The 288,358-nt window shown below is 42.6% G+C and overlaps 1 protein-coding gene across 3 annotated transcripts; it reads left to right on the top strand.

Annotated features, from left to right (window-relative positions):
* Positions 1-95,637: 95,637 nt before the first annotated feature.
* Positions 95,638-277,513, top strand: LOC121281120 (LIM/homeobox protein LMX-1.2). 3 transcript variants are annotated; one of them, XM_041193826.1, is made up of 9 exons: positions 95,638-95,746; positions 96,086-96,208; positions 96,817-97,003; positions 260,160-260,392; positions 264,636-264,814; positions 265,911-265,988; positions 267,633-267,699; positions 268,417-268,575; positions 275,058-277,513. In XM_041193826.1, the coding sequence occupies exons 2-9, from the start codon at positions 96,139-96,141 to the stop codon at positions 275,213-275,215; spliced, it is 1,131 nt and encodes a 376-aa protein (XP_041049760.1). In that variant the 5' UTR covers positions 95,638-95,746; positions 96,086-96,138; the 3' UTR covers positions 275,216-277,513. The 3 variants fall into 3 exon arrangements, with proteins under 3 accessions (XP_041049760.1, XP_041049758.1, XP_041049759.1); XM_041193824.1 differs by having other exon boundaries at positions 95,639-95,746; positions 268,414-268,575; XM_041193825.1 differs by lacking the exon at positions 95,638-95,746 and having other exon boundaries at positions 96,058-96,208; positions 268,414-268,575.
* The last annotated feature ends 10,845 nt before the right edge of the window (positions 277,514-288,358 follow it).

Genomic DNA, 288,358 nt, shown 5'->3' with positions numbered 1-288,358 from the left:
ATCTCCACCGCTCAAACTCTCATTCATAAAGGTTTCCTTCCACCTTTTCAATATTATTTACCTCTTCACTATCTCAAATGTACTGCTACTAAAGCTGTCACTCATACATTCATTAGCTATAAATGTTTCCACCACTCTCCTTGCCAGCTCCCTGGCTGCACCTTACATAAATTCCAATCCATCCACAACTCCACCACACATGTCCTGTCTTGCACTAAGTCACATTCACTCTTCACTCCCATCCTTGCTCTTCATTGTCTCCCAATGTATTGAATATAAAAGCCTCATCTTCAAGTCAATCAATGGTCTCGCCCCATCCTAACTCTCCAGCCTCATGTCCTTCTCTGTATTCTCTCTCAAATCCCATTGCCCCACTGTTATATTGTTATATTATTCATAAAGGGCTAGGAACTAATTGTTATGTGAATATATATGCTGGGATGCCACGTTTTACTACTGCACTTCAATCATGGGGCAAGCAATCATGTATCAGTCTAAAAACAAAAAACTGCGGATGCTGGAAATCCAAAACAAAAACAGAATTACCTGGAAAAACTCAGCAGGTCTGGCAGCATCGGCGGAGAAGAAAAGAGTTGACGTTTTGAGTCCTCATGACCCTTCAACAGAACTGAATTCTGTTTGAGAATTGAATTATTCTGAATTGAGTTCTGTTGAAGGGTCATGAGGACTCGAAACGTCAACTCTTTTCTTCTCCGCCGATGCTGCCAGACCTGCTGAGTTTTTCCAGGTAATTCTGTTTTTGTTTATGTATCAGTCTATCAGTCTTCCACCAGAAAGCAGCAATACACTTGATGAAGCCCCAGCATTTTGAGTCTAAGACATGATTATTTCTAACTTATGGGAACCAGAAGATGTAACATGGTGGCAGCAGGTGTCTGTGAATAAAAACCCAAACATTTTAAATGAATTTAATGCTGAATTAGATTGAAAATATAAACCCAAATTAAGCCAGAGAGAGAGAGAGGGGGAAAAACTGAGTTTGTTGTACAAAAATGAAGTAGCTGCATCCAATGAAGAATTGAGAAGCTGATGATGGTGTAGAGGCATTTGAGAAATTTAAATTAAAGTGCGGATTGATATTCAGTAGCTTTCTAAAAGGCACTAGTGAAGAGGAAAGGGTCAGCTCCATCCTTTTTTGGGCAGGAAAGAATGTGTTAAATTTGTTGAAGAGCTGGGAACTGAGTGAAGGCAAGAGCAGAAACCCAGATACTATTCTTGAAAAATTCCACACACATCTCCAGTCAATGTCAAATCTTTGTATCTACCACTATGAATTTTAAGGCCTCAGGCAGGAATCAATGAGCCTGTTGACCATTTCTTAACAATTAAGTCAAGACTAAGGCAGCAAGACTGATGCAATGAAACAGCAAAAAAAGAATGCACACCAGTTAGCGAGAAAGGGAGCTATGGACAACCACTGATTCACAGACCAGAGAGAAATATCCCACACACAGATCAAACTGCAGAGCTGGTGGAAAGCCCACTCACTGGGAAAAGATGTGCGGAACAAAGAAAGAAGATGGTAAATGAGTTATCAGAAACAGAGCAAATGAGAAGGAAAAGATACTAAAACATCCATTCCCTGGAGGATGCCAATGAGTTTTAGAACACACTAGGCATAGGAATCGTACATCTGCATGAAGAGTCCGGAGGTGAAAATTCCCAGAGAAAAGAAATTCACGCGAGCGTTCGGATCAGGAAGAGGGTGACAAATAAGCTCACAATCATAAATCTGAAGCTGAAGCCTGATACCAGAGCTCCATCAGAGCAATATCACCCCATTCAGACTGTACAAAACGTGTGGGGGACGTGCCTCTGATCGATGGTCCCCAATTGGGGACGCGCCACCATTTTACGTTGGCGGGCCAGTTAAGGCCCTCCCAGCGTGACATCCACGAGGAAGCGCTATGCATGTGCACGAAAGACAGCACTGATCTCCCTGAGGCTAAGTGCTGCCTCAGGGAGATCGGCTCCCAATTAAAATTTGCAATAAAGATGATAGGAAAATTTCCCTGACATGTCCCCCTCGTGCAACACTGTCACATGAGTTGGGACATGTCCATAACTTTAACTGAAAACTTTATTAAAAATTTAAATACCCTCATGAAGACTCATCCAGCCCACGGATGAGGTTTCATGCTTTTTCTGAAGTCCACCAGGGCTCTCGGCCTGCCCGCCAGCCTTAAGGTTGAACGGGCATGTCCACAAATGATTTTAATTAGTGTCTCAATGGCCACAATAGGCTGTTGACTGGTCAGCGGGCACGCAGCTGACTCAGCTGCGCCCCCTTCGGTCTGAAAATGGAAATGACACGGGGTGACATCAGGAGTTGCACCCAACATCATCCTGCGTCATTTTACAGTCAGCCTTTCAGTCCTGAAAATTCGAAAGTAAATGGCTACCAAGGGAAGATGCTCTGAAACTCCGCAATGTCACACTAATGGCATACAGGGAAGTTGAGATTGGGAACAACCCAAATCAGAGGGACACTGTCATGAAAATATAATAATTTTATTATTGTTATTTATTGCAAAAGTGGGTTAATCGTAAGGTTTGAATAAGTTTCTCTGTGTGTGTGTGTGTGTGTGTGTGTGTGTGTGTGGGTGGGGGGGGGGGTAGGGTGGATTTAACTGAACTGGAGACAGTTGGTCTGGAGATTTTGAGTTATCAAAAGGGAAGGGAAGCTAGGTTTGAAATGCTAAATATGTAAACATGGCTGAAGAACGTGAGATGTGAGGAACATTTGTACTTTTAGATAAATTGGTGTAGTTTGAATTTCAAAGAGATGGTAAGATGTTACAGCTAGCCATAAAAAGCTAAGCCAAACAGTATGCTTATTTTTCCCAATGATTATTGATAATATGAGTACTATGCAAGACTTATCTTCCAGTCGGCGAGTGGGGGCAGGGCCCGCTCGCTGACGCATAAAATGACGCAGGATGACGTTGGGTGGAACTCCTGATGTCACCCCGTGTCATTTCCATTTTCAGACCGAGGGGGGCGCAGCTGAGTCAGCTGCGTGCCTGCCGACCAGTCAACAACCTATTGAGGCCATTGAGACACTAATTAAAATCATTAGTGGACCTGCCCGTCCAACCTTAAGGGTGGCGGGCAGGCCGAGAGCCCTGGTGGGCTTCTGAAAGAGCATGAAACCTCATCCGTGGGCTGGATGAGTCTTCATGAGGGTATTTAAATTTTTAATAAAGTTTTCAGTTAAAGTTATGGACATGTCCCAACTCGTGTGACAGTGTCGCACGAGGGGGACATGTCAGGGAAATTTTCCTATTATCTTTATTGCAAATTTTAATTGGGAGCCGATCTCCCTGAGGCAGCACTTAGCCTCAGGGAGATCAGTGCTGTCTTTTGCGCACATGCATAGCGCTTCCTGGCGGATGTCACGCTGGGAGGGCCTTAACTGGCTCGCCAACGTAAAATGGTGGTGCGTCCCCGATTGGGGCCACCAACGGAGGTACGTCCCCGCACTTCCGTGATTGGGGGAAAATTTTTCCCTATGAGAAAAGTAAAGTTGCAAAGACATATTGGTACAATGGAATTTACATTAAAAATGGAGAAACATGTATGAAGGAGGTGATGTTCTGTGTAAGGAGGAAGGAATTCTATGATCTAACACAATGTGAAAAGCCTTCAGCATCAAGGAACCAAAGCTGAGAAAACTCACTTTGAATTCTCCCATCCAGAGTGTGTGTTGCTTTGCCTGGGTCTGTTTAAATCTATTTGGTTTTTGCTGTTGCCTTGATAATCTTTTAAATGAAAACCAAATCAACAAAATTGGGATAAATCAGGCACAGCCCCTAATTCAGGTCAGCTGTAAAACCAAGAACAAAGTTTAAAGGAAACTTACAAACTTTAAATCAAAATGTGATTAAAGGGGTCAACAAAACACCCCAGTCCCCGCGGTGCCCACCGAGCACGGAAGGCCTCAAGAGTGCCAGCAGACACCGCGTGCTCCTTCTCCAGGGACATCCGGCAGCGAACGTAGCCACGGAAGAGGGACAAACAATCGGGCGGGATGCTGTTGCCTTGATGGAGTTGTAACTGGGAGTCAGATTAATTAGGGGAGTTAGCAGTTAGTATAGTAGTAATTTGTAGATCTATGTATGTGCTTAAAATCGTCTTCTACTAATAAATATTTAATTTAGTTTTGTAAATAACCCCTACATCTCGGTGGACTCAATACTACTGAATTCAAGGCACGCATCTCAAAATAAAATGCAAATTGCAAAACAGTTGTGGCAGCTGTTTCAAGTTTCCCACTGGGATTTGAGCAGTTCAGCATTTACCATCCTCAGTGCCATTTCAGACAGGCAAAGGAAAAGATGTTAACTCTTAAGTTCCATGTCACTGAAGCAGATGATCCTGCTATCCTGGAGTTGAACAATTGCACAGAGCTATAGCTTCTCTCACTAAACTATGAGATAAAAGATCTAGGTATAAAGATCCATCACCTAGTGAATGTGACACCACTGAAACTGAGATGAGATACGCATAGATGAAGAGTGACAGATGTCCATTCAGCAATTGATCCAAGGATGGCCTGATAATATACAGAATACACAGCCAGCAATACGGCAGTACTAGTCCCTCAGAGAAGACATCTCACTGGAAGATGTTGTTCTGCTATCCAGATCCAGAATAATCATCCTCAAAACAAAGCATGAAGAACTTAACCAGAATTTACATGAAGGCCACATTGGAATGGAGAAAATGTAAATTCAGAGCCAGGTTATGTACTGGATAGACATCTACAAAGACATGAATAGAATTGTGTCCGTGTGAAATATATGCCAGAAGTACACAGCAGGAAAAGGAGATGATAACTACTGAAGTACATCCTAGACCATGCATACTGTGGAAGTTGATTTATTCACACACGATCAAGAATGGTATCTCGTAGTTGTAGACTAATCCTCAAAGTTCCCTTTTGTCTGAAAGGTGAAAGATTTCAGATCAGCAATCTGAGTTCTGTTCACTCAGCAAGGGATTCCTGAAAGAGTCATCCGTGACAACGGAACCCAATTCACCTCCAGAGAATTTAAGGAATTCGCTAATCAGTATGAGTTCAACATCATCACCACATTGCCCAAGGAGACACGAGATCTATCGAAAGACATGTCAAGAGAACCCTCAGGAAATGCGGAGAGACAAAGAAAGACCTAAGAATAAGACCTTGCCTTATGCTCACTCTGATCTACAGCTCTCAAGGCTGACATGAAATCACCGACAGAGCTGTTGAATGGAAGAAAGCATAAGTCAACTCTGCCAAGCAAGATTCTCCCTTCAAGTGATCAGGAGGCCCAACAACTCACTGATGTACAAGTAGAACAAGGTCAGCACTTCAACAAGCATGTCAGTTCCCTACCTGAGCTGTTGAAAGGATACACTGTACATGTATGGGATCCAATCGTGAAAACCTGGGGCAGAATTCTCCCCTTGTTGGGGGGGAAGTTTAGAAGTGGGCACATGGAGGCATGCCCCCAATCAGCACCCCCAATCAGGGGCGTGCCGCCATTTTAAATGGGTGGGCCAATTACGGCCTGCCCAGCGTGACATCCGCAAGGAAGTGCTATGTGATCCCTGTGCAGGCGGGGGTGGGAGGAGATTCCCTGAGTTGGGAGTGCTGGGCAGAATCAGCTGTGTGCCCGCCGACCTGTCAGTGGCCATTGACAAAGTAATTAAAGTGATTAATGGACCTGCCCTTTCGCACACGCGTGAAAGGGCGCCTCAGGGAGATCGGCTCCTGTGTGAAGATATTTTAAAAGCAGAACAGGTAAATTCCCCTGACATGTCCCCTCATGTGGAGTTGGGACCATGTCCATCGCTTTCGTTGACACTTTTATTAAAAAATTTAAAAACCTACATGAAACCTCATCCCGCCCGTGGATGAGGTTTCATGCTTTTTCTTAAGCCCGCCAGGGCTCCTTAAGGTTGGACAGGCCGGTCCATTAATCAGTTTAATTACTTTGTCAATGGCCTCAATTGGCCATTGGCAGGTCGGTGGCCGCACAGCTGATTCTGCTGAGCCCCCGCCGACCTGAACATTGAAATGAGGCGGGGTGACGTCGGGAGTTCCGCCTGACACCATCCCGCGTCATTTTACGTGTCGGTGAGTGGGCCCCGCTTCCTGCTCGCCGCTGGGAAATCCTGGCCCTGGAACCCAACAAAAGTTGTTGGCGAAGCTGAGACCCCAAGGTCGCACATCATTGAAACTGAAAGCAGAATGCAAATTCGAAGGAACCGAGTCAATATTCAACCGACACCTGATCTGGAGAAACAGGAAAGGTCACCGAGAACACTCGCAACGTTACTAAACACAGACAATGTCAATGGCGTCGCCAACAAGATGTGCAACATCAACAATGCCACCAGCAAGTGACACAACAGTAGCAACATCAAGTACGACTCCTACAACACCAGGAGCACCATGCACAACATCGTCTGTGCAGATGTGCCAGCTCAGCACTGAAAGCAATGAATGCCAACTCCACAAGATGGAGGCACAACATCCTGTCACCTAAGTTATACCATGAATAATAATTTTAGAAAAGTAAACAAGCTATAAAAGACTCTTAAGATGTTCAGTTTATTTATAAAAGTAGATTTTTAATCTTCTTTAGTTTAGAAAAAAAGTTAATGACTGAAGCAATTATATATAGAGGCATTATGTCTTTTTTAAGGAGAAAGGGATATTATATTATTCATAAAGAACTAGGAGCTAATTGTTATGTGAATATATATCCCAGGATGCCACATTCACTGCTGCCATGTGCTAAGCAACAACGCATTAATCCACCAGCCACATAGTGAGCAGCAAGAAATACACTCTGGAGCTCTAGTATTTTGAGTCTGAAGCGTGATTATTTCTAACCTTTGGGAACCAGAAGACATAGCACCTACCATTGCTGGTGGAGCCTTTAGTTATCTTGCTGTACACTCTGGAACAGTATTTCTCCACCCTTTTACCTGCTTGTGTCGCTGAACGATTTTTAGGAAGTGCTTCAAACATCCCTTCAACCAAGCTTTCCGACACATTTTGTAGCTCCCCAACATGGCTTGGTGTCTTTGTTTTTGTTTTCCCCTGTAGAAAGAAACTTTATCCATGTTAAAAGATGTTTATAAGTTGGTAAGGTCAGCTGGGTTGAAAACCATTCACAAGACACACAATGATTCAAACCAATTGATGTACTTATAACAAATTTGCTTCTCTATGTGAACAGCTTTAGATTAAAAGTAATATTGACCCTACTTATGCAAGGTGAATATGAATGATGCTTATTTCTAATTATTTCCAATCGATTTGTTGCATCTTGATACATGAATCATGCAGTCATGCTTTCATAATTACAGCCTATGGGTGATTGTTATTGTCCAGCATTTTTTCTGGTTTATTGGACCTTCCATAAATATCACATCTCTCTTTAAAGTATTATGTTCATGTCGAAAAAGATCATTTTTATTCCTATGCAGATCCTTACCATTCTTTAATTCCTGCACACAATTACTAGTTCAAGAAAAAGAATTGTTCCTTAATAGTGAAATAATGATGTCCTTCATATCTACACTTCCTGATGTTGTTGGCCCTGGGCTATTCAAAACTTAGAAGAAGGAGCTGAACATATCCAATTGGGAGTTAGTGATCAGGTGCTAACATACATCATCCAGATATTACCCAATGTGTTTCTATGGATCTCCACACAAGTATGATGATTCACCACATCAGAGGTCACATTCTAAAAAAATCTTTTGCAGAGCTTAGACCAGTATACTGGTGATGAAAATCTCCCTAACGTGAAGTTCATGAAACTCTGAAATGTTCTGATATAGGTGGTGACAGGATAAAATCCAATTCTGTTCCCAGTCATGTATTCATATTTGTGAATGTTTCAATGTTCAGGATATAAAACATTTTAATTCCACGTGAAAAGTAACAGTAATGCTTAAATCAGGAATGATGAAAGATTATGTAAAATGTTCTTAATGCCAGTTCCTGCACACTTAAAACATTGTTCTTTTCATCCAAACTCCCCTATGAAGCATATGAAGTTGTAGAACAAAGCAGAGAAGAGAGTATGATTTAATTTCTCCTCCCCCTGACTTGGGGTTGTGCACTCCTTGTGATACTGCGTTCTGGGCAGTTTTTTAAAGGTAGTACAAATGATTTTGAATGAAGTTTAGAATGATGAACTTTCAGCATCATCATGTAACAAACCAAGCAGATTGTTCAGCTTCTTTGACTTATGACATTATAGCAGAAAAACCAGAAGGGTAGAACTGCAGAGGTTTTAAATATTCCTGTGATGACTCTTTTTAGAGTTTTAACCAACAGGAAACAAATGATATGTAGGCAATTGAATATCCATCCTGGTCCTTCAACAAAACACAATAGTCAGTAAGTTATTGAAAAGAAAACAAATTTCGTCATGCTCTAAAACAAAATTAATGAAATAAGTTGCTTGATAGAAATGTTGAAAATTGTTTTGACGGTTTTTGGAAAAAAAAATCTGTGGAGAGAGAAAGAGAATTAAAATTTCAAGTCAATGATTATTATAAAGATTTTGATCCTGATTTTAAATTGTTTCTACTTCCTACCCTTGCATTCCTAATGGATGTTTATTGCCTTTTTAGTTTGTGATCATGTTTAATTATCAGGGGCGCATCCACTAAATAACATTATGACCGTGGCACTGGAAACCCACTACATGCCTTCACCCAGATGCTTGTTATTCTTGATAATCAATTTGAACAAAACTATTTGATTTGGTGACGCTTATTTTTTTCAGCCCCAGCCCAACCACAAAACACTCAGCCTCTCATGCCCCTCCAGCTAAGAATGTTGACCTGGTAAACTCGCAGAACAAATCTTTTTCCTACTCCACTCTGTCCATCTCTTACTTTCCCCCTCTATTTTTGTTGTCCCTTCCCCTTTCACTTCTGTTTCTCTTGCAGTTCTCCACTTCACTGTCTCACTTTCTTAACTTTTGTCTCTCTCTCTCTCTCCTCTCTGCTTCTCTTTTTTCTCATTCACTTTCATCCCTATTGCCCTTCCGTTTTCATCTCTCCTCATTCACGTATTTTATCCTCCTTTCACACATCACTTCCTCTTTTTCCCTCTTTCTTATCTGCTTCATCCTTATGCCTCTTCCCTTCTACTTCCAACAGAATTCCAACAGTGTCATGTAGGGACACCACACGGAGCAACATGGAGAATAACAAGAGTACTAGACAGGTCTCTGGATAAGCCATGGGGATAAAAAAAACATGATAAAAGTGATAAAATCGTGATAAATGTTGGTTGAGACTTTCCCATATGGTGGTTTTTCACAGTGTCAGAAATTATGGTAATATTGAATAACTAAACATCTGACTTTGTGTATGAGGTGATGAGGCAGATAATTTAAAATAACAAAGCTTTGAAAAAAATCCAGTGCAATTCCATAAAGTAATATTTCTTATTTAAAATCCTCCAGTCTTAAACAATTACAAAGGGCTTTGTCTGGCTGTGAGCTCTCCAGATGACAACTCCCACACCAGATGTAACCCCAAAAGCCTTGGTTATCCAACACATAAAACCTCAGGCAACTGCATGTCTATTTGTGCCCCTATTGTTCATCCTCCAGTGGTCTCTATGGTTTGAATTTCAAGGATATGGAGGTTTGGAAAACTCTATTTTTAACACTGATCCCTCATGCTGGTTAAATCTTAAAACCTCAGGCCCAAGATTTCTTTGTATTGGAATCAGACTTGGCTCAGTGAAGTACTTTTGCAGGTTCAAGCTCCTTCCAGGTACCTGAATGCTTTATCTGGGCTGACACTTTGAGCAGGCATGAGTTGTAAATGCATTGCCCGTCATTGGCACACAAGGCTCATTTCTCTCCCTTTGCTCAGTTAGTCTAATGTAAGCTTAGTGATAAATGTTTTGCATGTTCCCAACTTGAAGCCAACTGAACCTGGCTGCATTTCTAGGTTTAATGAATGTAAGTGTCCTTTTGGGACTAATGCCCTGATTTTGGTGCATATTCAAATGGAAGAGCGAAGTTGCATAAAGCAGTCCATGTCCAAATGCAGCAAGACCTGGACAATATCCAGGCTTGGACTGGCAAGTGGAAAGTAATATTCACGGCACACAAGTGCCAGGCAATGACCATCTCCAACAAGAGAGAATCTATGGCATTACCATCACTAAATACCCCACTATCAACATCCTGGGGGTTACCATTGACCAGAAACTGAACGGGACCAGCCATATAAATACTGTGGCTACAAGAGCAGGTCAGAGACTAGGAATCTTGATTTGTGTAATTCACATCCTGACCCATGTACAAGATACAAATCAGGAGCATGATGGAATACTCCCCACTTCCCTGGATGAGTGCAGCTCCCACAACATTCAAGAAGCTTGGCACCATCCAGGACAAAGCAGGCCTCTTGATTGGCACCCCACCCACCACCTTACACATTCACTCATTTCACCACTGACACACAGTGGCAGCAGTGTGTACTATCTACAAGATGCATTGCAGGAACTCACCAGGGCTCCTTAGACAGCACCTTCCAAACCCATGACCACCACCATCTAGAAGGACAAGGGCAGCAGACACATGGGAACATCACCACTTGGACATTCCCCTCCAAGCCACTCACCATACTGACTTGGAAATATATCGTCGTTCCTTCACTGTCGCTTGATCAAAATCCTGGAACACCCTAACAGCACTTCCTTACATCACATGGACAGCAGCGGTTCAAGAAGGCAGCTCACTACCACCTTCTCAAGCGCAATTAGGGGTGGGAAATAAATTCTGGCTCAGCCAGCGACTCTCTAATCCCATGAACGAATGAAACAAATTGTTCCTGTAGCCCCTAAAGGGAACATTGCCCTGCCGGCTGACGTTTCTCTCAGCAGCAAAGAGTACAGCACTGCAGTAGATAAAAATGTTTAACATGGTTTTACCTGCTGTCCCTGCAGCTGTTGCCCATCAGTGAAAGTTGCAATGATTAATGCCCAGTATCGGGGTTGCAGGGGGTGGTCATTTTTAACCCAGACTTCCTCCCAGTGTTGTTTCAGGAAAATGACCTGGAAAGGGCAATGTCACTTACTCGTCATTTAAATAGCCACAAGGACTAGAAAGCATGTGAAAAGGGCTGTTACAGCATTGTCGATCTCAGTCACTTTCCCCCCTCTGTAATGCACAATGAGCATTGTAAAGTGGAACATGGGCCCCATTGATGATCTCAGTGTGAATTTCAGGGTAAGGAAGAACAACATGGGAATGTTTCACAGAGCAGCTCAAACATGAGTGAACAGAATAAGCCCTGTCGGTTTATTATGAGCGGGTATCTGATATTTACCTTGGTTACTATGAAGGAAAAGAATGATTCTGAAAAATAACACCACGAGCCCACATCCATTTCTTTTACCACTCACCACTGGCTGGGTCTGCACTCCCACTAACCATCATTCTTTTTTATCCTCACTGCCCTAACCTGACCCAACCCAACCGAGTGCACGTTAACAGATCAGACTATATTATGGAAAAGGTACTGGACCTAATTCAATTCATTTTTGAGGGTCACAACTATGGAATTAAAAACCCAGTACGAAGTTTGGGAGTATTTTCTCTCACCTTCGGGAAGAACACTCAGAGAGGTGGACCTATCAGCTGCTCGGAACTGGCCGTTGCTGAGTTTGAAAGGAGAGTGAAAGAAACAAGTTGTGACACCACAGGAAAGAAGCAATTGGATTGGCTGGAGAAGAAGATAGCTCTTTGGTAAGTATCTGGTGAGTATCCAGCAAGTATTTAAGGTTTAAAATAAAGCAGTAACTGTACATTTGGTAAGGTTTATTAAGTGGGGCCAAGTAATATAAAGTTAACAGAAGTAAACTAAAGTAAAATAAAGTAAACATAAAAGAAGTAAATTGAAGTCGTGTGGAATGCGTGTCCTGTAATATGTGGGAAGTCGTGGATGCTCCAGAAGTCCTAGATGGCCACATGTGCAGAAAGTGTCACCAGCTGCAGAACCTTGAGCTCTGGGTTTCAGTGCTTAAGTGGCTGCTGGAGTCACTGTGGCTCATTCACAAGGCTGGGAGCTATGTGGATAGTATGTTTAGAGAGGTGGTCACACCGCAGCTTAGGAACCTTGAGGTAGAAAGGGAATGGGTGACCACCAGATAGTCCAAGAGAACCAGGCAGGTCGTGCAGGAGTCCCCTGGAGTCCAGCTCACAAATTGATTTTCCATTTTGGAAGCTGGTGAGGGCACTGGTTCCTCAGAGGAGTGCAGTCAAAGCCAAGTTTGTGGCATCGCGAGCGGCTCAGCTGTACTGGAGAGGAAGAAGGAAGGAAGAGCTATAGTGATAGGGGATTCATTCGTTAGGGGAACAGACAGGCTTTTCTGTGTGTACATGACTCCAGGATGTTAGGCTGCCTCCCTGGTGCCAGGGTCAAGAATGTCATGGAGCAGCTGCTCGTTTGGGAGTGGGTGTCAGCCAGAAGTCATGGTCCACGTTGGTACTAATAACTTAGGAAAGGGGATGAGGTCCTGAAAGCAGACTTTAGGGAGCTAGGAAGAAGATTGAAAAGCAGGACCTCTAAAGCAGTAATCTCAGGATTACCCCCAGTCCCACATGCAAGTGAATATAGAAGTGGGAGAATTGAATTAATGAAACTGGACAGACCACCCAGTATTGACCTAGGCACCAGAAACAACAACAGCAATCTCACTCCTGTTGACCCTGCAAAGTCCTCCTTACTAACATCTGGGGGCTAGTGCCAAAATTGGGAGAGCTGTCTCACAGACTAATCAAGCAACAGCCTGACATAGTCATCCTCATGGAATCAAACCTTACGGATAATATCCCAGACACCACCATCACCATCCCTGGGTATGTCCTGTCCCACCAGCAGGACAGGCCCAGCAGAGGTGGGGGCACAGTGGTATACAGTTGGGAAGAAGTTGCCCTGGGAATCCTCAACATCGACTTCAGATCCCATGAAGTCTCATGGCACCAGGTCAAAAATGGGCAAGGAAATTCCTGCTGATTACCACGTACCGCCCTCCCTCAGCTGATGAATCAGTGCTCCTCCATGTTGAACACCACTTGGAGGAAGCACTGAGGGTGGTAAGGGTGCAGAATGTTCTCTGGGTGGGGGACTTCAAGGTCCATCACCAAGAGTGGCTCGGTAACACCACAACTGACCGAGCAGGCCGAGTCCTGAATGACATAGCTGCTAGACTGGGTCTGCAGCAAGTGGTGAGGGAGCCTACAAGAGGGAAAAACATACTTGACCTTATCTTCATCAACCTGCCTGCCGCAGATGCATCTGTCCATGACAGTATTGGTAGGAGTGACCACCGCACAGTCATTGTGGAGAGGAAGTCCGGCCTTCACATTGAGGATATCCTGCATCATGTTGTGTGTCACGAAAACCATGATAAGTGGGATAGATTTCGAACGGATCTAGCAACTCAAGATTGGGCATCCATGAGGTGCTGTGGGCCATCAGCAGCAGCAGAATTGTACTCAAACACAATCTGTAACCTCATGGCCCGGCATATCACTCACTCTACCATTACCATCAAGCCAGGGGATCAACCCTGGTACAATGAAGAGTGCAGGAGGGCATGCCAGGAGCAGCACCAGGGATACCTAAAAATGAGATGTCACAGAATGCAGAAGAGGCCCTTCAGTCCATCGAGTCTGCACCGACACGTGAGAAACATCTAACCTACCTACCTAATCCCATTTACCAGCACTTGGCCCATAGCCTTGAATGTTATGATGTGCCAAGTACTCATCCAGGTACTTTTTAAAGGATGTGAGGCAACCCGCCTCCACCTCCCTCCCAGGCAGTGCATTCTAGACCATCACCACCCTCTGGGTAAACTTGATTGATAAAGGCAAGTGTCCCTTATGCCGTTTTCACCACCCCACTAACATGCCCCTCTGCCTTCCAAGATCTATGGACACACACACCAAGGTCCCTTTGTTCCTCAGAACTTCCTAATGTCATGTTGTTCATTGAATACTTCCTTGTCAAATTACTCCTTCCAAAGTGTATCACCTCATACTTTTCAGGGTTAAATTCCATCTGCCACTTATCTGCCCATTTGACCATCCTGTCTATATCTTCCTGTAACTCTTTTGAGTACAAATCCATTTCCATCTGTTCCTATTCAGATGAAGTTACATTGTTTCATAGTTTGCCATTGTGAGATTTGAACTCTTGATCTTGGGGTTACAAGCCCAGTACCATAACCACTTGGCTATTTAGGCCATGCCTATATCTTCCTGTAGCCCAAGACACTCAACCTCACTGTTAACCACCCGGCCTATCTTTGTGTCAACCTGGTGAAGCTATAACGCAGGACTACTTGCATGCTAAACAGCATAAGCAACAAGTTATAGACAGAACTAAACGATCCCACAACCAACGGATCAGGTCTAAGCTCTGCAGTCTTGCCACATCCATTCGTGAATGGTGGTGGACAATTAAACAGTTCACTGAAGGAGGAGGCTCCACAAATATCCCCATCCTCAATGATGGTGGAGCCCAGCACATCAATGCAAAAGATAAGGCTGAAGTATTTGCTACAATCTTCAGCCAGAAGTGCCAAGTGGATGATCCATCTTGACCTTCTCCGGAAGTCCCCAGCATCACAAATGCCAGTCTTCAGCCAATTCGATTCACTCCATGTGATATCAAGAAATGGCTGAAGGCACTGGATACTGCAAAATCTATGGGCCCTGATAATATTCCGGCCATAATACTGAAGACTTGTGTTCCAGAACTTGCCGCGCCTCAAGCCGTGTTCTGCCAGGGCCACTCAGCTCCTGACCTCATTACAACCTTGATTCAAACATGGACAAAAGAACTGAACTCCAGAGGTGAGGGGAGAGTGACTGCCCTTGACATCAAGGCAAGATTTGACCGAGTGTGACATCAAGGAACCCTCGCAAAACTGGAGTCAGTGGGATCAGGAGAAAGCTCTCTGCTGGTTGGAGTCATACCTAGCACAAAGGAAGATGGTTGTGGTTGTTGGAGGTCAGTCATCTCAGCTTCAGGACATCACTGCAGGAGTTCCTCAGGGTAGTGTCCTCAGCCCAGCCATCTTCAGCTGCTTCATCAATCACCTTCCTTCCAACAGAAGGTCAGACGTGGGGATGTTCACTGATGATTGCACGATGTTCAGCACCATTTGCGACCCCTCAGATACTGAAGCAGTCTATGTCCAAATGCAGCAAGACCTGGACAATATCCAGGCTTGGGCTGACAAGTGGCAAGTAACATTCACACCACATAAGTGTCAGGCAATGACCATTTCCAACAAGAGAGAATCCAACCATCGCCCCTTGATGTTCAATGGCATTACCATAATTGAATCCCCCACTATCAATATCCTGGGGGGTTACCATTGACCAGAAACTGAACTGGACTAGCCATATAAATTCTGTGGCTACAAAAGCAGGTCAGAGGCTAGGCATTGTGCAGTGAGTAACTCACCCCCTGACTCCCCAAAGCCTGTCCACCATCTACAAGGCACAAGTCAGGAGTGTGATGGAATACTCCCCTCTTGCCTGGATGAGTGCAGCTCCAACAATACTCAAGAAACTTGACACTGTCCAGGACAAAGTAGCCCACTTGATTGGTCCCACATCCACAAACATTCACTCCCTCCACCACCGACGCGCAGTATCAGCAGTGTGTACCATCAACAAGATGCACTGCAGGGATTCACCAAGGCTCCTTCGGCAGCACCTTCCAAACCCATGACCACTACCAGCTAGAAGGACAAGGGCAGCAGATAGATGGGAACATCACCACCTGAAAGTTCCCCTCCAAGTCACTCACTATCCCGACTTGGAAATATATCACCGTTCCTTCACTATCGCTGGGTCAAAATCCTGGAACTCTCTCCCTAACAGCACTGTGGGTGTACCTACACCACATGGACTGCAGTGGTTCAAGAAGGCAGCTCACCACCACCATCTCAAGGACAACTAGGGATGGGCAATAAATGCTGGGCCCAGCCAGCGAAGCCCACATCCCATGAATGAATAAAGAAAAAAGGAAAATTGAGCGATTAAACATGTGGCTGGAAAGCTGCCGTAGGAGGGAGGGCATCTGATTTCTGGGGCATTGGGACTGGTTCTAGGGAAGGTGGGACCTGTACAAGCTGGATAGTCTACATCTGAACAGGACTGGGATGAATATCCTTGCAGGGCGATTTGTTAGTGCTGTTGGTGGGGGTGGGGGGGTGGTGAAACTAGATTGGCAGAGGAATGGGAACCTGAGGGCAAAGTCAGAGCATGGAATGGGGGATGGAGGATTAGTGAGTGACTCTGAAAGACAGAAGAAGCACAAGTTAAAAAATGTACAGCGCAGCAATTTGGCAGTGTTAAAAGGTATCTATGTAAATGCAAGGAATGTAGTAAATAAAACCGATGAGCTGAGGGCACACCTAGACACTTGGCAGCATGCTATCAACACTATAACAGAAACTTGGCTTAAGGAGGGGCAAAAATTGCAGGGCTGTAGCTTTATTGGCTAAAGAATCAATTACAGCTGTGAAGAGGGATGATATACTAAATGAAGCATCAAATGAGGCCATATGGGTTGAGCTCAGAAATAAAATAGGGGCAGCCACACTGCTAGGAGTGTACTATAGACCCCCAAATAGTGGAAGAGAGTTAGAAGAGCAAACATGTAGACAGATTTCTGAGTCTATAAACGATAGGGCGGTAATAGTTGGGGACTACCCTAATATCAATTGGGATATGAACAGTGTGAAGGTACAGTGGGTGCAAAATTCTTGGGCCCGAATCTTCGGCTCGGTGAGCGGGGGTGGGGCCTGCTCGCCGAGGCATAAAATGACGCGGGGGTGACGCTGGGCATGAGTCCCGAAATCACCGCACGTCATTTAGATTTTCAGTTCAGCGGGTGTGCAGCCGAGTCGGTTGCATGCCCGCCGAACTGTCAAAGGCCAGTTCTGCTGAAGGGTCATGAGGACTCGAAACGTCAACTCTTCTCCGCCGATGCTGCCAGACCCGCTGGGTTTTTTCCAGGTAATTCTGTTTTTGCCAAAGGCCTAAGGCCATTTAAAAAGGCAATTAAGCAACTACCTGAGCTGCCCATCCAAACTTAAGGTTGGTGGGGGTGGGCAGGCAAAGAGCCCAAGTGGCCTTCATGCAGGATGAGGTTTCAGGAATGATTTTAAATTTTCACACACATTTTTATTAAAATGAATGCACATGTCCCAGCCCATGTGGTAGTTTCACATGTCCACTTCATTAACCATATAAAACTTATCTCCCTGAGGCACCTCTGTGTACGCATGCGCATGAAAGAGCACATTCCTAACTCAGGGGACCACTCCCCACCCTCACGGGGAGTACACCGCGCTGCCAGGTGCGCATCACGCTGGGCAGGCCTTCATTGGCCCTCCCACGTAAAATGGCAGTGCGGACCTGATCGGGGGCGCCGATCGGGTCTGTGCACACCCACCCCTGCACAACCCCCCCCTAACGGGGTGGGGGGGGGGCGGAATTCTACCTTTGAACTGCATTCAAGAGAACTTTTATAGCCAGTACATAAAAAGCCCCACGAGAGGAGGTGCAATTCTAGGTTTAGTCCTAGATCATAAAGCTGGGAAAATGGATGAAGTAGCAGTGGGTAACCATTTTGGAGATAGTGACCCTAATGCAGTTAGATTTAGCATCATTATGGAAAAGGACGAAGATGGAACAGGAGTAAAAGTTCTAAAATGGGGGAAGACAAATTTTACGGAGCTCAGAGGTGAGCTGGCGAGAGTGGACTAGATACGGTTACTAGAAGGGAAAACAGTGTCAAATCAGCGGGAGGCATTCAAAATTGAGATTCTACAGGCACAGTGTAGACATGCCCCACAAAAAAAGAGGGTGGTACTCCCAAATCTCTCGCCCCCTGCTTATCCAGAAGAATACAGGTTAAGATAAAGCAGAAAAAGAAAGCTAATGACAGTCACAAAATACTTAATACTGTAGAAAGCCTAGAGGAGCATAGAAAGTACAGGGGTGAAGTAAAAATGGGAATTAGGAAAGCAAAGAGAGGATACAAAAAATATTGGCAGGTAAAATCAAAGAAAACCCTAACATGTTTTACCAGTACATTAAGAGCTAGAGAATAACTAAGGAAAGGGTAGGGCCTATCAGAGATGTACATGGTAACTCATGTGATGATGCTGAAGATATGGGCAGGGTTCTCAATGAATACTTTGTCTCCGTCTTCACTAAGGAGAGGGATGATGTAGACATTCTAGTTAATGAGGAGGAGTGTGAAACATTAGGTACAATAAGCATAGTGAGAGAAGAAGTACTGGAGCGACTGACATCCTTGAAGGTGGATAAGTCACCAGTGCCAGATGGATTGTATCCCAGGGTGTTAAAGGAAGTCAAGAAGGAAATAGCAATTGCTCTGAGGATCATTTTCCAATCCTTACAAGATATAGGCGAGGTACCAGAGGATTGGAGGTCTGCAAGTGTTGTACCATTATTTAAAAAAGGTACAAGGGATAGGCCAGAAAATTATAGACGGTCAGTCTGACGTCAGTGATGGGCAAATTATTGGAATCAATTCTGAGAGACAGGATAAAAGGCACGGATTAATCAGGAACAATCAGCATGGTTTTGTTAGGGGAAGATCATGTCTTACTAACTTGATAGATTTTTTTTGAGGAAGTAACAAGGATTGATGAGGGTAGTGCTGTGGATGGTGTCTACATGGATTTTAGTAAGGCATTTGACAAGGTTCCACACGGCAGACTGGTTAAAAATGTGAGATCCCACGGGATACAGGGGAAGGATCCAAAATTGGCTCAGCAACAGGAAACAAAGGGTAATGGTCGATGGGTGTTTTAGCGAATGGCATTCCACAGGGCTCAGTGTTGGGTCCCTTGCTGTTTGTTGTATATATTAATGATTTAGACTTAAATGTGGGAGGCAAAATTGGGAAAGTTGCAGATGACACAAAAATTGGCTGTGTAGTTGATAGTGAAGAGGATAGCTGTTGTCTCCAGAATGGTTTGGTTGAGTGGGCAGAAAAGTAGCAAATGGAATTCAATCCAGAAAGTGTGAGGTAATGCACTTGGGGAGGACAAACAAAGCAAGTGAATACTTAATAAACGGGAGGATATTGAGAGGGATTCAGGAAGTGTGAGAGACTGTAGGGTCCATGTCCACAGGTCCCTGAAGGTGGCAGGACAGGTGTATAAGGTGGTAAAGAAAACATATGGAATGCTTTCCTTTATTGGACAAGGTATTGAATACAAAAGCAGGGAAGTAATGATCGAACTGTATAAGATGCTGATTAGGCCACAGCTGGAATTTAGTCTGGTCACTACATTTCAGGAAGGTCGTAATGGCTCTGGCGAGAATGCAGAGGAGATTTACAAGAATGCTGCCAGGGCTTGAAAATCGCAGCTATGAGGGAAGATTGTATAGGCTAGGGTTGTTTTCCTTAGAACAGAGGAGGCTGAGGGGTGACCTAATTGAGGTGTACAAAATTATGAGGGGCCTAGATAGGGTAGACAGGAAAGACCTGTTTACCCTAGCTGAGGGGTCAATTACCAGGGGGCATAAATTTAAGGTGATTGGTAGAAGGATTAGAGGGGACATGAAAACCTTTTTCATCCAGAGGGTGGTGGGCATCTGGAATTCACTTGGGGGCTGAGGCTGAAATGCTCAACTCATTTAAAAGCTACCTGGGTCTGCATCTGAAGACGTAGCTGTAACCTGCAAGGCTACCGGGCCAGGTACTGGAAAGTGGGATTAAAATGAGTGGCTAGTTTCTTTCTTATCTTTTTCTGGCTGGCACAGACATGATGGGCTGAATGGCCTCTTTCTGCGCTGTAACATTTCTACGATTCTCTGGTTTTGTGGAGCACCTCCTGGAATCGCTTTGGTTATTGTGTGATTGGGGCAGGTAGAGCTGCTCCAGCAGGGAACAAACTGTGTTTCAAAGCTCATTTCTGTTCAGTACTTCGCCCGTACTCTGCAGAGCTAATGGGGACACTGCCAGGTCAGAGATTCTAAGAATTGAATAATAAATAGTTTCAAAGCTTTCATTAGTCATGCTCAACAAATAATGGTTTGCAAGCTGCCTGGCATGTGAAACTGCTTGCTGGTAATTTAATCAGGTAATTAGGTGTTGCCTGGTTACTGGCCTATTGCAATGAAGCCATGGTCTTACTGTGCTCAAATGTGCCCAGATCCAAAAAAGTTGGAATGGAATGAGGAGAAGTGAAATTTTCAGAGTTTAGGATGGGCTGGACAAAAGTGGCTTGCTTCTTGTTATCCTGAACAAGTACATGGCATCTATCTGAAGACAGGTGCACTGACCTGATACACCCTCTCAGGTGCTACTTACTCTTTATGGGACATTTATTGCAAGTGCTTGCCTTTCTTGAAGCACCTGCATGCAATAAAAAATTACATGTGTGAGGGCTTTTTAAGGAAATTAATGGTACCTCTCAAGGGATGCATATTTTTAAACATGTTTATTAAAGTTGAAGTGGTCCCAGGGTACAAAAAAAATTAACATATTGCATGCAGACTTAAATGCCAGAAAAATTTTCTATCCTACTCACTGACCAAAATGAACTAGCTTTCAATTAACCCACTATGTTCTGAGTTCAGGTGCTGTTAACTGATTGTAAATACACTGACTTGGCCTCTTTTCGCCATCATTAAGTTTTGCATGCCTCTATCATGTCTAGTAATCAGACCAGGCTTCATCTTATATTGCACGTTTTATATATATATAGATTAAACTTGATTTTTATTCAAATTATGCTTTAGGCTTACTAAAGCATGCCAGATCCCATGCTTTCTCTTTTCTAAGTTGATAGCACAATTGTACGGGAAGAGTTAAGAAAACATTGCTTATCTGGAACCATTAATACAAACCTAGCAACAAGCCCAGGTGGACTGTGTTAATAACTTTGTTTAAATTATTCCTTTCCTTTGAGAGGCAGAAAGCTTCTATTAATGCATTCATTAGAGTTTATAGCAGGGCTCTGGTTTTCTCTCAGTGACATTAACCAGGCAACGTCAAACTGAACTAATTCACCCCATCTGTCTCCACCACGTTAAATAACAAGTGCTCGGTTCAGCAGTGATTTCTTCACATCTTACTCACTTTTCCTCTAATTACAGTATGACTGTCTTCTGTAGATCACTTTGATGTGCAAACATGCTTTCCTTGTTAGCCATCGTCATTTACAATCCAGAATCGTCCCTTGTTACTTCATATTAACATTTTTATATCAGACCATGTTTTCCCAATCAAAGCTCTACATCTTGCATTGTTATAATAACTGTATTTGTGCAAATGTTTATTATGCATGCACAATACGATGCAAGATTCCCATTTGCTTGGGATTGCAGTAGCAATTTCTCAACGGTTCATTACAAATGGTACATACAGCGTAAAATGAAATCTCCCAGCCTGCGTAATTAAACCAATAATGGCAGATTTTACAAACAAAAATTGATTTGTTTTTGTTTAATTGCACAAAGAATTAAGCGTCACATGAGCTTGGGGTTGAATTGTTGGGAAAGATGACCTTGCTCCATGTTCCTATTACACGAAGCACAGAATATTTTAAGGACCTGTATCAACCTAGAGCCACGATAAACAGGGAATCCAACACTGCAAAGAATTAAGCATATCGGTGTCACTGCACATACCAAAGTTCTTTTGATTTTTGAAGAATTGTCCAAATGAAAAAGACAAGCTACTTTGCTTTAAAACTACCTTCCCCAGGATGATTTATTGCACCAAAAAAAAAAAGAAAAACTGTTAAAAGACTAAGGTCAACATAATAAATTGTGTGTTTTATCTCCACAGGATATGCTTTGGCATAAGGCATGATAACACACATCTTACAGTTCATTATTAGCTCCTTTGGTGGCTGTAAACCTTGAAGAAAAGAACGAGGGGCTATTCAATGCCGTGCATAAATCTCAGTAACTAGTAAATGTATGTCACTAATATAAACTTACTCATAGATATTTTTCCTCTAATACTTATAAATGCAAAATTTAAAAGGTTTCCCTACTGTACAGAGTGAAGTTATCAATTGGTACAGTAGCAACCCACCACTTTGTATGGTTATATTTTTAAAGGGGGAATTGAATAACTATTGGGAGCATGTTTTGATTAACCACTTCAGGCTATTAGGTCAAGTAAATGGATAGAAATTTCAGCAAATCAGATTCTGCTTGTCTAAAGCCTGTCATACTGACCACTTATATGTGAAAGTTACAGGTCCTGATTGTTTTAAACAGGATTACCATTTCAGACTATGAAACTGCATATTTGTCTGTAATTGCTACATAGCAAATAGTGTTTTAGTGATTTCAGTGTCTGATGTTTTTGGTGCGTTCCATTTATTATCCTCCATTGTCACTCCCGATGATATTTTAAAAATTTATCCTTTCATGGGATGTGGGCGTCGCTGGCAAGGCCAGCATTTGTTGCCCATCCCTAATTACCCTTGAACTTAGTGGCTTGCTAGGCCATTTCGGAGGGTAGCTAAGAGTCAACCACATTGCTGTGGGTCTGGAGTCACGTGTAGGCCAGACCAGGTAAGGACAGCAGATTTCCTTCCCTGAAGGACATTAGTGAACCAGATGGGTTTTTACAAAAATTAACAGCGATTTCATGGTCCCCATTACTGAGGCTAGAGTTTCATTCCAGGTTTTTATTAATTGAATTCAAATTCCACTGGCTGCCATGGTGGGATTCAAACCCATGTCCCCAGTTCCTCTGGATTATTAATGGCACTCCCACTACTCCACCGTCTACCCTAATTGATAATGTATTGATACGGCCCATTGCAATTTAATTAACTTTTAAAAACAGCTACATAAAACATATCTCCCTACTGTGTTTCTTTCTTTTACTAACAGATTTGCCTCTACATCTGTTTCCTAACTCTTTTCTGTTTTACTTCATTCCCATTGTAAAGTTTCTCCTTGCTGCCTTGTACTGAAGCCATCTTGGGGTACAGGTCCTGGGGTGACGATCACTCTCCAGTTTCTTCCCCCTGTCACCACTAGACATGTACGAAACTTGCCTGCGAATTTTGGCAACTGTTTGCTCATGGGAGATTTACAGCCAGGCCCATTCCCATTTTTGCTTGATGTCCAAATTAGCAAGGACCACAGGATAGCGATTGGGAGAGGGCGCTGTTTTCTTTGCTCCTCATCCACTCAGGGTGCTGAATGAGTGTCCCGGCTGAGATCAGCCTGACATCTTGCCAGCCTATGGCTCAGCTAGTCACTGAGGCACAAAAAGTCTCTTGGCTAATCTTTTATTTCATCCATTATCTTTACCAATGTAAATCCTTCTGAAAATGCCCTTCTGTGGAGTCATTGACTATTTTTCCTAATGTTCTTTATTGCAAAATTCCACTCAGCAATCGTCTGTCCAGGTTAAATAAAAATTTACGAAGCAGACTTGAAATTGTTAGGGAAATTAAACCTTGATAAGGGATAGTCCTATTTAAAAATGTAAATCCTGAACAGCTAACTTACTGCTGTGGTTTGGCTCAATTTTGAAGTTCTTTGGCCTTCAACAAGCCACATCATTTTTTTAAAATTGTATATCTACAGAGCTAAATCTTTCTTTAATCTATCCAAGCTCCCACTATTGTTTCTCTGTCAGCTGTTTTTTTTTAAATGTTTTTTTCACCAGACTTTTTTTTATGTTTGTGTGGACTTAATCTGAACAAGTTTTCTCTTGGCATCTGGGATGTAAAATTGAAAGAAAAAGCTACAGGTTAGGTTTGCACATGTAGCAATTACTGATATTCAGAGTTAATTTGTTGGAATTTTTCATACAACCACTCCTATGAGTTCAACTCAGAACTGATGTTATTAATTGACCTAAATGACTTTTTACATGCCAATGTCGTTTATATGTAAATACAGTACTAACTAAAATAGCATTTTATTTTTAAGCAAAAAATGCCAGCATATTGTTTGTATTTTACTAATGAGTATGTGAGAGATTGGTTAGTCATTAAGTGTGGCTTTGCAAAATTTGCACAGCTGTTAAAACTACTGACTGTTAAACAGGAGGAAAAGGAAGAGGTGCAAGGTTCTGTTCCCTAATTGAAGTGACGTTCAGTTCATCATCCCTCATGAAGAATATCATTAGATTGAGCTCTGTAGCAAGGGAATGCACCATCTTTTGGTGTGGAGGGGGGCGGGGGGTGGGGGGGGTGGGTGGTGGTGGTGGGTAGGAGGAGGAGATGGTAGGTGAGGAACGCCCAGCTTGGCCAGACCTCCTTGCAACTAATAGAAAGACATGCAGTCTTATAGCATTGTTTCGTGTCACTTGGAAACGTCTTGCAGTACCACGTGCAATTGAATGCTTTGAAGTGGAGTGACTGTTGTTGTGTAGCCAAATATGGTTCCTATTTTGTACAGAGCAAGGTCCAGCAAGTTGCAAGAAGGTGTATGACCAGTTATCCCAATGGTTGTGGGGAAAGCCTTGGTCAGAACATCAGGAAATTAGGGTTAAGGTAAGTTGCTAGAGCAGCTTAGAGTGACCTTTACCTTGCACACACTGGATTCTATGAAGTAGAAATTTGTCTCGTGTGGTGGTGCAAAATGGGTGCTATTATGCTGGCTGCCCATTATACACTCAATGGAACTGACCATCAGGTGCTGTGCATAACGGGGGGCTGATCTGATACCCCCATTCTGCAGCACTGCCTGAGAAATATTTGTATCCCTTCAGCTGTGCTGGAAACAGCTGATGTCAGCACTGGCTGAAAAAGATAGAGACGTGTTCCATACTCCAGCACTTGCCTATCTTGACTTGATCAGAACTAACGCTATGCACCTAAATAGAATTTGTCAAATCCAATATGGCTTAACTGTATGGAAGCACTTATCTATGGTATCCTTTGGCTCAAACAATTAAACACAATATTTGTTTATCAGATTTGTTAATGATTTGAACTCAAGCAGCTGTATCTATTCACTAAATACTAATTATAGAGATTAATCACTAAGAGGCTGAGTCAGTATCTATTAATGACTGCATTGGAAGTAGACATTAATTGATTTAAAGATGACCAGCAATAGAACAAAATGTATCCACCCAAAGTATTGTTCACCTGATCAGAACTCTGATTCCTCTGCGTTGAAAAATTAATCTTATCACTATTGCACCACTGTTATGTTCACTGTCTAATGCACTCTACAGTTTTTCACCCCTTAGTATATTGGGGGTTTGGAAGAGAATGGAAAGGATCAGTTGGACAGAAAAAGTATCAAATGATGAAGTGCTGAGGAGAGTGAACAAACAAAAAAATTTGCTGAACGTAATTAGGAACAGACAGAGAGTCTGGGTAGGACACATCCTTAAAAAATACTTGTAAGAGACGTTATGGAGCGGAGATTTCAAAGCAAAAAGAGGAAGGGAGACAATATCAATACTGGATGGCTTGAAAATTGAAGGAAGTTATTGGCAAACGTGAAGACTGGCACAGGATAGAGAGACATGGAAAGAGCACTATGAGCCTAGGGTCTGCCAACAGGCAGAGCTCACATGGTGATGAAGATGATGATGATGAATATATTGCCATGCAATATTAAATCATTGATTCAAACTCCCACAGCTATTCCTACATTTTATCACATTCATACACTTTGTGTGTTATGAAGCAAGCATTGCCGTGACAATTCTATGTTCCAAATTAATTTTCAATTGAAAGTGCGGCGCATATGTAATAACATTATTACACATTATGTCCTATCAATTCATCAACCTCTCTATACATTATTTTTACATTTAGGTTTTAAAACCATATTTTATGTTTATACTTACTTAAAATACCAAACAATGTTCCAAATGCCATGAATAATATTTGTTCATCAGGTCTGTATGAAGAATTAATTATATGCCCAATGGGTGCCTAATGTGCATCTATTTCACACACACACTGGTGTATGGAATCCTAATCTGACTACATACCCATGAGCTTTTTTGAAGATTTTCTGCTTTCTTTTCTCCTCTCCAACTATTCTTTGAGGGCTAAACTGTCAAATTCAGGGATATATCACTGTATGTGCTAGAATTTAGTATTGGCACAGTACTGATGGCACTGTTGGTGGTGCCATCTTTCAGATGAGACATTAAATTGAGGCACCGTCTACTTGCTTGGTAAAAGATCCCATGGCACTATTTTGAAGAGGCTATGGGCCAGGTGCTGGTAAATGGGATTAGGCAGGTAGGTCAGGTGTTTCTCACGTGTTGGTGCAGACTCGATGGGCCGAAGGGCCTCTTCTGCACTGTGATTCTGTGATTCTGTGAAGACAAGCTATCCCTGGTGCCCTGGACAATATTCATCCCTCAATAAACAACACAAAAACAGATTATCTGGTCATCATCACATTGCCAATTGTGGGAGTTTGCTGTGTGCAAGTTGGCTGCAGTGCTTCCTATATTACAACTATGTTTGAAAGGTACTTATTTGGGTGTAAGGCACTATAAGACGTCTGGTGGTTATGAAAAGCTATGTAAATGCAAATCTTCCTTTTTTCTTTTGGTTTTCCTTTGTAGTTAACTCCTAAGAATGCTTTTACCTAACCAATGAGTCCGTGTCCTTCAGAGCATTTAACAGTGAAGGAGCCATCTTGGTCGAGGCTGAGTTAAGTTGGCAATTGTCTCTTTACTTTGGTGGTTGTTCAGTGAATCCTCATTTCACTTGCCTTTTAAGTTTACCTGCTGTTCTAGGTGCTTAAACTAACTAAACGAGATGTTAATCTGATGCCAGTCTGTCGTGAGTCTAGTGCAATTAGGGAGCTTCACCAGCCACTGTACTACTACAACGGAGATTAATAAAGAGGAAGGAGCAAACTTTTGCATCACAGTGTGTTTTGTGTTCGTGGTGTACTTGCAATAGTTATCAAAAATCTGTTTAATTAAATTTTTATTGTCACTGTTCCCAAAATTTGTTTCCTCAGAATTGAACTTGACTTCTCCATCGTGCTACACCAGTTTGCCAAATTTCATCAATATGGTCAACATACGTGAGTTATTATTCTTAGTCAGGCAAACTGATGTGCAGCCACTCTTGTACTAACTCTTGAAAGTAGGTCTAATATGTTAAAAAGAAAATCCAAGGCTTTCATTAAAGAAATTGCAAATGCTGGTTTTGACTTTTTAATAAATGAAATAATCAAAATAAATCGTTCAGCTGAGTAACATAGTATCACTGGGAAATGTTTCAGTAATGAGGAATAATAAAGCTTACGCCTAACAACTATTGCTGTATCAACAGTTCCTTCAGCATGAGGTGAAATGAGCGATAACCAACTGCAGTGATGCTATTATTTCAATAGAGATTCAGTGGTGGATTTATCACAGCAGTGATTCTACATCAGCCTGTTACATTAGTGCATCACACAGTTCATCATGGTAGTTTATATTCATAATTTTAGTATTGTGATGAGTCACAATACTTTTTTTTTAAAATTGCAAATATTTTGGAAAAAAAGCCAAACGTAATTACAAGGACTTTTATTTTGCACTCAGTATTTCTTAAAATTTGAACATTAAACATGGGAACAGCAGAATGTTTTCAGAAAAATACAACTCCTGTATATAGAATAAATACTTCAGTTATTGATCTTTAGGATTCTTCAGTGTGTCAGAGCTGTTTATTGCATTGCTCACTTTGGGATACCTAGGTTTATCACTTAAGTATATTTTTATTAGCCAGCAGTAGGTATATTCTACTAGAGAATTGAGAAATTCATTTTGGTGCAATTTTAAATCATATCTGTTGGTAGGCTCACCACTTTAAGTAGAAAATAGTAGGAAGCAGTGGTGACTCTTTTTCCAATTAAAATCTACATTCTTAAAGCTCTCTTTAACAAATTGTGTTAACAAACAGCATTAGATTTAAAGATCCTCCATGCTTTAGGTAACCAATGTTGTTAGATAATTGGTTTAAAGGAAGTTTTTGACTATTTCTTCATTTTCAACAAAATTTTGCCCACTTTTCAAGTCTGGGCTGTTTACATTCAGCATTATATAAATGTCAATTTAAATTATTTTCAGGTGTTGGTGATCCAACACTCTTTTTGCCTTCTTGCATTTCTATGTGTACACATGTACCCTGTGAATAGCTGAACATTTTAACAAAGTGCAGCTGACAGGGAATTCTTTAAGGCAATGGTTTTCAGACCTTTTTTGTGTGTGTGCGGGGGTGGGGGGATCTTGCAAATATCGACACACACTCACGGGAACTTCTCACAAGTAGCGGCACGCTCATGGGGGCCTCTGACAAATATTGACACATTCCTGGGAACCACCCGTAATTGACACACTTGTAGGGAAGCCCCCATCTAAACTTCTGAAATACTGTACCAACTGCATCAAAGAAAACTGTTATCATTGCAGAATTTGTTTTATTAGTATAAAATAATAGAAATATTGTACTAATAAGTCAACACATACAGAAAAATATTTTAATAATCCAAATTTAGAAAGCTTTTGACCAATAGGAGCAAATGTTTTTGGTTTTTGTTCAACTTAAAATATTCTTCTGGTCGCTGGGAAATTGCAAATACAGAAAGCACCTGACTTCATGCATAACTGAGCTCTATGAAGTTCCACTTGTGCTCAGGAAAGTTAGCACTGAGGAGATATTACAAAAATTAACTCTCATTCTCTTACATGTATCAGTTCTATGGCTGGTTTGCCAACAAAAAGTCATGGAGTGGAAAAAATTGTGAAACAAGTCAGTCTTCTTGCGTATCTCCTTTTTTTGTAGCTCTTAATATTTTCTCTATGTCCTATGGAGAGACAGAGAGAGAGACTAGCAAATCTGAAAATTTTCTCCTCAGAGCAGAGAAGGGATCGGTGCTGGAACCCCAGCCATTCACAATATATATTAATGATTTAGATGAGGGAACTAAATATAATATCTCCGGATTTGCAGATGACACAAAGCTGGGTGGGAGGGTGAGCTGTGAGGAGGATGCAGAGATGCTTCAGTGTAATTTGGACAAGCTGAGTGAGTGGGCAAATGCATGGCAGATGCAGTATAATGTGGATAAATGAGAGGTTATCCACTTTGGTAGCAAAAACAGGAAGGCAGATTATTATCTGAATGGCTATAAATTGAGAGAGGGGAATGTGCAATGAGATCTGGGTGTCCTCATACACCAGTCACTGAAGGTAAGCATGCAGGTGCAGCAGATGGTAAAGAAGGCAAATGGTATGTTGGCCTTCATAGCCAGAAGATTCAAGTACAGGAGCAGGGATGTCTTGCTGCAATTATACAGGGCCTTGGTGAGACCACACCTGGAATATTGTGTGCAGTTTTGGTGTCCTTATCTGAGGAAGGATGTTCTTGCTATAGAGGGAGTGCAGCGAAGGTTTACCAGACTGATTCCTGGGATGGCGGGACTGACATATGAGGAGAGATTGAGTCGGTTATGATTATATTCACTGGAGTTCAGAAGAACGAGGGGGTATCTCATAGAAACCTATAAAATTCCAACAGGACTAGACAGGGTAGATGCAGGAAGGATGTTCCCGATAGTGGGGGAGTCCAGAACTAGGGGTCACAGTCTGAGGATACGGGGTAGACCATTTAGGACTGAGATGAGGAGAAATTTCTTCACCCAGAGAGTGGTGAGCCTGTGGAATTAGCTACCACAGAAAGTAGTTGAGGCCAAAACATTGTATGTTTTCAAGAAGGAGTTAGATATAGCTCTTGGGGCGAAAGGGGTCAAAGGGTATGGGGGCGGGGGGAAGCGGGAGCAGGCTGCTGAGTTGGATGATCATCCATGGTCTTAATGAATGGCGGAGCAAACTTGAAGGGCCGAATGGCCTACTCCTCCTCCTATTTTCTATGTTTTATGTTAAGGGGAGTTTCAGTCCAGGCATTAAAAACTTATGAAGCATTTTTATAGAGTAAATGAGGCAAAGCTGTTTCCACTGGCGAGTGGGTTGGTAACCAGGGGACACAGGTTTAAGAAAGTTGCTGATGGGATTAGTGGAGAATTTTTTTTTATATCACCAGCTGTGCAGCATTGCCTGAGGGGGCATTGGAAGCAGATACAATAGGAACTTTCAGAGTGAACCAATTATATGTTTGAAACAGAAAAAAAACGCAGGGCAATGAGGAAAGAGCAGGAAAGTGGGACGATTTGAATGGCTTTTTCAAAGACCTGGCAAAAGCACAATGGGCCAAATGGCCTCATGCTATGCTGTAAGATTTTATGAAGTTACACCATGTGATGCTGTCAGCACCTTAGAACATTCCAAATTTCAGCAAGTTTTGTTCTGTGCTATTGCAGAAACTTACAAATCAGAATTTTTCCATAGATGTTAAATTTGCTGCTATTCCTAATTTAGAGGTTATTTTGAAAATTCAGTTCAGAAAACTCGATACAGTTTAAGCCAGTATTGTTACTTCCTTTCTGAAATGCACAAATATTCGTAGTTGTGCTGCATTGAATCAATGAAGAGCAGATGTGTTTTGAAGGACAGAATTATGTTAAACATTCAGGCAAATTAGAAAAAAGAGTAAACTTCAAACATAGCTCTACATCAGTCAAAACAATATTAGGAACTTTCTGGCCGTGGTGTGGTTTTGGAAAGGAATAACAGCACAAAGTATAATGAAATAATCGATCATATGTAAAGCATTCTGCAACACTTTAAACCTTATGGAAAGAGATAGAGAAATGAAAGATCACGTTTGGTTTGAATTTAGTTATTTGTTGAAATATTTCATAGTCTATCGCGTTGCATATTTTGGAACAGAATGAAAGCTCTTAATGGTTCAAAAAAGAATTTTGATCTTATGAATCTAAGGTACTTTAACAAAACATGGGATAAGGCACGCATTTCTACAATGTGAATAACCTGCCAATAAAGTGGTGGGACTGACTGGCTGGATATGGGATCTGCAATTTCTGACTATACAATTCTGTTAGTGGCTCATTAATAATGGAGAAAAATGACCAGTTTTTTTTCGGCAGGAGGATGTTCACCACTTCAGACTCATGTATAAGGGATATCCATTGCTTGCAAGTGTAGAAGGGATCAACATTATTGTTCAACATTTGCCACATTGCACAGGACACGTTTATCTGAAAAACATGGGTCTGGCTATACTGGATTACTCACTTTTTTACTTTTAAGACGTCTGGTAACATGATCAGTTGCACTCCCATTTGTGTGACTCTTACACTTTCTTTGTTGCCACGCTTCTTTCCATTTTTACTGAAAGATTGGCCAACCTAAGGCTCCAATTATTCCGTGGCTTGTCAGTTTCACTGTCAAAACTGAACCAATAGGGAGACGTGTTTGTGCAGTGACAATTTTATTATTTTCGCCCCCTCTTTCATGGTGGAGATTTCTCATCATGAGCTCATCCAGCAACCTCATCGAGATTTCCTGGATGTAGCCAGTAAGGACAAAAAGGTTTGGAAATGAGCACTCTCAGGTGCCGCATGCACAGGGGCTTTATTTGGGCTTGGTTTCCAATTAGGGAGAACTCTGGTTACATTACTTGAATCCAGTCTGATTAGAACTGTTCCTGTCCTGAGTAGGGGAGACCTCTGTGTATGCCTTGATGCATGCACATGCAGAGTTGTCTCCCAAAAGTGAGAAATTTAAATGATTAGAAGCAGGGAGTGGAAGAATCTCTGGTCTCTAATTATTTAAATTAAGGTCATGTATTTTTACATAGGGCTCTAATGGATTTACAATTCCTGTGCTGTTGAACTGAGACCATGTGAAGCTATCCCCTCAAGGGAGTCACAATGGTCAGGTCAGGTTCTGCCTCTGGATTAACACTGCCAGTTTAGTGTTGGTGTGGAGCTAAAGTCATTTTGCACCTACACTAAACCTGAAGTGTAAATGCACCATTTAGACAAGGCTGCTTTGAAGAACAATTGACCAGCATTGGTTGTTGGAGTATGTACCTGTGGAACAGAAGACGCATAAATTGTTGCATTTAACACTTATTCCAGTACATACCTGTAGGAAGGGCAGAATGAGTGTTTGTCACAGTAGGAATAATATTGCATTAACAGTTAAATGACTGACTGCAAATAAATGCACCTCAACAAAGGTTTTAACAAAAGCATTTCAAAAAATCAGATCATTATTATTTTAAAAACACAATGATCTCAAATGTATCTTCACTGCAGTCTTTCCTGATTACTGGAATAAGATTCTCTTTAAATGCAATACTAGTTGGAGACTTATAAGGTTGTTCAAATGATTACATTCTGAACAATGTTATGGGCATTAAACTGTCTGCTATTCCACAAATGTACTCACTTTTAAAGAATCTCCCCAGTGTGTTATTATATTTCCCATTCTTCAACATAATTGAGTAAATATTTCCCTGCCCTCACTGTTTAACTCCTTCACTTCTTCAGGGTTGAAATATAAAATATTGCTTTCTGTCCCCTCGCAAATTGTGTCAATGCTGCAGCTGATTAAATTGAAGAGCTGATTACAATGCCAAGGGCGTTTCGATTTGCCACATTTTAGAATACTACTTTCGAAGAGATTTTCTGAAGTACGTTTCATTGTGTGAGCAAAAGCAACATTGCCCAGCAGCTGGTCTGCGATTCATTAGTTGTTCAAAACATTTTGACTGTGGACCACAGTAGGGTAGATTGTCCTGTGTCTTAGAAATGCATTATTACAGTTCCATAAAAAGGTACTGCTCGCTGAATAGCATCATTGTTGTAATTCAGGATCTGCTTCAGGTGTATCGCAACAGAGAATTTTCAATCCAGAAGGAAGTGCATTTGACCCTGAGACAAACTCCACAGAAAGCAACAGATAAGAACATTTTGAATCTTTTGGCTTTTGCATAAAATACACACAAATAAACTAAGACAGAATTGTGAGTTTTTAAACAGTAAGCAGAGGCAGATTGCCTGCTGGAACTGAAAAGAAATCTAGACAAGTAGAACAAGCAAAGGACAACTTACCTCATTATTAAATGCTGTCATCATTCCTCATCACCCTTTTAGAAATTAATGAAATTAAGAATAATTTCTGTAGCAATTACTGATTTTCCAGAGCCCTTCAATATACACATGAACAAACTGTCAGTCCAGAGTGAGAATACCGTATGTATATGGTACAGTGCGCCTGGCTTAATAAAGTAAAATTTTACAGCCTAATGCTTTCTTATATTAGTATCTCATGGGACCTTACTATGGACTGGCACATAAAGAAAAACACATGGAAAGTGTTTAAACAGCTCTCAGGTATTCCTTTATGCACCAAAAAAAAAGCAAATACCAGAAACTGTAATAAAAGGAAAACCCAGCCTCTGGGGGAGCAGGATTACAAAATAAAGAAAAATACAAATACTAAAAGAAAAATGTAACCCTTTCAGTGCTGCGTGTCTTTGGGAGTATTAAAAGTCAGCATGGGTTTAATCTTTGATCACCTACAGATGTGGCTTGTGTGCATGTTTTACAGTTGCTCTGATTCTCTGGCAGCTACATTTTAAAGTTTAGGAGAGCAAAGGACAGGGCTTCCTTTCTGGCAACAGTAAAAAGATTGCATGCTATGTTTATACAGTCCCCAAAAGATCAGTGAGCCACCTGAACACTTTATAAACGAGGCTTCACACCACAGTAGATTTATACTTCACCTTCCGTGAAGGCCAGGGAGTGGGGGATTGTCTCCTGAAGGATTTAATACCGCTTGGCTTTAATCTTACTCGGGTGCCAAATTCCTGAGTGGAACTGTCATTTTCACACTAGGCCAGTTCTAAAAAATGCTTTGCATAGATAGAAATATAACTGAAGCCTGAGTCCTTATTGTTTAACGCAACACCACTTTCAATTTAATGTGGGTTTTGGGGTTGGAAGTGGCAGGATAACCAGTCAATCCTCTAACTCTTGAGCCCACTGCAGAGCTGTGTGATCACCTGTGGGATGCCAACTTTGTGTTGGGCACAGTATACCTCCCAGTTCAGTGTGAAGTGCCCCAGTGAACTACTGGACAATATTTCAAATTTACTGTGGAACATTTTAATGGTGGAAGAAGATGAATTCTCGTACCCAAAGAGGGACATTCAGTGAGAAAGTATTGGCCTCTTGCCTATTGCTGATTTTCATGGTTTCACTATTGGTAGCTGTGCCTTCAACTGCTGAGGCCCTAACCTCTGGCATTTGCTCCCTAAATCTCCCTGTATATTTACCCCCTCTTTCCTCTTTTAAGATGCTCCCTAGAAACTTCCATTTTGACCAAGCATTTAGTCACCTGTCTGAATGAGACAGGTTAAGAGGCAGGTTCGAGAACAAAATTGGCAAAGAGCAATGTTGCCGGAGGTGGGATGAGGGGAGCAGTAGCTACCCATCCAGCAGCAGTGAGTAGCCAATTAGGCCCATTGTTGGACCAGCTGGAAGAGGGGTATCACCACTGAGATCTTCCCAATGTAGAGAGCCCTGGAACTGAACAGAAGTCAGCCTTTGGTTGAAGGCTGGGAGAGGAGCTATCGCATCTCCTCTCCGTCACCCCAGATAGGGCATGCAGGGATGCAAGGGCCTCCAAACTTGATGGTCTAATAGTTGTGGCCATGAGGGATTTGTACTTTTTACAATTTGGCAGCGGACACCTCCATTTTGAGGCACACTCACGGTTTCCTGTGTACCTCAGCAGTTGCCCACCTCTCCCAATGGGGCTGTTGGTCAGATATTGCCATGGTCTCCCTGACTGGTCTTCCTTCTTCATTGGTCCACCATTGTCCTTAATTGGATGGGGCTCCTGGAGATGGCTTATTAAACGTCCACCTCTGGGAAGCTCTCAAGTGACATCCCAACATGGCCACTTACGGCTTCCCAACTTGGAACGAATGCAGAAAAGACTCATGAGAATGAGGAGAGACTTGATAGAGGTAATCAAAATCATGAGGGTTCTGGACAGGGTAGATAGGGAAAAACTGGAAACATTGAGAATGGGAGGGCACAAATTTAAGGCAGTTGGAAAAACAAGCCACGAAGACAGGAGGAGGATTGTTTTCATGCCGTGAGCGGTTAGGATCAGCAGTGCGCTGCCTGAGAGTGTGGAGGGGGTGGGTACAATCGAGCCGTCCATGAGAGAAATGCAAGGTTACAGCAAGAAGGCAGGGAATGGCACTAGGTGAATTGCTCATTTGGAGAGCGGGTGCTGATACGATGGGCCGAATAGCCTCCTACTGTGCTCTAACGATCGTGCGATTCTGTAAATTGAGGCTGTTTTGGGGTCATGACCCAACCGGGAAAATCCAGCCCAATACTTCCTCGTGTAGCTCTCTGCAAAATCTTGCCTGGATAACTCTCCTGTGAAGCGTTTTGGGGTATTTTATTACGTTCGAGGCGCTATACCAAAACGAGTTGTTGTTGCTGTTGTTGAGATGCAGCAGTAGATTGAGTCGGAGTAAACTGTTGGCTAGCCTCACGATACACAAATACCAGTCTCAGGCCAGCAGTGTAATGCTGCCCTCAGGAACAATGCTGATACAGGTAACTTTACCTGTGCATTCTAAAACAACTTTCTGTCATCTAATTTTTCATTTTTTTTTAAACAGGATACTATAATTCTCAATTTTTACATAAAATGCATAAGTAAGAGAACCAATTAAAACAATGAAGAATATAAAACATGTGATCATTGGAAAGCGCTTGAAATTACAGTATTGGTATCTGTGTTACTAATTCATTGAAAACATCCTGCTCTATCACACCACTTCATGCAGTAGCTCATCTGAGTGGTTGTTTATATGAAAGAGAAGTTGTGTTGTAGTGCCTCACTAATCGACCTCTGCCAATGTTTACTCAATCTTCCGGGACTCTCTTATTTCCCACTCGAAAGGAAACTGTGGTTTCTCTGGTATAAACCTAGTCTGCACGCAAATGAAATACCGGGAGCATTTAAAACACATGCAGGATTCAGCTTAACTTTTATTTCAACTTTAAGTATGTCAGAATGCTGCTTAGGGCAGCATTTCTGTCAATGTCCAGCCTTTCAGTTTGTATTCAAGCATGAGATTTAATAAGAACCTCATGAAGTTCTTTCTTACTATTAAGATTAATATTAGAAAGGACAGATGTATGATTGACTTTTGCTCATATTTTAAAAGAGTTACAATAAAGACTTGCCCCTTTTTTTAAATACGTTGAAACAGTTGAACTCTTTCTAATGCAGAGCTACACAGATATATTCATTTTGAGGCTCCAACCAATTGTCTATACTTGCTCATTGGGCTTTACTTCCTTGCGGATAAGGGATCTTATTTTACTCTGCTTTGTTTTCCACCCCTACCTGTGATTTCTCAGCCCTACAGTTTAAAGAGCCATGTGTCAGACCCATATGTAACCAAAAGGGCAATGGTAACAATGAGAGCCATGCATACACAAGGCCTGTTTTCTCCTCAATGAGACACATCATCCATCAGTTTAAAAGAAAGTATGTCTGGCCCACTAGCCTCAGGTTGAGGCCCACTTCACAATGATGTGCTTGTGGGTTTGTGTTCCAGTGCTGCCTGACATTTGAGTGCGCTGTAGCCACATTGAACTTCTTCAGTTTGCAATTGGGACACCTGAGGTGACACCTCATAGCAACAGAAATGATTTCCCTCTTGGTCACATAAGATCTTGCTGCATATCCTGTCCGCTAATCACAACCTTTCAATGGCGCATTCTATGAAACTAAGAGCATAAGAAAGCATGGAACTGGAGAAGGCCAGCCACTCAGTCCTTCCACAGACTATGTACAATGTAAATGCCACAAATTTTAATTGCCTAAGGGAAATTAGTACATTTTCTCTGTAACCTGCAGGAATCCACAATATTTATCCATATTACTGTCCAATCTTCTCATGGGTAATTAAAGTTAGACAAAAGATGCTGGCCTTGCAAGCAATACTGGTATCCTGTGAACAGATAAGAAGTCCTGGCTGATTGTTTTCTCTTGGAACAGGAGCACAAGAGAGACAGAGAAGGAGCTCCATTTGAACCAATTATTTTAAATACATCATCTAGTAACGTAATAATAAATATCAATAACTAGTCAAGGTATCACCAAAGTTAAGTAAGTATTTGAATCACCACACTTCATGGTCTACTGTCCCTCATTCATTAGGTTCATTAATCAGCGACACTGTAAACAGTGCATTATCAGAATAATTCCACATTCTCAGTAGGGAAGCTACAATTGAAGAGTGTGTGTGTCAGAGACCGGGATACATTAATGTTGCAGGCCCAATTCTCTGGTCTATGCTTTCAGTAAGTGCAGCTCCCCACCAGGAGCACCACATTACCCCTCATATCCTTTTGTTTTGTTCAAAAGGAGAAGGAGGATGCAACTTACATGTGTTTGTACAATCCTCTCATATATAAGATATTTCTAGAGAAAATACATTTAAAATATTAAAATATCTTACAGCTGCGTGCATTCCTTATGAATTCCTATGTTCACATTGTTAATGAAACTGCCCTGTGTAAAATTTGTTGCACTAATTACTCCTACCCACCAGTAGTTTTGCTGTACTCATTGTTATGTCTTCCAACTCCTAGGTTACAACCAAGGTAGTTTTACTTCTCTCCTTCTGAAGTTTTGCTATTTAACTTAAAATAATACCAAATCTAATATTTTCTGAAATTAAGGGTGGAAGGGTGAACTGAATTATATTTGAATGATATGGCCTAATTATTCCATGTCCTCTAAACACACTTCATTTAAAGACTACTGTTACTCTTGACTCCTCTATGCAATACCATGGAAGATTCACTAATATAATACATGTTACTCTTTGCAGAGGCTTTCATCTTCCATTGCAGTAAGAACTCAAAGCTTTTTACTTGTAATGAAAGATTTGAAGTGCAACTACTTGTTACGCAAGTGGATCCTGAAGTAATGACCATGGTCCTTCTTAGAGAAAAGATATACTGCGGAGGGCTGCAAAAGACATGACGTTGGGAATTGAAGTTAAATGGATGAGCTGGAAGGTCGCTTTAAATGTGCTTAATGTTCCTTACATCAGTTAGCTTCTAAATTGCAAATGTATTTTAACTGATGGGTTGTTACCTGGGGCGAAATTTTATGGCAGTGGGATTTTACGTTCCTGTCAAAGCCAATGGGGTTTAGGATGTCTCGCCACATTTTACAGCCCTGTCCCCACTGAAACGGGGCCATAAAATTCTGCCCCTGAATGTTTTGTCTCACTTCTTTTCCCCACTGATGCTACAAAATGGTTCCGGGTGATGTTAGATACTTAGATAGTCGATGATATTGCTTTGAAAACCACCCTGGCAGCGCCAACCTTTTCTTGTGGTGCCATGGGCATTCATCTGTCAAGAGAGCAGCGGAGTTGAGGTTTCGGGTTTGTGACTTTTCGTCGGAGCTGGCGGAAGTTGGAGGTGTAATAGGTTTTGAGCAAGTGAAAGTGGGGAGTGCATGCTGAAGTAAAAAGGGAAGATCTATGGTAGGGTGGAGAGCAGGAGAGATTAAACACAAAAGGTCCATAGATCTCTGAAGGCAGAGGGGCTCGTTAGTGGGGTGATGAAAAAGGCATATGGGACACTTGCCTCTATCAGTTGAGGCATAGATTACAAAAGTAGGAAAGTCATGTTGGAGTTGTATAGAACCTCAGTGAGGCCACAGCTGGAGTACTGTGTGCAGTTCTGGTCGCCACATTATAGGAAGGATGTGATTGCACTGGAGAGGGAGCAGAGGAGATTCACCAGGATGTTGCCTGGGATGAAACATTTAAATTATGAGGAGAGGTTGGATAGACTTGGGTTGTTTTCGTTGGAGCAGAGAAGACTGAGGAGCGACCTGATCGAGGTGTAAAAGATTATGAGGGGCATAGACAGGGTGGATAGGGGGCAGCTGTTCCCCTTAGTTGAAGGGTCAGTCATGAGGGGACACAAATTCAAGGTGAGGGACAGGAGGTTTAGAGGGGGAGAATGTGAGGAAAAACTTTTTTACCCAGAGGGTGGTGACAGTCTGGAATGCGCTGCCTGGGAGGGTGGTGGAAGTGGGTAAAAAGTACCTGGATGAGCACTTGGCACGTCATAACATTCAGGGCTATGGGCCAAGTGCTGGTAAATGGGATTAGGGAGGTAGGCCAGGTGTTTCTCACGTGTCGGTGCAGACTCGATGGACTGAAGGTCCTCTTCTGCACTCTGTGATTCTGTGTGTGATTCTAAATGGTCACTTCGTCCTTTTAGTCAGAATAATAATAGCAGTGACCAAAAGATTTCTATTGCAATCTGTATTCAATTTATTGGGAACACTTCGTCCAAGCTCTGTAATCACTTGAACCATTGATTATTTGCACATGTAAAATTTATGAAGTACAACTAAGTCTTAGGATACAAATATGTGAAATAAATGGCTGTGATAAGAGTTCCTGTATACCAAGGGAAGTGCCTGCGATAGGAATGTGCTGTTTTTTTTGCTGTGTGTTGCTGCTAAAGGAAATGATAATGGTAAAAATGCCTGGTTATGTTACACGTAACTTTCAGCACCAGCAGCAATGCTGTAAATCAAAGGGAATACTTTTGTGCTATTTCTTCACCACATCCCCTCCATGCTTTAATAGAATTAGCCTTCAAATTATGCAAATAATTCCCTGCACAACTGGAATATCAAATTGGGCGTTAGGGTTTATAGAAATAAAAACAGGAAGTGCTGGAAAAGCTCAGCAGCTCCGGCAGCACAGATACTCTGTGCAGGGAGAAGCAGAGTTAATGTTCCAAGTCAAACATCCAAAGAAGAGTCATATTCTACTCAAAGTTAACTTGTTCCTCTCTCCACAGATGCTGCCAGACCTGCTGAGTTATTCCAGCACTTTCTGTTTTTTATCTCAGATTTTCAGCATCCGCAGTATTTTGCTTTTCTTTTAGGATTTATGCAAAGTTGATTTGTCATTGTTATAATGAGTGTACACACGCACTGCGGAATATTTTTCATACTGGCAGTTTCCCCAAGGCATTACTCACTGTTAGTCAAAGGATTACCATGTTTTAAAAAGATGGAAATGCCATGAGTTCATTTGCTATAAATAGACGTGTCCTGAGGTCAGTTAGAGGCTAATTGACAAGCTTCTTTTCCCTTTTTATGTTTTTAGTTTGAGATTGTGCAGTTGTGATTTGTTAACTTCAATATCAAGTAAATGGTATCTGAAGTGTGATGGATACACCTCAAAACTTTTCTATCTATTTGCATTTAAGAGGCTGAATGTGCAAAGCCATTGTGAATGTTTTTCAAACAGCTCTGGCATAAGATCATCTCAATCCCAAAATAGTAATTTTGATTTTTTTCTAATGAATCATCATGGAGAGTTTCCATTATTAAATGTCGGTTTTTATCTTTTATATATCTGTAACTCAGCAGCTATGCAATGTAATGTAGTAATAACAATGCAATGTAACAAAGCCAGTGCCTCACAATTCTACCTTTTGAGAAAAACTTTATTCTCAGAAATTAAGACATTTTTAACTTATAAACCCCTTCTCTTGTCACGATCTCCATTCTTGTGTATATTAACACCTTGTTAACAGCATGCCCGCAGTGTATTTCCCCATTCACTACCTGTGCAATTAATCCACCTAGAAACAATAGCATTGTTTACATCAAAGCATAAGCATTTTTTTAAGTGACATTTTAAAAGTTATTTATGATTCTGCAATTTTACGCCACTGGGCATGGTTAATTTGTCACCAATTCAATTCACTTGAATGAAAGATATCAATTACTTAAAAATATCAAACTGTCTGCTGAAGTCATGGAAAGGTTGCTTACCTAGTAGTCTAGTGGCGGATAGTCAATCTCTGGCAGGCTAGTACTGAGCAACCATTTTGTTTTCCTCTGTAGTCCAGTGGAGGACAGGAGAATCTTGACTGACCGTTGCTGGGGTTATATTTGTGCCTTTCTTCGTCTATTCGCTCTCCTCTGACCAATTCATGGAAGCAGGAAGAGGGTCAACTTCAAGTTTTGTAGATGTGAGTTATGTATTCCACCCCACCAGTGGATTGTTGATAGGGATGCGGCATTGTTCCTTGGAGGTGTATGAATATGTGTACCCCAGATTTAGGTAGCATAATCAAAAATAGGGCGCATGTTAGTCTTAGAGGTGGGAATATTAGAAAAAGATATATAATGCTACACTTCAAACTGAAATACATAACAGAAGACTCTTCCAGGCTGTATTACTGGGTAACATTAGCTTAATAAAAACCATACCTGCATTGGAGCCCATGCTTATTAGTATCAATAATATGGTAGAGATTATGACCTACCTTTTTTGGAAACTTAATTGAAGCATTTTTGTAGAGGTTAGACTCATCTTAAGGGGGCCTGAAAAGAATGCTCCATTGGTTTAGTATTATAAGACTGTATGTAACACTTTCAGATACAACAGTTGGGTTGAAAAGCTACTTCAGTGTAGATAATGCAAAATATTCAGGGGTTTATTTTGACAAATAGTTCTAACATCTGATATTATTCTTAATTCTCTTCTGCTCCAAGTAACCTTTCTATTTGTTTTTTGTTCTTCCTTCCACTGAATGTTCTACTTTCATCTTTAATAAAATATTTTGTGCCAGACATTGAAATCAGCGGTATAAACAATTTGTTCCTACTTGTTCTTCACCTCTTAGGCCTCTGATGCAGTGTATTAATGCTGGGCAGTTCAATTCAAAGTGGGTTCATACCAAGCTCTAAGAAGCACTTAAAATAAAATAACAGACTTTTTTTTAAAAAAAAGAATATTTGCCCCTGTGGTAAATTCAAAATATCTGTCTCATTTTCAACCTTGGCGAAAATGATCAGCATCATAAATATCTGTTGGGATTACAATTATTCTAAAATGCAATTTTGAGTTTTATAAGGGAAATGTAGCTTTGAGATTTCAGAGACAGAGGTTGGGGCAGTAAAAGAACTCAGCTGAAAGGTGTATGAAAAGCTGCTATTTAGCAAGTGACTAATTTGTGAATCCATTAGTGAAAGATACAGGTTAAAGAATATTAAACCTCAAGTGAGAGAAAAGTTTAGATGAGTTTCCTTCCTCACCACGTGGATATGCATTTCACTCCTGACAACTCAGTCTTTATTTGCACGAGAAACTTTAAATTACCCAATAATTTTAACTAACGTAGCAAAGTTGGTATTTATTGCTGAACTTTGTAATGCCAATTAATTTGAGTTAAGTTGAATTGACAATTTGGGCCACTTCTCTGCAAGGCAAAGGCAGCATGGACTCAGCAGAGTACAGTGGAGGAATAAGATGCCAGGATTCAGTGAAGTGGAAGCAAAAGGAAGATTCTTTCATTCTATCCTGATACTCACAGTCTTGCTTTAAAGTACATCTCACCAGTTTCATGGCATGTGGAAGATTCTCTTCTCATTACATGCTTCCTCGTGCTCTTACAGAGACATGCATCTGGATAACTAATGGTGGCTGCGTGTACAGGTCTAGTGATCTCTCTCTTTGCATCTGAATGATTTATTGACATCACTGGAGCTGTACACCTAGATGTTAATAACATATTGATTATTTCTGTGTTTTCATCAGCTAATGTCCACATCACCAAGGCTGACATATATTCAGCAACAGAGAACAGAGCTATGTCCAGAGTAGAGTTGGATATCTCACCTATTCTTTAAACAAGGCAAGGGATCAGGTCAATAATCATGGACAAGCTCCTCTGGCAACAAATAAATAAGAACATGTTCAGCTTTACACAGAGAAGGGACAAAAACTGATTTCTCAAATTTAAACAATTGTCTTGTCGATACACGTTAGATTATTTGGGGGTCATTTTCTATGTTGCTGCCTGGGCAGTAACCTGGGGGAGCAGACCACCATCGAATTCACCTAATTCTCAGACTGTTGATTTTAAAGTTGAAAGTTTATCATTAATTTTTATTACTGTCTTCTTGGCATTAACTGATTTAATACTTCTTACCTTAGGGCAAACTTTACTTCTGGATTTTAATTCATTCTCTTTCAACAAGCATTATATGTAATGACATTAAGCACAGGTTATTTAAGGGAACAGGTTAGGGACTTGTTTATATTAGCTCTATGGATGCGAATGTTAAGCTTTCAGATTTCAGACAAAGTCTTCATCAGAAACATTTTTAGATTAATAAGTTCATGTGAGTTCTATGACATCTCTGCAGAATTACACCAAGCTTAATTTATAGATTTGGATTTTAAATATTTTAGTGAGCTACTATAGGAAAGAATTGATAAAAAGTATTCTGATCCCCACCCCCTCCCAACCCTTGCACCCCCCAGCCCCTCCCAACCTTCACCTGTCCTTCTCTCCAGCCCCTGATTGTTCGCCAGCTGCACATAGAAGCCAGCTTATTTCCTGTGCCCTCCAACCAGCTAGCTCCATTGGAGTGTTGGGTTGATGTGGGTGGATCACCAGATCCATGCAACTGAAGCCCAGGTCTCAAAACAGTTTGGACCTCAAGACAGCAACAATGGGTAAATGCAATTGCCCATTTTGCACCAAATGTTAAAATTGGCCCTGAAGTCTTTGGCTGCCCATCTGAATTGGATTCTGTTCTGGATGTTAGCATAGAGTTTTATACCAGTGGGATTCCATTTTGCAATGAGGAACCTTGTGTCCAGTTCTCCCACAGTGAGGATTTTGGGGAGAGAAATGAGAGGCTGGGTAAAATGTGAGAAAACATTAAAGAAATCATTGATCCCATCAAGCCCATATACAGTTAGCTCCACCATGAACTCTATCCAAGCTACCTAGTTTCTTGAGGGAAGCTCCTGCTTGATCCCCACATAATTCATCTTCATAACTACAATCTTTAAAAATCCTTTGGTGCTGTGTATTTTTTTCTTCATTGGCTGGAATGGTAATCTGGCAAAGTGGATGAGCCACCTGTTAAAGAAGTCAGCAGAATTTGATTCCGTTATGCCTATAACTGGCTGGTGATGCACTCTGCTAGACTACCATCCAGGTGGTGAAGATGAAAGATTACTCTCTTAAATTCAAAAAAACAAACCAAGAACAGCAGGGATTAATTGTCATGTTCCTTATCATTGATGGGAGATGCTATGATTTTGCAAACTCATTCACTGTTAAAGATCTGTTGAGTTTGTTCCATTGTCATGGAAGACTCAAATGGCCGCTAATAATAATGGGTGGGAAACCTAATTTCAAATGAAAACTTTATTGAAGCTGTAGAAAGCAGAAATTAAATGCAGGAATTGAATTCTGTCAAGTACACAGATTTTTCTTAATGCACAGAATTTCCATTAAGATTTTCTTCCCTGTTACACATACTGATTCTTATAGGTAAAGTACACTTCTTCTGGAAACTTTATGTTTCTGGAAAGTTCTTACTAAACCAGAAATACCAACCAGGGAATTGTACTGCTACCATGTGACACTGCAAGGAAGCTTCTTAAAAGAAACAGAAGCTCCTTGGATGAAACAATTCTGGAAAATGAGTAAGTGCATTGAATAACATACATGATTATTATTTGCATATAGTAAGACTTGATGGTCTGAGATACTGATGTGATGCCTCAGTTGCTTTGATAGAATTACTTTGAACAACTTAGGATTTTCAGACCATAAATTCATGTCAGAACAAACCAATGAGATTATATTCTTTGCCAATTTTTGCTCGATATTATATCATATTATTTACCCCTGTTATGACGAGTCTCTGTGGAGGACAACTTCTCTGCCTCTACTTTTCTCCTCTTGGCTGTTATACTCCTTGGATGTTGGATTTATGATGGTAGAAGAGTTCATCTACTCATCTTCCAAACCTTTTGTCATCTTCCTCCTAAGAATGAAAGGATGATAGCTAAAAATGTTGATTTAATTGTCTACTTAGATAGGAACAGAATATTTCTGAATCTGTGATTTTGGATTTTGCATCAGATCATAGCACAAAAATGAAACTGTATAATTAACTGTATAAACTGCATAATTTTAAAAACTCTTTAGAATGCAAATAACAGTGGACGATAGCAATATATGGCACCCATATTATGTTTTGACGTATGGTTTGTATTATGGATAGTTGGTATTTTTACTATAAATTGCCTAAAGTAATTGAAAATATTGAAAAGAAATATATAAGCATATACCACAACGCAAGGATTTGCATGTGCTTGTCTTCACTCCCATGAAGGTAAATGCCACATTTAAGAATAGGTTTGATCGATGTTGAAGGAAAGGGGGGTAAAAGAAATTGGGGACAGGGATTATGAATTCTATTTGGAAGGTAAACACTAACACAGACTGGATGGGCCAAACAGTCTGTCTTGATTTTGTAAGCTCTACGAAAATAATGGAACTATTTCTGTTTTGTAAGAAACACTTTTCCTTCTTCTGTTCTGGCCTCTCAGCTCTTCGCATTTATGTATCACCATTAACATAGAAAAGCATTGCAGACAACATCATAAAGAGTAATTAGGTAAAGATCGACATCGAGCTAAAGAAGGGGATATTGGGTGGGGGGGCGGGGGTGTGTGAGGGGAGGGGGGTGTGGTGAGGTGATTGAGAGCTTGGTCAAAGTGATGGGCTTTAAGGAGGATTTGGAGGAAGAGGAGAAGATGAAGAAAGCTTAGGAAGGGAATTCCAGCGCATCAAACCTAAATAACTGAAGGTACTGCTGCCAATTGTGGATTGAAGGAATCGCAACACATAATTTAGTAAATGGTACTTCAAAACCAGAGAGGCAATTTTAATTTTGACCACTCTATAGTGCTAATGTGTTACAATCCCCATACCGACCATTAACGTTTAAAGAGAAATTTGAACACCCGGTGATTAACTGAAAGAAATTCCGCCACAGGATTCCACAGTTTAAAACAAACAAATTTTACTATAGAAGAAATAAGTAAAACAAACATTACTAAATAAACACTGTCTTCTGTGAATGCTTATATTTAACATTGAAAAGCAGAAGAAAACACAATGACATATACATTAGACTGAAATTCTCTCAACTGAACCTCCTGTTTTCCTTATGACTTTCGCCCCCCTCCACACACCAACACCGGCGCCCCACTCCCCCCCCCACCGACACCCCCACCCCCCCTAGTCCCGTCCCCCACAGAAAGCAGAAAGTCTTTGGTCACTTATCAGGTTGTTGAAGATTATCCAATTTCCTGGGACCTATACAAAGCTCTCAGGAATTCCTGCAAAGTATAAGTTTCTTGAGGTCTTTCCACCATTCCCCAGGTAAACAATCCACTGCTGTTCCTTAAGCACCTCACAATTGTGGACACTCCTGCTCAAGTGTGGGCTTCACTGCACTCTAGCTAAGTGCTTCCATGATTCTGATCATCATTTTGCTTCAGGTCTATAGTTGTCTTACGGATCTCGGCGGACTCTTTCTCTCAGCCTGTTCCCAAACTGAACTGCTTGTTTCTGTCAGCAACATACACACAGATTAACCCCACCCAAAAAGGTAACGTCCTGCAACCTATCTTCATGGCAACATGGCACACCTGTAGTCTTCCAAAGAGAAATGTGAACTAATTATTTTTAATCTTCAAGAACAAGCCTTTTGATTCTGGGGCCCACATAAATAATTTACATCTCTATTGGAATTTGCGACTCTTTTTTTCTAGACTTGCTGGGTCCACCAAGGAACCCCCTTTTATACAAACTGCTTTTAGCTTCTTTTCATCTGGGAACTACATGCAAGATCTAAATTTTTTATTCAGGTAAGTGTAGACCTCCCTTCCCCACCAAAAGCTCAAAGAAGGGTCAATCATTGTCTAAATTTTCTCACTTCCAATCCTAACCTCATTAAATATACATAGGCTACCCTTTGAACTGCAATCACCCCAGGTCTGTTTGAATTGCATTTACTTCAGTGTTGGTTATCAGTTTCGCAATCATTTGTTTCCATTTATCCTGCATTTAACACTTTAATCCCCAACCTAAACATTACCTCTAAAATATTAAAATAAACCGTAAAACTAGATGATAATGACAATACAAATTGACTATTTTACAATTAAGTACAGAGATACCCAAGAGCTACACTGGGGTATGGATTTGTTATCGTGATACAGACTATCATACAAGGGATCTGGCATTACAAAATATATCTGATGCAATTTGGTCATTTTGAAAATAATGATAACTTTGAGGATATCAGTGAGTTGCATTTCTGAGATTGTAGTGTAAAACGATCAGCAAAGAATATTGTTGCAAGAATGAACAACAGGGATCTTTAATGCCAGAACAATCTTCTAAAATGTGATTATTCAGGCATGAGATTTACCAAAACCATCTAGGCCGAAATAGTAATCTGTGGACCCTCATGTTTTGTAGGCAGCCAAGGTTACCTGGCTGTGTTAGGAATGCTAATCATAGCTCTTGGTTACACAATTCAATAATACATTGTGTATTGAAACATCTGACTCTCACGAAAGTGCTACAACCTAAATCGTGCAGTCTTACTCATGAATTTTTGAATGGGAGGATGGAAAAAAGTTTTGTTGCAAATCTGTTTTCCTTAACATGTAATGCACCACAAGCCCCATAGTACAATGTTAGAATAATTCACAAAATTTGTTCATGGGTGTCTCTGACTGGGGAAGTTATTGTTTAGCTTGTTTTTGTTTTAGAAAAATGATAAATACCATTACCGTGACAACACTTCAAAAGTAACTCATTGACTCTCTAGCACTTTGGGACATCTTAAGGACAAGAGGCATTTCATAAATGCAAATTTCGCTCTTTGTTCATACATATTTTACCCACACATACACAGATTTTCCATCTGCAAACTGCTTTGCTGATGACCCACTGTCCCTCGTTAGTAGTAACCCATACAGACTAGATGATTCATTTGTTCAGTCACTCCTGGGTTAGCCAATCTGACCCTAATGCTCCTGAGCAAAGGAGAGAGGGGAAAAAAATTAAATCAGGCAGGGTTGTTGTCCCTGAATTTGATTCAGAGAGACCCTGATGGAAGGTCCATGTGTGTGGATGCTGGATGAGAATGAGATTGGCTCGAGTGCAATCTCCTCCAATTTGCATAAACTGGCAACAGCCTTCAGCAGGAGGGGGAAGAAAATTGGAAATAAATAGCAAATAAATGTGCTCCCAAACCTGCAGATTTTGAACATATCTAGAAGTGTGTTACAACGCAGCAATGCAATAGGATTAGAACGACCCTGTGAAACGATTTGTCTCTATGATTTATGATGATATTAGATTCACTCTCTTGTAATGCACTCATAGCACAGTGCTGGCCTTCCGTGCTTTTGCATAAAAGAATAAAGGATTTCATATTGTACAGTTTGGGGACTTCATTATCAGAAATCTAACAGTCTCCTCTTTCTAACGGCTTGTTGAAATAGAATTATTGGTCATCAGGAGTCTCAAGACTTAAATTTTCTAATCTTTAGGCTGGGCTGGTAAAATCTGTTCAGGGGGAGATAATGCAGAGCTAAAGAGAAGAACTGGTATTCCAGCAGCAAGTACTTTACTTTCTTACAAGTGTGAAAGTAGAATATTTATTCTGAATGTCACAGGGAATTAAATGAAACATTATTGAAGGATATATTCAGCCTTTATTACTGCCTACTCCACTCTCCAAGTAACCTCTACTTTTAATTCCTTTAAAAGGGTAAATTTGGCATTCTGAGCACCAAGTAGTCTCCTGTTTTATGCATGAGTTCTTCAGATAAGTGAATAGCACGATTCGGACTTTGGAGTTCAGATAGTTGGGCTATTAAAGTATTTATGCACAGTGGCAATAAGTTGTACTGTAACAGTGTATCGTAATTTTCAAACATTCTGTTCAATTCAGAACAAAAACAGAATTACCTGGAAAAACTCAGCAGGTCTGGCAGCATCGGCGGAGAAGAAAAGAGTTGACGTTTCGAGTCCTCATGACCCTTCAACAGTCATGAGGACTCGAAACGTCAACTCTTTTCTTCTCCGCCGATGCTGCCAGACCTGCTGAGTTTTTCCAGGTAATTCTGTTTTTGTTCTGGATTTCCAGCATCCGCAGTTTTTTTGTTTTTTATCTCTGTTCAATTCAGTACTATTCTGATGGAGTTGGCTTATTCAAAACCTCACGCAGAATGAACTTACCGAGCTGAGTCTTCCTGATTAGGTCACTGAAGGACTAAGGGAAAATGGTGCAAGTATGATTTATCAGAACTCTACTGCAAAAGTGTGCCAGTGCTTATGTATTTCACATAACAAAAAAACACACAGTGCAGTTGAGGGTTAAAAAGAAGTCAGAAAGAATGACAATAAACTCTCAAGCAATTATTTGAAGTCTTTAGTGAGATGAGATTTTAAAGGAAGCTTTTCCTCTAATACAGAGCAAGCAAATAACAATAACAACTTAGAACAACAACAACAATATATTTATATCAAAAACAGAATTACCTGGAAAAACTCAGCAGGTCTGGCAGCATCGGTGGAGAAGAAAAGAGTTGACGTTTCGAGTCCTCATGACCCTTCGACAGAACTTGAGTTCGAGTCCAAGAAAGAGTTGAAATATAAGCTGGTTTAAGGTGTGTGTGTGGGGGGCGGAGAGATAGAGAGACAGAGAGGTGGAGGGGGGTGGGGTTGTGGTTGTAGGGGCAAACAAGCAGTGATAGAAGCAGATCATCAAAAGATGTCAATGACAACAGTACAATAGAACACATAGGTGTTAAAGTTAAAGTTGGTGATATTATCTAAACGAATGTGCTAATTAAGAATGGATGGTAGAGCACTCAAGGTATAGCTCTAGTGGGGTTTTTTTTATAATGGAAATAGGTGGGAAAAGGAAAATCTTTATAATTTATTGGAAAAAAAAAAGGAAGGGGGAAACAGAAAGGGGGTGGGGATGGGGGAGGGAGCTCACGACCTAAAGTTGTTGAATTCAATATTCAGTCCGGAAGGCTGTAAAGTCCCTAGTCGGAAGATGAGGTGTTGTTCCTCCAGTTTGCGTTGGGCTTCACTGGAACAATGCAGCAAGCCAAGGACAGACATGTGGGCAAGAGAGCAGGGTGGAGTGTTAAAATGGCAAGCGACAGGGAGGTTTGGGTCATTCTTGCGGACAGACCGCAGGTGTTCTGCAAAGCGGTCGTCCAGTTTACGTTTGGTCTCTCCAATGTAGAGGAGACCACATTGGGAGCAACGAATGCAGTAGACTAAGTTGGGGGAAATGCAAGTGAAATGCTGCTTCACTTGAAAGGAGTGTTTGGGTCCTTGGACGGTGAGGAGAGAGGAAGTGAAGGGGCAGGTGTTGGATCTTTTGCGTGGGCATGGGGTGGTGCCATAGGAGGGGGTTGAGGAGTAGGGGGTGATGGAGGAGTGGACCAGGGTGTCCCGGAGGGAGCGATCCCTACGGAATGCCAATAAGGGGGGTGAAGGGAAGATGTGTTTAGTGGTGGCATCATGCTGGAGTTGGCGGAAATGGCGGAGGATGATCCTTTGAATGCGGAGGCTGGTGGGGTGATAAGTGAGGACAAGGGGGACCCTATCATGTTTCTGGGAGGGAGGAGAAGGAGTGAGGGCAGATGCGCGGGAGATGGGCCGGACACGGTTGAGGGCCCTGTCAACGACCGTGGGTGGAAAACCTCGGTTAAGGAAGAAGGAGGACAGGTCAGAGGAACTGTTTTTGAAGGTAGCATCATCGGAACAGATGCGACGGAGGCGAAGGAACTGAGAGAATGGGATGGAGTCCTTACAGGAAGCGGGGTGTGAGGAGCTGTAGTCGAGATAGCTGTGGGAGTCGGTGGGTTTTTAATGGATATTGGTGGACAGTCTATCACCAGAGATTGAGACAGAGAGGTCAAGGAAGGGAAGGGAAGTGTCAGAGATGGACCACGTGAAAATGATGGAGGGGTGGAGATTGGAAGCAAAATTAATAAATTTTTCCAAGTCCCGACGAGAGCATGAAGCAGCACCGAAGTAATCATCGATGTACCGGAGAAAGAGTTGTGGAAGGGGGCCGGAGTAGGACTGCAACAAGGAATGTTCCACATACCCCATAAAGAGACAGGCATAGCTGGGGCCCATGCGAGTACCCATAGCCACACCTTTTATTTGGAGGAAGTGAGAGGAGTTGAAGGAGAAATTGTTCAGCGTGAGAACAAGTTCAGCCAGACGGAGGAGAGTAGTGGTGGATGGGGATTGTTTGGGCCTCTGCGAGGAAGAAGCTAAGGGCTCTCAGACCATCCTGGTGGGGGATGGAGGTGTAGAGGGATTGGACGTCCATGGTGAAGAGGAAGCGGTTTGGGCCAGGGAACTGGAAATTGTTGATGTGACGTAAGGTGTCAGAGGAATCACGGATGTAGATGGGAAGGGACTGGACAAGGGGAGAGAGAAGGGAGTCAAGATAACGAGAAATGAGTTCTGTGGGGCAGGAGCAAGCTGAGACGATCGGTCTACCGGGGCAGTTCTGTTTGTGGATTTTGGGTAGGAGATAGAAGCGGGCCGTCCGAGGTTGGGCGACTATCAGGTTGGAAGCTGTGGGAGGGAGATCCCCAGAGGAGATGAGGTCAGTGACAGTCCTGGAAACAATGGCTTGATGTTCAGCGGTGGGGTCATGGTCCAGGGAGAGGTAGGAGGAAGTGTCTGTGAGTTGACGCTCAGCCTCCGCGAGGTAGAGGTCAGTGCGCCAGACAACAACAGCACCACCCTTGTCAGCAGGTTTGATGACAATGTCAGGGTTGGACCTGAGAGAATGGAGTGCAGTAGGTTCAGAGAGAGACAGGTTAGAATGGGTGAGAGGAGCAGAGAAATTGAGATGACTAATGTCGCGCCGACAGTTCTCAATGAAAAGATCGAGAGAAGGTAAGAATCCAGAGGGAGGGGTCCAGGTGGAAGGAGAATATTGGAGATGGGTAAAAGGATCCGTTGAACTGGGAGAGGACTCCTGCCCAAAGAAGTGAGCCCGGAGACGAAGACGGCGGAAGAAGAGTTCAGTATCATGCCGAGCCCAAAATTCATTGAGGTGAGGGCGTAAGGGTATGAAACGAAGTCCTTTGCTGAGCACTGAACGTTCAACATCGGAGAGGGGAAGGTCAGGGGGTATAGTGAATACACGGCTGGGGTTGGGATTGGAAGAAAGGGTGGGGACGGAGGGACAGGCAGGGGTGGAGGGTCCTAGATGGGTGTTGGTGTCGATGAGTTGTTGGAGCTTGCGTTCAATGTGGTCTCCTCTACGTTGGAGAGACCAAACGTAAACTGGGCGACCGCTTTGCAGAACACCTGCGGTCTGTCCGCAAGAATGACCCAAACCTCCCTGTCGCTTGCCATTTTAACACTCCACCCTGCTCTCTTGCCCACATGTCTGTCCTTGGCTTGCTGCATTGTTCCAGTGAAGCCCAACGCAAACTGGAGGAACAACACCTCATCTTCCGACTAGGGACTTTACAGCCTTCCGGACTGAATATTGAATTCAACAACTTTAGGTCGTGAGCTCCCTCCCCCATCCCCAACCCCTTTCTGTTTCCCCCTTCCTTTTTTTTTCCAATAAATTATTAAGATTTTCCTTTTCCCACCTATTTCCATTATATAAAAAAAAACCCCACTAGAGCTATACCTTGAGTGCCCTACCATCCATTCTTAATTAGCACATTCGTTTAGATAATATCACCAACTTTAACTTTAACACCTATGTGTTCTATTGTACTATTGTCGTTGACATCTTTTGATGATCTGCTTCTATCACTGCTTGTTTGTCCCTACAGCCACACCGCTCCCCCCTCCACCTCTCTGTCTCCCTATCTCTCCGCCCCCCACACACACACCTTAAACCAGCTTATATTTCAACTCTTTCTTGGACTCGAACTCAAGTTCTGTCGAAGGGTCATGAGGACTCAAAACGTCAACTCTTTTCTTCTCCGCCAATGCTGCCAGACCTGCTGAGTTTTTCCAGGTAATTCTGTTTTTGTTTTGGATTTCCAGCATCCGCAGTTTCTTTGATTTTGTTTTTATCAATATATTTATATGGTGCCTTTAATGTAATAACCACCTCAAGGTGCTTCACAGGAGAAAAATAATAAAAGCTCACACTTTAAGCTACATAAGGCAATTTTGGGCAAATGGCCCAATTACTCAGGTTTTAAGGAGCATCTTATAAGAAGAAAGAGAGGTACAGAGCTGAAGAGATTCGGGAGGGGAATTCCAGAACCTAGACTGTAGGAAGCTGAAGGCACAGTCACCAATGGCGGGGCAACTAAAAATGAAGATACTAAAGAAGACAGAATTAGATGAGTGTAGCTATCTCAGTGGGTCATGGGCTGAAGTAGATTCTGTGGACGAAATTGCAACAAGGATGAGAATTTTGAAATTGGGGTGCTGCTTGAGTGAGATTCAGTGTAGATCCATGAGCACGTGGCAATGAAAGGTAAACAGGACTTGGTGTGAGTAAGGACAAGCAGAGTTTTGGATGACCTCAGGTTTAGGGAGGGTAGAATGTGGGAGGCCAGCCAGGAGTACATTAGAATAGTTAAGTCTAGAGATAACAAGGGATGAATGAGAGTTTCAGCAGCAGAGAACTGAGACAGGCAAAACAGGGTGATGTTACTGAGCTGGAAATAGGTAGTCTTACTGCGAACAGGTTGGTTTAGTCTCAGACAGTTACCTAGGGAGAGGGATGGAATCAGTGGCTAGGGAACAGAGTTTCAAGCGGGAATCAAAGATGATGGATTCAGTATTCCCAAAATGTAATTTGGGGAAGTTTCTGCTCATCCAGTACTGGATGTTGGAAAAGCAGTCTGATAATTCAGCAACAGTGGAGGAGTGCAGGGAGGTGGTGGTAAGGTAGAGCTGGGTGTCTTCAACACATATGTGAAAACTAAGACTGTGCCATTGGGTAATGTCCCTACAGAGCAGCATGTAGATGAGCAATAGGAGGAGGCCAATGATAGGTCCTTGGGGGACACAAGAGGTAATGGTTCAGGAGGGGGAAGCAAGGCCATTGCAAGTGATTCTCTGGCTATGATTGGATAAATAAGAATAGAACCAGATCAGAGCAGTCCCACACAGCTGGACGACAATGGAGAGGTGTTGGAGGAGAATGGTGTGGTCAACATTTTCAAAGGCTTGCAGGCAGTTTGAAAAGGGCAAAGAGGGATAGTTTACCTTTGTCATGGTGACAGGGTGTTGTTAGGTCAATATGACGTGAAAAGAAATCCAATACTTTATTCTTTTGCCATTTTTAGAAAATAGACTTTCAGCTGAAACAAAAATGATGGCTGCTACAAGTCACATGACCACAGGATTGGGCCTTTGTTCTGGAAGTTACCAACAGCAGTTACAAGAACAAAAGAATTCCTCTTAGCCTATGGAATCTCACACCTCATTGTACGGAGCCCTTGTAAACACAAAACCAGGGTATTCACGGGTTGAAACTCATTATGTATACAGAGCTGTTAACAGACTCATGTCAGTTCTTGGACTGTCCAGGTTCATTTCAGAAAGGGACCATTGAGGGGACAAAGGGACGTTATTTTCATCTGATAAGCTAACACCTCTATCAGAGTCAGAGGGCCGACATAGACAATGGCTTCCCAAAACAAAACCCTTAATATGGATGGTAACTCCTTCAACATCTAATAACTGGGACATTATCAGTCCTGAAACCAAAGCCAGTTCCAGACACTGGATAAACATCCCTTTTGAAATCATTGTGGAGAAAGAAAGTCACATGACTCAGTGACCATTTCGAAATCTCTACATGCCTTTGAGAACTGAGAATTCCCCAGACTGCTGTTTTCCCATCAACTGGAAAGGACTCCAGCATCCTGGCTGATCAAGCAGCCGGTGAACATCTCTCAACTCCTCGAAGCCTGCTTGATTTTAAAAGTCTCTGATCAGTGCCTGCCAAGTGGTCCAAGTACAGAAAGCCCATCATCTTTCGGGGCTACTCATTTCAAGGATTTTTGTGTTGGCGTCTCCAAACAGAAACCATTGGGACTGAACTCTGCCATGAAGGAAATACCCTCTGGACTTTGACTTCCCTATCCCCCGCTTACTGTGTGGGAAGTGGCAAACACTCTTTCCCCAGGTTTTGAATGTGAATTAAACTAACCCTCTGAGTTAATCATAAGGTGAGTTTGCTACGAGTTATTAGTAAATTGGATCACACAAACCAAGGTTTTGGGAAAAAAAGGCCACAGAACACTTTAAAAAATAATTCAAAACACCTTCTGCTTATGGACAGTTGGTGGGAGGAAAGAAGTCCAGTTTGCCTGTCTCTCTTCTCTCTGTAACAATGTCATTGTGAGTTTGAAAAGAACCATTCCAGTGCTGTGACCAGGGCAGAAGCCTAACTAGAAGGATCCAAACATGGAGGTCTGGGAAAACTGAGCATGGATTTGAAAGCTACAGCAGATTCAAGGAACGGAAAGAGAGGTAGAGAGCTGGAGAGAGTCAGGAATTCCAGAATCTAGACCCTAGGAAGCTGAAGGCACAACCACAAATGGCAGTGCAATTAAAAGTGAAGATGGGGTGATGATTTGCAATGATGTAGCAGTCATAGACATGGTGTATGTCACACAGTCAAAGACAGAATAAGCTTGGTCAGTTCATTCACCTATAAATGTATCTTGGGGAAATCAAAGGAGATCATAAACAGAAATATGTTTTTCTTAATCAATTAAACTCAAAATGATGTGGTATTTAGTGAGTAAAGTACAGTGAAGCCTCTGGTTAGCATTCAGCTTGCAACATTAAGTTGTGACACTAAACCATTTTCCTCCACATTTCTTTCAAGTGCCTTAATTTATTTTGCAGACTGTTACACAATTATTACCAGGTTTTCTTTTCCTATATCTTACCAGCAGGTGACTTTCATGTTCAGAATATGAGATGAACCCGAAGACAGAGCTGTGTTTTTTATTGATACCATAGAACCACTCTGCCAAGTAACAGCGTCTCCATGCTCCAGAGGGCAGGCTCTGTATCTTCTTCAGCTTATATTTTAATTGTGCCTTTTCTTCTGAAAATGAATCATTTATTTTTAGTTTTAAAATATTGTGACCGGGTTTGATAGAAAGTTAAAAACCTGGAGGATGTGGCTTTTTACTGATTCTGGTATCATCTTAATGACCGCTGTTTAATTGGTTGTTTTCTTTCACTCCTGCGAAGCCCATAAACCTGAAGCCACCGCCAAGCACTCAGGCATCGAGTTTGTATGAAGGGCTGTGTAGTTCTTAGATGGAATCTTCCAATTAGCAGACCGCCTCTACGTTCATTGTTCAATTAAGGTAGGCGGGTGCCAGAGGGACATGGAAGGGACAATTAAAGAGCCTGAAGGGAAGGCCAGTTGGAGCCCCAATGAGAAAGGTGAGCCTGCCTTGGGATGAAAAGAGGCGGCCACAAGCAGAGGTATTTGCCTCAAGGTCCAAACAGTATCCTACAAACAAGAGCCAGAACCACCTCAGGGACTAGCCTGCAAAGCAAATGGCTTCAAACGACTGCAGATGTGCTGCTTTCAACCTTTCTGCTTCTATGGTGTCAGTCATGGCCCAGCTGTCAACACTCTTGCCTCTGAATCACAAGGTTCTGGGTTCAAGTCCCACTCCAGGGCTTGAGCACAAAAATCAAGGCTGACAGTCCAATGTAGTATTGAGGGAGCAATGCACTGTTGGAGGTTCTGTCTTTTGGATGAAACGTTAAACTGAGGGCCAATCTACCTGCTCGGATGGATGTAGAAGATCCCATGGCACTATTCCAAAGAAGAGCCGGGCCCTAGTGTCCTGGTCAGTTGTTGTTCCTCAATCAACATCACAGAAAATAGACTGTCTGGTCATTATCACATTGCTGTTTGCTGGAGTTTGCTGAGAGCAAATTGGCTGCCAAATTTCCTGCATTATGACACAGTTCAAAAGTACTGCATTGGCAGTAACGCACTTTGAGATCTCCAGTGGTTGTGAAAAGCGCTATATAAATGCAAGTCCTTTTTTTCACTATACATGAACCTGCAAGATTCTATGATAGCATTCCTGCCTCCCAACTTGAAGCCATGTTGTCAGGTTCCTGACACAGCTGGGGCCCTGTGCGATGTTGACAAGCCTGCTTTCAGAACATAAGAAATATAAACAGGAGTAGACCATTCGGCCCCTCGAGCCTGCTCCGCCATTCACTAAGATCAAGGCTGACCTTCTTATGTTTTGATTTCCACATTCCCATCTAACCCCGATAACCTTAGATTCTCATTAAGCAAGGGAATCAATCCAGCTCTGCCTTAAAAATATTCAATGACCCCGCCTCCACCACCTTCTGAGACAGAGAGTTCTAAAGTCACACAACCCTCGGAGAGAAAAAAATTCTCCTCATCTCTGTCCTAAAAGGGCAACCCCCTAATTTGGACTCACCCACAAGAGTAAACATCCTTTTGACATCCAACTTGTCAAGGCCATTCAGGATCTTGTATACTTCAATCAGATCACCCCTCACTCTTCTAAGCTCCATGGAAACAAGCTCAGTCTGTCCAACCTTTCCTCATAAGACAACCCACTCATTCCAGGTATCAATCTAGTAAACCTCCTCTGAACCATCTTCAATGCATTTACACCCTTCCTTAAATAAGGAGACCAAAACTGCGCACAGAATTCGAGGTGCAGTCTCACCAATGCCCTGTATAACTGAAGCATAACATCCTTACTTTTATAAAACAAAAACAGAATTACCTGGAAAAACTCAACAGGTCTGGCAGCATCGGCGGAGAAGAAAAGAGTTGACGTTTCGAGTCCTCATGACCCTTCGACAGAACTTTAGTTCGAGTCCAAGAAAGAGTTGAAATATAAGCTGGTTTAAGGTGTGTGGGTGGGGGGCGGAGAGATAGAGAGAGAGAGAGGTGGAGGGGGGGGGAGTGGTATGGTTGTAGGGACAAACAAGCAGTGATAGAAGCAGATCATCAAAAGATGTCAACGACAATAGTACAATAGAACACATAGGTGTTAAAGTTAAAGTTGGTGATATTATCTAAACGAATGTGCTAATTAAGAATGGATGGTAGGGCACTCAAGGTATAGCTCTAGTGGGGGTGTTTTTTTTTGTTTTTATAATGGAAATAGGTGGGAAAAGGAAAATCTTTATAATTTATTGGAAAAAAAAGGAAGGGGGAAACAGAAAGGGGGTGGGGATGGGGGAGGGAGCTCACGACCTAAAGTTGTTGAATTCAATATTCAGTCCGGAAGGCTGTAAAGTGCCTAGTCGGAAGATGAGGTGTTGTTCCTCCAGTTTGCGTTGGGCTTCACTGGAACAATGCAGCAAGCCAAGGACAGACATGTGGGCAAGAGAGCAGGGTGGAGTGTTAAAATGGCAAGCGACAGGGAGGTTTGGGTCATTCTTGCGGACAGACCGCAGGTGTTCTGCAAAGCGGTTACCCAGTTTACGTTTGGTCTCTCCAATGTAGAGGAGACCACATTGGGAGCAACAAATGCAGTAGACTAAGTTGGGGGAAATGCAAGTGAAATGCTGCTTCACTTGAAAGGAGTGTTTGGGTCCTTGGACGGTGAGGAGAGAGGAAGTGAAGGGGCAGGTGTTGCATCTTTTGCGTGGGCATGGGGTGGTGACATAGGAGGGGGTTGAGGAGTAAGGGGTGATGGAGGAATGGACCAGGGTGTCCCGGAGGGAGCGATCCCTACGGAATGCCAATAAGGGGGGTGAAGGGAAGATGTGTTTGGTGGTGGCATCATGCTGGAGTTGGCGGAAATGGCGGAGGATGATCCTTTGAATGCGGAGGCTGGTGGGGTAATAAGTGAGGACAAGGGGGACCCTATCATGTTTCTGGGAGGGAGGAGAAGGAGTGAGGGCGGATGCGCGGGAGATGGGCCGGACACGGCTGAGGGCCCTGTCAACGACCGTGGGTGGAAAACCTCGGTTAAGGAAGAAGGAGGACAGGTCAGAGGAACTGTTTTTGAAGGTAGCATCATCGGAACAGATGTGACGGAGGTAAAGGAACTGAGAGAATGGGATGGAGTCCTTACAGGAAGCGGGGTGTGAGGAGCTGTAGTCGAGATAGCTGTGGGAGTCGGTGGGTTTTTAATGGATATTGGTGGACAGTCTATCACCAGAGATTGAGACAGAGAGGTCAAGGAAGGGAAGGGAAGTGTCAGAGATGGACCACGTGAAAATGATGGAGGGGTGGAGATTGGAAGCAAAATTAATAAATTTTTCCAAGTCCCGACGAGAGCATGAAGCAGCACCGAAGTAATCATCGATGTACCGGAGAAAGAGTTGTGGAAGGGGGCCGGAGTAGGACTGCAACAAGGAATGTTCCACATACCCCATAAAGAGACAGGCATAGCTGGGGCCCATGCGGGTACCCATAGCCACACCTTTTATTTGGAGGAAGTGAGAGGAGTTGAAGGAGAAATTGTTCAGCGTGAGAACAAGTTCAGCCAGACGGAGGAGAGTAGTGGTGGATGGGGATTGTTTGGGCCTCTGTTCGAGGAAGAAGCTAAGGGCCCTCAGACCATCCTGGTGGGGGATGGAGGTGTAGAGGGATTGGACGTCCATGGTGAAGAGGAAGCGGTTGGGGCCAGGGAACTGGAAATTGTTGATGTGACGTAAGGTGTCAGAGGAATCACGGATGTCGATGGGAAGGGACTGGACAAGGGGAGAGAGAAGGGAGTCAAGATAACGAGAAATGAGTTCTGTGGGGCAGGAGCAAGCTGAGACGATCGGTCTACCAGGGCAGTTCTGTTTGTGGATTTTGGGTAGGAGATAGAAGCGGGCCGTCCGAGGTTGGGCGACTATCAGGTTGGAAGCTGTGGGAGGGAGATCCCCAGAGGAGATGAGGTCAGTGACAGTCCTGGAAACAATGGCTTGATGTTCAGTGGTGGGGTCATGGTCCAGGGAGAGGTAGGAGGAAGTGTCTGTGAGTTGACGCTCAGCCTCCGCGAGGTAGAGGTCAGTGCGCCTGACAACAACAGCACCACCCTTGTCAGCAGGTTTGATGACAATGTCAGGGTTGGACCTGAGAGAATGGAGTGCAGTAAGTTCAGAGAGAGACAGGTTAGAATGGGTGAGAGGAGCAGAGAAATTGGCATGACTAATGTCGTGCCGACAGTTCTCAATGAAAAGATCGAGAGAAGGTAAGAATCCAGAGGGAGGTGTCCAGGTGGAAGGAGAATATTGGAGATGGGTAAAAGGATCCGTTGAACTGGGAGAGGACTCCTGCCCAAAGAAGTGAGCCCGGAGACGAAGACGGCGGAAGAAGAGTTCAGTATCATGCCGAGCCCGAAATTCATTGAGGTGAGGGCGTAAGGGTATGAAACGAAGTCCTTTGCTGAGCACTGAACGTTCAACATCGGAGAGGGGAAGGTCAGGGGGTATAGTGAATACACGGCTGGGGTTGGGATTGGAAGAAAGGGTGGGGACGGAGGGACAGGCAGGGGTGGAGGGTCCTAGATGGGTGTTGGTGTCGATGAGTTGTTGGAGCTTGCGTTCCTTAGCACTTGAGAGAAAGAGAAAAAGTTTCTTGTTGAGGCGTCGGATGAGCCGAAGGATAAAATGAAACTGGGGGCACACGCAGCTTTGAAAAAGGGTACGGTGGTGCTGCTGGAGGGAGAGGTCGAGTGTGTTCATATGGCGGCGCATGGCACTGAGTGTGGATTTCAGAATGTGACGGGAACAGCAGTCCGAGAAATGTTTTGTGTCCCGGATATACCTGTAATCCTGGGTGGGTTCGAAACATGAGGGGTGGAATTTCAGTTGAAATCCACGTGGGGTAAGTCGGAGACGGAGACAGTCACTGAGAAAGGAGATATGGCTGTGAAAGCGGGTTTTAGTAAACACCTTGTCAAACACTAGGAGAGAAATGGAAAGCAAGGAAGGTGAGCAAGGCAACAGAGAGATACGGAAATCTTGTTGCAGAGAGGAACAGAACTTCTTCAAGGAGGTAGGCATTTCTTGAAGAGCAGTGGCAGTCAATTAAACACAGAGATAAAAACAAAAAAACTGCGGATGCTGGAAATCCAAAACAAAAACAGAATTACCTGGAAAAACTCAGCAGGTCTGGCAGCATCGGCGGAGAAGAAAAGAGTTGATTTTTCGAGTCCTCATGACCCTTCGACAGAACTTGAGTTCGAGTCCAAAAAAGAGTTGAAATATAAGCTGGTTTAAGGTGTGTGTGTAGGGGGCGGAGAGATAGAGAGAGAGAGAGGTGGAGGGGGGGTGGTGTGGTTGTAGGGACAAACAAGCAGTGATAGAAGCAGATCATCAAAAGATGTCAACGACAATAGTACAATAGAACACATAGGTGTTAAAGTTAAAGTTGGTGATATTATCTAAACGAATGTGCTAATTAAGAATGGATGGTAGGGCACTCAAGGTATAGCTCTAGTGGGGGTGTTTTTTTTTTGTTTTTATAATGGAAATAGGTGGGAAAAGGAAAATCTTTATAATTTATGGAACATTCCTTGTTGCAGTCCTACTCTGGCCCCCTTCCACAACTCTTTCTCCGGTACATCGATGATTACTTCGGTGCTGCTTCATGCTCTCGTCGGGACTTGGAAAAATTTATTAATTTTGCTTCCAATCTCCACCCCTCCATCATTTTCACGTGGTCCATCTCTGACACTTCCCTTCCCTTCCTTGACCTCTCTGTCTCAATCTCTGGTGATAGACTGTCCACCAATATCCATTACAAACCCACCGACTCCCACAGCTATCTCGACTACAGCTCCTCACACCCCGCTTCCTGTAAGGACTCCATCCCATTCTCTCAGTTCCTTCGCCTCCGTCGCATCTGTTCCGATGATGCTACCTTCAAAAACAGTTCCTCTGACCTGTCCTCCTTCTTCCTTAACCGAGGTTTTCCACCCACGGTCGTTGACAGGGCCCTCAACCGTGTCCGGCCCATCTCCCGCGCATCCGCCCTCACGCCTTCTCCTCCCTCCCAGAAACATGATAGGGTCCCTCTTGTCCTCACTTATCACCCCACCAGCCTCCGCATTCAAAGGATCATCCTCCGCCATTTCCGCCAACTCCAGCATGATGCCACGACCAAACACATCTTCCCTTCACCCCCCTTATTGGCATTCCGTAGGGATCGCTCCCTCCGGGACACCCTGGTCCACTCCTCCATCACCCCCTACTCCTCAACCCCCTCCTATGGCACCACCCCATGCCCACGCAAAAGATGCAACACCTGCCCCTTCACTTCCTCTCTCCTCACCGTCCAAGGACCCAAACACTCCTTTCAAGTGAAGCAGCATTTCACTTGCATTTCCCCCAACTTAGTCTACTGCATTTGTTGCTCCCAATGTGGTCTCCTCTACATTGGAGAGACCAAACGTAAACTGGGTAACCGCTTTGCAGAACACCTGCGGTCTGTCCGCAAGAATGACCCAAACCTCCCTGTCGCTTGCCATTTTAACACTCCACCCTGCTCTCTTGCCCACATGTCTGTCCTTGGCTTGCTGCATTGTTCCAGTGAAGCCCAACGCAAACTGGAGGAACAACACCTCATCTTCCGACTAGGGACTTTACAGCCTTCCGGACTGATTATTGAATTCAACAACTTTAGGTCGTGAGCTCCCTCCCCCATCCCCACCCCCTTTCTGTTTCCCCCTTCCTTTTTTTTCCAATAAATTATAAAGATTTTCCTTTTCCCACCTATTTCCATTATAAAAACAAAAAAAAAACACCCCCACTAGAGCTATACCTTGAGTGCCCTACCATCCATTCTTAATTAGCACATTCGTTTAGATAATATCACCAACTTTAACTTTAACACCTATGTGTTCTATTGTACTATTGTCATTGACATCTTTTGATGATCTGCTTCTATCACTGCTTGTTTGTCCCTACAACCACACACCCCCCCCCCACCTCTCTCTCTCTCTATCTCTCCGCCCCCCACCCACACACCTTAAACCAGCTTATATTTCAACTTTTTCTTGGACTCGAACTTAAGTTCTGTCGAAGGGTCATGAGGACTCGAAACGTCAACTCTTTTCTTCTCCGCCGATGCTGCCAGACCTGCTGAGTTTTTCCAGGTAATTCTGTTTTTGTTTTGGATTTCCAGCATCCGCAGTTTTTTTGTTTTTATCCTTACTTTTATGTTCAATTTCTCTTGTAAGAAAGGATAGCATCCATTAGCCTTCTTAATTACTTGCTGTACCTGCATACTAACTTTTTGTGACTCATGTACCGGAACACCTAGATCCCTCTGCACCTCAGAATTATTGCAGCCATTCTCCATTTAAGTAATACTCCACTTTTTGTTCTTCCTGCCTCACATTAAACTCCATTTACCAGATCTCACTCAACCTATCTATATCCACCTGCCATTTCCTCATGTCCTCTTTACAGCATACTTTCCTACCTATCTTTGCGTCTTTTGCAAATTTAGCTACCATGTCGTCACTCCCCTCATCTAAATCATTGATGTAAATCGTAAAAAGTTGAGGCCCCAGTGCAGACCCCTGTTGGACTCCACTCATCTCATCCTGCCAAGCAAAAAAAGACTCATTTATGCATACTCTCTGATTTCTGCCAGCCAATCTTCTATCCACGCTAATATGTTATCCCCTACACCTTGCACTTTTATTTTCCATAATAATCTTTGATGTGGCACCTTATCAAATGCCTTCTGGAAAACCAAGTACAGTACGACTACAGGTTCCCCTTTATCCACTGTGCATGTTACTCCATCAAAAAACTCCAATAAATTGTTAAAACATGGATTTTCCTTTCATAAAACCATGCAGACTCTTCCCAATTGCCTTGAGCTCTTCTAAGTGCCCAGTTATAACTTCCTTAATGATCAATTCTAATAACTTCCCATGGCAGACATCAAGCTAACTGGTCAATAGTTTCCTGTTTTCTGCCTCCCTCCCTTCTTGGGTTATATTTGCTAATTTCCAATCTAATGGAACCTTTCCTGAATCTAGCGAATTTTGGAAAATTAACACCAGTGCCTCATTAGCCACCTCTTTTAAAACCCTGGGATGTAGTCCATCAGGACCCGGAGACTTACCAGCCCGCAGCTCCATCAATTTATTCAGTACCATTTCCCTAGTGATTTCAGTTTCACTAAGTTCCTTTTTCCTGTTCACCTCCTGATTTGCAGCTATTACTGGAATGATTTTTGTATCCTCTATAGTGACCAGAGAAGCAAAATATTTGTTAATTTCTTCCGCCATTTCCTCATTGTCTAATATTAACTCCCCACTGTCACTCTCCAGAGGACCAACACTCACTTTACTTACTCTTTTCCTTTTGAAATACCTGTAGAAACTCTTGCTATCCATTTTTACATTTCTAGCTAGCTTCCTCTCATACTCTAATTCCTCTCTCCTGATTAACCTTTTAGCCATTCTCTGCTGTTCTTTATATTCTGTCTAATCATCTGTCCTGCCGCTCATCTTTGCGGAGTTGTATGCTTTTTCCTTAAGTTTGATGCTTTCCTTAACTTCTTTAGTTACCCATGGATGGTGGATCCTCCCCATACGATTTTTCTTCATAGTAGGAATACACCTATTTTGAGTACTCTGAAATATCCCTTTGTTACATTATACAGTATAACGCTGTTTGGATCTGACCGGCGATATTAGTGGAATCAAAGGAGACAACTGACTACTTAATGTTACTTTAATGCAACTGCAAGCAATAATCTCACATCCTGCTGGCCATTGGGGACCCCCCGGAGATGGCTGGTCGAGAGATATCCTCAAGTTCCTTGGCAGCGGTCGGGCACCCTGTCCATAGGTGCAGTCCAAATTCGACTGAAAAGTCCCCGCCTTTATAGTATGGTACAAACAAAGGACTTATCTTGTTTGCTACATTCTTTCCCGAGTTAGTCATGGTCTTCTGGTGTTTGCAAGCATTGGACAGACCATGCTATATTAACCCATGAGTATCATTCTAAGACCGTGGCAATCCACAATTTCCCACATTCCACCCCTTGATACTCGGGTTATCAAGCAAACGAGTATGTGCATGAATTAATTGCTCAATAGCCATACAATCTATTCAAATTTACACAGTAAATCAACAAAACCAAAAATGCAATACAGAGTACAATTAGTAAAATCACAATTGATGCATAATTAAGGTGAGGATCGTAGAGGCTTTGGGAGTCCATCCACTAAAAATATCCCACCAATGATGAGTGGTTAATGTATGTAATTCATCCGTAATACGAACTAATTCCTGATTCGTGTATAGCATGGTGACTTCCTTCTTAATTAAATCATATTTTGTTTCCTTATCTTCTTCCTAACACCACCATCCCCATTTTTATCTCCCCTCAGCTTCCTTTCTCCACTATTTGTGACTCTGGCTCTCGCTCGCCCTTCTCCAACATCCCCTAACTGTCCTAACAACATTACCACAGTTCCCACTGGTTGTCCTCGTGCTGGACCTAACAAAGCTAGCAAAGTGCCTTTTAAGTGTGGAGGACTGTGTGTTTATGCTTTTTGGTTTTCCTAGGGTCCTTTGGTAATGTTTCTCCCTCAGAATTTTAGAATACGAACTCATATGAGCTAATGAAACTTGTATGTATCAATCCCAATCAGCTGAGAAGCTGGTGATGCTAGTGTGCAAGGGGGTGGTACAAAGATTGGTTCATCTCAAATAAAGGCAAACCCTTTTATCTTTACAATACCTTCAAATTGCAATTTTTGCCAGAAATCTCAACTCAAACCTTATACTCAAAACGTTGGAATGTTTGATTACACTTTTCCTTTAATCTAACATGGGGCTTTCGACTCTAAAGTGCTGAACTACACACACAAATGACAATTTATGGAAGAACAACACACTAAAGCTCACATACAAATGCTTCCTTGCACACAAACAAACACATATATAAAGGTATGTATTTATATTCCTATAACATGGACTTAACTTAAAATACTCTAACCAAAATTTCAAGTAGCAATGAGGGGAATAAAGGGATATTGGAGTCTCCACCTATAGGGACAATCAAACTGACTGAAGCTGACATTTCCTCTGCTCCTGCCTGCCATTGCTCATTAATCCCCGCTTTCTCTCTCTCTCTCTCCAGCACACACAGCTCTTGTAAATTAGACCAATTCATTTTTGGTATTATAAGGGGACGAATTCTGGACCCCCTTCACCCTTCTCTCCATCCCCCCATTCATACTCCTCATCCGAAGAGTACCAAATATACCCGTCACCAGTGGCTGGGGTCCCAACTGGATGTTAGCAACACCCGTACTTGAACTGGATCTACCTTCCAGTTTCTTCGCTTTGCTCTCCTTCTTCCACATATCGCTCAGATCCTGCTGACTACACCAAATGTTACGTTGTACAGCATAATGCTTTGTTCGGACCTGACCGATATTAGTGGAATCAAGGGAGATAACTGACTACTAAATGTTACTTTCTTGTATTTACACAACTACAAGTAATAATCTCATGTCCTTCTGCCCGTTGGGGACCTCGCTGGTTGAGAGATATCCTCAAGTTCCTTGGCACTGGTCGTGAACACAGTCCATAGGTGAAGTCTAAACTCGATTGAAAAGTCCCCACCTTTATAGTATGGTACAAACAAAGGACTTATCTTGTTTGTTATATTCTTTCCAAAGTTAGTCATGGCCATCTGATGTTTGCAAGCATTAGACAGATCATGCTATATTAACTCATGAGTATCATTCTAAGACCCGTGGCAATCCATAAGTTCCCACACCCCTTAACTGTCTGCCACTGCTTCTCTATTGATTTATCCTCTAGCCTAATTTCCCAGTTCACTTCAGCTAGCTCAACTTTCATCTCCACATAGCTGCTGTATTTAAGTTTAAGATACTAGTCTTAGACCCACTCTTCTCCCTTTCAAATTCAATGTAAAGCTCAATCATATTGTGTTTGCTGCTACCAAGGGGTGCCTTCACTCTGAGGTCATTAATTAATCCTGTCATGTTACACAGTACCAAGTCTAATATAACCTGCTCTTTGGTTGGTTCCAGAAAATGCTGCTCTAAGAAACAATCGCAAAATCATTCTAAGAACTCCTCATCCAGGTTACAACTGCCAATCTGATTTTTCCAGTTTATGTGTAGTTTAAAATTGCCCATGATTATTGCCGTCCCTCTATCACAAGCACACAATATTTTCTCCTGAATACTTTGTCCTACACTGTGCCTACTGTTAAGGGGCCTGTAGACCACTCCCATTAATAACTTTTATCCCTTACTATTCCTCATCTCCACCCAAACCGATTCTATATCCTGATCTCCTGAACCAAGGTCATTTCTAACTATTGTAGCAATGCCCTCTTTGATTAACAGTGCTACTCCTCCATCTTTAGCTAGCTTCCTATTCTTCTTGAATGTCAAGTACTCTTCAATATTAAGGATCCAATCATTGTCGTCATGCAGCCACATCTCCGTAATTGTTATCAGATCGTATTTATTTACTTCAATGTGGGCCATCAATTCATTTACTTTGTTATGAATGCTACGTGCTTTCAGATAGACAGCCTTCACTTTTGTCTTTTTTTTACCTTTGTAACATCTGCTCTTGACTGTTAATGTATTCTTAGGTTTTTTCTCTCTGCCATTCCTGCCCTTCCTGCCATTCTCTGACCCTCATTTCTCACATTATTATTTTGCTCTCTTGTCTTGACTCTACATCTTGAATTGCTATCTCTACCCAAGCTTGATCCCTCACCCCTCTTGTTTGTTTAAAGCCCTCTCTACTTCCCTAGTTATGCAATTTCTGAGGACACTCGTCCCAGCACAGTTCAGGTGTAAACCGTCCCAATGATACAGCCCCCACTTTCCCCAGTACTGATGCCAGTGCCCCACAAACTGGAACCCACTTCCCCCACACCAGTCTTTGAGCCACACATTCATCTCTCTAATCCTATTTGCCCTAAACCAATTTGCACGTGGCTCAGGTAATAATCCAGAGATTATTACCATGAGGTTCTGCTTCTTAACTTTGTACCTAGCTCCTCATACTGACTATGCAGAACCTATTTCCTAGTTCTCCTATGTCATTGCTACCTACACGGACCACATCAACTGGATCCTTCACCTCCCACTGCAAGTTGCTCCCCAGCCCTGAGCAGATGTCCTGAACCCTGGCAGCAGGCAGGCAACATAGCTGCTGGACTCTCGCTCTTTGCTGTAGAGAACAGTGTCAATCCCCCTCACTATACTATCACTACATTCCTGTTTGCTTCCCCCGCTTGAACGGCTTCCACAGCGCCATGGTCAGCCTTGTAGACTTCACTTTCATCCACACAAGTTGTGAGCACCTCAAACCTGTTTGCCAATTGCAAAGCCTGAAGCTCCTCCATTACTGTCTGCTGGGTCCCATTACCTGCCTCACTGACGGTCACATCCTCCTATCCCTCACTGCTTACCAAGGTCACTCATGCCTCTGCTAAGATGATTTAAGCAAGGCTGGGTTAAATTCAGGTTACTTGTCGCTAGCTGAAGTGTTTTAACTTACAAATATTTGTGCCATTAAATGAGCAAGATCAATAGTACAGGTATGTTATGTTTGGGATTATTCTAATATGTTAATGCACTTGAAAAATGTATTAACAAAAGAGGATAAGTTATATAAAAGTGCCTGGAGCCTGCTTTAGCATCTTGAACAATCAATATGGCAGTAGGAGATTTCAATGGGAAAAGCAAACAAAAGCTATTTTACCACATGTGTTAATAGCACATTCTAACAACCATTTGAGGTGGTGTTGTAGTTAATGTTACCAAACTGGTAATCCAGAAGTTTGATCTAATAATCCTGAGAATGTGAATTCAAATCCCATTATGGATTTTGAACATTTGAATTCCATTTTAAAATTCTCGAAACAAAAAACCTCATCGGTAAAAGTGACCATGAAGCTGTTGGACTGTCATAAAACTCCAACTGGTTCACTAATCTTCTTTCAGGAAGGAAAGGTACTGTCGTTACCTGGTCCTGGTCTACTTGTGACTCTATCCCACACCAGTGTGGATGAATTATAATTGCCTAGCAAGCCACTCAAGTTGTCTCAATGTCTCCTCAAGGCATTTGTATACAACAGCTAGAAATTCACAACTGACAGAAACTGATGACATTGGGATTCCCCTATGAATGAGAACCCTGGTTGAAAGCCTCAGGTGTAGATTTCTGTTGCTGGTTATGGCAGTCATTTGGCTGGTATTATAAGTTAGAGGTTCAAATACCAGTCATTCAAAATATGTATTGAACATTTGTGCTGTTACTTTCAAATTTTAAAAAAAGATTTTATAGGTTTAAAGTGGTTGTAAAACGCTTTATATCATTTTCCACCCTTATAACGTCGAGGTGAAATACTTGCCAGCTCTCTCCTAGCTAAAACAACTAGTTTCTTTGCTAACATTAAAATTCCAAAAATTAACATGATTATTTAGCTGGTATCTGAGACCAGCTGAGCAGCATTCTGTGCATCCAGGCAAGCAGGCATGTGCCAAGCTCTAGAGAGTAACTCACACGTGGTGTTTGCACGACAGAGTTCCGACAGGTGACAGCCTTTTGGTCTGAAATGATACAATAGCAGAAGAACCCTAGGCTGAGAGTTCTATCGGCATTGTGCTAATTCCATCCCCCCACCTCACAATGTTAGCCGGCTTGGGGATGCTCTCGTATACTCACTGTTTAAATAAAAAAGAGTTGGAAAAGAATATAAAACTAATTAAATCTTAATATATATCTTAATTTTTGATATCTTTGTTGTGATTTCTGCTTTTTATTTTATTATGTTCAGTCCTGTGTAGATATCAACTGGATCTATCTTAATCTCTTAGTTAGATTCAATACCCAGATATCCATCTGTCATCTGGACAAATTAGCTGCACTGGCTGCGGTGACTCCTTAGAACAGTGTACAAAGAGTTTTGGGAAAAATAGAAATAAGTGAAAAAGGAGCTAAACAATTAGACGTTAAAATCAAAATAAAGAATTGGAAAAAAATACGAAGCTAGTTAAATCTTAATTTTTTAATATCTATTGGAGCTTTAAAAAACATACCAATGCTGAAATGCCTTCTTTTAAATTATTTTCTTCTTGAGTTGAAGTTGAGTCAGGACATCACACTTGTAAAAATGTGTTGATGCCTTTAAACAATCATGTTGGGTATTACTAGTTACTGCTGGTTGATTTTAATGTCTAACTGTTTAGCTACCTTTTCACTTATTTCTATTTTTCCCAAAACTCTTTGTACACTATTCTAAGGAGTCACCGCAGCCAGTGCAGCTAATTTGTCCAGCTGACAGATGGATATCTGGGTATTAAATGTAACTAAGAGATTAAGATAGATCCAGTTGATATCTACACAGGACTGAACATATATAAACTAAAAAGCAGAAATCGCAACAAAGAAACTTCATGCTCAAGGACGAAACTGACTTGAAAACAAGAAAATCTGTTCGCCTCAGTGCGATGCTCTATATATCCTGTCACAGCAGAATCTGTTTTAAGTGCATGAATGGTCTTGCACAGTTGCATCAAACCAGTCAGAAAAGTTATGATGGCTGATAATGGCCTGTAGCAGCTATACCATTCCAAATTCCATTCGTACTTGTCAGATATTCAGAGAGCTCATTTAGCTTCCCCATTATTGCTCACATTAATAGCTACATTCTTACTGGATCAAGTTTTGGGGTCTAGCTAACTCAATCTAAAAAATTGAACATTAGCTGACCCACAGGGGGATCTAATTAAAAAATGATCAAAATATTAATTTGTTTGCATATAATGTATGTGCCATTTCCAGTAGGGTGAATGTTTAAGGGGACTTAATTTGTCTTCAGGAGAATAATGGATGCTTGAGAGTCAGTTACAAGGCAATAACCTAAACAAAAGTTTCAGATAACTTCACAAACCACAAGGCCAGAATTTAAATGGCTTATAATTGCGCCCTCCTCCCCCTCCCACCTTGAGATAAGATTACAGATTTGAATTAATTCCCAGCAATTTACATGCACTTCCTGCAATCTATTAAAATGTATCCATGCTCACAATGCGATCTTCTCTGCATCAGGGACACTGAGCACTTAATATTTAACTGTAAGGTTGCTGTTAACTGTGGATGGCTGCCTTGCTGAGCATCTCATCCTGCCTCGAATGACAGCTTTTTGTCAACAGCCACTTCAATTCTGCATCTGATATCTATTTTAATCTCTCCGTCTTTGGCCTTTTGCACTGTTCCAATGAATGTGAAGAATTACTTGCATTTGTATAGCATCTTCTATGATCTCAGGACAGCCAACGAAGTACTTTTGAAATGTAGGCACTGGGCGGAATTTCCCCAGAATTGCACCGTGCGTTAGCGGACGAGTCAAATGGAGTCCGACTCGCTGACAAAAATGGCGGGTTTTCACGCTGTATTGTCCCGAGCCTGCCTGATTATTTATTCAGTCCCCCGAAACATGCCCTTTCCGTGATGAGCGGGCTCTCAGTCACCCCGCTGTTGCATCATACTGGCCGCCATCTTTAAGAGGCAGCCGCCAGCAAAGCGCTCATCGCCACCAGCTCAACACCGCTACCCAGGCAACATGGCCAACAAAGGAAAAAAGACTGCGGCTCCCTGCTTCAACGACGTGTTCCTCGAGGGACTGCTGGATGCCATGGAGGTCTGATGGGATTTCCTCTACCCCCCTGCTCTGGCCTCAGGACGGTCAGCAATGTCACTAACCCGGCTTGGGAGGCAATGGCAACGGTGGTCAGTGCGAACCCCCTGCAGAGGAGGACAGCCACTCAGTGCCGCAAAAGGATGAATGATCTTCTCCATTCCACCAGGGTAAGTCACTCTTTTCATCGCTCCCAACCCACACACTCACAAACACATCACACACCCACAGGGCCCTCACTCCCTGCCACTGCAAGGGACATCACCATTCACTCTTTCACACGCACTGTCATTGTCCTCATCCCATCCATGGGACCACTCACCACCCACACAGGCCAGGTATACTTATCATCTGGCCCGGCAGGCATCCTGCTTACACCCTCTCCATCTCTCCCCATGCAGGACAAACCGGTTCACAACAGGAGGGAAAGGTTGCTGACAGGTGCAGGGATGCTGGAAATCAAAATTCTGACAGAATTCAAAAACAGAGCCGTCCAACTGGCCGGCGATGACCGGGACTGGTTCTGTGCTGACAGTGAGGTCGGTGCTCCTCTATCAAGTGAGGATCCAGCTGTGCAACATCTGTCAGTCAACCATGCCGTGAGTGATGTGTCCTCCTTCATGGGCCACTGCCATGCACTAATTATCTCCCCTTGCTTTCGCAGGCACATCTGCCAAACAGCCGACAGAGTCCATGACCCAGGGCCTCCAATCAAGTTGTGGAGAAACATCTGAAGAGGAATCTGAAGGCACCCTCCCTGAAGTCCCGTCACAGCGCTCACCCTCATTCTCCACCAGTGCAGAGACACACATCTCAGTGGGACCGAGCTTTAGAGTAGCCTCGGGATCACAATCTAGTGAGCACATCACATTGTCTGATCCACAGCAGGCGGGGTCAGGGACTTCCCAGGTTCTCGGCACTTGGAGGGCTGCTGGAGGTCAGAACGTTGCTGAGTCCGAGTCAGATGAGGAGCCTCTGGACTCGGTCATGTCTCAGTTGCTGGAGCTGCAAAGGCAATTTTGGGAACATCAGGAAGGGATGTCCACTGCACCCCTCAGATTGCAAGGCACAATGGAGGAGTCCGTCCATTTTCAGGCTGAGGTGGTAGTGCCGGCATGTCAACACACCGAGGTCAACACTGGCAAGATGGCGGCCGCCATGGAGACCTTGGTCCAGGGTGTCACTTCTGCACTGCTGCACGGGCTTAACTCCATCGCTGATGTCATAGTTGACCTCCAACAATTGTGTACGTGGGAGGGGTGCAGGGCAGCTCAATCTCACTCCAACTACCCCTTCCACTCACGGAACCAGCCAAGGGCCCTCAGGCACCCGTTGGGAGGAGGATCAGCAGGTGCACACTCCGGGGCCATCCACCCAGGTGACTTTGGGAGTGTCGCTCCCTGGAAACCATGCGCACACCTGCAGGACACGTTTCCGGTGCTTGCACATCAGCTGCCCGTTCAGTGAGTAGAAGCCCTTGCGATTGATGAAGTTCACCGAGTGTAGCGATGGAGACCTGAGCGCCACAGCCCCCTGCACCTATGGGAATCCCAATATCAGGACGAATCCAATGGCCCTTACATCCTGGCTGTCCCGGTCCCACGTGAAATGCACAAAGTTGTTGCCATGGAGAAGATGGCATCCGTGACCTCATGGGTGGGGGATTGTGAAATCCCACAGAGGTCCCTGTGGGGTCCTGAAAGGAGCCACTGGCATAGAAATTGAGCACCACCAATTTCACGTTGTCACTTTCACAGCCACTGGCAGTGGATGCCCTCCATGCCCCCTTGGCACCAAGTCCTGCAGTAAGTGGCAAATGTGAGCCACCAGGTCCCTAAACATGCGCAGTCGTCAGCGACACTAGTTCTCTGTTATCTGCAGGAATGGCAGGTGGTGCCTGTAGACCTGGGTGTCACTTGGCGCCGACCAGCCACAGCTTGCTTTCACTCCTGGGCATCGTGTGAGGGAGCTTCTCTGCCCCTTCTTCATGAGGTTGCTGCTCCTGCCTTTGGGTGGCCAGGAGCCTCAGTCACTCTCTCCTCTGTCTCTACGATCTCTGTAGGCCATTAGGCATACAGCTAGGTCACCAAGGTCCATGATCCTGATGTGGTCTTCCTGCAGCATGAAAGAGAGAGAGACATGGTTATCATGGCTGGACTTAGCACCTTTCCTGGCCCTTTGTGACTGCCCCTTAATGCTTCTCGGAGAGTGCTGGTCACCCCTTGGATGGCCAGAGATGAGTGCGCTGCATGGCTGTCTGTCAACCTGCGACACGGGGTACGCTAGTCCAAACTGGGATGCTGAGATTGCAAGGGGCTGTGAGCGCCTCCAGCAGTGACTGCTACATGGCCAGTGTTGGCAAGGAGATTGTACAACGTGTGCAGTCCAACTGTTCAGCAATCCAATAAAACGGTGGCGAACTCGAAGTCTGTGCCGGGGGTGCAGGAGTGGGTAAGGTCTGGAGCGCTTGGTGGTCCTTTGGTGCCACTGTGTTGCTTGCATGGGCGGGCAGGCTAGGAGCCCAACCCCAATCATATCACTGTGGCTGCGCCTGATCTGTCTCAGTTACAGAGGCAGGGTCAGTTTATACAGGGTGTCCCTATTGCGTGGCCACTTCCCTCACCTACCCTGACCCCCCACCTCGATTGCCTGTGCGCGGGATGCAGCGCCAGGGCAGCACTTGACCCCCACCGACAATGGTCGCCTCCGAGGCTGGCCAGCACTTGCCCCCGGACATGTATTACAATTAGCTCCCCGCTGACCGATGGTGTGAAATGCGGCCCACCATCGGCAGGCTGAGCGGGCGATCGCAATCGGTCTTTACACCGTCGTGAAGCAGATCGCACCATATTTTCCGATCACGCCGCCTATCACACCCGCCACCAGCGAGCTCGGAAAAATCCACCACTCTTTTAATGTCGGGAAACACAACAGCCAATTTGTGTACAGCAAGCTCCCTCAAGTGGCTGTGAGGTAGGTGACAAAACAACATTAATTTTTTTTTAGCGAAGTTGGTTGAAGGATAAAGGTTGGGTAGGACACCAAGAGAATGCGGCTTGTCCTTTTCGATTGGTACTGTGAGATCTCTTGGGCAGATGCACCATGCACACTCTGTCCATTTGTGCTTCAAACTTGTCATTGTGGTCCTGAATACATTACAGGACCTCGAATTGCACAGTACAAGTGGCCTCCTCCTTGAAACGGGCCAAAACTCTGGTTGCCTTTCTACAGGCCGAAGGCAAGGTGGGGGGCGCAGTCAGAGTACCAGCGGGTGCTGAGTGGACACAATTCCATTTTCAATCTACAACTACTCTGTTTATGCCAAGCAGGTGCCTTTACAACTGGCCCCATTGTGTAGTAAGTTGAAAAAGATGGTAACTTTAGAATCTCCACATGTTACCTGACTTGTGGTCATATTTCAAATCATTTGCTTCCTGCCTAATGTAATAATAGCTATTTGACATGGAGAAGCAACATTAATCCTTTTAGATGTCCTCATTCACACAATTAGCTTTAATTGCTGTAAATGATCTTTTCATCATGATCATAATTCTCCAAGATTATATGGAGGTGCACCCTTACTGGAATTTCTTTGCAATATTAATAAGTTAGCTCAATGGACAATATTTATAGATATATCTTTCCTTCTGTAGGTATCATATAAATTCGATACAGTCAAATTCATATTCTGTTAGTTTTTGTTGATCGAGTTTTCTTCTTATGTGTGAGATTTTTGATTATCAAGATGAATGTTAGCATTGGGAAATCGGGCACTTTCCATTTTGGGAACAAGGTCAGGTATGGGCAGAAATAGGTGCGGAGTAAAGCTCCCTGTGCTCAGCTCCAGCAATGTGACTCAGTTCCAACTGCAGAAACACCACCAGTTACTGTGACAATTTCCACCTTCCACATTGTTTTTTTTTTGACTGCATATTTATTAAAGCAAATTTAGAGGTAATTTCATGCCCACTAGTAACTGAATAAAACTGTCTAATTTAGGCCACCTACGGTCAGAGATTTGCATCCTTTCTGCCTGAACTGGACTTTGTGTGTGTCTCAGAGGTGAGAGATTAGAGTATCTAATACAATATCTCAAACCTATGTTTCAGAAATGGAATGTCAACTATTTACTTTTAAGTTTTAATTAAGTGTAATGTTGTTCTGGTCATCCAAAAGAGACAATGTTGAGAAGTGGAGTATTTTTCCAATTTTAGCACACACTGATACTATTAACTGTTCTTCACAATGACATAGCACAGCTTGATGTAGAAAGCACCATCTCAACTCCTCTCCCTCATAATCTACGTGCTTTTTGTTCACTCATCAGCTAACCTTGTGGTCTCTGGATAAGATTTGTGTTATACAATTCCTTTTATATTTATGACCTTGGGACATCCCAATGTACTTTCCCACCGATGAGGTGCTTTCTCTTAGGTATAAGTCAATGTTGTAGTGTTGGAAACGTGGCAGCCAATTCAAATAGAGCAAAGCTCCACAAACAACAATGGGATAAATTACCAGACAATCTGTTTTAGTGCTGATGGGTAACCAACTAGTGCCAAGTGAGAAGTAGCTTCTGCTGTGGATCCGATCCTGTTACAAATTGTCCTACGAGCTCTCGTACTTACAAAATACAGGAGTCACACGAGCAGCAGAACAAGGAGGCTTTCATTTCATCAATTCGGTCTGGATGTGAGTCAAGGTCCCATATGTAAAAGCACAGTGTGCTCACTCAAACAGAACTCAACTGGCATTTCACTTTTCTGATTATCCGTAGAACCATTGGATCATTCAGCAAGGAAGGTGGCTGTTCGGCCTATCGTGTCTATGCCAACCCTTTGACAGAGCAATTTAATTAGTCCCACACTCCGACTTTTGACCCTAAGGCCTTGCATGTTCTTCCTGTTTTACATCACTTTCCTTGAAAAATGGCCACACTGCATAAATTTATCTAGCTGATCGGAAAATTTGTTTTCTATATTTTCCATGACAAAAACATTATGTCACAGGCAATTTTCTTCAGTTGTTGGGCATAATTTAATGTCAGCACTAGCTGGACTATGTTATTTAACATTAATTATTGACAAGTGACAATTAATCTGCCAGTGAGTTAAAGCACCGAGGACAAATAGTGCAGGTAACTTGCAAGTAACTACTGAATGTACTGTCCCTCCAGGCAACAACCCATATGCATTTATAAAGTGTGAAATAGGGTGAAGTTGAAGTCTTATATTTCCAGGTTATCTTATCTAAGTCAATTTGAATTAAGTTAGCTAGTGTTATTAACTCAGCAACATAACAATTAATGCCCTTATCATTCTAGGACTATGGACCTTTTGCACTCATTTTGATTGAGAGGATAACATCGACCATGGCATTGGAGAACTGCTCTTCAGAACTATCCCCTGGGATCTTTGTGTCCACCCGATCAGGTCTGTGCTTAAAAGTTTCAGCCAACAGGGGGCACCTCCGATCGCGTGAGTGGACAAAACTGTAGCAGATGGATTTCAGTACAGGTGAGCACTATTCATTTTTGCCTGAGGAAAGAAAGATCCAGGTATTTTTTTAAATGGTGAAAAGCTGGGAATAGTGGATGTCCAAAGAGATTTAACAGCCTGTGGACACAAATTGCTGGCAAGTAGCTGTCGTGTACAAAAGATAATCAAAACACTTTAATGGAATAAAAGCATAATACTGCGGATGCTGGAAATCTGAAACAAGAACAGATTTAGAGTTAGACCATTAAATGTGAGAATGATAGATTTTTACTAGCCAAGGATATTAAGGTGTATGGAAACAAGGTGGGTGGATGAAATTCAGGTGCAGATCAGCCATTATCTCATTGAATGGCAAACACACACTCAAGAGGCTGTCCAGCCTCCTCCTGTTCCTATCTAGCACTCCTTCAGTATTTCATTGAAGAGTCAGCCTAGGTAATGTGCTCAATGAGGCTTGAACCTCTGAATCAGAGGCAAGGATGCTATTACTGACACTCAACATGAAAAATATATCACCCACCGTCTGAAAAAGAGAAGCCAACATTTCAGGCAAGACTCAATACTTTTGCCTTAATCCCTCCTTCCTTTACAGATGTCGATTGTCATTCTATACATTTCCAACACTTTCTGTCTTTATACTCGGGTTTCAATTGTACAGGAATATGGGGAAATCGGCTTTAGAAAGGAACAGATGGTGGTTAAAATTAGTGCCATTTTCATATTGACCTCTCATTACCTAGTGGGAAATTGGTTATAAAATACAGTATGTTTGAATGTTCTGCCTATTAAAAAATGAGAAACTAAGCATCCAGTTATCCTCTGGGGTTTCTCTACTTCATAGCTTCCTAAAGAATTGCAGAACTTCACTTCATATTTTTTCCCCTTTTCCCTCCTGTAATTGCATCAAAAGTTCCAGTTGTACCTGTTCTCCAATACTCCTCGAGTTGTAGCTCATTGATTGCCATTTCACACCTTGTACCCTTTGTGTGCAAGGGATGGGTGGGGATTGATCCTGCCTCTTTACAGAGCTGGTTTTTCAGAAACGGTAAACCCATTTAGTAGTGATCAAGGTGTGAATTACAAGTGCATCAAAAAGTAAATGAGTAGGGATTAGAAGATTGATTTTTGTCTGATAGCTGTTGGATTCAGGACATGTACTGGTATTGATAAATTAGGTATTAGTTACCCGCTGCTATGATATCTAGCTGCCATTGAATAACTAGCCATCTCCCCTGGCTAGGTGAAGAGTTAGTTATTATTGTAAGCACCATGCAACACATTGTGGCTAAGAAGCTAAGCACCATTAAATTGGATTTATACAATATTTTCACGAGGCAGAATTTGACCTTGAGAGGCCTCAGGATTCTTGATGCCCTCTAGCTACCAGTCTCCAGTAGCTGAAGAGTGTGATCCCCATTCAACGTACTGGAATTATACTGCTGACTGCGAATTGTATTCAGGTCAGCCACAAAAGAGCTCAGTGCACGTGTACATCAGCAGAAAGAATTCTGTTCCCTGAGGAGTTCATTTTAATGTTGAAAGCGTGCAGTTGAGAACATATATATTCTTCTAGCAGTTAAAGTGTTAAAAAAGAAAGCTTTAAAGATGATCTGGGTGATACTTTGGATCCCTTATCTATTTTAAGGATTAGGTTTCGCACTATCCTGACGTAAGAGTTACAGGTTACATGTGACAGTAAAATTAAACTGATGGCAGATTGGCCCCCTAAGAAAGGAATTCAGCTAAAACTTAAAAAATGCAGATGGTGGAAATCTGAATCAAAAACAGAAAATGCTGCAAGCACTCGGTGAACAGGTCAGAATGTGTGGAAACAGTGGACAGCAACAACCTACATTTATACAGCACCTTTAATGTAGTAAAATGTCCCAACATGCTTCACAGGAATGTTAACCAAACAAGATATGATACTAAACCACATAAGGAGATATTAGGACGGGCGGCCAAACATTTGGTCAAAGAGATAGATGCTTAGTATCATCTTAAAGGAGGAGAGACAAAGAGCGAAGAGTTTTAAGTTGGGACTTCTAGACCTTAGGGCCTAAGTATCAGAAAGCCTTGGCCGCTAATGGTGGAGGAGTGCAGAGACCTCGGAGAGTTGTAGGGCTGGTAGAGATTATGGAGGTAGGGAGGGGTTAGCCAGCGAACAATATGAAGCAAGGATGAAGCAAGGTATTCATCGGGGAGCCAACATAGGTCAACCAGCGCAGGGATGCTGGGCAAGCAGGAGTTGGTGCGAGTTAAAGATGTGGAGAGCAGACAAGTCAACATTTCAGGTATGGGCCCTTCATTAGGTGAGGGCTCTCTGTCTTTCATTAAAGATCTGTTACCATCTGCATTCAGATTGGGGCCTGACTCCCCAAGTTATGCTGCCAGTTTTTCTTTGCCAAGGTGCACCTAATATTGCTATGTGCTGACATACCAACGTGGCTGCAAGATTCCATTTTTAAAAAGGGAAAACGGCCCTTGGAAATAAGTGACTTTTATTGTACTGGGAAAATGTAGAAATATTTATGCACAACAGTAATGCTTTTGGGTGTAAGTTCCAAGTCAGTGATTTATCCATTTGATGCATAGTTTGTGAGCAGACCTGTGTACCAACCAAGGATAATCTGAAACAGGGCTCCAGTTAATCCCTACGCAGCCCTGCACTGCCCCCTGGGGGTCAAGGTGGCTTTGCTGATATTCTGTTTGAACAACCATTTTGGGAAGGCGGGAAAGTCAACCCATTTTCTCACACTTTGCCCATCTCGCCACCTTCTTCGGCAATTAACTTCAGTCAAATGGTGTCGATCAAACATACTCCCTGGTCTCATGGAAAATCTTAAATGCTCTCAGTAGAAACAATGATGGATCAGCCAATATTTTCTCAATTAGTTTTAATTCCACTTTAGCATGACAGGGAGATATGAAAATGTTAAAAATGGAATGGTAAAGGTTTGTGTATTTGCGGGATTTACATTAAGCCACTAACTTCCGAAGTGCCAATACCTTTAAATATTTTAATGGGAATAATGTCAATATTTGAGGCATCATTGATTTTATTTAAATCACAGTAAGTTGCAGCATAAGTAAATCTGCTGTAAAATAACATTTGAATGCAGTTTGATTGGATTATTGGGCTTTTAAATCTATTTTTGTCTGTATTTTTATATCCGAGAGTTGTGTAAATGCAGGAATAGAATGTTGCAGTTGCGATTTATATTTTTGTGTGTGAGGGGTCTTTTTAGCTGTGAATTATTTTAAACGCCTTGGGACACGATTAAAGTGCACCTACAATGCTGCAAACAGCCAGCAGATGGCACCAGAGGAGGCCAAGTAACTGATGTTATGTACAGGAGAGGTCCAAGGTTCTTGTGTTCGCTATTTGGGGGGACTTTCCCTGTCTTTTATGGTTTAATTGTTAAAACAAAGTGGTATGCTATTTACTTTGGGTGACTGTCAAATTAAATGCGTGACGCTTAATTTTGGAGTTAAACATCACAAGTGGACGCTGTGTAATACAGTGTGAAAAAGATGTCATAAACGGTACAATTTTAGGATTTACAAAAAACCTCGATGGAAGAATATTATGCATAATTTAGCTGATTCGTTCTCTGCCCAATTAAAGGCTGATTTTTTTTAAAGTACATTGCAATGTTTATACTTTTAGTTAAAGTATTTCCAGAGAACTTTTCTGCGCTGTTACTGTTCGTAAGCAGGTGGACAAGAGCAGCGACTGAGTCGATGTGAATACTGTAAGTTTCCAATTATATACTTTAAAAAAAATATATATATGCACGAAGAATTGAACGAAAAGAAGATTATGGTGTCATCACTTCATGTCCTGACAATGGCCCTCGGGGTGACTGTGTGAAATAGTTGCAGAATGTCTGGCATTCACTTTCAGTTACGCTTAAAAAGTAAGCTTCAAATTCCTTTTCGCACCTTGAGGTGGAAGGGGTCATGATAATGGTTGCGATTAAATATTAATTACTGGGTAGCTCGCAAATCAGCCTGAAGCTTTTTCCAGAAACTCAAAATCATTAATGATGCGGGTCAGCAAACATTTACAATCTGCAATAAGAAAAGAGGAGGAGGGAAGGGGGGAATGTACTTTGGGGGTACAACATTTCAATGTGAATCGGTTAAAAAAAAAGCTAATGGAATAGAATATCTTTTATAATAAACAGCTCCCGCTCACGTCCAAGTATCGCCTCCCTTTCTCCCCTGCAATTTTTCGTTTTGAAATGATGTGACACGATTTTTTTTAAAAAAAACAGGAGAATTGCATGTTTAGATGCTTTAAATAAAGTGAAGTTTTGAGTTCCTCCACCCGCCTTTGAGTTTCGTTTGAAGGGTTATTTTCAAACCCTTAATCTAATACTGGCTGGGGTAATCAAATAATCGAAAACACATTTGTATTAGACATTCCCGGGCGATGCTCGGTTAAGATTCGTTCAAGTAGTTACGGTTCGTGTGTTTCCTGGTGTTTCGACGCATTCACACGAAAGGTTTACATTGAATACCACTTAAAAAAAAAGAGGAGGGTGGGGAGAAATTTTGACGGCGAGTGTAAGAATTTTGTCAAAAAGGTTTTTTTTCAAAAAGTGTGAAAAGTTTTGTAGATGCTGATTAAATAATCGTGTAATAGTCATTAGGACGCAACGATTGTTGACGAAAATGACTAACAGTTGAGGGAAATGTGTACTGTTTGGCAGGGATCCGAAAACCCCAATTTTTTCACAAGTTTCAGAAAATAAGTGGTTTTGTATTCCCTGCCCTTTGAGAATGCAGACCACTTAAACAATTAACGCTCAGAAACGTGATCGCCGCTCCTGATGTGAATCCACCCAATGTCAGATTGAACTGGGTTTTGACTGATTCACTCTCGGGTTCCACGGTCACCCGCTGTCCCTGACTTTTTACTGGAAATACTCGGGCGCTGGGCTACAGGTGAGACGATCAGCGGTCTTCAGACCCAGATAACCCGTTACAAGTCCCTGGAGCAATTCTTGGTTAATCATTGATGGTAAGTGCCTGATATATTACTGCTATTGCATCTTGGTGAATGCTGCCAGAGTGCGTTTTTACAGTGATGGGTTCACTTTTTCTTCCATTCGGAACGATCAGTAACCGATTATGGTGCAAATTGGGTTCGAAACACAAGTAAATTGGACGGCCTTCCCTTTGAAGGCTCTATAATGACGTTATTAACGGACGGGATAATCGTTTGAGCTGCAACGATTAATCACCGTGTCTGGCCTCTGCTTTTTCTCTTTAATTGTCCATTAACCCACCAGCTACTCTCGTGTGACTCCGGCAGGGGCTGTGTTGTGGATTTAAGAGAGGGAAGGCTATGTCATTTCTGCATCTTCTCCCCACTCAAGTTTTTATTTTGCTTGACTATTTCTGGAACTCCCAAAATGCTTAAGTTTCTGCTTTAGGCTGATTTTAAATTAGCTCGCCGCAATTGCCTCAGGTTGACTCCAAAAGCAGATTTAGGAACCTTTTATTGGAGGCTAAAGCGTGCGGGTTAATTGGCTTGATCTTGCTTCCCCCCCCCCCATCCCGATGAGGAGCTCTTTGAAGTTGAGCTGCGTCCAGAGTAAAAAATGAAATTGGCCTCTTGTTGTTCCTGAAGGTTAAAGCCTAGAGTTCGTCCTTTTTAAAAAAGCATCACTTGTTTCTTTTTCCCCCCAATAAACAGCGCGTGGGCCATCTCTAAATTCACTAACTCTCTACATCTTGAGGGGGGTTACAGTTCACAGCCCAGCGGCCGCAGTCGGAAAGCGGGGCTGTGGTCGAGGCGGTTGTATTAATGTGTAGCAAACCCAAACCGAGTTGTTGTTCATTTATAGGGGTTTTTCATAATGCATGAAACCGTCATATTGGGGGGGGGGGTCCGACTCGAGTAGCCCAAGAAATGCAGACAATATGGGTTGGGGAGGAAACTCGTCTCGGCTCATTGGCGATCGGTGAGCGTACAGGAAAGGGCTTGTAGCATAGCCCAGGTAACAGGTCGGTAGCCATTGCTGGCGTGAGGTCCCGGAACATCACGGGTGTAGCTCACCAATGGAAGGGCGGGCGTCAAAGCTCCAGTGGTAAGAGTTGATGTTCGCTGCAACACTTATCGAAGCATCTCCACCCCACCCCGTCTATCCCTGTCACCAATCTCTCTGATTGAAGTTAGTGATTACAGATTGGCTCATTTGGAGTGACTTTATTTTGCTGTGGATAGAGAGAAATTTTGGGTGGGTGGGAGAGGAGGACGTGCAGAAATGTACTCGTTCACTTTGGTTTAATGTCCTTCAGGTTTAACGTGATGATCTGTGGTTCAGTCGGGTGTCGGTGGAGAAAGTCAGTTTTGAACGGTTTGTCTGATTTATGTAATCGCGCATTTGATTCCACAAATTGAGAAATTTAAAGCCGGAAATAAAGAGCCAACCCCGCCAATTGGTTTAATGTTCACTTCACAGGAATCAGCTTGTTGAGATTAAATATTAAGTGACCTGTTGGATATGATAGTCTCCCCGCTTCACCCTAGGAAGGGGCTGTTTTGCAGGAACTAATCCCATTTGGACTTTCTCTGTAATGGGAGATTGATGAAGTCCCAGCCACTGATTAGAAAATTCAACCATGATGATCATTCAGGTTAGTTCAGCACGGGTCATCCTCTGAGTGGGGATTGACTTGGTAGCATGGGTGAGGGGGGGAAAGCACAGACCGATCCCAAAGCCGGGGATGAGAAATGCCTGCGCACATACTTCCGCAATGAGGTTGGGTTACAGGCTGGACGGTGAGGCTGCTTTGAGATGTCCTCCCTGCGGACCCGCAATCCTTTTCATGTTTTACAGATTTCAGCAAACTCCCGTTTCTTGGGTTTGGTGGAGTGGGGCCGAACGGCCGCCTCCTACACCGCAACAGTTCAGACTGAGCTGATTGGTTGGGTTTTAGTTGTGACTGAAGTGCTGGATAAAATCCTATCTTGCAAACTATTTTGAGCATTGGGTTTGGCCTGGACAAGGTTACAGCTTAACCCCAGCAACTGGCGGTAAGAGGACATTCCAAAGCCCACCGGAAAGCCAATTCTGTGCCTCAAATTCCCGGGAACAATTCTCGAATTCCCCCGGTAGATTGTGGCCGCTTTTCGTGGCTCTGATGCTCCGGTGACTCAGTCCATGGGGATCGATTTGAAATGTCGATACGGTGTCATGTTATCCCCCAAGGGTGTTTGGTCCAATGTCAACAATAGCTTCACACGACGGCAAAGTGACTGAAAGGGGTTGACTGGTTAAGGCCACATCAGGAGAGTTCAGCAGCCCTGGTTCCCAGTGAGATCTACTACCCCGCCCTCCCCGCGCATATTTTCATCGTGAGTTTGGAGGTCAGACGCCTCTCGCCCTCAAACCCAATTTACAGCCGGCGCCCGCTCTCTATCTGGCACATGAACACACTCCACTGATGACAGCGTTACAACCCTTGCCTCTAGCTTCGGGTTGGACCCGTTTAAAAAATTAGATTTCACACCACCTCTTCAAGTCCAAAGTCCTGATTTTTGGGGCACGCTTGTGTGCCGAGGAAGGGCTCGTTTTAACCTTTTGGGTTGGCTTGGATTGAGTGAACTGATATTTACCAAGTTCCCTCCTTTTTTTTCACTTCCGATGAAGTCATATTGGACTCAAAACATTAAACTCTGTTTCTCTCGCCCCAGATGCTGCCAGACCTGCTGAGTATTTCCAGCACTGTTATTTTTATCCTGTTTTCCCCCTCTTGGTAAGGGTCGTGTGTGGGTGGGTGGGTGGGGGGAGACAGGCTTGCCCTCAGAGCCTTCCCCCGGAATGACACTGAATGGGCGATGTAGGTGACTGAGACCTCGCTCATCTTCAGTCCCAGCTCAGACCCTGGTCAGACAAGAGAAATAGCCCACTCCTTACCCTCGCTGTTCCAACTGCGATCTGCAGCAAGGAACCGGAATTAAACCAGTGGTCAGAGATATAGGCCAAAAAAAACACACACAATTATACCTGGACATCGGAGGGATGGAGATTGCGGCATCTTCGGGTTTGATATTTACACCGTTAATGATTTTGGAAATACATCAGCAGAAAAAAATATTTGGGAAAAGTTCCCTATGAACCGAGATCAGTGTGAGAGAGAGAGAGAGAGAGAGAGTCTGGGATGTGGGGTTTTGTCTGGTTACAATTCTGAAAGGCAGAAATAAATCATGATACAGGACTAGCTTTTTAAAAGTACTCTTTTGAATTATCTGTACAATTGGTTAAAATCTCAGTCAGGGCGGGGTAAGACAGTTCACTGAGAGATGGGCTGCGTTGAAGTCGCAAGGTCTAGCCCCCGGCCCAAGAAAAGCGGTTTACCTAGGATCACCTTTTGGGGCCTGGTTAACCTGGGTTTCTGATTTTAATTTGACAGAAGTCAAGTCCCTGTGAAGTGAGTATGAGTTCTTTCCTGAGGGGGTTATATCTCCTCCCCTGCGCCGTGAACACACACGTTTCGTTCAATATTCGTTCAATGATCCCGACTGCACGTGCACCTTTTTGGTGCATTTCGAATGTTTCACCCCTGTGAAATGTTCCGCATCAGATCCAAACACTGAAACAATCCATTTTCTCCAAACTTAGAGGGCAGCCAGCTCACGCAGCGGCGAGCGTTTGAAGTTCTGTGGATTAATCCTACATGTTTCGACCTGAGTAAGAAAAACCGTTGATTTTGTTCAGTCGCACCTTTTTTCTAAAAAAAAAACTTGGCTTGGGGAAATCAAGTAGAAAGTTCAAAATGGGATCTGCAATGTTTCAAAAGAGATGTTTTGATGTTGCCAACTTTAAACTCGACCAGGATGAACAATTCAGATAAATAGAGCAGTGAGTGTACTGAGGCCCCTGTCTCAAAGCACATTTTTTGACAACGAATTTTTTTGGATTTTCGATGAATATTTTGAACACTTAACGGCGGTCGGTTACCCCACTGAATCGTTCGATTTTAAAGAAAATAAAATCGCGCCGATAATTCGGGTGTAGAAAGAGAGCGTGCAGCCTGTTACCTTGGTTTTTACTGTTTTAAGTGCACCTTGGGGCTAATAAGGGGAGGAGGTTTTTTAAATTCTCATTTTGGAATGGTACCGATTGCCCTGGGAGGGGTGTGGGGCTGGTGTTTAACGTTATTCCCTCCTCAATGCGCTTTAATTTGTTTTAAATCGCAGACTAAATTTTGAATGCAAGTTCGAACCCATATCTCAGGGAGATTTCGGGTTAACGTTCAGGTCTTTTCCTGCGTACTCTGGAGTGCCAAATGCCTCTTGAGCAGCGCTGATTGATTGATTGGTAGCTTTGATAAGTGTTCCGTGATAGTAGCATCTTTGCAAAAAAAAAACGAGCCGAGAGATGACTGACAGATTCCACAAGTGAACTCTCTGGTTAAAGACAACCAGGGAAAGGGATACCTGGCAGGCTTCCAGGAATGCCTACCTTGTAGAAGTACTGCTCTTCTCTATGAGAAAGGAATGGATGGGGATTGGGGGGGGGGGTGGGGAGGCGGTGGTCAGAGAACCGTTCAGGTGATCCCCGTCCTCTTAAAGCTCTTCAAACCTTTGATTAATACTGAAACATCTCACCGATACCCCCGCTCGTGTGAGCTGGGGTGGAGCAGTGAACTATTACATTTTAAATTTGAAATGGGAATATTACAAGGGCATAAAATGTTCTAGCACCCCTCACTGACACAGGCTACCTCTGGGCTCTCTCCATATCTAACCTGTCGTCATAATACGGATCAAAGTGTTAATTCTACTCCCCAGTCCCCTGTGGTTAGTGTACTGATTCCCTCCCACTAAGGTGTAAGGGAAAGCAGCCCATAAGAGAAATGGGCATCATTTTTTTTTTTAAAGAAACGGATCAGACCTTTAACTCCATTCACTGACTTGTACCCCGTATCTTTGGTCAAACTCTCCATTTTAGTCAATTCTCCTCGATTTTCAGAGGTGGGGGAGCCTCGCACGCGGTTCACCTCTTTCCCTCCGACTACCCGCCGACCCAGACGGCAACCCTCCCCACGCGAACAAGCGCTGACTAAAGACTTTGCGTGTCCGAATTCCGCGTCGGAGAGTTTGTTGCAAACCTTCACAGTTTGCCTCGTTACCCTTGCTCAGGGCGCAAGATATATTTTATTAGTTAAACAGCTTTCCCCAAGTGAGCCTTTTTTTTTGTTGTTTAAAAGTTCGGATGGATTATTTTAGCCGGTTGAACCCGGTTGAACTTTCCACAAGGAGCACAGGACAGTTTCTTTTGTTCGAGAAGTGAGGACTTGGCAGAATAATATATATATGTGTATAATATATATATAGATAGATAGATGCGTTTTCCCTTTGCCCCCCTCCCCAGAATCCGATCAGAGGCTGTTGATTCAAAGGTCGCTCTCGGCAGTTGTGGTGTAAACGCAACCTTGGTTTCCAGGACCTCCGACAGAACATCCCAGCCCCACCCCCCCCCCCCACCCCCACCTTTTAAAACGGAGCTTAAAAACTAGACGGCTGGTATCGCGGGAGCCGGCGACAGAGTCAAGTGAGTGTGAAAGCCGCTGGTATTAACTCTGTTTCGGTTCAGATTCCGGGGGGAGAGACAGACACACACACTATGGGTTAAACAGCCCGGCCGTGCAAGCTGCAGAGAGACTCCACCTTCATGGTAGCCGCGTTTCAGATCCGGGGGTAAATCCCCAGAGGGAGGCTGTTCCCAGATCGAGAGATGCACCGATCCCCGAAATCCGAACTAAAACATATCGGCACGAAAATGGCTCGAGGAGGCCTCGGGCTCCCTATACCTTGCTTAGGGGAGACCTGGTTTCCAATCTCGCTGCACCCGAGGGAGTAGATTGAGTGGGACAGGGAGAGAGAGAGAGAGAGACCTTTGCAGGAGAACACCGCAAAGGAGGGCGAAATATTTATTTTCAAATCCCTGCTATTTATTTTAACTATTAAATTCGAGCTATACTGTTTTTACTTGTAGTTCTGCATACCGTTACATCAGTGACTTTCCAACTCCCCCTGCAACAAGAGACATGGAACCTAATCCAAAGGCTCTGTTTATAAATGATTCGTGACCAAACAGTGGGAACTCTGCGAAAGGGGACAAAGGTGACACCCGACTTTCCAATGTATCAGTATTTACAGCATTGAACCAGGCCATTCGGCCCAACAGGTCTATGCCGGTGTTTATGCTCTACACCAGGCTGCTACCCTAGTTCATCTATCCCTGTCGATATATGCAACTATTCCCTCCTCTCTTGTATGTTTATCCAGCTATCAAATGCATTGTCGGCCAGTGGTTGAAAGTATCAGACCCCTGGACTGGGGCAATTAGATTTCCCTATAGAATTGCACTCCCCCTCTTCATCTGTTGGTTACAGGGAGTGCTCTTATCACCAGTATATATAAGTTGACCCAAGTTATACTGTGGCCAGTGACAACATTTTAATGTTAGGAATATATATACGCTCTTGCTCTGTCGTTTTCCAATTCCGACTTCTCTTTACATCGCCTAGTCGCTTAACTTCCACATTCCCTTTAAGCACCCGGATCGACTTCAGGAGGCAGTGCATTTTATATTCAACGTTGCCTGTGAAGGAACGATTTCTGCAGTGGGGTACGCAAATCGACTTCTGGAGGCATTGCAATGTCAGTTTTTGAAAAGTGAATCTGGTGTTTCAATGGATTGCTCAGATTTCCCTTTGCACGAGTATGAGTTATCCCACAGCAGTTCAAACCCGAAGTGTTTCAAGACTGCCTACCAGGAATAGGCTGCTACTGTTTTGCTCTGTTTCAGTAAGGGCCTGAATGCTCCCCTGACTGTCCATTTAACAATACTACTTACAAACTGCTGCGCATCTCAAACATCGACCAAAGTAATAAGAGTAGGATAAATTACATAACCAGTATCAACCTCCATTTTATTCACGGGAAATGATACCTATAAAGCTGCAGCAATAATTACAATCACCAGCTCATTTTCATCCTTAACAACATTTCGCTTTCTTGGTGTTTCCATACAGATTTTGCAACTACTGAGGTTACAGATTGGCACATTAGGAAGATGCATGAATGTGAATACAGGCTGTTGCTTTTATCCGGCAAATAATGCTTCGCTCGTGTCCCAGGAGCAACCCGAGAGGCAGAGCTGGGCTGAGACTAGAGCCAGCCCACATGTTGAGGTGCTCAACTAATTCCAGGCAGGAAAAGAGCAGGACACTGGCAACACAGCCAAGGTAAACTGCAGTTCCACCTCCCCCCTACTTATTTCTGAAGAGTCTTGAAAACTCTTCACTAACATCGTTTCTAAAAAAAAAAAAATTGAACCAAGACAGTCGACACAGTGTCACTTAAGTCTGTAAACAAGTGCCCCCTCGAGGCTACCACTAACGTAATAGAAACATGTGCATTTTATATTGAGCCTTTCACGAAGGCAGGGCGTCTCGAAGATTGTCCTAAGTATTTTTAAGTAATGTTGGGAACAACAATATAATAAACACACAGTCCAATTAATCTAATCTATGCCGAAATAATCACCAAGAAGTGGAAAGATATTTTGGGTGGCTCAGTAGTGACAGTCCCAGAGCTGGGCCGCTGAAATGGGGTTCAGTCTCTCCCTGTTACCTGGAGCTGATCTCACACTGAAAGCAACATTCCCATTTTCCTGCCGTACGTCACTGCCGACCGCTGGCCAATCACAGCCCCGACCGCCAATTGCGGCCCAGCTCCTCTTTCCCGCGCCCCCACCCCCGGCCTGCGGCACGTGACCCCGAGCTCCAATAGAACGCCACTTCCCGGGCAACAGCGAATCCCTGAGGTGGGCGGGGCCCAGGCGCGCGCTACTTCCTGAGCCAAGCTGCATGCTGCGCCTCTTTGAAATAACTTGATCCTGAACTTCACGTTTCACTTTGCACAGTCTCATTTCAATGCAAATAGATTCAAAGGCGACACTCAGCACCGGCCTGGTTTAATATTCTAAATTATCTCCGTTTAGCGGAGTTGATTTTGGAATATTAGAACCGATTTACAAAATATTAATACCAGCAATAGGAGTAGGGGTGCTATCCTGTACACGATAAGTCCTCGGTTGCTGCATGAAGATTACAAAATATACCCCTGTGCGTAGATGTAGTGTGGGAAATACTGTTTGTTCAGCTTTGCTACCTTACACAAGGCTCGTTTCGATTGCTAAACGTTATTGTGCAAATGAAAAACCATCGCACGACGTTGCAATTTCTTGCCAATGTTTTTCGACATGTTCTAACTCTCGCACACGCCAACAAAATGGTGTGGTTCTAATGGTAAATAGACTATACATCATAATAACCTGCTGTCAAAGGTTGTACAAATAATACAGCTTGGACACAAGATTCCGTCCTTCATCAAAGCATTGCTGCCGAAAAATGTATTGGTTCTCTTGACCGGCGCTTTTATTTAGTCGCTGATATTCGTTCGCATTCGCTGGAGATGGTGAAGATGCTTGAAGGATAGCATCTGTCTTCAGTCTCCGCCTTGACAGTCCCTAAGCTATTGTGACAGTGGCACCGGTAACTATATTTCATTATGCACTGCGGCACTTCAGAGAAATTGTATCTCATTCACTGACGGGTATCTTTGTATTGTTGGATACGGAGGACACATTTAAAGAGTCAGGATCTCCAAATCTGCGCGGGAATGTTGGAAGTTGAGGGTGCGGCGCATGAAGCGTATAGCTAGCGTCTTAACAGTACTGTTGAGTAGAGTAAGAACCCGGTTGGGAAAGGAATGGGATCTGAACGCGAGGAAATCTTGGGTGCAGCTCTCTCTTCAGCTTATTTCTTATTAAGAACTGCCACACGTGAGAGCAATTTTGCAGCCCCTGATATATTTAAAAAAAAAAATCGCGTGTTCATTCGGCGTTTGCCTTGGTGAAAGCTCAACCGGATTGGTCGTGTCCAAGTTTGATTTCCCGCTGGGTTCCAGTCACGCCATTAGTCTTATCGGCTTTAGTTTTCCTCTTATCCCGTGCTATACTTATGCATGTTTTGCCCGACCGAAAATATCTGGCTTGGTGATGCTGTACTGTATATAATCCCTCCTTTTCCGAGGGAGTTTCCCCGCTCCCACCCCAAACACACACACACACACACACACAGACTACCCAGTAACATGCTTTTGGCCAAAAGGATTTCGCTTTCCTTCCATTGGTATGTGATCTATTAAGGCGAAGATTTGCAGGCAAACGAAGACTTTTTCTTTTGAGTATTACTGGTGTCCCAACACTTCAATTTTCTATTGTTATCTGTACAGGTCGATGTATTGGCGACACACGGACTGCTGGGGGCGCAGTGGTCCGGTTGCGCCTCTCTGGTACAGTTCAGTTCCCAACCTGCCTGCGGGAGAGCTGATGCGTTTCAGGAATTAAGGTACTGTAATGTCCCACTTACATTCAAATCTACCTCTGTACTTCGCAGTAAACCATTTTCCTACCCATTTCGACCAGTCTGCGCTCAATAATTGGCTATACTCTCCCCTCAATAATTTTTTTTTAGCTGCAGTATAAAACAGTCAGTTCAGACTGTTTAGCATTGATGCCAGTGACTATCTGTTGACGGGATTGTTGGTTAATAATGATTTGCAGTGAGAAATGTTAATTTCACAGAAATGTATACCACGTGTGCATTTAGTGCCGCTTCTTTAGCGCCCTGGAAATTACTATCAACCAGCAATGCAAGCGTTTGAACATAAAAAAAATCGGAGAGTTCAGCACACATTTTGGACATGCAAATGTTAAGACAGCTAGCAGACAAAGCGTCCAAAATTAAACACTCGATCCAAACATTTGCAAGAACAAACTGGAGGCGATGGTATAGGCTTATTAGTCCGCCTTCCGTTGTGGCTCTCGGTTTACATTTTGTTGAAGGACTGACAGTAAAATAAAAAGCATTTCAAAAATATGCAGTCCCCCTGTCAAGAGAGAAATTCTCGCGGTATCATTGCCCCCGTTTTAACGCGCAGACTAAGGATCTTGATGGATAATAAAAGGTAATTGAATTTCGAACAGGCCATGCAACTACAATATTTCGCTTGGGTTTCCTTTTTTTTTTACAGTTGCTTTAAAACAATCGGAAATCGCCAGAAATCCGTTCGGTGGGCATTTTACCGTATTAAAACCGGACAGCGAAGCCACAACATTTGTAACGGGAACACTTTTTTGCCGCACTTGGGGTATCCCATCGTTTCTGATGCCGTAGAAATCTGCCAATTTCCTAAAACGAAAATTGTTGGAAATAAATCCGCCGGGCGCTCGTTTCGCCAGTTTTCTATCAGATACAGCAGCGAAATTTTGAGTTATTTTGGATGTGAATGACGGCGACAATCAGAACTGATAGAAGAATATTTTTTAAAAAAAAAACTAGGTCAAAATATAATCAAGTAATTTGAATTTATTTAAGCCTCTTTTTTAAAATTAAAATTTGTTTATTTCCATTGGCCATCGAACACGAAAATGCACATTGCAAATGATAAATATTTATTAAAATAAATGTGCGATTTTTATGATCTTTAAATAAACAGGGGGTTTCCCCTGGATGCCCATTAGAATTTAATAAACGCGACTTCTTCCCCCCCCCCCACCCAACCACCCCCCTCCCCCCCCAACCTTTAAAACCTCCTCAACAATTGTATGAGCGTGAATTATATTTAGTATTTAGATGTGATCTGAAATGTCCTTTCGAATGGATTTTTTTTCCTGGCGATTTCGCATTTGAAGATAACGTGAGGTATGTTCTCATCTAGCCGTAGACTCGCCGTTGTGCGGAAATTTATTTAGGTGAACACCCCAGTTTTGTTCGGGGGTGTTTTTCCACCCCCCACTGCCTCTCTCTGTGTACGGAGCTGCGGTTATAAGCAAGAAATGGAAAGTAAGTAAAAAAAGTTTTAATTAAATAAACCCAATTGTCCAGTGCCTGCGGAAGAGGGCCAGATCTTGATTAACAATCCACCTCTGAGCGAGCCGCTGCTTTTCTGCCTCATCGGTTCTCACTTAAAAGTAGCATTCGCTGTAACGCGGTCCAATCCCCTTAAACTCCGGGTAAAAACAAAATTAGGTGCCAACTTTCAGTTGAATTTAAAACGCGAAAGCGGCCCTGTGATGTGTGTGTGTAATATATATAGATAAATAAAAATCCCCTATTATTTAACGCTTAAGGACTAATGACGTGAAAGACCAGTGATCCTAACCTAACTCACCCATCCTGCACCCTCCGTCACCTCAATCCTCACTGAGCAACTGAAGCAACCCAAGTCGGTTCCAAATCGTGCAGCATTACAACTTCCGAAGCACATCAACCGGATTGATCCAAGTGCGGCTACTATTTATTTCGAGAATTGCAAAACGCACGGGGTGGGGGGGGGGGGGGGGGGGGGGGGAAGGAACGATTTCGGCCGCATAATTACCGAGCCGCCGACACTGACCTTTCCAAGGGGGTCTCACTGACACCTAGAGACACATGCAATTGATGAAATTCGGATGTACCCAAAGGAAGGCCGCAAAAAAAGATTTTAATTGAAATATTAGCGACTAAGCACTGAGCTAAAAAGAATAAATGAAGTCACCCCAGAATAATTATTCGAATCGCTCCTGGATATAAGTTACATGCCTTTTTTTTGATAGCCTCGGCAACTATATTTTTGTTCTAAAGACTAAACGCCTGCTAAAAGTATGCCTGCGTGTGCAGATGTCTAATGAACATGAGATGTATGAATGAAACGGGGGCGGGTGGGGGGAGAAATCCTACAGCTGTCCTTTTTCTAAGGATATGCTTGAATATTATCTCTGTGGCAGTCACACGCACATATATATAAACACACACACACACAAAAAGACACACGATCCCCGCACGGCCCGGAACAATATCTGAGAATTCATCTATGCAGATTTCAACTCTTGAGATATTGGCTGGTCTTAGTGATTCTTGTGTCGGGAGCAGGATCCTGACTGTAATCGTTCTCGCCTCCCTGGTTCTGTTTGACATTATCGTTGGCAATCGCCAGGTGCAGCGCGAAGCGGAGTGCCCGGTTCCAAGAATTCCGATTTTTCTTTCCACCCCCACCGCCCCCCCAAAAAAAATTCGGGGAAAAGGAGCCTCTTTTAGCGACCTTAAGAGTTCAAACGTACCTTCGCAATGTTAGTTCAGTGTCAATGAATAACCCCGAGTTGCGATAATTAAATATCAGATGAAATATGCTGCAGTTTTTTTTTTAAATTAGTAGCAGAGACTCGTTAGCACCCCGGGCATCATTGGTTAAAGGTTATGTGCGCCAAATTGTCCGAATACGGGACGATTCACTCGGTGTTGTGTGTGTGTGTGTGTGTGTGTGGGTGGGGGGGGGGGGGGGGGGGGAATGGCTTTTGGGATTTCTACCCAGTGTTGCAAGAATTGTGGCGCCGTTTCTGGATGAAGTCTTTAAACGTGTGTGTGTGTGTGTCAAAGTAAACATTTCACACACTTATCTCGAGCTAAGTCAAAGGAAGCCACCATTAAGGAAGGGGCCACGATATTAGTAACAGCACAATTGTAGGGTGAAAATAAGACGTGTTAGGTTCTCTCAATATTTGAAAGCTCTCACCTTTCACATCTGCAGTGAGTCTCGGAGCAGCAATTGGTCAGGTTTTTAACGATTTCCTTTCCTGTCATTTTAACATAAACAAAAACACAGTGTTTCCGAAACCATTAACTCGTCACTTAACGCCAATTCACATTTCTGGGAGAGTTCGCCAGCTTTAACCTGAAATGTTCTCTAATACCGTGGGTCTGTTTTGGGGGGTGGTGGGGTGAGGGATTAAAAATCGATGCATTTTGGCTTTCCTGTTTGGTTGTGAATTATTTTGGACTTGAAGCGGGGAGATGTGTGTGTGTGTGTGTGTGTGTGTGCGTGTGTTGTTTTTTTTTTCGTTAGCGTTAGATTTAAATGCTGAGAATGGAGGTGGAAGTGACTCGAGTTCCCACCTGGTGTCTGGAGCTGGCGACCTATTTCCCGGGCTGTGCCTGTCACTCTCTGGAGGGGAGGGCGGCCCCCTCGCCTCGGCGCACTGCTACAAGCGGGCGGGGACAACGTTGACATGTCAAGAGGAGGGAGGAGGGAGGGAGAGGAGGAGGAGGAGGAGGGGGGGCCGCAGCGCCTGCGTGCTGTGGCGTATGTATCCGTGCGCCGGGTCCTCCTCCTCCTCCTCCTCCTCCTCCCTCTCCCTCCCTCCCCCTACCAATCTCCACCACCCCCCCCCCCCCTCCTCCCCTTTCACTCGCAGGTTCTATTACCCACCCGCTGCAGAGAAGGCTCCATGGCACATTCCCACCCGAGCACCCAGGGAAAACCTTCATCTCGCTTCTTGGGATTTACTCCTAGTTAATTTCCTTCTTGTTTTTTTTAACCCCACCCCCCCCCCCCCCCCAAAAAAAAACCCCCGAGAAGGTTGGATTGTAACTTTCTCCTGGTGAATTTCAGCCCTTCCCTTTGCTCTCTGTGTTCCCTCAGGTGCTAATAAGTCCGCGTTTATTTAAGAGAACCCTTTTTTTTTTAAACTGAATCAAGTGCTGGTCTACTTGTAAGTGCAGCGATCAATTACTCCCGAATCCCACCCAACTTTCCAGGCTTTCTCTCCAACTCCCACCCTCCAAAATACCTCTTTCTTCCCCCCCCCCCTCCTCCTCCTCCTCCTCCTCCTCCTCCTCCTCCTCCTCCTCCTCCCCAAACTCCCTCTTTCTCCCCTCCCCATCTCCTGTGCATGTGAACGTATGTAGGAAGTAGTTTGTTTCGATTGTGCTAAAGTTAGCATTAAAGTTGGAGGTGTTGCGAGGAGGGGAGGGAGGGAGGGAGGGAGGGAGGGGGTTGGGGGCGTTTGATGCATGTATAATAGTAATCCTAAGGATCGCTCTCGCAACAGGTTGCCAATCTCTGGATAGGTGCTTCAGCAGAAGAGAATCCGAGGCTCCAGAGATGCTGGACGGCATAAAAATGGAGGAGCACCCGTTACGTTCAGGTCCTGCCACCCTGGGAATGCTGCTGGGTAAATAACGAGTTTATAACCCCCGTGCTTGAAATAAATAGATTAGAGTAAAGGCCAATCATTTCACTGCATATCGCGATTCAAGCCATCGCTGACTTGAATTGGCAATCGGCTGCGAGAGATGAGTAAGATTTCAATACCAGACGGGGCCCAATTGCAGATGTTCCCATGTAGTTTCGGATGTTTGCAGGGAACGGGAATCTGTAGAATGCGATTTCTTTATTCGGGGATATAAACTGCTGCAGGGGAGTTTCGTGGCGGTTTGGACTAACTTTCTCCAAACTGTTTCCATTCCGAAAACCATTTTGTACTGAGTGACAGATTTCTGCGGAGCTGCAACTGAACAAACCTTCGCATTTTACAGCGGTGGCGGGTGAATCAGCCGGTCGGGGAAAGGAGGTGGAGTGGGGGGTTGGGGGGGGGGGGTGGGGGGCGGTTTGGGGAGGGGTGTGTGTGTGTGTGTGTGGACGGGAATGTGTGTGTGTGTGTGTTGATGTTTGGGAACTGGTCACTTCCATTCACACTAATGTTAATAGGCAAAAGCAGAAGCATTAACCGGCAAGAAGGGTTTTTTTTAACAACGCATTATTTTTATTTCGCTCATGCAGGCTCTGATTGTAAACATAAAGAAATGTGTAACGGTTGCCAAAGACCTATAGAAGATCGATTTCTGATGAGAGTCAATGATGCTTCCTGGCATGAACATTGTTTGCAATGCACGGTGTGTCAACAACCCCTAACCAGGAGCTGTTATTTTCGAGACAGGAAACTTTACTGCAAACACGACTATGAACAGTAAGTGTGTACACTCCTTTAAAGAACGCAAGAGGACTACCGTTTATTATTATTATTATTATTATTTGTGTGTGGATCAAGGTTTTCTTTGGACGGGTGTAAGGTGCTGGTTCGGTGTTAAAAGTCGCAACTGCCCATATTTCTTGGGGGGGGGGGGGAACAAAGTGAGTTGCTATTTCCCCCCCCCCCCCATAAAAAACCCACAGTTTCCGTGGTAACTCGTGCTATCTGGTCAGTGTTCTTGACGGAGTCTTTTTTAAAAAAGCCATGACGCTTTTACCTCGGGATTGAATTTTTTTCTAATAGAATGCAAAAGAATGGTAGCCAAAAGCAGTTGGGCCTCCACAACCTGGTATTCCTAAATTCCACGAATTCAATCCTCTCAGGATAATTAATGTCAAATCCTTTTTCTTATTTTTAAAACCAAAAAAAAAGAGCGCCGCTTTATAACACAGATGTGCGGCCTGTAACTCGCGCCCATGCCTTACCGAGAGTGTATGGAAATGTAATGGGTTTCATTTCAATGTGAAGATCGTCCCTCCCTCCCTCCCCGATTTGGCCTTCGTAATCTCTCTTGTCACCCCGCTTGGAGCAGCTCAATCCTGCAAAAGACAGTAATGGTGCCATAATAAGTAGACAATAGTCATCCCTCAGCAAGCTGAAGTTGGTGGGTTTTATATGTCGGGCAATATTTTTAATTTAACAATTTTCCTGTACATAATGCACCCAGCATCATCTTAATATGAGCCATAATGCCGAGATTTACAGTGTTGCACACCTTGTTGGAGTTCATTGGGTGGACTGTACATATTACAGTATCTGAATGGGAGAGAGAGAGTCATTCTAACATGATTATGTACTGCATCTATTTTTCTAAAAAAAACACCCACAAGAGCTCTGATTATATATCCAAAGGAATGACTTGAGCCTTGGAAATAAAATCATGCCACAAACCTCAAATGATGCCTTAGATATTTCCCTTCTCCATAATTATCTTAATCAGAAACAGCAAAATGAAATCGGCAGCGGCAATCGTTTACGATAAAGTAACCAGTGTTTGTACAAGTTAAAACAGAATGGAATAGAGAGAGAGAGAGTCTGTGTGTGTGTGTGTGTGGAATAGTATGTGTATGTGCGCTTAATTCCCATTCCCAGGTGTATCTGCTTTTCCTCCGACGAGTTGTCTATTTATTTTATTATAATTTTGAATGTCCCTTGGTTTAGGGGGAGGGCGGGTGTCCTGAAAGGTGGAGACAGATTCATCACTTGGTCCAGAGCCCGGCCGTTCGTTAACCAGAGTAAAGACCTGGCACATAACGCCATCTAAATATATATATTTTATATAATGTATATGTGTGCGTCTAAATACATATATACACACACATATATATATATATATATCACACACACATTAAAAAAAACACACACATTCCGGCAAAATAAGACCACACGGCCCCGAATCCCCTCAAAGTCAAAACGGTTCAAACCTGGGACAGTTCTTAAAAATCCCCACAAATTTGCCTCCCTCCACACAGCCGGCAGGAATAGCCCCGGTTGCATAATTCGTGCCGTTCCCCATTTTCTGTTGCCTCGAGTGTCGAGTTGGCTTCGGCTTTCGGCTGAGAATCAGCCAGATTGGGAAGCTAACTCCCCGTCCACCGGCCAGTTTCGGATTTTCCGCACCGCAGATACATTCCTGGGACAACATTTATTTATATATCTATATATATATATATATATATATAGATATAGATATTCTAAAAGGGTGAGAATTTGTCTTGAGGCGTCAGAGGGGATTTGTAAAAAAAAAATGATCATTTGTTTTGGGGACGAGGGTGGCAACTCTGCTCCTGGAGAGTTTGGTTTGAGTGGCGGTGCCTCTATCCGCTCTTCACCCTCGCAGCCTCTGTCTGCAGCCGCACATCCAATGGTTATGGTCAGGTGGGGATATTTGTACAAAGTTCTAAATATGAGAGGAGATGATATGACCCCCCGCCCCCATCCCAGCTCTGCATTTTTTTTTAATGACATTTTGAAACGCAAGTTGAGTTCAGCCTTTATACTTCCATCATCTGTTAGAAGCCAATCACTGTGACACAGCCTTGCCCTGAAAAAGGCCTTTCACTCAACTTAGACCGTTGGTTAAATACATCTTCCCGTGCCAGTTGCGTCGATTGTGGTGGGGCTACTGCGGCCCAAGTTTGCACTCCCATCTAAAGCCTCGAGATTCGTTCTTTCAACAAGGTGCATCGACCGGGCTGTTAGATTTAAACGCTCGTTCAGAATGGAGAATTTCTCTATCTCTCTCTCTCTCTCTATATATATATATAAGCTGTTCAAGGCTCCCGAAGCATTTTTTTTTTAAAAACACAAGTTCAGCTTTGAATGTTAAAGGTCAGACATCTATCCCATTAATAGATCCGAGGGTGAGGTGGAGAACAGCGAGAAGGTGAATGTGTGGACGCCACAGGAAAATGAGTGGCTTTTGCTGTAGTTCCGTTATTTATGTTCCTCAAAACAAACCTGTTAGAGAGAGAGAGAGAGAGAGCTTATTTAGGAATATTTAAAGAAAAAGTAGCACTTTCTGTCGACACACTGGCTTATGTGATGAATCTTTTAAAGATTTAGTCGTTGTTAAAGAATTCGATTTCCCTTTTTTGTGGCGGTGGTGGGTGGGGAGAAACACATTCTCCCCTGTCCCAGCTCTTACCGATCGGCTCTCTGAAAAATGAGTGCAACTTCGCTTTTAATTATAGTCCAATCAGTCCATCTCGTGTTGGGGAATTAGGAAGCGGGGGGAAGGGCACGGGTGAGGGGGAAGGCGGAGAGGGAGAGGTGTGAAGAAGGCAGGAGAAAGTGTGAGGAGGGAAGGTGAGAGGAGGGGGGGAAGGGGAGATGTAAGGGGGGGGGAATGTGTGAGGGGGGAATGTGTGAGGGGGGAAGGGGGGAATGTGTGAGGGGGGAAGGGGGGAATGTGTGAGGGGGGAAGGGGGGAATGTGTGAGGGGGAAGGGGAGATGTGTGAGGGGGGAAGGGGGAATGTGTGAGGGGGGAAGGGGGAATGTGTGAGGGGGGAAGGGGGAATGTGTGAGGGGGAAGGGGAGATGTGTGAGGGGGAAGAGGGGAGATGTGTGAGGGGGGAAGGGGGAGATGTGTGAGGGGGAAGGGGGGAATGTGTGAGGGGGAAGGGGGGAATGTGTGAGGGGGAAGGGGGAATGTGTGAGGGGGAAGGGGGCAATGTGTGAGGGGGGAAGGGGGGAATGTGTGAGGGGGGAAGGGGGGGATGTGTGAGGGGGGAAGGGGGGAATGTGTGAGGGGGGATGTGTGAGGGGGGAAGAGGGGGATGTGTGAGGGGGAAGGGGGAATGTGTGAGGGGGAAGGGGGAATGTGTGAGGGGGAAGGGGGGAATGTGTGAGGGGGAAGGGGGGATGTGTGAGGGGGAAGGGGGGATGTGTGAGGGGGAAGGGGGCAATGTGTGAGGGGGGAAGGGGGGAATGTGTGAGGGGGGATGTGTGAGGGGGGAAGGGGGGAATGTGTGAGGGGGGAAGGGGGGGATGTGTGAGGGGGGAAGGGGGGGAATGTGTGAGGGGGGATGTGTGAGGGGGGAAGAGGGGGATGTGTGAGGGGGAAGGGGGAATGTGTGAGGGGGAAGGGGGAATGTGTGAGGGGGGAAGGGGGAATGTGTGAGGGGGAAGGGGGGAATGTGTGAGGGGGAAGGGGTGATGTGTGAGGGGGGAAGGGGGGATGTGTGAGGGGGGATGTGTGAGGGGGAAGGGGGGGATGTGTGAGGGGGGAAGGGGGGAATGTGTGAGGGGGGAAGGGGGGGATGTGTGAGGGGGGAAGGGGGGAATGTGTGAGGGGGGATGTGTGAGGGGGGAAGAGGGGGATGTGTGAGGGGGAAGGGGGAATGTGTGAGGGGGAAGGGGGAATGTGTGAGGGGGGAAGGGGGAATGTGTGAGGGGGAAGGGGGGAATGTGTGAGGGGGAAGGGGTGATGTGTGAGGGGGGAAGGGGGCGATGTGTGAGGGGGGAAGGGGGGATGTGTGAGGGGGGATGTGTGAGGGGGGATGTGTGAGGGGGGATGTGTGAGGGGGGAAGGGGGGAATGTGTGAGGGGGAATGTGTGAGGGGGGAAGGGGGGAATGTGTGAGGGGGGAAGAGGGGGATGTGTGAGGGGGGAAGGGGGAGATGTGTGAGGGGGAAGGGGGGAATGTGTGAGGGGGGAAGGGGGCAATGTGTGAGGGGGGAATGTGTGAGGGGGAAGGGGGAGATGTGTGAGGGGGAAGGGGGGAATGTGTGAGGGGGGAAGGGGGCAATGTGTGAGGGGGGAATGTGTGAGGGGGAAGGGGGAGATGTGTGAGGGGGAAGGGGGCAATGTGTGAGGGGGGAAGGGGGGAATGTGTGAGGGGGAAGGGGGAGATGTGTGAGGGGGAAGGGGGAGATGTGTGAGGGGGAAGGGGGAGATGTGTGAGGGGGAAGGGGGAGATGTGTGAGGGGGGAAGAGGGGGATGTGTGAGGGGGAAGGGGGCAATGTGTGAGGGGGGAACGGGGGAATGTGTGAGGGGGGAACGGGGGAATGTGTGAGGGGGGAAGGGGGGAATGTGTGAGGGGGGATGTGTGAGGGGGGAAGGGGGGGATGTGTGAGGGGGGAAGGGGGGAATGTGTGAGGGGGGATGTGTGAGGGGGGAAGGGGGGGATGTGTGAGGGGGGAAGGGGGGGATGTGTGAGGGGGAATGTGTGAGGGGGGAAGGGGGGAATGTGTGAGGGGGAAGGGGGGGATGTGTGAGGGGGGAAGGGGGGATATGGGAGGGGAAGGGGTTAACTAATTGCATGATGCGGGTCATGTTGATTTTCTCTCAGTGAAGTTTGGCGGTGCGGGACTGAGAAGTGCCGCAGGACTTTTTTAAACGTTTCTGAGAGTTCACATGTCAGGTTGGGGCACAGAGATGGCCTTTATACATAGCCAGAATACTGCAAGAAAAAAAGCACACCTCATCCCTACTCCGCGTTATGACAAATACCGTGAACTCCTTCGTGCGTGACGAGAGTTATTCTTCAAACTTTTTAAAATGTTAAAAGATCGCGAATAGAAAGTCTTCGCAATAGTAGGTGGTTGACGCCAGGGGGGGAATCCAGCAAATCATCTACCTGTCCATGTTTAAATGGCACCGAAGCCTAACCTATAATTACTTGTAGGGGAATTTCCATTTTCAACTTTATTCGGGAGTTTGGTCGCTGTCTGGAGTCTGGGACTTTGAACAGTCAGCTAAACTTGGAAAATCACCAAGATTTTTAAGCCCATGGACAGTCCTTCCCGAGGGCTAGAGCCGCACCGCTGCATTAAACACTCTCAGTCCAGCTGTGAGGTTTGGACACCTATGGTACCTTCAGTTAATTATTTTTGATGGCTTTTTAATGTTCAGGAATTAGGAGGGCTAACCCTCGAGAGAATAAGTTCAATACAATTTTTCCACTTCTGCGATTAGAAGGGGTTAACCTATGGGCGAAAACGAGCCTAAGGTCTGAAGTGTTCAGGTAGCTTCCAATAGGCGTCAGAGAGCGCGGCAAAGTCCATCTGAAAATAACGCATTTAGACCCGAAGCGACATTGAAGGATTTTTTTTTTTAAAAACCTACCATTTATGAAGTTCAGTGACGGTCGATTCTTTAAAATGTCAACGAGGGAAAATCCGTTTTCAACAGACGTTTCACGCAGAATAATTAAAATCCGTTTAAATTGGCTTTAACTCGGGGATGCAGGAAACGATGGAACTGGAAAAGAACGATTTTTAAAACAGGAAGCAAGACCGTTCGGAATTAAAGAATAAATGCAACCGCGCGTATGATGGGCTGCATTTTTTAACAATTAAAGGCGAACACAGGCGTGTCCGAATGAAGCAACGCGCTATGAAAGGATTCAATATTCCGCCTTTCAATCGTACAGTCTCTATTCCTACTCCTCCGAATTAAATCCACAGCTGATTGATTTAAAACGATTTTGACTGGCTGCAAATGATGATTCTGCTCTTTCTCGGCAGCTGGTAGAAATTGTGCGTGACTCAATTTTTGTAATAGGTGCCAGACATCAAATCGAGCGCATCGAAATTATAAAAATGATAAGCAGATATTTTTTTCTCTAACAGTGGTTGCTATGATCTGTGAATTATTGTTCCTGTTAGGACAGAATAATGAACGTGTAGGGGTGTGTACTGATGACTGGGTTGTCGAGGTAATAGCTCTCTTAAGTAAATTGCAAAACATATCAAGATTGTCGTAAAATACATTAACTATGATATAGGTGTAAAAAAAAGGATTGGGAAAATTTGTAAGGCTGTAATTTAATTGAAGGATTGATGCTAGTCTCCGAGTCACCAGAGTGAAGCTTCAATGCAGAACAGAACCCCAAGGTTAACTTGCTGCTTATGCTCTTGTAATTATTACACCGGTTTACAGCCGACTGTCACATCCCCATTACCCTGGAGAGTTACAGAAACTAGCAAGCCTGCCAGTCATTTAATTATTGTTGTGGACAGTTAATTGACAGAATCAGAAAAAAAATACTACCACCGTCCATGGAATTATGATAAAGTATGGGGTTACATATTCGCGGAAACTCCTCATTTAATAATGTTGTGCGACACCAAGGAATTTGTTTTAACAAAAAAAACATACAATTTAAAGACTTTATAAACGCGCGTTTTGTCGCTTACCAGGATTTCTCTGCTAATACTAAACTTGGGTTACCGAGAATTTGCAAACACTTGCCTACACGTTTGCATACTGTCTAGGCTGTAATGTGTCTGACTGATGCTTGGTAGAGTGCTTAGTCTGGAGTTTCTGATCTAAAGTCCCCAACATATTTATTCTGTGTCCGATTCCCTGAATTCACAAGACAAGGGCTCAATTTGTTTCACTTATTTCTTTTTTTTGTGTGAGTTTCTGACTTAAGCCTGGTTCTTAGTTATTTTGGAAGATTTTCTTTTGCCAAATATTGGGCTTTCCAGAGAGAATCAGTGTGATGTCATTCTTAAAAAATAAAGGGTCTACCCCACATAGCTGTCCACTGCATTATCACACTTCATGCCTGTCACTAAAATTTAGGCCCTTTTTATATATAGGGTTTTAACATGGCCACTTCAATCACTGGGGCATAATAGTACTCTGCTAGAAGCCTGGCAACTAACAAAAGACAACAACTATTGCTTTACATCAACTTTTGTCAGGCATTCACCAGGCTTCCCAACAGGGTCTTAAGTGGTTAGTGGCAACAATGTGAATTTCATAGCTACAGCATGAAAATCCATCACCATGGATACTGGCAGTAAATGCTTACATAGGGAAATCTTTGTTGAGGTTATTGAGCTTCTGGAAGATTTTCTTTAAATGCAGACTGGTCTAACATTGTGTTTCCTTAACATTGGCCGATAGCTGTGGTCACTCTGTAGTGCAAAGTTCAAAATACTGAATCAAATTCAGCTTGGTTTTCCTAACTCCGGAGTCCAGCTACACCCTGTAGATCCGACGCGAAATTATTTAAGTGTACAAATAAGTTACACGTTGACCTGACATGTTAAATGGTGCAGCTGAGATCTGTAAACTGTTCTGTAGCAGAATAGTTTATACTTATTAACCTCTGTTGAATCGTGATACCTGGTGTGACATGACATGGCAGCCTGCTGTGAACACTACCTCAGACTGACAGCGAGAAACATTTAATGAGATGGGATGCAGCCGCATAAGTCAACAGCTCTTTGGAAGAACACTGGTTCTGAAATGCTTTTACAAGTAGGTATGTTCAGCATGGTAACCTACAGTTTTTTTTCCTCTGTGCTTTTTTATTGGACCAGCTTGAATATGATAAGCAGCCCGCAAATTGCAAAAGCTGATCATAACTTTTATTTAAACATTCCAAAGAAGCTGATATTTTACCTTATGATGTATCTATTCAGGCCACAAGGAAATGTGATTACGTAAGTGTGGAGTCAAATCTTTAGAATTACATTGATAACTGGAATATTAGAGTTCGCACTTTCCAAATTGGGGGCACAACCAAATGCTATGTACCCAAGGGCTTTGCCTACACAAAATATTTATAAAGGACGGAATCCAACCTGGAGGCTATCTGATTTTATGAAAAGCTGATTTTTTTTTTGTATAGGCAGCGTATTTAATATTACCTGTTATTTAAAGAAGTGAACGAAATATGGGACGATTAATTTTAAAAAATGAATTTCTTTGGAAGTTTTTTTCAGTGAATCAAGCCGAATACATTAATTTTGTTTATTGTGAGGGCTTATAGTGGGTAAAGTAAAGACATCATACTGTGACTGTATGTGATTTAGACCCATTGGCTGAAATTTTCCAGCCCTGATGGTGTCGGGCGTCATGGTGGGGCAGTGGGGGGACAACATGGCAAGAAGGCCAAAAATCGCTTTTATGCTGTTGGGAAACCAGTTTGTGATTGTCCACACCCCATGGTGGGCTGCGTTTTCTGCTGCCGCATATCGGGAATGTCATTTTAATATATTTGCATCTAATTATAAGCCCCGCTCGCTGGAACCACCCCTCCCACCCCCCCACCCCTCCAATGTTACTGTTCACATTGACATGCAGCTGGTGACCTGAACATTGGAGGTGAGTGCACACAACTGGCTTCCAGTGTGGTTCTGGAGCAAGGTCTCCAGTGCAGGTCAGGTGGTGGTGGTGGTGGGGGGGTGGGGCAAGGCAAGGCAGCACAGACTGAAGGAAATACTCGAGCACATGCGGGGGGGTGGTTGGCAGGGAATGAGGAGGGATTGAGGGAAGCGGCCAAATACCTGGAAAAGCTTGTCAAAACTGAGCATTCTTCCACAGCTGAGACTGTTCAGCAGCAGCTCCATTGGCATGCTTGGAGTTAGGCCTCTGAAGCTTTTCTGCCCACTCAAGCGATGCAAAGGCATGAAAGTGCCCCGAAATGCTCCAGAACCTTTCACCCCTCGGGCACAGACTGCAAATTAATGTGTGTTTTAGGGGGCAGCAGAGAAGTTGGCCGACTGAGCAGTTGTTCAATCCCCTTGTGAAAGGCGGCCATGGCGCAGTTGCTAGTGGAGGTGCTCACAGCCCCTTGCAATGTCTTTATTCAGGTTCGGACCAGTATCCATCATGGTTCCAGCTAACAGCGCAACCTTGCAGTGAGTTAGGAGAATGCCTGTGCCTGAGCTGAGAGCTCAGCCTGCAGTCCCAGTGGCCAAATCAGTCAAGTGGAGTGGGGTGGACATAAGTGGGATTTTGGACAGCACTGCATACTGGCGATCCAAGTAGAGGCCAGTACTCTTCTGCATATGTGACTTTCAGATCTTCAGACTTAACCCAGAGAGGTTCTTAGTGCACTTATGTTAACTCAAGCATCTCTCTCTTTGATCCTGCAGGAGGAGAACATCAGGATCATGGAGCCTGGTGATTTATTGGAATGCCTCATAGCTTACAGGGAACAGAGAAGAAGAGAGTGACAGAGGCTCCTGGCCTGGCAAAGGGAGGAGCACCTCCCTCATGAAGGGGCAGCAGGGCCTGGTGTGCACGCAGCTGAAGATCCACAGAGAGCCTTTGCTTGTAGGCACCTTACTAGACACAGGGTCTACAGACGGCACCAGTCAATCCTGCAGGTTACCGAGAACCAGTGTCACCGAAGACTGTGCACGTCTAGGGAATTGGTGGATAACATATGCCACCTGCTACAGGATGTGGTGCTAAAGGGACATGGAGGGCATCCACTGCCAGTGGCTGTGAAAGTGACTGCAGTGCTCAATTGTTATGCCATTGGCTCCTTCCAGGGCTCCAGCGATAACCTGTGCAGGACCTCACAAGCCTCCACCTACAAGTCTATCCAGGAGGTCATAGATGCCATCTTTGTGAAGGCACAGAACTCTGTGCATTTTGGAATTAGGAAAGCCAGGAAGTAAGAGCGCTGGGATTTGACAGATCTCTGGTTTTCCCACAGGTGCAGGGTGCCATCGTGGTGCTTAGATCTCCATGGCAACAAACAGTCAACTTCGTCGACCGCAAGGGCTTCCACTGGCTGAATGTTCAGCTGGTGTGTGACCACCAGAAATGCATCCGACAGGTCAGCGCACGATTTCCAGGGACCGTCCACAACTCCTACGTCCTTAGCAGGTCTTGGATCCCTGACGTTTTCCAGGGTCCAGAGAGGCTGCAAGGTTGGTTCCTTGGGGACAAGGGCTACCCACAGAGGGCATGGCTGATGTCGCCAGTATGATGCCCTCAGACTGCAGCAGATCGACAGCCAGATGAGACTCCTGCTGTAACCCGCACTTTGGTGGAGCAAACGATTTGCATATTGGAAACGAGGTTCCGGTGCCTTGACAGGTCTGCTGGAGCCCTGCAATACTGTCCCAGAGGATGTCCCACCTCATCGTCACTTGCTGACAACCTGGCCCTGTGCCTGGGGGAGGACTTGACTGAGGAGATCATCCTCTGTCGAAGGGGATGATGGTGATAACATCCTGGATGCGAGGATGCTGGCAATGAGGCCGTTGCACTGGCTAGATGAGGCAGGCACGCTCTGGAAGTCCTCATAGCTGCAAGATTTGTGGAGGGTGATGACGAGATGCAGCGAGGACAGTCCTGACATCCTCACCTTGCATCTGTGAACGTTTGACTCCTGTGTGGCTGATGGCAGTGCACCTACCCTCAGTGCTGAGACTCATGTTGCTAGATTCCAGGAGGATGATGACAACATGCAGCGAGGACACTCCATAGATCTTCACACAGCCTCTGACAATGTCTAATTCCTGATTGGCCGAAGGCAGCTCAATTGTGCTCTGTGATCAGGGTCATATCATAGTGACACAGCTGTGAAACTTTACAAAGCACCTGATCCATTGTCAGCCTTCAGCACCTGAACCCTTCAGGAGCACAGGGTCACCGGTCACAGATGCTGAAGAGATGGGGGTCAACCTCACCCTAAAGATGCTGACAGCACACAGAGAGAATGATGGAACTCTGTGACACCTGCCCACAACATTCTGGCAGCAATGACCAGCACCATCGAGGTGCAGACATCAGTAATGTGTCTAGTGAGTGTGAGGCTAGACCATCAGTTTGGTCTGAAGATTACACACTGAACAGGGAAGAGGCTCTGGACTGAGACACCGACCTTTATCTTGTGCAGGAACCAAGGTTTCACATCTGACTGACATGAACGCTGCCCATCAGAACAAGGAGCCACAGGCAAGGAGATATTCTTGGGAGTTTATTTACAATAGTGAACATTAAGTACAAGTGATTAACACCCATGCCCAGACTGTGCAACAATTTTGTTAATTTAGTTTACTTGGTTAACTCAAAGGAGTTACATCTTAACCCTGCCGCTACATCTTGGTGCTCCCCCGACATCCACAATGGAGGTGGAAACAGCCTTTATGATTGCTATGCCTGACTGTGATGACCTTGGTGGGTGTCCTCTGGACCAAGACCTAGATGACCCCCTGCCTGCTTTCAGGGTCTGGTTGCTTGGGAATGGCACTCTCCTCAGCCTGTGGAGCTGGAGCTGCTGGGGTCACAGGAAGGGGGGGTTCAAATGGGCCAGACACTCACTGAGTCACCTGGGTGGATAGCCCTGGGGTGTGCACCTGCTGATCCTTCTCCCTTTGGGTGCCTGAGGGCCCCTGGCTGACTCCTTGAGGAGAAAGGGAATTTGGAGTGAGATGGAGCTGCCCAGCACCCCTCTCGCGTTGACACTGTTGGAGGCCAATTATGGTGTCAGCAATGGAGTTGAGCCTGCGCAGCACTGCAGGAGCGCTGTCCTGGACCAAGCTCTCCATGGTGGCTGTCATCCTACCAATGTTGACCTCAGTGCATTGGCATGCCGGTGCTATCACCTTAGACTGAAGACGGATGGACTCCTCCATCGTGCCATGCAGTAGACATCCCTTCCCGATGTTCCCGAGCTTGCATTTGCAGCTCCAGCAACTGAAATATAACCAAGTCCACTGGCCCCTCGTCTGACTTGGGACGCAGCAGATTTCTGGCCTCCAGCAGTCCTCCGAATGTCGGAGACCTGGGAAGTCCCTGCCTCCACCTGCTGTGGATCAGACAGTGTGATGTGCTCAAAGGATTGTGACCCCCAAGGCTACTCAGGAGCTAGGTCCCACCGAGGTGTGTGTCTCTGCGCTGGTGGAGGGGGTGGGTGAGCGACTGTGATGGGTCTTCACTTAGGGTGTCATCAGAGCCTCCTTCCGAGGTGTCTTTGGGGCTTGAGATGAGGACCTGGCTCATAGACCCACCCAGCTGCTTCCCAGATGTGCCCGTGAAAGCAAGGAGAGATAATTAGTGCATGGCAGGGGATTGCAGAACAGGGGAACTCACTCACAGCATGGTTGTGTAATGGAAGTTGCACTGCTGGACCCTCACTTGGTTGAGCACTGCCAACCTCACCGTCAGCACAGGAACAGTCCTGATCTTTGCCGGCCAGCTGGATGGCTCTGAAAGTCTGTGAGGACCTTGATGTCAGATATTCCTCCACCAGTCTGTGACCTCTCCCTTTTGTTGTGTGCCAGCTCACTCTGCATGAAGACAGGCAAAGAGAGTGTAAGCAGGACACCCGCCAGGCCAGATGAGAAATGAGAAGGATGCCTGGCATGTGTGGGTGGTGAGTGGTGCTATGGATGGGATGAGGAAATGATCCATAGGGCAGAAGTAGGTGTGTGTGAGACAATGAATGGTGGTGTCCCTTGAACTGGTAGTGAGTGAGATCCCTGTGTCCCGGTGGATGGGTGATGGGTTTGGGAGATATGAGTTGAGTGATGAGGAAGAGCGACTCACCCTGGCAGAACGGAGGAGATCATTCATCCTCTTTCGGCACTGAGTAGCTGCCTGTTTTGCAGGGCATTGGTTCTGACCACCACTGCTACTGCCTCCCACACCGGATTGGTGACCTTGCTTGCTGCTCTTTGCCCAGAAAGGGGGTAGAAGACTTCATGGCGGGCCTCCACTGGTCTGGTAGGCGCCCGAGGGAGGCGTTGCTAAATTTGGGACCCTTTTGGCAGCCATGACTTTGCAGTAGCTTCTGATCCCTTTAGAGAGTGTGAGCTCTGCGCAAGAGCACCCTTCAAGTATGGCGCCCAGGCTACTGAAGGCCTGAGGTGACAGCGGGGTGGGCGAATCAGAGGCATCCCCGCCCGCGATCTGGCGTGTTTCCCGGGGCTACATTATTAATGAGGTGGAACGTGCCGGGAATGGGATGATAAGCTGCAAAAACCTGCAATTGTGGCTGGTGGGTAAAACATCCTTTTCCCTGCCCGTTATCGCACTTTGTGCAAACCTGGGACGATTCCACCCATTGTCACTGCTGAGCTGTTGGACAGGAATTTAGTAATAGCGTGTATACAGTATTCCAGCATGTTATTTGTCTGAGATTATCATTTCTGCTGTAATCTTAAGATTACAGTTATACTGTCATCTTTTATGTTGCAGTATTTTTTTTACTTCGCTGTGACGTACATGTGTCAGTGTAATTGTGAAGTCAAGTCTGGACGTGATTCTGGAGGAGAGCAGTGTGACACACCTTGAAGAAGGTCATTTCCTGTTTCTTATTATAGCTCCAGTGCAGTCTGATGCCTAGTTTTAAAAATGCTCAGGAATTCACAGGAGGAAATCAGTAGCCATGGTATAATTGGAGTGTTAATTTCTGCAAGTTGTTTGGTATTGGTGCTGCCGTTTTTCTACGAGGGGACAAATACATCAGTTAAAAAGCACTGTTTCAAGGCAGCTGGCAGGTTGTTTTGTATATGTTTTATTCTCAGGAAATGGGTGTTGTTGGAAAAGCTGCATCCCCATTTGTCCTGCTGCCAGTACCAGCTTATATTTCACCCCTTTCCTATTTCTGCTTAGTTCTGTTGAAGGGTCATGAGGACTCGAAACGTCAACTTTGCTCTTCTCTGCCGATGCTGCCAGACCTGCTGAGTTTTTCCAGGTATTTCTGTTTTTGGACTTAGAAGGTTTGTTGGAGAAGTCAATATTGAGTTGCCCTGATGATTGAGTGATAACGATCATATACTTCCAGGGAAGGTTTAATCCTTGGCTGGTGCCAAGCTTATGGATAGGGAAGGTGCAGTTACTCTGAGTACCTGGACCAGGAATGGGGACAGTCAATCAGGGCACCCACCTCTGACTTCTGTCCACTGAGCACTGGTGGATGTATGTGCACATGGCAACACCTGGTGAGGACGACAATGGACTCGGCTGTGATGTTCATCCCAGTGGAATAGCTGGTTAACATTCCCTCTCTACTCCTTGCGCATGAAGAAAACCAGCTGCCACAGCCTGCCATGTCACTCTGCCTCACCATGAATCACTGCCCCCAGGAGAGGAGGGGAAATTAAAGGGGGAGGAAATTGGAAAAAAGAAAACAAATACATATATCATTTTTAAAAAAGGTACAAGATTCTGCACTCTTATTCTCGAGTAACACCTTGAAGATGATTTCACTTGTTTTCTCCCGGCCTTAATGGGGTGTTAGTGACCTTAGAATCAAGCTGATAGCCTCACTATCCCGTTGACATTGAAGAGACTGGTATCACTTTGAAAGAGACTTACCGCTGGGCCTGCCTGTTTCAGGCAGCAGCCCAATTTTAATATGCAAAACGAGGGCTCCGATTGTCATTTCAGTTTGGAAATGATTGGAAGGTGTGCTGCGCAGCATTCCAATAATTTCCATGGGAGGCGGAGAAGAGACCAGCCAGGGAAAGTTTGACATTATTTTTGTGGGTCCCAAAGGAGCAGGAGATCTCTCCAGAATCCACAAAGCCACCCCAGAATTGCACTTAATGCCAGGGTAGCCTAATACACTGGCCCAACCTTAATCTAGTGAGCAGCATTGCGATTCTGGTTAGGCACCTGCTTTCTGGTGTGATTTTTTTTTTTAAAAAAATGATGCCAGTGCCTCAAGATCATGGCCATCTCTTCACCATGGATATGGAGAACCGAAGGTCAATCCCATTCCCTCTCCCGATCTGGATGTGCCATTTCTTTTATTTTGCCAGCTAATTCTCTCAATTCCTCGCAGGATGTTATGAATGAATGACACGCGAAATAAAGTTTTTGAAAAAGGAATTATGAAAAATGTTAGTAAAATAATTAAAGCAGTAACTGCTGGAAGAATGAGCCCTTAGAAGGTGCACTTCGAGCTGTGACCATGACTTTTTCTAGCTAACTGAGATTATCCGACAATTCATAACTGCTCTTACCATTCCAATCCATGCTCCTCCAGTTAAATTGAGTGCAACATTTACAAATGCAGTGATGCATAATATGCTTTCAATTCCTTTGTTCCAAATAATATCCCATTTTTATACTTTTACAAACAAAAGCTTCAAACGTTTGGTAAAAGAATCAGAATCCAACCTTAAGAATGGAGTGCTTTAAATGCCTTATACACGTTTGAACGGCAAGAACTTCTTTATCATCAGTGCCATTCAACTCTGAATGACAGCAGCATCTGCTTTTAAAGTTACTAAACATTTGCAGATTTTCTGAACCAGATTTTGATTAACCTCCATACGGTTTTTCTTTCCCCCCTCTGGTCATCCTTCTTGCACAACAGCTGTTGGGGAACTAGTTTAGCGGTGTGAAGAATTTTTGGGGAGAGCATGTCATTAGGGAATTGTGTTAGGGTTGGGAGGATCAGAATACACCCTCATTCATTCTCTCTCTGTTTAGATTGCTGATACTTAAAAACCATTTCTCAGTTTACTGAACAAATAGAGGCCTCCTATTTTGTGGGAAAATTAATTTTCCCATCAGCAAAATGAAGGAAACAATATGGGAATGAGAGACTTTGTCTCTCTATAACCTCAGCAGCTGAGGTAATTAGAGTTAGGGCAATAACTAAGTAAGTAGTGAGAGCACGCATTGTGACTTGCATCACAGTGAATCCCACTATTTGCTGCTGTGTACATTTAAAACAGGAAACCATCTCACACCTTTAGCAGCCAATGTATTGACTCCTGTTGTGTATCCTCTTGCTGTTTACCTGCCTCTGTGATGTCTTTCAATAGGCAGAAGTGTCCGATAGGCCCAGGTTGCCAGTGGCTGATCTTAACCCATTCAAAACCCACCCATTCGCATGGAATTAAAATTGGGCTCTCTGTCTCCGAGGCATATATTATAGGTCAGATAGGTTTGCTGCTGATTTTTTACCTCTCCTGAGCTTGAATGCTGTGAAGTGTTTGTCTAGTTAGTGGTCCAGATAAGAAGTAGTAAAACTCACCACTTCAGCCGAGCAATATGTCAATCAACTTTTTAAAATCTATACCCATGTGTGAATTTATCCCCCTTTCTCCTTTGAATTGTATCAGCTATTGTCACAGGTATGATGGGCTGACTGGCCTCTTTCTCTGTTGTACCATTCTATGACTCTATGTCTCCAGTGTTCTCCCTCGTTTTTTTCTCCTGACAGCATTGCGTTATGATAGGTCACAGCATAGTAGAAAGCAGAGGGCACATGTCAGCCTGGATGGTGAGTTTTGGACACGTGGAACCACGAGGACCATTGCAGCCAGGCTTGACCCTGTCCCCTCCCAATGTTCAGCTACGCACACTCCATAAGTGGTTGCTAAATTGTGGTCGGGATCATATTCTTAACCTGCTGTTTTATTTTTCTTTGGCTGGGGGAAGGAGTGGGGGGTAGTGAGACCTTTTTGTACAACCCCTACACCTCTCCAGCAGAGACTGGCTAACTGGGCAGCAGCAGGATAGGAACCCGACAGACTCTTCTGGTCTGTATGAGTCTGTACCACAATACACAAATATTGAAGTTTGGCAGAGAAGGATCTTTTCCCTTTTTGTATTTTTTAAAATAGCTTTCCAGACTGTCTGCTTACTTTTCATGTAGGAAAAAGTCATTGGAAGAACATCATAGATGCTGCAGTATTTATTGTTTTGAAAGATTCTTATCAATAATGCATTATATTTTTTAATACCATCACTAATGGAAGAAGGTTTAAGAAGGAGTATTATGGGGTTAAAGTAATAAAACCAAACATTTTTATGTGACATTTTCATGTTAAAGAGGCACTATTGTGGGAGCGATAGCAGTTGGAACACCCACATATTATTTATATCACATGCAAGCTATGCAGTGTTGAGAATTGCATCTTTCCATCTCACTGTACGGGAAACAAAAAGATTTGGATTTTTTTATAGGTTTATCTGGCTGCGGCTGTTACTTCATATTCACAGTTCCCTACTTAGCGAGTTTTGATCCTAGATTACCATTGGGGAAGGTGTTGAATGGGTTGGGGGTGAGCTGGGAGAGAAAAATCAGCAAATGGCTTGTATTGTGCACTTCCTAGTAACTTGTTATGGAGTACTGTTGACAAACTACTTTACTCAGAGTGATGAATGTATGGAATGAACTGCTGGAGGGACACTCTGGGGCCTGACTGTCCCGACAAATTCACAAGGGACCTGGGATCAGTTCTTACAGGAAAGAAATGACAGATGGATATGAGAAGTGTCATAGCATATGTTATCTGTTCAAGACTGGGAAAGGGCAGGTGGATGTTTTCCAGGGTCTTTTATAGGCCTGTAGGTTCCTATGTTTGTTTTGGATAAGATATTAAACCCAAGGCCCTGCCTACTTGTTCAGGTGAATATAAAGGATCCGGTTGGTGATATTTGAAAGAGAGCTGGGGCATTCGCCAATTTCTGATCGACACTTAAATCGGCACCTGCAAACAGTACACGCAAAAGCAGATTAACTGGCTATTTATCTCATTGCTGTCGATGAGGCATGGAATAGAATGGTTTGCATGAAAAGAGGCCATTCAGTCCTTTGTGCCCATGCCAGCTCTCCGCAAGAGCAAGTCAGCTAGTCCCACTCAACCCATTCCCTGGAGCACTGCAAATGCCTTCTGTTCAGGGCTTTTCTGAATGCAAATTGGCTGCTGTATTTGCCTACAAAGCTAACATGCTATACTTCACTGGCAACTAATTGATTATGACATGTTGTTGGACGTGCTGGGGATTTGATTGATGCTAAGATAAGGCTGAAGCATTTGCTATAACCTTCAGCCAGAAGTGCCGAGTGGATGATCCACCTCAGCCTCCTCCGGAGGTCCCCAGCAACACAGATGCCAGTCTTCAGCTAATTTGATTCACTCCACGTGATATCAAGAAACGGCTGAAGGCACTGGATATTGCAAAGGCTATGGGCCCTGACAATATTCCGGCAATAGTACTGAAGACTTGTGCTCCAGCACTTGTTGCGCCCCTAGCTAAGCTGTTCCAGCACAGCTACAACACTGGCATCTACCCGGCTATGTGCAAAATTGCCTGGGTATGTGGAAAGTAGCCTAGGCATGTCCTGTACACAAAAAGCAGGACAAATCCAACCTGGCAAATTACCGCCCCATCAGCCTACTCTTGATTATCAATAAAGTAATGGAAGGGGTCATCTACAGTGCTATCATGTGGTACTTGCTTAGCGATAACCTGCTCACTGACGCCCAGTTTGGGTTCTGCCAGGGCCACTCAGCTGCTGACCCCATTGCAGTCTTGGTTCAAACATGGACAAAAGAGCTGAATTCCCGAGGTGAGGTGAGAGTGACTGCCCCTGACATCAAGGTAGCATTTGACCAAGTGTGGCATCAAGGAGCCCTAGCTAAACTGGAATCAATGGGAATTGGGGAAAACTCTCCGTTAGTTTGAGTTATACCTAGCACAGAGGAAGGTGGTTGTCATAGTTGGAGGTCAGTCATCTCAGCTCCAGGACATCACTGCAGGAGTTCCTCAGGGTAGTGTCCTCAGCCCAGCCATCTTCAGCTGCTTCATCAATCACCTTCCTTCCATCAAAAGATCAGAAGTGGGGATGTTTGCTGATGATTGCACAATGTTCAGCACCATTTGCAACTCCTCAGATACTGAAGCAGTCTATATCCAAATGCAGCAAGACCTGGACAATATCCAGGCTTGGGCTGACAAGTGGCAAGTAACATTCGCACCCCACAAGTGTCAGGCAATGACCATTTCCAACAAGAGAGAATCCAACCATCGCCCCTTGATGGTCAGTGGCATTACCATAATTGAATCCCCCACTATCAACATCCTAAGGGTTACCGTTGACCAGAAACTGAACTGGACTAGCCATATATATATTGTGGCTGCAAGAGCAGGTCAGAGGCTAGGAATAGTGCAACGTGTAACCCACTTCCTTACTCCCCAAAGCCTGTCCACCATCTACAAGGCACAAGTCAAGAGAGCGATGGAATACACCCCACTTGCTTGGATAAGTGCAGCTCCCACAACATTCGAAGCTAGACACGATCCAGGACAAAGCAGCCCACTTGATTGGCATCATGTCCACAAAAATTCACTCCCTCCACCACCAACGCACAGTAGCAGCAGTGTGTACCATCTACAAGATGCACTGCAAGAACTCACCAAGGCTCCTTAGACAGTACCTTCCAAACCCATGACCACTACCATCTAGAAGGACAAGGGCAGCAGATAGATGAGAACACCACCACCTGCAAGTTCCCCTCCAACTCACTCAACACCCTGACTTGGAAATACATCACCATTCTTTCACTGTCACTGGGTCAAAATCCTGGAACTCCCTTCCTAACAGCACAGTGGGTGTACCTACACCACATGGACTGCAGCAATTCAAGAAGGCAGCTCACCACCACCTTCTCAAGGGGCAACTAGGGATGGGCAATAAATGCTGGCCCAGCCAGCGAAGCCCACAACCCGTGAATGAATAAAATAAAACTATAGATGTGTGAATTCTTTTCTTTGTCGAAGAACTTTGACTTTGCAGCTTGGTAGACCAAAAAGAGAGAGAGAAAAAGATGAGAGAGGGAAAAAAAGCTCCTCGCTCACTGCAGTAGACTTTTTTTGACACAAGAAGGCAGAATTTTACAGGCCCTGGCACAATGGGCTGGGAGCATGGGAGGAGGGGAAGCCAGGCAATAGATCAAGGAAGCCATGTCAGAACAGCTTCCTGACTCGGTCCCGCCCCCCCAGGGGAATGCCAGAGCGTTTGGTGTGGACCGGCTGCGACTTGGCTGCCCACCAAACAGGGAGGGGGCGGGGGGGGTGGTGGTGTTGGGGGGAAAGTAAATTTGAATAATTAAAGGCCCAGTTGAGGACAATTTTCCCAGGCTACTGGCGTGTTGCCAGCAAGCGGAATGGCAGCCCACCTTGTAGAGGGGCCACCATCATCCTGCTGTTTCTGGAGCTGCTCACCCTCTGATTGGATTGGCAGCATAGAAGGCCTGCCCGCTGTCCTTAATTGACCACTTTCACCACCAGCCAACTTTTAATTGCCTTCTTGCGGCAATATCCCGGGCAAAATCCCTCCTCCTGCTGTGGACTTCCACCCAGAAACCAGCGTGGCAATGGAACCTCCATCGTTTTAGAAAAGTCTCAGCCTGAGTATCAGATCTTTCCAAAATTCTGGATAACAGAAACTTTAGTTGGGCATTTATACAATAACCAATGTTATTTTGAGAGAGGGAGAGAGAGAGTGTGTGTGTGTGGGAGGGTGTGTGTGTGGGAGTGTGTGTTTGAGTGTGGGTGGGTGTGTGTGGGAGGGTGTGTGTGTGGGAGTGTGTGTTTGAGTGTGGGTGGGTGTGTGTGTGAGGGTGTGTGGGTGTGTGTGTGTGTGTTAAAAATGCACATTTAACTTATTATTTTGCTACTTTCAGATATTATTCATGCCTCATTCAATATATGATTTAGTTATATTGCATGCAAAAACTAAGGACATAATCTTATCTGCCTTTTAAAATTAATCCAATAGATCTTAAATTGACCACTAAGAATGCCAGAGCGTTTGGTGAAATCGGCACTGATCTGTGATAAACTTGTGAGCTCTTCACTAATCCTTTACTTCAATGCATGTTATGACATCCCTGTAACCAAGCTTTGTGGACACCTGAGATCAGCTTTAAGCTATGCACATTAATCCTTTTGTCTAAACTTTCTTCTGAATTTTTACTTGCTGTACATGGTGGAAATTTTCAGACAGTGCCAAATTATTTCAACAAATCTACCTTACAGGTAATTATAGGAATGGATGTCAGAAGAGAGTATTAAGATTAAAGGCGGCTACAAAATCGACTTTTTGTATTGTCACTAGTTGCTACCTACTAATCTATTCACCGCAATTAAAAATGTTTGATTAGTCGGATAAAACCAGGTTCTGATCATTAGCTGTTGCTCAGAAATCGGTTGTTCTCTTTTAAAAAAAAAAGCAAAATAAAAATGCAAGAGACTGATTACGGCAGGTTGTTTACATTTCTAACATTACAAACTTCAAGAATAAAGACTCCTAGAACCTTTTAAGAGTTTTACCATTATGTGTTCAATACTCATTTGATGAAGCTGAGCTGCTTGAGAATGTAGGAGTTTGATAAGTTTTAACTTTAATATATTAACCTTTTGCTGTAAAAGGTGGCTTGTGTGCATTTATAAACGTTGCAAATAATTTCCACATTTTTTAAAAGATAAAATAGTCCTGAATCCAATTAGTCCCCTGCCCTCATGCCCCAGGTAGTTCAATGGGGAATTGCACCATGTGCTTTGGTGGTGAGCCGTGTACACCAGGAAGAGTCCAGGTTCAATTCCTGATTGTGCTGAGTGTGATTTTTGTTGGCTGGAGGGGAAAAGACAATTGATCTCCTACTTCTAAAGTTTGCGGAGGAGAAAAATGACCAGATTTCGTACTTCTGATGAGTTTGTTTTGATTCAGTCATGGAATGTGGGCATCACTGGCTGGGCTAGCATTTATTGCCCATCTCTAATTGCCCTCCAGAAGGTGGTGGTGAGCTGCCACCTTGTGCGACAGCAGTGCACCGTGCAGTAAGACCATGAATCCCCCTTTTCAGGAAGAGGCAAATAATTCAAAGCCAATTATCTGAGGATCTGATTTTTTTTTGTTCAGGGCTGAATTCCAATTTTCCCGTATCGTTACGTTGCTTCGTTTGAATAACTCAACATGTTCTTAGCACAAGTAATGACTGAGTTATCGGCAGTGGACGATACAGTAGGAATACATTAAAAGGCAAAGTAGAATCTGTCCTTGTAGCAAAGTGGACATTGAAGTAAGCAATGAGTATGTCAATTCCTCACATTCAAAATGTTACTGCAAATGACAAATGTATTAAAGAGTTAAAGGGATTTAGTTGTACAAGCAGTGATGGTAAGACAGGCCTTGCTGGTTGTAGCCTATGCTATAAGTGACTGTGAACCCATTCCACAGTGCCTTTCTATCTACTGCTAACTTTGGAATTTAGCAGTAAGATGTCTGTGTCGCGTCTCCGGGGTGAAGGCTGCCTGGTGCCATTTCATTTCAGCCTTAATAATCACAATTAGCCCAGGCATGATGGGCTAAATGGTGGCCACCTCTGCTGCATCATTCCGCGGTTTTACATTGGAAGTTACACGTGTCCTTTCTTTGAGTGTTAGTCAAGAGTTCCAAATATGCGAAGGCAGGGTGAGTCCGCGGACTGGTTTAATCCAGCCACAGAATGTGTCTCGCTTTTTCTGCCGTAGCAAGAAGCTTATTTGTAGTTCATCTTCCATGCACTGAATAAAGAAACCGCTTCGTAAACTTTATGCAATGGATGGGGCTGTCTCCCTGTACCATTTAGTCGTTTTTTGATCACAATAGCTGCAGACTCTACTGCCATGTAAATGTTACAAATTCCATTACAATTCAGATTGCATCTCTGATATCACGTCAGTTTAAAAATCATTGCGTGACACGAATTTGTGTCTTAATTTGCATGGTTTGCAATGATAGTATTTTGTTCGTTACAATTTAGTGACAATTGCTAACTATTGAGATGGAAGACTGTCACAACATTTCAACAATTTTATGGGTATTATTTCAGGATTTAAGAATGCTTTCTTATAAATCTCCTATTTGTAATGAAATCTGATGTTATAATCTAGGTATAGTATTCAAATCCATTTAAGCTACTTAATTATGTGTGCTAAAATGAAAGTGCAGAATAAAGATAATTAATTTGACATCAGTGGATAAAACAACAGAGCAGAAGGGCAGCATGAAGGGAAAAGGGTTCGCAGAATGGCACAGACATATTGGGGATTTGATTGTAAACTAAATACCAACTTGTGGACTGGCAGGTGTCTGAATCATGGTGAGAGGTACGTCTGAAAATGGGTATTATAGAATCACAGGGGACCATTTGGCCCATCATCTCCATTCTGGCTCACTGCAAGAGCAACTTGGCTAGACCCACTCCCTCCACCCTACCCCCTCTTCCCACCCGCCCCCCCCCCCCCCTTCCTCATATCCCTTCAAATCTTAAGTCTTCAGGTAATTATCCAATTCCCTTTTGAAGGCCAAGATTGAATGTCTCCACCATACTCTTCGGCAGTGCTTTCCAGATCCTAACCTCTCACTACTTAAAGGTTTTTTTGCCAATCACTTTAAACAGGTGTCCGCTGATTCTCGACTCCTCTTCCACCTATGAGAGCCGTGTCCACTGTATCTAGACCCCTCATGGTTTTGAACACCCTCCGTCAAATCTCCTCTTAATCTTCTTGCTTCCAGCTTCTCCAGTCGATCCTTGTAACTGAATGATGTGCTGTCTCCCTCAAAACAACTGTTGAAACTAGGTCCATTGAAAAAAAATCAAAACTGAGCTGGATAGTATTTTGAGAGGTATGAGTTTCGAGGGATATGGAGTAAAGGTAGATAAATGGATTTGAGGTGCAAATCAGCCATGACCTAAGTGAAAGGCTGAACTGGCTTGAGAAGCTGAATGTCCTACCCTTATCCTTTCTTTTTATGTTGTATCTGATTATGAAACTGGAGTACAGTGATAAATGAATGTCAAGTTTCAGCATGTCCTGTACTATATCTTATCTCTCTTTTCTGGTACAAATATATTGACAATTTTTAAATAGCACAAGATGGTTTTGGTTTGTTTGATGAAAATTCTTTAATGACAGTGTCACTGAGGAATAGGCCACGGGTTCACCTCTGTACTTTGCCATATAATTGAGTTGAGAGCCTCAGTTGTGTTGTAGTGGGGGGCAGCTGCTAATGAGAGGGTACGTACTTCTCCATTGAAAGGTAGAAGCAAATTGGCAAACGTACCTTTCTGGGATACTTTTATGCATAACCACATTTTTGATGCAAGCTGCATATACAAAGACCTGTGGTCAGGTCACCTTCCACCTGACGGGAATAGTTCCTGGGTTGAGATCATGGATCCATGAAAGGTTGAGCAGACTAGGCCTGTATTCCCTAAAGGTTGGAAGAATGAGAGGTGATCTCACTGGAACATACAAAGTTGTTAAGGGGCTTGAGAAGGTAGAAGCTGGGAGGAAATTTCCCCCGACAGGGGAGGCTAGAGCTAGGGGGGCCACTGTTTTGAAATAAGGGGTCACCCATTTACAAGTGAGTTGAGGAGAAATTTCTTCACTCAAAGGTTGTGTGAGTCTTTCAAATTCTCAACCTCAGAGAGCTATGGGTGGTCAGTTCTTGTGTATATTAGATTGACAGGTTTTTGGATGTTATGGAAACCAAGCAATTACAGGGATAAAACGGGAAGGTGTAGCTGAGCTGGAATGTCATCCGTGATGTTAATGAATGGTAGAGGAGGCTTGAGGAGCTGAATGGCTTACTCCTCCTTCTATTTCTTACCTTATATATTTTTTGGATTCATTTATAAGCTGGAAACTGAAATTGTTTAGGACTTCACAGATGTTGTTCTGTTTGCAGAGGTAATCATTTAGCTGCTGCTGTATCCTGTCAGATATGCTGCGGATGTCTCTTCCTGCACACTGAAAAGGGGAGGTGAAATTGACAGTCCTTTGACATCAAAGCAGCATTTGACTGAGTGTGGTATCAAGGATCCCTCACAAAACTGGAGTCATTGGGAATGAGGGGGGCAACTCTCCCTGGTTGGAGTCTTACTTAGCACAAAGGAAGATGGTTATGGTTGTTGGAGTTCAACCAGCTCAGTCCCAGGACATCAGTGCAGGAGTTCCTCAGGGTAGTGTTCTAGGCCCAACCAACTTCAGCTACTTCGTCAATCACCTTCCTTCCAGCATAAGGTCAGAAGTTCATTGATAATTGCACAATGTTCACATCATTTGTGATGACTCAGATACTGAAGCAGTTCATGTCCATATGCAGCAAGACCTGGACAATATCCAGTCTTGGGCTGACAAGTGGCAAGTAACATTCACACCACACAAGTACCAGACAATGACCATCTCCCCTTGACAGTAATGGCATTACCATTACTCAATCCCCCACTATCAACATTCTGGGGGTTACCACTGAACAAAAACTGAACTGGACTAGCCATATAAATACTGTGGCTACAAGATCAGGTCAAAGGCTAGGAACGCTGTGACGTGTAACTTATCTCCTGACCTCCCCCGAAGCCTGCCCACCAACCACAAGGCGCAAGTCAGGAGTGTGATGGAATACTCTCCACTTCTCTGGATGAGGGCAGCTCCCATAACACTGAAGAAGCTTGAACCATCCAGGACAAAGCAGCCCACTTGACTGCACCCCGCCCACCACCTTAAACGTTCATTCTCTCCACCACTGACTCACCATAGCAGCAGTGTGTACCATCTGCGATTGCATTGCAGCAATTCACCAAGTCTTCTTCGACAGCATCTTTCAAACCTGTGACCTCTACCACCTGGAAGGAGAAGGGCAGCAAATGCTTGGGATCACCACCGTCTGTAAGCTTCCCTCCGAGTCACACACCATCCTGATTTGGAACTATATTATCATTCCTCCATGGTCAGTGGGTCAAAGTCCTGGAACTCCCTCCCTAACAGCACTAAGGGGTGTGCTTCCACCACATGGACTGTAGTGGTTCAAGTCAAGAGAAATTGGGGATGGGTAATAAATGCTGGCCTAGCCAGCGAAGCCCACATCCTGTGAAAGAATAATCTTTAAAAAACCATTTTCCAATTAAAAAAAAAATCCTGTATTTATTCCCTTACTGTTTCAGTATACTAATAAACAATATTTTCTACAATCTTAGCACAGTTTGTTTGGAAACTGACTTTTGGAAGTTAGCACTGGGATCACAAGGAATGTTTGAAAGGGGTTTACCACACAGAAAAGTTTGAATTTCCTAAGTTTTAGGATAATTGCCAGAAAGATCAGAGGAAGAAACAGCCAATAAAACAACTGATGTCTGGAACAATTCTCTGAATGAAGCTGGCTTCTAACCCCCTTTGTACAACAACAACTTATTTCTACATAGCACCTTTAACATAATAAAACGTCCCAAGGCACTTCACAGGAGCATTAGGGAATGAAATTTGACCCTGAGCCACATAAGGAGATTTTTAGGTCAGATAACCAAATGCTTGGTCAAAGGATTAGGCATTAAAGAGCGTCTTAAAGGAGGAAAGACAGTTAGGGAGGATATTCCTGACCTTAGGGTCAAGGCAGCTGAAGGAAAGGTCATCAAAGGGGAATGAATAAAATTGGGGATGCTCTGGAGGCCAGAGTTGGAGAAATTTTGGTGAGTTGTGGGGCTGGAGGAAATTACAGAGCTAGGGCGGGGTGTAGTACTGTGATAGAATTACAGAAGCTCACACCAAGCTAAGACTTGCATTGAAATGTTTCATTTTGTGTCATACCACCTCCCTTCCCAATTTGGATTTGATACATGTGATTACTGATGTGGTGCCAGACAGGACTGAAACCATCTTTAATCCAGGTACAACAGCATGTCAACATTCCTGTTTCAGGATGCACAACAATTTTAGACAACCATTTTTCTCCATGTATTTTGATCCATTGTGTGCATTTTTTGTCGCAAGATGACTGTCACCATGTTAAAAAGTTCTATAGAAATGCAATTTCCTGTTGTGGAATGCAATTCTGTAAAAATATGATTGTAGCTTCTGCAGTGCCCATATGATGCCTATGTATTCTTTTCCAGTTGCTCAGCAAGCTATTCACGGTGGCAATAGCCTGTGACTTTACTGAATGCAACTTATCACAGCCCAGGTGCCACTTTATTCTTGAACAATCTGGACAAACCCGGATAAGGTCTACACACAGGACAGCCTTTCAGATTTACAAAGCCTGGATCGAGACCAGATCACCTGGTTATGATTCAGCCTCTGCTTATACTGCCCCATTAATTAATGTTGCAGTTACCAGCCCAAAGAATGGCTAAATCCCGCTCTTGGTGATGGCCACCACCCTGTTTATCCCCACTCATCCAATGGCCTAAGCATGTTTCATCAGTCACACTGATGCTGCACCTTTCAGCCTCGATCATCAAGCTCTGTTAGGCTGGATTAGTATGTTGATGATATATATATATGAAGTGTTCATCCCGTGTCCAGCTGGAAACTTTGATGTGCAAGTGCCAGAAATAAACCTAACAGCTGGCTATATCCTTCATTCTAAAAGGTATAACTCTAAACTCCCAATGGAGACTTGACTGGACCCTTTGCACTTCGTAGCATCTGCTAACAACTTAGTCAAATTCACACTCGGCTGATGAGTATCCCCTAGCTCTTCAAGGTTATCCTGTAGTGTGAGGTGCGAAGTTGGTGTCGGAGGTTCAGTTTCTGTCAGGTCCACATAGCTGAACCACGTGGTTTAAGTATGGTATAAAGCAGAGGAAGTCATGATGAAAATGTGCAGTGCTTTGGTCAGACTGTACCTTGAACACTGTATTCATTCCTGGTCACTGAGAAACAAAGGCAACATTCAGGTATGGGAGGCAATGCAAAGGGCCATAAGTGTCAGAGGACTGATGTATGAGAAAGGTCTGTCAAAATATTTGGGCTTTTAGCTGAGAAAGGGGATGCATGAAAGACGATATTATAGAACTATATAGAAATAGTGAATGTGGGTGACTTTAAATTTTGACAGTAGGATTAAAGGACGCAGTTTCAAGCTAGAAAAGGGTAATTATCAGGAAACACCTTCTAACACTAGATAGAACAGTGGAGACAAAAACCCTAAAATCAACTTAGAAACAATTTAGTGCTGAAATGGAAGAATTGTAGAATTATTTTCGATGGATGGACAAGGGCCCACCTTCAAATGTAATTATTTTGTCAAGATTTTGAAAACTAGGCCAGGAAAATTCAGATCTATTTTATGTAAACTTGCCTTCCTCATCAAATTTAGACAGATTTTTGAAACAATTTAACTTCTTTGTAAACAGAAAATGAAATACGTGTATACTAATCTTATGCTTAATTTTTTTTATACATCCAGAGTTAACAGAGCTTGTACCAATATTGAACTGGAATATTATTGGCCAAATAATGTTTGAAAAGCTTTAAATTGTAATAAGGTGAAATACATTGCACTATAATTGAGTACATAGGGAGGGCATAGACGCAAGAGCAAGGACGTTATGTTGAATTTGTATAAGTCACAAATTTGGCTTCAGCTAGAGTACTATGTCCAGTTGGCATCAGAGAGGATGCAGAAAAGATTCACGAGAATGGTTCCAGGGATAAGGAACTTCAGCTATGAAGATAGTTTGGAGAAGTTAGGACTGTTTTCCTTAGAGAAAAGAAGGTTGAGAGGAGAGCAAAATACTGCGGATGTTGGATATCTGAAATAAAAACAGAAAATGCTGGAAAAACTCAGCAGGTCTGGCAGCAACTGTGGAGAAAGAAACAGAGTTAACGTTTCGAGTCGGTGTGACTGTTCTCTGATATAAATGCTAGTTCTTTCCTTCGTTTTGCATACCTGTTGTAATATTCAAATGATTTCTCTTAATTTTGACACATATTACTTTCTAATATCTGCGTTGTCACACATCCAATGTCACTTCTCTGCGGCTTCTTCACCTGTACAATTCATGCGCTCTGATGCTGTATCCAACAATTTTTTTGTAACTGAGACAAAGTGGGAGGGAAATAATTTGGATGTAATTACGATAAATGAGGCAGTTGGGCTGAACTGCGGATTTGTGTGTGAGGTCCCTTGCTGTCTTTGTGCTTGTATGTGCATGACTCGTGTTGCCACTTACGCATATACAAGCTCAAAGTCGAAAAGGAGCTGCAGGAACGTGCATGTCTGCAATTCATCACCACTGTCATCTTGCTGCTACATTTTTATGTAGCATCTTTCAAATTAAGCTGCGTTCCCCCACAACACACTTTTATCTCTACTCTTTTTCTTAAAGAAGGTTTATTTTTTGATGGCACGCAAGATCATGTAAACAACCAGTTGTGGCATAATGCCCACCAGAGAACCTACTGTATAAGCTTTTCCAAAGGTTCAGTAGATGTTATCTGGGACCATCTTTGCTGCTGATAGTAAATTGTAACGTAACACCATATTTAACATATTGCAGGTTCCCGCCCATTTCCATACTGCCTTTATTACTTAAAATGTAACACTTGTAGCAATAGAGAAATGAAGCCTTCAGTAGTTAAATTGTCTTCACTGATCAGCCTGTAAATAGATATTTTTTTTATGAAAAGGATTGATGGAAGATGAGGGTGTGCTTTGTATAACACATCCAACAGTCTCTAAAGGCTGACAAAAGGAGGTAGTGTCTCTGTGTAATCTGATATGTATAGCCATGGTAGTTTACAAAAAAGAAATTTTGGTACAATTGAAATGGTGGTCTATGCAATATGTGCCGTAAGTCATGGTTAGTTATATTCATTTACTGCTGCCAATTAAAGATGGAAATGGCCTAAGTCCTCTCTGAAGGTTTTGCTTTATTTCTGTAATTATTGACTTCTACTTTTGGGGTTGCAGGAAAAAGGTAGGAGTGCTTGTTCTGAGAAGCTCTGTTGCATAAGTAGAGAGCCTAAAGGGTGAAGCTTTTACACAATAACACTAGTGAATTTTATACACCAATTCACATACCTGTCAACATTTTAATAGATTACTTGAAAGGAGCACAGTAGCTACTGGGAACAATATAGTGAGTGACAGTGAGGCGGAGGGTGGGGTTGGAGCAGTACTGGGGACTGAAATTTATTGATAGAAAAGCATAGAATTACATAGTATTTACAGCACAGAAACAGGGTATTCAGCCCAACAGGTCTACTCTCCAGGTATTTACGCTCCACATGAGTGTCCTTCCACTTCTCTTCATCTCACAAGGTCCACATTCAGATGAGAAATCGCTTAGCAGGCCAACACAAAGTGGGAACAGGGAATGATCTCCGCGCCTGCACGCCTGGTATTGGGCCTCATTTAAGTGAAACTGGTGAGCCACAGGCACAAGCTCAGTCTATCCAGGCAGCTTGCCAGCAAATTGACATTGGATACTGGGCCACTTTATTACTAGCAACAGCCCTCGAATAAGTCCTTAGATGGGGCAGTGGGTTTGGTTGATGGTCAAGAATGTGGGGCAATCAGGAGATGGCTGAGTGGGGGCTACAATGATCATCAGCATTGCCTCTCTTCCCAACACCGCCTTCAGGTAAATACTTCTTAACAAACGTACCTCCAGAAGTCCTTTATGGACTGCCAGTTAGGCCATAAGTAAACCACATTTTCCTGAATGCAACCAACCAGGGTAGGGCAGATTTTGCAAATCAGGCCTCAGTCAGATCTTAGGCCTCTTAGTTGTACATTAGCTATTTCAGGTGCGGCCCTAGGCACTTTTTTTGCATCTACCAAAATGGCCAACGTGGAATGTGGACATGCACGGTGTCTGCCATATTGGATGTTTTTATGTTGGCTTTATACCTGTAAAATGGGCATGACATCAACTGAATATTTTGCTATCTTTGGTATTTTCTGTGTATAAGTGTCTACATCAGGTAAATATAACAAAGAATGAAACAATTTAAAGGAGCAATTAAATGTGGAACTAATTATTCTATACGTACACTATCCCCAATCTCTAACACAAAAACAGAATTACCTGGAAAAACTCAGCAGGTCTAGCAGCATCGGCGGAGAAGAAAAGAGTTGACGTTTCGAGTCCTCATGACTCTTTGACAGAACTAGTTTTTATCCCCAATCTCTAGATGCATATCAATATCCATCCACACATGAAAAATGGCGTGTGTAGTGTTACTCTTGTAACCTTCTGTTAAAAGGACATTGTATGCTTCAAACCAATATGTAAAATAGACAGAAGTTGCAGAAGAGAAAGGAGATCAAGAGCTTGTGAACTGAGTTTCCTTGATGACACTGTGATGAAATGCACAGAGCTGGTTTGTGTGATTGAGCCATATCAGTCAGGAGGCTCCTGGCTTTGGTCCTATGTCTGCACTGAGTTAGTTTATTCCAGCTGATCCGAGCAGTGAGGTGCCACAATTGACTTAACTGTGTCCATAGACTAAAGAGGAAAATTAAGTTTGTTCCCACTCCCGCTTTCTGCCCCCCCAGGCCATTGTTGGAAATAAACTCAAGAGGCTGTCTGTTTGGGGCAAAGTTTGCCATTATTTCCCTCTTCAATAATACTCATCATCCAGGCTCATGCTTAATGATTGGGCAGTTGGGTGATGCACTTGAGAGCTGTTGGGGCCCAGGCATCCACTGTACACTCGAACTGATTCTCTGCCTTCAGGAAAGGAGTACAGCCAGAAAAAGTGCTTTCCCCAACAAACTTGGGCTTTGATCTTAAGATTTTGTGTTTACAAAAGAACTGTGGCACTTACTGCATTTTTGTAAGTGATTATTTCTTCTACATGCTTCTTGCTTTCCTTCCTGCTTCTGCTTAGACTTCTCCCCATTTATTCACCTCCCTGTGTCCTTGGAGTCCATGACCTCCCTCTGCGCCCACCCCCCCCCCCGCCCCCATCCAACCCCACCACACACACACACACACACACACACACACACACACACACACACACAAATTGGATTCCTATGCCTCCTGTCCACACTATGGCTCTATCAGTGCTATGATGTCAGTAGGTTTGGACAGAACTGTTTCACTTCTTTTTCAAGGACCACAACAGCTCACCTTCCTTGTTGATTTTCTCTCTCATTGCTGAATCCGTGTATTATAGAGTTGTGCAGAGCAAACACATCAGTCAAATGGGATGGAGAACAAGCACACTCCTGGGAATATGCAAACAGTTGGATGGATGGCACAAGGAGTTAGATGCAAAACATAAACTCCCTTGAAGTAGAGGAGCTGGAGGAGAACTATAGTTCATAAAGAATTCTATTGTCACCAATTTATACAAGTTGCTCAGTTACTCTGTATCAGTTTACTAAAACAAGACTTCAGAACACCCTAATTTGACTTGTATGATGTCACTTCACAATTCAGTGCTCTCAAACTGGCATTTGCAGTGGCAGCCTACTCTTGCCCGCCCCAATCACCTCTCCCTTGCTATTATCAAGTGCTCAGCCAGAGTCACTAACATTAAGTCCTCAGTAAAACACGTTATTCTGAGCGATGAGTGGTGTGTGTTTCACCCCTGTAATGTATCTTTAGGTTCAGGTGACAAATTTAATTTTAACAATTTATGAGGTCCGCCCAGCTTCTCAATGCTTTCTGTCTCGCAACACACTTCTAAGCACAGCGCTCTGCACAATTCCTTTTGTGGAGAAATAAAAAATTAAAAGCTGTTAAATTAAACGTTGAGCACATTAAGGTATGTCAGGCCTGGCTGTGATGTGCTGAAGTGCCCGAACTTGCTGTGGTATCATTTCTTTATTTTTCTCTCTTGTTTATGAGGGAATAAAATGCACTTGTGCGAAGTATTTCACGAGTTGCTGCTTCTTTACTGGGCACATGTCTAGGAGATTTATACTGACGTGCTCTAAAAGAGTGGAACAAATAATTTTACACTCTTGTTCTCTTATTAGCACCACTGCTCAGTTTGAAGAGGATAGTGTGCCTGTTAAGTTTAATGTAGCTTGTAGTGTGGGAGAAATTTGAAACCAAACAGCTGTTTTGTTGACTTTTAAAAAATAATCAGCAGAAACAATATTTATTTTAAATTAACTTTTATATTAGGCGGGGGCAGGGGTTGGGGGTGGCTTCTGCCATTTTAAGATGCGTCACCCATCTTGCTTTATAATGGTTGCCTGTTGGTATTAATAAAGCGCAGTATCTGAATGACAGAATGATCAAACTCAGGCCAAAAGCCTTTTATGCGAAGAGGATATCCATCAGTTAATGATCGTAATGCCCTTTCTGTGAACTATATGTGCGGCATTCTGCCAAAAATGTGCTTGCAGCTCTTTGGAGTCTATAATGTCACTATTATTTACCTGTTTTCAAGATTTTATGGAATAAAGCTTGACTTTTCTGTACAATCATCTTATAATGAAGTACTCAGCTACATTTTTGGCTTGCTGATAGAATGTTTTGCAACAATAAATATAAGAGGCACGTAGTCTGTGATGCGGTGTGAGTAGTCTTAAAGGAGAACACTCATTTCTAATGCTTCCCCTGTACGCAAGTCACAGGTTATTCAGATGTCAGCAGCCTTTTTGTAAAAGCAGCACGTGTACAATTGGCTTCTGCAATGCTGTTTACAGAGAAATAACAGGATAACTCGAATGTGTTTTTTAAAATTAACTCTCTAAATTTTGATGCTTCCCCTTTGGATATTTAGGTTATGCTAGTTTAAGCAGTTGAGCCTGCTAACCAATTATTAAAGTTCAAGATCCAGGGATACTTGTTACTTGAGTTCTCTGATTGTGAGCAGAATTTGGCCGCTCTCAGATCAAATGCAAATTAGAAATACATGGCCTGGAGTTTCCAGTTGTTTGCAGGATTTTTTTTTTACAGTGTATTTTGCCTGATATTGGCCAAACGAACACAAAAGATTGTGGAATTTTAAGCACAAATTGCATTCGGTGTAAATCAAGTTCCTATGACCCTTTTGTGTGGGTTTTAAAAACATTAAAATCATTTTTAAAAAGGTTAAATACCAGCCTTACCTACAAAACTGGCCATGCCTCCAGGGTGAATTAATCACCATTGGAAGTTTCCATTAATTACCCTCTTTTGCAGTCCTTTGCAAAGACTCCTAAAATTAAATTTGAATTTTTGGTTGTAAGAATACTGTTAGGTACATTTTCATTGCCTTTGAACATACATGTTTTTAAATTTACTCAGAAACTGACTACTGTACACCAAATATTACTAGAAAATATTTCAGACAAGTCATTTTACAATTGAAATTCAGGTTACCCACAGGTGGCTGAATTGAGTGATTAAAATGTATTTTTTTTTATTAAACCCATTTTCATCTGTAGTTATCAAATGCCCTCATGTTAACATTCTTAAGTATATCAGGAAATATTTTTATAGCACAGTCTGTTCTTCAAATAATTATGCTGCATAATGTTGCTCAGTTGTGCAGGTCCATAGAGGTTTTGTGTTCATCAACATGGAAGTGACTTTGTGTGGAAATTATGAAGGGGGGCTGTGGAGGATAAAGCTTTTCACAGCGCCTGTTTCACCAACTGTGTGCAAAGTGAAAACCCTCACGCCATAAATCATTTTGCCAGTGCTGAACATCATCTTTCAGGGTTGGCGATGAGAAGAATAAAACCCTAGATAACTAATTCACAGGGTCATTCTGATCGATGGTGGGATAGACAGACCATCCTGGCAGACCAGTTTTAATTATTTTGTCTGTCTTTTGGATAAACAAAGGAAGAACTGAGTCGCGGCTGATATTGTAAGTTGATATAAAGCGAACTCTTGTCATTCTTTGGTGTGAATTAAATTTTAGGATATGGTGAAATTTAAAAGGAAACATTTTCCCAAGTTTCTGATAACTTAGTTGGTAAATGCATCATTATGATGTGGTGACAGGTGACACAGACTGACAGGTGAAGAAAAAGGTGGCAAGATAGATTTCTTTAGGATGAGAATTCAAAAGCAGGAGGGCAAGTAGCAGAAGGCCGTGCCACTAATGTGACTGGTTGTGTGGAATGGCGTTGGGAGAGAGGAGGAATGGGGGTCCCATGGGCCGGAATCAGAGGAACAGGCATAAATTCTGAGATGTAGACCTGAGTGAGGCCATAGAGGAGTTTGAAAATAGAAGTGAGAATTTTAAAGTTGATATGCTGGGATTTTCGAGGACTGATGGAGATTGGCAAAGGCAGTGCTAATAGACGCTGGGGCCTAGGTGCACGATAGGACACAAGTAATAGAGTTCTGGTTGAGTTGTTGTTTACGTATGGTGGAAGTCAGGAAGCTGGCCAAGAGAAGAGAACATTGAAGAAATTAAACCTTGAATGAAGGAGGTGTCAATAGCAGTGTGAGTAAAGGCTGAAGAAATAATGTATTGTTATGTTGATAGAAGACTAGATATAGGCCTTGAAATTCAAACAGGAGTTTGGACAGGAATAGACATTCACTCTTAAGATTTAGATATGAAGAGTGGCCATTTGAGCATTTGCCAGAAGACTGATAGGTCCTTAGGACTATAATTAAATATTGACCAGCACATTCATAGGATTAGAGAAGCAGCGAATTTTACAGTACAAAAGGAAGCCATTCAGCCCATTGTGCCTCTGCCAGCACTCTGAAAGAGTTGTTCAGTTTAGTCCCATTCCCCAGCTTCTCCCCACATAATCCTGCGAATTAGACCTATGCAAGAACATGCTTTTGATAGTTTCTAGAGAACCTGCTTTCACTGCCGTTTCAGGTAGTGCCTTCAGATCTTAAATTTCTATGTGAAAGAGTTTCTCCTCACTTTCCTGCTTTTGCCAGTTAATTTAAATCCAGGATCACTGGTTACTGACCCACTTTCCAGCGGAAACGGTTTCCCATTACTCGCTCTATCAAAACCCCTCATAATTTTGAATACGTATATTCAGTCCGCCCTTAAGTTTCTCTGCTGTAGGAAGAACAACCCCAGCTGGTTATTTTCCATCCACAGTTTCCCTGGTGCTGGATGCCCTTCTTTCACTGCTCCAGCCCTCCTGCAAATGTTGCTCCCACAGTGGTGTTTCGTATTATTGTGCTCCATTGTGGTTTTTGATTTAAAGCGAATGGTTTTGCTAGGCCATTTTAGAGACTCTTGAGGGTGAACTGGATTATAATCACATATCATCAGCCAGATCAGGTAAGGATGGCAGGTTCCATTTCCTGAGGGACATTAGTGAACTGATTGGGTTGGGCAATCAGACAGCTTTCATTTTACTTGGGCCTGAGCCACAATTTAGCAGATTTATTGAATTCAATTTTACAGCTTGCCATGGTGGGATTTTATCTTAAAACCACTGGATTCCTGGTCCTGTACCATAACCACAAGATGACAGTACCTAGGTACCAAAATCATGGCTTGTAGTTGGACACTGGAAAAACAGCAGAGACAACATGTTTGGAAATGCTAGTTACCATCGTTGTTAAATCTAGTCCTTCATAAAGACAGGACTGTTTATGATGCCCATTTAATCACAACTACATTTAATGCACAGCTTTTGCTTTTCTAACATAAGCACCTTGTTTAAGGTAACATTATTGCTAGAAAATAGGACACTTAGAGGAATAGGCACTACAGTGCAGAGCATCTATATTTATTTTCCATTAGCGATGAAGTTGACAGTGGGCTATGTAGAACTGCTTTGTAAGTACACTGCATAGCAGGAGCAACATAGATTGTTGTTTCAACCTCAATATTCGACCTGGACCATAAAGGCTAATAAAGTGGAGGTGGGAACGTGTGTGAGAATGTTTGACTCACACAGATTCTTGTAGTGGGAGCCTCTTTTTTTTTGTAGAGAGCAGAAGTGATTTATCATTGTAATCACAATAAGGTTCTGAGCTCTGTTGTGTTGTATGGTTGGACATTCACTAACAATCCAATAATGCCGCCCTTTTGAGGATGCCAGCATGCTGTGATTATTTCCTCACACTGACCCTAAAAACTGCACCATAACAGAGTCTGCCCCACGTCAACCTTTACAACACTGGAGAAGCCATTATCCGGAATGGTTTTCTGTCTGTCTTTGTGCTTCAGGTGGACAGCCTTTCGTCCCTTTATGGAAAGACTTACTTTATTTCAGTTGCCTACTGTGCTGCCTTTCTACTTTTTGCAGACTGGAAATATGTGAATGTCCTTTTCAGCTGTTTTCAATCAGTAGAAGATAGGCAGAAGGCTGATTTCACCCCATGCATGTGTTTGACCAGAGCCCTGGAGCACTGTCCATGTGGAGCACCCTCCACCCTCTGTCGAGACCAATGCAAATAGGTAGTATGACTGGGTGTATTCCATTTGCGCCACTGCTTAAGTATGTCAGAACTCCATTGATAATAGAATGGGGTGTAAGTAACTGCATTGGTGGAGCCCTATTCTGGATAGTCCCCTTTACTCTTACCCCTCCTGCACTATAACTCCAGAAGTCCGCCAAGGATCTATTTACATGCAGAAATACCCGTAATCTGACATCATCTGAAAGCACAACATCAGGTTCCACATATACACTGCTGACACTGAGCTCTGCCTCAACCCTCCACTGCCTCTGATTTGTCAAACTGCTTGTCTTACATCCAGTATTGGATTAGCAGAAATTTTCTGCAACGACAGATACTGGGAAGGCCGAAGCCTTTGCCTTTTGTCCCTGCCACAAACTCAATTCCCTAGCTAATGACCCCCATCCCCAAATCCATCCACTCTCCCCCTCCACCCTCCCACCAAAACCATCACCACACTGCCCCTCCCCCCCCCCCCCCCCCCCCCCCCCCCCACCCCCCCCCCCCCCCCCCCCTCCCCCAAACACCCCGGCCACTGTCTCAAGGAACCAGATTATTCATAACCCCTTAGCATCCAATTTAACCTTGAGCTGAGTTTCCCCCGCAATATCCTCACCATTGCCATAAGAAGGCCAACTTCCAGCTCTGCAATATTGGCCAACTCTGCCCTTGCCTCAGCTCATTCATGTCCTTGTTACCTCTAGATTGGACAATTCCAATGCTCCGGTGGCCAGCCTCCCATCTTCCACCCTTCCTAAACTTTAGTTCATCCAAACTCCCATATCTTAATGTGTACCAAGTCCCATTCATCCACTACCCTTGTGAGTGCAGACTTACATGGTCTGGCAATGCCTCAAATGTGAAATACTCACCCTTATGTTCAAATCCCTCCATGACCTCATTGCTCCATATCTCTGTAGCCTCCTCCAGCCCTACAGGATCTCTGCACTCCTCCAATTCTGGCGCCTTGCACATCCCTGATTTCCATTGCCCCACCACTGCCTTCAACTATGTAGGCCTTAAATTCTGGAATTCTCTCCCTAAACTTCTCTGTCTCTCTCCTTTTTAAGGTCTTCCTTAAAACCTACTTCTCTGACCAAGTGACTGATCACCTCTCCTAATATCTCTTTACGTAGCTCAGTGTTAAATCTTGTTTGATAACTCTCCTGTGAAATAGTTTTACTATGTTAAGGATGCAAGTATTATTTTAAATATTAATTCTCCAACTTATTTACTTTTCACTCTAGCAGCTGAGAACTTTTGAGATTATTGTCAGATCTTGGAAAGCTCTTTATTTTAATTTAATTTTGCTTTTATTGAGGAAAATGTGTGTCAAAATGTTTACTTCAAAATGTCCTTTTGATTCTATTGTATGTAGCAACTTAATTTCCTCTTTATCAAAGCTGCAGAGCAAACAGTCAGTGGGGTAGAGAATCAAAATGCCACATGACAACAGTGAGTCTTGGGCACAACTTGTACAAATATACAGCACATATCTCTGGGCCCTGTGTTTGAACTGGTGCTTTTCACTATTTGCACAGAATGTGGAATTCTTTCTTATTCAGAAACCATTGGCCAACTGTCTTCAACCTTGAATTGCTTCCCTAGGTACTCCATCAATACAAAGTTGGCCTTATGCCTACTAGTCCCTCGTGAGTCAGCCTTCTAATGTAAAACTGAATAAAAGAAAGAATTTTGTAAATGCAAGCATTTGTATGGTTATTTCCATGACATTTAACAGTTATGCATGTCAAAATGAGTTCATCAAGATGATGTCTAATGCATTAAGGCATTGAATTCTGAACAGCTTCTCAAGCATTTGCAGTCTGTTGCAGTTTCCTAGCTGTGCATCACAATTATGTAAATTCATGAAAAACATTCCCAACGCAGTGTAAAAATAAAAATGCATTTTATAAAATACCATTTTGTTTCCCATAGTATACCTGCAGATACTTTTATAAGCCTCCAGGTTTGGAGTTTGTTTCTAAATGGTTTTGCAGCAGTCCACAAGCACAATCCTTGTGGCATGTTTTGTAAAAAAAAAGTAACCAACTTTGAAGTGCTATGAATAATCAAAGGTTATGTCACCTCACATTTAGATAATAAATGTAGAAATGATGAAAATAACATATAATTTCATAGCACAGATTTAAGCCACTAGGTCCAGAATGGCTTCTTCAGCTGATTAATCGGAAGACCAATTGTAACATGTCAGTCAAGCAACAATGCCTATAAACAATGGTAACATAAAAGAGCCCATTCCTAACCACTTGATTTTCATCACCCCAGGGTCTTTGGGGAGTCGTAAAGGTTCAGTTGGAACTGGAATGAGTACTTCAATTCTTCCCTTTATAAATAACTAAAGCCTACAGAAAACCAAAACAAAATATATTTTAAGTCAGATTTTCAAATGAAAGTATTTGGGAAAAAAAAGTGTGCTCAGAAAGCCAAAGAAAGTTGACTGGGAGACATTTGCCATTCCATCAGTCTGCTGGACTGATCCCTATATATCATAAGTGTCCTGTGTCATTTGATGCCAAAACCAACACAATCTTCCTCCCCAAAGACCTTTAGGGTTTTTTGTGATGAATGTTTATTTATTAATAATATACTTTAAAGAGCTCAGTCCTGACCTCAAGTCAGTAAAAGAATCCATCTTCTTTTCGAAAAATCCTACAAGTTTGGTTAGATGTTTAGGGAAAGAGGCAGCTGATGGCCAGTAAATGTGTTGCGTTAGCTAAACTGCTGCCATTTACCACAGCTACTATACTTACGTTGTTCAGCATTATTGTCTAACTGTTTATAAGGCCCTATTGTCCTACGAGTGGCTACTTTTGTAAATTTTGGAAGGAATAGAGCTGATGTTGACAGAACTATATACTAGTTTGCTGAAACTGTGTGCAGTTGCATTGGTTTCAGATGAACTATGGAGATTACTCAGCTCATTTATTCCCTTTTTTGTATGAAATTGATTTATCAGTTTTATAAATCTTTTATACTTGTGCGGTAAATGGGTTTTCATTTTATTCCTTTGACTTCTGTATTGTTTTAAGGACAGCCATTGCAATATTAACACAATTTGCAGCATTAGCAACAGATTTTCCAAATCCTTAGGCTGAGTGTTGCTGCGCTGAATTAGAGAAATGTATTGAGCCACATTTCATTTCTTGATTCATGTACCAGATATTAACATTCTTGTTCTGTAATACAGGGCAGCAATATTACATTTCTTAGAGTAAACACCCAAAGAATGACTCTCTCTGTATGTTTGATTCATGAGAAATTATTTGGCGTCTGTGCTTTTATTTCGGGAACAGGAAGGCAAACCACTTTTTGCCTTTTTGCATGCAAAGTGGGATGCAGGAAGCTTTAAAAACTGTCTTTAGAAAATTAGTTCTAACCTGATATTCTCGTTTCAAAATGTATGATATTTAATTAATTTGAGCACAGGCAGGTTTGCGTGCAACTGGGTCTTTCATGACTGTGAATGAAACTATTTGAATTTTTGAAACATCTGAAATGTTGAAGTCTTTTCCGTTGCTGTGTTCATTTGGAACACGTTTGTACTATGACAACAGATAAACGATTTCCTATTTTTCATCCGTTCTCTTCTAAGTTGCAACAACCACAAAACTCTGATTTTAAAACAATCTGTGCAGGAAACAGAACAGGTGTCTCTCTTTAACATAGAAAGCAAAACAGCATATGGATGGAAAGGAGAAATAATAGGATGAGAGCAATTAAACTTAACTTTTCCATATAAAAGGGACTTTACTCTTTTATCCCCTAATAAGATTATGTCACAAACACAAGTACCTAAGAGAAACCTGATTGACAGGCCCCTGTACTTTTATCAGTAACTGTGACACTAAACCCCTAGGCTCTTTGTCCAATATGGTGAGCTGACGGAAGCATGCCACCCTAATCCCCTTATTCGTGTCAGGCAAAGAAAAGAAGCCTGACTCACATTTGGATGGCATCAGACAATGGTGTTACAACCAAGAGCCAAATGAACAGTGGACAGATTTCCCCCCACATTGTGGGGTGAATCTTATGTCTCCCTAATCATGATGGGCATGTTTAACCCTTCCTTATCCCAGAGTGACCATCATTTCTATTGATTCTAAGACTGTCCATGCAACTGTTTGTAAATGTTTGCAGGGAGAAAGCTTCACTGTGCTGTAAAAGTCATGCACCGCATGTTAAAATAATCTATAATGACTGTTTAAGTTAAACGAAGTGTTACATAACTAGCCATAACACATTTATATGCTGAATATTGTTGTTCAGGAATCGGTAATATAATTTTTTTAAAAAATGTTCATTTTTTAATGCTGTAAGCTAAGAGTAAGAACATTTTTATAAACACAGTTTCTGAGCTATATGCACTCTTTTCAATGAGAGAAGCACATGACAGACTTCCCACAATGGCTTGGTGCATAAATGCATTGCGTGTTTTAGTGCTGAAACGTACAAGTAATGGAAGTCCCAGGCTTGATGTTTGGTGCCTATATAGGTGTCTGAAGGGAAGTTTAGCGAGGGGGCCTGGTCGAGATCACTACCCAAGAATTATGGCGTGTGCACATGTTAGAGGTGGGCAGGGTTGGTCTGAGCTGTGACGACTTGCCAACCTTGTCTGTCCAGAAGCTCAGGATCCAGGATAAGGCACTGGAGAAAGAAAAAGGATGACTTGCATTTATATACTGCCTTTCACAACCTCAGCGATTTCCAAATGTGCTTTGCAGCCAATGGAGTAATTTTGAAGGATAATTAATCATTAGGAGACACTAAAGCTGTTGACTTGTATCAAACCATACCTCAACTATGAATCTCCTTTTAACAGTAAAGGAGGTGTTAAAGGGAAAAGATTGACAAACAAGCTAATGGCAAAATAGCAGTTTTATTAAATTTTTAAATTATATACTTTTGTACATAGCCTTTAAAAACAGTGATTGCAAATGTAATTTGCCACCCCAATGTCTAACAAGGAATGAAATACACTGAGTTTTCATACAGTATATTTTATACAGTACAATCTGTATACAATGCAGAATTTAATAAGTTTCAGTCCAGCAAAGATGAGATAAGGTTTTCAAGCTCATTATTGTTTTGAAATTATTAGTAGTGCACAAACTTCATGGAAGCTACATCAGTAATGTTAAGAATCATAATTTATTTTGTATCACCCAGAAACAGCTACACTGTGATATGTCAATATAATGGTTGGAAAGGAGATAAAAAAAATGCACACTTCTTACCGGCTAGTGTAACACCAGAATTCTTCTCTGTGGCCAGTATTATACTTTCATACTTGCAGCCTTTGACTAACTTAAATTCCTTTGTTCATATCCCTGTGGTAAACCATTTCAAATGGTTATTCCCTGGGGTGCTTTATTTACTTGTCCAACTGTTTGGAAGTCTGTTAGAGTAAAGATCAGATGCACTGAAACAAATCTTATTACCTTAACCAGCCCAGCAAATTCTTTTCTATCCTTTCTTTATTGACTGCTCTTCAGCTAGAACTAATACACGTACGGCAGGTGGGCAAGTATGTCCGCCTCAGCTTTGACTCTCGAATTTAACATGAGCTGCTATAAATCATGTAGTTTTTCTTGGAAAACAAACTAAACCACAGGCATTTTTTTTTTGAAAATTAGTGCCCTAAACATTGGTGCATTTGCGTGTGTTCTTTCTGTTACGAAGAAGCATGTGCCCTGAGTCTGAAGAAAGTTGCAGTGACACAAACCAGACTGTGCAATTTTAAAAAAATTCGTACCTTATTTGTCCATCAGCAATCTTTTAACAATACACGATCAGCTATTGTGGCCGAATTTCCGCCTTTTCTAAAGGATCAATACAATAACAGAAATGGCATAATTATCCACTAGAAGAATATCACTATTGACTTATACTATACTTTCCAACTGTGGCCTGGGCATTTTGGTCTCTTTCGCAATGCACAGTAGAAAAACAATAGGAAAACAATAGGAAGAGGCAGTGGCTACAAACTTACAAATGATTCCCCTATGAGAGGAATCATCACTCATTCTCTCTCTCTCTCTCACACACACACACACATACACACACACACACACACACACACACACACACACTATGTAGAACTTTAGTGTTTGAAATTGTTGCTTATCCAGAGCTAAGTTAACTTATTTCGGGTGTTCCTGCTATATCTGAAATGGGTACAGAGTGTCCCATCTTCTATAATGCAATGTTTAGGGCTCGAGGAAGGAAATCAGGTTTTCATTAGGTAAACTTTAAAGCATTTTTGCTTGAGTGATAAAAATGACTGTGCTTCGAAACTTCTTGACCTGTTTACCACAGTGGCAGTAATTCATAAAAAGTGCCACAAGCTGAGTGTTACACTGTAAAAACTAACTACTCTGTTTTATTGGAAACTAGACAATGTTTTAAGTACTGCATCTATCAAAGTGAACAAAATCCACGGTAAGTCATGAACCTTTGCCCAGCGGAGTGTGGAGCACACTAGCTATCCTGTGCTTTCTGAACAAGAGGTTTTGTAAACTGAAAGAACAACATTTGCATCGGAGCCCATTCCCTTGCACTTTGTTGGGGTGTCACAGCTGACGGTAACTTGCTCTCTCGGAAAGAAAAATAACGTTAGCAAACGTTTTCGGATTGAATTTCAGAGCCTTCTGTTCTCTGTCCCCAACCCCCCGCTATTAGCCAAGATGATTTGTGCTTAGAGGTCTGTGACCTAGGGAAGCATCAAACAGAGAAGAGGGGAAACATTTGGAGGTTCAGAGGAGCAGTGGATGTAGCTGACCAATGTAAGACAATGCAGATGTTTCCGATCAGAACTGTCCACCAATGACAGGAAAAACCACTGCACCAGACATACCATTTTGTTTCTCAATCAGTTTTTACATGCAGTGCATTGTTCTATTTCAGTTCCAGCTATCTGGGGGTTGTTAGTCCATTAATAAAGGTGATACCCACTGTTTAAAAAAAAGTGATCATACAAAGTTCAACTAATCAAACTTTTGCCCGATGGCATTTCCTATCAAAACAGAGAGGGTTTAAGTCTTTTATTAGTATATTACCTATTAGCAAGAAAATGTGGCGGGAGTCAAAAGCCAATGAGTTCTGCTTCTGTAGGGATAAAGCTGCTATGAAATATTAGCTTGATCTACCATACATTAATGGATAATGCTAATAACGAAAGGTGAGAGCTAAGCACTTCCTATTTATTGCCAACTTTAATGGGAGTTATCTGTGGTGATGACTGCTCATACTTAAAAGTACAATATTATAACTGTAGAATCTACTGATGCAATGTCCTGTGTCTAATCGGAATATTATCTATTAGCTCAACATTCCCTTACTTGCTCTTCAAGGTTACAAAGCCACTACCATAGCCTTTTGCCTATCCATTAAGGTATAACTAACATCAAAATCATCACAATTTGAGGCATCTACACACTTGACAATGATACAATTTTTTTGTAGTCCTGCACAAACATTTTTTGAGTAAAGATCAGTCACGGGACAAACTTATATCTTTATCACTTAACAATACTTGCATTTGGGTAGTGCTATTTTTATAGTGCCGTTTTTATGGTCAGCCGAAAGCATTTAACATCATGAATTATGTTTTGAAAGGGCAGAGACTGTTGCTGTGTAGCCAAACACAACAGCAATCCTGTACCAGCAATGCCCCAGAAACATCAATGAGAGGAATGATAACTCGATCTGTTTTTTTGAGAAGGTATTTGAGAAGGATTGTTGAGCAAGTCACTGCTCTTTGAATAGCACCCCTTTAATGTGCATCTTAACGGTTTAATGTCCCCTCTGAAAGACAGCAGCTCCGACAGACTGAGGGAGTTCTGCACTATCATACTACCCCATAACTTTCTGTCTCCGAGGTGAGAACAGTGCCAACTGATGCACGCTGGTCAATGTGCCAAAGGACACTGCACTGTGCTTTGGAAGATGGTAAACAGTTTTACATTTCAGCAAATGCCCCACTACACAGGTCTTTTGTTCAACAAATAGCTGCGCTCATAAATTTTTAATATTTTATTAAAACAAATCACTTAGGAATTTAATGAATATGAAGTTCAAGCTTGTTAATGAAAACTATGATAGTACAACGGCCTTGTTAAGAAAACTCACTTTGCCAGTCCCAACAGAATCTTTGTGTATTGTAGTGAATTATGATAAAACCTTGCTAATAAATACCTTGGATTATAAACTTTGTTGGTCCCAGTGAGTTCTTACTAACGATGTGCTACTGACGCATTTGTTGGATTAGGTTTTTATGTTGTTGTCACCAGTATATCCCTGAGTGTATAATGAATCCCAAAACTTGTAAAACTGGTTTAAAAATCAAGGGATTTTTATACACACACAATTATATATATATATATATATATATAGATAGATTGCTCTTTATGAATGCTGACATTCTTTTGTATGCAACTACTTGTATCTTGTGGGATTAGTCATGTGAGAAAATGTGAATCTTGAAACCAAAGTGAACTGCGATGTTGTTTAGCTGTAGGGCCTATACCTGCTCGCACATTGCCTCAGTGGTTCAAACAGGTCTGTTGGGTGCATGTTTGTGGTATTACTTGCAGAAAGTGTGATAACAAAACCTAGATGAAAAGAGAAATTCCACAGCAGGAAACCTGAGAGAGAAAATACATGGGAAGTGCGTGCTGGAGCAGTCAGCAACTGAAAGGGAAAGATTAGTCGAGGACTTTGGCTGGGTTCTAATGAAGGAAAGTTTATCTTCCTCTTTCAGATGCTGACTGGTTAGCGTTTTCGCTTCTTGTTTTTAGATGCAGACAAATTGATTGCAAAAATAAAAAGAACAAAGTGAATGCTGCATGTTCTTGGCAAGGTCAGTACTTCAGGCTCCAAAGAAATGTTGACTCCAGTTTGAATTGTGCTTTAATATCCCAGTGTCTTAAATACAATGGTGAATAAAAGTTAGTGTGTTAGCATTCCCCCTCTCAACAGCATAAATGTGAGCTTTTAATGTGTTCCAAAAATACTTCAAATGATGTAACCATATTTTCATTTGTCCTTCATTTAAATGTTATAAATGCTGCATGATAAATACATGATCCCAGTTGTATGCAACCTGCTTACAGATCAAAACTAACTCACCAGTATGGTAGACATAACATATAGCAACATGAATTATTCTATATTTTGGAGCAAGATGATCAATACTGTGGTGACACCTCTTTATAAGGTGGTGGACTCCCATCAACATTAGACACATGTGTGAAGTCATTCGAGTGACAATTTGTTCCGGATCTGGTAATCGTGAAACAAGAATCTAAGTGAGAATGTCTGAACCCAACAAGAGTACTTGGAATTATTTAGGTACTTTTATTTAGCAGTTTAGCAAGATTGAAAAGATAAACCTGAGCCTTTGTAAGTATATGGACTAACTGTGTCCGAGTGTCTCCTCAAGTCTTCAAAACAAGCAACAGTGACATGAGGGGAAACTTTTTCACACAGCGAGTGGTTAATATCTGGAATGTGCTGCCTGAGAGCATGTTCAGTCGAGGCATTCAAGAGGGAATTGGATTATTATCTGAAGAGGAAGAATGTGCAGAGCTATGGGGAGAAGGTGAGGGGGTGGCACCAGATGCATTGCTCTTTTGGAGAGCTAGCACAGAAACAACACGCCAAATGGCCTCCATCTGTGCTGTAATAATTCTGCAATACTGACTGTGGTGAACCCATGCCCAGGGAATCATTGTTTTTAGAATTCGCACATTTGTGTTAAAAGAGCCTATCTTGTCTTTTAATGAATAGTTCTCGTATTGTTTTTGTACAGTTATAAGCTGTGCAAAGAATTTATCCCTTTGAGGTCTATCACGTTACAACTAAAATCATTTTTTAGAATTTAAGGAATTCTAGGCATTGAAACATACTTTGTAGTCTTCAGCTAAAGAAAACAGCAAATACTAACGATATGTTCAAGTGGATAACAGGTACAGCTGGAAAATTCAAAAATACCCTGTGTCAATAAGTGATTTGAATGTTTTTTGACATGAAAGTGGCCACATAACTCTGAAATCATCACCCAATCTGATTGCGGAATGCGTAAATCTAAGAGCTGTGAAATTCCTCCAAGTGGCTACTTGGGGTTGATCCCATGTGGAGCACAATTCCAGGATGGTGTGAAGCCAGGTTTTGCAACAAATCGTCTCTCAGAGTCCTTTAAATGTTGTGAGCACACTACCTCCCACATCTTCCCATTAACAGAAAGCTGCCGGTGGAGCAGAGGTCAATGGACATTCAAAACTCTTTTCTGGTGGACAGAGTGAAAGTTGCAACCAGGAACAGGCTGCGGTATAACTTGGGTTTTGCTGGCTCTATTTGGCACTCCTCAGCTACATTTTTTGAACTTAACTTTGGAGGAAGTCTATTCCACTGAACAGTGTGGTAGTTATTGAGGGTAGCTCTATAACTGAGGCAGAGTAATCAATATTACAGCCCATTTTTTGCAGTACCTGCTCTGGCGGGGAACCCTGCCTGTTGCCTACGCATATCAGGAAATCACGGACAGCAACCCACCATTTCCTGACCTTTGCAGGCAGTGACCTCGGCACTCTGCCGACAGACAGCCTCTATCTGGAAAATGGGCCCCAGTGTCAACTCATTCTTAGTTTTCCATTTGTTTTGCATTTCAAGCTATAGTTGGATGACTGTGCTCATCTTTACGAGTATACAGCAAAATAAAAATACTTCACAGAAGTTTGCAGCAGAGAGGGAGGCCATGTGTGCTATTTCTGTAGAATAATCCACAAATTATCCCAAGGATGTGTTTTGACAGCCACCTAATTCCACTTCAAAAATTTGAAAATCCAGATCTTGCAAAGAGTTTACATGCTGACAGAAGCTACACAATACAGTCGGCTTTAATAGGAAACCAGATTACCTGTTGGTGGATGATGAGCCTCCTGCTGGCTGGTAACAACGTTGCACCATTAAATTCCCAGCTTCACTCACGTTGAAAACTCTGATGGTCGATTTGAAAGAAAGAGAAGAAAGACTTGCATTTATATAGTGCCTTTCATGGCCGCCGGTTGCCCCAAAACACTTCATAGTTAATGAAGTACTTTTGACGTGCAGAAAAATATCGAAGAAGCAGCAGCCAACTTGCACACAGCAGGCTCCCACAAACAGCGTTGTGATAGTGAGCAGCTTTTTTGTTTTTTTTTTGATGGATGTTGAAAAGGAGACTGGGGATAGTTTCCCTGCTCTTCTCTGAAATACTGCCATTGGATCTTTCTTATGCATCTGAGTGGGCAGCTGGACCTTGGTTTAATGGTTTATCCAATGGATGGTGCAGGTGCTCCCTGAAGTGTCAGCCTTGATTTTTGAGCGCAGTCTCTGAAGTGGACTCAAACCCACAACCTACTGATTTAGAGGTAAAAGTGGAGCCACAGCTGACACCTCACTGAGCGGCACTTGCTTAGCAATAACCTGCTCGCTGACGTCCCTTGGGTTCTGCCAGGGCCACTCAGCTCCTGACCTCATTACAGCCTTGGTTCAAACATGGACAAAAGGGCTGACCCCCCGAGGTGAGGTGAGTGTGACTGTCCTTGACATTAAGGCAGCATTTGACAGAGCGTGGCATCAAGGAGCCCCAGCAAAACTGGAGCCAATTGGAATCGGGGAAAAGTTGGAGTCATACCTAGCACTAAAGGAAGATGGTTGTGGTTGTTGGACGTCAGTCATCTCAACTCCAGGGCATCACTGCAGGAGCTCCTCAGGGTAATGTCCTCGGCCCAACCATCTTCAGCTGCTTCATCAATGACCATCCTTCCATCATATGGTTAGAAATGGGCATGTTTGCTGATGATTGCACAATGTTCGGCACCATTCACTCAGCTTCAGCTACTGAAGCAGTCCATGTCCAAATGCAGCAAGACCTGAACAATGTCTAGGCTTCGGCTGACAAGTGGCAAGTAACATTCGCGCCACACAAGTACCAGGCAATGACCATCTCCAACAAGAGAGAATCCAACCATCTTCCCTCGATGTTCAATGGCATTACCATTTTTGTGTCCCTGACTGTCAACATCCTGGGGGTTACTATTGACCAGAAACTGGACTAGCCATTTAAATGCTGTTGCTACAAGATTAGGTCAGAGGCTAGGAATTGTGTAACGATTAATTCACCTCCTGACTCCCCAATGCCTGTCCACCATCTACAAGGAACAAGTCAGGAATGTGATGGAATACTCCCCACTTGCCTGGATGAGTGCAGCTCCCACAGCACTCAAGAAGCTTAACACCATCCAGGACAAAGCAGCCCACTTGTTTGGCACCACATCCACAAACATTCACTTCGTCCACCACCAACACACAGTAGCAGCAGTGTGTACCTTTTTCAAGATGTACTGCAGGAATTCACCTTCGACCGTACCTTCCGAACCCGCGACCACTACCATCTAGAAGGATAAGGGCAGCAGGTAGATGGGAACACTGCCACTTGGAAGTTTCCCTCCAAGTCACTCACCATCCTGACTTGCAAATATTTCGGCCATTCCTTCACTGTCGCTGGGTCAAAATCCTGGAACTCCCTTCCTAAGAGCACTGTGGGTGTACCTACACCACATGGACTGCAGCAGTTCAAGAAGGCAGCTCACCACCACCTTCTCAAGGGCAACTAGGGATGGACAATAAATGCTGGCCCAGCCAGCGAAGCCCACATCCCATAAATGAATAAAAAAAAAAAGCTGTTGTCTTAGATATGGCTAGGAACTTCTTTTTTGTACTTGCTATCTACTTGGCTGTGTCTGTGGCTCCCTCAGTATCTTTGTGCTTCCTATCATTACTGTAAACTATGTAGGGATTTGAAAATAAAACAACCAAAAGGCCTCTGCATTTTTGTGCCATTTGTTTATGTGTAGCGAGGAAATATATTCCGAGTTTGGGACATTGAGCTAATTTACCAGAAAGTATTTTTTTCCTAATGTTTGTGATTGCCTCAATGAGTTCATCATTTTAAGACACCCACAATTAAACGTGACCTATACAGCTTCTGAGCTGTACGTGACTATTACATACTTCTATAAATATATATTTACTTAAACATAGAGCTTTGTAACTTCCATTCAAATTTGAATCTCTCAAATTCTATTTAATGATTTTATTCCAGGAAATCCTAATTAGTTAACATGGTTTCAATCTATTAATTTATAGTTGCGGATTTAAATTTTTTATAAATTTTCTTGCTGTACAAGAAACATACCTGTTATCCACTTGAACATATCATTAGTATTTGCTGCTTTCTTTAGCTGAAGATTACAAAATATGTTTCAATGCCTAGAATTCCTGAAATTACAACCAAAATCATTTTTCAGAATGTGCTAGACCTCAAACGGATAAAACCTCTACACAACTTATAACTGTATAAAAACAATATGAGAACTATTCGTTAAAAGACAAGATAGACTCTTAACACAAATGTGCGAATTTTTAAAAAAATGATTCCCTGGGTATGGGTTCACCACACTCAGAATTGCAGAATTATCACAGCACAGATGGAGGTCTGTAGTTTCTGTGCTAGCTCTCCAAAGGAGCAATGCACCTGGTGCCACCCCCTCACTTTCTCCCCATAGCCCTGCACATTTTTCCTCTTCAGATAATAATCCAATTCCCTCTTGAATGCCTTGATTGAATGCACTCTCAGGCAGCACATTCCAGATATTAACCACTCGTTGTGTGAAAAAATTTCTCCTCATATCACCGTTGCTTGTTTTGAAGACTTGAGGAGACACTCGGTGCACAGGTGCACAGTTATTCCATATACTTGCAATCAGTTACTTCCCACTTTAACGGATAAAATATTCTGCTGATGCTATTCTGCCATTTAAGTGTAAGATAAAGTGAATGACCGTTAGAAGGAGGAAAAGGGAGCAGTATCTCATTCAACAGGGAAACGCCATGGATAAACGTTAGTCAGAATTTCTCCCCTCCCCCATAAAAACATGGCTGGAAGCAGTTTTGTGCTGATAATGCAAATAGAACTAGTCCTTCTGTTTCCAAAACAGTTGATCATCAGGTGTAGAGCAGTAACATAAGTGACAGCCTTATCCCATCACCCCCTTGATCCCCATTAGGTTATTCCACCCACACTGGCATTAAACTATTTCAATCAGTGTGGATTCTACGGGGTATAGAGTTTTACCCTGAAGTGCTATTAGCATAATATAAAGCCATTTGAAAATTGGGCAGTAAAAGTATTATGCACATTAACATCTAGTCTAATGTGGCTTCATCAACTTATGTGTCAATTGCAAAGTGTACTTTCTGAATGTTAGCCAACTTGTTTAATTACCTTTGTGAAATTTTATAGGGAAAATTGGTAAATAATGGAAGAATGTTAAGTACCTCAATCACCGTAATTTCATACACTAATCTAAAATTCATGGTGAAACGTAGGTCATCTTAAAAGGCACTGTACTATTTTACTTGAGCTGTGTGGCTGATCCTGGAGAATGAGCTCCGATTATAGAAGCCAACAGCTCCGATTAGATTATTGATGACCTTAAGAACAGATTTTCTAATACTCTTGAAATGCTTTGTTGCATGGCATGAAACCATCAGATTTGTTTCACCAACTGCACATTTTTCATGCTATAGTTTGCCAGCGGCTGTTACAGCCTAGTTTACAGTTCATACCCAAAATGCTGTGGATTTTGCTTAAAAACAAATTGTTGGCCCCCTAAAATTGGTGAGTGGGGTTGTGTCTATAACTCCTTCAGTGTTTGCTTAAAAGTGGCAGGCCTAGGAATGGTAGTTTGAATACATGTTGTGGTGTATGTACATGACCATATTAAACTTTTAATTTCCTTGTAATTTTAGTGTCACAGCTGTAAAGTAATTCTCTGATTTCAACACTCCTGTGAATGAAGTGACATGATGATTCCACAGTGACAATGTCATGATTGTTTCTCAATCAAATGAGGTCTCCTCAGCTTATTCATAATGGAAATGACTTTGGAAGAACAAAGTCCAGTTCACTGCATCTTATGCGAATTAACAGCACATTGTAATTAAGGACAGGACTGTAATCTAATATCTGGTTCAGGTGACAATGACAGCAACTTGCATTTATATAGCCGGTTAACATAGTAAAACTTCCCAAGGTGCTTCATAGGTTTTCAAACACAATTGGGTGCCTAGCCACATTAGGACAGATGACAAAAAATGTGGCCAAAGAAATTCGATGTAAGGAACATCTTAATGGATGTGAAAGAGACAGAGGATTGAAGAGATTGAAAGAGAGAATAGGATGTAGGTGGCTGAAGGCACTGCCACCAAGAGTGGAGTGATTAAAATAGGGGATGCTCAAGAGGCCAGAATTGGAGGAGCACAGCGCACAGAGATTTCAATAGGTTCTAGGACCAGAAGAGGCCACAGAGATAGGGAAGGCAAATCCAAATATGGCGACAATACATAGTTTGTTATATCCTCCAAACCTATTGATTAAATGACAAATACATTTTATACCGTCTCCTCCTGATTATCCATCACTCTAGCAGAAATCAAGATTTAGTATAAATGAAGGCTGCTTCTTATCATGTTAGATAATTGTGCTGTTCATAGATTATTTTTCAATCCTTCTTTTATGCACTAATTAGACAGAACCTTCAAAAATGATTGATGTAATTTGACATGAATTATACGAGAACCACTGACCTCAGCCTGGACAGGCAGTGACAACAATTATTTTATCCACGGTATTCAAATACAGATTGTTTTATCCCATGTGAAGCATATTATGAAACAGTATTCATCAGTACATGGTTACAGACAAGTAGATTACTGTTTTGGTGAAATGACTGTTGCTGCAGATCATAAGCGGCCCATCCAGCAAGTTTGATTATTCTGCCATTTCTTTCTGGGTGACAGTGCTTCACCTGAGACTTTAGTGTCCCATAGATGTGAGACTCCCAAGTGTACAATGGGATCTGTGTTTTAGCTTTGATATGTGCTTTTTTTTTCCCCCTTCTTTGCATCATCTCAATAATAGCTTATCAAATATTGATAAAGAGATTGGTATAAACTCTGCGGCCTTAACTGGAATCCTGCCAAACCTTCCAAGCGCCAACGCTGGAGTTTATAGGGTTGTCCCTGCAAGGTGTAGAGTTTCTCTCCACTTTAACATGATTTACTCAGCAAGGCATTTGATTTTTGTGAATTTGGAATGAAGTGAGACACTCAGGATTAATGATGCTGAGCAAGCATGTAGGAAAGCTGATGTGGCTTTCTGCAAAATATGATCCCTAGTGAATCAGCTGATTCTTTTACCAGTTTGATGTTGCTCATATGTAAATTTGCAAAACATCTGCTTTCCATATGGATAAATATATGCTTTGTGTATATTTTTCCTTTCAGCTGTGACTGAAACCTAGCGCATAGGTGGTATTATTGAACATGATTTTTTTTGTATATATTGGAAGCCGAGAGGAAAGGTTAGCCAAAAACAAGTCACATAAAGGTATGGAAGGACATATGATTCTCACTTAGAAAAGAGTGTAATGATGTTACAACATTACTGGGCTCTTGCATGGTGCCAGACCATATTTTGGCAGACACCAGCAGAAGTAGTAAAGGAACTATCCAAATGGGAGGAGAATATATGGACTTACATAGCAATCTCCCTGTCCATATAAGGGGAAATTAAGTTAATTAATGGATTAGATTTAATTCCCTCTTTATAATCACTTGTTAATTTCTGATGTATATCTGTATAATCTGAAGATTCTCCTAAATCTTTGTATCAGAATCTATGGTTTCAACTTTTTAACTCTTTTTATTTAAAAGTATGCTGCTCTAATTCTTGTTCATTATTTTGTTATAGGTTTTAAGTTACTCTACAACCTCAAAACCAATTCAGTGCAGAGCATGCAAGGATAAAACAGTACATTATTCTGCTCATGAACTCAAATTGCTTCTGATTATTTTAGCTTTGAATGCTTTCTCCATACTGCTTTTATTACAAGACAGAATACATTTCTTTCAATGGTGTCTTCAATTAAGTGAAAGAAGACGGCATTCTGTAGCTGTATGCAGTGAAAATAGTTATTACCGCCACAAAATTACTGTCAAACCTGCTTCTAGTAAAATAGACGTCTCATTCACCAACCACAGCACAAAGTCATCTTTCCCTGCAAAATATTTTTCTCAGCCATTACATCAAGAGTCTATATACTGTTAGACAATCTAAATTTTAAAAGTATGCAGCTAGTAAATGGGGCAGCTTTTAAGCTGCTGACTTTCTGTTCTCAGAAACTGAAAGCTGTGTGTTATCACCTTTGGGCTGCCTTATGTGCAGAAGCTGCAAAGATATTTGGCCTATTTCAAGGAACTAAAAAAGTCATTTAGCCTTTAGTTCAAACGAGGACCGGGTAGTGCTTTAACGTTTCTATACTTTGAACTGAATACGAAGCATAGTGAGGGAATGTTTGAAACTGTTGCTTTGAACTATATTTGGATGTCCCATGGAGATGACCACTCCACCACCCACCCCCCCCCCACCACCACCCCCCCACCACCCTCCCCCCCCGCCTTACCTCAGCAGGCAAGGATCTGGTTCCAGTCTGTGAGCTTGAGACACCAGTGAGTGGGTCTGGTCAGGTAGCCCTACTGTGAGATGGGAGTCTGATAAGTGGAAGTACAGACTTATCAGTAAAGATCAAGTATGTGCCACATGAGCTCAACATGTTTAAGTATCAGCATGCATTCAGGGCCAGAACTTTGAATTTGGATGGAATGATGAACTGATGAACCCCTTCTAAAATTTGGATTGTCCCTGAAATTAAATCCTTTTAAAATAACTATGGAACTAACCACTGAGAAATTAACCGGTCTTTCAAAGTGAAAATGATTGCTGGCCTCTGTAGTCAAGCAAGTCACTGCTTTCAGAATTTAACTTAAATCTTACTTTTAATAAATTTAGCATTACTCTATCTGTCTTGGTCACCCACCCCCCACCCCTCTCTCTTTCTCTCTCTCTCTCTCTATCTATCTGTATATATATATATATATATACTCACATGTATACTATATATATGCTTCTATTTGAAAATGAAAACAAGTCAACTGGGACAATAACTTACATTTTTATAACGTTCCTCATACTGATAAACCTCCTGAGATGCTTAATAAGGGCACCAAGTAGCAATGAGAAAGAACTGGGGCAAGTGAGGGACTAAAAGCACAATTGAAAAGAGATGATATGAGGATTTCGAAGGAAGTGAGAGAAGTGGCAAAGGCAAAATGCTTTGGAGAAATCTCCACTTACATTCGTGGCAAACACCACAGCCACATTTGTTACAGAACAAATATTGCCATGGTCAAAGCTGGTGGTATGATACGTAATATAAAGTTAAACTTTGACCCTTTCATTTTCATTGTGTACATTAGGTAAAAGGACCTTATTTTTTGATGGCGGAGGAGTTGTGAAATTGACTTTAATTCTCAGTATTCTGGCTTTCACAGAATAGAGAGCTCTTTATTCGCTGATCTCAATATTTTACTGATTTATGGTTGGGTAACTTGGAAATCATTTCGCAGAGATGTCTCTACATTTTTGAAGTTACAACTAAATGAAATAACAAGGAAAGTACATTTCACCCTGTTATGGTTTTTGAAACATTTATTACGGAGCCATTCTGCTTTTAAAGTTAAGAAATCCTGCGTATGTTTCAGTGAGTTGATATAAGAAGGGCTGCTGTTTGAGCACCACTTTGCAAATAACTGATGCACCCACAAGCCACAAAATCTGTGCCAGGAAAAATGGCTGTGATGGTCTTTCATATGAAATTCCATTAATCCTCCAAACACTTTTTAGTCAAATTGTTTCCACCATGACCAAATGACAGAGAAGATTGGTTATTCTCAATATCAACTGTAATATACTTCAGTTGGATAAAGTCATTATATAAAAGCAATATAAAGCCACCTACTCAATATATGAGAATGAGCTACATATTTTAAAGAATAGATTTTTATGGTTTATAACTTTTTGAGTCTCCAGCAGTGTTGAATGTAGCCAATTTAACTTTGTGCCAATGATTGTTACACATTTCTTTGCAGAGTACAAACCAATCTGTTTCATTATATAAAATGATATGCCTTAAAAATGAGGACATTTTTGTTAGATTATATAATCAAACATTTTTTCTGATGGTGCACGAAAAAAAAAGTACTTTTAGCCGTCAACAGGGCTTCTTTAAGTGTGACATCTGCTATTTATACCTTGCAGGATTTATACATTTGAGAATTCTGAATTGAAGTATTTCAAAATAAGCTTACAATACTATGTTCCCTGCAAATGCATGTGGGCTGTATAGTAGGAAGTAAAGGGAGAGACATGTCACAAGGCTGGGTCTCTTAGGGTGAAAATACTTAAAAGAGTTTTTGTAGTATACTTGCAGGTTGTAAAGTCATGGCTGGTTTCAATTAGTCAGTAAGATCGCCAGTGATAAACAGTTCCTGTGGTCTCAAATCTTAAAAGTAACTGCACGGTGCATGGCAAACACTGTAATGACCAGTTTGGTTCCTTTGGTATCCTGTCACTTGTTGTGGATTTAACTCCTGTCTCTGGAGCAGTAAGACTGTAATTATTTGTAAATTCAGTCATTTATGAGAATGTACTCCTTGCTTACAATCTGCCGTGATGTTACTTTATTTGACAAGAGGCAGTAACAACAAATGGCTGCATCATGCTTTTTACAGCAACATGAACACAAAGTCTAACTTATTCACATGTTCTGCATGGACCTGTAAATCTGCAGATATTTTAACAATATTCTATAGGCCTAACTATACCGCATTTCAATATAAGTGCAGAAGTGTTTTAGTGAGGCATGTAAAGGCTCATTAATACCCTGCAGACAGATAGTTGTTTTTAATAGACACTCCACAGAGACTAAACAAGTTACCTCAGGAGTAAAATTTGGTGATTCTTATTGTGATATAAATGTTGGCTTTTGATTTGAGAACTTCTCAACATGTGAGTTACACCGACAAGGGCTGTTTTCCGTGACTCTAGGATGCACCGTTGAACAGCGATATACATATGAAGTTGCTCAATAGAGTAGTGATTTATTGGCACTTGGTCAGCTTAAGCTTAACTGTTTGGGCTAGATTTGGTTAACAAACACTCAGGGAGTTGAAAGATCAACTGGAAAGAACACCAACTAAACTGTGGGAGTGTTTATAATCTATGGAAGCTACAAATTGCTTACGTTCTTGAGAAGCATCAGTAGTTTTTGAAGTAAATTAACATCTATTCCAGTGGTAAAAGCAAAATACTACAGATGCTGGAAACCTGAAATAAAAACAGAAAATGCTGGAAAAACTCAGCAGGTCTGGCAGCATCTGTGGAGAGAGAAACAGAGTTAACGCTTTGAGTCCATATGGCTCTTCCTCAGAGTTGAAGAAGAGTCATACAGACTTGAAACGTTAATTCTGGTATTCTCTCTCCACAGATGCTGCCAGACCTGTTGAGTTTTTCCAGCATTTTCTGTTTTTATATCTATTCCAGTGGACTTGGTTGATGTGGAGACTGAGCAGACCTCAGACTCAATAGAAAGCAGAGGAAGAACAAGGTGAGGGTAAGGAGAGGAAGAACAAGGTGAGGTTAAGATGAAGATACTCCACACATTTATACACTATTCTTAAATGTGGGAAGATGTATGAATTGAAAAGCCTTTCCCATTCCATGTTCTAAATATCCATGCTGAAGGCCTGTGCAAATAGGGTGCAGGAGTGGATGGTGGAGGAGGAGGAGGTGGGAGGGCAGGGGAAGTAAAGGGAAAGCGAATGTGACCAGCTCTGAGTTTCCTTGTTGAGTTGGGCAAGCAGAAAAGAATAGGAGGGAGGGTCTCTAAACATGAAAGTGAGCATCTCTCGCTGCGACTCCTCCTACCTCGCTCACTTGCCAGCTCAGAAGCTGTAATAATGGGAATCCTGGCAAGACCAGGACCCAAAAAGAAGAAACGGCCACTGGAACAATGGAAACCTTTCTTGAAAGTCCCAGGAATGCACTTAATTATCAGTAATCATGATGCTGACTGTATTTCTCTGTAAATATTATATTTAAGTACCTTGAGTTAATGTTTACCTCCTTTGCTCCAAAAAGTAAAATAAAACAGAAAATGGAAAAACAGTTTTACACAGAGTAACTTTACTGAGAGGATTTTTGGTCTGTGTACAAATACCAACTTAAAAAAAAAGATTTTGCACAGTTGTAAATTGATCATTGTGACTGTGTGTGTGTGTGTGTGTGTGTGAGAGAGAGAACACCGTTATAACCAGTTAATATTTGAAAATACTTAACTTGCTGTCTGCTCGTGGAAAAGTTGGAATTTAAGTCCCAGACTAAGGGCTGGAATTTCCAGTCCCACCCGCTGCCGGACCGGAAATTTCCGCCCAAAAGTCAACGGACCTTTTGCTGGTCTGTGAAATTTTCCGTCCTAGCCACAATGATTCCCGTGGCAGGCTGGACTGGAAAACCTCGGCCCAACTTTGCGCAATGTTGAGGGTGGTGTTTTTATTTGCTGTACGGCAACAGCGGGACATGAGAAGCTAGGAGATTGCAGCATTTTTAAAAAAAAACATTGGTCATTTCATAACTATGTATTACTAGTGGAGATCTGTAACATCACTGATAGTAACCTGGGACAAAAGAGCTGGGGTGCAGTTATTAAGTTTAGCATGGGCTCATTTTGAGCCAGAGAGCAGAGTGTGTTGGCTCTGGTGAGGACAGGGGAGGTAGGAAGTAGGGTACAGTCATCCCCAAATTTAAAACCACTGCCCCTGTAAGAACCTATCTGTTGCTATCACATGGTGAATTTCGGCAGCTGTTGCAAGAGATTGTTCCCTCCATCCTGAATGGGGAGAAAAGCCGATTATTTATCCAATCAGAAACCTGAGATGGAGTTTACATTAAAGCCTTGGTGCTTTTTAAAAATTATTGACCGTAAGGCTGACTCTTCAACAAATCGTGCTCCAACTGTCTTGCCTATCTACCGTTGGGTTAGATTAAAGGGAAAGTGAAATTCTTAAGCTGAATTCTAAGAGTTGTAATCCATCTGAGTAATGTTCACATTGACACCCGTCCATCCTGAGACTTGCAGTCCATCAGTGTGATGTGCAGAGTGTGACACGTGGCGCGTTGTCAGGGATTGGTACTCAATTAAGCTCCTTTCCACATGGCGCACACTAGATTCTGGAGAATGTAGCAGTGCTGAAACTTCGGGGGCAGAATGTTACACTCCCTTGTGGGGGCTTTGGCAAGCAGGTGGGCGGTGTAAAATTTGGTCTGATTTCATGGGTGCCCTTTTCTGGTGCCCAACCACCGCCCCCAACCCCATCACAGTTCTACATGTGACGGGGGAGGTGTTCAGTGGCCTACCCACCCTTGGGCCAATTGAGGCACTAAAGGGCTAATCAATGGCGACTTAAACACCTCTTCCAGTCCCGTTGCAATTTTTCATGTGGCGGGCAAAGGAAGGAGACCAGTTTGAAGCCTGCCAGGTCCCACTCCTTGGGCTACTGGTAGGGAAGGAGGGGTCCTTTCCTTATGTGCCTCCTGGGCCCATAACAGGCCCCCCCCCTCAACCCCCCCACCCAAACACTATCCCCTGCCCCCTTCGGGATTCTCCACCTGTTAGAGCGAGGGAAGGTTCACTACCGGGGCCGTGGGAACCCAGCAATACTATTAAATCCTACTCCAGAGTTTAAAGGTGGGGACAGGCCTATGCATGGCAGCATTTCTAACGTGCAATAGACTGATTTCAGAATTAAGATTTTTTTAAATTGCCTTTCGGAATTATAAATTTTAATGGGCTTGTTATCAATGCTCTTTATAGGGCAATATATTTAGTTAGATCCAAAGTAAAATTGCCAACTGGAACTACTTTTAAGAAAATAAATGGAGCCTTTAAACTTGTTTTTCTGCATGTTTTTTGTTGATTGGTATTTCACCAAACCAGTTATATGGCCGCTTCTGTGAACCACTGTGTGATACTTCAACCTTCCTGTGAAGGAATCTTATTTGCCAACCACAGATTTAATGCCATGCTTATGGAATTTACTGGAACAGGGCATCTCGGAGATGTGCCCTGTTAATTAGACTTGTTCTTGCATCTTCAGTTCAAAATGATTACCCCACAACCTTTTGTAAGTATGAACTGGTAATGCTGCAGTGAGGGTAACAGGGTATCTGGGGCCTTGGTGAATGACTGGGCCAACAGTGTATCTCCTTAACCAATGGGATTTGAGGATTAAGACATAAACAGAGGAAGAACTGAAAAGAAGGGTGAACCAAAGGGAGTGAATTGAAAGTCAAATCTGGTAGAGAGAGAGAAAGAAAGAATGGATTGAGAGAGAACGCAAAGGAAAAGTAAGATGTAAAAAAAAATAAATTTGAAGTCTCCAACAACCATTCACTACCTGAAGGAATGAGACTCCACATTTTTAATTATTCACTTTCTGAGCTAGAGAGATTGATTGGCAATCATTAACGATTATTACATTGTTGAAGAGTTACTTATGATGTCAGTTACTAGATTTAACTTTCTGTGGTGAGTTTAATAGTCAAACTCAGCAACTTCATGAAATCACGGGGAGTTTAAGGGGTAGATGCCTTTTCCGAGAAGTAAACGGTGTAAAAGTGCAAATTGGTCAGCAATTTGTGGCAATTTGCAATTCATGGATTATCTGTCTCCTCCTTGCCATTACTCGCTGGCCAATTTGCGCATCTGGGTCTTTCAATTGTATAGATTTTCTAAATATCATATCGGATTACAAAACAATACCCAAAAAAGAAAATTGTTCTTTTTGCTATACGTTTATGCTTAAACAGAAAAAAACCATTGTCCTTTTTGAAACAAAAAAAAGCCTTGCATTGACGTATGTGTGTGCAGCTTGCATCATTGTCGATGAATGGTTACCATGCTGGGCTGAGGCTCATGAGCCAGCTTCCTCATTGATCCATGTTCCTTCATTTCATGGGCCAAGCAAATACTCAGAGGTCAGCAGATTAAGCTATGAGGATGCAAGTGACTGACTGCTGGCTGGCTTGTTCGGCTACAGAACAACAGGAGCAGCACTTCAAAAGTAATTGGTGGTACACACTGCACTTTGGAAGATTTGTGAGTGATGTGATAGATCCTCGTGTACCACAATTATTTTGTTAGATAGGAGGAAAATTTGGAGTGTTATCCTTTCCTTTGTATAACCGTATCTCCATTCAGCCTTTAAGCATTTTGCAGCAACGTTTTGAGAATAAAAGCTCATAACTGTGATATTAAACCCTAAATCTTGCTATTTCATTATGAACATGGGACTTTAAATCTTGGTTTCACACCCCTGCCTCCAATTTAGTCCCTTTTCCCACTCCTCTCTCGAAAGCACTTACTCTTTTTGGGATATGATTCCACAAGGACCAACATTGCCCAAGTCATCACTCCTCATGGACAAGGTTGGCAACTGTAACTAGTAGGGTGCCAAAGGATCATCTCTGGGGTCTCAAATATTTACAATCTATGTTACTGACTTGGACGAAGGGACTGAGTGAATTGAAGAAATATTTGCTGACGATACATAGATTGGTAGGTGGCAAAGCAAGTTGTGAGCATGACACAAAGAGCCTGCAAAGGGATATTGATAGGTTTAGTGAGTGAGCAAAAATTAAGCAGCTGGAGGTTTTCTACAAGCAAAGTATTGTTTAAATGGAGGGAAAAAAACAGAATGTTGTGGTGCCGAGCAATTCACCTTGTAAATTAAACACAAAACTTAGCATAATTAAGAAGGCAAATGAGATGTTGGCCTTTGTTGCAAGGGGGAATGGAGTATAAAAGTAAGGAATTCTTGCTACACCTATACAAGGCTTTGGTGAGAACTACACCTAGAGTACTACATGCAGTTTTGGTCACCTTGTTTAAGGAGGGATGCATTCGCATTGGAGGCAGTTCAGAGAAGGTTCACTAGGCTAATTCTTGGGATTAAGGTGTTTTGTGAGGCAAGGTTGAGCAGATTGGGCCAGTACTCATTGGAGTTTAGGAGAATGAGAGACAATCTTATTGAAACATGTAAGATTCTGAGGGGGCTTGACAGGGTAGATGTTGAAAGGATGTTTCTCCTCATGGTGCAATCTAAAGCTTGCTGGGGTCGGGGTGGGGGTGGGTGGGTGGAGGGTATGCACAGTTTCAGAATAAGGTATTTTCCATTTCAGACTGAGATTATGGCAATTTCTGGTTGTGAATCTTTGGAATTCTCTACCTCAGACAGCCGTGGAGGCTGAGTCATTGAATATAGTTAAGGCAAAGATAGACAGATTTGTGATCAGTAGGGGAGTCTAGAGTAATGAGGAACAGGCAGCAAAGTGGAGTCAAGGCCAAGATCAGAGCAGCTATGATCTTATTTAATGGTTGAACAGCCTTGGGGGGCCGTGGGCCTCCTGCTCCAATTTCTTATGTTCTTAAGTCAAGGCAGTGATTTTTTTTTTTCAGGCTATTCCAGCTTAGAAAGCATCAGAGCTGAACCCAATCCTCCTCCTCTTCCACAACCATACATGTAAACTTTCCAACAGGAATCACTAGATAGTGATCAGAAACAGACCCCTTGCAACACTGCCCCCTTCCCCAACTCTTGACCCCAACTCTCCTGCTCCACCTTCTCCCTACATGGGTACTGAACTGCTGAGATGAGCAAACTTAACATTGATCAGGAATCAAACCTGAGCTTACATAACTTAGTATTACAATGGGCAGTGCCTTTAGACATTGGCTGCTTACCTCATTGAGTCCATTGATTGCCCACATGATGCAACTGTCTGTGTGGCTTTCTCAATATTTCATGTTGTTTGCCAGTATTCCCACCATCAACATCCTGGCATCACCATTGACCAGCAACTGAACTGGACCAGCCACATAAATACTGTGTCTACAAGAGCAGGTCAGATGTTTGAAATACTTCAGTGAGTAACTCATTTCCTGACTCCCTAAAAGCCTTTCCACCATCTTCCACAAGTCAAGGTGTGTGACTGAATGCTCTACATTGCCTGAATAAGTGCAGTTTCAGCAACACTTAAGATGTTGACACCATCCAAGACAAAGCAGCCTGTGTAATCAGCACCCCATCCACCACCTTAAACATTCACTCCCTCCACCATCAACACACAGTGGCAGTGGTTTGCACCATCTACAAGATGCACTGAAGCAGCTGGTCAAAGGCTCCTTCAACAGCACCTTCCAAACCAATGACCTCAAACACCCAGAATGGCAAGAGGAACAGATGCATGGGAACACCACCACCTGCAAGTTCCCTACCAAGCGACACACCATCTTGACTGGAACTATATCACTGTTCCTTCACTATCGCTGGGTCAAAATCCTGGAGCTCACTTCCTAACAGCACTGTGGGTGTTCCCATAGCACATGTCATGCAGCAATTCAAGAAGGTTGTTCACCACCACCTTCTGAACTACGGATGGGCAACAAATGCTGGACTTGTCTAGTGATACTCATAACTCCTAAATAAATTAAAAAGAAATCACTGAAGCATCCTCTGGGGTTATTCGTGTAAGTACTCAGAATTTGCAGCGGAGAGCTGGTTCCACTTTGAAAAAGAAAGAGCAGCAATTTTGTATAGGCCAACTCAATGGACTGAGTGTCACATTACTCAGTAAAGCTTAATGGGGTAAGAATTGCGTTACGAAGAGGACCTCCATGAATTAGAGTCAAAAATAGCTTATGAATACTGTTAATATTTGCTCCATTTCTGGCTGTGACTCCATCCTTATTTCATAAACTGAGTCATTGTCCGCCATCAGATGTTTGATTGCCTGCTGTTCTGGGTGCTTTTTTTTTCCTAAATAAGTTAGACAGGAGTCGTGGAGGTTGTTGAAATATAATGCCAAGCTAAAGATTCCCATTTATCTTTGTACTGGCTTATCTGTTGTTGTAGATTTATAGTGACCTGCTTTGAAGGAGGTTGGGGGTAACGGCATGATGCATGTAGGACACCAGATGCAGACAGAATGTTTCCGCCTGTGAAGATCCAAAGCTTTAGTATTGCTCTGTTAAACAGATCCATTCACCAGACTCATGCCCGACAGCTAAACAAAATTCAGAAATATTTTATTTGCGAATCTGGGCTTCAAATATTCTCCACTGTCATTACCTGTTAGGTTTTTATTTCTGGATTCCTATTTCCTTGATAGATCTGTGTTAATTATGCTATGACAGTGGTCCTAATGTTGAATCTGGAGCCGCATTATCTGAATGATCACACTCTCTTTTGGTATAAAAGTTTTGTAAGGAAAACAAGAATTTGCAAATTTAAGCAAGTGGCATTTCAGCCGTACACTCTAAGCAAATGTCTTTCCAAGATTTCTTAATTTTTCAGAGTGTTTGCCAGTTTAACTTTTGGTTTTGCACATTGAAGGTGACAGGAAAGGGAATATATTGTAGCACAATGGTTTGTAAGCAAGAAAACGAAGTGTAAGCTGTTCAACATGAAGATGTAATTGGTCATTGCTGAATGTTATTATTATGCTGGCTTCTGTCCATGCCCAGTAGAACACTTAATGCTCTAAGAGGTGCAGTTTAGAAACTGCTGTTGGTGGAAGCTTGCTAGGTTGCTAGGAGAATGACTAGCAGAACAACACAGAATGTCCAAACATACAAAATACATGATGTAAAGTCAGTCTTATATCCAAGTCAGAACCTCATAGTGCCAAATGAGACTATTAGATGCAGTGCTTTATGCAGAATCCTTGTTGGTTGGAACTATTCAAAACTAATTGTGCTGCTTCACTCTTTCCCCGTAAACTTTAATCTTTTGTTCAAGCGTTTTCTCTCTCTTCTACTAAAACTCAATTACTCCCTGTTGGAAAGCATTCTCTGGCTCAACAATTTTACATGTGAAGAATTGTCTCCTATCCTTTCTGCTCTCTCTCCGTAACCAATTCAAATTGATAAGCCCATATCACTGACCCCCAACCAAAGAACAGTCTTTCCCTATTTATCCTATGAAAATCCTTAATAGTTTAAAAATCCCCCATTAAATCTCCTCTTTGCCTTCATTCCTGTGGCTGAAATTACCCCAGGATCTGAAACCTTTCCTCATGCCAATGGGGCTAGAAATTTGACTCATGCGATCAATGGCTTAACACCACTTGGAATCGAATAGGTTCATTGGCATTGAAAATGGTTGGCTTCAGCCCCTCCTTGAGTTATATGGGAGGGTAGAAGAACTGGAGAGATGGCCACAAGTCTGAAGTTTGGACTGTGAACTGGAGGAGAGCTTGGCTCAGTCATTCTGGCACCAATTTGGCAATCACCCTGTTCAGTTCTTGGAGTTAATGGAAATGGCACTTTGAGCCAAAGCTATTTCTATGATCTTGGGGCGGAATTTTAGGGCCTTGTTGCAGTGGGGGTAGGGCTGTAAAATGCAGCGAGCCATTCAAAAGCCCATTGACTTTGGGACTGTGAACTCCCTTCGCCAAAAAAAATTCCACCCTCGGTGTTTCATCTCTTACTTTAGACTGGTATTGCAGTTATGGTGAGATTATACAGCAGGTATTTATAGGATATTGTTTCACAGCAAAATTCCTCTTAGCTTAACCCTAACCGAAATGGGATTAAACTACAATGCCTATTTAGTATAAGTTTAACTTGCTTATTTTATTGGCAAGTCAGAAATATTGGTCTTAAGTAGCCATGGAGGAAAATGTCTAATGGCAACAAATGTAAGCATAATGGAGACTGTAATTTATGGAATAAAATGCCCCAATAACAGAAATTTATAACTAAAAATATCATTTAATGGCTAACCCTTATCTTTACTGTGTACAAAGTGAGAATATTCTTTGTTTGCTCAATATTGATGGTTGCAGAAACTGCATTTAATTTAATCTTTTTGACAGTAAAGTATTTTAATATAGCCTTCTTATTGATTTCTTTCAATATTTCCAAGTAAATTTTATTTTATTACATCTATTATACAGTAAATGTTTCTGCATCAGTGCCCATATCTAGTGTAAAGCTTGCTTCCTGGAACTTGTCATGTTCCTTTATTTTCACCTTTTCCTGTCACATTTAGTTAGTTAGATCGAAGTAAATCACCAGTCAAGCCAAACAGGACAGGTAGAAAATGAGTGGATAAGAAATAAGCATCTTAGAGAAGTACCAAAATGCTAAGGACTTTTAAAACAACTAATCTCCAATTAGCAGAATTTACCTATAGAAGAAAGAGAAGGTGAACCAATCGGATCTCTCAAAGTACTTTTTTTGGGGGGTGGTGGGGTGGGGGGGGGGGGGGGGCGGATATTAACATGACATGTTTTCCTCCATAGTAACTGCAAACTCTGATGCATTATTTATTATGGTTTTAATCAAAATAAACATTTCAAGTATGATGGAGCTTTGGAGAAAGAGAAGATGAGAGGGATTAGCTGGATAGTTCTACCAGAGAGCTGGCATGGGCACAATGGGGCGATCGGCTGCCTCCAGTACTGTATCATTCTATGATTAATATTCCACAATATAATGATCAAATTTAAACAGAGATTTCCTTTGTCGTTCAACAGCTTCATTAAATTTTTCACTTCATGCCCTGAGCTTGCCTCGAAAGCCTAGACTAAGCCTGCATATTTTTTCTTCAGAACAGTTGAAAGGAATTACTAACCACAACCGTACATTGAGCATGTGCAGTTTGCAGAATTTGCTTTCAGACATCTGTAGCTCTTTCTGGTCTGACGAAAAGACAATATCATTTTTTCCAGTTGGGAATTGCTTTGCTTTTTCTAAGACTTAAATCAAACTGCAGATTAAGTTCTCTAGGCTTTATTTTTATTAAAGTTTCATACTTAAAGCGTTAATAGCCCATTTTTCTATTGTAAACTGTTTAATTTTAACTTAACAGACAGGGAGACAACACCTGTGTTGCACCTGTAGATTCTTTGGTTGATATTTAGAGAAAAAAAAATCATTGAAGATGGTGTTTTTCTTCTTAATGGAAAAGTTGAAGAGAATTCCAGTTTGTTTTTCTAAGTGACACCTGGTATGAGTCAATGCCTTCAGGAGTACTAAAGGGAAAAGGAAAATCAGATACAATGTGGAATACTTTTAAAGAGGAAGGAATGTCTGATGCCTTTGTATTGTATTCTTGCTCCAGCTTTTCAATCAGAATTTGGGATGCTGCAGAAGCCCCCAAGATAGTGTTAAGTTCCGAGGGTTATTCGCCAAAGCCAGCTTTGAATTTGATCAACATTCCAAAGAATTGAACCTATTTTACGCATATTCCCATTAAAATTCATTGGTAGGTGTTAGATTTTAATGACCAAATTGTGGCAACAGAAGAAACTGGAGAGCAGTATAAACTATGGGCATCTAAAGAGCATCTTCATCCAATCTAAACAAAGGGCTGTGGCCTGACTTTGGACAAATTGATTCCTACAATGTCAGTGAGACGGGAAATTAGATTAGTCTTAATTGAATACTTTTAAATCCAATTTATGTAATTGAAAAACAGCATAGTAACTTTATAAATCGAAGAAAGGCAATATTAGTTTCATGTGTGCAACGTGTGTGTTTGCAACATAATTACAAATTGTGATTTGGTTTTGTTTTGAGTTTGACTTTATTTGTGTACCCCTGTGCTGATAATTGTATGATTGCCTCAAGTATGACTTCAGGATAAATAACTTTGGATTTCTTCTGTTCATTAGAAAATCCAAAGCTAGTTAAATACAATGCAGACTCTAAATGTTTGCCGTGCATAATTAATATTGTATCTCATCCCTGCCAGCAAATAGCGGAAAGGAAATCAATAGTTGTATATGTAGATTACTGTGCAGTTGTGGTTAGCAGATAATGTTGCTATGTACCCACTGTTTTATGGTTTAAATAGCTACCTTAGGTAAATTTACTGCAATTGACCTAAAGTGCAAATATAAAATATTTGGGTGGAAAGATTGCATTGAATTGTGGGTTCAGCTGTAGGATTTTACCTTTTAGCCCATGATTTCAAATCCAACGCAGACTGATGGAATGACAGTGGTCTCCCTCTTGGCTTAGCACCCCCTTTGAGCAGCCTCAACTCAGGTTTTAGTTGTTCTGAAACAAGGGCACAAAACTGCTTGTAAATTGGAAATCTCCTTCTGATTGACCATAAGGATCGATCACGTGGGACATAGAAAGGTCACATTCCTGCAGTATGGGATGCTTTGTTTTCGAAGTTGGGCAAAGATGCATTGTCACCTTGTCAGGTTAGAGTACAGGGAGCTTCACCTTGCAGCTGTACTTGCTCTACTTGAAGAGAAAGTGTATGATCTGGACACTGGGTGACTGAAAAGGGAAGGTTTTGCGTTTCCCAGAGCTGAGATCTCTTGCCTTGAAAAGCTTAACAATTTGCCAGACAATGGATCAATATCTTTGTGCTGTCTCCAATACATCTAATCAGTTTTGAAGTGTTACAACTTGCTCTGATTCTCATCATTTTAATCCATTTTATTTTTTAAGGATGATTTTATCTGGGTATCTGTTTTCATTGGGAAGGAAGATCAGGTGGTGCATGTAATGGGCATTTAATTCGATTTTTACCCATTTTTCAGCATTGTCCAAAGTTTAAATTACCGTAATTAAGTTCTTCACACATCTTCTTGAAGAGAACGATTGACATCCTGAATTTTCCACTCAAGCATTAAAATTTACATTTTTCAAACCTGTCCAGAATGTACAGTTAAGTTCTTGACCATTTTGTCCTCTGTTGTTCCGCTAAGCTTTTTCCTCCTGGTTTCCAAGGCAAGTTCCTTTAATGTGGACATTGTTTTGGCATTCTGAGGTCACTAATAATTGTTATACATAGAGGGAAACCTCCATTTTCTCACCAGTTTCTCTCTTCACACTCTGCACCTTCTTAATATTCATGTTCCTCAGGCATTTGCAGATTTCAACTCAAGAATGCTCCAAATGTGAAAGTGTGATTTATGGGTATGGTCCTTGAGCATTGTTGTTGTTTTTTTAAACCTGTGCTAATCAGCATGTGAAGGAGGAATAAATACAGATGCCATGTATAATACACTGAAATTATTAGACATACATGAACTAGTTTTATTATAGGATTTCAGAACCACTAATGCGCTGTAATACTTGAAGCTATCGAGGGAATATTACAATAGGATTATCTTCAGAAAAAGGATCTTATCAAGTTAAGTATTTATATTAGCCCAAGAGGTAACAACCCAAGCTTGTAGCAACTAAAATTATTCTGATGCTGTGTCTGAAATTAGGGAAGTACTCACATGCTAGCATTAAGATGTTAAATGGTTGTCACTTTTTCATATCCCAGTTATCATATTACAGCTCCAGATTGTTCCAGATGTATCATGGGAGTCAAATGGGTAGTTATTATTGGTTGTACGGTGGACTCCGAACAGAATGCAGCATAATTAGTGCTTTAACTATTGACTTTGACAGTTGTTTTCAATTTTAGAAGTGTACGTAGCTGTGTTAGAATCAAAGTGATACTATTCTAAGCTGGCTGAAGGTTTTTGTATTAGTTTGTTTTGCTCAGAAAATGTTACTTTTGTTTCCAGTATGTTATACTTGGGTAAAATTGGTTAAATATTGAAAAATAAAGTATTTTAATTGTACTTGAAATTAGTGTGGAAGGGAGAACCTGTCCATTTATGATAGGGGCTTAGGACATAAGATCACAATTTCATTCCAAAAACATCTTTTTTCAACTGCATTCACTTTTTGTGTGTGTTACACTGGCAGCTGCAAGACCACTGCACAGTTTATTCTGTCTCAAATCTAACGACCACTTTTCTATATTTCCACCTATAATTTAATGGTATCGAAAGTCATGGTTAAAGCATAGAATTTCCACCTTGTGTTGAAATGCAAAAGTAAAGTTGTATTGTTTTGTTTTGTTTTGGTTTTGCATGCTAATATCCTAAAATTGTACACAATTAATTTAGTTCCTGTTAATAATTTGCATTGATGTCTGATACATATCTAGAAAAGTACAGGTAATAATGCCTTTAGTGGGACAAACTGACATGGAGAGCACATACAGTAATTACTTGTGTTAATTTTTCATTATTGCTTTTCTTCTGTGTTTTATTAAATGAAAGTCTAATGAAAATCATATAGTCTCAAGCTACTATAGTTTATTTAATTGCTTTTATCAATACCTGAAGCAGTAAAAAGAAGTCAGCAAAGTCCATTCAACACCACTGTTTCATGCATTAAGAATAGCAACGGTGTCCAGTCTTACTCTCAGTATTCAGGGAATGGAGCAGAAAGAAAAATCACTGTGATTTTTTTCCCCCTTTGCATCCTCTGACAGCACCGTCCTGTGATTGCCAGTCCGATTTGGCAGTTTTTAATCATTTTATCTCTCTTGTTCCCTCTCGTGGGAGACAGTCAGTGTTTAGCAGTCTGCTGTGAAGACCTCAGGGCTAGTTTAAGCGGCTGTAGCTCAGAGCTCAGATTATTAGCTCTGCTCTTAGGAGCACGCTCAGATCTTCCCCAAGGGAGCAGTGTGAAAAATTAACACAGGCTATAGCACCAGTGCAGCAGCAAATGATGCAACTGTAATTACTCCATTGATATTCTTCACACAATAATACTGTCATCAGTCATTTACATAAACTTTCTTGCATGAAAAGCATATGACTGGTTATAACCTTACAGTGCATGCATTATTTATTTATTCCATATTCCAGACACACTATTCTGTATACTCGAGCAGGCCAAATTTAATTGTAGAAGTATTATTTTTGAAGCAAGCCAATCAAAAAGTTGAAAACTTAATGCCATTTAATAATAGGAAAAACATAATAAATGCTTCTTTATCAGTCATGTACTACACGACTGGTATGATCCTTCTTGTCAGTCCACCAATTTTGCATCACAATTGTGTCATAGTGCTTTCAAGAAAATATTTAATGCACAGTATTAAAACTAAAAATGTAACAACTTAGGAGCGGTTCTTCAGTTGTTTAGTGTTAATGATTGGAAAGTAATCTCATCCTGTTTGATTCTGTGAACAGTAATGTTGTTTTTGAATTGTGCTTGTGAATACAAAGAGAGGTGGCCTTTTTGGTAATATCTGGGCGAATGAGCCTGTCTTCATTAGTTTTCCTGTCAGAAAAAAACTCAAGTTGTTGCTTTGTCTATTTTTGCTAATAAACTCAGTCAGAGAAGGATTCAACTAACGATGCTCGGTTATTTGCTTCTCAACATCTGTTTTCTTTTATGCTTGATCCTACATGCACCTAGAGCAACAAAGGATGCATTTTGAAAGAAAAGAGAAGCTTTGATGTGCACGCTCAAACAGAACAAAATATAAATCGAGCAATTTTATTAGTTGCGTTATAGGATGGAGTTGTCAGTCCAATGCAGAGGCCACATTGTGGATTGACAGGTCCTGGTCATCCACTTCTTTGTTCCTGTGCAGAGCAACAAGGACCTGCAGGGTACAGCATTACTTATTGCTGTCACAATAAACATTCTCAACACTGCTGGAGGGGGTGTCAAGGGGAAATGTAGGCACCTTAGTCAAATTTCAGCTGTTGAATATTTAATGAAGCCCGCAGTGTTTATTTGGTTAGGCTGTCGATTTTTATCGTTCTGTCAATAGTTACTCATATGTGGTGTGGTGATGATCTTTAGCAGCACATCCCCAAGGAGCGGAGCCCCTAAATGCAATTATGGAATTTATACTGCAATGTGTTTGATATTTCTCTTGATCTAATTTGCAATATGGTAGTTTATTGTTTGGCATTTTAGAGCAGCTCAAGTGGCAAGAAAATTTGATTTCCTCTCATAATTCTTTATAACATCATTAATGTTCTTAGCACATTGGCCTCAGTTTTTATAAACCACAAATGAGCCCATAAACCAAGATATTTTATTTCCCCGTGTCATGCATGCAATAATTATTAAGAATCATCATAATTTCCTCTCTCTCTCTCTCTTTAACACAATATTGGAGATTACTGGGATCCATTTGAGTTTTGTACTGATGTTTAAGCTAAAACTTAATTTATGCGCACTTGTAAGAGTATCTGTTTAATGAACAAATACCATAATTCAGAAATTCTCAAATGGTGCATTATTAGAAATGTTAAGTTATTTCTGTGAAACTAATTAACATCTGCAACATCCAGCCTGAGAGTAACACAATTTTACAATTTTAATGTAGCTTGTTATGACGCTTCTTTATTGCACAAAAGACCGTGTAAAACAACTTTAAACAATTTTATAATCCATTGAACAGAAGCAGAAGCTTCTCTTTTACTAATCATTGATGCTAAAGCGAGAATTGACCGTCTCTAGCTTTGCACTGAGGTTATCAGTTACAATATGCTCTATCGTTGTATTTAACTGCTCCCCTGTCAAATTGTTTCCTAATCAGAAATATTCCCAATTTTTAACCCAAGTTATTCAAAGTTTTGGATTTCTTGTTGCCATAAGGTTGTGACAGCAATGAACATTTATATCTTTTCCAAAGCTACATTTGTAACAAATTAATATGTCATAGAATGGACCCAATGGTGAAAATTATAGAATACACACATGGATCAATCATGTGCCTAGCCCCATTTTAAAAAAAAAATGTAGATTATGCTGTTTATTAGAATTATGTTGCACTGAAACTCAACACAAATATTTGTTACTTTTAAATAATGTGTCGAGTATAGCTTCCACAACCTAAAATTATCCAACTTTCAGCTAAAGATTTCCAAGAAATGTACTGAATTTTTTTGGGGGAAAGGTATCGTTTCCTCATTGTTTTAAATTTGCAACTTTGCATTGCTGTCGTACTCATTGGCTTGAACTTCTACGGGCCAAAATTGAGCATTGTCTGGGAAGGATACTGAGATGTCATTTTAAGGTTGAAGTTAATATCGCAACAAGCTGCAGACCTGGCTGCTTGTTCTTCAGTATCATTCCAGATTGTTGTCTACCCACAGCAATGCAAAATATTTAAAGCCTATAGTTAAGAAGCACCCCTTGCCAAAAAATTGAGACAACTAAAGTATGAGCCCCATTTCCAAAAACCACATTCTGGTAAACAAACTGTTGATTGAAACAAACTGAACAAAATTGGATGTCTTGAGAGCTGTTTTAATTCTTTGCTGCAGTGAAGGAGCTTATGGACACAATTCTTTTATCATGTAATTTCTTGGCAAAATAATGGCAGGTTTCTGTAATGCAATTCTGTAATGCCCTTTTTCAAGCCACTTCCATTCTACTAATTTTTGTTGGCTGCAATTAGTGTTTTATTTGATAAGCATACAGATAGCAGTCTAATTTTAGACTGCAATCATCTCAATACATTTGTTTGATCAGTGATTAATAAAAATCAGTTTGTTTCCTTTCTCACAATAAAACTTGACTATAAAAATCCACCTTAATGGATGCATTTGAAACGCATTTTGAAGTGTTAAGATGTTAATAACTGATGGTAAAATGCACATTTCATCAGAGAGCTATGTATTATTTTCATTTTTATTCACTCGTGGGATGTGGGCATCATTGGCAAGGCCAGCATTTATTGCCCGTTCTTGCCCTTGAGCAGGTGGTGGTGAGTTGCTTTCCTCAACTGTTGCAGTCCATGCAGTATAGGTATACTCACATTATTGCTATTTTGACCCAGCAACAGTGAAGAAATGGAGATGCATTTCAAAGCCAGGCTGATTTGTGACTTGGAGGAAAATTGCAGATTGTGGCTTTCCCAAGTGCCGACTGCTTTTGTCCTTCAAGGTGACAAGAGGTCCCAGGTTGGATGGTGTTGTCAAAGGAGTCTTGATGGATTGTTGCATGTTATGTTATAATATTGCATAGTTATACTATATTAATTTGTCAACTAGGTACAGTGAAAATTGGTGAATTAGAATCTAAATATAATTGCTTTTGTTCAGATCTCTTGCTTGTATATGGAATGGAGCAATTGTGCTATTTTCTTCAGTCTTCAAGTCAGCTTTTGTCTCTGCCTTATTTTATCCTTGAACTCTCCAAATAACTAAAACTGTGCAGCATTGTTTTGCAGCACTTTCCCCTTCCTTTGATAGATTCAGAGATACAACAAAATGCAATGTGTGCAAGTGGCAGTAAACAGATATCACCACTAGTCATGTTGCCTGACTTGTGTATTCTACATTATCCAATCTGATAGGGTTAATGTATCAAGCTGACTATTGGATCATTATATATGCATATAGTGTTTAAATATATATTCCAGCAAACTCAATTAAATTATATCGGAGATCAGTGATAGGTTCCATTTGAGGGATCCATTGTGATGAACAGATCTGACTCATGTTTGGTTCCAAGCTGACACACACTTTCAATTTTTTTTGAATATCAGTATCACTGAAATGCATGATCGGTGCATCAGAACAATTGAAGAATTATGACCTTAGCCATGCATCTTAATCTAATTGCTGTCAAAAAATCTTTTGGTCACCAATGCAGAGCAACATTTTCCTGATTCACACAACTTAAGAAAATAAATCTGTTGCTGTTGTTGGGCTGGAAAGCAAATCTGCTTAGCTAGAAATTCCTGTGCACAAATTTGTTTGCTGTACAAATTTGAGGTGTGAACATTAGGTTATTAGCTTCCATAAATCATGAAATGCCAGGGCCAAATGCCCTGAGTCTCTCGATATTCAGTAAAGAGTTAAGGCAAGGGAAGTATCGAGCCGAACTCATTAATGGCATTTGTTCTCAGCCACCTAGTGATCTATTTGCAGATGATAGATGAGTGCTTTCTCACCCTACACTGTGACCAACCTTGTCCCAATCTTGAATATCTGTCAAGACGTTAAGTGGTCTGCCACAATCACCAGTGAAATAGGACCTCTGTAATCTGATGTTCCACTTAGAAAAGAAAACAAAATTCCTGCCACTTAATATAGGACTACAGCATGGTCAATACAAAAAGTGCATTCAGCAAGTGATGTAGAAGCTTGATAAAATCTTTACACCTCATTATCAAAAGTATTGCATTTACAGCCAGCTGCCATCACAGTATACATCTATTTTAGTTTTAAGTCTTTTTTTTGAATGGTTATTCTCAAAAGCATCCACAAGAATATCCTTAAACATTTTGTACTTCATAATTTAAAGACCTCCATGATAAATCTGTAAGACCGAAGTGTAAGATGCCTGGATAGTGAATAAGAGATATATTGTGATTTGAGAGCAAGCTGAGAAATAAAGATTTAAACAAATCTCTCTCTTTTTAGAGTAAAGTAGGACGCAACACTTTTATTTCACACCTGATTGGTTTTCAAAACAAACTCAAAAGATCAAAGTGTCTGTTCTGCCTTCAAGTCCAGAGAATGCGTCTTCATTCACTTGAAGCCTAACCTGTTCCCACCTGACACACTTCTAATTCATAGTTTGCATTTCACGAAGGATTAGTAGCCTGTAATTGAAGGCTCTGCATGATTTTCAAGGGGCGGTGGGAGCGGCTGGGGAAGGCAAAAGTCACTAGCACACACCCTTGGCCTCATTAGAGCTACGACACAGCTTTTTAATACCAAAGACTGAAGCCAAGAATGCAAAGGCCTGAGGTTAACCACACGCGTGCACAGAGGCTTTTCATTGGACACACTGAATTCCTTTACATAATTCAATAGAACTACAAACAAAAAAAAATCAAAGTTTATTTTTGGTTTTCTTTGTTTAAAAAGCAAACATTTTTCATATTGTTTCCATTAGGAGGCTTCATTTCTGTGCACTTTGCAAGCTATTTATGCATGGATATTAAAATAAATTAAGAGATTATAGTATTATACCGTTAAAGGTATCTCTGACATGCAGCAGAAGTTAAAACCTCCAGAATTTGATCTCTGTGAAATTGTGAAGTAACAGCGAATAATATTTTATAATGTAACAGAAAATCACCACACAGCAAGCACCAATTCGACTGTGACAAAAACAAATAACATATACCTTTGAAGAAATTGTGTATTTTTTCTGATTTCTAATTATCATAAACATTTGCAATTTCTATAGATATTTATATCATGGCAAATACATTATTGGGTGATGTTGCAGAAAAACTGCCAAAAGTGCAAGAAGCCTTTTGCTTATGATGTTGCCTCAATCCAAAAGATCAATTCTCTAGTGTCATTTTAAGCGATTGATGCAAACCTGTGTGGGTGTGCATATGACACAGCTTGAGTCATGGCTGTGTCAACTTTCATATAGTTCCATGGTTGACTGGCAGATATCTGAAGAGTTACCATACACCTGACCTTTACCAAGCCGGTTAGTGCCAGTTATTAAGAGATTTCCTACATATTGGAAACTTCAAATCCACCATTGTTGCCATAATGTAATTGTGAAATGAATTATTGCAGTCAAGCCTAGAAATTTAGAAAATATTCCTATGGCAGGGAACCAAGTCTCCCTTTTCCTTTTCTAAATGAATATGGAAACCCCATTAGCAGTATTGAATATCCTTCAAATGCTGGTGATTATATTCATCATTTGAATACGAAACCATTTCCTCCGATTTCATAATTTGGTCACAAAAAACGATGAAGATGGTGTAATTATGCAGTGAAATTTTGAATCGCTGTTATTATTTTTTAAAACATGCGTCTCTTTTTGCTTTGGGTGTTAATTTGATGGAATCGGTTTGTATGTAGTTGTGATTCCTATGTATCATGGTTCAGTCAGATGTGTAACTTTGGTAGATCACACTTTAAAAAAAATTTAGAGCTTAAAGGAAAGAGGCAAAGGCTAAGGAAGCTTATTTTCAGGCTACCAGAGTCCGCCATTTTATGACTCCTCTCCCATCATGATTTGCTATGGGTCTAGATTATTGAGGAAACCCACATGCACCTCAGAGAGGCTCCCACTGGTCTTACCATGAACCAGCAACTCATCCCAGAACAGTGGCCAATCCAGAGCCACCCACACGCAGGAAACCATTCTGCATCAGAGATTGAAAAGTGCTTCTTCTGGGAGCACTCTTTGCCAATATCAAAGTCTGTGTCACTTCAAATTCTGCATATTTGTCATTGACATAGTACAGAAAACTATGCTGACAGGTGCTAAATGCACAGAATAATTGGTTCATAAAATTGACATTTTCTTCTACATGAAGGCTAAGGTAAGAAGTGCAACTTCCAAAAGCGTAACCATGAGTTTGTTGATATTTTAAATGTACTTGTAATGTATTTGCAGAAGGAATTGTTTATTTTGAACTTTTACACTATTTTCAAGTTGTTTAAAATATCAAAACATGCATTTAAAAATAATGCTTTGTAGTAATTTAAGATGTAATGCCAGTATTACTCCAACATAGAATTTTTAAATTGTAAATTGTAATTAATCCTGAACTTTAGACAACTATATAATTTTTTTAGGAGTTTTTTTTGGCATGAAACTGTACACTTGAAACAGATGTGTACCTTTGTGCATTAGAACAATTTCTAGTTGACCTATTAGAAGTCTTGTAGACCTTGGTTTATTTTTATTCCCAGGACTTTAGTGTTTAGTGAGCTGTACTTTTTATCTTCTGTGGGTATCTTGACTATTGGAGAACTACAGTCAAATCCCTGTATCAGATGTAAACAGAAATATAATTACGGTTCTTAAATAGTTAATTCCAAGAACAAGATCTAAAAATATGTTAAACTCATAAACTTTTGTCTTCACTTTCTCTGATATTTCGTGTTATGAATGTATATTTCAGGAGGATTTGTACTCAAAGTATAACGCAACAGTTTATTATTGTTTCAAAAAATGACCACATTGATGGAACATTTTTTAAACAGAAGAAAATCACTACCTTTGTTCAAGATAGAGAAGAAGATTCTACCCTTGAGTAATTCATTAAGCCTGACAACAAAAAAAAATCCCTGAATATTGTCCTTTTCAACATGGATAAAAAATTTCCCTTGTAATTGTGTTTTATTCTTGCACCTTATAGAAAATAATGAGGAATGACAATTAAAGTAAGCCAAGGGAATAAGAATCAAAGGGTTGAAATTCCCTTTGGCAAAGGGTTCACTGTTTGAAATGTGCAGTCACCAAACTCGAAACAGATGTGAGCTCACGGCTGTAAGAATCATGGTCAATGCCAGAAACATATAACAGCTCTATATTGTGCAAAACTGAAGTCTGCAGAGTACAGATCAGTTTAACTAAGGCAAGCCATCTCTTCAATGCAGTTGTTTTGAACATTTCATATGTAACAATCAGTTCAACTTGCAGCTAATCCTTTAAACAATGGTCGGATACAGTTACTATCATTATAACTTTCTGGCCCAATGAGACTTTACACGATATACTGCCAGAGGAAGTTTTCCTACAACACCAAAAGCTGTAAATCCATAGCTTACTGGGATACGTTCTGCCTGCATTGCTGATGTACACTTAAAGAAGGGGTCCCACAATCAGGATCCCAAAGAACTGATATAGTGTTTGACATCTCTTTTATCTTTCTCCAGGCCTCCCAGTTGATTAAAATACGCTTGTTTAAAAAGTAAATGCTGACGACTCGGATCTGGCCAAATGACAATTACTTCTGTGGTTCAATTGGTTAGTCCTTCCATGTGTCTGCCTCTGTTTTCCAAGTCTTTCTATGGGTAGAATCTACTGCGCTTTGTCCCTGCCAGAATGGAGGGACTATATTCAGGTCTGGAACTTGATTTCCTAATGGGCGAGCTACACCGAGGCTCTTTCCTAGAGCAATGACGTTAACACCTTGCCTCCAGGTTTCCCATCTTGAGTCAGGGAGGGCGGGCAGAAAGACAAGACCATTTTGTCAAAGGAAGGATTTTGAATTAAAGGGACCACTACAGAGGTTATAAGAACTCGCCAGCATTTGGATTTTTGAGGCAACAGTAATCACAGGAGTAGAAAGGAGATTTGGGAAGGCTGCTTCCCATGTCTCTCACACTCTTACCTGGAGGTCCTGCTGAGGGGCTGCGGTGAGGTGAACTCGCCCAAAGCTGGGAGGAAGAGGACGACCTCTCCAACCCAAACAGGCATAGATCAAAGTGGCCGAGGAAGTCAGCGGCAGATTTGTGCTCCCTCCAACCTGGAGACAGTGCAGCAAGAGGAGTCAGGACTTCAGGAGGTCTCTCTGCAGGCACCTCACATTCCCATCTGAATAGTCAACGCTCACACTCCCCCTCAGCCTATTATCCTCTCTCATCCATGCCTCAAGTCACCCTCGATAAATGGTATCCTTCCCTTCTCTGCACACAAGCTGTTGCAGACAGTCACACCCCTCTGCTTTCTCTACTTGCAAGGGAAGAGAGCGCACCAACTTGAGGAGAGACAGAGATGAGGATGGTGGGGTTGTGGTTGGGGGGGGTGGGGGTCGATGGTGGGGCATGCGGTGGTGTAGGGGATGGCCTTCCAATGACAGACACTTGGTCGGCCACTAGTGGTGCGTACCCCAGCTACCCCACTGGAAAGGAGGTCTTATTCCAGGAGGCTGTAGCTGTCAGCAGCAACCTGCCATGGAAACCTGAGTCTCCTGAGGTATTGGCACTCAGTCATGTTAAGAGAGCTGATCCTTCGCTTGTAGATCCTGTATTGGGGGTCGCCTCCTTCCAGTAAACCTATGAGTCTACCCTCTCTGCCCTGTGGAGGGGGGGGCATGTAGTTGAGGAGAAGACAGGCAGGTGCTGCTGCTCCTGGAGCAGTTGGTGATGGTGCCTCAACAGAGGTACAAAGTGAAGCTGCTTAAGCTGCTCCCACACCAGGGTGAAGATTGGCAGCAGAGAAGTACAGCTGAAGGAGCGCGAGGTGTTAGACAGGTGAAGTGCCTTCCAAGAAGTTGGCAATCACCTGTCAAGCCTTGGTGACCCTGGCCAGTTGCTGACAGGTCAGGAAACATGTCTCCTGGCTGGGAAGTCCAGAATTGAGGATCAAAGCTGCTCTCATTGACTTCTTAACGACCTTAATGGGGTGCAGTGCATTGAGAGGGCCAGCACCGGGTTAGCTCAGTCAGGAAAGGCGAGTGAACTGGGTGAGGGATGGATCGATAAGGAGTGAGGGGAGAGTCAAATTTAAAAAAAAAACAAACAAAACCATCACAAAAATTGTGCCAGAGACGGTTGTGATCATAACGAACGGAGCTTCAGAAAAGTGCACAAAAGCGGCTACAGCAATACTCACCCCAGGTACTGTGGGGGAGCACATCAGGATTAACAGCAAAAGATCTAAAGGATCCTCAAAAGATATGGAATACACTGGAAGACCAGTTCAGAAACAAGTTAAACTTATTTATCGACTAGAGTTCATATTATTTTGACAGCCTACAGAATCCATGGACCACTTCATCAGCAGATGCAGAGAAAGGTGTATATGCTGTGATTTTTCAGACACAGAGCTAGCAGGCAGAATTGTTGAGCCGGTGATCACATCCACTCCCACGTGGAAGCGTTCCAGAAAGATCTGCCGGACAAGCCCAAAACATATAGTATCGAAGAGCTACTCGAGGATGAATGTGAGTATGAAGCAATCCTCGCAGGTCAACAAAGCTTACAAGTTCTGAGCACAACTCCAATTGTTGACCCACTCAGCAGAACACCCAAATCTAGTAAGACATGAGGAAGGTGTGGCCTTCTGCATGCACCAAGGAAATGCCCAGCTTTCCAGCCATTCTGCAAGGCCTGTGGCAGAAAGAGTCATTGGCAGTCGCAGTGCACTAGGGAAAAGGCTGATGCAGCTACAAAGAGCTGTGCACTGATCCACACAGACCACACACTACAGGTACCTTCAGGCAAGAAGAATAACCACCCGGCATCCTGTCAGAAATATGTACACAAGGTGATTGACAAACCTAGAAAATGACGATCATGTGCATGATGAGATGAAGAGCAGTGAACACGTTTCACACCATCAATCTCGTGGAAAGCCTAGGTGCTGTCACAGAATCAAAGTGTTTGCGAAGATTCAAATTATCTGCCCTAAGAAAGGTGGTAATTCCTCATTATTGACCTAGATTGACACAGCGGCAAGTGCCAACATACTAATGCTGCGAATTTTAAAAGACATGTATCCACAGACATAGAGGACCGTGAAGAAATCTACTATTGCGCAACTCTCAGCGTACAACGGTTCAATAATTCCCTGTGCAGGATCCACAGTTCCGGAATGCGAATACAATCAATCCTCCTGGGTGTCACAGATATTCTACATCATGGAGACTAAAGGCCCAGCGATTGTGGGTCTACCGGCATGCCATGAACTCGCACTCATAACAATCCATGGAATTAGTTGACATCACAGGGCAGATCAACCTCCAAAGCTACTCCAATATCAGCAAGGAAACATTTGCTTTTGATTGGAATCATGCATTTTCATACTTTTCCCTATGGCAAAGATTTGTGGTGGAGACCAACCATAAGCCACTGGAGATAATTTGGCAAAAACCATTGATCGGTGCACTGCCAGGATTGCAACATCTCTTGATAAAGATTCAAGGTTATGATTGTGAGATCAGGTACAAGCCAGGTAACCTGATGGTCACATCAGGCACACTTAGCCTAATCCAGCGAAAACAGAAGACATATCTTTCATTGACATTGAACTTGAAGATGTTCTCCAAATTGATCTGGGTCATTTTGTGCAATGCAAATGCCAGCAGCTACAAGAAGAAATGGTGAAAGATTCCACACTACAGAAACTGTGGAAAACTATCACTGAAGGATGGCCAGATTCAATTCACCATGTCCACAAACAAATGGCCTTTCTGAGACAAGCTGGGCTGGGCATTTCCCAGCAAGTTATTTTTAAAGGCAAGCAGGACTTGATACTGGAATCTTTGCGACCTGATATTCTTCAACAACTTCATTAATCTCACATGGGCATAGATTGGATGAGAAGATGCGCAGGAGACACAGTCTGTTGGCTGGGTATGAACAATGACGTTGAAGTCATCATCAAGAAGTACAAGGCATGTCAAGAGCATTGGTCAAGTCAGCACAAAGAACCACACTGCTTCCACGTGAAGTTCCTACCCATCCTTAGTCCAAAGTCACATCCAACCTCTTTCATGACACTGAATTCATCGTCATCGTCAACTACTTTACCAAGTACCCCATTATTCCAGAGTTGCACAATACATCAAGCACAATTGTCATGCTATTCTATAGCACACTAAATACTATTTTCAGTTTATTTTTTGTGTCAAGAGAGATCATTACGAATAACGATCTGCAATTTATTAGCAAGCCATTTCAGGATATGTGTGCGATCACACTACTACTTCTCCTCAATACCCTATATCTAATGGCTTAGCTGATTCACACAGTGACATCCCTAATTCTCAAATGTAAACAGACCAAGCAAGATCTACACATTGTAGTGTTATGCCTGAGAGCGACACGTTTAAGTGCAACTATTCCATCACCGGCAGAGCTTATGTTTGGCAGAGCAATGTGTACCACTCTACCTACCCATTCTACTCTCTCAGAAGCTGGAGAGCAACTCTTTAAAATTGCAAGAGAAGGTGACCAGCATGCCCAATAAATATGCAGGTACAGAATTGCCAAGTTTGCAGTTGGGAAGACAGGTTTGTATCCAGGTTCTCACAGAAGATAAATGACAACCGGTCAAAGTAACAAGGATTTGTTTGGAACCAAGATCCTATAAAGTCATTAGCACAAAGGCACAACGGTGATGCATAATGGAGGACAAATCAGATCCATTCCAGTTCCTCAACCACCATACCGTCCTATTGCATTGAGGTTGCCTAAATGCAACCAGGAGCAACATCCAAGAATGACAACCCCACAGATCACTGTAAGCGGGTAAAGAAACCTACTCACAAAGTTACCATTGCAAGATCTGGGCGATCCAGCATATTACCTCCTGGCTTTAGAGGCTCATAGTTTCATCAGTTCTATACACTTATGTAATGGGAACTAAACTTGAACATGCATTGTAAATATTTATACTTCTTTGGAAGGGGGCAAGTAACTTTAAAAAGAAAGGGGGAAGTTGTAACCTGCTTTTAAGGGATAGCAGCATGATATCTCTAGGAGAGAAATGTGTCTTAGTTTCACTTTTGCTTTTGAGCAGAGCACACATACACACACACACAGCTCTGCTGCTGAGATCTTCAAGCTTTCTATCCATGTATATCTGGTTTCACATGCCTAGTTTAAATAACTGAACACACAATGTGTTTACCCAATTCCTTGTGAGTGATTGGTGCCTTTATATCATTATAAAAATGCAACAAAACCCACTTCCCCTTGGTTGAGAAAATGCCCCTCAATGTCTCTTTGTACCACTATTTCCCTTGGTGCATTGAGAAGAATGGAAGCAGCTGTAAACACAGGGAGCAATAATCCGGCTTCCATCACATGAAGGGGGTAAAAAAAAGGTGTGCTTCTAAATAGTGCTCAGGGCTTCCCAGAGCACTTTACTGCCAGTGAAGTACTTTTGAAGTAAAAAGCAAAATAAAGATTATCTGTTTTAGTGATGTTGGCAGAGGGGTAAATATTGACCAGGGCACTGGGGAAAATTCTCTTGCTCCTCTTTGATTAGTGCCATATGGGATCTTTTATGTCCACCTGAGAGTGCAGGCGAGATCTTGGCCTGATGTCTCATCCAAAACACAGTGCCTCCAACAGTGCAGCATTTTCTTAGCACTGCACTGGAGATATCAGCTCAAGATCAAGAGTGCCATTTAAAGCCATAAATCTTCTGAGAGTGGAACCAGTGAGCCAAAGTTGTGGCTGAAAGATACATGTTACTATACTGTTGGTAGAGTCCTTTCACTTTCTCAGTGGAAGCTGGCATAGGCCCTGTTTAATGTATTGCTCTATTGCTTTCTTTCACTGGGAGTGAATGTTGCTGAATCTTAGCACCATTGTATGGCTGGTCAGTAGACCCAGATAAGTGAGCTACCACACACACTGGAGGAAGGGGACACAGGTCCTCCTGAAACTGGATACCAACGTACCAGCTGAAATGAGAAAAAACGTTCCATGGGAAATGTCTCTTCTGAAGCAAGAAAGCAGATATCAAGTCATTATCAGGGAGATTGATCTGAGAAATGCAACATTCTTATAGTGGGGTTATGAGTCACACAGTGTCATGTGAGAACTTCTTCAAACCAGTTCAACTCAATTCAAATCAAAACGTTTGAAACTAGGCACAAAAATATTGTTCCTTTAAAAGCTGAAGAAATGAAAAGCATATTTAAAAGCTGGTAACATTTTCATGCCTTCACAGTGAACAACTAATTTAAAGCTCATCTGTAAACCCTGGCCTATCAGCTCTCATTTGGATGTGTGACTTTAATTCTTTATTGCAATGAGGTTTTCAAAGGGTTGGGAGTGCTGGGGGTGGTGCCGGGAGGTTGGTGTTGGGAAGTAGGTGGCTGTGGTGCAGGGACAAATAAATGTGGAGCGGAAGTGTACTCTTGTTAGGATATTATTCAGACTTAAAGTTGGTCAATTGTTACTTTGGTTGTACAGACGATATAAAGCTGGAACTCAATAAATTGATAGTCACTAGCAAATATTCACAAAAATTATATTTTGTCATGAAAAGACTCATTAAACAAAGGGTATGCACATCTCAAAAGAGTCAATCATTCTTTGTTTATTCCAAACTCTGGCATGGAGTTAATCAGGTATAGTTTAAATCAATGAATCAAACCTATGTTCAGTAATGTAATTATGATGGGTACCCTTCTCCCCAGGACATTTCAAAGCTCAATAAATGGACTTGAATAACCTGCTTGACGCAGTCAAACATTGGGTGCAAAATTTGGATTTGTAGTGCTGCTGGAGCTGGCAGTCTGGAAGCCAGAGGGTCTCTGAGTGTGGCGCATGCCACACCCATAGGTACCCTGTGTGGCAGTACCTATTGCTGGGAAGGGTGCTGGTATGAGAGTGCCAGCGGGCACTGGAAATGTTCCAACCGGCCAGATCGTGAAGTCGAACAGCCTTTCCCGCTGATGTGACGCACAGTTTACAAATGTGGACCACACAGTCCTGTTCAACCTATTCACCAATCACTTGCCAAAGATCATGTTTACAGCTGCGAGAAGGACCCAGCACTAGCGTTAGTTAACGGGCCAGGCACCCACCTTGCAGATTAGGTGATTTACACCAACCTCTGTTATTTCAAAATCTCTGGGCTTGTTCTGAAGAGGCTTTGGAGGAGTTGTTGTGGATTTATGGATCTGGCAGGGAGTGTTGCTGTATCCTCCCAGGGAGGGGGCAGAGGATTTGGTTGCAGCAGCTATTGGGGTGGCAGTGGCAATGCCTTTGGGGCTGCAGCGTGACAGGGAGATGGAGCATGATGCCCTCTGCTCAAATTGGAGCCAGGCTCGCCCAGGCTCCTAGGCAGTACCTGGGGGCTGTCTGGTAGGCCAGCCAATGAACCCAGCATCTCAGTGTGCACCGTCGCTAGTGTTCTTTTGTGCGTCACTCTATCAAAGTCCTCACCCGAGTTCCCTGGAGCAGAACTGATCTGTGACCTCCCCCTCCGGGGAGCTGACACACAAACTATCCCCACTTGTGCCCGCTGACTCACCACATGCAGATCCCAACTCTATATTAGCCTCTAAGCTACGCGCAGTGCCATTATCCGAGCTGGTGACTGTGAGTGATGACGCTTTTTCATTATTGCTGTGTTGTTACTCTCTCTCTTTCTCTTCTGCGCGCTGAGGCTGGAGTATGGGTGTCTAAAAGCAGGAAATCAGAAGGGGGAGGTTCAGGTGAGGGAAGGGGTGAAGTTAAAGCAAGAGGTCCATGGTGCCACTTTTAGCAGCTTGCTCGTCATGCCTACAGCAAGCAGGATGAGAGTGAGCCGAGAGTTGAGAAGGGTCAGAAGACAGGAACATAGCTTTATCCTTAATGTTCTCAGTCATGCTGGCTGGCACAGGCTCCATTGCAGTCAGCCCCATGATGCAAAGAACCATCTTTGTAAAGCTCAGGAGATGCAGCAGGTGTCCTTCTCCCCCAGCAATTCTGCTCTGCTCCCCTGCTCCTGTGTAGCACATTATTCTGCAAGAGAGAGGGCTGAATGTCAATGATTGTGATGTACTGTATTGGGGTGATGTGCCTACCATAGCGGAAAAGCTTGAGATATGGGGAGACAGTGAGAGGTAGGTGAGGATGCGCCATTGGTAAGCGTGTGAGAATGAAATGGAGTATCTGAATGTTAGGCATAACCCTGAGTGCCAGATACTGCTAATGGGTGAATGATGGGGGTATGGTGCATTGAGTAGTGGTGTGGTGGTTGGGAGATGCATTCAATGACCTTGACCACCTGCCTGAGGTCATTAGACTTACACTGCTGCCAGGTCATCAGGGCCAGACTCCTTGCATTGATCTTCCTGGCCACCTACTCTCATTGTCTCCAAAGGGTAGCCCTTGAGGACCTCCTGGCCCTCCACAAAAACTTGCCGTCTCTCTTCCTGTCCACCTCTGCTACTAAGGCCTCCGGCATTCCGTGGCATAGGTGAACCTAGAAACTCACTCTTTTCCTTGATGCTCCACTTGTACAGCTCCTACACACAGCCACTGTCAGTACAGTCACTCAGCAACACCTCCCTTCCTGCAGTTTCCATTTAAGAGGGAAGTGTATGCTGTTTGGCCTCTTGCTGAGCTCTCAGGCAGGTGGCAGCACACTTCTCATTTGGCCCAACACTACAATCATTTCAATGAGGAGGGAGCACCAAGTTTACAAGCTGCCTGCTTCATCACCGTCAGGCGCAGACAGATTGCAAACCATGACCCCCTGTGTCCCAAAATAACCTGCAACAATTTTCTTCCCCCCATTGTCTCTTTTTAATTAATAGTTTTCATTTATTTCTGAAACCTCTATGGTTCAATTGGTTCTTTTGAAGGTTGTGCGTTTCCCACAATGGAGGGAAGCCCTTGCTCACCATTGGCTGATCAGGCTCAAAAACTGGGCCCTTTCACCCTTAACAAAGCATTACCTATTACCAATTAACAACCTTCATTCTGCTATATGTTTCTTTTTCAGTTTTGCAGTAATGTGTTAGAGAATATTTTCTCTGTTTGCTTTTGTGCAAACCATTTTTGAAGGAACAATTGGGAAAAGTGTACCTGTTTTGTTATCATCCAGTTGCTTTTAACAAATACAATGCAATGGGGCCAGGTGGATTTACTCAAGGGATTTCTGGATCACCCTGTCATTTGCCAATGAGCAGACAATACTCACTGACCCCTTCGTTCCCAGAGGGTGGACAGAAGCTCTTGGGAAATAAAGAAACCAACACTTGCATTGCAAACCCATCTTAAAATTAAGTTCTGGCAAGACGTGCACTATTACATTACCCTTAATGGCTCGTATAACCGGGCTCTACATGCAGCAGATCTGAAATGGTGATCACAGCCTCTCCTAGCTTGTGGTGCATTTGAATTGTTCCCCACCTTTGATGAGAATCAGGGATGGTGCAGACATCATCTCGGGTGGTGGGGGGGAGGGTGGAGAATGGTACAGCTGGTAATCGTTTGTCAGTGGAAAATGTAGGACCAAACAACATAATTCATTATATATATTTACTCAGCCATTGCGAAAGCAAAATTGAGAAAGGAGTTTCCTTCTGAAGTAATGTCCATTTAATAATGAGCAGGAGCAAGTAGAGCTCAGCTGATTGACTTTGTACATAAATGTTAGTGAACCCCAGTGTGAGGTCTCTGGTAGCCCTCTCCTGTAATCTGTTATTCGTATATATGATCTATGTTTGGCCTGGCATATGAAAGCCTCAAGCCTCCTGATAAATTGATGTCAGGATTCTTTAGTCAGTTCTGTTGTGATGTCAGTGTGAGCAATTCAAACCTTTGCGATGCAGACATATGTATGTTATTAATTGCATGATTGGTAGAGAGGCATTAATTAGCTTAATTTTGCAATGTTACTCATGTATGCTTTGAGAGTTGACTTAACTCCCCCTTTCAGTTGTATCAGTCACTGATTTATTTTCTTTGGCCTGTCTTGTTTGGAGTTAGTGTCATATCTTACATATGCTGGCTTTCTCATCTAAATGTTATCTGTAAGTGAAATGTTAACTGTTAAGTGAGCTGCTGTACTGTGACAGTTTGTTCAGTGATAAGTACGAGCTGTGTTATTTGCTGCCAGGGGTTGAAAGATGTTTCCTTCAAGGATGGGTAGCAAAGAATGCCAAAAAAAAAATCCAAGGTGTTTAGTGCTGGATGAACGGGTGCAAATGATTCATTTCTGTGATGAAAAGAATAACACTGAGCTGCTTTCTTTACTTGACAGGATCAAAGACCTGGAGACAAAAATGATGTGAACTTGATACTCCTCCACAGTCCTGATAGTCATGGACGATATACACTGTAATCAAATGCACTTAGGGTTCATGTAACCTGATCTTTTCTCTGTAGTCCCCTTTCTTTATTTTGTCCCCGTGACCCTCCTGCAGCTGAGGGACTGGACAGTAGAAAAACATGTCAGGCATAAAAAGTAACATCTTGGGGGCAAGGATGACCCCTTGCTGCCATTTACTGGACTTCTGAAAGCAAACGAGTAAGCGGAGTCAGCTAAAAAGGAAGGCAAAAGATGTGTCATGTTGTGCAAGATGGGAGGTTAGGTCTTTGCTCTCATCTGAGCAAGTGTTATGTTTTAATCAAAGGGAGAGCTGCTGGCTTGGCAGCCACTAATCTTTTTTTGTTTGCAAATACTAACGTAGGGCTGGCTTTCTCTCAAAACACAGAAAGAAAACAAGAGTCAGCAACAGCTAAGAATTTCAATTCATTTCACAACAGGAAATGTGGAGGATTTCGAGTGCAGGAAATTAATTTTAAAGGGAGGAAAATGCCATTATTATTGATATTGGTATTGTTATCCTAATGCTATATATTTTCACCTTGCAAGTTCTTCTAACACATTATGTGTGTAATATCCAAAAATTAACTTAGTAGATCATGTTGCAACACAATATATACTGCGATGATGTTAAGATTTAAAAATAGGGTTAACAGCAGCATCTAAAATAGAAAATGAAAAGTGCTAACCTTAATGTAATTTAAACACTAGAGAAAAGCTTTGAGTGGCCTTAGAGGGTTAATTATCAAATGTAGGATCACCAACCAGCTTACATTTTATTGTCTCCGGGGTACATTTAAGAGAAGGGTAATATATATACTCTGTTGTCTTGTAGGCAATTTAGGTAATGATTCTGATAAACTGAAAAGTGCACTATAGATAATTGGGGGTCTAAATGCTGAGGCAGACTATTGAAATATTGTTGGCATTTTCAGTCGTTGAGTTAGTGGTAAAGGGGAAGCGAAGTGTCCAACCCATGATATGTTTCAATTGGGACAATAGATGTCGTCTTTCTGACATGTTATTTCCCTTACAAAATAATATTTGTTATTGGAGATGGGCACAAGATGCACAAGCCCACTGCTGATACTGAAGGTAATCTGAATGTTTCCTCTGTGACCTGGAATGCCAAATTTCCAAAATAAAATTTCTTCAGGGCCTTTGAAGGTGAAAACCAAATATTGCACGACAGTGATAACTGAACAAATGTCACCTTTTACCCCCTTCAAAAATGTAAATAGTGCCTGAAAAACATAACCTACTGCTTATTAGAACTGGGTTTAATAAGGTTAACCGTAATGTATAGAACTTGCCAAGTTACTGCCATATCCTCTAGAACCATCGTTGTATAGCTTTACAGAACCTGTACATAAATCTGTTAATAAAACCTTACCTGACAACTACCAGCTTTATGTTGGATGGAGCTGCCAACACAGCCCTCCCAAAGCCTGAAAAGCGCAGAAGAAAAATGAACCCTGTCAGACAGTGCCTCGGGAAGATTCACAGTTTCCAGAAAAAGACTTCACCTCAAGCACCACAGCACTATACCAAAGACGTTAGATCACTCCCATAGTAGATTATCTCTCTAGAGATAAGATGAAAGCCTACTGTCTCAAGTGGAGAATCGTGTCTGGCCTATTAGGATGTAACAAGATGCAGTTTGGGCCTAGTGAGCTTCTATCAATCACTTCATGAAGTAACCCCCTAATTATCATTTAATTGCAGCCTTCAGCCTGAGCTGCCCATCTTCACACTTAAGATTAGTTTGCCTCAAAATAAGCAGTGTGAAGGGCGTTAGGTACAAAAATCCCTGGGCAACTAAATTAATGACTTTGTGGTTTTTTTGCTGTTGGGTGAATTTACTGTTCACTATGAAGACAGATTGACTAAGGGTAAAACACAGATAATAGGGATTCTGGTACTGTGGCTGATGATGCATCCGTGACAAAGATTAAGGAATAAAGGAGAACAGTGCATACTACTGTTGGGACTCAAAATTTTGAAAGAGGAAAACATTTTCATGCAAAGTACATGTTACATTCAAATTTAGCAGGTTTAGCTGTAACTTAATAAGGTACACAGACTCATGAATATCTGTTCTTCAACCAAATATAAACAACTTTGTCGTTCTGGGAATCCCTTGTGAGGCTTCCCACAGAGTTAAAAGCAAAAAACTGTGGATGCTGGAAATCCAAAACAAAAATAAAAATACCTGGCAGAGTTATTTGTTCCTAAGTTGTGATGTGTTTGTCTATCATATATCACACTTTAAAAAAAAATTGCTTGGAGCAAACTTGCAGATAATTACATCAAGCAGAAATAATGGCGCAATTTAATTGTTAAAATGAATGGTATTATAAATGGAGAATGTTTTGTGCTGTTGCAGCACAGAACAGAATGCGGAAGAAAAGGTTATTGACTTGTAAAGGTGTCACAGTAGTTCAAAATATCAGATACACTGAGGTAGAATTTTGTTTGAACCGATACCAGGAATACCTCCACAGTAACAGCTGGTCCTTTTGCTTCTCATTGCACCTATTATTCTTCTGATTCGGAGTTATTGTGCATTCTCCCCTCTCACTGTTCAGTATTGAATGACTTGTTATGAATGCCTGGGTCATTCTATCCCCACACACTAGAGTTTTCTTCCTCCGTTCATCCACTTTGCTGATATCTCCCAACCTTCAAAAACTATTCTTAAAAGGGATCTAATCGACAGCAGCTTCAACCACCCTCACAGGCTTTCACCTTTTTCCTGCAGTGTGTCTAAGTTTCACCAGCGATGCATCTTTGCTGTATTAAATGTGCTTAATTTAACATATGGCAGATGGACATGATCTTTGTCTTCCATTCCAACACCTTCTTTCCATCCAGGAAAAGAATCACCTTTAAGATGAATTAAGTTTCTAAATGCACTTTGTTCTGTCTCTTCGTTTGCTCTTAAAATTCTAAATTTATGCACACTTGGGCGGTCCCACTTTGACTCCTAGTGAATCTAAGTCCAGAGCATGAAGCTGACCACAGCTCGTTATCGATTGGGCAACTTCAGATAGAGGACCCCAAAAGGACAACTGGCGAAGAAACGGAAGTGGAGAATTGGGGTTAATCTTCACAGTTTGGCCATTAGACCCGCTGCTGTGGCACAACTTGATCATGAGACCAAATGGAAAGAAATACATTCTCCAGAACCTTTCACCCACCCCTTATACAGCACCAAATTCATGCCAACACTTGTTTGAACAAAATCACAGCGGGTGGTTTATTGACGGATTTCAATCTGTACCAAGCTAGAGCTTGACTATTACTGCCATATCCTCTAGAACCATCGTTGTATAGCTTTACAGAACCTGTACATAAATCTGTTAATAAAACCTGCTCTACCGCTCTACTTGTGAACACCTGATATTTTCATATTTGCGGGAGGTAGATTTTTCCCTTCCAATACCTGGAGGAGGGGATCACCCTTCTGAAACCCCTCCTGACGCGGATTTCAGGTTCAATAAAGGGCAGGCGCTTTGCCCTATCACAATACTACCCAGGAGAGAAGAAAATAATCTGCCCTGGAGTTTCATTGCACTCGGGCCAAAATTGGTGTAGTCAGCATGACTAAGGCACAGGAATTAGAATGCCTCATTTTGGAAGTTAGTTTGGAGTTTGCTGGGAGTGGTGAGGCGGCACAAAATGGTATTACTTAGTCCTTGTGTGAACTGTTTCTAAGCACTCTGCCATGCACATAAAATTATAGAATGATATATACACAGAAGGAGGTCATTTGGCCCATTGTGTCTGTGCTGGCTATTGAAAGAGCTTCCAATTAGTCCCACTCCCCTCCTCTTTCCTGGTAACCCTGCAATTTGCTGCCCTTCAAGAATTTATACAATTTCCTTTTGAAAGTTACTATTAAATCTATTTTCCACACCTTTTCAGGCAGTGCATTCCAGATCATTCTATCTTGCTGCATAGCAAAAATTCTTTTCATCTCACCTCTGGCTCTTTTGTCAATTACCTGTTACCAATCAAGTGACTAGTGGAAAATGTTTCTTTTCAAGACCACTCATAGTTTGGAATACCTCTATCAAACCTCGTTTTCACCTTCTCTGCTCTAAGGATTCCATCCCAGCTTCTCTAGTCTCTACACCTAACTAAAGCCCCTCATCCCTGGTACCATTCTAGTAAACCTTCTCTGCGCTCTTTTTGAAGAGGTGCAGTATAGTACCCAGAATTGGAAACAATAATGTAGCTGACACTTAAATAGTGATCTATAAAGACTTTTTATTTTTATTTCTGCTATATCTTGATCTATATATCTAAAAGAAATCTACATTGCACTCATACCTGTCTCTGTCACAGCATGAACGTCTCATCTATTTACATACATTTTTGTGCCACAGTTGCACCTTGATTCCCCCAATTTCTAGTCATAAAGCAACAAGAATTAACTGAATAGGCAGAGTATTGCCTAATGGAAGTCAAGAATTCACAAAACTCTGACTTAAAAATGCAGAAATGGTAATGGCTGCTAATTTTTAATTTTTTCCCAATATTGTTGTTTGCAAATCCTATTTGCGCCCATGTTGTAATCTTCACTAAGCTCAACACTTTAATAGAAATACAATCTGCAACATAAACTATAAAAATTGCATGCTGCAGGAGGATATTATTAAATAAACAATAACAGTTCCCATAAAGATCTGTACCTATGTAAAGAAGACTGAGTTTCCAGGTTTTGCAGGTTCCTGCAGTTATATTTATATAGCACCTTTAAAGTGATAAAATGTCCGAAGTCACTTCACCAGAGCATTATAAAACAGAAATAAGACACTGAGCCTCAGAAGAAGATAGTAGGCCAAATGACCACAAACTTGGTCAGGGAGTAAGGTTTGAAGGAATGTTTTATAGGAGGAAGGCAGTGCAGAGAGGTGTAAGGAGGATATTCCTGAACCTAGGGCTTAAACAGCTCGAGGCATTGCCACCAGTGGTGGAGCAGTTAAAATCGGGGATGCTCAAGAGGCCAGAATTAGAAGAGCAAGGATATCTTGGAGAGTTGTGCGGTTGGAGAAGATTACAGCGATAGGGACGGGCAGAACCTGAAGGGGCTTGAAAGCAAAGATGAAAATTTTCAAATCAAAACATTGCTTAACTGGGAGATGATGTAGGTTAGCGATCACAGGAATGATAGGGGAAAAAGACTTGTATGAGTTAGGAAAATGGCAGCAGATTTTTGGATGACCTCAAGTTTACAGAGAGTAGAGCATGGGAGACCAGCCAAGAGTGCTTTGAAGTGGTCAAGTCTTGTGGTAATGAAGGTATGCAGGAAGATTTCAGAAGTAGATGAGCTGAATTAGGATGAAGATGGGTGATGTTACGTAGGGTACAACAGGGGTGCAACGACAGGTCCTTGCAATCACTCTTGCAATACAACATGTAAAAACTGTTATAATTCACAGCAAGACCAGGAGTTTATAGAGCGTGTCCTGCAGAACATTCTGTTTGTAAGCCTTGCCCTTCCCCCAATGTCTAGCAACTGAGAAAAAGAAAGAAATAAACTCAGCAGTTGAGAAGTAGTGCTAAGAGCAAGGGAATACTTTTAGGACCAGAAATTTTCTTTTGTATAAAATATTCGAGCAAGATAAATCATGTACTCTAAACTTTTTGGAGGCAGTTTTTCCTAAAAATACATATTTGGGTTGCTTGCATATTGTATGTATGACAATTAAGCTTTCCATTTGAAATCTGTTTCATTTTTCTGTGCTGTGATATATTACAAATGTTCACATCACTTTGTTTGTAACAGCAAGAAACAGAATGCAAATGTGCGCATGGCAAAAAGCTTTCCAAGTGGTATCGGAAGTTACAGTGGCAGCAATTTTCCAGCCCCCCCACCCCCCACTGCAAACCCCTCTCTCCCCCCCCCCCACCAAAACCATGTTGGGGCTAACGTGCCATTGTAATCTCCATTCACACTGGCAGGCGTGAGGGACTGGAAAACTCCAGCCTGTGAGTACAAAATGACTAATGTATATGGAATAGAAATTATCAAAGGATTGCACTATTATTCAAGTGCAGAGGAAAATTCTGAATTTAAACATGATTAAAGCAGAATCATTAAGCATCGTACAAAAGATATTTGAAACTGAAAAGATAGTTTAATTGATTGGTTTAATTATTTAAGTTTACCGTTTTTATTTTTTAAATTAATTCACGGGATGTGGACGCCGCTGGCTAAGCCAGCATTTATTGTCTATCCCTAAAGGTGGTGGTGAGCTGACTTCTTGAACCGCTGCAGTCCATGTGGTGTCGGTACACCCACAGTGCTGTTGGGGAGGGAGTTCCAGGATTTTGACCCAGTGACAGTGAAGGAACGGCGATATATTTCCAAGTCAGGATGGTGAGTGGCTTGGAGGGGAACTTCCAGGCGGTGATGTTCACATGCATCCGCGTTCCTTGTCTTTCTAGATGGTAGCAGTCATAGGTTCGGAAGGTTCTGTCCGAGGAAGCTTGGTGAGTTTCTGCAATGCATCTTGTAGATGGTACACACTGCTGCCACTGTGTGTTGGTGGTAGAGGGAGTAAATGTTTGTGGATGGGGTGCCAATCAAGTGGGCTGCTTTGTCCTGGATGATGTCAAGCTTCTTCAGTGTTGCTGGAGCTGCACTCATCCAGGCAAGTGGAGAATATTCCATCACACTCCTGACTTGTGCCAAACAGATGGTGGACTCATGGCTACAAAAGCAGATCAGAGACGAGGAATCCTGCAGCGAGTAACTCATCTCCTGGCTCCCAAAGCCTGTCCACCATCTACAAGGCGCTAGTCAGGAATGTGATGGAATACTCTCCACCTACCTGAATGAGTGCAGCTCCAGTAACACTCAAGAAGCTCAACACCATCCAAGACAAAGCAACCTGCTTGATTGGCACCCCATCCACAAACAACATAAATACAAACAAATATCAAAGAAATATCAAAGATTTGCTTCCCTATACTACGTGTGGGGATATATTTATGTATGAAACTGTGGTATTTTATTTATTTTCCTACTTGCAGAGGGGAAGGAAATATTTATTTTCCAAGAAGCCTTAAACTAATCACTATTTCTTGGGAGATATGTCACAAATCTCTGCAAATTCTTTACTAAGAGGTGTGCTCCATTCATCTTTGTGAGTCAGAGGTTATAGTGCTACAATGAGCAATGCCTTGGAGGACCTATTGGTATGTATGTATAAGTTTTGTATATCATACATTCTGTCAATCACAATTGAGATGTTGCACTTTGCATGCCATGTTGTCTGTATGCGGAAGTACATGACAGACATGCACTTGATTTAGTTCAAACTTGCTATTAATGAAACAATGATCAATCTCAGATACTATCAGAAAGTAGTAATGAAAACTGCCAATCATGAAGTTAAAGAAAATGCTGGAATCAAACGTGGATAGTCAGCAATATCTATGTACATGTACATAAGGAAATAATTGAACGTGGGCTGTTCAAATTGCTTAAAATCCCAATCTTAGTTCTCTATTAAGCTGAGGGTGTATTATTGAAAATACAATTTGTAACACAATTACATTCATAGGAAAATAATCAAGCTTATCCATACAATTATCACTTTTAATTATCAATTATCAGTCGCAGCTTCTGTCAGTCTGCTTGTCCAACATCCGATACCGTTTCCTCCAATTAAATATTGGGAAGACAGAAAAGCATTGTCTTCAGTTCCCAACACAAACTCTGTTCCCTAGCCAGCAGCTTTATCCCTCTCCCTGGCAACCAGCAGCGGCTGGACCAGACTATTCACAATCCTGGTGTCATATTTGATGCAGAGATAAACGTCATACCACATATTGCGAAGGTCTCCTGTTTCTACCTCTGTGGTGTCGCTCACTTTCTCCCTTAGGCTCAGCTTATCTGCTGCTGAAACCCTCATCTATGTCTTTCTTGCCTCTGGACTTGACTATTCTAACGCACTCCTGGCCGGCCTCCCTGGTTCTATCCTCCACAAACTTGAGGCCATTCAAAGTCCCACTGCCCGTGTCCCAACTCGCATCAAGTCCCACTCACCTGTCTTCCCTTTGTTCACTGGATTGCATTGGCTCCTGGTTTGGCAACGGCTTGATTTTAAACTCCGCATCCTTGTTTTCATGTCCCATGTCCCTCCATGGCCTTGCTCCTCCTCCTCTCTGTTACTTCCTTTGGCCACATGGCACATGGACACCCCCCCCCCACCCCAGCTCAGCCAAGTCCAGCCTCTTGTGTGTCGTGATTTCGGTGCCTTCAACTGCTGAGTTTCCTCCTTCGGGCTGTGTCCTTGAATAAGGCTTTTGTTATCTGGCCTAGTGTCTCCCTGTGTGGCTTGCTGTTGAATTTTGTCTGATAGTGGGTCACTGTTTAAAAATACGGGTTTGCCCATTTAAAACAGAGATGAAGCGAAGTTTTTTCTCTGAGGATCCTGAGCCTTTGGAACTCTCTTCCCGAAAAGGCAGTGGAAGCAGAGCCTTTGAATATTTTTAAGGCAGAAGTGGATAGATTCTTGGTAAACAAGGGAGTGATAGGTTATCGGGGTCAGATGGGATGCAGATTTGAGGTTACTATCAGATCAGCCATGATCTTTTTAAATGGGGGAGCAGGTTCAAGGGGCCGAATAGCTTACTCCTGCTTGTTTTTATGTTCATATGTTATTACATTTTATTCATTTTATTACATTAAGGGCACTATATAAATGCAAGTTACTGTATTTGAATTGCCTGTAACAATCTTCAGCATGGGAGGTCTGTGCCTATGGAATTCATTGACCTCCCCAGGGAATCACGATTAGCTAAGGAGATTCACCAGATTTGCAGGATAAAGCTCCCAGGATGCACTTGTGTTTACGAGGCAACGATTTTGTTTTTAGAAAATGGACAGAAAATCCCTCTATTCATACAGAAAGCTGGGACCTTCTGCCCGTTAACTTTTCCCAACCAAACATACGCACCTGTTAATTGTTAGTAAGTTATTGCAAAGGGAAATTTGTGTGGAAAAGCATTTTCGGGAGCAGGGATTCTTTGGTATAAAAATCAGATGATGGGTAAGTGACAAATTCTCCAAATTTGAGATAACTTGAAAAGTAAAATGGATGCAAACTACGTCCTGACTGATCTCCCATAGCTACTGTTGGCAAGTCAAGTAACTGAGGCAGGGGCCGGATACAGCTAAGAAGAACACTGGTGAGTAAATCCGGACTCAGCAGCGAATGGCCCTGCAGCCTCAGGCCACGGCTTTGGGCTCTGTAATGCCACCTGGTGCCAATGCTAGCGAAGCCCCAAAGCCATAAAATGGCTTGAGCTATGCTCCTGGCCATTTGCAGTATGGCATCCTATGCCTGGTGGGGGCAATACCATGGTGGTGCCATATGTGCACTGGCAGCACGAGGGGAGGTCTGACTGTGACTTCAATCAGCTGTTCTGGCTGATTTAGCGCCCACTGAGTCACTGCATGTTGACTGAACCCCGTCCCCTGCACCCACTAGCGTTATTTAAAGGGCCAGGCATCCAACTTGCAGGCGAATGTGCTTTGGACTTTGGACTGTGCCAAAGTTAGTGGCTGCGCTGCACTTGTATTTTTTTTTTGGAGGTTTTGTGGTAGGCTGCTGCATATACTCAGGGAGCCCAGAAGATTGGGTGACCTGAGTCTACAAAAGGTATAGGGACTGTGGTTGCAGTTGCCTGGGTTTGCAACATGACCATGAAATGGAGCAGGGCCTGCAGAGAAGGGAAGCTCTGCAAAGAGACAGGAGGGGCAGGAGCCCTGGCCGCCATGGGGTCTTTCAAGAGCACCTCCCACACCGCCCCCGACCCAGGAGCAGTGCCTGAAGCGACTCAGCCTCAACAGCAGGTGTTCCCAGAACTCTTCCAGTTCCACCAACATGACCTGGAACCTTCTACCAGGATGAGGATGGCACTGCCAGTGGCCAAGAAGGTTACAGTGGCATTGAACATTTATGCATCCAGCTCTATCCAGGTGGGAGCGGGGAACATTTCCAACATCTCTCAGTTGGCATCCCATTGATGCAGCGGGGCAATGACAGGCCATCTGAGTAGGGAGAGCAGGGTGAGAGGGCACATGGCTTTGCCAGGATAGTGGGATTCCCGATGATGCAGGACACCATTAACTGAATTCATGGCTCTGCAGGAACTTCCCCCCCCACCCACCCCCTGCCTGTGTAAATTGGAAGAGGTATTAGCAAGGCTATCACTCAATCAATGTGCAATTGGTGTGTGAACATTCACAGGGCATCATGTCGGTGAATGCCCGTCATCCTGGCAGCAGCCAAGATGCCTTCATTCTGAGGCTGTCCACCATTCCCACCATCTTCATGCCTCTATGGGTGGCTGCTTGGGGACAAAGGCTACCCCTTGTACATGAGGCTCACGACTCCCTCTGCTACCTGCGCACGTGAGGATGCTGTGTACATAATGAGAGCCATGGAGCCACCAGGAACGTCATGCAGCAGATGTTCGGGGTTCCCCCCCCCCCCACCCCAAGTACATGGTGTCCAAGTCTATGGTGGTCTCCTGTGTTTTCCATCAGGGATGCACCCTTCACTCCACCTACTCAGACTCCAGCTCCCAGTGGACAATTTCCCTTTACTGCAAATGGACCCGGTATTCTCCACTGTCATTTCCGTCTGTGATGTGCCATTACAGTGCCGCCTTGGCTAACATACCACAATAAAAGCCACCAACAAAAATCATTTTATTAACATCTTTATCCAACAACATGACCAATTATACAAACAAAACTGAATTGTCCACCCTTGTGCATTCCCTGAAGACCTATCTTGTGGGAACTTTTATCGGTCTTATTCTCACTAAACTGCTGATCACGTGACTTCCCTCCCTGCTCTGCGCATTAACTGATATTGTAAACGGTTCCCTGTCTTCAGGTACTGTCCATCTCTCCTTTAAATCTGTTCTCATCACTCCTCGCTTCATAAAAAAAACAACCTTTGACCCCGTTATCCTTGCAAACTCCCGCCCCATCTCCAACCTCCCTTTCCTCTCCAAAGTCCTTGAACATGATGTCACTTCCCAAACCCATGCCCATCTTTCTCTGGAACTCCATGTTTGAATTTGTCTCCCTGCCCTAGTATCTGCATAGCTGTTGCTAAAGTCGCAAACAATAACCTGTGTGACTGTGACAAAGACAAACTCTCCCTCCTTGTCCTTCTCGATCTGTCTCGATCTATCCTTGGCCCCTCCTATTTCTCATCTACATACTGCCCCTTAGCAACAGCTTCCAAAAATAAAGCATCAATTTTCATGTGTGTGTTAACAACACCCAGCTCTACCTCACCACCACCTCTTTTGACTCCTCCGTTGTCACAAAATTATCAGTCTGCTTGCCTTACATTCAGTATTTCATGAGCAGAAATTCCCTCCAATTAAATATTGGCAAGATCTAAGCCATTGCCTTTGGTCTCACTACAAACTCTGTTCCCTACTCACTGATTCCATTCCTCTCCCTGGTAATGGTCTGAGACTGAACCGGACTGTTCTCAGTCTGAATTTCATGCTGGAGTCTGACATGAGTTTCCAGCCACATTTCTGTGCTTCACTAAGACCACCCATTTCCACCTCTGTAATATTACCCAACTTTGCCCCTTTCTCAGCTCATCTCCTGCTGAAACCCTTAACCATGGCTTCGCTACCTCTAGACCTGACCACTCCAACGCACTCCTGGCTGCTCTCCCACATTCTGCTCTCCGTAAACTTGATGTCATCCAAAACTCGGCTTCCTGTATTCTTAATCGCACCAAGTCCCATTCCCCTATGCTGGGCTACATCACCACCCATTTGAGCAATGCCTCAATTTTAACATTCCCATCCTTGTTTTAAAATCCCTCCATGACCTTGCCTCTCCCTATCACAGTAACCGATCTCCTCCAGCCCTGCAACCCTCCAAGATACCTGTGCTTCTCTCATTTTAGCACCTTGATTTTAATTACTCCACTCTTGATGGTTTTGCCCTCGGCTGCCTATGTCCTAAGCTGTGGAATTCCCTCCTCACATCTCTCCAGCTCCTGACCGCTTTTTCCTCTAAGATACTCCTTAAAACCTGCCTGTTTGACCAAGCTTTTGGCCATTTGCCCCAATTGCCTGATGTGGCTTGTTGCCAATTTTTGCTTTATAACACTCCTAAGAAGCACCTGCTGACATTTTGCATGTTAAAGGTGCTATATAAATATAAATTGTTGTTGTCATCATCCTATTGCACCCAGGCAGTGTTAACCCAGAGACTGTAGCACATGCCCTTCAGGCCACCCCCAAGCAGCCCAAGGAGTTGAGGACGGGGTTTCAAACTGCACCATTTCTACGTAGGTGGAACCAGGCAGGGCTGGCTGTCTGAGAGGCAGTAACAAGGGCAAGGGCAGAACGTAAGTGGTGGAGGCACAAACGCTGCATCCTGAGAGAGGACCCGCAGGTTTGTGCACCACAGAGTTGCTGTCTCTTTCCCCCAGCGCAGTACCTCAGCAACCCTGGTATTTGCTGGAGCACAAATTGGCGAGTTGCAGTGAGGGTGCCCCTTTGAGCACTGAGATCCACACTCATGATGGCAGCAGTCTGAATATGCATGGCAGCACTGAGACATTGGGTGGATTCCCGCTGGTGCTTCAGTGGAAACTGAGACGTTAGCCAACTGAAGCTGCATCATGGCTGCGTCTGTAAGTGTAGTCATGGACCATGGAGTTGGCTACCACCCCCGTGTTAGAATGGATGGGTTCCAAACTCTGCACGTTATATCCTATCATGTTGGAGATGGACTCCTCTATCCTTCTTGACAAATGACAGGATTCTGCCTGGGCAGGTCAGCCAGTACACCCTGCGTCTCGATGTGCCTCCCCCATCAGTGTTTTCCTGCTTTCCATCCCAGCAGAGTCCTCATCAGAGTCCCCCTGACTGTGGCCTCGCCCTGCGGTGAGCTGGCAAGAGTTACCCTTTCCCCCCCCTGCTCTGGCTGCAGCTTACTTGTGCCTGGTGACTCGCTGCACCACGTGGAGCTGCTGCCTCTATGCTACTCTCTTGAGGTACGCAGAGTGCCAGTATCTCCGCTGGTGCATGCAAGTGTCAGGTCAAGCGATGCGGCCCCTTCATCAGTGCTGTGGTGTTGCTGTCTCTTCCTCCTGGTCAGGCGGCAGCTCCTGGGAGCGGGATTTTCCAATCCTGCCCGCCGTGGGAATCGTCTCAATCGGGCTGGAAAATCTCAACCTGGGTATCCGAAGGCATAAAATCCGAAGGGCGCCTTCTGAGTCGTTGGGGGGGGGGGGGGGGGGGGGGGGGGGGGGGGGGGGGGGTGGTTGGGGGGTGGTGTAAAGCCAGAGGAATGTGGTCATACCATCTGCAGCTGCCCCTTGAGATGGATAGCAGGACATGGGTGAGCTGGGTTTGAGAAGGGGCATGAGGCAGTAAATGCATCATCATCCTGAATGTTCTCAGCAGCATCGGATGCAATGGGCTCTATCCAAGTTGCCCCCATGGCATGTAATATGGCCCCCTCCACTGGGCACAGTGGCTGCAGGTGTGCCTGGCATCTGCCCGTTCTCTGTTCTGCCCCCTTGTATTTTGTGCCAGCTTGTCCTCCGAGAGAGAGCAGAATGACAGTTATTGTGCTTCGGCGGGTTTGGGTGACGTGCCTGTTACAGCTGAATAGCTGGAGGCGCGTGGAGGCAGTGATAGACGGGCGGGAGGGTGACCACATTGGTCAGTGTGATAGTGTGGCGGGAGAGTCTGGATGTGTGGCTTACGCCCTGAGTGCCAGGGAGTGCTGATGGGTGAGCGATGGGAGTGTGGTGCCTTGAGCAGTGTCCGAGGCTGGTGTGGTGGGCAGGGGTTGGTGCATAAAGATGCATTCACTGACCTTGACCACTTGCGTGAGGTCAATCATTAGACTTCTTCTAGTCCTGCTGCCAGATTCTTGGGGCCAGACCCCTTGGGCTGGATCTAATGGAGGTGAGGGGGGTGGGGGGGGGGTCTTGCCCACCAACTGGACAGCCGGCGGAAACCTGCATTGCCTCCTTTGAGGAAGGCTCGCCAAGTTAAGTGTCTCTCGGGCTCGTCTTCCCTGGGATCAGGCACCCTGGCAGCAGAAGTCTCACCTGTTGAGACAGCTGCTGGCGAATTAGAGGCTGGCCGCTTTAGTGAATACCAATGGCACTGGGGTGGTACAACACCTGCCCGAGGCTCAGTATCATTGCTGGATACTGGGCCACAGGTGAGTGATGGCGGGAGTGGAGGTCGCTGGTTGGTGGTCGGGGGGAGGGTTTCAGCAGCAAGGACAGGAGATAGGTAACAGTGGGCCCCACCTTCCTGGTGCCAAGGCTCTTGATCAGGCACTGATTACCATTGAATGAGGGATATCCCCCCATTGGGAGCCCACAAGCAAACCCCCTCCCCCCACCCCTCCCACCCCCCTCCATGGGGTTGTTGGCTGCCAATTGGTTAATAACAGTGGCAGCAGCCTCAAGTGGATATTAATTGCCCACTTAAGGGCCTCAGTTGGCAGCAGGGGGAGGAAGGTCTCTTCTGTGGGCCTTCCCACCATGGACTTAATCGGGGTGGAGGCAGGAAACCAGCTTGGTCCCTACTCGCCACTCTTCTGTCCGATTAAATGCCCCCCCACCATCAAACCCGCCACAAAGAAGGGCATTTCATTCTGCCCCTTCCATTGAGCTTCCTTGGCACCAGCTCCCATTCCCTTCAGATAGCATTCCTCGAGGCACTCGTGCTCCCCACTCACCACCAAAACATGGCATCTCTCCGCCTGCCAACTTTGATCCAGTGCAGGCTGCCCCCAAAAGGGACAGCCTGCCTTTAAGAGCTGAAGGCCGGCTGCAACACGTTGTTAGGCCTCCTGTTTTGCATACAGCCAGCCAATAGCATGAGTCATGGTGGACTGTATGCAGAAACCATGGGAATTAGGAGGCAGCATGAGGTTTGCAGTCGTCTGCCTCAATGGCAAACGCACTGGTGGGTTGCGGATCCTGACCCCCACTCCCAAAAATGGGCCTGCTTGAATTTTACCCCCTTTGTATTTAGTGATGAAATTAAAATGATTACACCAACTGAAGTTCTTTTATTTGTGTTTTATTACTTCATAGAAATATAGAGAATAGGAGCAGGAGTAGGTCATTCAGCCCTTCAAGCCTGCTCCGCCATTCAATATGATCATGGCTGATCCTCTATCTCAACGCCATACTCCCGCTCTCTCCCCATACCCCTTGACGCCGTTAGAGTCCAGAAACCTATCTATTTTCTTCTTAAATATATTCAGTGACTTGTCTTCCACAGCCTTCTGTGGTCGAGAATTCCATAGATTTACCACCTTCTGAGTGAAGAAGTTCCTCCTCATCTCTGTCCTAAATGGTCTACCCTGTACCCTGAGGTCGTGACCCCTTGTTCTAAACCCCCCAGAGGAAATATCATCCTTAGATCCAGTCTGTCCATCTCTGTCAGAATTTTACATGTTTCAGTAAGATCTCCCCTCATTCTTCTAAACTCCAGTGAATACAGGCCTTGTTGGCCCAATCTCTCCTCATATGACAATCCTGTTGTCGCAGGAATCAGTCTGGTGAACCTTTGCTGCACTCCCTCTATAGCAAGTATATCCTTTCTTAGGTAAGGAGATCAAAACTGCACACAATACTCACCAAGGCCCTGTACAGTTGCAGTAAGTCATCCTTGCTACTGTACTCAAATCCTCTCGCCCACATACCATTTGTCTTCTTAACTGCTTGCTGGACCTGCATGCTTCATTTCAGTTATTGGTGTACAAGGACACCCAGGTCCCTTTGTACATCAACATTTCCCAATCTATCACCATTTAAGTAATACTCTGCCAACCTGTTTTTCCTACCAAAGTGGATAACTTCATACTTATCCACATTAAGCTGCATCTGCCATGTGTTCGCACACTCAACCTGTCTAAATCGCCTTGAAGCCTCTTAACACCCTCCTCATCGTTCACATTCCCACCAAGTTTTGTATTTTCAGCAAACTTGGAAATATTACATTTGATTGTCTCATCCAAATCATTGGTATATATTGTGAATAGCTGGGGCCCAAGCACTGATCCCTACGGTACCCCACTAATCACCACCTGCCACTCTGAAAAAGACCCATTTATTTCTACTCTGTTTCCTGTCTGCTAACCTATTCTAATTCCATGCCAACATATTACCCCCAATTCCATGTGCTTTAATTTTACACATAACCTCTAATGTGGGGCTTTATCAAAAGCTTTCTGAAAATCCAAATACACCACATCCACTGGTTCTCCCTTATTTATTCTGCTGGTTATACTGTCAAAAAACTCTAATAAGTTTGTCAAACATGATTTCCCTTTCATAAATCCATATTGACTGTCCAATCCTGTCGATATTTTGTAAGTGTCCTGATATTACATCCCTTATAATAGACTCTAGCATTTTCCCTACTACTGATGATAGGCTAATCGGTCTGTAATTCGCTGTTTTATCCCTCCCTCCTTTTTTAAATAATGGGTTACTTTTGCCACCCTCCAATTAGCCAGGACTGTTCCAGATTCTAAAAAACTTTGGAAGATGACAACCAATGCATCCACTATTTCCCTGGCCACCTCCTTTCGTACCCTGGGGTGGAGATTATTGGGCCCTGGGGATTTATTGGCTTTCAGTCCCATTAATTGTTCCAGTACTCAGAACTCAAATAAAAAGTATCTGGAATTTATAAACAGCAGCAGGAATGACTGTATCATTACTTAAATTTGGAGGGAGGTTCTAAATAAAAGTTCTAATTTTTAAATAAGCTTATTTGTAAGTCGAAACTCTTTGTAAAGTTAATTATGGCTGTAGAAATAATTGGTAAAGAAGGCAGTGTGCAGAATTAGGTTAATCTTTGTATACTTGTGTATCTTTGGTCTTCACTATTAATAAAAATCACCCTCTACAAATGGGTAGTAAAGGTAAAGGGTTTCTTCTTCTGTAATGTGCAGATATTTACTTTGAACTACAGTGTTTATATATGCATTTATTTTCTATTTTACAGTCAAAGGGAACACTCTCTATTTTCCAACAACCAATTAAAAAAAGAATCGATTGCTAAACTATCACTGTGTAGATCTCGTGCCTGTTTCTTTTCTAAATTCTTGCAATGGAAATATGCATTACTTTCCATACTCCAGTGCCCGCTTACTCCAGAACCTTATTTCATGGCAAATTTTCCAGTATAGTCTCCTCATGGCACTGGAAAGTGCTGGACCACGGGCAAGGGTTCCATAAGCTGGGAATTCCTGCGCTTTCAGCGAGGTCTGGCAATAGCGCCTGCCTGGTCGATTGATGGAGTTGAGGCCCGACGTGAGGGATGCAAGGCGGAATAAAAGGAGACAGCTACAAGATGTTTGTTTCCAGGAGGTAACTCAGCACCCCCATGGCCTGTGACTCTTTGGTAAGACCTGCTGGCCTCTTCAGAATGGGAGGGAGCGACCCCAGCAGCATGTCTTATCTTTTATTTAATTTGTTCAGTTATGGGATGTGGACATCACTGGCAAGGCCGGCACTTATTGCCGGTCCCTAGTTGCCCTTGAGAAGGGGGTGATGAGCTGCTTCCTTGAATATGCCTGAGCGAACAGTTAAAAGTCGACTTGAAGTCTATAGACCAGATCTGGCAAGGACAGCAGATTTCCTTCCCTAAAGGACATTAGTGAATTGGATGGGATTTTATGACAATCCACTAGCTTCATGGTCACCATTACTGGTACTAGCTTTTTATTCTGGATTTATTTAACTCACTGAATTTAATTCCCCAGCTCATGTATTCATGTATCTGACTGATTAGTCCAGGGCTCTGGATTACTATTTCAGTAACATAACCACTATACTACCATGTCTCACCTGATGAAGGCTTTGGATCACAGTACCCACTCCTGGACCCAACATCTTTAATGGGGGTTAGTGGTAGAGGTCCAGGTTAGTTCATCTTGGCACTGAACCTGAGATTCATTGCCCAGCAGGGTTGTGGGGCTCTCATCTTTTTAACATTTTGCTATGTTGCTGTTTCCAAAGCAGGCCCAAAATGGAAGTAACATAAAAAAAACTGAAAGGCTTGCATACCTATAGCACCTTTCACAAATTCAGGACTTCCTAAAGCACTTCACAGCGAATGAAATATTTTTGAAATGTAATCACTAAGAAATCAAACTTAAAAATACCAATTTTAATTGCAAATGAATGCAACTTCCCAGATCTCTTAGACATAAAGGAGCAAGATATCGCAAGGAAGCATATGTTTAATTTATTTAACAAGTTGGTTGCTTGATTTCTTTTTTTAATTGAGCAAGGAATGGAAATTCATATGACACCTTTGAATAATAATTGAATAGAATTGGATTAAAAATGATAATTACAAGCAGTTATCACTTCTCTGTGTAGTCTGTTCTGAAGCCAGATCAAATCCAAAGAACAGGTATAACATAGGAACACTAATGCTTTGTTTCTATACTGGCAGCTATTAACATGATTCACGTGGTGCCACACCGCTGGTAATTTATAAGTATTTTATGCTTGTGGGGGCGAAGAGCAAGTTTTGTAGTGCATTTTTACTGCTGTATTATCCTTGACACACACACACACACACAGAAATATATATGTATATATATATATATTATATATATATACACACACAATGGAATTCCTTCCTTTGCAATGCCTCTGAAAAGACAAAGATATTTTTTATAAGCAGGTATAATGGAATGGCAGGACAAGTACTGCAGCAGAAAATGATCTTGATCCTTTGCATTGTGCAGCGACGGTCTATCTTTGTGCAGTTTCTAACCAAAAAAAAATTCAGATTCTCAAACATGCAGCGCACCTTCACTGTTTTCTGGTGCACAGTATTACAGTTCATACATAAATTACTTTTTATTGCTTTGCTGGAACCTCTGGGGGGCTGCTGAAGTACATCAGAATATTCCCAGTACTGTAAACCTGAAGTTTGGCTGCTGAAACTTGTATAAGACTGTAAAATAAATATTGCCTGAGGTGCAGAACGAGCATATGAAAGAGTGCATATGAAGCTTTTCCCCGAGAAATATTTCCACCATTGCATGCTAGTTTAATGGAACTTTGAAATGTTATTTCAGTATTACAGCCCCATCATTAATTAGTTCAGCCTTGAAGTTTTCTGAATGGCATGTGTACATCAATATTTAGGTCTACTAAGGAACATTTGGATGGAGTTGAACTATGCTCAATGTAAACTCAGACAAATGTGAGGTAACCTCTTGGGAAGGAGTCTCGTGCCTCGTAGCCTTAGGGTACTGAGTAGACCCTGAGTTTATAAAACCACTTTTGGACAGATGTACTCTCAAATCCACTTCTCACTGATGCAAAATTGGCATCCTTTGCTGTTACTGCAATTTCAGAAAAATACCTGCATATACTTGGTGACTGCAACAAATATACATGGTCCACTGCTGTGGTTTTTTCTTTAAGCGTTTGTTCCTTTTTTAAAATAAAGAAATCAAGGAACTAAGGTTCAATGTGTAGGCTAACATGTAGGCTGAAGAGAATAAAGGAAAAGCTAAGGTAAATTGAGTTTCAGTGATCAAGAGATGTAAGGCATGGGTTATGCAGCTTGCCCCCTGCTCATGACTCCTTTCTCAGTTACTAGTCATTTCTTATGCATCTTTCCCAATGGACCTGCTCCCAGATTTCTCTAGGTCTGCCAGTCAGAACATGGGCCCGTTTTCCTTGGTCTCTTTGGGATATCATCAGACCATCCCACAGGACTTCCTGTATGATCATATGGCCTGCCATTTTGTGACGCAAAATGCTGCTTTTAATTGCATCGCCCAATGATTCAGTTGGTAACAACAGTGCACCACTGAGTTATACAGACCAGTAGATTCCCGGGTTTGATTATTTGAGATCAGAATGAGCTAACCTCAACCACACTGACCGTGGAGATGATACAATCGCTCCCAGTATCACTGGACGAGGTGGGTGGGGAAAATCACCTCGCGTGTTGCTCCCCATCATTACTCAATGACCTCTGGTGTAAAGTGTATGCCTGTAGATGTCAGGTGGTGATGGGATTGTGCTTAGCTGCAAATGATCACCAACGCCAACTGTTGAGATATCCACTTGAAGAATTGTCATTTGTTAGAGAATGATCGTTGCTTATCGAACTGTGCCCCAGCTGGGCTGGAACTTTTAGAGAAGAAAGAGTGAACTAAGGGTAAGGAAGTTTACAAAAGACCTGCAAGAGCACAAGTTTTTACTTCTTTAAGATTGATATCCAGTGAAGTTGACTGAAGGTAATTTTTAATCTTTGGCTTTCGCTGAGACATCATTAATCTTCTTCCAGTTAGATGTAAAAGGGCCGGGGGTAAAATTTGACTTGGACGGGGGCACACAAGATTGGCGTTGTCACATCTGTTGCCAGTTTATTTATAAGCCTCTCCCAATATTGATCCATTGAATTCAATGGAACTGAATATCAGACAGGCTGTATAACAGTCAGCTTATCCATTACTGTCTGTTTTACATCCTTGCCCGAGTAGAATTTCCCTCTGCAGCGCACCCCCCACCCCTCCCCACCCCACCCCCCACTCTCTCTCTCTCTCTCCCCCCCCCCCACCCCTTACATCTTCTATATTGGATGTTTTATCTTGTTCTGTGATTGCCCAAAGAAACAAGTGTTTGAACTTTTGACTATTTTAATAGAGTGGTGGAATATAATATGATAATGATGCCAGATTGCTCGCTTCTTTTTTGCATATTGTAATGGTTGCAGACAGATTTCTCTTTCTTTAATGGAGTTTTGATGTTCGCATTTCAAAGCTTGAATTCTATCACCAGAACAGTTATGATTTAGCTGCTAAATTATCTCCAATTTTTAAAACAGTTGGGAGAAATAGAAGTGTACAGTTATATGGGGCTTCCACCTACTGTCCAAGAAACTGAGGTTGTATTAATGACCCTGCTAAAGGACTGGAGAGTGTGGACCAATGTGGTGAATGGGGTCTGCAATTTAATTGTGACTAGTTTAACCACAACTGGGGAAGAGATCATCTACGAATGGAGCTCTGGAGGTCTCTGTTGTAATACATTATTGAGCAATTGAATAATATCTTTATTGCTATTGGAAACCACCACATTGCTTGGTTTGCATTTGTCATTCCTGAGGATGTGAAGCTTAAAAGCTAGGATTCATATGAATAATGTACAAATGCCCAATATGCAATGACATTATAATGCTGATCTATGGAAGGAATGGAAAGATTGATGTGAAATCACAGGATGCAATTTTATGAATGAAGTTCAGCTAAGGTAGTTTCATAAGACCCTCAGCCAAGAAAATCAGAGCAACACAACACAAATAGGAGCACAGTTTACCAAGTATTGAATCTAATACATTCAGCAAAGAGACGCAGGAAAATGAGGAATCAAAAGAGGCATTGACCAATGGGCAGACTGAGGCCATGCACGCATGTGAACTCTAGTTGCAAACTTGTGTTTAATATCGGAGTTTTCCAAAAGTTAGTACTCACTGAATGGCTGAAAGCCAATAACAACCATTTTAGAAATATTTACAATTTTAGCTGATGCATTTTATTTAGATAAACTTTTTTTATTGAACAGATACGGTTAACGTTCTGGGTAATAATGTCTTACGAGTGCATCATATTTGAAAGTATGTTTACATAGAATTTTCACATAAACAAATTTATGTTACATGATACCAGAAATAGCGTCTCTACTGTGTGCATATAATATACTCTGCCAACAAACAGAAAGGGATTGAAGCAATTAAATTCTAATAGAGTTGGGATCCAAGTTATTAACTTAAAGGCTGTTTCTCATGAACATTGTGTAAATCTAATTGTTCCCTTTAAAATTTCAAACTCACTTGTCTAATCAGGAAATGTTTCAATACTGTCTCTTTTGTCACTAGGTGTGACAATTTTTTTGTTAAGAAATTTTCATATTAGTCTTTGAGGGTGCTAGTTCCTTCAGTTGGTCAAGTATACTATTTCAGATAATGCAGCTTTAATTGATACTGTTAATTTTGTATGCTGTGTAACATGAGAATGTTTCTACTTATCCCTATTTTCCTGCACATGTGATGGGGATTTTTATAAATTGAAATGAGATTAGTATATAACACTTGCCCTCCATTAGATGGAAGTAGAAATACCTTTTGAATTCACCTGTGTGCCTTGATAAGGAGATTGGCATAAAATGATAATTGGAATGTGACAAAGTAGCTGCAGTTGTAGCTGTATGATTAAACATGTTGTGTCTGCAATTATGTTCATTTTATTTATTATTTTGTGTGCAACGATCATACCAGCTGGATATTTGGCAGCAGTTAACCTCAGTAATCTGATTACTTGCCTGCACTTTATCTTAAGCAAAGAGACTGACAAATAACTGCAAACTAATGAGATAAAAGCTATATGTATCACAGGTTTGCCCAGGCATCTTACCCCTAACTAGTGATGACAAGGTAATAACACTGGCTTGCAGATACGCTTGACTATAAATTGGTTTGTTAAAAACATGATGGATGAGGCCAACTATAACCTTATTTCAAAAAGCAGCTCTTGATTTTTTTTAAAAATTTCATTCCTACGTATAATGAGTGATATTTAATTAGTGGCTTCTAGATCTAATTGTTAGGCTAAAAATTTGAACCATAACCTTCGATGCCTCTCTAGCATTTGGCATTGTTTGCTATTTATTATTATAAGTATGTTACGGTGGACATATGAATATAATGTGGCAGCAAGCTATAAAACAGTAACAAATATAACCAGCAAAAGGGCAACACGTTATGCATAAATTTCGGCTACTTCTGTATTTAAAAAAATTGTTCTCTCTATTTTGCAATCAATTGCATTGCTTTAATTTATTTCAGCAAATGCGCTCTAAATGCGTTCTCCAACTAGGAAGAAAATGATTTGCTTGTATAACTTTTTTAGCGCCTGACAGTAAGAATATTTAGTATATTAGTGCACAAATAAGTTATTTTAATATATTGTCATCTCGGGAAAAATAGCACCGCTTACAAAGAGGTAACTGCTAACTGATACCATATTGTCATTAGAGGGAAGGATGGCCATTTTATAAAGCAAAGCCTGCTGGCTGCTGCTGGTGTGTTGGTTGGTGCTTTTCAAGCTAAATTACAATTTCATGCCTTCTGTCACCGGTTGTGCTTTGGCGTACAGGGATCACTGATTGAATTCTCCACACGTTTGATGGTAGACAATTGTGAAAAGCTTTCTTGGTTATCCCTTGTCAACATTATAATATATGGCAACCCCATAATATCTTTGTTGCGGCTATATTTTGTCACAAAAAGTTACTATTTGCTTGTAAATCAATGGCACTTCAACAAAAGTATTCGTGTTTTTTTTTTATTCTCATACATTTCACACTAAGGAATCAATTATTTTGTTCAAGGTCTAGAGTTTTTTTTAAAGATATTGTAACCGTGCATGAATCTGTTGTGGTCTATTATACCGCTAAATTAAAGCCATGGTTTGCAATGCTTGTTGTAGCTGTTAAAGCACATTAGTGTGCACCTTACCAATATCTCAGGGTAAAACATCAATTGTTATCCCAGAAAGCAAATCCTAATGTAAACAGAGCTGTTACTGAAAATGTCAGAATAATATCAATTCATTTAACAGATCTAGACCCAGATAATGTAAAATGTTACCAGCCCTTTTTGTGCAAGCAAGAGAAAATCATTTCTTTTTTCTCACTGCATCCCGGTTTTATTCTCCTTTCCCCCTATCCAGATTGATCCTCCTACAGATTGAACCTTAGCAGTAGCCTAGTCAGGTGTGAAGTGAACAGTCCTCTGCCAATGTTTCTTTATAACTAAAGTATGTGCTAACAAGTGGATTCAAAGTGGCTCCAAGTGACTTGCCCTCAGATTTCCCTTTCTCTCTCAGTGGAGGAATTGTTTATCCTGTACTTGGCATCCCCCTCAGTATTTCAGCCAAGATTAAACCTCCCTTGATAGAGAATTGTGGATGCACAACAGTATTTTACCAGTCTGTCGTAAAGTGCATTGGTAAATCAATACATCATAATGCCTACATTCTTCAACTTTCCCTGATATTTTAATTTATCTGTGAACACTGCCGGATGAAAGAATTCATTTTTACTGGAGTTTTTACTGAATTTTTATTGGATTTTTTTTATTGCTTTATGAACACAGGTTTTAAATGGGTAACCTGGTCTACAACACAGGCGCAAAGTGTGAGGCACTAGAGTGAAAAATAGGACCGATAAATCTGTGTCCTTTTAAATTCTATAATGTAACAGGATAAAATTTGGTTGTAAGGGTATAATTTACAGTTTGTTAACTCTTAAAGCACTGGTCATCACACTTATTCTGCTAGCCATTTACAGTACCTGTTATCAGAGCGGGAGCTGAAAATAACAGCTGAACCACTGACATTTCTATTGTTAAATATTTCCTATCATACTTGTGCCTTGTAAAATTATAAATTGTAAATTGTAAAATAATATGAAATGATGGTAATTTACTCAAAGAAGTGGGCACTCCTAAACATTCAAAGAGAGAGATTACCTGAAAGTACAGTTTGTACAGTGAACTATGCCAAACCTCTGTTTATAGGAACACCAGTTATTGGAACTGAACAACAGGAATCTCAAGTACTAGCTGGAGCCTGATCCTTTTGCCAGTTTGCTTTTGGGATCTGCTAATAGGCTCTGCCCTTGGGCACCACATTTGGAACCCTGAATTGTAGTGGATATGGCATTAATGCTTGGACCACCTAAAAAGCAATCCAGTTGGCAAGCATGCTGGGCAGAAGAAAGCAGCTAGCCAGAGGGCTTGTCAGTTAAATCCTAGGTGACCCAAATGCTGCTGCCTATTTTTGGGGGCACATTTCATGGATCCAGAATTGAATTGAAAGTGTTGCTGGTGCTGGAAACGCCCATTAAAAGCAACTGACACCTGGGTGGAATCGGCCGTCTACCCTGCGGCTCATCACTGGCGCCCGGGACAATATGGGGCTGGTGGAAAAAGGACCTCCGCATGTCAGATCATTTGGGGCCTGGGTAGCAAACCTCCCATTGCTCATCCTCACACATACAGAAACAGCTGTTTCACAAGGTAAATTAGCCAGTGAACCAACAATGGATTATTGCAGGGGCGTGAAATTTTCAGATTAATTAATGCTTTCAAAAGATTGACAAGGATTGTCTGCGTCCTGTTTGCTGCCATTTGCAGCTGCAGATCCTGGTGGCTGCGAACATAATGCATTGCATAATAGACTGCTGAGTTTAGCCATGTTCCACATTGTTCATTTGGTTCTCTATGCACCTTAATGTGCAGCTGAATTCAGAGCTGTGCACTCATTTGCTAAGCAGTAGCATACTGCCTGTCCTGATCTAGCAACGCCGTGATTTATTTCACACTCCTCACACATTTCTTACATTAACTCTCTATTTCCAAAAGCCATGATGATAAATATCAAACCTACGTGACTCAGTGGACGGTAAAAGAACAAAAAATAGATTTGTTTTAAGATGATACATGGGCAGCCAACCTGGGACATGACGATAGGCTATAAAGCTGCTGTTTTTTTAAGGAAATTTATTTTGCATGAATTATCATTTGACATTCTAAACAACAGAGTAATGTTTAGTTTATTTCTCATAAAGCTTATCTTAAATGGAAGAAAAACAACTCTAAAGATTCTAGATAAAATGGTTTTGCTGAATTCAAACTGAGCTTTGAACATTGCCCCATTGGAGTTTATGGAAGAAACAGTAACTTTTCTGTTTTTTAAACAACAGATTTGAAAACAATCCTTAAAATTATATTGGCTGTTACATGTTCAAGTTATAAGGTGCACACTCAGTTCATAAACTTATATGTGTGGATACTTGGAATGCACATAATCAAAGAAAAATCAAAACAGTCCATGAAAATACAGTAGTTCCTTGGTGATACAGGTCTGTGAATTTAATTGTGAGCTTTAAAGTCATGATGTACAATGAGCCAAATGTTTGGCATGAGGGGATCTGCAAACCCTAAACAATGTTTAATTTTCATAATTCACTTGCTTGAAACTCTTGTCTAAGTAAGAGAATGTGGAGACTGAGCACAGTCCTTATATCCTGATGACTGGGAGAGTAGTTGGTTTGCTGGAGGTTGAGAAGCTTTTTGGCTGAAGTTCATGTTAAGAATGTCTCAGTAGATGAAATTCCTTCTCATGGAGCTGATTAAGTTGACATTCTGAACTTGCTCCTGAAAAGGGATCATCTGTGTTAGTTTGCTGAATCATTATTGTGATTTTCAGGTTTTCCAATGTATTCCAATTTATTGCGGGCTGATTTTATTTTAAAGATGTCAATATTCACTTTTCAATTATGAGTGACCCCTGACTGCCTTTGTAAATGACACAAAACAGTCAAGCCTCTATTTTTGTTGTGTATGCATCATTCCCCAATACTAAATCAATGCAAAATATCTCCATCAATTGGTACTGAATCTGGGTTATTTTATCCAGTATATCATTGGTTTCAAAATGCCTAAATCCAGGTTGTTAATAGTTTAAAAGCCATAATTAGATTACATGTTGAAAACACATCCCTGCAGGACATTTTTCATGTGTATGTGGATATGAAGCCAGAGCTCATTATCCACTTTTAGCCTCCACTGCTTTCAAGGCATATTGTCGTGTTAAACTGTTTTGCACTATATGATGTTGAGCTCCATTCTTGTGCACTTAGATTACAAACACGAATAATCAGATAAATTTTACTTGCAATTTTAATAATTTAATTTACACAGAATTTCCAAGTTAGCCCAAAACAATTAAGTTTACCATTAAAATATACAAAAGTTATTTAATTAACTGATTATTATGGAAGCAGTTATTACAGGATTAGCAAATGATTGATTGTAAGGCACAAGCAATTATTTAAGTAAGATCTGATAATACTTATTTCCTAATGATTAGCAAATTATAAAAATGTTAGAGAACCTAACCTGTGTGTGTTTAACTTTTAATTAATTGCTCTCCCTCCCTAGATATTATTTATTTTAAATAACCAGTGAGAGTCCAACAAAACACAAATTAAAAACAAAGAGTCATTATGATATATAATACAGAACATTGGAAAAGGCATGCTTTTTTAAACTGTCATTCCATAAGGACTGTCAATTATAGACCTAAAGCATAATTCAGCATTTTCAACTGTGTGTTTAAAAGAAACTAGATCGAAAAAAGATATTTTAATCCTTTGAGCAATTATACACGCAGACCACCAATCCATTCTTTCACAACGTCAGTGATGATTATTATCTGTAGATTTCTCTATTTGAATATGAAACATAGGGAAAGAAATCCTTAGAGTTCTTCAAATATATTTATTGATCTTCATACACATTGCTCTTAGAATTAATGATTGATAAAGAAAGAACTCATAACCTCTAGTATCCACAGGGCATCCCCAAATTACCTCTCAACCCTCAAATTGCTCTTGAATCTGCCTTCTTGAGCCACTTCAGTCGATGTGATGTAGGTACACCCAGTGTTGTTAGGGAGGGAGTCCCAGGGTTTTGACCCAGCGACAGTGAAGGAACGGTGCTATAGTTCCAAGTCAGGATAGTGTTTGGCTTGGAGAGGAACTTGCAAGTTGTGGTGTGCCCATGTGTCTGCTGCCCTTGTTCTTCTAGGTGGTAGAGGTCACAGGTTTGGAAGATGCTATCAAAGGAAGTGCCATAGGATCCTTTAAGCCCACTTGAACAGGCGGACAGGGTTTTGCTTTAATGCTTCATTTGAAAGATGACATCTCTGACAATGTAACCCTCCCTCAATACTGCAATGAAGTGTTGGTCTAGATGATGCGCTGAAGCCCTGGAGTGGGGCTTACTTTTATGTAATCTTATTTTAATGCAGAAACACTACTGCAATAATTGAGGAGTTGAAATAACACATTGTGCGTGAAATAGATATGAATTACTGACCTTTGCAGTGTTTGTAAGTCAGTGGTTTAAGTCACACAGTATTGATTTTTAGTGTTGAGCACTTGTATATTCAGCTCCCAGTTTGGAGAGCTGAGCGTAAAGATTCAGGCCAACCTTCAACGTTGGAACTGATTCCATTAAAAGAAAATGAAATTAGGCATTAGGTTCAAGGCATTCAAATTCAACTGAACCTGAAGCAAAGTTCCAAAAATTCAACCATAAAGAAATCCCCACACAGCTTTTAAAATGCAGAGGTATTTGCTACTGCATAACATCAATAACTAATATACTCAGCCCATTAATTGTTGTGATTATCATCATAGAATCATTGTAAGATACAGCACAAAAAGAGGCAGTTTGGCCCATAGTACCCGTGTTGGCTTTTTGAAAGAGATGTAGGGCATTGGTGAGACTGCACTTTGAGTCCTGTGTACAGTTTTAGTCCTTGTACTTAAGGAGGGACATAATTGCATTGAAAGCAGTTCAGGGAAGGTTCACTGGGCTGATTCCTGAGCTGAGGAGTTTGCCTTATGAGGAAAGGTTGAGTCTATACTCATTGGAGTTTAGAAGAATGAGGGGTGATCTTATTGAAACATATCTACAGAGGGTAGATGCTGAGAGGATGCTTCCCATCATGGGGGAATCTAGAACTAGGGGGTACAGTTTCAAAATAAGGCGCCTCTCATTTAAGATGGAGATGATGAGCAATTTCTTCTCACAAAGAGTCATTGGTCTTTGGAATTCTCCTCCCCAGTGAGCAGTGGAGGCTGGGTCATTGAATATATTCAGGGCCGAGTTAGACAGACTTTTGATTGACAAGGGAGTCAAGGGTTATGGGGTGGGGGGGGGGGGGAGGTTGGGGGGGGTGGGGGGGGGGTGTGGTAGAAGGAAAGTGGAGATAAGGTCACAATCAAATCAGCCATGATCTTATTGATTGGTGGAGCAGGCTTAAGGAGGCCTGATGATGGCACAATGTTCAGCACCATTCACGACCCCTCAGATACTGAAACAGTCCATGTCCAAATGCAGCAAGACCTGGATAACATCCAGGCTTGGGCTGACAGGTGGCAAGTAACATTCGCACCACACAAGTGCCAGGCAATGACCACCAACAAGAGAGAATGCAAACATCACCCCTTGATGTTCAATGGTATTACCATCACTGAATCCCCCACTTTCAACATCCTGGGGGTTTTGACCAGAAACTGAACTGGACTAGCCATATAGATACTGTGGCTACAAGAACAGGTCAGTGGCTAGGAATTGTGCAATGAGTAACTCTCCTCCTGACTCCCCAAAGTCTGTCCACCATCTACAAGACACAAGTCAGGAGTGTGATGGAATATTCTCCACTTGCCTGGACAAGTGCAACTCGAGGAACACTCAAGAAGCTCAACACCATCCATGACAAAGCAGCCCGCTTGATTAGCACCCCATCCACAAACATTCACTCCCTCTACCACTGACATGCAGTAGCAGCAGTGTGTACCATCTACAAGATGCATTGCAGGAATTCACCAAGGCTCCTTTGACAGCACCTTCCAAACCCATGACCACTACTTTCTAGAAGGACATGGGCAGCAGCTACATGTGAACACCACCACCTGGAAGTTCCCCTACAAGTCACTCACCATCCTGACTTGGAAATATATTGCCATTCCTTCACTGTCGCTGGGTCAAAATCCTGGAAGTCCTTTCCTAACAGCACTGTGGGTGTACCTACACCACATGGACTGCAACAGTTCAAGAAGGCAGCTCATCACCCTCTTCTCAAAGGCAACTAGGGATGGGCAATAAATGCTGGCCCAGCCAGCGAAACCCACATCCTGTGGGTGAATTTTAAAAAATAGCCTACTCCTGCTCCTATTTCTTATATTCTTATGTTCATTATCCCTGTTCCCCATAGCTCTGCAAATTTTTCACTTCAAGTATTTATCCAATTCCCTTTTGATAGTTATTGTTGAATCTGTTTCCACCACCCTATCAGGCAGGGCATTCCACATCGTAACAGCACACTGCGTTTAAAAAAAACTCTTTATCTTACCTCTGGTTCTTTTGCTAATTACCTGAAAAGCAGCCACCATAGAATGGACAGGGTTAGTCCTGAGCATAAATACTGCTGTCATGGTTTACCACCTCTGTGCTCACCAATCTGTACTTCCCTTCCCATTCATTGTAATCAGCAGAAAGCTCTGGGCTAATGAAGGCGGAAGCAGAAACCTGCTGCATATGCTTTATCTACCATGTTTCAAAAAGCTGCAATTTTCAGTCTTTAATGGAATGCTGATATAAACCACAGATTTCATGGGATTGCAACATTTTAAGTATGGTACAGATTGATTCATTTAACGTGAAGGTTTTTAGTTGTACAATTGCACCTTCACCATTTGCACTGTTAATTGGTAGACATTCTCAGGGCAAAGCCTCGTACAGGTCATTACCTCATGCACAAACTACTTGGTTCACTAATATCCCTTAGGGAAGGAAATCTGCTGTCCCTACCTGGTCTGGCCTACACATGAATTCAGACTCACAGCAATGTGGTTGACTCTTAAATGCCCTCTGAACGAGGGCAATTGTGGATGGGCAATAAATGCTGGCCTAGCCAGTGACACCCACATCCCATGAACGAATAAAAAAAAAATCTTTTGCCACATCCTGCCTAATTTAAAGTGAATAAAACAACACCGTCCATCTTTTATGCAGTATCTGTCTTCATTGCTTTGCACAATTTTGTTTGAACTAAAATGCAAAGCCAAAATTTGGACACTCTTTCATTTTCCAACAATTCCCAATGTTTGTTTGAGGAGAGGAGCTTCACTGTGATGGTGGATAATAGAGACTACATTATTTGCAATTTTCGCCATTTTTAAATATTGGAAGCAAAAACTACAAAGCAAACAAATATTAGCAGGGTTGAACAGAGTGACATGGATGTTGAAATAGGTGGCATTTATTTAATACAGGCAGCAGTATTCGCTTTCTTCATCATGACAACTCCGATTTAAAATACACCTAAGCTTTTAATTGCAGGAGTTAAAGCTTTGAAAATATCATAATGTCAAAATTGTTGTAAAACTGCAAGGTTAATTCTTTATACTTTTGATGTACTTAAGTGCTTACAAAGACAGCATGCTCACATTGCTTGATTCCTTGACGCAAAAAATAGCAGAGTGAAAAACAGGCTCTTGCTCTGTACTAATCAGGCGATCTGGAGAATCATACAGACCAGGAAATCCTAATGGTGACCTGGGGTGGAATCGTCCGTGCCCGCTGGCATCTTTGGTGGTGTGAGGGGACAATATGGCAAGAAAGACAAAAAAATCAGTTTCACGACAGCGTGAAACCAGTTTGGGATGGTCCACTCTGCCCGCCGTTGGCGAACTGCATTTCCTGCTATCGAATGTCGGGAATCTCGCTGTAATACATCTGCATATCGTGATAAGTCCAGCCTGGCGGAATTGTTCCCCCCACTACCCCCCCCCACCCCCCAGCCCCACCCCGCTGGATTGTCCGTGTACGTCGGTGTGATTGCACACCGATGTGTTTCACAGCAGCATAGAAAAGGCGTGCACTTGGCAGGCTGCACTTTGAGGGGAACTTGGAGGTGAGTGCACGGTAAAATTGCGGAGCGATCACAAGGGTCATCTGCTGGATTTCAAGATTGAGGCACATTGGACGGTATCTCTACTGATGTTAATCCAACTCCCTCACACTGTCACTCAGTAACCCCTCTCCCCCCAGCGCCCTGCGTTACTGACTGTATCTCTACTGATGTTAATCCAGCCCTGCGGTTGAAGCACATTGTGGGGGGAGGGCAAGGGCTGCCCTACGGTTGAAGGTAGCGCAGAAGCACATACAGAGTGGAGGGATTGGGTGAGCGAAACAGCCACACATGAGGGAAACCTTGTATAAAGTGACCATTCCTCTGCAGCTGAGATAGTTCAGACACAGCCACATTGACATGATTGGAGTCGGGCCTTGAGCCTCTCTGCCCACTCAAGCAACAGAGAGGCATCAAAGTGCCACCAGATGCCCCAGTGCTTTTCACCCCTCAGGCACAGAATGAAAAGTAATGAGCGTTTTAGTGGACTGTAGAACAGTTGGACGACTGGGCACCTTGTACAACCTCCTTGCTAAACCTGGACGTGGGGCAGTCACTGCTGGAGGCGCTCACAGTCCCTCGCGAATTCATCGTCTTGGTTTGGACCAGTCTCCCCGATGGTTCAAGCTAACAGTGCGGCCTTGCAGCGCAGGTTAAGAGAATGCCTGAACTGAGAGCACAATATGCAGTCCAGTGGGCGAAGCTGCCACCAATCGGTTGGGTGGGGTTTTGGGCAAGCCCATGCAGCGCACTAATGTCTGGCCATCCAAGCGGTGGCCAATATCCTCTGGGATGTGTTAAGGGGCCTTAAGACTTAACCAAGACAGACTCTTAGTACATCCATGCTAAGCCACACATCTCTCTTTCATCCTGCAAGAGGAGTACATCAGGATCGTGGAGCCTGGTGAACTAGCTGTGTGCCCCGTGGTGTACAGGGAGCGAAGATGACTGAGGAGAGAGTGTGACGTGCCTGGCTGTGCAGAGTTAAGAGCAGCAGCCTCTTGAAGAAGGAATGGCTGGGGTTCCCGCACACGCTGTAGAAGAGCGACAGCGAGCCATCGCTGGTCAGCGCCTAGTTGGACCAAGATCTACGGACGGTACCTTTCATTCCTGTGGATGAACAAGAACCAGTGTCACCGAAGACTGTGCATGTCTAGGGAACTGGTCGGTCACATCTGCCACTTACTGCAGGATTTGGCACCACAGGGACATGGAGGGCATCCACTGCCAGTGGCCGTGAAAATGACCGCGGCGCTCAATTTCTACGCCAGTGGCTCCTTTCAGGGCACCGCAGATGACCTCTGTGGGATATCACAAGCCTCCACCCACAAATGCACCCATGAGGTCACAGGTGCCAACTTCGCGAGGGCACACAACTTTGTGTGTTTTGCCCAGGAACAGGAGAGCCAGGATTCAAGAGCAAATGGATTTGCCCAGATCTCAGGTTTCCCACAGGTGCAGGGTGCCATCGACTCAGGTCTCTGTCACAATACACGGTCAACTATGTCAACGGCAAGGGATTCCATTCACTGAACGTGCAGCTGGTGTGCGACCACCACAAACACATCCTGCGGGTCTGCGCACGGTTTCCAGGGACTGTCCACGACTCCTACATTCCCAGCCAGTCACAGATCCCAGGCCCACAGAGGCTGGAGGGGTGGCTCCTCGGGAACAAGGGGATGTGGCTGATGAGAAGGTATAACGAGGCTCATGCTGCAACTTGCATCTCAGTGGATCAGGCCATTGGGATGCTGAAGATGTGGTTCCGGTGCCTGGTCTGGTGGAGCCCTGCAATACAGTCCACAGAGGGTGTCACACATCATCGTTGTCGCCTGCTGCACCCTTTACAACCTGACGCGGCAATGGGGAGAGGGGCTGGTGGAGGAGGAGCTGGAGGTCTCCTTGGATGAGGAGGACGCCGATAGGGATGAGGGTGAGGAGGTCATCAAAGGCGATGACGATGGGGATGAGGCCCTTGCACTAGTCAGACGAGGCAGGTGCGCACGGGAGGCGCTCATAGCTGCCAGGTTTGTGGAGGATGATGACGACATTCAGTGAGGTGACCTCATAGACCCTCACACTGCATCTGTGAATGTTCGGCTCCAGTCTGGCTTATGGCAACACACATACCCTCTTTGATAGTGCCACTGTCATGGAGACACAGAGGAGGCCCTAATAGTCACTCGATTGCAGGAGGATGATGGCGACATGCAGTGAGAACACTCCATAAATCCTCACACAGCCTCTGACAATGTCTGACTCCTGATTTGGCCGAGGGTAGCTCACTTGCGCCCAGTGATCAGGGTCATATCATGGAGATGCAGCCGTGAAACTTTAAAAGCATCTGACCCTTTGTCCGTCTTCAGCACCTGACCCCTTCAGGAGCTGGAGCACAGCGTCACCGGTCACAGATGCTGACGAGATGGGGGGACCAGCCCCACCTTAAAGGTGCTGAGACCACACGGAGAGTATGAGAGAGCTCTGTGACCACTGCCCACGACATTCTGGCAGCAATGACCAGCACCATCGAGGTGCAGGCATCCGTAATGTGTCCAGGGAGTGTGAGGCCGGACCATCACTTTGGTCTGAAGGCTGCACAAAGCACAGGGAAGAGGCCCTGGACTGAGACACCTGCCTTTATCTTGGGCAGAAAGGCTTCACATCTGAGTGACAAGAACACTGCTCATCAGAACAAGGAGCCACAGGCAGGGAGACATTCTTGGCAATAGTGAACAGTATGTACAATGATTAACATTTGTGCAACTACATCTTCTTAACTTTCCTAACCCTGCTGCTGTGTCTTGGTGCTCCCCAGACACCCTCAGCAGAGGTGGAGGCAGCCTGCTGACTGCTTTGCCCTGCCTGTGATGACCCTGGCGGGTGTCCTCTGGAGGGCTGAGACCTGGAGAGCCCCAGCCTGCTTTTGGGGACATGCTGTGTGGCAGTGGCGCCCTCCTCGGCCTGTGGAGCTGGAGCCGCTGAGGTCACAGGAAGAGGGGATTCCGATGGGCCGGACACTCTCAGAGTCATCTGGGTGGATGGCCTCAGTGGGCGGGGGGGTACACCTGCTGACCCTCCTCCCTATGGGTGCCCAAGAGCCTCTGTCTGACCCCTTGAGGAGAAGGGGTAGCTGGAGTGAGATTGAGCTGCCCCACACCCCTCTCGCGTACGCTATACTGGAGGCCACATATGGCCTCAGCGATGAAGTTGAGCCCACGCAGCAGTGCAGGAGCTACGTCCTGGACCAACGTCTCAAAGGTGGCCGCCATCCTACCAGTGTTGACTTCAGTGCATTGGCATGCTGGCGCTATCACCTCAGCCTGAAAGTGGACGGATTCCCCCATCGTGCCTTGCAGTCTGAGGAGAAGAGCGGGCATCCCTTCCCGATGTTCCCGAGCCTGCCTTTGCAGCTCCAGCAACTGTGACCCCACCAAGTCCGGAGGCTCGTCATCCGATCGGACTCAGCAAATATCTGGCCTCCAGCAGCCCTCCGAGTGCTGGGGGCCTGGGAAGTCCCTGCCTCTCCCTGCTGTGGATCAGACGGTGCGATGCGCTCACCAGATTGTAATCCCGAGGCTACTCTAAAGCTGGGTCCCACTAAGGTGTGTGGCTCTGCGCTGGTGGAGGGTGTGGGTGAGCGCTGTGACGGGACTTCAAAGAAGGTGACTACGGATTCCTCTGCCAAGGTTTCTTCGGGGCTTGATTGGAGGACCTGGGTCATGGACTCCACCTGCAGAAGCAGGGGAGATAATTAGTGCCTGGCAGTGGCCTGTGAAACAGGACACATCACTCACAGCATTGTTGTTTGATGGATGTTACACTAATGGATCCTCACTTGGTAGAGCTTCACTAACCTCAGCATCAGCACAGGGACAGTCCAGCTCATTTCCAGCCAGCTGGGTGGCTCTGTTTACAAAGTCTGTGAGGGTGTTGATTTCAGGCATTCCTCCACCAGTCTGCAACATCTCCCTGTTGTGGTGTGTCAGCTTGTCCTGCATGGATAGAGATGGAGAGAGTCGTAAGCAGGATGTCTGCCAGGTCAGGTGATAAATATGCCTGGCCTGTGTGGGTGGTAAGTGGTCCCACGGTCGGGATCAGGAGAATAAAGGTGTCTGTGAGAGAGTAAATGGTGATGTCCCTTGACATCCCTGTGGATGTGTGATGAGTTTGAGCGTGTGTGAGTTGAGAGTGATGAGAAGAGTGACTTACCCCGGCAGCACGGAGGAGATCATTCACCCTCTTGCGGCACTGGCTGGCTGTGCTCTTCTGGAGAGCATTGGCACCGACCACCGCTGGCACCGCTTCCCAAGCCGGATTAGAGACGCTGCTGCCCATCCTGCAGCCAGAGCCGGTGGGTAGAGGACATCACAGCGAGCCTCCACTGCATCCAAAAGGTGCTCGAGGGACGCGTCATCGAACCTGGGGGCTGCAGTCGTCTTGCCTTTCGGGCCCTTGTCTTCCATGCAGCAGCCCTGGGCTGAAAGCACTGGGGCGTCTACACATGGGATCCCACCTGTCATGTGTTTCCCAGGAATGCGTAATTAATCCGGCGGGTTTGGGACGATACGGTGTGAAGAGCTGCCATTGCGGCCGGCGGGTGAAATGGCGTTTTACCCACCTGCTACCAAACAGTGCAAACCTGGGACGAATCCGCCCCAGCCTCTGCTGAGTTCATTGATCTGCAGAGTGGCAGGGCTCCACAGCTGCTCTCGGGTTTCTTACCGTTAGGGAAGGCCACAGTTCTCACTCCTGCCCACTATCCAGGGGCACTCATTCCATCTGCTTCTGTTTGAATGTTGGATGGCGACAGGATTGATAAACAACCCCACAGTCGGGTAGCCCATCAGTACTCGTCATCAGCTTTTGCACATGATTAATAACAGCCTCCAGACATTGGATGGTGATTGGTGCCTGTGCAACTGCATACTAGTAAAGAGCCTGTGTCTTTAAAGGTGTGGGGAACAAAGTTGCTTAGAAAATAAGGGGGGAAAGATCAACCTTTGAGGTGGAAATACTTAATTCGAAGTACACACCCAGGACTCTCCTCGTGTAATTTATTTTATGCACTGAGCTGGTAAAAGCGATTTCAACTGGTTACATATTTATTTACCTGCCTAGTCATTCATTCACTAATCTTGTCACTTGTGGCTATACAGTGTGTTTTGCAGCTTGCATGATGATGAGTGTTGAAAGCTAGAATCACTCAGCACCTTGTCTACACTGTTATGTCCCCAAATTTGCTGAACAATGCCTAAGCTTCGTGGGATCAAAAGTAATGTTTTAGATGGCTTTAGCCTATTGTACTGTTGAATATCTCTGTGGGCTTTTGTTTACTACAATTCTAATGGGCCAGCAGCTTCATATTCTTCTCAAAGAATATAATGCCCAATTGACATCGCATGAATATCCCTTTCTAACAAACCCAAAGTGGAGAAATTGACAAAGATACCTTTGTAATCCAGTGAGTGGAAAGAGCAGAGCAGAATCAGATAGGTCAATAAATGAAGCAGATGTTATTGCTTTGTAAGATAACAATTTCCAGCTCTTCAAAGTCTTTCGGCTACTGTGAAAGGTGGGTTCAAAATGGAGCATAAGTGCGTGAATTTTGTACGTCAATCGACCAATTAACTTGGTCAGCCTAAAAACACGGTGGGGCACAAATGAAAGTGCCAGTCTCTATGCTTGTATCTTTATAGTGATTATTTCATATATTTGTGCACATCCAGTTATCTGCCACCCATATCCATCTCTTTAATTCTCAAGTTTATAGCAGAGCCCATAAAGACTGGATTCTATTCAGATTAATGTGATCTAAAGTGAATGTATCCTTCCAGCATTAGTACTCTAGCCACCTTCATTCAGTTAACTTGCTGAGTGACACATCACTAACCTGGTGAATATGCTGAGTTCTTATCCCTTAAATGACGAACAGGATATTGGTAGCGTGGCCTTCATGCCAGTTCTACATCTGCCACTTTGATAGCCAGGGAAGCCTTCACAGTCAGAAGTGCAGTCTTCATTCCAAATTGAAATTGGCGAAATAACTCTATATCACTTCTGTGATTTACTGTGGATTACGCACAGGGGCTTTGGTCCCTGCCATTAGCCCATCAAGTAGAGAGGCATTGCGTCCAGTTAAATTAATTAACGTAGAAACATTTTTAATAACTCAAAGCATGTGTCTGATAGTATAAAATATAGAAAAATAAGTGAACATTTTCTCGTCAAAATAGAAATTTTGTGTGGCGTACAACACTCCGATGCCAGATCTGTGCTCACACGACACATCTTAATTACCTTTGTCTAATTGCTTCAGCAATTCAAAGGACCAGGAAAGATAAGATCAAAAAACAAAAACTGAAATACCTGGAAAAGCTCAGCAGGTCTGGCAGCATCGGTGGAGAAGAGCAAAGTTGACCTTTCGAGTGCTCATGACCCTTCCACAGAACTAAGCAGAAATAGGAAAGGGGTAAGATTACATTCGGTGTGAAGTAGTCCCCTTCGACATTATTTGAAGGGAAAGTCATAGCAGGTATTTTGATCTGCCGTTTAAATCCTGCATTTTGGCTCTTTGCTCAATGCCCTGTTTCTCCTCCACTGACACACTGTGTATCGTGGGGCAGAATTTTTCACTGAGCGGGTGAGCGTGTGCCCAACCTGCTCGAATGTAAAGCAGCGCGTGATGATGTCAGGCGAACGGCCTGGCGTCATTGCGCGATATTTCGGTCGGCGGCCGGGCGCTAAGCTCAGAAGCACACCCGCCGACAGTTAAGAGGGCAATTAAGCAATTAACAGAACCGTTTCATCGCCCGTCCAACATTACGGTGGGCAGCTGGGTGAATTGGCCAGGCGGCCTTTGCATTAACAAATTAAAATAAATCTCTGTGAACGGCATTTTCATCACCTACGTTTTCAGGTGACTGATTATGAAGCGTGGACGCTTTTTCCTGGTTTCTGTGACTTTTAATTTAGGTTGTTCAGGTCTTCAGTTCCCTGAGGCAGCTCTCAGCCTTCAGGGAGCTATCTGTGGGCGCCCGCCCGCACCCGCACTGACTTCAGTGCTCACTCTCCTTCCTTCTGCCCCCTAGCCAGGCAGCGCTGAGCCTTTCAGCGCGAGCTTCATGCTGGCTCCCTGCTAACTGGCCAGCCAGTGTGAATTCGCGGTTGGGGGCCGATTGCGGTCGGCAGGCTGACCCTGGGCCTGTCGATTGCGCCCACCCGCCGACCTGAAAATCCTCCCCCTGAGGACAGGCGAGGTAGCTCTTGCATTGACCTCATTCATTTTCATATGAGGAAGTGCCAGACAAGCTGAGAGTCAGATTTGTGAAAAGCTAGTATTGGCTGAACGTAGAGCCAACCCAATGAATCCAAACATAGCTCTGTTCAGAATGCTCCAAAGTGGCCAACAAGCTAGTGTGAACTTTTACCTCCCATTGAAATGATTGAGGCCCAACGGAATGAAAGTGAGCCACATCCCTGATGCACATGACTGGAATGAGTGAAGGCCTGAAATAGTAATGGCAAAAAACACATAAGATTTTAGAACCATAGTATCCAACAGTTCTTTCATGCTAAATGCACTGCATACTGTGATACTGAACCGTGTAAGCCAGGAAGGATCTAGGTTCACTCCTAATAGCTGTCTACTGATGCAGCCAGCAAAATTCATATGTCTGGGTTTTGAAGCAGGCAGGGCCAGGCTTTTTAAGTGGTTCAACAGCCTACTGACAATAACTGTGGGCTGGTACATAAAATTACTAAGGTGCTGATAGGGAAAGAGCAACATCTTATCACATCGTCACTACGTTGGAGAGAGAAGACTGGTAAAGGCAGGACAATTGGTCACGGGTACTTTCAATTTTCAAATAAGCCATAAAGAGCACTTCATAGAGAAAACCCCTTCACTTCTATTGAACTGAAGATTAGTTTTCTGTCCAGAATTACACCTGTGACAGAAATGGAATGAACCAAACAGAACATCTTTTACCGAGAATGTTGTAAATGGTACCGTAGGTCCTGGTGTATATATCAACCCCGTGCACAAGACAACCCCATTTTTTTATCCCCAAAAATCATATTTTTACATTAACCCAGCATATAAACCACCATGTCTTATACCGTCATTATTAGTCTTCCTCAATTTTTTACCCCACAAGTGGTTGTTTTACTTACTAGCACCTTATAACTGGGCAGAAAGTATCAAGCAGGTGATGCGGGCTGTGTTGCGCAGGAGTTTAAGACGCATCCACACAGAGCAGACCCATGCGGCGAACAACAAAGGTGTAATCACCCACACCCATGCCAGCGGTTCAATTTTATACTTGGCATATAAGTTGGGCCTGGTTTTTGGAGGGAATATTTTGAAGCCTCAAATGTTGACTTATACACCAGCCTCTACGGCATTTATTTCTAGCAGCGAGAAGATCCTGCAGTTCGTGACCAACTGAGCCACAAGCAAATGGTTTTTTGTCAATGTGAAAACAAAAGAAATCATATTTCATTCCCCTTTGTAGTATAAAATAACGCTACTAATTTCAGTTTTATTTAGTATATCTTAATGAATGTTGCACCTCGTTTTATACTTGAATTATGAAATTAAATGGTGACTAAAGCGAGGTACGCTAATGATTCAATCATAATGAACAGAAAGTTATTTTTTAATCATTCTCCATAAATATAAGTGGAAACATCCAAATAAACCATCATAACCTATACATGAAGATTATTACAAGCATGAAGATCTCCTTATTCCCCTCATTAAATCAGCAGGTTGCCTTTCACACTCCTCCCTTCATAAAAAAAATCAAGTATTAAATGCCTAGATAAAAGCAAAATACTGCAGATGCTGGAAATCTGAAATAAAAACAGAAAATACTGGAAAAACTCAGCATCTGTGGGGAGAAAAATAGAGTTAACGTTTCGAGTCCATGTGACCTCTTCAGAAACATTCTCTGTTCCTCTCTCCATTAAATGCCTACAGTTGTATTGACCCCCAAGTCCATCTTGGCAGTGAATTATAGGGCACCATGAATACTTATTTCCAAAAACTCCAAAAAATGCCTTTTCACACAACAATTAGAAAATTTTTCTCAATTTCTTTGTGCTTTGGTTGGAAAGTTAACCCACGGCCTGGATTTTCCCTATGGCGGACGGGCTGGACAGGAACAGACGTGGAGCCGCTCACCGCCCGCGATTGGCCAGTTAAGGCCCGCCCAGCGTAATACGCGGCTGGTAGCGCTCGGTGCTACCTGTGGGGGCAGAGAGAGGAGGGAGAGTTGGGGCCAGTGCAGCCATCTTCCTGGGGCACGGTGCTGCCTCAGGGAGGTTGAATGGATATGAAAATAATTAAGAAATCGGATTTAAAAATTTATTCAAACACGTCCCCTCATGTGACCGTGTCACACGAGTCGGGACATGTTTGTAAAGCTGGGAAAACGCATTTAGTTATTTTATAAAAGCTTCGGGGGATCTCATCCCGCCTGTAGAGCCAAGGCCGCTTGGGCTTTTCTCCTGCCCGCCGATCTTAAGGTTGGACGGGCAGTGCTCCTAAGGGCTTTAATTCATTTCTTAATGGCCTTAATAGGCCCTTGACATTTCGGCAGGTGCACAGCTGACTCCGACGCGCCCCCGCCGGGCGAAATATCGCGATGGCTTTGGGATGCACGCCTGACATCATCGCGTTGGGCCCGTCCCCGTCTGCCAATCAGAAGATTCTGCCCCACGTTCACGTACAGAGAGCTGTAATCGCAGCGCCCTGTCTGAATTGGATATTTACTAAATTGCAGGTAAATATCCTTTTAGCTTTTTTCTCTCCATTTGCTCATGGGATGTGGCATTGCTGGTTAGGCCAACATTAATTGCCCTTCGAGAGATGCCTTTCAGAGAGCATTTAAGAGTCAGGTAAGGTTGGCAGATTTCCTTCCCACATGGACATTAGTGAATTTTAACGACAATCGGCAATGGTTTCGCGATCATCATCCAGATTTTTACTGAATTCAAATTTCACCATCTACCATGTGGTGGGATTCAAACCCGGGTCCCCAGAGCATTACCCTGGATTACTAGTCCAGTGACAGTACAATTATGCTACCACCTCCCTGAGCTTAGTGTAGCCATACACTACACTAAACTGTAATGTTGGCTGGTAATAGGGCAATCCCATACAGTACTTCCAACATTCACCAGAACGTACAAGCATTATGGACAGTTTATACCAAGTAATCTCACTGTATAATTTCATCATTTCTCAGAACTGCCTCACATGGAAAATCTACAATAGGTAAACATTTACACTGAAGATTGGAAAGCACCACGTAACCCAACATTTTATCTATTGGACTAGCAAACTGACTACAACACTAATTTCTGCATGTACGCACATATAGTAATTTCTTCATAAAACATTTGAAGAAAATACATGTTTAAAAACATATTAGAAAGCAGTAGGTTCCTTCTGTTGCTGAAGGAGGACATTTCTGGAGAAGGAACGTTACTTTTATGGTACTAATTACAATTTAGAAAAGGTTTTGTTTGTTAATGCAGTGTGTTTATCACCCTGAAACAAGCTTGTTCTACTGCTCATTTGGGCTCGAGTTACAGAGAAAAGTATTTTGGTATTTTTAATTGCATTTATGTTTGCTTTGTTATTATTCTTATCCATTCTCACAAGAGTGATCATTTGGAGGAGATTTTTAAGAATTTTTAAAATCAATTATCATCTATTTAAGGTAGAACAAAATAGCCGGTAAAAATGTCCTTTAGTATTTATAATAGCATAACATTTCGATTTGATGAACCCTCTCTGGTAGCTTACATTGGGTTGTAACAGAATAAAATGAGATAGATTGGATTTAATAGTTCCAATATTACACTGCTTGTGAAAGGGCCTAGCTACATAGCTTGAGGCCTGTTGAGTTTCTATAGCAACATTCACAAATTCCTATCTAGCTCATCAAAGTGAAAGACATATTTGTTTTGCTAGCGTAACTTTGTAACACAAAAGCTTTTTTGCATAACACCTGCTAATCTCTCCCTGGTCCTTTTGAAGAACCCTGCTGATCAGAAATTCAAATAAATGTTTCATGCTAATCTCAGCAGTAATCCCTGGCCTTTGGTTCATTCACATCCTGTCAGGGAAAATAGTTTTCTCTATAAATCACCACGGCAAAGCCTGCCTGCAGTTCTGCAAAGAGTGAAAGCAAAGGGGATGTCGCACTTCACCTTCAAAAACTTTCATTTTGATAGATTGTTGATTTTTGGATGGAGAACAGATATAAAGATGACTTCAGGCGGACATGAGCAGCAGAAATGCAGCTGATCCACGATGTCCAGATGCTTTCAGATTGAAGCATTGACTGGTTAGTCTCCACCCTCTGCCCCCAAATTTTAAAAAAATGGTTTAATAAAAATATATAAATAATTTGACAGAACATTGGTCTTGGTTTGTCTATCTTTAATCCTTTATTACTTTGCTTATATTTCATGGAAACTATCTCATCATTGAGAACAGAAAGCACTTGGAAGAAGGGCATTTCAGTGAGATATCACCAGGGCCAATCTGCTTAACGATGCGGTTAGAATTTATAATTTGTTATTTTCACTTGACTTTTAGCATTTTTTAGTGATTCACAAATGTGATACAATTTTTGTTTGGCTCCTCAGTGTTTTCTTTATGTTTAGAAGTGAACTTTGTGCAAAACCACAATCATATCATAAAATTTGAAGACCATTGCAAACTCCTGTTTACAGAACATTCAGGGAAGGACATTATCTAATAGTGGTACCTTGCTAATTTGTGGAAAGACACCTTTTTGGCCAAGCTGTAGTGTAACATTCATTGCCTGACAGCCAAGGGGAAGTAGCAGCCTATTTTAATGAGTATTTCGATTGGCAACATTGGCAGCCTTATAGAATATGAAGGCTATGTGCATTAGAAGCATGGGGATATTTAATAAAAAGTAATTAGTCTTGGAGAACAGATTTATTCTTTCAAATAAAGCTATGACATGCCAAGATGAATTACGACAAAGAGGTTGAAGTTTTATATTAAGATACTGGGATCAGTAGCCAGCAATCATCAGTTGCTGCACTTTTGGTCTAACTATTTGAAGTGAAGCTTTAAGAAGCTTGGTTTGCCACCCATTTGAACAATTTGTTATTTTCTGTCCAGTGGCTTCCTGGTACAGCAATATTATATTCATCTTGTTTTGTTTTTGCCAAATGTAAATAGCTACGGGCTTCAAAGTTTTGCAAGTTACAGCAAAAAAAAAAGAAATCAAGTTATGTTAGGATTCCCTAACTAGAAATATTTGCAGAGAGGTGTCCAATTCCCAAACTGATGCTGGTACCACGGAAAGAAAAATTTCCATAAAGGAAAGTCTGTCATTTAAGTGGAGTTACAGCATAGATGAACAAACTCAGTGTGGTCGGTCCCTTAGGTAGATTCAACAGTACAGAAAGTTGTCATATAATCTTCGTACCACATTAATAAGTTGCAGCATTGCTTTGTTATAAGTTTATGTGAATACTACAATGGCTTAAGTTAGTTTGTTTGAGTTAACCTGTTGATTTCACGGAGTAGACTAATGAACACATTGGCTTTGTGATTAAATTAAAATCTTTAAGAAAATTGCAATAAAGTTAGGTAGTGCAGTTCATAACTGACAAAGCAGGTTGTTACATAGGAAAGGTGGTCCTTTGATTCAGACAAATGACAATGCAAGGAATAGTCCATCTACTGGTTTAACAGTTATTCACTATTGTAACTTATACTCATTCTGAAGCAATGCTATGGATTGTGAATTCCTTGAGTTGCTTTTGAACATACGTGGCTTGAATAAAGAAATGTCTGCAACCACAGTGTTCACCAGGTTAATTCTAGTGTCTCAGGACATTCATCCGGGTGCCTAACTGGGCGAAATAAATGGTGGGTAAGAAAAGCTCCTGCGCAAATTCCTTTTCCGTGTAAAAAAAAATCTTCTTGCATTTTAACCTTCTGCTTGTCAAAAATACCAGAGCCCCTTCATGCAAACTCACCAAGTGTGCTCTTTAAGTCAGATTTCTTTTGAATCAAAAGGAATGGGCCATTTTCAATTTGCGTGATAAAAGATCCAGGAAATTTTTAAGATAAAGTTTTAAGATACACACAATAAATGCATGGCGGGATAATTATTTGCTTCTCTAAAACTAGGAAGTACATTTTTGTTTGTTTGCTTATTGACTGGGTTCACACTATATTGCCCTGATTGTTAGCCCATTAATATTATTTGATGAAGGCTGTTTATTGATAGCAAATGCTAGGAAATGTTAAACACCCTTTTCTGTGCAACTTATCATAATTTTCTGTTTAACTCTGAAGGAATAATTCCACTGTTAACATCTTGCTTTTTACATTTTATATTTTAGCATTTACCTGTGTGTTTGTGTATGAACAGTGTGACTGTTCATCTGCTAAAGTTCTTAGGCACAAGTTTTGTTGCTGCAGCTGATGGATGATGCAAGTTTCTATAACACAGCCTCAATGGGTTTAGTTATAAATGGTACTAATACAGGAAAAGTGGCTCTCATAATAATTACAACGGCACAACTGTCACTTACATATTCATTCATGGATTTTAATATCTTGCCTTTTCAAACAAATCAGTTGCTAATTAAATTCCCTTCGCTTGATAGGGAAAAAGAAATATATGCAAATGTTGCATTTGGAAAAACATCTTATGTATACCATGTTTTAAAAAGAAATGCAGCATAACATTGAGATTCTAGCAGCTGTAGCAGTTAGTGTAAAGAAGCCCTTTTAATCTTCCACTCGGAATCTCTGCCGTGCTCCTCAGCTACACACCCTGTACCGGGTTGCCAAGCATTGGCACCACCACGTACCCAAACAGTTCCCTGAGTACATAGTAACAGCTGTGAGCCTTCGTATCATTGCTACATGTGCACCATCATCCGAACTGGAAAGTGCCAATCGCCAACTGCTTGAATTAGCAGCGTCTACTTGTGAAAAGCAGATCTACAAAAAGTGTTGAGAAGCCTTTATGTTTAAATAGCTTTGACTCTGAAGTAGCCTCCAGTTTATTTTTACTTTTGGGAGATCGGTGTTGGATTTGGTTTGAGTTCATTTAACACTGCTTAGATAGCTGGTGCCAGGGAAGAAGGCTATGGGTTTTATTTGCCTGCAAAAAGAGTCTCGAGCTTATCAGCAGACAGCGACAAGCAGATATTTGTTGAAGAAATGGAGAAAGGCTCAGACTGTAATTAAACAAACCTCGTAGAGAAATGTAAATGTCGAGGTACACTGAGGGGTAAAAACCATTTGCAATAGTTTGACACCAGAGGCCCTTCATTATCAAGTGAGACGTGCTCACTGCTCCACATTGTGTGGGTCATGAGCAAAGATGAGATGCTGTGACCATTATACTGAGGCATGTTACAATGGAAGAGGAAAGTAAGTCATACAGCCTCCACAAATCTACTAATGAATATACCACAACATTACATACCATAATAGTATATACCATTAAAACTGTGTTTCTCAAAGATACTGCACATTATCCACAAGCTGATTATGATGCTTCCTCAGAGCATATAATGTGAAATGAAAACAGAAAGCGCAAAGCTAGATTAGACCAATAGTGTTCACAAGTGAACATCATTTGAACATCAGAGTTTGAGGTTCCTATGGAGGCCACATAATCTTTCAGATGCTGACTGACCTATTGTGCGTTTCAAGTATTTTCTCTGATTTTCTTTGCAGCAGTTGTGGTTTTGCTTTCCATTTGTACCGCAGTACTATACAGACAAGAGCTATTTCTCATCTTTGCCCAGCAAATCAAGTTTAATCAGGACTGCTGGTCCTGTTATGAGACTGAAAGTAACTGAGAGCTTCCTTCATCAATCCTGTAGATCATTCCTTTTCCTGTAATTCTGTGTAAAAAAAAAACCCACGCTTTGCAGACAATTCCCTTTGAGAAGAATTTTTCTTCATGTTAAAAAAAGCTAATACAATCATAAAAAACAGCTGAAACTACTCTGAAGGTTCATTTTGGATGTCACGAAACCAGATTGTAAAGCAAAATGTATATTGCTGACAGTAAGTGAGAATTATATTTCCTGAGGATAAAAGGCTTCAAATACATTATAATGAGGGGTGCAAAATGGAAAATGAGAATCAAGTGAAAAAATGAGGTTGTTGCAATTTGAAAATGTTATGTGAATATCTATGAGATCTTTATTTTCTATCCTTTCTGCTTTGTTAATAGCAATCTGGCCTAGTTCTAGAAAGATTTCAACAAGAGCGACAGGAACCAAGTTTAAAAAAAAATTAGAAGCCCACAACCAGTTAGACTGCAGAGAGCTGTGGACTTTACTGTAGTCTTTGAATGGTATTGCTGTGTTGAAATGCGCCTCGATGGTTCCTGTGGTCCACAACACCAGCAGTATCTCTTAACGACATTACAATCTTTTTACGGTTTCAATCCACTGGTTGTTCTGGAATCCAAAATGCTTTACAGTACACCTTGCTTTTGCAGCTTTCATTTGCAAACCAGAAGGATAAAAATACTTCTCAAGGTGGAATTTACTCTTGGCTATATCCCACCTTTTGTTGCTGGTACAAAAGTAGGGCCGTTTTGAAAATAAAATATGCAGGGTGTTATTTTTTCACAGCCAGTAGCCTCCTCTTTGGTGATGTGCTTATTATCCGAAACGTGAAGTAGAACCGACGTTGGGCTTCTGATTCAGGCTCATTTTGAAGACTGACTCAGACCTAGAGCTTAGCTGAGCAAATAGTCTCAACAATCATCTGGGCCTGATACCTGCTAATTAAATCCTGCACAAACATCCCTCTCTAGGCCAGTATCCCAAAGACAGCCGAAGCAGAGAACACCAGACATGGCTTTTCTCCAGATTTTCCTTGTCTGTCTAATCCAGCAGTTTCTTAGAGATTGTAACCTTTTCAGCACCAGAAGGTCAGGTTTTCTTGCCCTCGGTATCCAGCGTTGGAATTTTTCAATAAAGAGCAGCTGGGTCACAGTGAGATTCGGTAATACAAAAGCTGCTGTAATATCCTGTAGGCTTATGGAGCAAAACAAGGGAAAAAAAACCAATCGTGATGTTCACAAGAAGCACCAGTCTTTGAATATTTAGTCAGACAACTTCATAGCCGTGTGAGTGTTTCCCTTTTTTTCTAAATTCTAATCCTTTAAGGCATACAATTGATATCTTGGAAGCAAGCTTAGCTCTTAATCATAAAAGGGTTTATGTCAGTTTAAGAAATTCTGTTGCAAAGACTGTGGGTTTTTTTTTTAACTGCATTAAATTGATGTCCCATTTATAAAAGTGCGGTTTTAAAATTACTGCAGTGCAGGAAATATTTCCAGGTAGAATGCCATTCTGAAGTTTAAAGGCTGTGTGTCATCCCACTGGCAGCTTGGGGGGATAGAAACACAATTATTATAACAAGCCTCGAACACCATAGAGCATGTTGCCATGGCAACACTATTTATGTGGCATTTAGCGTACTGCTCGTATCTGACCACAGAGCCTGCGACCCAGAAACAAAATGAAATTTCTTCCATTTGAAAAGCAGGATTTCCTGTTTGTGTTTTTTTTTAAAAAAAAATCGGAGCTTCAAACATCTGCAGTAACGTGAAAAATTCCTGCCGCACAATCTCCAGCTGAGTTTAAGTGTCCAAGCCGCAAGTAATAGCTTATGAAGGAATCTGCCCCCGTTTTTGTTTGCGTGCAGAGTTGAGTAGGCTGCGTGCACGTTTTTACCTGGTGCAAGACAGGCATCATCAAATGAGAAATGAGTGCCCTTTACAAACTTGTCAGTATTTGAAAGGTGACCAGTTTTTGTCACGTTTCATTACTGTACCGAAATCTGAGAGTTGACCAAAACTGTAAACAATCACGGCTGGGTTCCTTTTATCGTTGACTAAAGAAGAAACAAAGAACGTATTTTCTGCTGTTGAAGTACAAACCAAGTTGTGGTCAATCGTACCTTTTATGATTTCTCCTCCACTCCACATATACAAAGCCTGGGGTGGAGGTTTCCACTATGCACCAGGTATAAATTGAAAGCCTGTTTATGGATAACAGGGTATTGCTCAAATGTAAATTAGGTATAAAATAAATATGCAGATTCTAGATTTTGTTGCTGGGTTTTGTTGCTTCCACACAGGAGAATAATTTGAAGGAAGACTTCACCTTTTTTTTCTGAGGAGCGTTCAGCAGGGGGCTAAAGCCTGGGCGCTTGCCTGCCAAAACCTAAACCTACTTCTAAAATATTTGGTGGTTGTGGAGGGAAAGCAAACAGGCATTCAATCAGCAGTTTAAAGAGTCTAGTTAGGATAATTTAGGTTGTTTTTATAAAACTTTCGGTACTATGAATATCCCAAAATGTTTTACAGAGGTAAAAATAACAGGACATTAAATGGTGGTGGAAGTGATATCAGCGAGATTTTATCTCCGTGGAACTAGGATCCACTTTAGGTAAACAAGACCATTGTAAACTGGATGAAGGATGACTCCAAACTTTCGATTTAACTACACCTCACATGTTTCGACTGGACACCAAAGTTTCTCGATGTGTCAGGGGCAGAAGCATAATGCCCAATTGATGCAAAGCTAGATTCCACATTCCACACAAGAGAAGTCTTTCCGCTGAAAGCTTTTAAGACTTTCTAAAGATTCGGCCAAGGCATTTCAATCGCAAACAGTTCTTTAAATAAAATTACGTGATGCATTTAAATACGAAGTGGTAAATGTTGTCTGTAAATTAATTATTTCACACAGAGGGTTGGGTAATGTGTTGCAATGACTGCGGTGGAAGCAGCGTCAGTGAGTTCATTTTTGGTGTTATAGGGCGGTTGAGGGCTGCAAGAGTTGCAATATTAACAATGGCCTCCCACCTGAGACAGGCAGGCTTCCCGCCTGCACATCACGACAAGAGCAGGTTGAAGGTCGAAATGGCTGGAACGGTAGCAGGAACAAAGCAGTAAGTGTGGCACCACAGCTTCTGGGCCACCCCAATCTTGCCTGACGGAGGCTTTCAAAATCATCCCCAAAAGTGGTATTTATGTCAGATTTTGCAGTTGCGGAAGGTGTTTGTCAACTATCCTTTACACCTTAAATTCTAAAAAGTGCTTGTAACAGTTGATGGAACGTTCTGTAAACACCACAAGATTCCCAGACATTGTGTCGACTTACCTTCGCTCTCATTATAAATTCCAACAGTGACATTTATAATATAATTCTGAATTTCTATATGTTTTTATCTTATTATTTCTATTTTGATATTTTTGTCAAGGAGCAAGACTGATCTGAAGCACCAATATAAACTGAACTTATGACTTCCATATATAATGTTTGCATTAAATTTATCTGACAGAGGAAAACATGATTTGAAACTTAATAAGAATATAGAAATGGTACCCAGAAATTTACAGTTATATACAGGAGAGGCACATACTATCCCTCCTTGAGTTTTTATTCGCTAAAATATGCTGTAAAGGCCGAGGGGAAGAAAGTTCTGCATTGATATAACACCGCAGAATGTTCCAAAATGCTTCACAGCCAATTCAACACTTTTTGGTCACTATTGTAATACAGGAAATATGGCAGTCAATTTGCGCACAACAAGATCCCACAACATGATAATAACTATATTATTTCCTGCTTCCGAGCTCTGAATGAGAGTCATAGGGATTCAAAACATTAACTCTGTTTCTCCCTCCACAGATGCTGCCAGACCTGCTGAGTTTTCCCAGCATTTTCTGTTCTCCTTTCTTGCTGAATGATTTTGGTTGAGGGAGGAGCTCCAGCCCTGGAGTGGGTCTTGAAATTTTCTACTCCCCCCCCTCATGTTGTAAAGGGGTCTCAATTGCACGTGCGATGAAACATAATTAAAGAGGCATGGAATTCAATGGTAGCTATGAGCACTGTAAATCCTCTTTAAATCCCTGCTTCTTTTACATTTAAAGGTAAATGGGGTGTTTGTTGACTTTGTGAAATAATGTTAAATAGGTGACAGCAAATCAACAACTCATTTTAAACCTCTCCCGACATCACTGGAAATAAAATTATAGAACAGATTCTTGATTCACTGTCCCGAGTTTTACATTATTGCACCAAGTCAAGATCTACTCCAGTATATTTTAGGCGTTAAAATCAGTTTTACTTCTCATAATATGTGTCTCTTTTTCATATAAATGCCTGAACAAGTGTGGTTAAAAGCTCAAATAGGAAAAATGTAAATAAATAGCAGATTTCATCATTCTTAATATCCATAGAATAAATAAAAAACATAGTGAGCTTGGGATATATTTATTTGATTACAAGAACAGCACTGAAAGCATTAAACTTACATACATAAGAAAGTCTTTATTTCATTAAGAAGCACTGAAAAAACACATTTTTAACTCCTATGCTTAATCTTTGAGGAGTCGAACATTTACGTGACAATACTTGACCATCAATAAAAATAATCCATAGGCCTCACTGCCGTCTATGACATTTATGTTCAGCTTACATACATCCGCAGAGCATTAGGCAATTTTTATGCTTCATCAAAATGTTGTCCATTCCGACTGCGTGCAGTGAGTTAGAGGACCAGGATACCCAGAACGTGCCAGCAATTAGAGTACACATCAGCTGTTTCTTTTTTTTTGCTCTGAATGACCTAATCTGCCGTGCCATTATTCATTTGTTCAGTGTCGCCCGTTGGGACAAGGAACAATGCAGTTCTCTTTTTCACACAGTGCAGAAGATGTGCTTATGACATCTCAGTCTTGTAGTTTCACCATGTCCTTGCAGCTTCATCATCATTTCTGGTGAACATAGGCAGAAGGAAGTCTCAGCTCTAAGCATTTGAGATGAAAGATGTTTCGTATTTTTAAAGTGATTCCCTTCTTACACTTCCTGATGAGAAAGGCCGTTGGGATGGAAAAAAAGAGGGTGATGAAATGTATGAGAATAGCTCTGTGTACTTTGGCTAACCAAGAATAAACAGTTAGTTATCTGGAGACCAGGTACACATCCAGTATTTAGTCAGCTGCAGTGTCAAACTACAGATGTTACAATATAGTGGTTTGTTGACAGGAGTTTCTAGTTTTGAAGCCAGTTTACACAGTCTGTTGCATCCCTGGATGTATCCATAACAGAAATAAAGGATGCACAACCAGTGAAGGTCCATTATTTTCATCACACAAGCGGGCTTTGAACACCATTGTGGAAGACCTTTTGAAATATGTACTATCATATTCGTTTATATTCTAAGGTGCTATTGCTTTTTGGAAAGCAGCCGTGGAACAGAGCACATGGTGTGTACAATTGAGTGACAATTCAATGTTGTGAATAATTGTTTTCTGGTGCAGAGGGAGAAGGCACATGAGTAAGGAAGAAGATCAGAGTTTAGAGAAAGAGAATGTTAATTTGCTGCTGTGTGTTCATATATCTATGATGGGACCTTCCATAGGAAAAACACTTGACAACAGTTTCAGGCATGAAACTGATAGCGCTTCAAAATTGTTCACCATTTTACAAAATTAATAATTATAATCCCAGACATGAAAATTGTATTTTCTTGCCTTTTTTAGGTTGCTTGCTTTTTGCTGTAAGCTTGACACTAACTAATGAAACTGACAGTGAAACAGACTGAATTGGGTGAATTTTCTCTTGTCATAGAATGAATTTAACCCTCTGCCCCGTTTTCCTTTCCAATTCAAGTCATGAATGGGCTTGCCAATTGGTTATTGCTTGTTTTATTGCTGACTCTTCAAGATGAGTTCCACCCCCACCCACTATGACATTACCACCAAGCGTTTTTAAAAAGTTCCCTTTTTCATCAGTGGACCTTTTCATTCTCACTGTTTGGCAGAACTGCTGAAATCAGTTTGCAAGGTCCTCACATGATAATAGCCAGTTAACCTAGTTTGTTGGGAGTGGTGGAATGATGAAGGGCATTGGAAGAACTCTCTGTTGTTCTTTGAATCGTGCCCTGGGGTCTTTAACATCCACCAGAATAAGCAGCGCATCAGTTGTCTCTCATCTAAGAAGGCACTTCTGACAATGCAGCAATTCTGCAATACTGCACTGAGGCGTCAGCCTAGATTATAAGAATCTAATGGTATACTCTCCACTTGCCTGGATCAGTGCAGCTCCAATAACGCTCAAGAAGCTCAACACCATCCAGGACAAAGCAGCCCGCTTGACTGGCACCCCATCCACTTCCTTAAACATTCATTCCCTCCACCACTGATGCACAGTGGCAGCAGTAAGTATCATCAACAAGATGCGTTGCAGCAACTCACCAAGGCTCCTTTGACAGCACCTTCCAAACCCGTGACTTCTACTACCTAGAAGGACAAGGGCAGCAAATGCTTGGAAACACCACCACCGGCAAGTTCCGCTCCAATCCACCCACCATCCTGACTTGGAACTACAGCACAATTCTTTCACTGTCACTGGGGTCAAAGCCCTGGAACTCCCTCCCTAACAGCACTGCAGGTGTACCTACACCACAGGGACTCCAGCGGTTCAAGAAGGCAGCTCACCATCACCTTCTCAAGGGCAATTGGGGTGGGCAAAAAAATGCTGGCCTAGCCAGTGATGCACATATCCCATGAAATAATAAATAAAGGGCTATTCACCCTGTTGTGCATGTGCCTGGTCTTTGCAAGAGTTGTCCAATTTAGCCCTACACTCTAGTTTTTCCCTGTACCCCCGCAAATTGCTCCAGTTCAAGCACATGTCCAATTGACTTTTGAAAGTTACTGTGAAATTTGATTCCATCGAACTTTCAGATGGTGCATTCTGGATCTTATTACTCAACTGTGAAGAAATATTTCCTCAATTCCCCTCAATAATGATGGGCTACATTGATTAAAAAGAAGTACCGGGTGGAAGAGAACTAGAACTCTGTTTTTAATACCATGGACTAAGAAAACATTCATATTACAATGATTTCATCGACACTGCAAAAGTATAAGCTGAATTTAATGGTCTTGGTGGTGGCCCCATCAACCAGCTGGAAAAGCCAACAGGGCCATTTTCGGAAGCGCTGACCGAATTCAATAGCCATCCCGTCTGTCGTTCGGGCCTCTGCCCCGCTAAGGGCTGAGGCCCCGCCTCCAAGAGCTGCCAGCCAATCAGAGGGCCGGTAGTGCTTCAGTCCCAACAGCGCCACCAAGAGTGGTGGCCGCAGCTGGGATTGCACTCAGCCGGAAGCAGGCAGCGTGAAGGAGGTCCAGAAATCCAGGTAAGTTTGTGGGGCTCACCGGGACCAGTCAGGCAGGCAGGTCCAGGCGAGGTGGGGGTGGGGGGGTGGCGCTGTGGGGGCCGGTGTTGGTCAAGAGGGAGGAAGGGTGGTCCTTCAGCAAAAGGGGACAGGCGGCCTCCCCACATGGGCATAGGCAGTCCTCCCCTCCCTCACCCACCGCAGCCATGAAGGACTGCAATTGGCCTCCAGACTGGGAGGCTGTTGCCAACATTTCCTACTCCCGATTTAATCAGGGAAAGTCGGGAAATGGACGGGCACTCCACACTCCACCTTCTTCCCAATTCTATGCACTAGCTCACTCCAGTCTCCTAGAGGGGAGTGCTAAATTCCTCCCATAACGTGCAGGTGTGAAATGTTTGTTTCTCAAGAACTCAGGGATTTAACTTCTCTGAGATGGAGAAAATTTCCACCTGAGAATCCAAAAAATGCGGAGAAATACATGGGACGCCTTGCATAATTCGCTGCCCCTCCAGCGGTGAGTTTGGTGATGGAGGGGGGAAGGTAGGGGGCACAGGGTGTTCACCTAGCCACCTTCCTGCCTTTTTGCCTCCATCTGATTAAGCCCAGGGTGGGAAGGCCTGCCTATTGATGGCCCTTAATTGAGACCCTTAAGTCACCACCACCGGGAGTCACCACTGCTAGCGATGCTGACGGACGATGGAGAGCTGTCGGGGCCTATATCCCAGAAAAAGCCTGATACTCGCCAGCTAAGTGCCTGATGGGTATTTAATTACGGTGGGCTTTCCCTAATGGAGGCAATGCTGGGCTCCTGTTGGTTCTCTAGCCAACAGGTGAGAACCTCGTCACTAAAACTAAATTCTGCGCACCTTGTTTGTGCCAGGCCTTTCAAAGGAAGCTATAGGGTGGGATATTGCCCCCCACCCCCCCCCCCCATCCTGTAGGGGGCAAAGTTGAAGTGTGGGTCCGCAGAGGCGTGCCTCCGATTGGCACCCCCAATTGGGGGTGTGCCACCATTTTACGTGGGCGGCCAATTAAGCTAAGCACTTCCTGTGCAGGTGGGGGGGGGAAGTCCCTAAACCTGAGAGTGTGCTCTTTAGCGCATGTGCATGAAAGAGCGCACTCACCTCCCTGAGGCTAAGTGCAGCCTCAGGGAGATCGGCTCCACTGTCAAAAATATTAACAATTGAAATAAAAGATTCCCTGATATGTCCCCTCATGACACTGTCACATGAGTTGGGACATGTCCGTAACTTTTTAAAAAACCTTAATTAAATTTTGAAAAGCCTCCATGAAACCTCATCCCGCCCTTGGATGAGGTTTCATGCTTTTTCTAATGCCCTTAAGGTTGGACGGGCCGGTCCATTAATTAGTTTAATGACTCTGTCAGTGGCTTCAATTGGCCATTGACAGGTCGGCGGGCACACAGCTGATTCTGCTGAGCCCCCGCCTACCGTAAAATTTAAATGAAAATTAAAATCATTTCACGCTTTGGCGAACGGGCCCCATCTCCTGCTCACTGATGGGAAAATCCTGACCATAGAATTATTCCCACTCCTCTGTTCTTTCCCTAAAGCCCGACAATTATTTTCATTCTTAGGTAAATATGCAATACTGTTTGAAAGTTACTACTGAACCTGCTTCTCCCATCCTTTCAGTCGGTCCATTCCAGGTCATAACGATTTGCTGCGTAAAGAAAATTCTCCTTGCCCACCGCCCCCGCTCCCCCATTTTAGTTCTTCTTTCAATGATTTTAAATCTGCGACCTTTGGTTACCAACCCTCCTTGATAGATTGCACTATCAAAACTCCCCATAATTTTAATTACCTCTAATAAATCTTCCTCCTACCTTCTCTGATCGAAGAGGAACAAATCCAACTTCTCAAGTCCCTCCACACAACTGTAGTATCTCACCCCTGGTTCCATTCTAGTAAATCTCCTCTGCAGTGGTCATGAATAGATATCTATGTAATCAGCAATTCTTTAAAAGTGTTTCTTGTACAACCCTTCCAGCGTTTTTAATGCAAGTTCACAAAACCCGTGCAGGGTATAATCTGCAGTGCCGCTCTGTATATAGGACTCAGCACCCAAGTGACACCGTTCATCTTGCCTATGAAGAATCATTGTGATAATTGAGTCACATTATCGTTCACTTGAGCTGATGGGCCCTGTACAGAAAGGAACCTTGCAACACACTGCACGTTACAAACAAACCACCTTTCACCTTTCTCCCAGAAGGAATTACTGTGATGGGAACAGTTACATTTCAGAAAAATACCTCGGTCATCTCGGAGAGTTTTAGATCACATATGCCTCTTGACACGGATTGATAAGAATGGAATCTCTATTCTGCTGTAATCCTGCTACACCCTGAGTTGTTTTAGTCCTTGACAGGCCGGGCCATGGGGCGTCAGAAGGTAAAATGTTTTTTCCTGGATGCAAACGTTGGCATTCGGGTAAAATAAAGGCTCCAAAAGGTTAAGGAAAATGTCGACGATGAGGAGCTGTGGCATGCCATTTATATCTGTCAAACAAATTGGGAAAATAACGTTCAAACAAAATGTTGGACATGAATTATTGTCTGAACTGTGCCTGGAATGTAGATCATACCCCATAGGTCCTCACTATTTATGTTCGGCTGGGTGGATGGATTGTTGAGTGAACCTGACACCACCCAAAATTTTCTGTCACCATTAAAGACAAATTTCTATTTCATGACCTCAGGACATCCCAAAGCACTTTACAGAAAATGAAGTACTTTTGAAGTGTAGTCAATGATGGCATGGTAGTGTCAACCATGCAAAATGTGTCACATGTAGTGTTGATACAATGAATGAGAGTGACAATAACATTATTTACTCGACACAGCGCAGGAAGCCTTTCAGAAATTACTGCAAGAACGTAAGAATTCACATATTTCTTGACATCCAGAGCTATTGCTTTCAGCAGTTCATTGGAGGGGGGGGTGGGGGGGGGGAGAAAAGGCATTCATCAAGAAATCTGCTAATAAAGTTGCTGGAGGGTACAGAATTCTTAAGTGCTGATGGTGAGAAATACAAATTTGTGAGGAGCAATGAAAACATAGCCGCCAACTGCAGTGCCCCTGCAGTGATATTCTCAAGCAGCTAACGAGCCACTTAACCTCAATAAAGCTCGAAAAGTCCAAGAGTCTACCTGCAGAGTGTAGAGTAGTGGTGAGAAATAGCTCCTCAATGACAGTGGCGTAAAACCAGTTTCAGTCAGCAGGCCCTGGCAAACCCTGCTATGCAGAAACAGGGATAGCTATTTGATGGGAGGAGGAGAGTTATTTAACGAGTCAAGCACGGTGTAGCTAGATGTAAATGGCAGTGTCAATGTTGGGTTCTCCACTTGGAGCACCTGTAAGGAGATCTGGAAGAGAGTTCCAACTTGAACAGAATGCAAATAAAACAGTTCAATTTGCTGTAAAATAAAAAACATAGGACGTGAAGGAGACTTATAAAAGCTACATGGAAAAATTAACTCTGTCAAGGGAGAAACGGTAACACGATTGTAGAGCATAAGGCATTTGACATACAAATAGCAGGATTATGCAAATAGCATTACATATGTGCTGTGATGGGAGCATGAATGTTTTGTAGAGGGAAATTACACTCACCATATCATCATGTCTCAAGTCACACTGCTTTTAAGTGAAAGGTAAAGCTTGCGCATTATAGATGAGTGTAATTTGTGACAGACTAAGGGTCACCAGACCTGGATGTATTCTGACATATAGTGGATTTCTTCATAAAATCAAACCTGGAAAGTGATTGTGTTTGTGACAATTTGGCTAACACCAAGACCCCATGGTATGTACAGTATTAACTAGCTATTCCATGATTTGATACATGAATATATCCATTCACATTCCATAATATTCCATGCAATAATACTGCATGACTCAAATGGGTAAGTGTGAAGCGTATTCATGTATTCATAATGTACCCTCTGCTCTCTGTACATGTCAAGGGCAACAGTCACACAACAGCTGCACCAGACACATCTAGCTATCAATTGCATTGATTAACTAATTATTAATTAGTTAACAATTAATTGTCACCATCCCTACTGGAAGCAGGCATTATAAGAAAGATAGATATCAACAAGAGCAAATATAAGGTGAGACACTGAGAGCTGATGAGGAAGCATTATCAGTCATAGTGCCTGTTAATAATACAGGGCAGAACCCCACCATGCTGAGTAACCAGCCTGAAGTATTTGGGATATACAGCCCTTAAAGGCCTGCTTTCAAATGAAGGCTGTTAGTAGCATATTGAGAAGTCAGTTGCCTCCTTGCGCGCGCGCGCGCGCACAGACACACACACACACACACACACACACACACACAAACTTTCTCTTTCTCACACACACTCTCACTTTGTCTTTCACACACTCACACTTTCTCTCAAAAGTACACACATTATTTCACACACATACACACACACACTTTCTCTCTTTCAAACATACACACATTTTTTCACACATACTTTCTGACACACTTCTCTCTCTCTCTCTCACACACACACACACACACATGGCCCAGCTAGTTTGAGAAAGTCCAACATTGAGATGTAGACATTTCTAATTGGTGATTTCTTGGAACAATGGTTAACTGCACTGCAGTCTACCATTGAGTACACAGCATTAATAGCAGCATTTTTCCTGAAGGACTCAGTTACACAGGCTATATGTATGGTAGAAGCATCTATCATCAATATTCACGTTGCTCCTGTAGAGACTTTGGGATCCATAATCCAAGGTGCAGCTGTGACTAACTTCAACCTATTTGCAGAATGGTTACTGGAAACCCTCACTCTTACCCGCAGTTCTGTTCTTGTATTATTGGACATCAGTGGACATCATTAGGAGATGACCTCTATCAATGAAAGACTTAAAGTAGCACAGACACAGTCAGTTGGCTGTCATTATCAGCAGTTCTGTGCCATAACTTTAGCCCTTACCAGCAAAAGGGGTTTGCTGCCAAACCACTTAGCCTACAGTGCCAGGATATGGGCAATGCTGACAAGGCTGCACTTATCGCTCACCCTGTTGTAATATGCCTTTAAGGGATAGCAATGTGACATCACTAGAAGGGATGTGTGTCATGCAATCCAGTTTTAGTTTCACTTTTGCCTTTGAGCAGAGCACACAGAGTTCAAGCTCTCTACCTATGTATAAATTTTCTCATGTGCCTATTCTAAATAAATGAAGCCACAATGCGTTCCAAATCCCTTATAAGAGATTGGTGCCTACATCAGTATAACAACATGACACATCCGTATCTAAGCAGAGAAATGTAATTGAACTGCTGTAATCTTTGTGATGATGGTACTCCTACTATAGGATTCAGTAGGACATTCTAGAAAATGTCCAAGTCACGATGGTGTGTGACTTGGAGGAGAATTTGATGATGGTGTTCCCATGACAGTTAGCTGGCCCTCAGTTTTATTTGCAGTTCCACAGCTGGCTAGGGGGTCCATCCAACTGCGCAACCCCTTCAGCTAGAGGAGGATTAACTTCACATGGAAGTTCATAACACACACACACACACACACACACACACAGCATACACATACAACACTGCACCATTGAATAGAATTAATTCATCCCGTTGCTATCTCTTGCAGTCCGTCATTCATCCTTTTATTCAGAAAATAAAAAGCAGAAGTTTGAAATTCAATGAATTAAAAGTTACACATATGCAGCAAGAAAAAATGGGGCGATGGAGAAAAGCTGTACCCAAGTTGCAATTATGTCCAAAAGGAAACTTCAGCGCCAACCCCACCAGAAGGTTCAGGCAATGAGTTCCTCATGCAGCTATGTTCCTATCTACTTGGCTTAAAAGCTGCTGGTTCTTGCTGTGAGGTTGTGAGGTGCAAGGCAGTGCGAAGCTTGTGTTATTAGCAATGCTATGAGGTAAAAGATTCTGGGAAAGAGAATGCTTAAATTGGGAGGAACATCTGGAATGTGTCCATAAAGACAGAGACTCGAGGCCTCAGGCGTCATCTCCATAAAAGTGGCAAGCTGCAGACAACAGTTGACTTGATACCAGTTTGCCAGTTGGGACATTCTCAAAATTGGCTAGCTCAGATTTCAAGCCTTCTCGCGATTAAGTCTTGTGGGGAGCTTGTGGTAAATAGAAGCAGGGCGACTGGCTGGGTTGCCAACCTCCCTGGGTTGCCCTGAAATCTCCAGGAGTTAAAGGAATCTCTTGTACTCTGCTGTGAACAATGCAGCAGAAAAATCATAGGGGCAATAAAAAAAATGTACTTTGGACACCTCTATTTATTAGTTCTAAAAATATTTGTGATGGTCGAAGGAACAACGCCAATGACTGGCATTGCCCAATCTGGTAATGAAATGTCTATTTACTTTCTGATTGGTGTAGGAAGGTGGCACACCTTGTGGATGGACATGTTAGGCAACCAATGGTAGGAGTGTGAAAGTGGGTCATCTGAAGGCCGCAAGTCATGTGATAGTGCCTTCAGGAATATGTCAAAACGGATTTGAAGACCTTAATGATCATGGGCCCAATGTAAAGCTGTAGAACCAGGACGAGCACTCTGCATTTACAGTCGGTGCATTTCCAGGTTGGGGTGAGATCAGGTGCAGGAGATCGCACACAGAAATTGGTCCGCCTGAAAAATTGGCAGAACAAAGGCCAAATCCTACCTCCAAGCAATTCCTGACTTGTGACCAGTGTCCCTGTGGTGCCTTTCGGCCCATTTATTTGACTCTATTTTAGTAGACCCACTGGATGAGATACCTTCTGCCTCACAAATCTTCCATACCCTCTGCATTTCCAGACCTCCCTCTCCTAAAATACCACAATATACCTGGCCAGGGCTGCTACATCACGCTTGTGGTTAGAAAACTCTGGAAAGCATTGCTGTCTCAGCTCTGCACATCTGTTCATTTCTGAAGTTATTTAAAACATTCGCTTTCAATGCATCTCCTTAGCTGCAGAATATGAAGTCTTGTGGCTCAGTAGATAATGCCCCTGAGTCTGAGCCAGTAGCTCCAGGTTCAATCCCACACCAGGAATTGTTGGCCAAGGAAGGAGTGTTCACAATGTGGTTCCACAAGTTGATAATCAGTCCGCTAATCTTTCCAAATCTTTTGGGAAATAGTGTGTTTGTGAAGATATGATACGCTCAACAACAGAATTCTTCACTAGTTGCTCACATGACTTTTAACCATAGGAACACTAGTCCCCAACTGTTGAGTCAAAGAACCTGAAAACACAGATGGAGGCTTTCATCATGCCCATGTCAACTGAAACATATTTGACACACTTTTGTACAGTTGCAACAACTTGGGATAGAGTTTCCATTTTGGGTCGATAATCAGTGAAATGGGTTCAAATGGTGCTTAAAATTACACCTGTTTTGAAAAGCATTTCTCTCACTCTGTGTTTCCGCTCAAGCTCACTTGTATATCGCCGAATGTAAAATTTGCCGGAAACCAGTATAATCGGGCAACATGTTAAAGCATCACTTTTCAAAGATTTCCTTTTAGGCGTACCCCTGGATCTGTTGAAATATGAGCGGTGAGTTGGTAAATTGATTGATATCGCTGAAAAATGGGTTTATCACCTGAATCAATATTTTTAATCACTGTGTCAATCCACCACCCGTGAGGAGCCTGATTTCAAATGCTTGAGAACGACCCTTAAAACATGCAGAAAAATATTTGAGTATTGCTGAAAAAAGAGACATGTCGAAGCTTTTTGTCTTGCACTCAGGACACTTCACAAGAATAGTTATGTCGGGGTGCAGTAGTCTGTTTCTTAGTAAGTTTTTTTTAAAATTTTATTCAAAGCTGTTGAAAACGTGCAGAATGGTGCCCTAGCACCCAAAAGCTCCTGTTTAACTTTTAGGGCTTTTTGAAGATCTGCAAATGAGGGAAATGGGCAAAAACTTCCGGTGGTGATTAATTAACCCTGGAGAGTGACTTGTTTTGTGGGTGGACCATGCTCATTTCGCAGTTTTTAAAAGTAGTGCAAAAGATCACACAAACTTGGTTTGCACTGAGCACAATTTGCACTTGGAATTTTGCGATGTTTTGCGCCAGTGACACTGACTTGGGGTGAGTTGCACCTAAAGAACCAGTGTAACTGAGCAGAACCTCCAGGACATCGTATTTCATTATATAATAGTTAAGATGAATTATTTATAATTTTCAAATGTAATTCAAAAGCATGATTAGATATATAATGCCTGCAGATTTTAAAATTTGTTTTTTTTTTAAGAAAATGCTTTGGGCCATTGAAATCTGAATATTCCTAAGTAATCTGTTATATTTGCACCTGCTGGGAGCTTAATTAAAAAAGAAAGAGCCTCAATTTAAAGCTCATTACTATGTAAACGTATGTTAATTTAGTAAGAATCAGGCGGTGATTAAGTATAATGCATCTTTTTAAAAAGGAGGTTTAAAGTGCCTGGGGGACTGAAGAGTGGGAGTTTCTTGGTATCAGTACGTTACTTTGCTGCAGTATTTTTTAAATGATAAAAATAGCAGAAACATAGAATTGTTTTCATTTAGTCTGTTAAATTTATGAGCAGGACTATTGATATTCAAAGGTTTTAATAAAAGATACTTCTCATGAGTTAATAAAAACGAAGACTTTTTTGGCTGAGTGGTCCACCTTCTCATTTAGCTACTCTTTAATGGAAGTTTACTTTAGCACTTAGGCATGCTATAATGTAGAAGTGCAGGCTCAACTAGCCGAGACCACCTCATCATAAATTGTTTCCATGACACGCTGTGCATGATCCGATGGCCACAAGCCCTCTGGTCTTAACTTTTCAATCGTTGGCACCTGTTTGTTTTTATTCCCAGAAAGGCAGCAACACTTCAGCTTTTCTCCAACTGATTCAAAACTTGCTCAAAGTGAGAGAGTGTGGCTCTGCCTCTGTACGTGAGAAAAATCGTTGTAGAAACCCTTTCAACAATGTCCTTACTTGAGTTTTGATAAGGCCTGGGTCAGACTGGTTTCACCATGTAAACTACAGAGCAAGGGTACATGTTTGAACTTATATTCATTTTCACACATCGGCAACCAAGTTAAATTTTTCGAGGTTGCTGGTACTTTCTTTTCCTTTGTACAGGGACTGCAGCCAGGCTGGCATCTCAATGAACATAAATATTTTATCAGTCCCCTGAGTTGGGTAACAAGTTATTGCAAAGGGTTCCAAATATTTTGCCTTCCTTTGTAATAGCTTGGCACGACTAATTCGCCCTAGTTAATGCTGAATACCATGAGATATGAAAGGCAATTCCTGTTCTGCTGGGCTTGTGCTCAGTCCCCTAGAGTGTTGGCATTAACAGCCAACTGACTTCTCACTGCTAGTTAGTTGGCAAACTGTGCTCCTTTTCTTGGATATTACCCTTTTTTGTAGTTGGTAGCATATGTGAAGTTTTGAACAAAACTTGTAACTCGGAAATAAAATGAGGAAAAGCACAACAGTACATAGCCACTAATTTGGAGGCTAATTACATCACAGATATCAGAAAAAATGTATGTTACTTGGCTTCCTGATATTATTGCATTGTAAAAAATGTTATTTATTTGTCATCTTAAAATGGGGCAGTGTAAATATATTTTTAAATATCTATTATTGAATTCAGCTAAGCATAATACTCTATTTTGCACACATGGGTCTCAAGTGTTCATAAAAACCAGCAGGATCTCCTATTTATTGTCTTTAACTCTCATCTTTAGAGCATCAGGATGAATTGACTTACTCTTTGTACAAGCAGGCAACCTCACATGGCAGCCAGAAATATGTGAGAGTCCTGAGGTCTCAAGCAGTGCCACCTTGTGTGTCCACGAGACAGACTCAGGCTTAAGGCTAGCCAGAGAGGTGCCTGTACAGGGCAAAGGTCAGGAGGCGATATAGCCTGTAAATTTTCAGTCCCACAAGCCATGCTGGGCTTGCTAGAACCCCCAAGGCCTTTGAAATGTCCAATGGCCTTCTACTGACCCTGTATACACCTTACATTTTTCTTTTAATGATTGACACACAGTGGGTATGTGCCTTGAGGCACAGAGAAGCCATAGTCCTCTTCATCAAAGCAAATGTTTACAGCTGTTTCTACTTTCATACTAATAAACAGTATTCTTTTTTACCCAAAATATGAAGCAGTTAAGTATCTAAATAGATTGTGTGCTTGGAGACAGTGAAACTCAACCAATAAAATGCACAGACAAAGATGAAAACAAGGAATATTATCTAGTCAAAATACCCAGTACTTTAAGCTTTTTACTGCTTTTATCTCTTCAAGCAATTGGAGTGTAGATTCCTATCAGAAGGAGAAGTGTAGCAGAAACGATAAGTCTTTAGTCCAGAATCATTGATGTCATGTGGTGAAAGCTTAATATGTTGTTATACTTTAGCTTGGTCTTAATAAGGTCGGAGTCTCATCTTACTGTTTTTAAGGAGTCCTCAGCAGGTAAAAACATTATAAAGCAGTAAAGTATTTACTTAAATAAAGGCTTATGTTATATTCACAAAGAGCAGTGAAGCAGCTTCATGCTGTCTGCAATCACCTCTAATGCATTTCATTGCACAAATGAACTTGCAGTTGTGCCTTTTGCCTTTATTTCACAAGCCCTGCCTGAAAGCACATTGGACAATGTTTATTATTCTAAGTACAGCTGAAGATAGGAAGCCTTTGAGGACTTTCAAATGTTTGTTTAGCCAGGTTTTCTAAAACCTTCATTATTTTGCATATACGTCATGACCCTCTTATTGGCTGTATTTTTGGTATCAATACCTTGTTATAGGTTGACAAATGCTTATGTCTTTTAGTTCGACAAAAATGTAATAACGTTAGATTTAAGATTAGTAATTACCAGCACTTTTGAAAGCCTTGTACCTATTGGGAGATCTTTAATTTGCAAGCAAACGATTTTAATTTACAGACAATTCAACATCATGGTATCAAACTGAGCTATGTTATTACTGCGCTATCTTACATACATGTGAATTGTAGACAGTGCAGGTGCCATCACATGATGGTCAGTGCCGTAATGATGTCTACGGGAGTCGTAATAAGGTGTTGCCCCCGAACAGTCAGCAAGATGATGAAGTGCTCAAACTTATTGTGAGTGAGCTAGCTTCAAGTGCTGAAGCTCACTGCATACTTCTTGGGACTGATTCCAATAGGAGAGTACTCCAAGCTAGCTGCCTTATGTGCAATAAGGTTTTAGTTCTTGCTAAACTGCAGTGGGGATATGTTTCAACTTGAAAAGGGTTACAGAAATCCAGTTTGTATCTTTAGTACATTGTGCATATTGAAGAATCAATCCAACAGCAAAAGCATCCATGATGTAACCATGAAGCAGACGAGCCATTAAAATTGGCGTCTTTGGGGGAATATTATATACTTTAAGCATCTTAACATTGCTTTTCATATCCAAAACATGAACTTTAGGGGAAAAATGTAGCAGTGAGTTTTGAATTCGCATGTCTTGCAAACTGGTTCAACTGTTGTAGTCTCACATATTTATGTGACTTCTTTTTAAACAGGTAAAGAAATAGATTCAGTCAGACAGATGTTTAGCGCAGTGTTAAATCTGCCTTTCAGATCTCATTTTGATTGTTTGGCAAGGTTGACTTTGCACACCTTTAATTCCTTGCAGAGTTGCTCAGTCCATGTAAGCCTGTGGGAAAGCACAGAGTCAACATTAGTACTCTGGGTGAAAGGCCACACTGGGTAGTTTACCATGCACAATTTATCTGGAAATCTGTGGATTCAGGTGTGAAGAGGATGGTCCACAAGATCCTTACCACAAACACAGATGCACAAATGACATGCCAGGAGCTAAGCTAGTGCTTGTCTTATCAGTCTTATCTAATCATGTCCCAACAGGCTACTTACTGGGTCATTTACCTAACAGTGACAAGGGAGCTTTTTGGCTGCATTGTTTAAAATAATTCTGTTCATCAACATACTCAAATGACACTTTTGCTGTGAAAATTTAAAACATGCTTTTAGAAAAGCAAAAAAAAAACCCACTGGATCAGATTTTTCATTGGCCCCAGAAATGAAATGAAGCGAATTTTATAATTGTGTTTTTTTAATAGTATACTAACTTTACAGATCACCAGAAGGAACCGTGGTTATATGGGAATCTGGGATTTAATTGATGGTTTAACATTAGCCTCATGCTGCATTTAAGAAAAATCTATTAAGAAAATGATTAAAGAACATTTCTGTTGTAGTAAGAACACTTTGTTGGATGTTCAGTGATATACCAGTTTAGGACGTTAGTGCAACTAATCTGTAATTACAACCATTGATATAATTGAATTAAGTATTAAACTTTAACCATCTCTACCAACTAATGTGTAACTCATGTACAATGGAATTGTACAGTCACAATGCAACTTTGTTTCTTGTAATAGTTTTTTCTTGTTTTGTGCAGTGTTGCTTTTCCTGATTGTAACATGCAGACAGCAATGAATGGGTTAAGTTGCCTTTCCATTTGGGTTCTGAACTTGGAAAAGTATTAAAGTAAGATTAGACTCTTCCACACACAGCTCTTGTATCATTCAGAACTTTTTTCTGCTCTGTTTGATGGTACACAACAGCAGGGGTCTGAATGACTAGTGCTGGAAAAAAAAAGCTGGGGGTAGGGTTAAGTCCTCAGTCCAGTGCACCCCACTAATCCCTCTTGTTCCATAAAGGAGGATTTACTCTTGCTGCCAGGCTGTGAAAGGCTTTCTCGGTACATAAGAGATTGTCCTTGCTTTCCTGCGGAGGTGTGGTTGCTATAGTAGAGTGTCATGCCTGGATTTTCTTACAAACCTCAGTGTTCATTGGTATAAGAGCTAAAGAGCAAAACCTGGGTTTAGAAAACATGACAATAGATAAACAGGAAGACAGGAGACAGGCCAAATGGGTATTACAACAGAAAAATAATGAAATGTGAAATAAGGGGAAATGGAAAATAATAGGCAACATCAATGAGGAGAAAAGGGATGGAAAGTCAGGTTAAATAAGAAGGAAAATGAAGAAACTGTGGGATTAGAAAACTACAGATTTAATTTCAAGAGGTAAGTATAGCAAACTTTCACAGTCTGAACCTAACAAATCTTACAACAAGATATTTCTTAAACACATAAAGCTGCATATAGTTATACAAAAGCATGTTATAGCATAGCTAACTCAATGTTTTGGAGACTTTTTTTTACCATGTTCACTGTGCTTAACACCTGTTTGCTGCTGCAGGAGTCATTTACAATCTAGTACATTTATTAAAATGGGTAATAGGTGGAAGACAAAGTTGCCATATGTAACCCAATGGGGAAAAAGCTGCTCGGACACCAGGTACTCCACGGTGTACCACCGTGCTGGGTTTGTTGTACGTGACTGTGGTCGACCCTTATACGCTTCTGGTCTGCCACTTCCATTCTACTCTCCGCAATCTTGAGGTCATCCAAATCTTTGCTGCCTGTGTCCTAACCCGTACCAAGTCCCGTTCACCCATCACCCCTGCGCTCATTGATTGACATTGGCTCGCGGTTAAGCAGTGCCTCAATTTTAATGATCTCATCCTTGTTTTCAAATCCCTCCATGGCCTCACCCCTCCTTATCTCTGTAATCTCCTCCATCCTCGCAACTGTCTGAGATATCTGCGCTCCTCCAATTCTGGCCTCTTGAGCACCCCCCAATTTTTAATCACTTAACCATTGTTGTAGTCCTTTGGCTGCCAAGGCCTTAATCTCTGGATCTCCCTCCTTAAACCTCACCACCTCTCCACCTCTCTTTTCCTCTTTAAGGCGCTCCTTAAAATCTACCTCTTTGACCAAGCCTTTTGTCGTTTGCACGATTAAGTCCTTATATGACTCGGCATAAAGTGTTGCTTTTTAATGCTCCTGTGCAGCACCTTGGGTTGTTATGATTAAATTAAAGGTTCTGTATAAGTTATAAGTATAAGTTGCACAGTGTATACGATCTGCCAAGCCATGTTGTGTTTGTTGTACGTGGGTGCCAAAGGAGAGATCTGTTGCTACAACCTGACACAGTCAGCAATAAATCACAAGCACCTATAGCCAGAAAGAACATGAAAAGTGAAGTAATTGCTGGTGAAAGAAGCGGATGGGAGGCATTACAGCTCAACATAAATAGTTCAATTACAGTGGCGAGTTGACAAAAATGAAATAATTACCTCTGTACTCAGTAATTACAGCTGTGGTTGGCAACACACACTGTAAAAAAATAAACCTGAATACTGAAATGGAGTTGGGGGCAGGCTTTGGGTGGCGGGGGGGAGGATGAAATGGAGAGATCATCTCAATAACAATTTATACAAGATGCAAAAAGTGGTTCTATTTAACAATGAGCGTGACAGCACAGATAGTTTTACAAAAATGTGAGCATATGTGGTACAAAAGCGCTCCATTATTTATAGATGACACATTCTGTGCTTTTCTGCTGGAAAATCTGATTCAACCAAACACTCCTCCTTAAATGGTGGTAAAGCCATGCAGGATTTTTGCCAGAGTTTTATGAGATTTTATCAGAATTGTATATTATTTGTTGTTGGATTGTCAGTGATGGATGGAGAGTCAACAAATGAGTGTTCACTATCAACAAATATATCATTTTTTTCATAATAGGTGCACAATGATAAAGTATCCCCTACATATCAATCAGAGATTTTTGAAACGCCTGCTTAAGGGGATTAAAGTTTAATTTGAAGTCGTATGGTCTTTGTATAGGTGACGGCTTTGCAGTATAATCTTCACAGTTAACTCTTGCTGCCAGCAGGTTTCACACTGTCTTTATCAACTCATGCCACGTTTTCGATGAGCAGTTATGGTACTTTTTCAGTGAGCCATTCAACAAACATTGAAAGAAATTGAACACACACATGTTTCCATGTGGAAGAAAATGAGGGTTTCCAAGGAAGATTCTCACCCTTGTAATGTGTCGCTGTAAATCTCGAACCTTGTAGTATCATCAAGGGTGGTGTTTCACATAATGGATCGTTCAAGATGGGAAACTATATTTTCATCGTTGATTTTACTTTTGGGGTTTTGAAATTCAGATGGCGGTGCCATAGGTATCTGCTCCAAACCTCAATAATTTATGATACTGATTTCTGTGTTTCAGCACAGATTAGGAAAAATTGAAGCCATTATATGTGCTGTGCAGTTTAATGCTGTAAAGAGGGAAGGGAATACAAAAAGAATTATGGAATTCCCAAAGGTAGTAATATTCTTTGCTTTATAAATGAAAAATTGTTTTAATTCCCTGCCAGAAGCAATAATTTGATTTTTCATAAATTCTTTCATCAAAATGTCACGAAGCAAAAATTGACACAAACTGCATCTTTCAGATAATGAACAGATACAAGGGAATAAACTAGATAATTGAGACAAGGAGCAAATAGACTCATGGAAGAAATCCAGGATAGAAATAATAATAGTAATACCTTAAGGATAAGGATATTCTTATTATTTAAGCACGCTGTTAGTTGTTCAGTTTTGAAAAGCAGAAAGAAATAATAAAATTATTCTTTGTTATTGTTTCAATGGTGTCAACAATGTACATTGTCAAAAACACTGTCACCCAATGAAATGTGTAAGAGCGCGATTTAAACATGAGCAGGTCAGTGGCATATGTTTCATAGTCAAATTCAAACAAAGAGTTAATAAATCCCAGCTTATTGCTGTGCCCCATTCAGTACAAGAGATAATTCAGTAAACAAGCCACATAGCTGAATGAGTAAGACTTTTATAACTACCATTCATTTATCGGAGCTCTTGAAGCGCACTTAATGTGAGCAGCAAATTGCACAAACTGCACTGAAACCTATCTGATCATAATTAATTAGTTATAATAAAACAATTAAACTATGTTTGCATGCAACAAAGGAAATGAAGGGCAGGACAAAGCAATACAGAGGTAAAGAGTGGGTTGTTAGGACAATGTAAAAGTAAACAGCGGAGTACTGATTTGCAGCAAAAAGGACAGGGTCAAATCCAAAGCAAGATAAGCCCCCTATAGATAGTAAATCAGCTGTACATATTAAACAACAGATGTTTCTGACTCAAGCAGGAAGACACAATGGATCATATAACAGCAGTTATGTTTGTAAGGATTACTGAATCAGACTTCACTTCAGAGGAATATCCTACTATATAAAATCTTTATAGTCACTTCCTTTAACTAACACAGATCAGCCTTCTGATTTAGGCTCGAAACATCTGCCTGCTCTTTAAAGGTTTATTGCCATGATCTGAAACTGTGCAGTGAAGCCTACATAGTGTCCACTCATAATAGGTGTCCTGTGCAATATTATCGTCATCTCAGGTCTTAAACTGGCTTTACTGCTGACATGTTATGAGATTTACTTCAGTCAGCAGTTAGATTAGCCACAGTGCAAATACAAATCATTTCACAGTAATGACTTGTTGATATACTTTCCTGAAGAGTACAAAACATTTTACTTAATTTGGGAATTCATCTCAATTCGGTCTCCAAACAAATTCATTTTTAATGGCATAACTGAATGTAACACTGAATGTAAACTACCCACAAAATAAAGATACAAGTTTATTGTGTGAATTCCTGTACACTAAGCAGGAGAATAATGCTCAATGCACCACACATTAATCACGGAAAAGACTAGGGAGTGTGGATTTCATCCTGTACCATGAAATACCTGTCATACCTTCTGCATCAACAAGGGGAACAAAGTATTCTACCGTTGTTACTTCATGTAACTTACTGTATTTGAAATGGTTCTGCAAAAAAATAGATTTGTTACTGGTCCCATTTCATCAAAAATGTTTGATAAAATGCATAAAGATTTCTCAGGTAGTCACTAGGATAAAAAAAAATGATTGGCTCTTGGGCTGACATATTACAGAATCGTGTAAAATGGCATTCTGTAGACATACAAGCATAAAGAGAATTAAAAAAGGCTCTTGGGGTGAGCACTTTGCATGGACTTAACCTGTCTTACTTAAGATATTTGGTTAAGTCAGACACATCGCAACCCAATTGTGAAGAAACTCCTTTTTTTGTCATGCCTGGAAAACTGCAGAACTATTAGCTCCCGCTCAAAAAACAAGGATCAGTGACAGAATCAGGAAAATGGGTCTTTTGCCAAGACTAACTACCATGGGGCAAATGTGGGTTAGTTTGGATTTCAGGGCTTGCGATCATGCCTGACTGTCTGCACTAAAGAACTCGTCCTCACTCCCATCCGTTATTGCAAACATTTTTAATTATTATAAAAGTTTGTTTAGGTCATTTGTTGCGGGGGTTAAAGCTAATCTGCTGTCAGAGAGGGAAGTTTGAATGATGTTATACCGAACCCACTAAGCTTAAGCAAAATACTTAACTTTCTTCCATAAGAACACCTGTTTTTAGACAACAGCCTGAGGCTTAATTAAACTGAGCAAAGAGGTTAGTTAACAGTTTATTGTGAGCAGAAAGTCACAGGTGGTTCATTTACAATGCAGGCAGCAGGCTTAAGATTTCCTAATGTAATTCTTTATTTAGGCTTTTCTTTACAAGGCTTCTTTAATAGTAGATATAATGAGTAAACTTGTCAGTGAAATACACCTATATATATAAAAAAAAAATCACAGCTACGTAGAAGGCAGCCTAAAAGAGGGCAAGTGGCTTAATATTATAGACCGAGCTTGTTCAGAATGAGCTGATGGTAACTTGTGAAGCTACTGGGTTGGTGCATCCACCCAGTAAAGCTACCTTTGGGGCTTTTTGATTGAGACATTGAACTGAGGCCTTTGTGTTCTCCGCTGAACATGAAAGATCCCATGGCACTATTTGAGAGGGAACAGGGAGCTCTCCTAGTGTGCTGACCAACTACCTATCCTTCGACCAACACCTAAAAACAGATGACTGGCCATATTATCCCACTACTGTTTGTGGGACCATGCTATGTGCAAATTGTCTGGCACACTTCCTGCATGACAACAGCGGCTACACTTCAAAAGTACTTCATTGGTTGTAAGTGTTTTGGTTTGCTCGGTGGTCTCTAGAGACGCTGGATGTACGTATGTATGTATGTACGTATGTACGTATGTATGTATGTGTGTGTGTATATATATATATATATATATGCGCAATTTTTTTTCTTTTCTTTGAAGATGAAACCAAAGCAAGATATCAAAATCTTCATCATGAGTCTCTGCTAAAGGTTGCGTGTAATTTTCAGAATGGCCAGGAGTGCCTGGAGGTCCGGCCCATCCAGAAGAATTTGCATAGTTCTTGGCGTATACTATTCCCACTTTTGGCTTTTCTTCTCAGTTGAGAAAATTGCTGATAAAAAGCATACGAAATAGGAGCAGAGATAGACCCTCTGGTCCTTTGAGCCTGCTCCGCCATTCAATAAGATCATGGCTGATCAGTTTGTGTTTTGAATTTGACATTCCCATCTAAACCCGACAACCTTCGATTCTTGTCAGGAAAGGGAATCAACCTACCTCTGCCTTAAAAGTATTCACCTTGCCTTCACTGCCTTCGGAGGCAGAGAGTTCCAAAGTTGCACAACCCTCTGAGAGAAAGAAATTCTCCTCACCTCTGTTCTAAAAGGGCAACACCGAATTTTAAAACCGTGCACCAAGTTCTGGACTCACCCACAAGAGGGAATGTCATTTCCATGTCCACCTTGTCAGTACCGTTCAGGATCTTATATACTTAATCAATCACCCCTCACTCTTCTAAACTCCAGTGGAAGCAAGCCCAGCCTGTCTAACCTTTCCTCATAGGACAATCCTGTTCTGTTCCATCTGATGTCAAGGCTTTCTCACAAGACTGCTCCTTCGAGCTGCGTGGAGTTGTAGTGGACCTTAAGATGATTTTATATGAATACTGAAAGAGGGATTAAAAATGCTCATTGTATAGGATGGCACAATGTGTTGAATTATCAGTGCATGGCACCACGGCAGTGGGGTGGGTGGGGAAACAGATTTGGCTTCCCTAACGTTGCCGAGTTTTTGTTCTCTGGCACCCTGCTGCTGTGGGAAGATCCCACAGGAGGATCAAAACGGAGAAGCACTGTGCTGGGCCTCCCAGCAGGTGACTGAAGAGTGTGAGTGATGAAATCCTGTGAGCAGATTCCCCCGTCCACTGTCTGCGCTGCAGATGGTGTGTGGCCTGGGTGACTTTAGCGAACATGGAAGTATTTATGCCCTGAAAAGAAATAACTGTACAGTCGAGCTCCTTCAACCCTTGCTTGAATTGACATAGAGCCAAAGTCACATCCTGTAAACCATGAAAGATTAATTAATTTAATTTACTCCTTGAAGCTAACTTAACCTTTTCACTTCATCCAGTTTAATTTTCTGAGAGTAATTGATCAATTAAATGTCCATACACAATATTTTCTGTGTGTTGTGCAGTATGCTAACTTATTTATCAACTGTGGCTCAGTTTACTTCTGTCTCTGAGTTTGAAAAGTTATGGGTTCAAATCCCACTCAAGGGCTTGAACGCAAAAAATCAAAGGTGACGCTCCAGTGCAGTAGTAAGGGAATGCTGCACTGTCTCTTGTATGAGATGTTAAACCGAAGTCCCATCTGCTCTCTCAGGTGGATGTAAAAGATCCCATGGCACTATTTTGAAGAACCGCAGGAGAGATATCACTGGTGACCTGGCCAATATTTATTTCTCAATCAACATCATAGAAATAAATGACCTAGTCATTGTCACATTGCTGTCTGTGGGAGCTTGCTGTGTGTTAATTGGTTGCCACGTTTCCTATATTACAACAGTGACTACACTTCAAAAGTATTTCGCTGGTTGCAAAGCACTTTGGAATGAACTGTGGTCACGAAAGGTGCTATATAAATGCAACTTTTTTTTTCTTTTACTTTTAAAAAAAACTAGTGCCTGAATAATGTGGATTGTTAGTATTGTATTTATAATCAAAATAAAACATGAGGACTGATAAACCAGTAGGAAAAGGCATTAGATTTAGTGGGAACGAAAAACAACACACATTGATTTAATACCAGTTGCTTTTAAACAATTTGCCACAGTCAGTAGATTGTGAAAATAAGACTGCCACATCCATAAAATGTTTGAAAAGTAACTGTTTTAAATGTTGGATTTACTTAGGCAAACTTCACCATTGGTTCTTTATGTTAGCAAGAAAAAAGAATGAACCTTTATGCAGCACCATATCACATAATCAGGGTTTACAAAGTGCTTACAGTCTAGTGAATTGCTTGTGGTATATAATTACTGTTGTATTATATCAGCAAAATAACGCACAGCACCATTTCACCAATAGCAGCGGAGTGGAATAATCAATCCGCCAGCTATTTGTGGTGTTGGTTTTGGGAGGAAAGTTGGTCAGCACAACTCTCCTACTCTTCATATGGTGCCATGGAGTTTTTTTTATGCCAGTTCACCATCACATCGGAAAGAAAGCACCTCTCAGTTGCAACTCTTTCTCAATGATGTGTTGAAGTGTCAACCTAAATGATATGCTCAAGTTCTGGACCAGACCTCTACCTCAAGTTGACATGGAATAGTGCAAAGAAATTATATAAGGCACCATTTATGCTGTGGCAGGTCATACAAATTCCTCATAATATTGCAATTCGAAATCTATGTAAAACAAGTCAATATGCTAAAAAAATTGTTCTCTGAATGTCTATGCAGCTAAGGCACAAATATTAATACGGATAGATGTTAACCTTCACAATATTCAATGTGCAAGCAAGCTGCAATGTCTTAGACTGTCTTGTCTTTTTCCAGATTATTTGCCACGAAGTGCAATGGCTGCATGGAGAAGATAGCACCCACGGAGTTTGTGATGCGAGCTTTAGAGTGCGTTTACCATCTGAGCTGTTTTTGTTGCTGTGTTTGCGAAAGAGAGCTGAGGAAAGGTGACGAGTATGTTTTGAAAGAGGGCCAGCTGCTTTGCAAAAGCGACTATGAGAAAGAAAAGGAACTGCTGAGTTCCGTTAGCCCTGATGATTCTGATTCAGGTAAAGATCGCACATTCCTGCACCGAAAAATTCACCATTGCTGCATATGTTACTTTAATCCATATGTCTAACTTTGCTCTTAAATGCTTGCAACATTCACAAAGTATACAATATCACAGCATAAATCACATTTGGTATCCTCCTGTAAATAACTAACTTGAATCTAAAGGCCCAGCCTTATCTGGTGTATTTAATTGGAAATTACATCATATGACTAGTGTGTGATGCCATACGGTAATCATCAGTTGTCATGACAATATCCTGCACAGCTCTGCATATTTTAATGGCTGTGCTCACACCAAAATTGCCAAGTAGATGGAATGGGGCTTTTCAAAGAACAATTTCATCAGATGTTTTTAGGTTGGTACATTTTCTAGTGTTTTAGGACTTTAACACATTTAGGATCAACAAATCTTAGAAGAGGCCATTCGTCACATTGTGCCTGTGCCAGCTCTTTGAAAGAGCTATCCAATTAGTCCCACCCCTCCACTCTTTCCCCATAGCCCTGAAATGCTTTTAGCTTCTCAAGTATATGTTGAATTCCGCTTTGAAAGTTATTATTGAATCTGTCCCACCACCCTTTCAGGCAGTGTGTTCCAGATCATAACTTGCTGCTTTAAAAAAAAGCCCTCCCCTCCCTGCTGATTCTTTTGCTAATTATTTTAAATCTGTGTTCTCTGGTTACCAACCAGTGGAAACAGAATCCTCCTTTTCTATTTGATCAAAACCCCTTCATAATTTTGAACATCTCCATTAAATCTCACCTTTGCTCTAAGGAAAACAATCCCAGCTCCTCTGATCTCTCCGTATAACTGCCCCATCCCTAGTACAAATCTTGTAGAACTCCCCTGCATTCCATCCAAAGCTTTGACATCCTTCTAAAGAGTGGTTTCCAGAATTGGACTCAGTAGTCCAGCTGAGGCCTGATCAGTGATTTACTGCCCAGTGTAACTCTTGTTTTTGTTCCCTGTTGCCAAAGTCCACTTCTCCCAACCTCAGTCTCATACCATCTGCCATCTTTCTGGGGTCAATGCGTGGATTGGGGTTGATACCAAGTGACATCTGCAGCAGTGAATGAAATGAAATAGACTTTCCACTGAGCACTTGGGTCCCAAGTTAACGTATCTTTCCTCTTCACAGCTGCACGCTGATCTTTGTGTTTTCAGTATTTTAATTTTTGTTTCTCTATTAACTTGAGCACTGGTTGACGATCAGAAGTTCCAGAGATTTACTATCCAACCATCCATCCAAATGCTGCAAACAACATTGATTATAAATAAATTCATATACCAGATTAGCACCTGGGGCTGTTGTCAGAATTTGTGTTTCATTTCTATTGTTCCTGTTTTATTCCAGTTGGAGTTCAGCGAGCTGTGCAACATTTTGAATCAGTTATACATAAAATTGCTCCATGTGTAAATAGCTAGGTTTGTTTTGTTTAGTTTTTATAAGAAACAGCATGTCACTCAATGCACCCACTAAACATCCACACCCATTACTCAATTTGTGGTATTAGCTACAGCTGTTCCTTATTTTGTTGCAGACAACTGTCAAAGAATTTGTCAAAGCATCTCCGTGTGCCTGTTTTTGTTTTCTGGAACATTCCTTCTTAACTCAAAGTGGACTAGGGCAAATTCCATGTTTGATTAACAGCCCAGATGTAAATATGGCACCAAGGAACACCAATAGTTAACTAACCTTTATAACATTCCCTGGAAGAGCACAAAATGCTCTCCATTTTTGAATTATCAAAAACAGATGATCAAAGAAAGACTCGTATCAACAGAGAGCGAGCGAATGTTGTGCGTATGTGTGCGTGTGGGGTGGTGGGGGGGTGGTTGGGGGGGTGGGGGGGTGTGTGGGTGGAAGAGGAAACGCTGTTTATCGTAGAACCGTTTTGCTCCTTTTACATTTGGAAATGTTCGTTTTGAATGCAATTTTAAAAATACAAAACCTGCAATGCCGGTGGAAGATTGCCAGACCTGCAGTGACTCTCCAAAGAACTAGGAGTTATCAGGTTTAGAAAGCCATTAAATTTCAATGGCATTTCAGGAAGTTAATAATGACACAGCTATTAAAGTGAGTGAACCAGCGTTTGATCATTACATTAAATATGTTGAATTGAAATAAAGGAAGATGATCCTTCAGGGCCTGAAAAAGAGAAAGTCATTGGTGAACCGCACTAAAATAAATCACTTTCCAGCTGGTTTACTTTTCCAGAACTTTGTAAAAACCTGTTGATTCACTTCATATTTTAGAGTACGACAGATGATAACTTTTAAGCTAACGGCCTTTAAAGTGTAACTTCAAAATTTCATAACATTCAGTTCTCTCATTTTTAAGTATGTCCCCTTCACCAGAAGAAGCCACGTTTTAAATGAAGAACCCATTTTTTTTTGTTTTTTAAGTAAGTGCTCCCTTTAAGTTACCCTTGTGATGTGTTATGAAAAATATTCACCCATTGTCGTCACCCTGATTCTTTATTCTGGGAATCTAGTATAAATGGTGCAGATAGTGACGATCTGAGCAACTACGGTGTGTCAGGGAAAGTGAATGCAAGGAGTTTAAAAACAAAGTTGTAAGTTGTGGAGGTTGGAACTCGTTGATCATGGAACCCTCAAAGTTAAGAGTTTGCTTCCGTAACCCCTTAAGAACAGCACTGAGCTAGAGGTGAGACCTCCCTGTGGAAGTGGCGCTACAACATAAATATAGACATCAAACAAAATGCAGATGTGTCAGCGAAAAGGAGATACATTTGTGTGCAACATATCCCGTTCCTTCCCACATTAGCTCACTGCGTAGTGGGAGGATGGAGGAAATGGTTCAAACTGAGATTTGGGGCTGGGTTTTCTCTGTGGCTTCTGATCCCCGACGTCAGACTCCAATGGACATCAGAAGCCAGCATTGTGTGGGAAATAGTCTCTCCGAATTGGCTAGTTGGTGGCCAGAGGGTGGACTTGCCATCCAGTGAAGGAATGTGAGTGGCCAGTCGAAGCTGGAGGGCTACGAGGAGGTCATGACAGCTAAGTAAGAGAGAGGGGGTCCCAAATGGGGGCGCCCTCTCTTCAATTCTTCTTCTAATTTTGAAATTTTGAAGAAGGACATTCGCAACCACTCAGGGGGTGGGGGTGGGGTGGAGTGGGGAGAGGGGAAGCACCCTTTCCACAAGGAGGCCTGCAGCTGCTGACCTTAGACAGACAGGGTGTACCTCTAAACATGCCTAGAGTGCTGGTCTCCCAGTATGCTGCTCGGGGACTACCTCCGGGCAAGTAACCTGTCCCTGGCCTCCTGCGGGGACCTGGGAACTGGATGGAAAATCCCAGTCAGCTCCATTCAATAGTCCCCAAGCACCTTTCATTACTTCTTGGCTGCCTTCCCTTGTGGGAATATCGTTCGGTGATGGAGCCGGGGAACCTGCATACCGGCTAACGGCACGATTTTTAACTCCTACCTGCCTGCCTCCATTCTTGGCCCCACCGGGGGGCTAAAACGCCTACCCTCGGTGCTTGTCCACATCAATCAAGAAATGTTAAAAGCCTCATGCCATGCCACAAGGATAGGGTTAAAAACAGTTCTCTGAAATGATTGTCATTATCAAGTCACAAATGGCTCCTTGTGAAGAGAAATTCAGGGTGCATCAATACGTGGAATGGTATCATGCCAGTTAAGGAACTATTCACATGTACGTTTACTAAACATTTATCTTGGATTTAACTGCGACTAAAAAGTATTGCTTAATTTTTTGTGATTGCCTGCAATCTTACTGTTAGTTATAAATTGCTACACAGTCTCAACTAGGTTCCTGGCGAACCTGGGCTTACACTGAAAATAATTGCCCCTAATTTGGCAATAATTTCAGTGATAGTGTGCTTTCAGGCCTACGTGTTATTGGGATTTGTGGGTTCAGTGTTAGACACTGAGAGACACAAGTGTAGGAAATGGAAAACGCCAACCTGGTGGAGGAAGTGTACTCTTTTTGGGGACTAATGCATATTATTTAGGTAAAAGGGTGAAGCAGGAATCACTTTAAACCTAACGGTAATATGGTTGACCTTTGGGTGCTTGATATTCTCAGTAATTGTTTGAATTAATACAGTGTGCCTCATTTCCAACCGCTCAGCTTGAAAAAAATTACACCAAAGTTTTTTCAAAATTGGATTTTTTTTTTAGCCATCGTATTTGTGGGTAATTCTGTAATATTTTAAACTGACGCTGATTTCTGCTTCATTTGATGCGTCTACAGTGAAAAGTGATGATGAAGATATTGACATTAAGCCAAATAAAATTCAGGGAATTCAGGGAAAGGCTTGCGAAGATGCCAAGGATCAGAGAAGGCCAAAACGCCCCAGGACAATCCTTACAACACAACAAAGGAGAGCATTTAAAGCGTCATTTGAAGTTTCTTCCAAACCTTGCAGAAAGGTAAGGGTTTTCAATTATTGTTAGGTACGTCTAGTTAGGTTATTTACTTGCCCTAGCCTGTTAGTTTTAACACAAACGCCAAAGATATTCAGTGCTCAAGCAAGTCAATGTCTTTTAGCCTCTTACAGCCCAATCCTCAGACCCAACATTATCTTCTGGTGGGGGCTATGTGGGCGGAGACTGAGGGTGTTGCAAAACTGTGCAATTCTTTGCAAGGTGAGGCCTGGGAGATTGGCACTTCTGGCTCCCCGCATAGGCCCTGTCAGTCTCCCACCCAAAGCCGGTGCAAAGTGCTAGCTGTCTGATTCGTGGGAATGGGATTTCACGTGACAGGAGACTGCTGCCTGAGATATGAAGTAATGATCCCCAGAAATCTGGTGTGGTTGAGACTGAGATTGGGACGAAGGGGGGGCATAATGGCTGGGGGAGTGGGTAGAGGAAGGGGACAACCCAGGGGAGAAGAAGTCCAAGATTTCCTTCTGGGGCTTGGAGGATCAATCAAACAAGGAGACAATAATGTGAACTCACTCTGCTGGGTCTCTTCTGACCCTGATCCCTCTTGCATCAAGTTGGCCTGGTGGTGAAGCCTCAGCAGTTTCCCTGCATTGGCCTTGAGTTAAAATTGCAAATTGGCCTCAAACATGTTTGGTGCCCAATTTGCATATTTAAAGAAGGACTCCGAAGCCTTTCGGTGGGTGCTCCTTGCCTGGTTAAAATTACAAACTGTAGAAAGGCATTGGGATCAGTTGGGGAGGATGAACCACTACAGCCATTTTAACTACCCACCAGCCAATTTCTGCCAGGGGGCAGATTGAAATCAGTTCTTCTATTTTTCAAAGCTTTTAAATATTATAAGAGCATATGAAACGAGAGTGGGCGCAGGTTATGCAGACCCCTTACCTGCTCCACCCTAACATCCTGGTCAGCTCCATATGCCCTATCCCCATATCCCTTGATCCCCTTGCCATCCAAATGCTATATAGTGTGTTTTTGCGTTCAGAAAATCAAATGCACTTCAGGAAGATTGTTTTAGCGAAATGTACTTGACTTTCTGTTTGCTTATTAAAGTCAACATGCAAATGATTTTTCTCAACAGGTCAGAGAAACTCTGGCAGCAGAAACGGGGCTTAGTGTCAGAGTAGTTCAAGTGTGGTTCCAAAATCAAAGAGCCAAGGTAACCTTTTACTCACAAATTACTCGATTTTGAAATCCTTTTTCTTACCGTCGTTTGTGGAATAGTCTTTCCCGTGCAGTAAGGCTCGATAGTCATGTAGTCACAGCAGTGGGTGAGAAACTCAGAGGTTTGGTGTTCAGAGCCCACCATGACAAGTTGTGGAAATGAAATCAATGAATCTGTGGACTAGCATCCAAAGGTGAACATGAGAGTTACCAGATTGTCACAGATGTACAACTCAGTCACAAATCTCCTTGCCATCTCCATCTGGTTTGACTTTATGTTGATCTTTAAAGCTACCTTGTTGGCCAACTCCATTGCAAATTAATTGTTACATCAAGAGATCCATCACTGGCTTCTAGGCAACAAGGCACGGGCAATAAAGGCCACCTTACCACATGCACCTGGGAACGCACACAAACAGAAAATGGAGCTGGGGGGACAGTGACATACAAAATCGTATGGGGAGGGGGGGATATATTTGTCTTGGAATGTAACCTGACAAAAGGCAATAGTGATCAGCGTCCCATTTTACACTTCCACAAAATTCATTTTCATATTTAAGCAGAGCTTATGACTGGTTGCCAATTTGCTATTGCCCGTTTCTCGATGCCCTGCAAGACAAAATCCAACCCAAACCCCGCTCCGCACACCTGGGTTTGAAACCAGCTGAAGCCTGCAGAATGGGGGCCTGTGTGTCTGCTAGCGTTACAGCTAGGAGTCAATTGAGTTGGATCGTTCGCTACCCTATTCCGAATTAGCTGCAGCTGATGCTCAGCTCAAATCTGGGCTCCGGTCTCATCCCGAAACCAAAAGAGTGGCCGGTGTGAGAGGAAAGTAATGACTCATGTTGGAAGAGGTTGTCAGTGCACAGTTTCAGGATGGAGCAGTGTTGCATGTGACATGTGTAATTCCTGATTTTGGGGGCGCTTGATGCTGTGGAAAAGTGCCCCCCTGCAGACATGGATGTGAGGCACCCAAAAAATATAAATGGAAAAGCAGCTGAAGAGCTACCAGCACCAAATCATACATACTCCCTGAAGACCCATTACATCCCCCACAAAAACAATCAAAATAAGCTACACTAGCACAATGTATATGCAGAGCCTAGGTTTGACAAACAGAGGTATTAGATTTGAGATACGTAGGTATGAAGTGCACAATTGGAGTAAAATACATTATCGTTCATATATCTCAAATTAATGTTGCATTGCTATATTCCAGTTAATGTAGATGAAAACATGTAAATCACATTTATGCGAGGAGCACTGGCATAATGTGTTGTTTACTTAATCGAGAAGAAATGTTATTGTTTTATGGTTGGTTTGAATAAATTAATCACAACCCTAATGATGCCCTTCCATTTGTAACAGCAATAGCTGCAGCAATATGATCTTATGATATGTATTATTATTTTATGTATAATCCAATTTTCATGTTGCAGCTGCCTTGTATTCTTTTGTACTTCTCCAAGATGCAGGACAAAATTATACCCCCTCCTGATAAAATACCTAGTGTTGCAGTGAGGGATCTGTTTCGTTCGTTTTGTTGTTAGTTGAATTTTTGAGATGTAATTCAGTTTGGGTGCTTTCAAAATCCTGTTGCTTCACCTGAATTCAAGCTGATTTCTTTGCAATTTTCAAGATGAAAAAGCTGGCACGAAGACAACAACAGCAGCAAGAACAACAGAACGGTCAGCGACTCGGACAAGGTAATCAACCATCTGATGTTGGGGCTGGTGGGAGGGATGGCGGGCGGAAGAGACTGAAATAAGACTCTTCAACAGAGAACTGTTATGGAAGTATTATGTGCCTGCTGAATATTCTGTAATAAAGAATTCAAAGCAACCTGGTTTTAAATTGCACTACCATTGAAAACAACGTGTGCAAGTGTAACAGGATTAAAAAATAGTCGCAATAAATATTAAGTGTTAAAGCCCAATTGTCGACATCCATCAGCACTGTGCCTGAGCCCAGAATGAAGAATCTTTCCCAGTGATCTCACCCCAACCATTGTACAGTCACTCAGCAGTTTAATTTCCTTTTAAAATTAAAATCTGCATCTAGCTTTTATCATTTTAATTTAGATTACTTATCTAGCCTGTGGTATAAACAGAACATATAATGAACAGCCATAGGATACATCTGATATCCCACTCATGAGGATGACTCACTACCAGAGTTGCTGGTAAATTATTAGACCAGGCGAGGCATGTGCTGTGGCTCCTCTCATCACTGCGTTCTCTGCTTCGATTTATTGCAATTCGTGTCATGTAGCCATGAAAGATTAAAATGTTTTATTCAGACAGAAAGCTTGTTACTTTCCGACAAAGAAACAAATCTGTTCCATTGAAACTGGTCTTTTTTTTTTCTCTGAAGACAGGAAAGCGAGGCAAATTTCTGATTGATCTTCTTTTCATTGGCAGAAGTGATGTCAAATAGAATGGACGGGATGATAAATTCATATGCACCAGTTGCACCTCCTCAGCAGCAGCTTGTGTCCATAGACCAAAACGGTTACAACTCTGATCCATTTCAACAAGGACTCACCCCACCCCAAATGCCAGGGGACCACATGAATCCGTACGGTAGGTGGCTGCTTGTGTTTAGTTACTTTGTCAACTTTCAATTTAATTTCCTGCACCCATTTCAAAACATCACTGTATCCTTTTTAGCTACGACTGTCAGGAAAGACTGAGTAGGCTTGAGGCTCTTTTCTCTAGAAAAGAGAGGTGACCTGATGGAGCTCTTTAAAGTCAAGAAGGGGTTTTGATAGGGTAGACATTTGGAAAATCTTTCCACTTGTGGGCAATTCCAAAACTAGGGTCCATCAATATAAGATAATCGCTCATAAAACCGATATGGTTGAAACGGATGGCATAGATACAATCAAGGGGATGCTAGATAAGGTACAGGAGGAGAAAAATAGAAGGACTTGCTCATCAGGTTAGATAAAGTTAATAGAGTGAGAGAGGGCTTGTAGAGCATCAACACTGGCCAGCGGCTGAATGAACCTGTCCCTGTGCTGTAAGTGTTATATAGTGTAATGTCTGAAAGTTCTGCCTATGCATTAAGGCCCTTTCAAATCTGATATTTTTGGAAATGCATCAAGTTATGATTTTGTGGCAACTTGATTTTATCACAAAAAGGTGAGATGAGGATGACTGTCCTTGATGTCAAGGCAGCACTTGACCAAGTGTAGCATCAAGGAGACTGAATCAATGGAAGTTGGGGTGGAAACTGTCCACTGGCTGGAGTCATACATAGCACAAAGGAGGACCTTTGTGGTTATTGGAGGTCAATCATTTCAGCCCCAGGACATTGCTACAGATGTTCCTCAGGGCAGAGCCCTAGACCCAACCATCTTCAACTGATTCATCAATAATTTTCGCTCCATCATAAGATCAGAAGTGGAGATGGTCACTGATGATTACACACTGTTCAGTTCCATTTACAACTCCCAGATGATGAAGTAGTCCATGTCCATGTGCAACAAGGCCTGGACAACATTCAGGCTTGTGCTGATATATGGTGAGTGACATTTTGTGCCACACAAGCGCCAGGCAATGACCAATTACAAGAGAGAGTCTAACCATGTCCCCGTGACATTCAGATAGCACTGCCATTGCTGAATGCTGTATCAACAACATCCTTTGACCAGATTACCTACAACAGCACATCAAAGGTTGGGTATTCTACAGTGAGAGCTCACCTCCTGATTCCTCAAAGCCTGTCCACCATCCTCGAGGCTCAACTCACTTGCCTGGAGGGGTACTGCTCCAGCAACACTCATGAAGCTCAACACCGTCCAGGACAAAGCAGGCCTCTTGATTGGCACCCCATCCACCACCTTAAACATTCACTCCCTCCACCTCCGACGCACAGTGGCAGCAGTGTGTACCATCTACAAGATGCACTGCGGCAGCTCACCAAGTCTCCTTCACCAGTACCTTTCAATTCCTCGCAAAGTCTTTACCACCTAGAAAAACGAGGACTGCAGGCGCGTGGGATCGGCAGCGCCACCTGCAAGTTCCCCACCAAGCCACACCATCCTGACTTGGAAATGATCATGCAAGTTCCTGAAACCCTCTTCCAAAAAAGCGCTGTGGGTGGACCTAAACTGCATGGACTGCAGAGGTATAAGAATGTGGCTCATCACAACCTTCTCAAAGGATGGGCAATAATTGCTACTTTGCCAGTGATGCCCACACCCCGTGAACAAATAAAACATGTGGGCCAGAATTTAGTGATGGTGATGGGGGTCCCACCAATGGGCTGGGAAGTGGAGGGCAACCCAGTTTTGGTGATCAACAGGCCTGGGACTACATCTTGTCAGCGGCAGCCAATAATTAGCTGCCACCAAGGTGGCTGGCCCTATTAGGGATGGTCACCCACCCCAACAGTTGTTGGCAGCTCAACAGCCACATTGGTGCCATTGGGAATGGTTGGCACTACTGGGGCTGCACCAACTAGAGAAGGAGGGCCCTTGTATAGTGTGTGCCATCAATATCCAGTAAATGGTGGGGGTGGAGGGGGCGGTGTGGCAGTCGGGCACACCCAGGATGGGCGTGTGAGGTTGGTGAGGGTAGGTAGTACAGTTGTCACTGAGGCAGCCATTGCAGCAAGGACCCTCTCCTTGGGACAAAGTGGGCCTGAATAGGAGCCCTCCTACCCCCACCCTCTCCACCTTGGTCTGAAACCTGCCAGGGTTTGCCAGGTAGTTTCTGCATGCAGTGGAGGGCCCCCACTGCTGGTAAAATGCCAGCGAAGGTGGGAAGAGGCCTTAATTGGCCACTTAAGCGGGCTGCCCTACCACCTTCCACATGCTTGGCAAGGTGGCACGACGATGGGAAGTTGACAGGCACGCCGCCCCCTACTGCCTTCCTCCACCATTTTACAGGTGTAATACCTCCCAACCCATCTCCAGAGGACTGGTAACATCCAACCATAATCTTCCCTCCATTCCCAACCACAAACGAATAGGAGACGTTTACAGGAAATAGACATATTGGGTGCATTCTGACATTCTGACACTTTATTCTGTTATATTGCAACTCAAGTATGAATACAATCTACCGGTATCCCAGACACAAAGTTCAGTGTGACTTGAGCATGATTTGGTCTGCGTCTTTTATATTTCTCCCATTCTAAAAGCATCAATTCCTAATTGCATATTTCAATTGATGACCTGAATTTTTCTGCAAACCTGTTACTCATGGTGACATTTTTTTCCTTCCTTGGCACCTTTGGAGAAGTAATTCAGCAATAAAAATCCAGACTCAGTCAGTATTACACATCCAGTGGGATAGATCAGGAATTGTACATAAATTCTATATATTGACATTGAGCTTCCTTAGATAGCGGTGTTTCACGTTTGCTTTTCAGGCTTATTTTCCATTGTAGCCAAAAATGCATTCTTTCAAATCTTTCTTTTTGGCTTTAAAATTATTTTGGAGAATTGCACTGTTGAATGGTTTTTGGCTTTTAGAGGAAGAATTTTCCCCCATCGGTGGGGGGAAGTGCAGGAGTGGGTGTGGGCAGGTGCGTCTCCAATGGGGACGCACCACCATTTTATATGGGTGGGCCAATTAAGGCCTGCCCAGCGTGATGTCCGCCAGGAAGCACTATACGCTCACTGTGTGGGCGGACAGGGAGGAATCCCTTAGCCGAGAGTGTGCTCTTCTGCACATGCACGTGAAAGAGCGACTCATCTCCCTGAGGCTAAGCGCTGCTTCAGGGAGAACGGCGCCAAATTTAAAAATGGTCAAGGTGCACAGACAAAAACTCCCTGACACGTCTCCTCATGTGACACTGTCACATGAGTTGGGACATGTCCATCACTTTTAATGAAACATTTATTAAATTTTTTAAAAACCCTCATGAGACCCCATCCCGCCCGTGGATGAGGTTTCATGCTTTTTCTGAAGCCTGCCAGGGCTCTCGGCCTGCCCGCCGACCTTAAGGTTGGACGGGCAGGTCCATTAATTATTTTCAATTACTTTTTAAGTGGCCTCAATAGGCTGTTGACAGGTCGGCGGGCACACAGCTGATTCGGCTGTGCCTCCATCGGCCTGAAAATTTGAAATGATGCGGGGTGACGTTGGGAGTTCCGCCTGACATCATCACATGTCGGTGAGCGGTCCCCACCCCCCTGCTCGCTCACCTAAAGATCCTGGCCTAGGGTTCAGTTGCACTCCTGTGGTTATCCTTGATAGCCCATTGAATTGACGCAATTGGAGTTCAATATCGCTTTAATATCTGGCCTCTCTTTGTCTTTCTGTCCCAGTCCTTGTAGATGCCATTGAACTACCACTGTTCCCGGATGTATTTGGAAAATATCTTGTGGGGAAGAAAATAGCTCTTTGCTTCAAAAGCTGGCCGCAGACTTCATTAGAACTGAGAGGAGTGGAAAATTGAGCCTATTTGTTTTCAACTTTAATATAAGTAAAAGGGACTCATGCAAGGACGCTGGTTGGCCCATCATGTGTGCGCCCACTCTGAAACATAACCCTGCAAATTTAACTTCCTTAACACACTTATCCAAAGTTAGCATTCAATCTGCTTCCACCACCCTTTCAGGCAGACCGTAACAATTCACTGGTTAAAGAGGAACTGATATATTTTGCCAGTAACCTTAAATCGGTGTCCCCACGTTACCAACCTCCCTGCCAATGGAAACCGTTTCTCCCTAATTACCCTACCAGAACCCTGTACAATTTTGAACACCACTATTAAATCTTCCCTGAGCTGTTTTTGCTCTAAGGAGAGCTTCTCTAGTCAGTCTAAACAACTGAATCTCTGCACCCCCGGTACCACACTCATTATACCAAAAAAAAACCGGTGTTTAGCTGAAAGCCAAACCACGCGTCCAAATGCAAAATAATGTGGGTGCTGGAAATCTGCTTTTGAAACATAAACAGAGAACGCTGGAAATTCTCAGCAGGTTTGGCAGCCTCCGTAGAGACAGAAAGAGAGTCAATGTGCTGGATTTTCATGGAGTTGGGGGAGACTCCATGCAGGGGGTTGAAAACAGCAGCTGGGATTTTGGGATTCCCTATCACACTCACGGGGTTTCTGATTTTCAGGAGTGCCTCTTGAGGGCATGGACTGGTTTGGGTCGTGAACCCGGACCCTGCACTCCCGACTCCATTGCCGGCTCAATTGTGGACACAGGCACGTTCTACTCCTCCACAATTTTCACGGAGATGGGCCAGTTTTTTGAAGAGTCATGGTTCATGGCACCTCAGGAGTGTCTGCATGAGGGAACCTTTTGAAAAGTAGGTTCAAGAGGCCCCCCCCCCCACCACCATGCTAAGGTATGCCCCACCCCCTATGGCCCCTCATGACCCCATGCCAAGGTATGCACTCCACCCTCCCCCTATGGCCTCTCATGCCACTTTTGCTAAGCTATGGCATTTCCATGCTCATTTACCCACTATACACTGATAGAACCAATTAATTTTATAGTGTCAATGAAATGTGTAAAAGAAGCTTTAAAAAACACAGTCATTCATTGATAACTTTCCATAAAACTCCTTTTTACTACAGGCCAATAAAAGTGTCAATCATCATGACCCTTTAAAGTATCAATAGCTGAAACTGCAAGCACTTGATACATATTTTCTAGTGTAAGTAAACATTGTGCAACTGAGAGAAGAGATCAGAGAGCCAGAGATGCCAATTGATCAATGTTTTCCCTGGTGAACAACTGTTTTAGTATTCTAATGAACTTCTGGGCAGTCAGCCAAGCCTCATTATGTGTTCTTGGCTGAGAGCCGAGACTTCCATTAGAGTACTGAAACAGCTGTGCCCCAGGGAAAACCTTGGCATGAGGGGCCATAGCGGGTGGGGGTGGGGCATACCTTGGTATGGGGGACATAGAGGCCCATGGGGGTCAGGGGGGAAGGGGGCATACCTTGGCATTTGGGGCATGAGGGGACATGGATGGTGGGTGGGGGGGGGCATGTGGTGTCATGAATGGAACGTGGGGAGTATGTGGGGGGTGAGGGAGGGGGTGAGGGCTGAAGGGTCTTACTTTTTCACAATAACTGTGGTGAAGTCCCAAAGCACTGAGGTGGGCCTTTTAAACTGCCCGCTAGTGCACCCAGCAGCCCCCCCTGTCACTGCCTCAGAATTCTTCCCTGGGTCGGCTAGGCCAACTGCAGCCCACACCAGCACATCCCCAGAGTGAAAATCCCACCTTCCCCAGCACCTTCCCCCCCCCCCCCCCAACCAAGGCGAGTGGTCCGAGCTGGGAATTTTCCCGACTCTTGCTACCCGCTTCGAGGATGAACGTTTCAGCTTGTGACCTTTCACCAGCGTGTTCGTTCAAGTCTTTGTGACTTTGTTAGATCGTGACACAGTCTCATTCACCATATAGTCTTTCCTGTGTTGCCGACTGTTATTTTTAAGTCTAATTTTCTCACCTTGGGTGGAGTTTTACGGCCCATCCCACCGGCGGGATTTTCCAGCCCCTCCAAAGCCAATGGACTTTTGAATGGATCACCACATTCTCTGGCCCCGAATTGCGCCCCTTACCCCTCCATTTCGGTGCAGTAGTAAGGAACAGCATTTGCCAAATTTGAACATTTTAAAAACAAGAGTGGGCTAAGGTTCCCTCTGTGCCTCATATTGAACCAAAGCATTACCCCTTTTGTATTGAACATATTTCCAGGTTACACACAGAGGAAATTCAATTTCAAAAACAGTATCAGCAATAAGCTCGGTGCCAACGTGCACCGGTGCAGAAAAAAAAAACCCCGCCGGTTTCTAGAAGCAGTATTTGAATATTGTTTCCACAAATTTTAAAAAGAGGTCTGTGAAAGAATGCATCATTTTGTGCTTCTCCGTGTGCCCATACTGACACTGTCGAAATATCCCTGTATTTCTTTTTTTTCTCGTTTTCATACATTATTTATTATTTATCAATTGCTTTTTGGATTTCTGTATTTTATGAGCATCCAAGGACCACAAAAAAGTCATGAGCCTTCATTAAAAATGAAAACTCATCATAACGCCCTTTTAAGTGATTTAGCGCTGTCAATTAAGTGCTTTCATTTTGTGCTTCCAGGAAACGACTCCCTCTTCCATGATATCGATAGCGACACCTCCCTCACCAGCTTGAGCGACTGTTTTCTTGCCTCATCAGAAGTTAACCCCATGCAAGCTAGAGTGGGGAACCCTATCGACAGGCTCTATTCCATGCAGAACTCATATTTTGCTTCGTGAAAGCAACAGGACTGAAGAAGAAGCCTGATTTATTATGGTGACTTTAAATGGGGGCGGTGGGGGTTGGGATAGAAAAAAAAACTAAATAAAGAAAACTGTACAGCCATATATTACCTTATTCTTGCCTCATAATGAACTTATCCACTATTTCCCATGTGGCAGAAAAACTGACAGCAAGAAGATAATGGAAGTGACATACAAAAAAGACAAATTCAATAGAATTCAAATCAGCACAACAATGGGAGCATGGGACGTAGAGGCTGCAGCTGCATTCCATTGTTTCAATGTTTTTATACAAAGACTCCAGAACTTATTGTTCTTAATTACATACATCGAAATCTGGGAATCTCAGCCTCTTCCCTGCCCTTCTGCTATTCCGTTTATTACTTTTTTGGGTCATGACTGGATCTCAAAGATATATATATATAAAACAAAAAGCTACACACCCAATTCTCCATGCACTTGATGTAAAAGAGGTTAGATAATGTTATACTTCACTGTCGCCTTAGTCAGGTACGTTTGCATAAAGAAAAACCGAGTAGACTAATTTGGCCTGAGCTCCCCTTGCGTTTTGCATGAATCATCTCTCTCGCGTGGTAACAGCTAACACTTTATTAAGCTATAAGATGTAGTGCTCAAGTTTGTACTGCCCTTTCCTTTCACAGTATTTGACGCTTATAGCTGTCACACGGTTTCCTCGCTCGAGCGTAGTCTCCGGTGCGGAATGGTGCGTGACTTACGGTGTTGTCAGTGCTATTAGCCAAGTGCCAATAAATGGAAAACTTGTTCTGCAAAGGTGGCTGTTGATAATTTGTCAAATTGAAGTCCAGTAGTTTTCATTGCTATTTAAAAATGCGCTGGAGTGGTTAAACGGTGTTATTTCATGCAGTTTTAGCACATTCCACCTGATTTCATTTCTCGATCGTTTAAATCACTACATGTTGTGTCTTTAGACCGAGCAGCTTCACATGCGAAGCCTCAAGCTCTGCCAGGATATTATGTGCTAAGTCACAGTCTTGCTAGTGGATATTACAATACCAAAGTTCAGGTTGTTCAGTGCAGGTGGCAAAGCATCCCCCAGCCCAACAAAGAAACCAAAGTTTTGCTGCAGAAAATGTATGGTGAATGAAGTAATATTGTGGCAAAACATACTGCCTGATCACAATTACATCTTTCATTAGTAATGGTGCTCAATGTTCGGCAGTGATGAATACGTCCATTAAACGGGGAGATATTTTGCAGCATTGAGATAAGCAATTGACAAATTGTACAAAAGCAGAGACACGAACTCCCTCCCTGGTCCATATCCATCATAAGTCGCCAAATAATTGGGATGATAGAGGAAATGTGAGAAATGAGTCAACAACCAGTTCAGCAGCGTTATTGTTTTTATATTACTGTGTGCATTTATCCACAGTACCTCTGATAAATGCTAAGAGATTTAAAACCAAAGGTAATTGTTAAAAGCTAACCTCATCTTTTTTAATTCAAAATAACCAAGCAAAACTTGACCTATAACTCAACTGGGAATTACCTGTCTTCTAATGGTTAATTACAACAAGATATGCACCCCGGAAGCAAAAACATATTCCACTGATAGAGTTCAAAGGTATGAAAGTAGAAGTACAAGTACTGTTACCATCATTTGTATCATGATTCATCTCATCAGATGGTAATCTCTGTGCTTTGACCTGAGAGTTCCAGTAAAAGATTAAGCCTGAAAGCAGCTTTTGACCTTTCTGATTTTGTTCAGCTCATTTTGGGACTGCCATGGGACAGTATGATTGCTCAAGTGAGGATAATGCGCTTTAACTGAAGCAATACTTTAAAGGGAAAAGTAAATTGACAAACTCCTGTCAGGCACCCTTAGCATTTGATGTGTTCACTCTGACAGCATGCCATTGATTATGCGATTGGGACTTGGAAGGTTATGGGTCAAGGCAACTGCAGTTTATTAGTCTTTCCCATATAATGATTGCTTTCTATAGGTATCTGGGGAGGAAATCAACCTCTTTACTGTATGCATGCATCAAATTATATAGTAATTCCATTGTCATTCAAAATGAATTTTCTATTGAGGAAAGCAGAAGGAACAGTGTACAGAATGATGATTGATTACGCCAATATGTTGAGAGTTCGGTTAGTGCTGCACTGATGGCTATGTTCATGCAAACTTAACTACAAATAAGTTTGGTTGCCACCTCTGTTACTCCATTTAATATGGTAAGCTGGTTTTAAAAGCATGTTCGTTTAAAGAATATGCTGCCAACTCTGTCATATTTTACTTTGGATTGTATTCCTGAACCTGAAACTGTTTAACATAGAGCAGTTTAGAAGATCTAGTTCTCAGCCAGTTGTCAGGAATAGTAGAATGAAGAATTAATTACCAACATGAGATCTGTCAAATGTTTGCCCTGTTAATCTCCCTCATTTGTGTACACTTATATTTTAATTGTTACCAGTGCCATACATGTTTTTGGAGATTATAAAATTGTCTGCTATTTACAGTTATTTAAGGTATTGAAAATGACCAAAAATGCTGTATTCATCAAAAGAAACATAATTAAGTCACTTGAGGTGCATAAATCCAATCAAGGCAAACATGAATGAAAATGACCGCTATAAGTTTATTGAAGAACATTTTCTTCACCTTTTATTAATTGATGTATAGAACTGTGTGGAATATTGGATGTAACTGACGCATACATTCCCATGGCTGAACTTTGAAGTGAAACCATACCTGGAGTGTTATCACCCGAATATGTTTTGCATCTTAAAAATTCACGAAAATGGGAATAATATAAATTCTGTATAAAGTTATGTACAGCGAATTTTCTTACATTTTGGTGTGCCAGTAGCTTAGAACAAAAGACAAGCAAACCTCTGTCTCCTTTATTAAAGGTCACGTCCATGATTTCAGTATGGCTGTATGTATTGTAAATTTATATATTCTGTATTTATGTTAGACTGAGTGTAGAATTTTTATAGTTGTGTCTGCTATATTTGTCACCAACTTGTAAACAAGCCTGTGCTATAATATGTAGCATCTATGACTTTTCTTTTGCCACATTATTTAGCGACAGCTCTGGTTTCTTGATCCCACCCCTCCCTGCCACACCACCCCCTCCCCCCCCCACCCCATCCTACCCCCTCTCCCAGCCCCATCAGTGTCAGGCATGAGAACTTGCATTGTGTGTAGAACATATTTTATTATTTAAATTACTTGTTATTTTTAAATTATTTATTAGTGTTTCTCGAGTTCATTTTGTGGCATTGTTAAATAAAAAGAGTTTTTGTACAACCTCTTGCTTTACAATAATCACCTCACATTGTTTTGACATATGTAACACTGCATTCTCGAGTAGTTTGTCTGTATATCTTCCTGGTAATTTTATAGATGCCCTCATTTGCAAATTACCACAGTGAAGCAAAGAGTTTGAAATGTATTTATATAACAATTAAAATTAGTTTCATCATCCTAGTGTCTGAACTATGGAAACATTGTATAATAAAGAAAAAGTTCACCCCGTGTACAGAATTATGTGTTTAAAATACAATGCATAAAACAGCACAAATTAAACCTTTGTTGAAATGGAGTGGTTATCGAACTGTTGTTGCACTAATATCTCAGAATGGGAAAATAGAGATTGATTTATCTAACACAGCTGTGCAAAACAAAAGGAGTGGAACAAGGAAATTTGACTGCAGGTAAAAATGCCTCCACAAAGGCTCCAGGCACTGATGCTGTGCCACCTGGATTATTTGAAATGGGTCAGACAGTTTAGCATTCGAGGCAGCGACTCACACGTTCCTCAAGCCTTTCAGTGAGTTGTAAATCTGATTATCAGCTCAACAGATGAGTTCAAACAGCTCTTCAAAGATTTGTTTTAATGATCACTGTCTTATCTTAATTCCTGATTTATCTATAATACTGCTGCTGTAGGGCTATCTTTTTGATAATGACTTGTCAATCTTAACGCACTCTTTCACAGCTTTGCTACCCCTGAGTTGTTCTGCCAATTGAGCATCTTCCTTATTTTCAGGCTGATGGGAAAGTTGGGTTTTGTTTCTTCAAATGATGGACTTTATTTACCCTGATTGACAACGACCCCTTAACAAGATTCGAACAACAATTATAGTGCAGCACAGGAGCAAAGGCCCTGCTGTCACAGGTCTGTCCACCTCTCGGGGAGACCAAGAACTGGTGAAAATATTTTTATCGACAACATTCAAAAAAGATAAAACATGAGAGGCAAAGTTCTTGGAAGGGTGGATTCGAATTTACCTGTGAAAGCAGTGGGCTCTTTGAGTCTATTGGCCTTTACTTGTTCTATCTTATCTCTTAAGATTGAATACTCAGTGTGATTTAAGCTTTGATCTGGACTCTTCCCCACCACTGCCCCCCACCCCCATCTTCCATCTTCCTGCCCCACCTCAGAATTTGAGCACCGGTGTTTAAATCTAGAGCCAGAAGAACATTTTCATCAAATCCATCAGTTGGGATTTCATATTTAGGCCAGACGCTGTTTACCTTCATGACAGTCCCAAGACTGGAAAGAAAAGCTAGAATTGAAGGTAAGGGGGAATCATATTTTGCTAGAATTAGCAGTCATCTTATTTACAAAAAAGACTTGTAACTATTTTCCAGTAGAGAGAATGCACAATTCCACTGTATTGTGCACTATGGTTCTGAAACAGTCTTTAGTTGTACTGTGTTACATTTATAGTTAGGGGTTTGACCCCATCCCCACTAGCGCTATCTGTACCTTGCTTGTCCTGCTTTCTACCCTTAATTAACACATTCCTTAGATAATATCACCACCTTCAACGCCTCTTTGTCCTTTTGTCTATGACATCTTTTGGCTATCTCCACCTATCACTGGCCCTCTATCCAGCTCTACCTGTCCCACCCACCCCCCCCCCCCTCCCTTAAACCAGTTTATATTTCACCTCTTTTCTATTTTTCCTTAGTTCTGTTGAAGAGTCATACGGACTCGAAACATTAACTGTTCCTCTCCGCAGATGGTGCCAGACCTGTTGAGTTTTTCCAGGTATATTTATTTTTGTTCTGGATTTTTTGCTTTTGACCAGAAATCTATTGGCTATGAAAACAACTCCTGAAACACTGATCACATTTCTAAACTATGCTGAGCTGAAATCGTACGGAACTTATTTACTACTAAATATGGCATGCCAGACCTGGGCAGGATTTATGTGGAAGACGATTATTCTTTTATAGGATACACTTCAAACTTATTGCTATAATTAAATGATGTCTCCAATTGCTTTTCAAAATAAGGATAAAACAGTGATGCAGAACATTTGCTTACAGGTGAATAAATCAAAAGAATGTAGAGCAAACACAGCAAAAGGAACTGGTCTTTCTTCAAAAGTTAACAAACCTGATTACCAGCATTTTCTGGTTTTATTTGTCTTTCAGCATTTTTTTTTGTTTTGCAACTATTTTTGCTGGTGCTGGGTTAATACCTTTACACACAATATGTTGTCTGAGTTTGAAATTTCTTTAATCCAAAAATTTACTCATCTTGGTACATGCACAAAGCCAATCATTGGGGATTTGAGTATGGTCAAATCTCCAAGAGATGAAATAACCACCACTTGAGTTTTCTGATCACACTCCCTCCCTAACAGCACGGTGGGTGTACCTACACCACATGGACTGCAGTGGTTCAAGAGGACAGCTCAACACCACCTTCTTGAGGGCAATTAGGGATGGGCGATTAAATGCTGGCATAACCAGCAGCCCCCACATCCTGCGAATGAGTAAATTTTAAAAAATACACCGAGTAGCTAATTTAGGTGCGTCTTGTTGAGCACTCATGCAGTCGACTAGGAGAACAAGCCAAATTCTCTCCACCAGTTACTAGAAGTTTACAACACAGACACGAGACATTTGGCCCAACTAGTCTATGCTGGTGTTTATGCTTCACAGGAGCTTCTTCTCATCCTACTCCATCTAATTGTATCAGTGCAACCTTCTGATGAGTCCTGACCAATACTTATCCCTCGACCAAACACTGCCAGGGCAGATCCTTGCTTGCCATCTTTCCTGCTGCTGTCCTCAGTCAAAGGTTCTTTGGATGCCAGAAACAATGATTAATGGCACAATGGAATATGATGAGACTTTGTTAATTTAGAGGTAATAAGAGTCCCTGCTGAGAGCTCAAGGAAAATGTGGGCCTCCAATGTCGTTGGGTCTCTGGAGGTTTGTTGCTTTATATTAGAAGGCGCAGTTGACAGCGAGGAGTGAAGAGTACCAGCCATCAGCAGCATTTCAGTGTAAAATCACTTTAAGTAAGAAGTCAACTAACACTGTTCATCTTTAAATCAGACTTAACCTTTCACCAACATATTGGATGAGTTTCACCAGACCTGGGGTCACAGGGGAGAACTGACCTCTGCCTACCTAACTTGTTCTCATATAATCTCCTTTTGGCCAATGAAAATGGAACAGTAGCATCAGTACAAGCACCAATGTTTGGCAGCCCATAACTCACTTTGGGCACTTCTGTTCCTGTGTTTTTCCTCTTTGTGTTCCAATGAATCTTCACCATGTGAAAAAGTGCAATATGTCAATCTGCATTCCAAACTGATATCTCTTGGAGTTGCTTAAACCTGCTCTTTGTGTAAATGGATTTAAACCAGGTAGCATAACTATCTGAATCACAGTTGGTATATAACAGTGAAAATCCAGATTATTCCTTGAGCAAAGAACAGTCTATGAGGATTAGAAAAATTTGGCAGCCATGGTCTCAGCTGCCTAGGCCTTAAACTCTGGAATTCCCTCCATAAACCTCTTTAGGATGTTCCTTTAAACCTACCTCTTTGACCAGGTTTTTGCTCACCTGTCCTAATATCTCCTTCATGGCTCATTGAGAACTGCAAGTTGTTGTTGTAAAAGTCATAGGCTATGAAACAATTACAGGAGACGCCTTTATGGATATAGATGCTCACAAAATAATGGATTTTCCATGCACCGCATTCAAATCATTATTTCTCATGAAACATTTTATTTACCATCTCACCATTTAATAATTATGTATTCTCTTTTGCATGCTATAGAGTCCCATGCAGTTTTTTTAAAGGAAAATAAATTAGCTTGAGTAATGAAGATCTCAAAAAGGAATCAATTATAAAAGTAAGTGAGAAATGGGGAGGACCACATGATGTGTGATTTGGGGAGGCAGCATCTAGTTAGAAATAACAGAAGACAGTGTGTGTAATATTTCACTGCATTTGCTATTGGGATTGGGTAACTGTTGAGTAAATTGGCAAAGTTAGACCATAAGACATAGGAGCAGAAATTAGGCTATTTGGCCCATCAAGTCTGCTCCGCCATTCAATCATGGCTGATAAGTTTCTCAACCCCATTCTCTCGCCTTCTCCCCGTAACCTTTGGTCCCCTTACCAATCAAGAACCTATCTATCTCGGTCTTAAATACACTCAATGACCTGGCCTCCACAGCCTTCTGTGGCAATGAATTCCATAGATTCACCACTCACTGGCTAAAGAAGTTTCTCCTCATCTCTGTTCTTAAAGGTCTTCCCTTTACTCTGAGGCTGTGCCCTCGGGTCCAAGTCGCTCCTACTAATGGAAACATCTTCCCCATGTCCACTCTATCCAGGCTTTTCAGTATTCTGTAAGTTTCAATCAGATCCCCACTCATCCTTCTAAACTCCATCGAGTATAGACCCAGAGTCCTCAAACGTTCCTCATATGTTAGCCAATTTAAAACACACAAAAATCTTCAATTAAAATTTGAAAATTGAGCTTAGCTTAACAAATACCTGGGTGCATTGGGGAATGGGGTAAAACTACCAAATTGAGCAGTGGGAAAGGAAGCAGGAGAAGTAGCTGAAGGGAGTTTTGGGGCTTTACAGCATGGTCAGGAGGAAGAATGAGATGTGCAGAAGTTGGTGCCAGCATACGGAGGTTAGGATCAGGAGATGTGTGGGGCTTGGCCCTGGTGTACGGGAGTGAGGGGAGGCAGGATTGAGAGGGTGGTGCTGTTTATTGGGGATGAACACAACAGGTAACTATGTAACATGCCTCTTGAGCTGTCTGTTTGAGGTAGGTTTCCAAGCACAGCACATGATCAGAGAGATTATGGGTTACCCCTTCAAGTGAATCCTTGTTACCAAAGAAACAGAAATGTAACCCAATGCCTCAATAACATCAGAAGTAGTCTACCGCAAGTGAACACGGCATATTCTATTGTAGCACAATGTACCAAAATTGCCTCTAGCATTTTTCAGTCTGTTTTCTATAGAATGAATAGTTTTGCATCTCGTAATGTGTGCGATAAACAGCACAATGGAAATATGTACCACAAGTGAATGCGTCCCTTATGCTTACACCTCACTGGCTCAAGTAGCTATTATCTGTTACGTTATTGCTGATTGGCTTAAGTATAGATAGGTAGGAAAGCCTAAAACTGACAAGCCAATACGTTGGTAGAAAAAGCCACCAACCCACAGAAAACACACCAAATCAGCTGCTTCAGATTTGTTCAGTTCATTCACCCAGAACTTAAACTGTTCAGCGAGATATTGAGAACCAATGCCCTTCAGGGTTTCAGCTGAATGCCTGGCATTGCAGCCCCTGCCCAGCTTCCTGATACTAGCACTCTCAGATCAGGACTAAGCACTTGCCCCACCACCCCCCCCCCATCCCCCCACCCCCCCTAATACAAAGCTCCACCCTTATGTCCCTCCCCAGCCACAGATTGTCTCCCCTCCCTCCAACCTGGAGACTTTGAATTCAGTTTATTAGAAAAAAAATCAGGAAACAGAAAACAAAGAGAGAACTTACATTTATATAGCATCTTTCATGACCTCAGGATATGCCAAAGTGCTTTACAGCCAAAGAAGAACTTTTGAAATGCAATCATTGCTGGAATGCATAAAATGCAAGAGCCAATTTGTGCACACCAATCTCTCACAAACAGCAATGTAATGATGACCAGATAATGTTTTCAGTGATGTTGGTTGAAGGATAAGCATTGGTCAGGACACCAGACAGAACTCTGTTACTCTTTGAATAGTTTCATGGGATCTTTTACATCCACCCGAGAGGGCAGAAAGAGCCTGGGTTTAACACCTCATCTGCAAGGCAGCATCGCCAACTGCACAGCATTCTCTCAGCACTGCACTGGAGTGTCAGCTTAAGGCTTGTGCTCAAACCTTGAGACTGTGGGTGGGATTGGCCCGTCCGTATTCTAAGTGTGGGGGGGCAGACGGGAAAAGCTGCGTTTACTCCGCTGAGCACAGTGGCGGGTTTCTGCACCGTATTGTCCCCTCTCCAACTCACTAATGATGCAAAAACCAAAAACATATTGAATCACGGGCAGCATCTGATTCGCTTGTCCAGCCGTGACCTCAGCAGTTCTTTCCCCAAGGTGCCATATGTAAACTACCCCCGCACACAGCCTTCTTACCTGTCTCCAGGCTAGGATAGCTTCAGGGAAGACATGGGGCAGCATTTTCCGGTCGCCCGCTCCTGCCCCCCCACCACCACCACCCCCCACCTCCCCCGCCCCCCCCACCCCCCACCCCCCCACACCCCCCCACCTCCCCAATGCGGGTAGAATTCTTCCCATAGAGTCAACATGTCGAAGCACCAAGGTCAACACTGTAGGATGGCGGCTGCCTTTGGAGACCTTGGTCCAGGACATTGATGCTGCCCTATGCCAGCAGCTGCACTTCATTGGTGTAGGCATTGGTGGCATTCATCAGTGGCTGCATGAGAGTGGGGGTGGGGTGGGGGGGGGCGGTGCAGGGAAATGATCTCATTCCAGCTTACCTTGCTCCTCAAGGAGTCAGCCAGGAGCCCTCAGGTGCCCATGGGAGGGGGACCAGCAACTGGACATCCCGGGGCCATCCATCCAGGTGATTCTGGGAGTCAGGTCGATCTCAGACCCCTCTTCCTGTCCTGTGACCCCCATCATGTCCAGCTCCATAGACCGAGTAGGGTGCTCCTGGCCCACAGCAAGAGACCCAAAGCAGGTCAGGGCAAATCTTGGCTTTCCAGAGGATGCCCGCCAAAGTCATCACAGACAACATGGGGTAGTAGTTAGCAGGCTGTCTCCATCTCCGCTGCCGATGTCAGGGATATACCAAGACGTGGCAGTAGGATTAAAAATTAAGAAATGTTAGGGCACGATGGTGACACAGGTATTGATCACATGTTATATACTTTGCACCAGTGTAAATAGAATACCACCCATTTCTCAACTTTTGTGTGTGCCTCCTCCTTATGATCAATAGGGTTGTTGTCCATCAGGCGTTACACAATGGTCCCTCCTGCCACTTATTACAGATACCCAAACCAGGTGTTGTCAGCTTCCATATCACCGCAGTATGTGCGCATTCTCATAGCATTTCCAACATCATTGATACCTCATCTGTAATGTCAAGTCTGCTTGTGTAAGGAACCTCATTCACATGATGTGCTGCTTGGTGTCACCTTCGCTTTTGCCTGTTTAAGATTGAGGCTAACCTGTCTCGTCTGCATTGTTGTAAGGCGAAGATCTCATGCCCATCGAGATATGGGGAAGGGTCAAAGATCCTCACACTCCATTTACTCACTGTCATTTGGCCGGGTTTTCTATCTATCAGACCTTACTCAGACCCCGTGTGCGATCCTGTCTGCTTTGCGCATATCCGACTCTCATTGCACAATTGTTAAGCTCGGCGAGAAGTGTGAGCACCTTTCAACATTGAAGTGCTGGAACTCTGACCCTTGAAGGCGCTTCATTTTGCTGGCACTCAAGCCTTCGATCTTCTGCCTTTCTAACCTTGTAGTTGTCTGCATTGCAGCTACAAGGCTCTCGTCACAATGTAGGGATACAGAGCTAAGCCACATATTTTGAGTAGCGTCTCCTCAACAATACCCTGGCTGAGGTCATTGAAGATAAATACAAATTGTCATGTGTTATGATCAAAGGAGCCTTGCAGCATGGTCTGGAAGCAAGCTTTAAAGGGTACCAATGGGATGCAATCCAGAACCAAATGAGTGCTCTTTATTATCAAACAAGCGTTCCATTGTGTGGTTCATAGTTTGCATTTTGCAGCTGGCAAGGGGCAGGACTGGCCATGAGGACAGACTGACTGTGTGAACTTCATGATCCTCAAATGCTCCGAATCCATGGAAAGGTCAGGATGAATGCACGCCTGCCTCCTGAGCTGAGAGTGACAGACGTCAATGCTCCTGGCTGTAGGCTCCTGTGGAATTCAGGATGCTGCAGAGACTTTACAAGAGGCTGTGCATTCTGACGTGTGATTCCAGGATGCCCTCATCTTCTCAACAAGGACACATGTTCCCGAGGTTTCATCATCTTTCAAAGGACCAGGGAAATGGTTGGCAAAATGGTTAAGAACTCACTCTCAGATTATAGGGCATGGTTGCAGGGAAGAAGTTAGTAACGCTGTTGTTCATGTGGTTCCATGGGAGAGGACATTTGTCCAAGAGGGTGCAGACTACTACTTGTCATCCTCTGCTTGGAATCTGGTGGCTATGGGGGCCTCACAGGTACACCTGTCGCATCAGGCCCGTGCTCTGGCCTCTTCCCCTGCAGTCTCGGCTTCCTCAAACTCATCATCTTCATCCCCTTCAATGTCATCCTCATCGGAGGAGACGTGCAGCTCCTCCATGTCTGCATCTGGCAAGTCCTCCCCACTTTGCGGTGCCAGGTTGTGCAATGCAGCAGACGACGATGATCCAGGAGGCTCCCTGGGGAGTGTACTGGAGCATTCAGCCAGATCTCTCAAGGCATGGAAACTGCATCTTCAAGATTCCAATGCTCTGTTCTACCAGTGTTCGGCTAGCAATATGAGCATCATTGTACCTTCCTACTGCAGGGTTTTGTGGCTGCTGCGTGGGTGTCATCGGCCATGCTCTTTGCAGTTACCCTTTGTCACCGAGGAAGCAACCTGGATTCTGTGTGGTCCCCCAAAGATGTCAGGGATTCCCAGTCACTCAAGATGTATGAGCCATGACAGCTTCCTGGGTGTCTCACACACACCTGCACTATTTGCTTCCTTTGGTTGCAGACCAGTCGAGCGTTGAGCGAGTGGAATCCTTTCTGGTTTATGTATTGGAATGCCTTTTGCCAGGGGACTTTGGTAGCCACATGAGTGCAGTCAATAGCACCTATATCCATGGGAATCCAGCAATCAGAGCGAAGCCCCATGCTCCGGCCTGCTGGCTCTCTTGACCTCTGGCGAAGTGCACATTAACTGTGGGCCTTAGCAAAAAGGGTGCCTGTCACCTCATGTATGCACTTGTGCGTATATGCTTGAGAGATGCCGTAGATGTCCCTGGTCGAACCCTGCAATGAGCCTCTCGTGTAGACGTTCAGTGTGGTGGTGACCTTCAGAGCCACCAGCAATGGGTGCCCTTCCAGTCCCCGTGGCACCAATTCCTGAAGAATGTGGCAAACATGAGTCACCAGATCCCAGGACACGTGGAGGCGTCGGTGACACTGTCTCTCGCTCGTCTGCAAATAAGACATGCGAGGTCTGTACACCCTCAGTCTCAAGATCAATCTAAGCAGCATGTTTCTGTTAGCCTCATCCTCTGTGTCCGGCAGGGGACCTGCTGCCCCTTGCTCTTGAAGATTTAGCGCCTCCCTCTGGCGAGCTTGGCGCTGCAATCGTGATCTTTTCCGCCTTCTCTCCTGCCTGGATGTGAGAATGCAGGCGGCAACAAATCCAGCCTCCGTCTTCCTAAAGTTTCACTCTCTGTGGCATCAGTGAAACAAAAGGAGTCAGAATGAGTCTCTAAAGCTTCTGTATATTTTTAGTGTGTGACAGTGGGTTCAAGGGCTTGGATCCAGTGACGGCACCTACTCAACACTGAAATCCTAGCCAGTGCAAGGAACATGTGACGGTATACCTTCTGCACTGCCCCTTCCCCCACACTTTGATATGACTGGCTGCCATGAGATTGGTTTGACCAGGCACTGGGATGCTCAGTCACTACACTCTGTGATACTCATTGAGGAACTGTGATTATTGGAGGTGGCTCTGAGACTTCTCATCTGTGACCCTGCCAGCGCCAAGACTGAGAGCTCCTGCGTTAAAGACGCGTCTGGAACTTGTCCAGTCGCCAAAATGCTCTAG

Source organism: Carcharodon carcharias, chromosome 8 (assembly GCF_017639515.1).
Source record: "Carcharodon carcharias isolate sCarCar2 chromosome 8, sCarCar2.pri, whole genome shotgun sequence".
NCBI lineage: Eukaryota > Metazoa > Chordata > Chondrichthyes > Lamniformes > Lamnidae > Carcharodon > Carcharodon carcharias.
This window is presented reverse-complemented; position numbering and strand designations above follow the sequence as displayed.

What these genes read in the sequence shown, in the direction of transcription:
- LOC121281120 (XM_041193824.1), top strand. Translation starts at nt 96,139, where the DNA reads ATGCTGGACGGCATAAAAATGGAGGAGCACCCGTTACGTTCAGGTCCT. An exon ending in CACCCTGGGAATGCTGCTGG is followed by an intron (nt 96,209 to 96,816) that starts GTAAATAACGAG and finishes TCGCTCATGCAG; the next exon opens with GCTCTGATTGTAAACATAAA. An exon ending in CCCTGATGATTCTGATTCAG is followed by an intron (nt 260,393 to 264,635) that starts GTAAAGATCGCA and finishes ATGCGTCTACAG; the next exon opens with TGAAAAGTGATGATGAAGAT.